The sequence below is a fragment of the Haliotis rufescens genome, unplaced genomic scaffold (assembly GCF_023055435.1).
Source record: "Haliotis rufescens isolate VD_foot unplaced genomic scaffold, xgHalRufe1.0.p SCAF_5, whole genome shotgun sequence".
Classification (NCBI taxonomy): Eukaryota; Metazoa; Mollusca; class Gastropoda; order Lepetellida; family Haliotidae; genus Haliotis; species Haliotis rufescens.
The window spans coordinates 6,934,892-7,193,750 of NW_025964223.1; the positions used below are offsets into that span (position 1 = coordinate 6,934,892).

Below are 258,859 nucleotides of genomic sequence, written 5' to 3' on the forward strand. Positions count from 1 at the left end.
CTGGTTAACGTTGTTGATTTACACCCACAGTTGTGTTTGATGATTGAGTTAATAAATACTGAATTATATGCTATTTTCCGCGGCAATGTTTATTTTCGATATGCGACTTTGTGACAGTAAGGAAACATTGGTGAGTTGCTCCGTATCGGAGAGGTGAGGTGGAATGGGGTTTAAAGTTGCCTTCAAGATTGTTGATCTCCTGTGCGTGCGTGTGTATATATTTTTGAATAAGATAATTTTATTTCTGGGACTAAATGTCAGTCTCATCAAGTGGTTATTCCCACGAATACCGTGCCACCATGTCGGGGAAAGATGGCACCCAGAGTGCATTGCAACATTGTTACCGCCCATCTTCCGTCTAATCGGCTCCACGACAAACAGAATATACTTGGGGCCATTTTTGATGTATGTAGAGTGTGTCGTATATGAATCAAATCAGATCACGTTAAAGTGTTTACATTCATATTTGCAGACAGTAGGAATTGCTCTTGTTTCGTAAAGCCCTGACATGACATAGCCCCCAGTGACCCACGGTTCCGAGTGCTGAATCTTCCAAAACACGCGTGTCGCCGCACCTGCAGACGTTGTCGGCATTGACGTCGTTGCGTGCCGATACGTCCCAACCCTGGTAGCCACATCTAACACACTGCAGATCGTATCTATTGAAACTCATCTCAAGGGAATCTTTGATTAGGATAAACTGACGTCAGCAAGGCCGCCAAGCCCGGGGACCCGGGGACAAGGAGGGGGGTACCCTCTATGTGCCAATACAATGTAGGCCCGTCGCATTGACTCACGAAATCTAGTATTTGTTAAGACAGGCCAGGGAATGGCTTGATGACAACTCCCTTTAAACTGATGTACATCTCTAGTTAAGAATAGAAATGGCCAGATGTTTCCCCATGACGTGTTTTAGGAACTGGTAGGCAACATTTGTATTTGAAATTTGAAACAAAAAGTTTGAAAAGTTTGATTTAAAGAAATACAAGTTTGAAGAATGCTTTTAAACCACCTTCATACCACATTAAACACCATACACATCCAATCTTCTTCTGAAATAAGAAATGAGTCCACAAGTGTACGTACATATAGCATAAACGCTGTGTTGTTGAAAAGGGTCACTCTAAAGAAATGTGACAAGTTAGTTTCGCCAATTCAACTCTTGCATCAGTGTAACATTCACACCTGATTTATGAATTGTAAATCGATGGTTGTTTTAATATTTATTTCCGCATTGTACTAAGACGTCATAACAAACACTACTAATATTTCTATTCAATTTCAATTTCTTATATTCAATACGTATAAGCCACAGAACTTTGTGTGTAGGCCACAGAACTTTGTGTATAGGCCACAGGACTTTGTGTGTAGGCCACAGGACTTTGTGTGAAGGCCACAGGACTTTGTGTGTAGGCCACAGAACTTTGTGTGTAGGCCACAGGACTTTGTGTATAGGCCACAGAACTTTGTGTGTAGGCCACAGGACTTTGTGTATAGGCCACAGGACTTTGTGTATAGGCCACAGAACTTTGTGTATAGGTCACAGGACTTTGTGTATAGGCCACAGGACTTTGTGTATAGGCCACAGGACTTTGTGTATAGGCCACAGAACTTTGTGTATAGGCCACAGAACTTTGTGTATAGGCCACAGAACTTTGTGTATAGGTCACACGGCTTTGTTTACAGAATATAATCATACAGACAGGTTGTTAAACATTGGATAATACGTTTCTTTCAGCATGAGCATTATAAATGTATTTAGCTTAATCTGAGACCACATAACAGATCTATTATTTGGTCTGGCTAAACTAGCTGCAGTACGTGTCAGGATGGATCTTGCGATGATAAAAGAAGGTTGAATTTGTGATAGTTTGGATAGATATAGAACTTGGTTTTAATGTAAGTTTGTCTTCAGTTGTCAAACACGTGGCAGATAAATATAGAGTGGTATTCCTTTTCAACACAGTTTAAGCTGCATAACGTACATTAACGTAGATTTCGTGGAATATTTGCATGCCGCCCAAGTTCGATTTCTAGATGATGACAGCTTAATCGAAATCTAGAAAGAGCAGTTTTTAGTTAACTGACGGCATGTGTTTCAGACGGGTTTAACTTTATAAAAGTTGTGAATTGTGAATATTGTTGCATTTTTAGGAGGAGAGTTGTTCACTATGCTATGTTTGCTGAAAGTTGTCTCTCAAACGTTGTTGAAACATTTTTAGAAATATTGTTTTGTTTCCATACGGGGAAAAACACACATCGCCATGCCAAGTTTACACATACATTTTCTTAACTATGTAAGCCGATTTATCTTACCCTGCTCATCATGTTATAACATTTTCTCGGTATGCGACATTCAGACATTGTGATAATATTTAGCCAAAAGTTAACGTTTATACATGGCATGTACACTATTAACATTACAGCGATATTCCACAACAAAGAACGCAAAAAATAGGAGGAAAAAACTTATGGAGATGCGGGGTATCGATCCCCGTACCTCTCGCATGCTAAGCGAGCGCTCTACCATCTGAGCTACATCCCCTCTGACAATTCGGAGAACAATTTGTCATCATATCACAACAACTTGCACTGGGTTCCCCATACGCTACTTTAATGCAATGTATGTCATGTTTTTTTATGATATTATGGTATAAATCAACGTTATGAATCATTTTTTGCAACTCGGCGCAACTGTCAGCTGATTTATCTACCGGTCGTTCACTAAGCGCGCCCGCCGCTAATGTCCGTACAGCGTCAAACTCAACAACAGTGTGTGGAGCTTCTGCTGGGCGCGGCAAGTTGGTGTCTGTCAAATTTGGACGGGTGTCATGTAGTGTCAATGGCGTTATTTAAATTAAGAAGTAATCTAGATATAAAGCCATTGTTTCATAATTGTATCAAATGGTGTGTGTTTCGAAATTACGTTTCTATTATAATTTATGTACATGTGTACTTTGTTGTGTATGCTTGTTGTTTTGTCCTAACATTATATTGTCGTGATCAGTGATGATCAACGGATCACATGTTATGAGACATACGTTTTCGGACGGCCATGTTTGTCGCGACTACTCGCGCCGAACAGACATTGTCAATATTTAGATGATGGCCTGTTTTTAATATAAAGTCGTCATTTATGACTGAGTGAGATGTTTTACAGTCCCTGTGATTAGAGAAAAAAACACGAATGTTTCTTAAGCGTCCGAAAACCCATGACACGTACGTACGGGGGTACAGAATTCCTGAAAAAGGTGATAGATTTTTCAGCACTAGTAGTAGTTGTAGTAGAAATAGTAGTAGTAGTAGTAGGAGGAGTAGGAGTAATAGTAGTAGTGACCCTTGGTGCGATGTACTGCAGAACAATATTTTTGTGACACATGCAGTCGTCTTGCCATGCCTGCATCTCTGGGAAACACCTCATTGATAAAGTATAGGATGCAATTTATCCCTTTTTGTTTGTTTGTTGTTTAACGCCGCACTCAGCTATATTCCAGCTCTATGACGCCGGTTTGTAAATAATCGAGTCTGGACCAGAAAATCAAGTGATTGACATTATAAGCATCGATCCACGCAATTGGGAAACGATGACATGTATCAACCAAGTCAGGGAGATCACCCGATCCCGTTAGTCGCTGAACAATGTGTTTACCTTGGTTTTAAATAATTGCTCACAGCTAGCACATCCTGAAATATTTTTGTTGTGGGTTAAAAAATAGTGACAGAGCACCCAAGTCCAATACACTCCCAGTCATTGGTACCAGTGTGATTGGATGCATGCTCTTAGTTGGTTTTGTTTGTTTGTTGTTTAGCGCCGCACTTAGCAATTCCAGCTATATATATGAGACAGGCTGTAAATAATCGAGTCTGGACCAGACAGTCCAGTGATTGACATCGTGAGCCAAATCAGCGAGTCTGACCACCCGATCTCGTCAGTCGCCTCTTACGACAAGCATAGTCGCTTTTCACGGCAAACATGGGTTGCTGAAGGCCTATTCTAACCCGGATCTTCACAGGTCTCAAAGTTCTGGGAGACAGACTGGGAAACAGACCACCGTGATAACCCTGACTTTCGGGCCACTGTGACATTCAGCTGGAGTGTCACATGAGTGCGGCGCTAAACAACATTCACTCACTTACATATTCTCTATACATGACAGAAAAGCGGCAAATATCTTATTTGTGTGGGTTTCTTTTATAATAAATAACACGTAAAGATTCTTTTTTATTATTTCGGGACTGACATTGCATAAGGAACTACATTTATTTTGGTACGTAATATCCGATGTTTCTTTGCATGAAAAATAGCAGTGTTAATGATACATTTCATATATAATGTGCACCAACCATTAGATTTGGATATGAGTCAATTATGATTATGTGTTCTTGGAATTTCACCATCGTTTGTTTGTTGCATTCTTCTTATCAGCTGCCTCTTCACTTCACGAAACAACTAAATGTCAATAAAATAATTAATTCTATTTCAAGACGATTATCGTTTTTTGTGTGTGAGACGGACGAAATCCATGTGTGAACTACACACCCAGAGTTGTCTCCCTTCAGCCATTGGATGAGTTGTTCCATCAGGATGGCAAGTGTGTATTGCCGACTCGCGGCTCGACTCCCGTGTAGGTCTCTCTTACCTGCAAGCTCGACTCAGATCAACCCCAGTTCCAGGAAGTATAGTTCAGAGTGAGTTGTCAGTGTCAATGTTGTCATAGATCTAGAGACAGTGCACGCATACTTCTAAATTCTAATCCCTTGGCAGTGTGACTTTGACTACAGTGGGCGAGCATTGCTTGGATTACCAGCTGATGCGACCGGCAATATAGAAACAAGACTAACCGCGCACCCACATCACTTTATTTACCCTGTCATCGCATTAACATGACATGATCAACATCCGTTAGAATCAGAATATGCCATGTGAGGGTTGTTTTTTCTTCAAAGTTATCTTATTTTGACATTCTCGATCAGTACATGCTGTTGTCATCGTCTTGACTTTAGTCCGTCGCCCGCCCATTTATTGGCAATATTGTTTGATAAATACTTATGAAACAGTGATATTGGGCAGTTACAATTCAACAAAACAGAGCAATTCTTTCTGGCCTTCAAGTCTCATAACATATATATATTCTTCAGAAATCTTTTTTCACTTTAAAACTTTTCGAGACGAAATTTACTGCAGCAAGGCATATTGCAACTGTAATATAATATCCCATTTCAGTCATTTAGGAAATCACTTGAGCTATCCATGTTAAATTGCAGAAAAAAATCTCTTTAACCCCTTGAACTCTACCAGGACTTTGCATTGGACCTGACTAGTTCGCCCTTGACTCCAGCAACTTAAATCTTACTGTATGCTTACAAACTTATGGCCCCGTCACACTACAACATACAGCAGTAACATATGGCGTAAGATAGAGAATTTTTGCCAAAACGTGGGTAACGCTGAAACACTGGTATATGTTGTAGTTCGCCGAGGCTTAAAAACATTTTTGTGCATGCACAAATTTGTTGGCATATGGGAAGGTATGAATTATGATTGAATATAATTGAAACTTTGTTGTTACTCAATTCACTTTTGAACAATACAAATTTTACTGAAATATTAGTTCCTGAAATAGCCAGGATTTTCTACCCCTTTACAGGCAATAATATAAAATGAAAAAAAAAAGAGAGCAAAATTACAGTTTCATTTCCCACCTTTTACATATCTAGACTGCTCTCGCTTTTCCTGGTAATTGATCAATGGGTGTACACTATTAGTTATACTACCGCGGGGCCTGTTTTAGGCACCTTTCCCCTACGCTGAGCGCACACGTCATACGTTACTCATACGCTGGCCATACGTTGAACACCGTCACGCCAGGCACCGGCTGGCAATAAGCTTTTATACGCTGTCATAAGTTATGTATAAGTCAGTGATATGCTACTAAGACATTAGACATGCGTTACATATAGGGTAAACTCTCGCTATACGCTATGGATACGCCAAAATCATGGTTTTTGGTTGAAAGCTTGACGTATGACAGCATACTAACTGTCTTTTACATGCTAGGTGCAAGTTGCTCTAAAACGTTGTAGTGTGACAGGGTCATAACCATGACTTCAAGCTTATTCAAAATCTGAACAATGTTGAACTTTTGAATTCTAGATCAACAATAACCCAGTAATGAAAGTTCTAATTTGTGTCACTGTGGGGATTTCAGTAAATCATCATCCCCCCCCCCCCCCCCCCAAATTAACCTGCCCCACCCCTCACCCAAACCCCCCCAACTGTTTTCAGATTCCGTCATCACTATGGCAACAAGAGGTCGTGGTGTTCTCCAACAGCAAGGGGCCTCCCAATGTGACGAGGGAGTGAGCTGTCACCCTGTACACAGACAGGCATGAAATGGATTTGCTGATGCAGTTGATTGTCTCATTAGCTTCCACTGATAGTGGCTGATCCTATTTCAGGAGGGACGTCCCACATAACACTGTTACAGCCAACACTATTAACAGTGGAGCAGCGTCATAATTAGTTTTGGAAATTGCTTTTAATCGAGTGAATGATAATAGGTTTCACAAGGCAATCAATATTCAATTAACGATTGATAATGTATTAAATTAGAAAGCGGTCAAATGTAACAAATGTAATATTTGGGATAACACTTTCTTAGTAAAGTACAGATTCTCGTACCTTTTTGGGTTGAGTCCCGTCCGGGCTTCAAACCCATATTGCCAGTGTGAGGCACCTAATCTCCAACACACAAAGTCAGCGATCTAACCTACTCAGCCACCGAGGCTTCCACAAAAATGAAAGTCCGACAACTGGTAGTCTAGATCACATACTTTGAGTACCCCTCTGACAAGTGTAAATTGGCACGGCTCCCATGGCCGAAAGCTATGAATACACAATGCCATTTTTTGTGGAAGCCTCGGTGTTTAAGTGATTATCATGATTATAGTGTATCTGAGATTAGTGAAAGTAAGGGCTTCAGGGAAATTAAACTTTTAGAACTTAGTTCATGTCATTCTTTTCCTCATGTAAATAACAAAGTTATTAATAGCAGGTCTATATGGTGTTGGAAAGAATCTCTTCATGTCTGTATGGCCTGGAACAGAATCGCCTCATGTCTATATGGCCTGGAACAGAATCGCCTCATGTCTATATTGCCTGGGACAGAATCTCCTCATGTCTGTATGGCCTGGGACAGAATCTCCTCATGTCTATATGGCCTGGGAGAGAATCGCCTCATGTCTATATGGCCTGGGACAGAATCTCCTCATGTCTGTATGGCCTGGAACAGAATCGCCTCATGTCTATATTGCCTGGGACAGAATCTCCTCATGTCTGTATGGCCTGGGACAGAATCTCCTCATGTCTATATGGCCTGGGAGAGAATCTCCTCATGTCTATATGGCCTGGGACAGAATTGCCTCATGTCTATATTGCCTGGGACAGAATCTCCTCATGTCAATATGGCTTGGGACAATCTCCTCATGTCTGTATGGCCTGGGACAGAATCTCTTCATGTCTGTATGGCCTGGGACAGAATCTCCTCATGTCTATATGGCCTGGAACAGAATCGCCTCTTGTCTGTATGGCCTGGGACAGAATCTCCTCATGTCTGTATGGCCTTGTATAGAATCTCTTCATGTCAATATGGCCTGGGAGAGAATCTCCTCATGTCTGTATGGCCTGGGACAGAATCTCTTCATGTCTGTATGGCCTGGGAGAGAATCTCCTCATGTCTGTATGGCCTGGGACAGAATCTCCTCATGTCTATATGGCCTGGGACAGAATCTCCTCATGTCTGTATTGCCTGGGACAGAATCTCCTCATGTCTGTATGGCCTGGAACAGAATCGCCTCATGTCTGTATGGCCTGGGACAGAATCTCCTCATGTCTATATGGCCTGGAACAGAATCGCCTCATGTCTGTATGGCCTGGGACAGAATCTCCTCATGTCTGTATGGCCTTGTATAGAATCTCTTCATGTCAATATGGCCTGGGAGAGAATCTCCTCATGTCTGTATGGCCTGGGACAGAATCTCTTCATGTCTGTATGGCCTGGGAGAGAATCTCCTCATGTCTGTATGGCCTGGGACAGAATCTCCTCATGTCTATATGGCCTGGGACAGAATCTCCTCATGTCTGTATGGCCTGGGAGAGAATCGCCTCATGTCTGTATGGCCTGGGAGAGAATCGCCTCATGTCTGTATGGCCTGGGACAGAATCTCTTCATGTCTGTATGGCCTGGGAGAGAATCGCCTCATGTCTGTATGGCCTGGGAGAGAATCTCTTCATGTCTGTATGGCCTGGGAGAGAATCTCCTCATGTCTGTATGGCCTGGGACAGAATCTCCTCATGTCTATATGGCCTGGGACAGAATCTCCTCATGTCTGTATGGCCTGGGACAGAATCTCCTCATGTCTGTATGGCCTGGGACAGAATCTCCTCATGTCTATATGGCCTGGGACAGAATCTCCTCATGTCTGTATGGCCTGGGACAGAATCTCTTCATGTCTGTATGGCCTGGGAGAGAATCTCCTCATGTCTGTATGGCCTGGGACAGAATCTCCTCATGTCTATATGGCCTGGGACAGAATTGCCTCATGTCTATATTGTTTGGGACAGAATCTCCTCATGTCTATATGGCCTGGGACAGAATCTCCTCATGTCTGTATGGCCTGGGACAGAATCTCCTCATGTCTATATGGCCTGGGACAGAATCTCCTCATGTCTGTATGGCCTGGGACAGAATCGCCTCATGTCTGTATGGTATGGGACAGAATCTCTTCATGTCTGTATGGTCTGGGACAGAATCTCTTCATGTCTGTATGGCCTGGGACAGAATCTCTTCATGTCTGTATGGCCTGGGACAGAATCTCTTCATGTCTATATGGCCTGGGACAGAATCTCTTCATGTCTGTATGGCCTGGGACAGAATCTCTTCATGTCTGTATGGCCTGGGACAGAATCTCTTCATGTCTGTATGGCCTGGGACAGAATCTCTTCATGTCTATATGGCCTGGGAGAGAATCGCCTCATGTCTGTATGGCCTGGGACAGAATCTCTTCATGTCTGTATGGCCTGGGACAGAATCTCTTCATGTCTATATGGCCTGGGAGAGAATCGCCTCATGTCTGTATGGCCTGGGACAGAATCTCTTCATGTCTGTATGGCCTAGGACAGAATCTCTTCATGTCTATATGGCCTGGGAGAGAATCGCCTCATGTCTGTATGGCCTGGGACAGAATCTCTTCATGTCTGTATGGCCTGGGACAGAATCTCTTCATGTCTATATGGCCTTGGACAGAATCTCTTCATGTCTGTATGGCCTTGTATAGAATCTCTTCATGTCTGTATGGCCTGGGACAGAATCTCCTCATGTCTGTATGGCCTGGGACAGAATCTCCTCATGTCAGTATGGCCTGGGACAGAATCTCTTCATGTCTGTATGGCCTGGGACAGAATCTCTTCATGTCTATATGGCCTTGGACAGAATCTCTTCATGTCTGTATGGCCTTGTATAGAATCTCTTCATGTCTGTATGGCCTTGTATAGAATCTCTTCATGTCTATATGGCCTTGGACAGAATCTCTTCATGTCTGTATGGCCTTGTATAGAATCTCTTCATGTCTGTATGGCCTTGTATAGAATCTCTTCATGTCTGTATGGCCTGGGACAGAATCGCCTCATGTTGTTTCTTTGTTTGTTTCCGGTTATTGTTGGGGTTAGTCATGTTCAAGGCTGAGTGGATGTTTCTCCAGCAACCATCTCTAGCTTCTTGGCTGGGAGTGCTAGTATACCATCATACCACTGTCGCATCTCACTGTCTGATCATCATCCGATGTCACACCAGATGATCTGTTTGTTTCAGAGGACCCAAGTCTTTAGTTGGTCGCGACTTCCTGACACTCAAAGACTTCCAGGCTGAGGAGATCAAACAGTTACTATGGACGGCCAAAGATCTGAAGAAGCGAATCAAAGAGGACAAAGAGGTACATAGACTGTCAGCAGTCAAGGTTTTAAGTATGATTTAAAAAATGATAATGAACATTTGTGAATTTCCTTTTTCCTTTTCCCTGGTGTGCCTTTTTGGAAAAATGTTTCAAATTTATGTTTTGTTGCATTTGAGACAATATTTTCCTGTTATGAAATATATAATGGAGAGTTCTCCAGTCTACACGGTTCCAATATCGACCCTCTGTTTGGTATTGGCCAAATCAACTTACCGTATTCAACGTAATAAACCCCCAGGGCGCTCTCAAAATTATTTAAAGGGGGTTCTTATCAGAATATTATTTCGGGGGGAAAAAAACAGTTGAAAGATAAATTTCGTGGTTTATGCTGACAATTGTCCAATTTAATTGCCTATAATTAAGGGTGCATGTAACACACAAGTGCATATTATATGCGAATAAATAAGTCTTGTGTACATTGATGAATCGGAAGGGGTGCCAATTGGGATTGTTCACTAGCCAATATATTAGCAAATATCGCCGTGGGCGCTTATTAGAGCGGGGCGCTTGTTATGTCGAATACGGTAAATCTAACTTTACCTTGTCATGAAAATTCCCTGCAGGAAGAGTTAATTTGCACTGGTATAATTCACCCTCAATATCTCCTGGGCTTACATTGCGGTAAACCCACAGTATCCTCTACATCCAATCCTGTGGCTCTCGCTATCTCATATTACCCGCTCTTGATTTCCATTAACATTTCACCGACCAATCAGACGTCGAGATAAGGAAACAAATGGGAATTGGAGGTAACGGATATTGCCTAGAAACCCAAGCTACTGCCAGTTTTAATGGATATTAAGACATCCTTTCAATCAAAAAACTCAGTTTTTCAAAATGGGATTTCTCGCAAACTTTGTCATAATCTGGCTGCAACGTTGGTGATATCGAAACCCACCATTAAGGCTGGTTAGTAAAGTGCATTCTGATTGGTCCGTTAGACTGAGTAGTGTAGCATATTAAAAGAAAATCAAGGGTGGGCAATTTGAGATCACGAGAACCACAAGAATGGATCCAGGGGTTTGTGTCGGTTTACTGAAATGCAAGGATGGGTTATGATGGTATGGTTATAAGTTCCTGGTGCTGACATTGCACACTTAGAAATCCTTTTTATTTGATACCTTGTGTAATGAATAGAAATAAGTTTTGTTTAATATTTGTTTTCCAAGTAATTGATGATTACTAGTTGTGTGGAATACATGCACGAACATGACAGTGTCACTTGAGGACTCGGAAGTAAACTGTTGTCTGAAACAGTGTTCGAAATGAGCATGACCCATCGCAGGTATATCTCGTGTCGGGAGCATGACCCATGGCGGGCACATCTCGTGTCGGGAGCATGACCCATGGCAGGTACACCTCGTGTCGGGAGCATGACCCATGGCAGGTACATCTCGTGTCGGGAGCATGACCCATGGCAGGTACATCTCGTGTCGGGAGCATGACACATGGCAGGTACACCTCGTGTCGGGAGCATGACCCATGGCAGGTACATCTCATGTTTGGAACATGACCAATGGCAGGTACATCTCGTGTTGGGAGCATGACCCATGGCAGGTATATCTCGTGTCGGGAGCATGACCCATGGCAGGTACACCTCGTGTCGGGAGCATGACACATGGCAGGTACATCTCGTGTCGGGAGCATGACCCATGGCAGGTACATCTCGTGTCGGGAGCATGACCCATGGCAGGCACATTTCGTGTCGGGAGCATGACCCATGGCAGGTACATCTCGTGTCGGAAGCATGACCCATGGCAGGTACATCTCGTGTCGGGAGCATGACACATGGCAGGCACATCTCGTGTCGGGAGCATGACCCATGGCAGGCACATCTCGGTGTCGGGAGCATGACCAATGGCAGGTACATCTCGTGTCGGGGCCCTTGTTAAAAATTTGTATGGGTCCGCATTAGGGCTGGGAGGGGTACTGGGTCGGGTCGGGTGGGTACTGAGTAGGACACGGGTACCCACAGGACTACCCGGACCAGTGGTTAGTCATGTGATACAGTCATGCCCCGCTTATACGGACTTCAGAAAACAAACATTTAAAGAAATTGGTTTGTATAGTAATTTGGCTGTTCTGTTTTCTATTCAATAGTATGTGTACCAGCATCCGTGTACAATTTGGTAGACTGTGTGTGACACAACAAATGTTTGGCACCATCTGTAATGAGAGGTTCCTGTGCTGTATGCATGGATAACAGAACTGTAGCAGAAGATATGTAGCAGAAGATATGTAGCAGAAGATATGTAGCAGAGCCTATTGTTTTGTCCCAGCGTGTCCTCCACTATTTCATCCATGTGTGTGTATTGATGACTTAGAAACTAGGACGTCTGATTTCCTAAACTGCTGTCAATAAGCGTCAGTGCCAGTGGAGTGTTCCTGTTGCAGGTGATCCAGCCACTGCTGGGCAAGTCCGTGTCCATGATCTTCCAGAAGAGGAGCACACGGACACGCCTCTCTACAGAAATGGGTAAACCCCCTTTGGGATGTAATTGTTATCATGTTCATGTCATTACATGACTAATTAAGGACTTCATAATGTACAGGACTGTATAGATGTTTGATCATGATAACACAGTGGCTTGTCTGGCCAGACATAATGTACATGACTGTATAGATGTTTGATCATGATAACACAGTGGCTTGTCTGGCTAGACATAATGTACAGGACTGTATAGATGTTTGATCATGATAACACAGTGGCTTGTCTGGCCAGGCATAATGTACATGACTGTATAGATGTTTGATCATGATAACACAGTGGCTTGTCTGGCCAGACATAATGTACATGACTGTATAGATGTTTGATCATGATAACACAGTGGCTTGTCTGGCCAGACATAATGTTCATGACTGTATAGATGTTTGATCATGATAACACAGTGGCTTGTCTGGCCAGACATAATGTACATGACTGTTTAGATGTTTGATCATGATAACACAGTGGCTTGTCTGGCCAGACACAATGTACATGACTGTATAGATGTTTGATGATGATAACACAGTGGCTTGTCTGGCCAGACACAATGTACAGGACTGTATAGATGTTTGATGATGATAACACAGTGGCTTGTCTGGCCAGACACAATGTACATGACTGTATAGATGTTTGATCATGACAACACAGTGGCTTGTCTGGCCAGACACAATGTACATGACTGTATAGATGTTTGATCATGATAACACAGTGGCTTGTCTGGCCAGACACAATGTACATGACTGTATAGATGTTTGATGATGATAACACAGTGGCTTGTCTGGCCAGACATAATGTACATGACTGTATAGATGTTTGATCATGATAACACAGTGGCTTGTCTGGCCAGACATAATGCACATGACTGTATAGATGTTTGATCATGATAATACAGTGGCTTGTCTGGCCAGACACAATGTACATGACTGTATAGATGGTTGATCATGATAACGCAGTGGCTTGTCTGGCCAGACACAATGTACATGACTGTATAGATGTTTGATGATGATAACACAGTGGCTTGTCTGGCCAGACACAATGTACATGACTGTATAGATGTTTGATCATGATAACACAGTGGCTTGTCTGGCCAGACACAATGTACAGGACTGTATAGATGTTTGATGATGATAACACAGTGGCTTGTCTGGCCAGACACAATGTACATGACTGTATAGATGTTTGATCATGACAACACAGTGGCTTGTCTGGCCAGACACAATGTACATGACTGTATAGATGTTTGATCATGATAACACAGTGGCTTGTCTGGCCAGACACAATGTACATGACTGTATAGATGTTTGATGATGATAACACAGTGGCTTGTCTGGCCAGACATAATGTACATGACTGTATAGATGTTTGATCATGATAACACAGTGGCTTGTCTGGCCAGACATAATGCACATGACTGTATAGATGTTTGATCATGATAATACAGTGGCTTGTCTGGCCAGACACAATGTACATGACTGTATAGATGGTTGATCATGATAACGCAGTGGCTTGTCTGGCCAGACACAATGTACATGACTGTATAGATGTTTGATGATGATAACACAGTGGCTTGTCTGGCCAGACACAATGTACATGACTGTATAGATGTTTGATCATGATAACACAGTGGCTTGTCTGGCCAGACACAATGTATATGACTGTATAGATGTTTGATCATGATAACACAGTGGCTTGTCTGGCCGGACATAATGCACATGACTGTATATATGTTTGATCATGATAACACAGTGGCTTGTCTGGCCGGACATAATGTACATGACTGTATATATGTTTGATCATGATAACACAGTGGCTTGTCTGGCCAGACACAATGTACATGACTGTATAGATGTTTGATCATGATAACACAGTGGCTTGTCTGGCCAGACACAATGTACATGACTGTATAGATGTTTGATCATGATAACACAGTGGCTTGTCTGGCCGGACATAATGCACATGACTGTATATATGTTTGATCATGATAACACAGTGGCTTGTCTGGCCAGACACAATGTACATGACTGTATAGATGTTTGATCATGATAACACAGTGGCTTGTCTGGCCAGACACAATGTACATGACTGTATAGATGTTTGATCATGATAACGCAGTGGCTTGTCTGGCCAGACACAATGTACATGACTGTATAGATGTTTGATCATGATAACACAGTGGCTTGTCTAGCCAGACACAATGCACATGACTGTATAGATGTTTGATCATGATAACGCAGTGGCTTGTCTGGCCGGACATAATGCACATGACTGTATATATGTTTGATCATGATAACACAGTGGCTTGTCTGGCCAGACACAATGTACATGACTGTATAGATGTTTGATCATGATAACACAGTGGCTTGTCTGGCCGGACATAATGCACATGACTGTATATATGTTTGATCATGATAACACAGTGGCTTGTCTGGCCAGACACAATGTACATGACTGTATAGATGTTTGATCATGATAACACAGTGGCTTGTCTGGCCAGACACAATGTACATGACTGTATAGATGTTTGATCATGATAACACAGTGGCTTGTCTGGCCAGACACAATGTACATGACTGTATAGATGTTTGATCATGATAACGCAGTGGCTTGTCTGGCCAGACACAATGTACATGACTGTATAGATGTTTGATCATGATAACACAGTGGCTTGTCTAGCCAGACACAATGCACATGACTGTATAGATGTTTGATCATGATAACGCAGTGGCTTGTCTGGCCGGACATAATGCACATGACTGTATATATGTTTGATCATGATAACACAGTGGCTTGTCTGGCCAGACACAATGTACATGACTGTATAGATGTTTGATCATGATAACACAGTGGCTTGTCTGGCCGGACATAAAGCACATGACTGTATATATGTTTGATGATGATAACACAGCGGCTTGTCTGGCCAGACACAATGTACATGACTGTATAGATGTTTGATCATGATAACACAGTGGCTTGTCTGGCCAGACATAATGCACATGACTGTATATATGTTTGATCATGATAACACAGTGGCTTGTCTGGCCAGACATAATGTACATGACTGTATAGATGTTTGAACATGATAACACAGTGGCTACTGTTAACGATGACATGATTCGCATACAATGAGAAATTACTCCTGACGATACATACTCAATATTCCTACTCTTTTATCGATTCATGGTTTAATTCTGTACATATTTCAAAGAAAAATATTACCAAGTTTAGCTATAACCCGACCTGATAAATACTCATGCTTGTGTCTTATCATGAAACAAGGTGCTAAATCTGACAGTGTGGTACTAGAACAAGCCTACAGTGATACATCATGTGAGATAAACACAAACTGTTTGACAGCACAATCTTATTTTTGCCACAAGGAAAATGAACATTTTCATGCAAACATGTTACAGTGTAAGGATTTCGATACCTATCATATTGGGACAAAAGTATCGCAATATTTATCGACAGTTGAGGTAGGCAAACTATGGCTACTATATTCTACAGAAGGAATTACAGCACCTTAGAGCACTTGATCAGTGTGCCTGGATGGTGCCATCTTGTTGCAGGCATGGCCATGTTGGGAGGTCATGCAGCATTCCTTGGGCCTGACGACATCCATCTTGTTGCAGGTATGGCCATGTTGGGAGGTCATGCAGCATTCCTTGGGCCTGACGACATCCATCTTGGCGTGAATGAGTCCATCAAGGACTCGGCTCGGGTGATGAGTGGAATGTCCGACCTGATTCTGGCCCGTGTATATGGACAGGAGGATTTGGACAACTTGGCAATGGAGGCCTCAGTTCCTGTCGTCAGTGGCCTATCTGATATGTTCCACCCCCTACAGACGCTGGCAGACTTCCTCACTTTACATGTAAGTGTGTGTTCCATCCCCTACAGACACTGTCAGACTTCCTCACTTTACATGTAAGTGTGTGTTCCATCCCCTACAGACACTGTCAGACGTCCTCACTTTACATGTAAGTGTGTGTTCCATCCCCTACAGACACTGTCAGACGTCCTCATTTTACATGTAAGTGTGTGTTCCATCCCCTACAGACACTGTCAGACGTCCTTACTTTACATGTAAGTGTGTGTTCCATCCCTTACAGACACTGGCAGACGTCCTCACTTTACATGTAAGTGTGTGTTCCACCCCCTACAGACACTGTCAGACTTCCTCACTTTACATGTAAGTGTGTGTTCCATCCCCTACAGACACTGGCAGACTTCCTCATTTTACATGTAAGTGTGTGTTCCATCCCCTACAGACACTGGCAGACGTCCTCACTTTACATGTAAGTGTGTGTTCCATCCCCTACAGACACTGTCAGACGTCCTCATTTTACATGTAAGTGTGTGTTCCATCCCCTACAGACACTGTCAGACGTCCTCATTTTACATGTAAGTGTGTGTTCCATCCCCTACAGACACTGTCAGACTTCCTCACTTTACATGTAAGTGTGTGTTCCATCCCCTACAGACACTGTCAGACGTCCTCACTTTACATGTAAGTGTGTGTTCCACCCCCTACAGACACTGTCAGACGTCCTCACTTTACATGTAAGTGTGTGTTCCATCCCTTACAGACACTGGCAGACGTCCTCACTTTACATGTTGTAAGTCTGTGTTCCATCCCCTACAGACACTGTCAGACGTCCTCATTTTACATGTAAGTGTGTGTTCCACCCCCTACAGACACTGGCAGACGTCCTCACTTTACATGTAAGTGTGTGTTCCACCCCCTACAGACACTGGCAGACTTCCTCACTTTACATGTAAGTGTGTGTTCCATCCCCTACAGACACTGGCAGACGTCCTTACTTTACATGTAAGTGTGTGTTCCATCCCTTACAGACACTGGCAGACTTCCTTACTTTACATGTAAGTGTGTGTTCCATCCCTTACAGACACTGGCAGACTTCCTTACTTTACATGTAAGTGTGTGTTCCATCCCTTACAGACACTGGCAGACTTCCTTACTTTACATGTAAGTGTGTGTTCCATCCCCTACAGACACTGGCAGACGTCCTCACTTTACATGTAAGTGTGTGTTCCACCCCCTACAGACACTGTCAGACGTCCTCATTTTACATGTAAGTGTGTGTTCCATCCCCTACAGACACTGTCAGACTTCCTCACTTTACATGTAAGTGTGTGTTCCACCCCCTACAGACACTGGCAGACTTCCTTACTTTACATGTAAGTGTGTGTTCCATCCCCTACAGACACTGTCAGACGTCCTCATTTTACATGTAAGTGTGTTACATCCCCTACAGACACTGGCAGACGTCCTCACTTTACATGTAAGTGTGTGTTCCATCCCCTACAGACACTGGCAGACGTCCTCACTTTACATGTAAGTGTGTGTTCCATCCCCTACAGACACTGTCAGACTTCCTCACTTTACATGTAAGTGTGTGTTCCACCCCCTACAGACACTGGCAGACTTCCTCACTTTACATGTAAGTGTGTGTTCCATCCCCTACAGACACTGTCAGACGTCCTCACTTTACATGTAAGTGTGTGTTCCATCCCCTACAGACACTGGCAGACGTCCTCACTTTACATGTAAGTGTGTGTTCCATCCCCTACAGACACTGTCAGACGTCCTCATTTTACATGTAAGTGTGTTACATCCCCTACAGACACTGGCAGACGTCCTCAATTTACATGTAAGTGTGTGTTCCATCCCCTACGGACACTGTCAGACCTCCTCACTTTACATGTAAGTGTGTTACATCCCCTACAGACACTGTCAGACTTCCTCACTTTACATGTAAGTGTGTGTTCCATCCCCTACAGACACTGTCAGACCTCCTCACTTTACATGTAAGTGTGTGTTCCATCCCCTACAGACGCTGTCAGACCTCCTCACTTTACATGTAAGTGTGTGTTCCATCCCCTACAGACACTGTCAGACCTCCTCACTTTACATGTAAGTGTGTGTTCCATCCCCTACAGACACTGTCAGACTTCCTCACTTTACATGTAAGTGTGTGTTCCATCCCCTACGGACACTGTCAGACGTCCTCACTTTACATGTAAGTGTGTGTTCCATCCCCTACAGACACTGGCAGACCTCCTCACTTTACATGTAAGTGTGTGTTCCATCCCCTACAGACACTGTCAGACTTCCTCACTTTACATGTAAGTGTGTGTTCCATCCCCTACAGACACTGTCAGACTTCCTCACTTTACATGTAAGTGTGTGTTCCATCCCCTACAGACACTGTCAGACGTCCTCACTTTACATGTAAGTGTGTGTTCCATCCCCTACAGACACTGGCAGACCTCCTCACTTTACATGTAAGTGTGTGTTCCATCCCCTACAGACACTGTCAGACTTCCTCACTTTACATGTAAGTGTGTGTTCCATCCCCTACAGACACTGGCAGACTTCCTTACTTTACATGTAAGTGTGTGTTCCATCCCCTACAGACACTGTCAGACGTCCTCACTTTACATGTAAGTGTGTGTTCCATCCCCTACAGACACTGTCAGACGTCCTCACTTTACATGTAAGTGTGTGTTCCATCCCCTACAGACACTGGCAGACCTCCTCACTTTACATGTAAGTGTGTGTTCCACCCCCTACAGACACTGGCAGACGTCCTCACTTTACATGTAAGTGTGTGTTCCATCCCCTACAGACACTGGCAGACGTCCTCATTTTACATGTAAGTGTGTGTTCCACCCCCTACAGACACTGGCAGACGTCCTTACTTTACATGTAAGTGTGTGTTCCATCCCCTACAAACACTGGCAGACGTCCTTACTTTACATGTAAGTGTGTGTTCCATCCCCTACAGACACTGTCAGACTTCCTCACTTTACATGTTGTAAGTGTGTGTTCCACCCCCTACAGACACTGTCAAACGTCCTCACTTTACATGTAAGTGTGTGTTCCACCCCCTACAGACACTGTCAGACGTCCTTACTTTACATGTAAGTGTGTGTTCCATCCCCTACAGACACTGTCAGACTTCCTCACTTTACATGTAAGTGTGTGTTCCATCCCCTACAGACAATGGCAGACTTCCTTACTTTACATGTAAGTGTGTGTTCCACCCCCTACAGACACTGTCAGACGTCCTTACTTTACATGTAAGTGTGTGTTCCATCCCCTACAGACACTGTCAGACGTCCTCACTTTACATGTAAGTGTGTGTTCCATCCCCTACAGACACTGGCAGACGTCCTTACTTTACATGTAAGTGTGTGTTCCATCCCCTACAGACACTGGCAGACTTCCTCACTTTACATGTTGTAAGTGTGTGTTCAATCCCCTACAGACACTGTCAGACGTCCTCACTTCACATGTAAGTGTGTGTTCCACCCCCTACAGACACTGTCAGACTTCCTCACTTTACATGTTGTAAGTGTGTGTTCAATCCCCTACAGACACTGTCAGACGTCCTCACTTTACATGTAAGTGTGTGTTCCATCCCCTACAGACACTGGCAGACTTCCTCACTTTACATGTAAGTGTGTGTTCCATCCCCTACAGACACTGTCAGACTTCCTCATTTTACATGTTGTAAGTGTGTGTTCAATCCCCTACAGACGCTGGCAGACTTCCTCACTTTACATGTAAGTGTGTGTTCCATCCCCTACAGACACTGTCAGACGTCCTTACTTTACATGTAAGTGTGTGTTCCATCCCCTACAGACACTGGCAGACGTCCTCACTTTACATGTAAGTGTGTGTTCCACCCCCTACAGACACTGGCAGACGTCCTCACTTTACATGTAAGTGTGTGTTCCATCCCCTACAGACACTGTCAGACGTCCTCATTTTACATGTAAGTGTGTTACATCCCCTACAGACACTGGCAGACCTCCTCACTTTACATGTAAGTGTGTGTTCCATCCCCTACAGACACTGTCAGACTTCCTCATTTTACATGTTGTAAGTGTGTGTTCAATCCCCTACAGACGCTGGCAGACTTCCTCACTTTACATGTAAGTGTGTGTTCCATCCCCTACAGACACTGTCAGACGTCCTCACTTTACATGTAAGTGTGTGTTCCATCCCCTACAGACACTGGCAGACGTCCTCACTTTACATGTAAGTGTGTGTTCCACCCCCTACAGACACTGGCAGACGTCCTCACTTTACATGTAAGTGTGTGTTCCATCCCCTACAGACACTGTCAGACGTCCTCATTTTACATGTAAGTGTGTTACATCCCCTACAGACACTGGCAGACTTCCTCATTTTACATGTAAGTGTGTGTTCCATCCCCTACAGACACTGTCAGACTTCCTCACTTTACATGTTGTAAGTGTGTGTTCAATCCCCTACAGACACTGTCAGACGTCCTCACTTTACATGTAAGTGTGTGTTCCACCCCCTACAGACACTGTCAGACTTCCTCACTTTACATGTTGTAAGTGTGTGTTCAATCCCCTACAGACACTGTCAGACGTCCTCACTTTACATGTAAGTGTGTGTTCCATCCCCTACAGACACTGGCAGACTTCCTCAATTTACATGTAAGTGTGTGTTCCACCCCCTACAGACACTGGCAGACCTCCTCACTTTACATGTAAGTGTGTGTTCCATCCCCTACAGACGCTGGCAGACTTCCTCACTTTACATGTAAGTGTGTGTTCCATCCCCTACAGACACTGGTAGACGTCCTCACTTTACATGTAAGTGTGTGTTCCACCCCCTACAGACACTGGCAGACGTCCTCACTTTACATGTAAGTGTGTGTTCCATCCCCTACAGACACTGTCAGACGTCCTCATTTTACATGTAAGTGTGTTACATCCCCTACAGACACTGGCAGACGTCCTCAATTTACATGTAAGTGTGTGTTCCATCCCCTACAGACACTGGCAGACTTCCTCACTTTACATGTAAGTGTGTGTTACATCCCCTACAGACACTGGCAGACTTCCTCACTTTACATGTAAGTGTGTGTTCCATCCCCTACAGACACTGTCAGACTTCCTCACTTTACATGTAAGTGTGTTACATCCCCTACAGACACTGGCAGACTTCCTCATTTTACATGTAAGTGTGTGTTCCATCCCCTACAGACACTGTCAGACTTCCTCACTTTACATGTTGTAAGTGTGTGTTCAATCCCCTACAGACACTGTCAGACGTCCTCACTTTACATGTAAGTGTGTGTTCCACCCCCTACAGACACTGTCAGACTTCCTCACTTTACATGTTGTAAGTGTGTGTTCCATCCCCTACAGACACTGTCAGACGTCCTCACTTTACATGTAAGTGTGTGTTCCACCCCCTACAGACACTGGCAGACCTCCTCACTTTACATGTAAGTGTGTGTTCCACCCCCTACAGACACTGTCAGACGTCCTCATTTTACATGTAAGTGTGTGTTCCATCCCCTACAGACACTGGCAGACGTCCTCACTTTACATGTAAGTGTGTGTTCCACCCCCTACAGACACTGGCAGACGTCCTCACTTTACATGTAAGTGTGTGTTCCATCCCCTACAGACACTGGCAAACGTCCTCACTTTACATGTAAGTGTGTGTTCCACCCCCTACAGACACTGGCAGACGTCCTCACTTTACATGTAAGTGTGTGTTACATCCCCTACAGACACTGGCAGACGTCCTCACTTTACATGTAAGTGTGTGTTCCATCCCCTACAGACACTGTCAGACTTCCTCACTTTACATGTAAGTGTGTGTTCCACCCCCTACAGACACTGGCAGACGTCCTCACTTTACATGTAAGTGTGTGTTCCATCCCCTACAGACACTGTCAGACTTCCTCACTTTACATGAAAGTGTGTGTTCCATCCCCTACAGACACTGTCAGACGTCCTCACTTTACATGTAAGTGTGTGTTCCACCCCCTACAGACACTGTCAGACGTCCTCAATTTACATGTAAGTGTGTGTTCCACCCCCTACAGACACTGGCAGACGTCCTCAATTTACATGTAAGTGTGTGTTCCATCCCCTACAGACACTGGCAGACGTCCTCACTTTACATGTAAGTGTGTGTTCCATCCCTTACAGACACTGGCAGACGTCCTCAATTTACATGTGTGTTACCATCTGCCAGTCAGCCTGATATTACCTGACTCTGCTTTCTCCACCCACAGGAACACTTCGGTTATTTGCGAGGAATGAAGATTGCGTGGGTGGGCGACGGCAACAACATCACCCACTCCCTCATGATTGGGTGCAGCAAGCTTGGCATCGACCTCAGTATAGCTACACCAAAGGTAGTATAACAGCTTCACATTTCCCAGCTGTTTGCCATTTAATGGCTCTTGTTATGACTCACACCAGGATATACAATGTTGGCTAACCTGTTGTATCAATCATTCTGTCGTATCTTTATGTCAGAATGCATAAAAGACTCCATAAATCATGAATTATACTACTACTAATAATAATAATAATAATAAGTGCATTTATAATGCACCAGATTCCATTCACCAAGTGGATGCTCATAGCGCTACACTATTATTACCCCGGTCAATGGATCAGTGAGCACTCCATTTTAATTCTCATCTCCCTGGGGAGTATACAACCCAAACTGCCTGTGAGGCGCTAGAAGGTTAACAGACACATTACCGTCTCATCCTACCGGGTACCCACTCACTGCTGGGTGAGCAGAGGCACATTTCGAACAAAGTCACTTGCCTAAGGAGACACCACATGTGGTACATGTGCTTCAGTGTGGGGCAGGACCGAAGCCCTAGAAACTCTCAGGAGTCAAGCTGCTTAACGTGGTCACCCATCCAACTACTCTCCGAGACCGACGTTGCTTAACTTCACCTGATTTGTGATCTGTGCGCTGTGCACAGGACCATGTGCCACCACCAACTGATCTCAAGGAATCTCAGAAATGCCATAAGGAACTTGAGATATGGAGTATTATGGATAACAACTTCTGTTTTATACATTGACAGTGTTTCCGGGGTACGTCGCGCCTCTTCGCCAGTGTCATTATTATCTCCAACTTCTAAATGCACTCTCCTGAGGAACTTGACCTCATAAACATTCTTGTAACATATATCGTAACATCATAACCTTTACTTGCTCTGTTGGACTTAAGGCACTTACTGAATAATCAAACTTTATTCCTACTGGGGTTTTTTTAGTCCGCTGTCAAGAACATTTTGATATTATTTTCAGAAAGTATAAGTTCATCGAGTATTATTCGCCAGGCATACCAGACAAAAGAGAACTCCACTGGATTTTCAAATGGGCTACATGGAAAAGCAGTCATTCAGTGAATTAGATCAACCATATGTTCCTGTTCTTTGTTTGTTCCAGGGCTATGAACCAGACCCCAAAATAACGGAGTATGTCATCAAGTTGTGTGGTAAGGTATGTAACAGACAGACATGTGATAGAAGGTAGAGAGGGATTGCATTGGGGGTATTGGATGGCTGAGCTTACAAGTCTGCAGCTTCCTGGTCAGTAACTATATCCCTCGATACACACAATCTCATTAAAATCAGATCTTAGTACTCGCTATCGCTAAACAAAGATCGGAGGACATCCCATTACGGGTCATGTCAGAACGACCTTCCATTCAACCAATCAGAGCGTCGCTTACCAGATCATGAAAGTGACAGTCGGAATGTGTTTTCTAATCATGCAACCACGAAATATTTAACATGGGGTATTCCGAATGAAAGTTACGGGTTTTAGGATTATATCCATACAATCTAGGCCATATATAAGCCATTCCAGAATGTTCTTCTTATCAGTTTTAACATTTTTAATCGAGAATACGTCAAAATATGTTTCGAAAGTAGTCGCCAGTTTGAAACTAGTGTCGTAAAGCTCGAGAAAGCTGCCTTCAGATTTGCTAATGTCAATTTCTTGTCAGTCATTTCATTGGTCGGTCAAAATTAACGAAAGTTCGTTCTGACGTGACCCGTAATGGGATGTCCTCAGATCTTTGTTTAGCGGCAGCGAAAACTAAGATCTGATTTTAATGAGATTGGATATACACATGACCATATCTTAGGTGTCATGGCATTCTAGGTGAATAAAATAGCTAGCAGAGCTAACTGGGGGCCTAACTGCTAAAATTTGTAATCTCAATACAATAGATCTCTTACTATGTTTCATATTGCCCTGACAATCAATTTGACAAAGCATGTCACGTCATGTGATCCATTACCTCGCATCCTGCAGCGCAAGAGTGACTTCAACATGACCACGGACCCCCTGGAAGCTGTGTACCGTGCTGACGTCGTCGTCACGGATACTTGGGTCAGCATGGGACAGGAGGAGGAGAAGCAGAAACGTCTGAAGGACTTCGCCGGCTACCAGATCACTCGCAAGGTCAGAGGGACGAGGCTCCCCAGTACTGCCTGGAACAAATTTGATTCCAGTCTAACAATACTTGTGTCTACGGACATCTTTGTATATATCGGTTTTCAGACGCTTAAAACAGTTGTTTTCTCTCTAAACAACTGTAAAACATCTCTTTCACTCATAAAAGACAACTTTCTCTTAAAAACAAGCCCTCATCTGAGAATTTACAATTTCTGTTTGATGCTACACTGCCTGTTATAGCACGAGTAATCGCGCTAAACATGGCTGTCCGAAAACTTTGATCAAACAGTATTCCAGTCTGATTACACAAATTAAAAAAAATCGCAAGAATCCAACTTATACTCCTAATTATTATTTTCTATGTGCAGGTATCAGACAAAACACAAGCGTGTTCCATATATACTAAGTTGATGCATGTCATCGTATCCCAACTGTGTAGAGCGATGCTGATGATGTCAGTCACTGGATTGTCTGGTCCAGACTTGATTATTTACAGCCTGACGTCATATAGCTGGAATTTTGCTAAGTGTGGCGTTAACAACAAGCAAACAAACAAACAAACAAACAAACAAAACAAACTAAGAGCATGCAGCCAATCACACTGGTACCAATGACTGAGAATTTATTGGATTTGGGTGCTCTGTCACTTCTCCAAGACATACAATTATCTTTTTTACCCACAACTATTTCAGGATGTCCTGTGAGCATTTAAAACCAAGGCAAACACTTTTCAGTATTTTCGTCAACTATTTATTTTTCCTAAGTATACCCTGGCCACCCCATGCCCCTATTGACCTGTCGATGATGTTGCGATGTCCTGCTCCAGATGCTGAAGGAGGCAGGGGCCAACTGGGTGTTCCTCCACTGCCTCCCACGCAAACAGGAGGAAGTCGATGATGACGTCTTCTACGACCGCAACTCCCTGGTGTGGCAGGCGGCAGAAAACAGGAAGTGGACAGTGATGGTGAGCTGCATGATGGGATATGGCTTTGAAGTGATAAAGGAGTTTACTTGTTGACTTTGTAGCAGGTTAAGAATAGTTGTAAGATTGATAAAATATTGTTGATCTTTTGACAATTGAGTGTAGCTATTGTAGCATGTGTTAGACCAAGGAAGCATTCTTTCAACTATATTCCTCAAAAGAAGTTAAGGCTAAAAAACAAAAATATTCTTGGTTCTCAGGCACCGCCGCATCATCGTGAAGTCTGCCGCATGTTTCTTTTTTTATTTCCATTTTCAAAACCAAAAAAAATACTTAAATGTTCCGCGTCTCGAACACACAACCACAACGTGCAGTTACTTCCCTTTTCATGCACATTGCTTTACTGCGCATTTCGTGTGTTATGGTCATGGCGGCCATGTGCGCTTGTGCGAGTTTGTGTGCTTGCTTTGCCGTTTGCAAACTTGGTCAATGAAAACATTAAATTTGCGATATGTCACTAGACATGATGATGGTATTCAAATATAAATTCAATGGTAATTGTGTACTGTATGAGGGACAATGTTTCATACGCAGAGGTTATTTGTCTCGTAAAATAAGCAGGAAATCGATGCTAATTTATATACCCCGGCTATAAAGCGAATCTGAATGAAGCACATCACTAGTGCATACGAAATCCCTACATTTGAAATAAATATTTGTTTGTCTTCCGCAGAAAAAAATTTACATCGTAGCCCTTCAGCTACAGATTATAACAATTAAATGTGGCCAATACAAATTTGAAATTTGAGATAAAACATCACTAAACATAATGATTAGCCGATTAAATTGTATTTCCTGTTCTGATTGGCATTGTTTTATATGCAGTGATTAAGATTACTGTGCGTCTTGTCTCGTAAACTAAGCTGGAAGTAGCAATCAGCTGTACACACGTTTCTCAGAATCTACCGGTGATTCGGTCAAAAATTACCCAATAATATAACTTTGAAGAATTTTGATACGATTAGCGGAAGAATTGTATCTGAAACTATAATTTTATCAGGAATAATTTATTCCAATGTCATGTTAGTTGCAGCTTTACTATATATATGTGAAATAAATTAATAAGCGTAGCACTTTAGTTCAGCTGATCGCCATTGCCAGAAATGTTTTCGAATGGAAGAATTTGACCATTCACCATCCATGCTCCCGCTTGCGAAACCTTTATGTTGACATATAATAGTCAAACTACAACAAATATGACTCTCAGCGATTCAATGTATGGCATTTATGATATATATCCATTCTGTATCCACTAAAGTTCGTTTCAAGGCGTCAATAGCGGTAATATGACCGTGTTTGCCATAAATAACGGTGAGTTGTGCGATCTTCCAATCACTTCACATACAATTTTGCCAGAATGAATTGAAACAATATTGAATGAAATGTTTGATAAAATTAATAAAATAGATTACCAACATAAGTCCGGATATATTATGAACTCTTTTTTACAACCAGATAGTGTAATTACATGATTAATTTGAGTATTTCAGTACAGATATGTTGACATGGTATTTCCGGTGTTCCGTGCCCACAGTTATGTCTTTGTGTTGTGGAAAAAAATTTACAATACTCAACCCTGTGTATAAGATGACCCAGAACTGATTATTTACGGGCCACCTTCATACGCCAGGAATAATGCTGACTGCACCTTTAAATAACTTTCACACACTGACTGAAAAATAACATGATGTGCAGGCATTTTGTTTGGTATTAGATGTATCAAGTCCTTGGACCTCTGTGACTTTCATGTTTAGTTTCAGATGTTTAAAGTGTTCAAATAAATTTTTATGTGATTCCAGGCCGTCATGCTGCATCTACTACAGGACTACAACCCTTCCACACCCAGACCCAAGTTCATACGAGGGGAGTGACACCAGGATACAACACTACGTCTACTACAGGACTACAACGCTACATCTACTACAGGACTACAACACTACATCTACTACGGGACTACAACCCTTCCACACCCAGACCCAAGTTCATACGAGGAGAGTGACTCCAGGATACAACACTACATCTACTACAGGACTACAACACTGCATCTACTACAGGACTACAACCCTTCCACACCCAGACCCAAGTTCATACGAGGGGAGTGACACCAGGATACAACACTACATCTACTACAGGACTACAACGCTACATCTACTACAGGACTACAACCCTTCCACACCCAGACCCAAGTTCATACAAGGAGAGTGACACCAGGATACAACACTACATCTACTACAGGACTACAACGCTACATCTACTACAGGACTACAACCCTTCCACACCCAGACCCAAGTTCATACAAGGAGAGTGACACCAGGATACAACACTACATCTACTACAGGACTACAACGCTACATCTACTACAGGACTACAACACTGCATCTACTACAGGACTACAACCCTTCCACACCCAGACCCAAGTTCACGTCAGGGGAGATACACACAACACAGACATGCCTACCAGATGATCTTTATAGCTTTCTACTTTTGTGGACAACTTACAAAATCTAAAATTCTAAATACTTATGATAATTATATTTTGAGATGCCATTCCATGAATTCATAAAGGATAAGTTAGAGCTTAGCTTCAAGGACAAATTTGTACTAAGATTCATACAGGGTATTCTATACATTTTTTTAATTTATTTTTTAATTAAAACTCAAGCAAACATGTAAACAGGACATCAATATTTAACAATTCTGAATGATATTGTATGTGTTTGATAAACAAGTTTATTGGCCTTTGGTTGTCATGTCATATGAAAACAGACAAATTTGCTGTAGAGGTTTTTCACGGTTTTCCTATGTGCCAGGAGTTTGTCCACATTGTCAAGATGGCCTAATTGTGTTTGTGTGCTGTTTGTTGTTGATGCATCAGGTCTTGATGATATGGCCCCATGTTTGTCGTCTGCTACAAGGAAGGAGCAGACGACAGACTTCACTTCCAGTATGCCATTGTGTAAAATTTCGACAACTGCATGTTTTCATTGGGATTAAGAGAACGCTAAATGCATAGGTAAGGCTAAAATTGTCAGAAAGCCAGAGGTTTTCAGGAAGTGTGTTTCTCCTTTTTGAACAAGAATAAGCCTTGGACTCCAGAGGACGTTCTCAGGACATGTAGGGACAAACAACAGACATCTGGTAAAAACCTCACCTTGGGTCACAGATGTGCTCCTAGTTACATTTTGTCCTGAAGGCTAAGGTATTGGCCAATCTCATTAAAATCCGACCTTAGTTCTCGCTACCGCCAAACAAAGATCTGAAGACATCCCATTAGGGTCACGTCAGAACAATCACTGGATTTTGTCTGTTGTTACATGTAAAATTCACTGTATTTTGTCTGTTGTTACATGTAAAATTCACTGTATTTTGTCTGTTGTTACATGTAAAATTCACTTGATTTTGTCTGTTATTACATGTAAAATTCACTGTGTTTTGTCTGTTGTTACAAGTAAAATTCACTGTATTTTGTCTGTTGTTACATGTGAAATTCACTGTATTTTCTCTTTTGTTACATGTGAAATTCACTGTATTTTGTCTGTTGTTACATGTGAAATTCACTGTATTTTGTCTGTTGTTACATGTGAAATTCACTGTATTTTGTCTGTTGTTACATGTGAAATTCACTGTATTTTGTCTGTTGTTACATGTAAAATTCACTGTATTTTGTCTGTTGTTACAAGTAAAATTCACTGTATTTATGTCTGTTGTTACATGTGAAATTCACTGTATTTTGTCTGTTACATGTAAAATTCACTGGATTTTGTCTGTTGTTACATGTAAAATTCACTGGATTTTGTCTGTTGTTACATGTAAAATTCACTGTATTTTGTCTGTTGTTACAAGTAAAATTCACTGTATTTTTGTCTGTTGTTACATGTGAAATTCACTGTATTTTGTCTGTTGTTACATGTGAAATTCACTGTATTTTGTCTGTTGTTACATGTGAAATTCACTGTATTTTGTCTGTTGTTACATGTGAAATTCACTGTATTTTGTCTGTTGTTACATGTAAAATTCACTGTATTTTGTCTGTTGTTACAAGTAAAATTCACTGTATTTATGTCTGTTGTTACATGTGAAATTCACTGTATTTTGTCTGTTACATGTAAAATTCACTGTATTTTGTCTGTTGTTACATGTAAAATTCACTGTATTTTGTGTGTTGTTACATGTGAAATTCACTGTATTTTGTCTGTTGTTACATGAAACTCGCTGTATTTTGTCTGTTGTAACTTGTGAGATACATTGTATTTTGTCTGTTGTAACTTGTGAGATACATTGTATTTTGTCTGTTGTAACTTGTCAGATACATTGTATTTTGTCTGCTGTAACTTGTCAGATACATTGTATTTTGTCTGTTGTAACTTGTCAGATACATTGTATTTTGTCTGTTCTTTGTGTAACCCAGTATCCATATATATTTTTGCTATGCATAATATACAGAAGTATTCCTGCATCTGTGCCAAACCTCTGCGTAGTAACAGTAAGTCCAGACCCATTTCATATTTGTTTAACTGATTTTCATGGGGCAGAATACCAAACGAACAGCGAAAGTCAAAACCATAATGAAAGAAATGTGGACAGATTGTCTAGAGGCAAATTTTCCCCAAAAAACTTGTCCTAGCATCACCGAAACCCCACCTTGGAGTGTATGCTACATTATCTGAGCTGTGATGCCTGGCATGTATATGGAACACAGTATGATGTCTGGGCATATGGCATGCATCCGGAGCTGCATCTTCCTTAGGCAAGGGCGTTAACTGACTATAAAAGTCCAGTTTTCACCCTTGACGACCTAGGCTTGAATTAAGGACTTATATATTGGCTGGACTAACGAGTCTATGCATACTCCAATCAAAATTGCATAGTAAAATCAACATCTGGTTGGTAAACTGCCGTGCAGATTTCTGTTGATTGCAGGATTTGCAAAGCATGTGTACGGTCAACTTAGCGTCAACAGATAATTTCAAAATCTTTTCATGTTTTTAATCAAGGTGCCAATGTGATTTGTTGACGTCGATATATAGCAAATATCCCTGTGATATCAGGATGACGTCACTGGAGGTTTAGAAGAGATTGAAGTGGCCGTCACTATGTGCACACATCGGGGTGCTTTCATTGATGTGCATCATCTTCCCGAGGCAAGGGAGTTAACTGACTACAAAAGTCCAGTTTCCACCCTTGCCGAACTAGGCTGGAATTCCTGGGCCCAATCGTAGCGCCACCAGTGGATATTACGAATTATGTCCCTTCTATGCCTCTCCTATGGACCAATCAGATTCTACCTCTCGTATCACTTGCAAAATGGCCGCACCCAGTCAGGACGATCTGATCTAAAATCAGTATCTATATTGTGATAAAACGGGTCTTACATCGCGAAGTGCATCAAATCATGTGAGCACCTTGATTAAAAACAAGAAAAGATTAGGAAAATATCTGTTGACAACGAGTTGGCGGTGCACATTCTTTGCAAATCATGCAATCGACCGAAATCTGCACGACAGTTTACGAACCGGATTTCGGTTTCGTTGCGCGATTTTGATTGGACTATGCACAGACTCGTTAGTCCAGCCAAAATGTAACTCCATAATACCAGCCTATTAGGGCAAGGTCAGTTAACTCTCTTGCCTTGGGAAGATGATGTGCATGGTCAGCTTGTTATTGATAGACAGGTCCTTTGTTGTTACATTCTGTTTGTTTCCAAGAATAAGAGTATTAGATCTGATACCATGTGACTCGATGAACAAGTCACTATATGAATTAAAATATACTAAAAGATAAGGTTTCTTTTTTTTGCTTTCAACACACCACTGATGTGGTACATCAGACTTCCAATATTTCTGATAATGATATTGTCTAAGAAGTCACAATGTCCTGTGCAGAGATGCATCCCTTAGGCTTCCCAGGAACCAATGATCATGGGTCGAATCCCATATTGGCCCTGATTAATATTTCTAGGTTTGTCAGCACCATAGTAAAGTAACACTCTAAGACCTGTACACTTTGGGCTTCCCTCCCACGTAAAGCTGACATCTGTGCAGTGATTTAACTAAAATTATGTTCAAAACCTCCCACTCAAGTGTCATATTTGTATGTGTATTCTTCAAGACCACATATGATCTGAATATGATTTTTCAAAAATACCCCTGCGTTTCAAATCTCATACCCTTCTACTGAAACCATCGTTGATACATCATGGGTTTTGTGTTCACTACAATACCTGTATACACTGAAATCGATGACATAACAATGCGGCTGAAATGCACTTTATTCGAAACGTGATTAACCTTTGGCACTCTCAGGTAGATAAGGATTCGATAAAAAGGCTATCAAAATGTCTGTAGAAATTATCTCATTGACGTCACAAGTCGAGATAATGCATTGTAAACATCGATATTGGTAAATGTAGTGTACCAAATTATTCGTTGATAGGTTGGCATAATGGCAGGCGACAAACATCCATCCTCTATACACGCCTAAGATATTTTTTAAAGTCCCTTTGTCAACACAGTTTGAAAGTTCCAGAGTTTGTTTTTGGCTTCATTAACCTTATTAAACAACATGTACGTTCTCTATTGCATAGTCTTGCTAAAAAAAATTGTTTGTTGTTTAACGCCGCACTCCGCAGTATTCTAGTCACATAACCGCGGTATGTAAATAATCAAGTCTGAACCAAACAATCCAATGACTGACATCATGAGCATCGCTCTACACAGTTGGGATACAGTGTGTGTCTGTGTCTGTGTCTGTCTGTGTATCTCTGTGTCCAAACTTCAGCAGGTGTTATTGTGCTAGCCGGGGATTGAACCTTGAGAGAGGTGTGTGTGTGTGTGTGTGTGTGTGTGTGTGGGGGGGGGGGGGGGGGTGTTGTTGTTGGTAATTCCATCATACACTTATACCCCGTTCACATGCACAACATGTGAGTAAATTTTCGCATGTGTAACTATACATACGTGTGTATATGTACATTTACTATGCGTTCACATAAAAAGCATCTTAGGTGTGTAAATAAAGTATGTAAATTGTGTAAGGCACATATATTCGTCAGTTTTTTCGCGACTTTCAACACAAAACAGGTTGTTTTCCAATCAAAGTTGAATAAGAAGAGAGTTACCTACCGAAAATTTTCGCGTGAAGAAGCATGCGTGAATTAATTTGTACACAACGTTTTGACTCCTTGAAACCAAAAGAAAACACCGTTCGCCCAGCTCAGTGCATTCTAGTCCGGACTAGTACAAGCAGCCACACACACACATGTGCATGCACGTCGCTATATAAGTGCAATAATCTGGGACACGATGTTAAACCCAACTTCACCTCACCTCACCTTGTTCCAAGCTTTGCTTTCACCCGTCGGAACACAGGACAGAGAGGAGGAAAATGACACTTTGGTCGCATTGGAAGATTTTTTTAAGAAATGTGAAGGTATATGTTGTGATAAGTCTTTGTTACTCATTTAGAAGTTGACTGGACAACAACTAAATTGATTATTATTCCTTTAGTATTTGCCTTCGGTGTTTTGATGCCCCTTAATTATTTAATTGACACTGAAATTGTTCAGTAGATCATAGTCTAATCATATCACTTGAAAAAACTGATTCAACGCAAGCACACTGGCTTTCAACATTAAAAATCAGTACAGTATACACTCTTCAAAAAAAAGAAACGCACAGGTGGTATGTAGTTCACTGAACCTGACTACACAAAACATCCGGTATTTAAATTGGATATATCTTATTGGAAAATGTTGGTGGCCTGATATTCGATAAACGGTGCGTCAAAACGCAGCCATTGTCGATATGCGATGTCTTAAACGGCATTGTTTTCAAACTTGTTTAAGCAAACTGCACGTGCAACTTGTGGCATTCGTAATTCGTTGTAGTGGCTATAAAAATGCTAGAATAAGCCAATAATTTGTCATTCAATTGTCAACATTTTGTCAAATTCGAAAATGCCGAGACTCAGCGCTATAGGACGTTTCTAAAGAGGGGGATCGCAGTCTTCTGTTGCACGTCCACCACAGCACCATTTGCCGCCTTTGGGACCGATACACAGTTCAATTCAACTGCAGACCGTCCGAGAACCGGCCGACCAAGAGTTAACACCCCTGCACAGGATCGCTACTGTTCCACCTACGTGATCGCAATTTCATAGCTACGGAGACTGCAGGACGAATCCCTTGTTTCAGGAGGATATCAGACCAGACTGTCAGGAACCATCTTCGCGAGGCTGGAATCCTACCCGGAAGACCCGTTATCTTCCCTGTTTTGCAACAGATCCATCGACAACGACGCTTGCGTTGGTGCCATACCTTACAGTCTTGGAATTTGAGAAACTGGAGACGAGTGTGGTTTACCGATGAATCACGATTTCTTCTTCACCAGCGAGATGGAAGACAACGTGTTTATCATCGTTGGAATGAGCGTTTTCCCCCACATTGTGTACGTGAATTGGACTTGGTTGTGGTTCAGGGAAATTTGACAGCAAATCGCTACATGAATCAAATTCTTCAACCTCACCTTCTTCCAATCATTGACCGCCAGAGGGAGCTGTTTCAACAGGACAACGCTCCACCGCACACAGCTCGTGTCACGATAGACTACCTTCATAATACCAACATCAACGTCTTGCCCTGGCCGTCGAGATCTCAACCCAATTGAACACCTCTTGGGTGAACTCGATCGACGTGTACATCATCGTCAGAACACGCCGCAGACACTCCCACAACTGACCAACGCTCATTTCACTTACTTTTATGGTAACCTTTTGCAAATTAACACAATTTGTCATACAAATATGTGATAAATCATGTATAAAAACAACCGAAAACATGGAAAATGTACTTTCAAGTAGTTAAAGAATCGCTGAAACTAAAATGAAAATGTCAAAAACAAAAACGAAAATGTCAAAAACAAAAGCAAAAATGTCGTTTTTGTTTTTGACATTTTCATTTTAGTTTTTGACATTTTCGCTTCACTTTTCAGCGATTCAATATCTATTTTATACATGATTTTTCACATATTTGTATGACAAATCGTGTTAATTTGCAAAAGATGATGATAACAAGAAATGAAATATCACACTTGTGCAATCTTATATATATATTGAAGCGACCTTCACCCAAACTTGTGATACACATTGGCAGCTTGTGTGTTGCTAAGAGCTAAGCAAAAAGACGTTAATATGTGAGTCATTTTCAAAAGATGTCACTTTTTGAGTTTCCAAAATTACAAAATCCAATGGTTGATATAATATCTTTTTTTGGTTTAAATGGAGTAACAAATCTCTGAAGCTGTCAGTAACATCAAATGGAAGTCTTAATAATGCTTTTAAGAAAGAGGAATAACCAGTTACCATGGCAACTGAAACTTGGCTTGTCTTTCCCATAACAATGTTTGTGTGAATTATTTTGGTTTGAAATTCATGAAAATGCAAAAACCACATACGAAACATATTTATTTCTTCATATTTTTGTATATTAAACTTGAAGTGAGGATGAAGGGCATTTAATTAGTCTCTTAATGACCAATATGTACTCAGTGCCAATTCTATGAAATACTGTTGCCCCTTCAACATAAATATTATGATTTCTAAATTTTCAAGATTTTTTGGAGGTTTTTTATTTGATAAACAAAGATAAACTGTGATCAATTTATGTCTCATTTCAGAAACTAAAGACATATTCAGATATATATATTTTTTAAATGAGTGCGTTATAGGAAAGACATGCGTGTTACAGGATTGACTATATTTGTTATATCATCAGTATGAAAAGAGTGGTAAAGATTATCTTAAATGTTTCTCATGTATATAATAATGCTTGCAAAAGTAATACCAGTCATTATCTTTTTCAGTGATATTGATAAATGTATTCCAACTTTTTGAAGGATAAACTCTAAAATCTGTTACAGTAAGGACAAAAGTTTGTTACATGACAGAACAAATTACCATACAATGACATTTTAGATCACAAAGCAGTTTCCGCATTTTTACTGTAATAGAAAATGTGTTACTTTGAATAACAATGCACATGTTTGTGATATTTATATTTTTAAATGATTAATATGAAGAATGTTACCTATGACCTACATTATAACTGTTACAGGAAAGACTTAAGACGTTACAGTACTGACTATGTGAAACGAAGTTTTGGTCAGCCTAGTTAGTTCACTATCATAAGTAAACAAAGGTTTACCAAACAGGGGTACCACTAGATGTAGTTATAGTTATATTTCCATCTCATTGTGAAATCTCCAGATTGATGTGATAGAAGACAGTTATGGTGAAGACAACATTTTGTTACATGAAAGACATTTAGAGAATACTTTTCATGTCTTTTTATGGTTTCTATGATCAACAATCAAATCCAAAGTTTTTGAGGTTGAGTATTAATTTTACTAATATTGTGAAATACTGAAAGTATTTGGTAAACGAATCGAGGTATACTGAAAACCAAGAAAGACTTGGTCAACTTGTAGAATGAACAATTCAGAAAATGTCAGAAAACACGTGACCTACAATTAGAACGCAACTTTCAACTGCAAGTAAGAATCTAAACTACAACCTGGAATGCAACACTTGAAACATCAAGCCATCTAGGAAGAAAGTTGAAAGATTATAGCTGACTTCCCAAGACATTATACGCCTTCATAGTGGCATTTAACTGTAGACCAAATGTTATTGTCAACCTCACAATGAGATGATTCTGCAGTCTTCTGTAACTTTGGGATGATTGTCTCAATCACTAGCCCCCTCATCTTCAGCCTTCACCATCTCTCCTTCACTAGCCTCTCATCTTCAGCCTTCACCTTCTCTCTATCACTAGCCTCATCTTCAACCTACACTTTCTCTCCATCACTAGCCTCCTCATCTTCAGCCTTCACCTTCTTTCCAGCACTAGCCTCCCCATCTTCAGCCTTCACCTTCTTTCCATCACTATAGTTTCCTCATCTTCAGCCTTCACCTTCTCTCCATCACTAGCCTCATCTTCAGACTTCACCTTCTCTCCATCACTATCCTCATCTTCAGACTTCACCTTCTCTCCATCACTAGCCTCATCTTCAGACTTCACCTTCTCTCCATCACTAGCCTCATCTTCAGCCTTCACCTTCTCTCCATCACTAGCCTCCCCATCTTCAGCCTTCACCTTTTCTCCATCACTAGCCACTTCATGTTCACTCTTCGCTTTCTCTCCATCACTAGCCTCCTCATCTTCAGCCTTCACTTTCTCTCACACACTATCCTCCTCATCTTCAGCCTTCACCTTCTCTCCATCACTAGCCTCATCTTCAGCCTTCACCTTCTTTCCATAACTAGCCTCATCTTCAGCCTTCACCTTCTCTCCTTCACTAGCCTCTTCATCTTCACTTTCTCTCTATCTCTAACAGCATCTTCAGCCTTCACCTTCTTTCCAGCTCTAGCCTCCCCATCTTCAGCCTTCACCTTCTTTCCATCACTATAGTTTCCTCATCTTCAGCCTTCGCCTTCTCTCCATCACTAGCCTCATCTTCAGACTTCACCTTCTCTCCATCACTAGCCTCATCTTCAGACTTCACCTTCTCTCCATCACTAGCCTCATCTTCAGCCTTCACCTTCTCTCCATCACTAGCCTCTTCATGTTCACTCTTCGCTTTCTCTCCATCACTAGCCTCATCTTCAGCCTTCACCTTCTCTCCTTCACTAGCCTCCTCATCTTCAGCCTTCACCTTCTCTCCTTCACTAGCCTCATCTTCAGCCTTCACCATCTTTCCATCACTAGCCCCCTCATCTTCAGCCTTCACCTTCTCTCCATCACTAGCCTCTTCATCTTCACTTTCTCTCTAGCTCTGACAGCATCTTCAGCTTTCACCTTCTCCCCTTCACTAACCACATTTGGGGTAGATTGTGTATAGTTGTCTGTTCAAAACATTGGCCAAAATGTGAATTTTCCAGATTCCCATAAAAGACTTGTCCCTCTTCACTTTGAGGGTTTTGAGTCGAAATATGCTTTGGACTATGTTGTCTGTGAGACAAGTTCCTAGAACATATATGTCAGAATACTGAGCATAATGACGTGGCAAGTTATGTCTCTTTACACTGACATCCTTCCTTTATGCCTTGAGACGGGAAATTTCCATCAAGATTTTTGGCTTCATTGGCAACAAGTTCAGAGACTACTCTCACTGTCATTTCTGCTGCTCTGTCAACTGTCCCAAAAGCAAGTACACTGCCACATGATGGTGAGCAGTTGCCATTTGATAACACAGTACAAGGATACAGCTCACCATTTGTTCATTGCCATGGTTAATTTAGTTGTACAGCTCCACTCTGAAATTCCACTTTGGAGTTGCTTTGTATTCCAGTCAAGCACATTTTGCTATTCAGTAAACCTTCATGAAATCAGCATTAGTGAATTTCAAATTATTTTGATGATGTAATGAAATCTATACATTATCATACTTGAGTGTTTGTCTTTGCCAACAAAGACCTTTTCAGAAAATAAAGAAGCGTGGAGAGTTGAATTTTAGTGCAGTGAAGAAATGTTTTTCTCCAAAACTCGTATTCTAAAACTTGTTTGACCTTTTAAAATAGAAAATACCCATAAGCTATTAGGTACTTCATGGTCACTGCCATGATTCTATATTAAATGTAATGTTTGTCTTTTCTATAACCATGGTACCATATTAACTCCGAAATCATAAACACTTATTTTAGCAAGCTTAGGAACAAGTAACTAAAATCTCGTTGATCCCTTTTGTACTATATATCATCAAACATAACAGAGAGTAGTTACTTTGATTCTGATTGTCTTATGGAAATGTAGAATGTCATTACTGAAGCAAAACTGTCTTTGCCGTAACATTTCTTATAACAATAAGGTGTTTCAATAATTTTGCATAAAATGATGAAGTGCAAGTTTATCCTACAAACTGCTTGATTAAAATAATTAATTAGAATATTGAAAAAGAACAGAGAGTAATTTTCTTTGTTTCTTTATAACTTTTCAAATGCAAAATGTCATTACAATAACAAAATATGTCTTTACTGTAACACATTTCTTATAAAAACAATATGTTCTGACAATGTTGCTCAAAATAATAAAATACAACTTTGTCTTTCAAACTGCTCAATTAAAATATTCAGTTGGAATGTTGAAAAAGAACAGAAAGTAACAGTTTTCTTACTTTATAGCTTATTAAGTGAAGAAAGTCATTACCATAACAAAATCTGTCTTAGCTGTAACAAAATTTAGTGTTACAGGAAAGACTGTTACAGGAAAGACAAATCATTAGATAAAAAATTATATTGACTAATTAAGGGTCCCTTCATGAAGCTGAATGTTCACACAATTTTCTGTTCATGAATTGGCACATAAACCTGGAACTTGAAATAACTATTTTGCATCTGTTCCATTGAATCATAGGGTTATAGGAAAGACATGAAATGAAAATACTCATCAGTTCCTTACCTTTTTGGTTAACTTTTGGTGCTTATTGTCTCCTGGTGCACATGGCACATCACACTCCTATTGTATAGGAAATGGTACTCGGCATGACAAAAAGTACTGATATCCTTGCATTGGGGATCATTGATTATTCCAAAGTTTTATTAAGTGTTACAGGAAAGACACAAAATCTAAGGACGGTGTTATATATAATTATTATTCAGGAATTATATCAGTTAGATTGAAATTACACACTGAAATTCCTAAATGAATCTAGTTTTTTATAAGATAACCACAGTAATATTATATATATGCCAATATTTATAAAATGACAGTTTCTCAAATTTGAAGCTAAATGCACTTTCTATCCATTTAAAACGCATCAAAAACACATAATATGACACAATGATTGAAAATAACCGTTTTACTAGATGCATTACTTTGCAGGTGATAATCTGAACAAATTGCAATGTCAATATATATTTTTTTAAATTTTGTAATGGGTTCGGACAGAAATAGTGACATCTTTTGAAAATGACTCATATGGTACTTGTTGTTCTATAAATTTCTGAAACGTGTTTCTTTTCTTATAAGCTGTAGAATCTCTGCACTTGTACACAATAGACGTAATTCAAAATTAACAAAGCATTTTAGTTAAACAAAAATAAATGCGCTATCGCGTCACTGGATCTATACTGTTTCACCATCGGGCCGGTGGCGAAGCCTTGTGATTAAAGCGTTTGCTCGTCACGCCGAAGACCCGAGTCCTATTCTTTCCCATGTGTACATTGGGTGAAGCCCATTTCTGTTGTCTCCCGTTGTGATATTGCTGGACTATTGCTAAAAGCGGCGTGAAACCTCCCTCCCTCACTCACTCTGTTTGTTTACAGGCTGCCGTGACATAGAGTACTGCTGTGCGGCGTCAGTCAACAAACACTTACTTTTTCATACAAATTGTTGTTGTGGCGGGTGCTACCGGTAGGGCAGGACATGCTTACTCTTTTCGTGAACACCAGGGCCCACTTGCACAAAGCGATCTTAGCGCTAAGACTATTGTAAGCCTATGCTAAAGTATGGGAGTTACGATCATCTTACCGCTAAGATCGCTTTGTGCAAGTGGGCCCTGGTGTCACCTATAATTTTCAGGGATCCAATCATATAATTTTCACCTCTATTTGGCCTTTTACGCCAAATGAAATCGTCGGATAATTATTCTCTGCAACAGTCAGCAATAGTCTAGCTATATAACGGAAGAATAGATAACCGAGTATGGACCAGATACATCATGTAACTGCTCGCTGTTGTTTGTTTGTTTGTTTGTTTGTTTGTTGTTTATCGCCACATTCAGCAATATCCCAGCTATGCGACGACGGTCTGTAAATAATCGAGTCTGGACCAGATAATCCAGTGATTGATATCACGAGTATCGATCCACGCAATTGGGATACGATGACATGCATCAACCAATTTTTTTAAAGTCGGCGAGCCTCACCACCCGATCCCGTTTGTCGCCTCTCACGACGAGCATGGTCGCCTTGTACGGCAAGCACCGGTTGCTACAGGACTATTCTACCCCGGATCTTCACGGGTTCGCTGTAGTTGAATATATTTCATCAAACTTGCTTCGACTGCCACACGGAACGAGCCTTGCGTCTCTTACTGAAGGGGGTTGTGAGATGATTTATAAAATGACTAATCTCCTAATTGGTAGCCATGGTCGGCCAAAAGATAAATACAAACAACATTTTTTATTAACATAAGCCGATATGTGAATCTATGTTCGTCAAATTCGGGCGGATGAATCAGGAGTGACCGAATTATTGCCAATTTCAAAATGAGTGACCGACCCTATTTCAATCAATACAAGCGCCCAACCCCTTTCCATGATCATAATCATAAGAATAAAAATAATTTTCAACACAAAGTCATGAAGAGGAATAGAAAATTTCTAATTAGAACAAATACAAATGAGATTTTACATTGGAATTTGAAACACACAATATCAAAAATAATATGTGCGCATATTATGTATTAGTGTTTTTATTCCTACTGCCTGATCTTTTTCTATTGGATAAATTATTTACATTGTCTCTCACAGGTGAGAAAAGGCGTGTCCATCCTGAGTGACGTAGTTTGGTTACATCAATGTCAGCCAATAGCATTTTGTTGAAACCGTTTCCTGGACTTATATAGTTTAAGTTTCAAGTATTCTTCTTAGAGCACTTTGGTTTTATTTCTCTCTTCACTCAGAATATCTAACCAAACCAACATGACACAGATTAATGATACGTTCACTGTGGTGGTCATTAACCTGTTCCCTTGCAAACTCTCCTCAGCGATAAGGGATGGCATGGGGACACATTTCCAGGTGTTGTACCAGGCCAGAATACAGGAGACACTGCAGGGTCGAGGCATCTACAGCACGGGGACCATAGGCGTCTCAGTGGACTACAAGATGGTCACATATAATCCTTCGGACAGCGACGGAACAACCCTACGGGGGATAATCAAAGACGGGGATGCCTTTATCATACTCTGTGACTTGGCAACGCTGGATGCAGCAACACAACTACACCAGGAGATAAAGAGTGAAGACCGCCGCAAATTCATACCCGTCGTTCTGGAAACTGTCAAACCAGAGCACACTGGGATGTGTATGCTTCCTGACTGTTATGAATCTCATCCGGGTCCCGCTTCATCCCTGCTGCTGGATGCCTTCGCGAACCTTTCCAGTGTTGTGGAATCTGAGGTAGGTTTTATTGTTCCTCCAAAGAGAGCAACAACTTACAAAAGGCTGTCGAGGTTTCAGAGACTACGAAAAAACATAAATCGACTACTCTCTTTGTTGTGAAGGATGAACTGCTGTCTCACAAGGATGGGATTTGAGATGAAATTGGGTTTAACGTCGTGTCCAAGAGTGTTGCACCTATATAGTATGCATGCACGTGTGTGTGTGTGTGTGTGTGTCTGCTTGTACTAGTTCGGACTGATGCCGATTTTACAGTGTCAGCCCGCTGAGATACCATGCCGCAGTTTAACATGAATACCCCACTCAGACAAAGGATACTGACTCCGAGCCGACCAGTCCTTGTTTTAACCCCTTAATGCCGTGCGCCAGGCAGGGTAACAACAAGTACCATCTTTTAACATATTTTAGGTATGACGCGACCGGGGATCGAAGCCCCGATCTTCCGCCCTCCCGGCGGACGCTTTACCACTAGACCACGGAGGCGGTCAACTCGGATGGGAACTCTGACTAATATTCGACACCGTCGTCGCCTGATACCATGACTGAAGTTAACGAGGCTACGTAAGGACACTAAGAACGCCGACTAGTTCACACAACGTCACAACAACTGCTTGGTTTGTTTGTGTCAACAAGAGAAAGTGACTTATTACATCTGGCGCCATAAACAGACTGATATGAATTGTATGTTGACCCTTCCTCACCTGGACATGTGTGAATATGTATCAACAAACGTTCTAGTTCCGTGTAATTTAGCGCAACATATATATAATAAATGTCTTATGTCATGCCTTGTGACTCTCTTCCTCTGTTATGATTAGTACTATTTAATATGCTAACCCCAAAAAGAAAAAGTGCACAGCAAACAATGAATACAGTAAATGTACAGTAGGCATTTATTCAAAAGCAATGGTATTGCATGAAGCAAAACGTGACTCGTCAGTGAACATCACAATCTCCACCAGGACTGAGGCTGCCTGACATGTTGTCTGTGCCATTGTAGACGTGCCCGGGGATGACGTAATGTCATAATGGGACGAATAGCAGGTCTCCTAGCACATAGGCCGTAACCCTCGGTCTCCCTAAACGTTGATGGTCACTGACCACTCTCCTACCCAGAGTTCCTTGCGGTCGGTAGCCAGCATAGTACCTCTGCCACAGGCCAGCGCCATGTGACGATTCGTCACATCTTTGACAGTCCATTCGAGATATTGCATATGCTTTTCATCCGTTTCATGTTTGACAAGTCTACACATTTTGATAAACAAGTGCCAAAGAATGGTTACAGTTCATAAAGAAAGTATCCCAAAACGTGAAAATCAACTTCCATTTGCAACATTGGTTGTAGGGCTCCACGCGCTGTCAGCTAAGCCCCACGGAGAGCTGGCTATACCGGCACTTTGATACATTGCCGTGCACCTCACTGTCGCAGTTGTAGTAGCATATCTATATAATTACGCAAAACAATATGTTAAGCGCACCGAAAGGCTTGCATTAGGCCAGTCTGTTGTTTTCAGAATAAGCGCGCGTGTTTACAAACAAGAGAAAAGTCTGGTCACGTGATATATGAAAATTAGCCTGTAGCAGTGGTGTTATGCTAAGTCACCACTGCGCCGGAGTGTGGGTCACTGACGTCATTTTGTTGTGCATGACGACGAACTAATGCGGATATGGTGTTACGACAACAATTGAAATGTTGGGGAACCCCCGTTGGATGGTACCAGACCGTAGCATACCCAGGGCAATATGACGTTCAGCTGTTGTCAGTCTTGGCATGGCGTTAAGGCGGACTGCATCCAATCTCATTAAAATCAGATCTTAATTCTCGCTGCCGCTAAACAAAGATCTGAGGACAACACGGGTCACGGCAGACCGCCCTTTCGCTAACTCTGACCGACCAATGGAATTACTGACAAGAAGTCGACATTAGCCAATCAGAAGGCAGCTTTCTCCTGCTTTACGGCACTAATTTCAAATTGGCGACTGCGCTTCGAAACATATTTGGACAAATTCTCGCTTAAACATTTGAAACCTGAACAAAAGAACGTTCTCGAATGGCTAATATATGGTCTAGATTCAGTCGTTAAGCCCGTAACTATCGTTCGGAATACCCCGTTTTAAAGTTTTTGAGGTTGCATGATTAGAAATCACATTCCGACTGTCACTTTTATGATCTGGTAAGCGACGCTCTGATTGGTCGGATGAAAGGTCCTATCGACGTGACACCTAATGGGATGTCTTCAGATCTTTGTTTAGCGGTAGCGAGAACTAAGATCTGATTTTAATGAGATTGGACTGCATCGAGATCTTCAGTTGAAAATGTGAACGTTTGGAATGTGCGCTTGTAAGTAGGCATCTCACTTGCACTATTGCATGCATTGCACGATTTTTCACATGCAAAACATGCTTGTTACCTCACGCGCATCACGCCTCCTAACGTCAAAAGCATTTTCATTGGGACGATCATCTCACTTTTCAATATCACTCATGCACATTTGGGTTTACTCTCTTATTCCTGTCATTTCTACTTTCTGTATTATATTAATTATTCCAATGCACAGTTTCTATTTTGGGTAAGTATAAAGATAATTGTCAAATGGAAAGTATGAGAATCAAAATTGGACTTCTGAAGGTGAAACAACATTGCGAGCGAGAGTTGTGATATTGTTTAATGGCATAATACAGATAGTATGTTTTTCGCACGTTGGGATTCCAGGGTAGAATTGGTTCCCAGTAACCTATACTTGTCATGGGAGGTGACTACACTCAATCGGGCGGACAGGCTCTGTGATTTGGTCGATTTCATGCCAATGTACCTTGACTGCGTTGGGCATTGTTCATAATATCAAACACTGGTTTGTCTAAGACCTGGGCTAGATTCGATTTTGGTGGATACCAATCTTAGCTCATATCCGATAGTTACCTTCCAAACGACAACCATGGGCTAATGTTGGCCTATTCTGTTTGTTGTTTAACGCCGCACTCGGCAATATTCCAGCTATATGACGGCGGTCTGTAAAGAGTCGAGTCTGGACCAGATAATCCAGTGATTAAAATCATGAGCATCGATCCACGCAATTGGGAAACGATGACATGCATCAACCAGGTCATCGAGCCAGACCACCCGATCCCGTTAGTCGCCTTTTACGACAATCATAGTCACCTTTTACGGCAAGCATAATTTTTTTTAATGTTTGGCTTCTAATCCTAGCATTATAAGTATATTGTAATGTTTTTAAGCCCTTTTAAACATCTTAAACAATATTAAGTCAGTCAGTCAAATACCCAGCTAACACACGATCGAGGTTGTTACCCATAATCAAAAAATATTAGATCAATCTCGTTAAAATCAGACCTTAGTTCTCGCTACCTTCTGATTGGTCGGTCAAAGTTCGCGCAAGGTCGGTCTGACCAATAGAATGACCAATCAGAAGGCAGCTTTCTCGTGCTTTACGGCACTAATTTCAAATTGGCGACTACGCTTCGAAACATATTTGGACAAATTCTCGTTTACAAATTTGAAACCTAAACAAAAGAACATTCTGGAATGGCTAATAGATGGTCTAGATTGTATGGATTCAGTCGTTAAACCTGTAACTATCGTTCGGAATACCCCGTGTTAAAGTTTTCGAGGTTGTATGATTAGAAATCACATTCCAACTGTCACTTTCATGATCTGGTAAGCGACGCTCTCGTTGTTCGGATGAAAGGTCGGTCTGACGTGACCCGTAATTGGATGTCCTCAGATCTTTGTTTGGCGGTAGCGAGAACTAAGATCTGATTTTAATTAGATTGATATTAGATTGGTTAGATCCACAAACGAACAAACTGGTATGCTGTGTGCAGCCTATCATGCTAGAAATAAAGACACTGTGTGTAACATTTGACTGATTGTTAGTTTTGTCATTAAGTGGTACACATTAGAAACATCTCTTCTTAAACGTACATACTTCTCTATATGTTTCTATGGTTCACGTTTCTAATTGGCCTTGAGTATATTAATTCGATCGTCCTCTGACGTTGGCATAAACGTTAACATTGCAACATATACACACAGTGCAAATTTACATTTAAATTTGCACCTGCTCCAGACATGATGCAATTTTGCTCATGGTGTAAATATGCACACATGAGTAAACGCGTTCACGTGACAAGTATACTCAAGCCCTCGTTACACTATCAACAACTTTGATCCAAAACTTGGTCCAAAAAAAAACTTTAACAAAGTTTTCTTGGTCCAAGTTGGGCTGTTTACACTCATCAAAGTTTTTGACAGGCCGTCAAAGTTTTGGTGGGAATTATCTTGCCAAGATGGATGCTACTGACAAAGAATGTTTTGCTGTTGTTATGTGTATTTTGTGTATTGCCTTGTTGAGAAGGCGGCGTCGGGGTAGGCAAAGGCATATTTGGTTCCGAGAATGGTTGCTCGTTGTTGAACCAAATCAATTACTAGTAATTCTTCAAACATCTCGTCAGTCCGAAATAGTTGGCTCATTTTGACTTGACTCTATGCACTTCCGGTTGAAAAAGGGTAAATGTTCCTTGCATTCTGATTGGCTAAATTAAATGAACGTCATCAAACTTTGATCAAAGTTTGACCAGAAATGGGATCGGTTTCTATTCCATCAAAGTCCGTCAAAAACAGCATGTAACACTATCAAAAACTTGGACAAAATGGACTTTGACCAAGTTTTTGATGAAAGTTTTTGATAGTGCAACGGGGGCTTCAAGTATGTATTTCAACACATTTACCGCCCCCGTTATACTATCAAAGACTTTGATCAAAATCTTTGTTAAAGTCCACTTTGACCAAGTTTTTGATAGTGTAACATGCCGTCAAAAACTTTGACAATGTTTAGCCATGACTTTGACAAAGTTTAGCCGTCAGAAATAGCAATGAAATGTCGTCCGGAGATTGCGCTTCATTTCTTCAAGCAATTAATCATTCGAATTATATGGCATGCTTAACTTACAATAGTGTTGGGGACACGAATGAGAGTGACGGTGAGGAGGTTAAGTGCATATGCAGAACGTTTTGGCCTAGTCATATTTGAGTGGATGAATGCATGTCGACTCACCAGTTTTCGATCAATCAGGCATGACAGCCTACAGCGCCCTGTCAAACTAATTATTAATTAGCCCATGTACCATCATACGGCCCACACAGAGTCCACTGTCGAAAGGGTCCACTGCTATTTTACGCAAATGCCCACTTCCAATATAGCGCCAAACGTTCTCGATACATGGGGATATCTGTCACTTAGAGTAGATCATCTGTAAATAATAATGCTAGGATGCTGAACATTTTTTTCAGATATAAAGGTCCCGTCCTGCAAGGACATACATATGTATTCCACCAATTTTAAAATCGAGAACAACAATGGACCGAGCGGTCAACCCTGGCGGACACCAGAAGAGCGAGTAAAAAAATCTGAAAAAAGTTTCTTACTCCCTAGTATAACTGTAGACTTCACATGATCATACATATTCTTAATAATCTTATATAATTTCCCAGGAATTCCATTTTGTAATAAAACATATAACGACTTTTCTTGTTTACGAGATCAAATGCTTTTCGAAAACCAATAAAAGCCACATTGAATTTACCCTTTTTCCGAGTGAAATATTTTGTGACAAGTGCTTGAAGGATGTAACAATTATCTACCGTAGAATGCCCCTTTCTAAAACAACCCTGGTTTTCTCAAACTCTATTCCTTGCCTTTACAACTTTATCTCATCTCTTTTAAGAATACATATACATATCTTACTCATAACATCTAACAGTGTGATACCTCTGTTATTATTTGGATAATTTACATTACCATTCTTAAACAATGGTTTTCTTGGTTTTCACCACTGTATAAATTGATAAAATAATTCTCCCAAATCTTTGGAGCTGCTGTTTTCAGTAAAGGTTCTATTGGACAATCACTTAATTAATTCCCAAAATGTTTCAGTCTCCTTGAACTGCAGCCTTTATTTCGAAATGACTGCTGCTTCAAATCACAAAGGTGTTTAAACATTTTATGGCTTCTTTAAAGAACAAGAAATTGAAGTGAGTAGAACATTTACGAAATAAATTTAACTTACAATACCATCATTTATCATATAATGGGTAGGTTTTTCGGCAGGATAAAGCCAACGGATAAAAACGATATCCGTTGGGGTCATATGCGGATAGAGATGCAAATATCAAAGGTCAAGTAGGGACTACTTTCACTGTTTATAAACAAACATGGCGTCGCCCTTGTCATTCGGCGATCGAGTCAGAATTAACCATCGGGTATCTGGATAAACTACAGAGATAATTGCTATCATTATCAAAAGAACAGTCTAATATACTGAAAATTAGTGTCTAACTGTGACGTAGCGAAGGCATTTTATAAGTTTTGGCAACTTTGGAGAAACAATTTTGCGAGGGCACGAGGCCTAGCCAAGCGGGATCAGTAGCCATATCTGTGCTTGTAGACCTCTGCGGCTTGAAACCTTCTCCACAAATAAAAATAGTTGGATTTGGCCGAAATATGTTTGAATTGTTACCTTGTTTCGTTTTGTCGCTGTGCGTACATCTGACTACACTGCTTAACGTTATGACAGGACAGACCGACTGTCAACAACGTCTGACCGTGGTCGTGACGTCTCATAGACTAGGGTTAGAGTAGCTTCCCTTTGACAAAGGGCAGTTACTCTAGCGGACAGACCGATAGATTGCCGCGAAAGGCAATTAAAAACAATTGTTGTTTTGCGTATATGTTGCTTCGCCACTGTTTAAGAAACAGATTTCAGTTGGAACTATATTGGCTACTGTCACTGTCCGACTGACACATCACTTACCCTGTGACGTAATATATTAATGCGCGCATTCCAGGAAAACTCGCAATGTTTCGGTAATGTTTATGAGAGAGGGAAAGCGATTTTGAAGCACAGAATTAAAGATTGACATTAAGTGATAAAGAGGTTATCACGCTTGATAACCTCTATATATCTGATGAAATCATCACTTTATATACCTTTACCTGGTAGTTTTGTTAAATACGCATTTCCATCTGAACTGCTACTTGGATCAAGGAGAATATAAGTCATGCCACTTGAAACAGTGTTCTCTTAAAGATTAGCTTTGATCAACAGAAAAAATAACATGTTCTTGTTCAATGAGATATCGCCCATATACATTTACATTATAGATTGTTTAGATCTAAATCCAAATTAATTTGCTATATAACGTAAGTTATTGCTTATGGGTTACGAAATTACTTTCGATTTGGGGTACGAATGTTTTTAATTCCTTGAGTTACGAATTTGTTTGGGTTACGAATTTACACACCTACAGCCATCAGCATACCTGCAGCAAGACCAAACGAGTTACAACATAATAAATGATGTTGTTTATCCCCCTACCCATGTATATAATGGCCACTCCTTGCCCTTTGTATTCACCTATCGTTGTGAGCCTGTTACTCTGAGTCCTCTTTCTTTCCTGTTTTGTAATTAATATGTGTTTTATTCATGAGTTCCTGTTTACAGGATTGGTGAGGCAGCCAGGGTAACGCCTGATCAGAGTTGCACAAAGAGATACAAAGACTTTGTGAAAACAGGCCGCATTTCGAATAAAGTTTATGGGTTATGATACTGGTAAGATTTTGGCTTTGGTTTGGTTTGTTGTAGCAATATTTCAGCTATATGACGGCGGTCTGTAAATAATCGAGTCTGGACCAGACAATCCAGTGATTGAGGTTATGAGCATCGATCCACGCAATTGGGATCGATGACATGTATCAACCAAGTCAGCGAGCCTGACCACCCGATCCCGTTAGTCGCCTTTTACGACAAGCATAGTCGCCTTTTACGGCAAGCATGGGTTGCTTAAGACCTATTCTACTCCGGAATCTTCACGGGTCGATACTGGTAAGAAACACGCATACCTTATAAATACGTTGAACAATGGGCCTATGGCCTTTCAGTTTGCAGTGAATAAACAATTTGGAGAGGGATACTGGTAATGAACGCTAGCGGTTTTTGTGAAGAAGTATGGTTATTAGAAGTCAGAATTGACACTCACTCACTCACACTCACATTCACAACATGTTTGCACTGATTCCTTAAGTAAACATTATAAAGTAATAATATAAATTGTAATCTAATCAAGTAATTGATTATTCCAATAATTTTATTGATTAAATATCAACGTGAGATTGAAGTGTACGTCCTGCTTCATATAGCGATAGCACTGTCGCGAGTCAGTGTTGAGGTATGGGCGGTAAACAAGTATTGAGATCACTTTGTGAAACGGGCCTTGGGTATAAAATCTGCCCAAAAATCGGTTTTACTTTGTGACTTACTACGTTATATTTGACAAATAATACTTCGAAGCTCACAGGACATTATCAACCCCATCGAAGTCACGATGTAAACGGGAGCAACACATGACAACAAACTATATGTTCAAAGCCTCGAGGAAAACACTCCTTCGTTAAAACTGGTGTTATTGTGTTATGCGAGTTTCTAACGCTGCTCGTAACTAGGGTGGTGACAATCGATCCGAGTATCAATACACAACTTGTTTTCTCGTTACCAGCTACAGCTTGTGGTAATGTATTACAAATGGCCATCACTACTCACGGAAAATATTGATCCTAATCTAGAGTCCTTGCGATTTTACACATTTTGTAAAGGCGTTTGAAGAACATTCATGTTTTTGGGGTTTTTTTTAAATCATCGTGTTATAAAGATTTATATCATATCATATTATGTATTATATGCAGAATGCAAAACATTATATTTACAGAAATCATGATTTTGAAATGCGTTTAAATTGCCATTGGGTTAAGTTATCATTATGCTCGATATTTTACTTTTATGGTATTAGAAATACACACTTGCTCAATATGGACCCGCCTCAGTTGCGCGGACCGTTGTAAACAAACGCACGTGGGAAAAACGGAAGTAGCAGGTGCTCCATCCGGGCTTTTCTGGAAGTTGTTTAGGTTACGAACATGGCGTCGATTGACGACTCGGATATCCCTGGTAGGTAACATTACTGATGTTTTCGTATAGTGTGTTGGTCATTTTCAATTAAAATATTGTGGGAATATGTACTGATATACTTGTGAATATGTGGGTGTGTTTAAATCTGTAAGTAGGTGTATAAATAAAACAGAAATGACGAAGCGCGAAAGTGCTGTCAAAAGTCAGTGTATGTGATTGTGATGATCTTCGTTTTAACAGTGGATTATCTAGCTTTTGATCCGTGTGCTTTGTCTCTGATGTCTGGGCAGAATGTTTCATCTAATTCTCATACTTGGAGAACAGCCGTCCTGTTTCTGTGACCAAAAATGAGCAATTGTCATGGCGATTGTTTCTAAACAGCGAACTTGGAAATTAACACAAATACATGACCGTACTTGCAAGTGGCGAACAAACCGTTAAATACCAGAAACTGTGGATACCTCTGATTCATCACTTGTACCTCGGCTTCTTTGCATTTGACATTGGAATGAAGTGGATGCTAAATCGCAAGGGCACATACAATGTGATGTATGCTCATAAATAGTTTATCGATGAAACATGTTGAATATTGCATTGGCAAGGCGGTGATTATAGGTGTGCTTCGTTCCAATACACTGACTAGATACATATTGGGGGATTTCAATTTTTTGTGGTGAAGGGAGGGAATCAGTGGAAGGTGACCCAAAAATATGACAGTCTGTAATTGAGGGTCATAAAAAATAAGGCACAATTTTGGGGAGGGTCATGAGAAAATTGACCTTTTATAATATTTTACATTTTGTGTTTTGAGGGATGGTCCTGAAAAAAAATGGTCATCCAAAAATAAAATATGACAAGCATTAAAGGAGCATAATTATTTCCTTCTATAACTGCATCAAAACCTCTTTTTGACTTGAGATTTCTTTTACATGTTTGGTATACTATCAGAAACTAGCATTTGATTTTGTAATTCGCCTGACTATAAGTCAAGTGAGCTAATGTCACGATCTGTTTGTCCCATGTCGACCGTTGTTTGCCATAAACATGCTCAGAAACCATTAAACTATGAAGAAAACAATTCACATACTTGTTCCCACCAATGACCTAAATGTCTTCTGGTTAATATGTATGGCCTTAGGATACAATATTTGTATTGTAGCAGAAATAATTGTCCAGAAATTCAGGGAAACCATTCCGCTTTAATGTTGATTGAGGAGCACACTCTACCTGCACTGAGATTGCTTTGTTTATATACCCCTGAAGATCCGGGGTAGAATAGGTCTTCAGCGACCCATGCTTGCATAAAAGCAGCGTTAGAAATTGGCACTAGTCCTGTAGTCCTTACCAAACTGCCCAATAGTAAAGGTATCCTAAGGACTAGTAGAAATTGACCCATTTTAAGGGTTTTGCTATATGTTATCATTATAAGGACTAGTGGACAAAAACTGTTAGTTTCTAACCCTGAAAAGGCGACTGCTTTTCACAAAGGGTGACTTACGGGATCGGGTGGTCAGACTCGCTGACTTGGTGGATGAAAGTCATTGTATCCCAATTCCGTGGATCGATTGCTGAGTGCGGCATTAAACAACAAACTTGACTTGTTATTTGCCTCAAATTACTAATCATGTTAAAATGAAACTTTGCTTTTTGATGATAATGGAAGCCAGTAAGGGCACCTGTTTCACTTTCACTATTTGTGCTACAAAAGATTCCAGACATCAAAGTAGAGGTCTTTCCTATATTGATCAGAAGTAACCTTGATCATTTCTATGTAGTTATTTTAGTTGAATACTAGATTCATTATTGTTTTCTATTTACAGAAACTGGGGCAGTTTTCACATTCGGGAAGAGCTACTTTGCAGATAATTTACCCAACAAGTTTTGGGTTAAAAATGACAAAGTTTTACAGATTGAATGTGGAGATGAACATACTGCCCTTATTACAAGTAAGTTTTCTGTGACTACTTACATTCAAGTATCAATAGACATGCAGGCAATATGTGTTTTTGATTGAGTGAGTGAGTTGGGTTTAACGCCACTTTTAACATTATTCCAGTTATATCACGGCGTGTCAGCTTAATGTAGGAGGAAAGCCCGAAGTGATGCAGGTCTCAGACGTTTACTACTTCGATGAGACCCACGAGCACGGGTATGGTGCTGACAAACCTAGAAACATAATCGGGGCGAACCGGGATTTGAACCCACAATCATAGGTTTCTGGCGTGCCCAAGGGACGCAACTCTGCACAGCGAATTGCGGCACCTCAGATGACTGGGCCACCCATGCCCCCATGTGACTGACATGTGATGACTTGAAACCTGTGCTCCGATTTATTTGTCGCGTCTTACAACCAGGATGGGTTGCTGGGGACCTATTCTATCTCAGAATGCCCACGATGTTGCCAAGGTGGTTGAGACGCCAGACCATCACAGGGTGTTTAAATTACCATTGCCAAACGCCCGTGTACATGATGTTCAGTAATACTGACCGGTCAGACAAGTTAAAGTTAGTCAGTCACTAGGACTCAACTCAGAGTATATATTCTGCATGAACTAAATGTTTATTGTTATTCATGTGAAAAATGTTAAGAAAATATTGATGTTTGTGATATGAGCAGACAAGTTTGCTCAACATGCAGGTGATGGAAAGACTACACAAAACCATTTTTGCCCCATTGGATGTGACCGAAGAAATCGAATTCTAATTAAAAAAATAAGTCCATTTATATAATGTGCCAAATTCCACTCCAGTATTATTACTCCAGTAAGTGGATCAGTGTGCACTAGATTTTCATTCTCAGCTCCCTGGGGTGCTAGAAGGTTGACATTCAACTTACCATCTCATCCTACCCGGTACTCATCAACATTGCAAGCACATGTTTGAATCTCCAGAAATGACGTCATGTTTTTTTTTCATGAAATGAACCACGCTTCATTCTTCATTGTTGTTTGCGATCATGTGAGCACTGTTTCTTTTCCTTGCAGGTAGTGGTCGTATCTTTATGTTCGGCACCAACAACTGGGGCCAGCTCGGCCTGCCTGATGTTAAGACTGCCAACAAACCTAGCTGTATTAAATGTAGGTTCAGTGTCGTCACTGTCCGTTTAAAATTGAAAAGTCATGTCCAAACTTTGTGATTTATTAGGAGGAAAGTCTTATGTTTGAAAATAACATACATGTTACCATAGTAACATTAAGTTATCTGAGTATCTTGAAAGTGTTTCATTTCTGAGATAATTTATATTACCTTTATTTGTAATTTATTAATTCTGATTACTATTTAAATCTTTAAGAATGTCCAGCTCTGTAGTCAGTTATACTCTGTATTCAATATATTGTAATGAATTTTCTGTTACAGCATTAAAAACCGAAAAGTTGAAACTAGTGGCTTGTGGAAGGAATCATTCAATAATTGCAACAGGTAGGTTTACCCGGGTACACTCTTGATGCTTCGTCATTGACTCGTGATGACACTTGCAGAATGGTAGTGTCCAGGTAATGGTGTCATGTTACGTGTATTCTCACCAATCTGAAACTCTGGATTGTGGCATATTGGTGGAATCATTCACCAATAGACTTGGAGCAATACAAGTTGGTATATATTTTTAGTAAATAAAATTGGAAGTATAGTAACCCTTTTATTTAAAAAATAAAGAACACATTTTGTCATTCATCATATTTCACCAGGAAAAAAATGTTTATAAGTAACTTGAAAATTTATTTTTGATAACTTTTTACCCCAACCCTCAATGACTCTTCAGCAATGTTCAGTGTTGGAAAGAAAATCTATTAACCAAGTGATGAAGCTTCCAAGAGACCTAAACTATAACCCAAGTCTGGAAGCCATAATTTTCCTCGATCTCCTGTGGGTATCCATTTAGTTAGACTCCAGACTAAATCATGCTTCTTCTTTTACGATCATTGCAAGAATGTTCAGCAAGGTGGTTGATTGCTATTTTAAATTGCAGGTGCTCAAAGCATTTAATGTCTTTGATGGGGGTGAATAGTTTATTTGTTACAACACAATGTCTTGTTGTTCAACATGTTGAACAGCATCTCTTAGTCAAGGTTTAAGAGGGAGCACCGGTGGCCCAATTGTCCAATGCACCTTAATTCACTGTGCAGAGTTGCCTCCCTTGGGCATGCCAGAAACATGATTCACCCAATTAAGTTTCAAGGTTCGTCAGTACCATACCATGATCGTTGGTTTCACCAAAGTGGTAAGCATCTGAGACCTGCATCCTTTCAGGTTTTCCTCCCTCATCAAGCTGACACACCGTTATGTAACTGGAACATTGTTAAAAACGGGATTAAACCTAATTCACTCACTCACTCACTCACCCATAGTTTAAGATGTTTTAAAGTTAAGATGTTAAAGTTGTTCATTATTCAATTCCTGTTTCAGAGTCTGGTAAACTCTTTACCTTTGGTGCTAATGGAGAGGGACAGCTGGGAATAGAGGATATAAATGATGCTAATATACCCCGCCATATAGACTCGCTAGATGCCGTGCCGTACAGTATGCTGGGGGCAGGTGTGGAACACTCCGTGGCACTCACAGGTAGGCAATATACCCCGCCATATAGACTCGCTAGACGCCGTGCCATACAGTATGCTGGGGGCAGGTGTGGAACACTCCGTGGCACTCACAGGTAGGCAATATATCCCGCCCTATAGACTCGCTAGATGCCATGCCGTACAGTATGCTGGGGGCAGGAGTGGAACACTCCATGGCACTCACAGGTAGGCAATATACCCCGCCATATAGACTCACTAGATGCCATGCCGTACAGTATGCTGGGGGAAGGTGTGGAACACTCTGTGGCACTCACAGGTAGGCAATATACCCCGCCATATAGACTCACTAGATGCCATGCCGTACAGTATGCTGGGGGAAGGTGTGGAACACTCTGTGGCACTCACAGGTAGGCAATATACCCCGCCATATAGACTCACTAGACGCCATGCCGTACAGTATGCTGGGGGCAGGAGTGGAACACTCCGTGGCACTCACAGGTAGGCAATATACCCCGCCATATAGACTCGCTAGACGCCGTGCCATACAGTATGCTGGGGGAAGGTGTGGAACACTCCATGGCACTCACAGGTAGGCAATATACCCTGCCATATAGACTGGCTAGAAGCCATGCCGTAGAGTATGCTGGGGGCAGGTGTGGAACACTCCATGGCTCTCACAGGTAGGCAATATACCCCGCCATATAGACTCGCTAGATGCCGTGCCATACAGTATGCTGGGGGCAGGTGTGGAACACTCCGTGGCACTCACAGGTAGGCAGATGACTACATCAGAGTATAGTGTTGTTGAAGAGTGGCTATGATGTGTGACCTTGTTTGTGGTGTGTTGTCACGATGCAATGGCCAGGATCAGTGCACACATGCATCAGTATACTCAGTGTCTCCTGACAGTTACGATTGCTTCTGCTATGGGCCGTTGGGTGACGGCATGGGTCATGTCCAATCCTCACCCCAGGGAGCTTCCAGATATTCCACTTGTGTCCAAGCTGGGTTTTTTTCATTTATGTATCATATTGTTCATAAAGAAGGACATCCATGATCATGTTGTCAGTTTGGTAAAAAATAGAACATTTTTTCATGAATTATCTCCCTTTGATCATCAATGATTTTTTTTTTCCCCTTTCTTTCAGAAGACATTGATTGAACTTGCAAAATGTCCACTTGTAAACTTTATTTTCTAAACCCCACCATGTTTACTGTTAAAGTTTGCTAATGTTTACACAGAGATTAAGACTTGTAAAAAATGTAATTTTGTTGATAACTAAAATTATTTGAAACCATCAGATCTATTTGAAATGTTTAAAAAGGCTGTGATACATATTCAGTACTGAATACCAGTTTAAATCTTACTTTATAGTTGTACAATATGATTGCTATTCCAATATACATTGATTGTATTCATCTTTAGGCCATGTTAAAAGTATTACTGTTTCTCATCCCTTTCTTAAAGAAGGGGTATGGTTGAATTTGGGGAAGTTAGAAATTTAATCAACATTATATATTTTGATTGCTTAGCCTTTTCAAAACTAAATCAATAACTGTAAATTTTGAAAACATTGCTCTACACAAGTAGAGAGTAGGTTTATTAGGCCTTGTTAGAAAATAAAAAAACTATTGCCATCACTTTTCATTGTCAATTATTATGATGGGCTACATCAATAAGTGCAATCTCATTAAAATCAGATCTTAGTTCTCGTTGCCGCTAAACAAAGATCTAAGGACATCCCATTGCGGGTCACGTCAGACCGACCTTGCGCGAACTTTGACCGACCAATGGAATGACCAATCAGATGGTAAGCGATGCACTGATTGGTCGGATGAAAGGTCGTTCTGATGTGACCCCTAATGGAATGTCTTCAGATCTTTCTTTAGCAGTAGCGAGAACTAAGATCTGATTTTAATGAGATTGCAATATGTGAAAATTTAAAAGAAAAAAAATCTCTAAGTGTGAAACCAGAACCAAATTTGGGATTGAGACAGTGATGGGAAATGTAAGGTGTTGCTGTAAGAGTCATATCAATGTGATTAGTTGTTGGAATACATTATTGATGTAACCGGATCACTCGATCTCTCCACACATTAAGGCAGGAATTCAAAGAAACCGGTTGTTGTTGTCACCTCTCTCTCCTCACCACGAAACTGTACAGGAAGCAAGAAACAGTTTTGTGTGACAGTATCCATGCAATAGTTGAGTGTAATGTGACAGTGGCTGTATGTTTGTTGCAGAGGACGGCCGGGTGTTTGTGTGGGGTGGTGGGGGCGAGGGCCAGCTGGGCCTGGGGCATGACACAGAGGTCCCCACCCCGAGGGAGCTTCCGTTTGAGGAGAATGTTGTGTGTATAGCATGCGGCTACTACCACACAGCCCTTGTCACAGGTGAGGCCACGTTTGTTGTCACACACACTGCAGCCTTGTACATGCACTGCTTATTGTGGGCCAGGCTAGCCATACTGTTCTAGTTGTATACGACACTTTCATCATTTTCTTAAATAATGTGAGGGATATGTTTGCTGTGTTGTAGTTCAGATACAAATGGTAAAATAAATATTTCTTACTGTAAGAGATTTTTTTCAGGGTGATCAATAAGTTTTGTTTATTTTCAGTAAAAAACTGGTTTTAATATTAGGTCTATGAATTTGAAGATCATTTGTATTTTAATGAAAGAGCTTGGGAATTATTTGCTTCAATTTGCTGAAAGGTTTGTATTATCAGTAATTTGGGGCCTTTTGAGAAATAAGGGGAAACACCTTGTGACTGTATTATTTTGAACAGAAATAAACAACTGATGAGAAGCCATTTTTTTTGGCTTTACGTGTTACTTAATCCATACAGAATCAAACAAATATAAATATTTGGTTTTGACAAATTCAGTTGTAATATATATGCATGCATGTACCTGAAAAAATATAATATTTTGTATATGCTTGCATTCAGCATAACCATAGAAGTGCAATAATTCATGGAGGTTGAAGTTTGCCTGTAACCATGGTAACACTTGAGTAATAGCTTTGGCTCGCTCCTAAGTATTCTGTTTCTGTTGCCAGAGAACGGTTACTTGTACACATTCGGTGAGACGGAGAATGGTAAGCTTGGCCTGGGGGACAGCCCTGCTGAATACGCCACCCCCCAACACGTGTCTTCCATCACAGAGAAAGTCAAGTGGGTGGCCTGTGGGGGGTCACACACAGCTGTACTCACAGGTCTGTTGTCATGGTTACCAGACAGTTTGGTATAATGCTCTATTTATGAACAAATATCTATGCTACAAGCAATTGAGCAAATTAGAATTCTTTTAATGAGTTGTCTCCCTTTGACCATTAGCAAGTTTTCCCTTCTTCGGCACTTATTTAACTTTCAAAATGTCTGTTGGTTAACATTGTTTAATATACTCCATCATATTAACTGTTAATGTTTACTGTTTACACAGAGAATATGGCCTATTAAATACGAATGGGTTGATAACTGAAAATAAAGAGTTTGGAGAGGTCTGTTTCTTGTCAAATTTTGAAAAGTGAGTCTGACCTACAGTACTTCAGTCAAGTCCCGTTAATCCGACATCGATGGTTGCATATGATTATGTCGGATTAACGAGTATGTCGGATAAACGAAATTTAGTAGTATCAACGTTCGTGATCGAAAAACGGACAACTACACGATATATAAGGATTCAAACACGTAATAAAAAACATAAAATAAATATTCATATTGTTATGTTACATTGTTGGCGAAATATGTTTTCTAATCATGCAACCTCTAAAGTTTAACGCAAAACAACTGTTACAGACTGTATGACCGATTCAAAATACTTTAAAAAGCATAGTCTGGAATGGAAGTCGCAACTTTGAAACTGGTACCCAAAGCTTAAGAAAGCTGCTTTCTAAGTGGCTAACGTCGACATCCTGTTGGTCATTTCATTGGTAGGTCATAGTTCGCGAAAGGTTGTTCTGACGTGACTTGTAATGGGATGCCCTCGTCGATAGCGAGAACTTGTATCTGATTTTAATAAGATTGAGGTAATCTAAGCATGTGAATTATACTGTTTTCTTTATTTAAAGCATTAATTGTTTATTGTTAAGCAAGTTTCTCTCTGCAGCCGTTGAAATATGCAGCTACCAGCCGATTCGTCTCGCATCAAAACACGGGCTGTGTACTCGCGGGCAGATGACCACGGAGTACGCTTATCACTGTGTCGGATTAACGAGACTGATTAATGAGTGATTTCGGTAATTCGTTGCAAATTAGGTGTGTCGGAGACGGAGTGCGAGACTGTCGGATTAACGGGTCTAAATAGCACTGATTTAATCGGTTCCCATCATTAGTGTCGGATAAAGCCGATTGTCGGATTAACGAGTGTCGGATTAACGAGACTTGACTGTATATACCAAAACAGTACAGTTATGCTTTTCAAATTATCCTAATCTGATAAATATGTTGTATTCTTTTTCCAGTAGAATTCCTGTGTTGCACCCCACTCTACATCTTTGTTTCCTCTTTCAGAGAGAGGGTCAGTGTATACCTTTGGGGAGGGAGCTAACGGTCAGCTGGGACACGGCACCATGGTTCTACAGACAGCCATTCCACACCTGTTGAAACTGGACTTCAAGGCCGCACATATAGCTTGTGGGGAAAACATCACAGCTGTTGTCTCAGGTACCTGTACTGTTAGATTGAAGAGGGGACGAAGGTCCTCACTTGGTATGTTGAGTGAAATGTTGCCTTGAATGCCATGAATGTGGTCTAGAAATGCCAATATGTTAGAAAAACAGGCAACATCTGTGTGTACATGTTGAATTATAAGGGTAATGTTATTTTATGTGGCATTATCTACCGATGGTATGGATTGTTAATCATAATTTTGATCACTTGATTGTCTGATCCAGACTGAAATATTTACATCCAGTCATACAGCATTGAACAGCTAACAAACAAACGGTCTTCCGTTTAAAGAATTTAGAAATTCTTTGATTTGTTAGTGAAAAAGCTTTGAAATATATTTTGTTTTTCACTTCCACTTTTCAGAGGGTGGTCAGATATATACATGCGGCGATGGTCGACACGGAAAATTGGGTCTTGGACAGGAGAGCTTCTCTAATCAGTTCAAACCCAGTAGGATAGATAGATTTACAAAGTTCAAAGTCCAAATGGTAAGTCAATATGTTATAGTTTTTTATCGGAAAAAGAATATGTATATAATAAGTTTCTAATTTCTAATGTGATAAGGAAATGGCATAGTGGTTAAAGCCTGCGCATGTATGTGATACTTTCAGCTGGACTAATAAATATGCGTCTGTCCCTCTTCGCAACGGTCAATGTAAATGTCATCACTTCAAACACTGGCAATAAGGTTTTAAATTTGGTGAGATGTTTTATTAAATTCATTACATCACAATTTACCACAAAAGTCATATGAAGAGGTCACATGATATCCAATGAGCCCGATTAGGGTGCATTCAGATTTGTCAAAAACTCATCTGAGTTGAAGGTCACTACTCGTTAGGTGTCATTGACGTGGCCCAGATTGAACTACTCAGTCACAGGCGACCTTGATAAAGCTTGACTGTAGCCGACTCTGGCATAAAACAACATTCACTCACTTTATGTTCACTGCCTTTCATAGTACGTCTGTAACTTCAGTGTCAATTGTTAGATGGTGGTCGAGTGGATGGAGCATCTGCCCAGACAGCAGAAGTTATGATCAAAGGTTTACAAAAAATGATCAAAGTTTTACAATTAAAGAGACCTGTGAAGATCCGGGGTAGAATAGGTCGTCAGCAACCCATGCTTGCCATAAAAGGCGACTATGCTTGTCATAGAGGCGACTTAAGGGATCGGGTGGTCAGGCTCGCTGACTTGGTTGATGTATGTCATTGTATCCCAATTGCATGGATCGATGCTCATGACCCCAATCACTGGATTGTCTGGTCCAGACTCGATTATTTACAGACTGCCGTCATATATTTGTAATGTTGCTGAGTGCGGCGTAAAACAACAATCAAACAAAACCAATTAAAGACATCAGTCATGGATATATTTATCTGTTTTTGATTATTTATGGAATTGCATGTATTATTTTGCATTCTGTATGGTATGATGGATAGCTCATGTAATGTGTATGTGTATCATTTGGAGCAACCTGTATGTTATACTGTGGGTATCACAAGGGGCAACCTGTACGTTATACTGTGGGTATCACAAGGGGCAACTTGTACGTTATACTGTGGGTATCACAAGGGGCAACCCGTACGTTATACTGTGGGCATCACAAGGGGCAACCTGTACGTTATACTGTGGGTATCACAAGGGGCAACTTGTACGTTATACTGTGGGTATCACATGGGGCAACCTGTACGTTATACTGTGGGTATCACAAGGGGCAACCTGTACGTTATACTGTGGGTATCACAAGGGGCAACTTGTACGTTATACTGTGGGTATCACAAGGGGCAACCTGTACGTTATACTGTGGGTATCACAAGGGGCAACCTGTACGTTATACTGTGGGTATCACAAGGGGCAACCTGTACGTTATACTGTGGGTATCATTTGGAGCAACCTGTATGTTATACTGTGGGTATCACAAGGGGCAACCTGTACGTTATACTATGGGTATCACAAGGGGCAACCTGTACGTTATACTGTGTGTATCATTTGGAGCAACCTGTATGTTATACTGCGGGTATCACAAGGGGCAACCTGTACGTTATACTGTGGGTATCACAAGGGGCAACTTGTACGTTATACTGTGGGTATCACAAGGGGCAACCTGTACGTTATACTGTGGGTATCACAAGGGGCAACCTGTACGTTATACTGTGGGTATCATTTGGAGCAACCTGTACGTTATACTGTGGGTATCATTTGGAGCAACCTGTATGTTATACTGTGGGTATCACAAGAGGCAACCTGTACGTTATACTGTGGGTATCACAAGGGGCAACCTGTACATTATACTGTGTGTATCATTTGGAGCAACCTGTATGTTATACTGTTGGTATCACAAGGGGCAACCTGTACGTTATACTGTGGGTATCACCAGGGGCAACCTGTACGTTATACTGTGGGTATCACATGGGGCAACCTGTACGTTATACTGTGGGTATCACAAGGGGCAACCTGTACGTTATACTGTGGGTATCACATGGGGCAACCTGTACGTTATACTGTTGGTATCACCAGGGGCAACCTGTACGTTATACTGTGGGTATCACAAGGGGCAACCTGTACGTTATACTGTGGGTATCACATGGGGCAACCTGTACGTTATACTGTGGGTATCACCAGGGGCAACCTGTACGTTATACTATGGGTATCACAAGAGGCAACCTGTACGTTATACTGTGGGTATCACAAGGGGCAACTTGTACGTTATACCGTGGGTATCACAAGGGGCAACTTGTACGTTATACCGTGGGTATCACAAGGGGCATGGTTCAATCACATGGAGTGTCCCTTCTCACTCGGCATGTACCGCCGCCGGGCCCGTGTGGAAAGAGCATCTGCCTAGAAAGCGGAATGTCGCTGGTTCCAAATCCCCATCTGCATTATGCTGAAAGATGTTAAAAGATGGTAATTATTGTTACCCTGCCCATGTCAAGGCCTGGTCGGTCCAGAATCTGTATACTGTGTCTGTGTGAGGTATCTATGTTAAACTGTTGCATCGTATCTCAGTGGGATACACACAAACACATGCATGCAAGTCGCTCTATTAGTTTTGTTTGTTTGTTTGTGGTTTTACGCTGTACTCAGCAATATTCCAGCTATATGACGGCGGTCTGTAAATAATCGAGTCTGGACCAGACAATCCAGTGATTGACATGATGTGCATCGATCCACGCAATTGGGACCGATGACATGCATCAACCAAGTCAGCGAGTCTGACCACCCGATCCCGTTAGTCCCCTTTTACGACAAGCATAGTCGCCTTTTACGGCAAGCATGGGTTGCTGAAGACCTATTCTACCCCGGATCTTCATGGGTCCTCTATTAGTGCAATAATCTTTGATATGATAAGCACCATTTAACTTCATCTTCAATCTGTGCTGCCAGTTTGTCCAGCTGTTGTTGTGTTTTTGAAAGGCTGAAAGGTTTTACAGGAAAGGAGAGATCTCTACTGTTGGCGTGTTCTGTGTTCCAGGTGTCTTGTGGAGGCTGTCACATGATCGTGACGGCACGGAAACGGATCGAGAATAAAGACGTTGACATCGAAGAGGAAATTGAGGAAGCCTCCCGGACATTGAACCAGACATTAAATGGGCTGGACCTCAACAACAGCGCGTCGGCCCGGGATCGGCGGCGGCAGACCATGGTTAGTCACTGGGGCCTTTTATTTGAAGGAAAAAGGGGTCAGTGTGGCCCAATGGAGTTGTCTCCCTTGTCTGCCATGATCCATTGGTTTGAACACCAAATCACCCCCCTGGTAAACATTTTGAGTATTAATTATCCCCCGCTACGAAGTGGAAGGGGGATATAGGAATGGGAGCTCTCCGTCTGTCTGTCACTTTTTGTTTCTGGTGCAGAACTAAAAAACCATGAGACATCTTAACCAAACTTGGCACATAGATAGGTCCAGTGGTGAATTGGTGCCTTTTGATAGTTTGGGATTTTAAGAAAAATTATTTTTAGAGTTTCCATGGCAACAACTTTGACTTAGACTGAAAATGGCGGTAGTGCTCGAGCAGGTCTTGAAAACCGTACAATATTTCTTGCCTTGCACACAACAGGACATGTCAAACTGGCAGGGGATATGAGGATGTTTAAGTTAGATTTACTGACCATGCTGACCGACTGGACATTCGGACACCAGCACCCATCATCAATTTGTTGTTTTTTGTATTTTATCAACCATGAATTGGAGAGATGACATAATGGTGCAGATGTTTGACATGTAATTTTTTTGTTCTTTACTTGGGTTAAAAAATCAAGTATTAATGATAGATGCTTTGGCCTTACCTTCCCCTGTTTGTACAGCCGAGTCCCATGATGTCACTCAACCGGACGCTGCCATCACTAGGCAACAACCGCACGCTGCCAGTGCTCAATGGCCATGCCACACTGCCCAACTTGAAAAACCAGGAGAATCTGCTGCAGAAGAGCATGTTGCCTGGCATCAAGATAGATGGTGAGAGCAGGCAGGAGGAAGATGGGTGGAGTGGGCAGCGACAAGATGGGGCGGGGTGGGCAGCAACAAGATGGGGTCGGGTGGGTTGGGGTGGGCAGCAACAAGATGGGGTCGGGTGGGGTGGGGTGGGCAACAACAAGAGTGGGTCAGATGGGGTGGGAAGAGACAAGATGGGGTCGGGCTGGGTCGGGAAGCAACAAGATGGGGTCGGATGGGGTGGGTTGGGCAGAGACAAGATAGTGTTGGGTGGGGTGGGAAGAGACAAGATGGGGTTGGGTGGGGTGGGGGGTGGTTGGCAGAGACAAGATCGGATGGGGTGGGCAGGGAGGAGATGGGGTTGAATTAGGAAGACTTTTGTCCAATACATTCACCAAACTGTCTAAATACTGATTAACTTGTATTTCAAATTATTAGAAACTGTTCTGTATGTGCTGCAACTAATCATTTCTCTTTTAATGAAGACATTGCACAATACATGTATTCTGTGACCTACCCTCTTCATAAAACCCTTGCCCATTCTTCAGACAAGAAGGAGACAGAATCAGAAGAGGAAAGTGAGGAAGACGAGGAGGAAGTTGGGAAAGAGAAGAAGGTAGGAATATGTGTCTTGTTGTATCCAGCTGAAGGCGACCTCAAGATGTCCAGTGTTTCCTGGATCAGGCAGTTTTCAACACACATAACATCACCTCAAATCTTGTAGCAAACCTTAGACAATCTGAAGTTCATAGTGGTAGTCCTCTTCTTGTTTCTGTTTGTAGGAGTTGTCTTCCTTGTAGTCATGGTTGTCATGTACGCAGACCTATTTGTAAATTTAACTTATGTTTCAAAGAAAAATGTATGTAAGACTCCCTGATTAATCTTAAAATAGTGTAAACCTTTATCCTGAAACGGCTGACATCAACAGTTTCTGTGTGAAAATTGGAATTTATTTGACACAGTAAGTGCCCTCCTATTAATTACAATAGCAACAGAATTCCCTTCCTGTCTGTAGTCTTTATAAGCCCTAACGTATTCGACGTAATAAGCGCTCAGGGCGCTCTCAAAATTTGAAATAGGGGGCTCTTATTAGAATATAATTTCGGTGAAAAAAAAACATAGTGGAAAGACGGTAAATTTCGTGGTTTATGCTGACAGCCTGAAATGTTTATATACGACAGATATATTTTTCCAGAATATAATTTCCCATAATTAAGGATGCATATAACACACGTATTATACACGAATAGATAAGTCTTGTGTACATTGATCAATCGGAAGGGGTGCTAATTGGGATTTTCCTACCCAATATATTAGCCGTGGGCACTTATTAGAGCGGGGCGCTTATTACGTCGAATACGGTAACTCTTGGAGACATATTTTAGTCCATGGCCCATTAATTGATGTTAATATCAAATAGTGAATGTGGTTTAATATATGCGGCAATGAAATAAGTAAATACGCTTGTTTGTTGTACGTTTGTATATATGGTTCTCTCTATTGAAGTTTTTTTGTTTGAAAAAAATGGCACCAGGATGTTTTTAAAACATTGGACATTTTGGATGACAATCAGTTAGTCTGAATATTAATATAGGAATCCTGCTATTGACTCTGTCAGGTTATTGTCAATCACAGGAGGCCATAACTTTCTTCTCATCTAGGTTTGTGTACATGAACACTCCTGTACTTTTAGACACAGACTACAGATAGACCTTTTAACACTCTTGCTTTCTTACCCCCTGATAGAGAATCACCCCCCAGCCACTACCCCGAGGATCTCCCAGGACGAAGGCCCCCCAACCCAAGGTAGTCACCGTGTGTCCTCCAGCTCGGTGTGGTAGTGAGGACTGTGTTGCATGCCTAGTGTTGTCCATAGAGTTTGGGTTTGGTTGGAGAGAAATGGTTTTGCATCTTGAACTGAATTTTGTATTATTACATTGTCTAAAATGATAGAAAAAGTTAGATTCAATAATATTTCAGACTGATGTATTTTGATCATTGTTTTAGTAGCATGGTTGACATGTTGTCGATTCCGAAGATCTATAAGTCCATGTCAGCACGAAAGTTTTAACTCAGTCATTCTGGTCTGCTAAGTCAATTGGGGCTGAAGGCTGATAATCAAGTAAAGATTGTTTCGATTTTAAATTGATGCACAAATTGAAGATATTATTTACCGGTATGCCATGAATGTGTGTATGTGGGGATGGAATGGGACTACTAACATTGGTATGTGAATAGTTCTCTTTGCAGTTAAAGAGTTACATGGCTGTATCTAAATACTTAATGAATTCATCTCGCATACAAGCCTCATATCAGAATTCCTGTATGTCAAACAAAATTTAAACTCTTTGTTTATCTTTTTTTAAAAGCTTTATTATTAAAATTCTTTATGGCAATTCTCTTAAATTTCCAGTCCAGTGATTTTGTGTCAAGTCCTTTTCTGATATCCTGACATGAGATGATGTCACTTCCTGTTAAACTGTATAATGATATGAAATCTTGATGGATGAAATCAAGCCATGGCATTATCACATCAGTGTGAAATTACCAGATTCTGTTAGGACGATATCCACCATGAAGTCAGTGGTAAATGAGGATTGGTTATGGCAACATGCTGACTCAGTCATTTCTCCCCGACCTTGACCTTGACCTCAATCATAAATTACACGAACCCAGGACCCATCAATCTGTGAGGAAGTGTCTCTATCAGAAGGTGCGAGGGCACATTTTCTATATTTGTTTTATCTGAGTTCATTTTTGAAAACGGGTTGAAAAATTGGACGTATATGATATGATCTTGGTCATGCTAATTAATTAGGCATAAGGGACAATCCCTGCTGTATAGTTAGCTAAATATATACTAATCATAGTAGATCACAAAAATAATCCTTCTGTACACATCATATGACTTTTACAGAGCAAAGACTGCCAGGAACCAGTCTATGTCATGGGATATATTTCCAGCACATGACACATTTGTGGTGGGGTAGCCTGGTGGTTGAAGCGTTCGCTCGTCACGCCGAAGACCCGGGTTCGATTCCCAACATTGGTACAATGTGTGAAGCCCATTTCTGGTGTCCTCTGATGTGATATTGCTGGAATATTGCTACAAGCGGCGTAAAACCATACTCACTCCACGCATGGGGAATCACTGTGAGAAGATTTGGGAAATCTGTGTGCGCATAAAAAAGGGATGTCACAATTTGTGCCATTTCATTTTATTTCGCCTAACATAAAACATGCAGTGATAGTAAGTAAATTTAGCCACATTTTATGTACACAAAATATTTGTTTACAAGAGTGAGTGAGTTTTGTTTAACGTTACTTTTGGCAATATTACGTCAGTATCACGACAGGGGCATCAGAAATGGGCTTCACACATTGTACACATAGAGGGAATCAAACCCGGGCCTTCAGAGTGATGAGAAACGCTTTAACCACTTGGCTACCTCGCTGCCCTCATTAACGCGAGATGAAAAAAAGATAAATGTAGAATCAAAAGTAATACCCAGTTTGAGTTAATCTTGATCCTTTAGTTTATAATGTCAAACAGACAGACTGACCCAACCTAAACTTTCTGTTGCTCTTTGTTGTAAACAAACATTTAATTTCTGATTTAAAGAGAAACTATGCTCCAAGATCCAGTAGCCATATCAAATTAAGACATAGAAGTTGTTATAAGTGCCATGTGTGGAACTCTGAGATTAGGCCATACTAACCTGATATACATAAAGAAAATGGAATGAGATTAAAGGATTTTTATCACCTTGATTCCAACTTTCTGGTCTGGTCTGGGTCCAGGCCTGGGGGTAGTGATGAAGAAACCGGGGGGTACAAAGGAGGTCTGAAATTCAACCGACAAAAGTATATGATGTGGAAAATGACAGCCCAAACAACAATCCCTTGTTGCCATAAACAAGCATGTATTTACCACTGGTCTGATGGTTACCATGGCGATGGTGTAACAAAATGGCGGAAGCTCCTAACCTGCATGCATGGCACTGCTTGAGCTTGGCCAGTTAGACTAGTTGTTGCTACAGGACTCGGAGGACGAGGGGGTGGCAGGGTCGGAGGACGAGCAGGAGCAGGGGATGGAGGAGGCGCTCCGGAGGAAGGAGAAGGAGGAGGAGGAGGATCGTTGGAGCGAGGAGGAAGAGGAAAAGGTGGAGGAGATTCAGAATGGTGTGGAGGAAGAGGGGGATGATGAGCTGAGCGATGAGAAGGAGAATGAGGACCCCCAAGTAAGGCGTTGGGTGGCACACCACAGCACTAACCACACAGTCAGATCCGATCCTTGGTCACAGCACCAGCCTGGGTTAAGCCGGGTTAAAATATCAACATTTCAGTTTGTCACCAAATGCTCATTATGCTTTAACTTCTTCTTGATCTGTTCATCACATCAAAATCAAATACTTAATTCTGTATCAGCTTGATCAGCACAATGGATAATCAACAAGGTGATCGAACCAATAACAGATGGCATTAACCATGTTAGAGTAGATTTTAGAGACATATAGACACATTCGTCAGTAACCCCTGGTTTGCGCTGTGATCAAGGGGAGTCTTGAGACTGGCACTGCACTGTTCAGTTGGACAATAATCACTTTTTCTCATCAGTTTCCTAATCTTACAAGGAGTCTGACAATCACTATGTGTTTGCAAATCATTGGCTTTGCATGGATATAAGAGCAAGGCCATGAATTGTTTAAACTCACATGGATTGCAGAATCCTGGCTGATGGCTGAAAACACTGTCAGCAGTGTACAAGCGTTATATGAAATAACATTAATTCCCTTTCCTGTTTGATGACGTCATGCCTGACCAGGCACCATATACTTGACACCCAGCACTCGTATTGTTTTTTCATGACACTGAAACATAATCTTTTCAACTGCATCTGTGCATCCAACACCATTCTTGTGTAGCAATCGTACTGCATGTTGCAATCTGTAGCTGACCTAGTTGAGTGATATCTAACATGGTGGTAGCTTCTCATGGCTGTGTTTGGCGGTCTTGATTCCATTGTTGTTTTGAATTTGTATGTCCATGATTTTGTTTCTTTAGCAGCTTTCAGACACTGGTAAGTATGGACTGAACTAAATGAGATAATTCTGAAACAAATCTCGAAAAACAATAATTGTGACAAGAAAAGGAAAGAGGGTGACATCTTTAATATAAATGCATACTTGTTGTCCCTTTGCCACTGAACGATATTGGCTATGTGACTGTTGTAATTCCCTTTCTTGACACAGACTTATGATACTGGTAGTCATTTTGCAAACATTATAGTTCCCTTGCAACCGATGTTTTAGGTAACTAAATGGATCGGGTGGTCAGGCTCGGTGACTTGTTGATTGTGTGTCATCGTATCCCAATTTTGTGGATCGATGCCCATGATGTCAGTCACTGGATTGTCTGGTCGATTGTTCACAGGCCACCATCATATGGCTGGGAGATTGCTGAGTGTGGCAAACAAACGAATCGCACGGATTACCTTGTGGAACATGTCTTGGTTAATAAGAAGGAAATAGCAATTGATAGACGCGACAGCTTTTCTTTAAAGTTATCCAAGAACATATTCTCAATGTATTCTTTAGCATATTTCAATAATATATTTCCGTATTCATGTCCAGGTTTATTTCTCGACATGTGTGGGGGTGTGTTGCTCTGCCAGGATACATTGTTGACGGGTTCGACTCCCAGATTGGCTTAGATTATGCTCACAGGTTTCCTCCCAAGTCGAATACATGTCTGGACATGCAATGATAGTTGATCTGATCATCTTGTGACTGAGCTGCTGGTGTTTTAGCCTCGCTCCCTGCCCGGCCCCACACCGACCCCCAGGAAGAAGGTCGAGGAGGAAGACGAAGAGGAAGAGGAAGAAGAAGACGAAGAAGAAGAGGAAGAGAAGAAAGGAAAGAAGGGCAAGAAAGACAAGAAAGACAAGAAGAAAGAAAAAGGTGTGTTTTTAAAGTTACCAGTAGTGCTCCAAGAGTGGTGTTGTTGCTGTACATGTTTGGTCCATAGGTGTCAGATATAACAGGTCCTGTCACTTCTCTGCAAGAGCGTAAACTGTAATGAAATGATATCTGTTAAATACATTTATTGGTCCCTGGTCTCACATGTTGAAACCTCTGAAAGTAAAATGGAATAGCCAGCCAAAGGAAACATACTGTATTTGACATAATAAGTGCCCAGGGCACTCTCAAAATTAGAAATAGGGGCCTCTAATTAATTAGAATATTATTTTGGTGAAAAAAACAGAGTTGAAAGATCGTAAATGTTGTGGTTTATGCTGACAGCCTGAAATGTTTATATACCACAGATATATTTTTCCAGAATTTAATTGCCCATAATTAAGGGTGCATATTACACATGAGTGCGTTTTATACACTAATAAATAAGTCTTGTGTACATTGATCAATCGGAAGGGGTGCTAATTGGGATTGTTCACTAGCCAATATATTTGCAAATATCGCCGTGGGCGCTTATTAGAGCAAGGCGCTTATTACGTCGAATACAGTAATAATCTTTAGTATTATTGTTGGTTGTGGAAGTTAGACAGGCTGCATCTCTTTCAGACAAGAAGAAAAAGAAGGGGGTGGGTCTGTTTGGGAAGAAGAAAACAGCTGATGAAGAAGATGACGAGGAGGAAGAAAAAGACGAGGAGGCGGAGGAGGAGGATGTGAAGGGAAAGAAGAAGAAAGGTTGTAGTTCTTGCCACGGAAGATCAGGGGTTCACTTGAAGTAGGAATAGGACAGACATTACAGTGAATTCAAGATAGGTCACCAATAACAACCTGACAGACTGATTATTTATTCATTAACACACAAGAATCAGGGGCTCACTTGAAGTAGGAATAGGACAGACATTACAGTGAATTCAAGATAGGTCACCAATAACAACCTGACATACTGATTATTTATTCATTAACACACAAGAATCAGGGGCTCACTTGAAGTAGGAATAGGACAGACATTACAGTGAATTTAAGATAGGACACCAATACTAACCTGACAGACTGATTATTTATTCATTAACACACAAGAATCAGGGGTTCACTTGAAGTAGGAATAGGACAGACATTACAGTGAATTTAAGATAGGACACAAATACTAACCTGACAGACTGATTATTTATTCATTAACACACAAGAATCAGGGGCTCACTTGAAGTAGGAATAGGACAGACATTACAGTGAATTTAAGATAGGTCACCAATAATAACCTGGCAGACTGATTATTTATTCATTAACACACAAGAATCAGGGGCTCACTTGAAGTAGGAATAGGACAGACATTACAGTGAATTTAAGATAGGACACCAATACTAACCTGACAGACTGATTATTTATTCATTAACACACAAGAATCAGGGGTTCACTTGAAGTAGGAATAGGACAGACATTACAGTGAATTTAAGATAGGTCACCAATAACAACCTGACAGACTGATTATTTATTCATTAACACACAAGAATCAGGGGCTCACTTGAAGTAGGAATAGGACAGACATTACAGTGAATTTAAGATAGGACACCAATACTAACCTGACAGACTGATTATTTATTCATTAACACACAAGAATCAGGGGTTCACTTGAAGTAGGAATAGGACAGACATTAAAGTGAATTTAAGATAGGACACAAATACTAACCTGACAGACTGATTATTTATTCATTAACACACAAGAATCAGGGGTTCACTTGAAGTAGGAATAGGACAGACATTACAGTGAATTTAAGATAGGACACCAATACTAACCTGACAGACTGATTATTTATTCATTAACACACAAGAATCAGGGGCTCACTTGAAGTAGGAATAGGACACACATTACAGTGAATTTAAGATAGGACACAAATACTAACCTGACAGACTGATTATTTATTCATTAACACACAAGAATCAGGGGTTCACTTGAAGTAGGAATAGGACACACATTAAAGTGAATTTAAGATAGGTCACCAGTACTAATCTGGGAGACTGATTATTTATTTATTAATACACAAGAATCAGGGGCTCACTTGAAGTAGGAATAGGACAGACATTACAGTGAATTTAAGATAGGACACCAATACTAACCTGACAGACTGATTATTTATTCATTAACACACAAGAATCAGGGGTTCACTTGAAGTAGGAATAGGACAGACATTACAGTGAATTTAAGATAGGACACCAATACTAACCTGACAGACTGATTATTTATTCATTAACACACAAGAATCAGGGGCTCACTTGAAGTAGGAATAGGACACACATTAAAGTGAATTTAAGATAGGTCACCAGTACTAATCTGGGAGACTGATTATTTATTTATTAATACAAAAAATGGAGACAATACAAAATCAGTGATCTCATTCAGCGCAGTAATGCAACACAAAAATGACAGGATCACAACATATTTATTTTGGAGTTAGGACTTTTGAAGTGTTGTGTAGCACCTCCTTGCATAGTTCACGGATGTGGCACCGCCATTGCTTTGATAGGTGTTTCTTATAGCGTAGCCTGTTCGTCTTAGAGGCTGTGTAGAATGATAAAGTTGGGTTGCAGATAAAAAAGAAAAGGAAAAGAAAGATAAGAAGAAGGACAAGAAGAAGGGGAAGAAAGGCAAAGAGGACGAGGATGAGGAAGCGGAGGAAGAGGTATGTTGAAGTGGTCACCGTGAAACCAGTGATGATGGTATCCGATGTGAAACTGTCAGAACTTATCCTGATCAAACAGGCTATACCTATGGTGGTAATTGGTGGGCTACTTTTCATATAAGACTCTGAGTCTACTAGCCCTTTCAACATCTATTGTTGGAAGATTTAATGTTATGGACTGTCATTGATAAGACCAAACAGACTTTTACTGAACTCAGTCTTCAGACTAGTGGCTACTGAATTCTGTGGGATGATGACCGTATGATATCTCTTTAAAAGTGCCATATAACATTGATGTGATAATAATAATTATTACTATTATACACGTATAACTGAAACATTTTCCTATTTGGATTGACAATCTCATGTCGTTGGGAATATAGAACCGACATGTTCTAAGTGCTTAAAAATCCTCAGACCCAGACTGAAATCCTTTAGCCTTTATAATTATCATTTCCAGGAGAAGACAGACAAGAAAGACAAGAAGAAAGACAAGAAAGATAAGAAGAAGGACAAAGACAAGAAAAAGAAAGGAAAGCAGGAAGAAGACGAGGAAGAAGATGGCGAGGAGGACAAAGCAGAGGATGGAGAGAAGGAGAAAAAAAAGCAGGAGGAGAAGAAGGAGGAAGCACCCCCACCCAAGAAGAAGGTGAGAACAGGACTGGAGTACAGGAAGGGCCCCCTAGTGCTGCAATTATAATAATAATAATAATAATAATAATCATGCATCAAACATTAGTCTTTGGATCAGTCTGCACTTACATTTCATTCTCAGCTCCCTGGGAAATATACAAGTTAAAGGTTTACTGTCACATTATTACCTGCTCCTGCTGGGTACCCATTGACTGTTGGGTAAACAGGCATATTATGAACAGAAGACACCACATGTAACCTGTGATTCAGTGTGGGGCAATGTTGCTTAACTTGAGTTGTGACCTGTGTGCAGTACACAAGACCAGGTGCCACCGCAATCTGTGTTCACTCACATTCACTCATGCATTTATTCCTGCATTCACACAATCCTTCATTCATTCACACATTCACTCACAGATTTACTCATGCATTCACACAATCCCTCACGCATTCACACAATCCCACACGCATTCACAGATTTACTCATGCATTCACACAATCCCTCATGCATTCACACAATCTCACATGCATTCACACATTCACTCACAGATTTACACACGCATTCACACAATCCCACACGCATTCACACATACTCTCAGATTTATTCATGCATTCACTCACAGATTTACTCATGCATTCACTCACAGATTTACTCATGCATTCACACATTCACTCACAGATTTACTCATGCATTCACACATTCACTCACAGATTTACTCATGTATTCACACATTCACTCACAGATTTACTCATGCATTCACACATTCACTCACGCATTCACACATGCATTCACTCACAAATGTTTGTGTTGTATGAATGTGACCTGTAAACTGTTGACATATTTCTTCTTTCTTTCATTTTCAGTCCCGATTCTGCACAATATTGTGATCAAACTGATGACTGAATGTAGACATTTAGCCTGAAAGTGTCCCAAGGGGAGACAATTCAACGACTGCCATAACCTCTAGAAGCTGGGTGCCAAGTGGATAAATAAATGGATGCTCATAGTGTTTTGTATATATGTCAATAAGCTGACATCACAAGGAGCATAAGCCTCTTGGCTGAAGCAGCTAACGTGATATTCTGTCTCACTGAGGAATTCCGCATGTGACCAGTGCACCGCGACCCGCCCTTAGCTGGCTTTTAGAAGAGGATTCTTTTTTTATTCATGAATCAAGTTTTCAGTCCCGGAACTTGAAAGTCTTCACGTCAGGGGTAGTACAAACTAAATTTTATAAGAATGCAAAAAGTGTGAAGGTAGTAGGGCAGGGACGGGTAGCTTGGGTACTCGGGTACTCAGGTCGGGTGGGTCCTGAGTAGGACCCGGGTACCGACAGGACTACCCGGACCCGTGGTTAGTCACGTGACATATTGTTTGATGACAAAAACTCACTATAGCTCAGTGGTTACACCACAAGTGGCTAATATTCGCATTTCTTTCTGATGATGCACACATTCCTTTTGACTCGTATATGTCTGAGTGAAGATAAAGCTTAAGTCAACTTCAGTGCACTGATCGTTATATCTAAATAGCTTTGGCCAGGGCTGCGATAAAACAATTCCCAATCAGACATTTTGTTCCCAACTCCTGAGACCTGCAGTGGGTACCCGGGTAGGGCCGGGTAATAGGGGATCAGGTACCCGGGTAGGGCCGGGTAATAGGGGATCAGGTACCCGGGTAGGGCCGGGTAATAGGGGATCAGGTACCCGGGTAGGGCCGGGTAATAGGGGATCAGGTACCCGGGTAGGGCCAGGTAATAGGGAATCAGGTACCCGGGTAGGGCCGGGTAATAGGGAATCGGGTACCCGGGTAGGGCCGGGTAATAGGGGATCAGGTACCCGGGTAGGGCCGGGTAATAGGGGATCAGGTACCCGGGTAGGGCCGGGTAATAGGGGATCGGGTACTCGGGTAGGGCCGGGTAATAGGGAATCGGGTACCCGGGTAGTAAATGTGGACACGCCCCAACCTTAGAAGGTCGTTCCAACATGTGTTTAGTGTAAGGCTACATCTATGTTTAGTATGTTTTGATTCAGATCACTGCCCAATCAGACCTTGATTTCTACCAATTCAGTCCCACCACTGCCGCAGGGGAAGGCTTCCTGGGTGTGGCATGGAATCACACTGCCAGATGGTAGCTGGAGGTGTTTGCAGGTGCTTGCCAAAACAGGAACAGCCCCTTGCTTAGGTCTCAATACTTCTTCAGTCCCAAAACGTTACTTCCAGAACTTGACTGTAATCAAGAGATACTCATGAAGCTACAACAATCATCGAGTGTCACTACCAGTAAATCTGCAACATTAGCTGTCATTCACAAATACAATCATGTTTCACAATAATCTCAAAAGATGACCGTGACCTTTCAGAGACATTAACCCAAACTAAGGATGGTAGGATTTGTTAAGAAAGTTTCATTGCTGTAGAGGCAAATCTGACAGTGACCATGTTTTAAAAAACCATGAATGCTGACCTTCACCTTTGACCAAAACCATTTCAAAGCAGTACACCATGCTGAGGAAGATATATACCAAGTTTAGTGATAAATGCGGGATTTCCTTTTAAGAAAGTGTAACTACAGACGTTTTTGTGAGGTTTTCTACCTCAGGACATTGACCTTTGAACTGTGCCACACGCCAAAATAACTCCCCAGGGCCATTTGGACAAGTCCAGGGAAGATTAATATCTAATGTCAATAATCAGTGTGTGTTGTAGTCATTAAAAAAATCACCAGAAATGGCGACAGCGATGTTGGCGGTGAAATTGCAGTAAAATCTGAAATCAGAAATAATCAGTGGCAGTAGCCCTTCATCGTAGGAGTGTATGTACCGGTATCGGTATTAGCGGTCAAATGATCAACAGTTAACAAAGTTATATTTTAATTGCTCAAATTAAATGAACTGAAAATACTGTATAACTTGTACTTGTGTCTGGGATGAATATTGTACTCGTCTATATTCCAGGTTTATTGACAAAATGCAGTATTTTTTGTGTGACCTGTTTTTCCTCCTGTAATCCACACATTCTAGACTATTGCATAATGTGTTGTTTATTTCCTATGAAGGACCGACACGTGTATACAATGATGTAGAAAGGACATATCTTTAGTCTGTTATAATTATCTCCACCTATCGTTGCCATCTGTGACGTGTTGGCTGTGCATGATTTGTTCGTTGAGTGATTGAGGAAAGACGAGATATCCCTGGAATTGTATCACTATGCCAAACAATGGCCAGTGGTGTTTCCCCTTGTTGCTCATCAGTGATATATATGTGATCATTCGTCATCACGAACAGGAAACTCATAGATCTCATTACTGATATTTCTTTAAAACACTAAGTTTCCTTGACCAAGTCTTCAGCAAAAGACTAATCCCTGCATTAAAGTATATATTTCTGGTTACAACACGCATAACAGTTTTGACACCTCTTTGGTGCAATTTAAAAGGAGAAGAGTCTTGAGTCATTTGGCGATTTTTTACTCAAGTCATTCCAAAAACTGCATTTCGCATACAAATTAAAGTTTTCTCTGAGGTTAAGACTTCAAAATGAAAATAGTTTTTGCATGTATCTTATACAATAGACTTCTTTTCCAATTTATTTCTCAAGGAAATACAGGAATTTGGAGGATTGTTTTACTCATCTTCATCTCTGATCTCCTGCCTGCTCCCCCTGAAGTTGACACTGGAGAGGAATCACTAAATAATATGGATGCCTTTCCAAAAATGGAAATGTGTTGTATTTGTGACATACCAATGTATGATTATATCAACAACCGTCCAAACCAGTTTATGTCTGTGAAGTACATGTGTAGAATATCTTTCTATTTTGATGCCATGTTTGATTAGCCTTAAATGTTATTCAGTCTCATTAAAATCAGATCTTGGTTCTCACTACCTCTAAACAAAGATCTGAGGACATCCCATTACGGGTCATGTCAGAACGACCTTTCATCTGATCAATCAGAGCAATCAATTGCTTAGCAGATCATGAAAGTGACAGTTGGAAAGTGATTTTTTTATCATGAAACCTCAAAAAAACAACACACACACAGGGTATTCAGAACAACAGTTATGGGCTTTATGTTTGTATTCATACAATCAATCCATTAGCCATTCCAGAATGTTCTTTTGTTCAGTTTTTCAGTTTTTAATCAAGTATATGTCAAAATATTTTTCAAAGCGTAGTGGCCAGTTTAAAACTCGTGCCGTAAAGCTCGATTAAGCTGCCTTTTGATTGGCTATTGCCGACTTCTTGTTAGTTATTCCATTGGTCGGTAAAAGTCTGCGAAAGTTTGGTCTGACGAGACCCGTAATGGGATGTCCTCAGATCTTTGTTTTAATAGCGGTAGTGAGAACTAAGATCTGATTTTAATGAGATTGAATGTTATTATTATTTTCATAAATTGTGAATGACATTTGGTCACAGATTGACATTACACTGTTCCATACCTTATGCATAATGATTATTGTGATAAAATCATCAATTCCAGCCAAGGCGAATGACATCATTGTTTAATATATCCTTCGTTATTAATCAAGTTGTACAGGCCGTCAGTGTACCGCTTCCCTCCACACGTTCTGATGATACTGAAGGACCCGAAACCTGGAATCACTCCAGGTGTATGGCGCCGGTTTCTATTGGTACACAAGGGGCACCGGCAGCCCAGTCATCTAAAGCGCCACAATTTGCTGTGCAGCGTTGCTTCCCTAGGGCACATCAGAAATTTGAATCCCAGTTCGCCCTGATTATGTTTCTAGGTTTGTCAGCACCATTACCCATGATCATTGGTTTCTCCAAAGTGGGAAACATCTGAGACCTGCATCACTTCGGTGTTCCCTCCCACATTAAGCTGACACGCTGTGATATGACTGGAATACTGTTAAAAGCGGCATTAAACCCAACTCACTCACTCACTCACTCACTTAATACACAAACTGTATTGAAAAATTGCATTTTTGTTGAAATTTGACCATTCCAACCAACCAATAATCTCTATGGTTTGCCCAGTGTTACGGCAGCAGGTTTGACGAATACTCTGGCCCTCTAGACAGATTCCTGTACTGTTGTGTTTTAAAAGCAAGAAGGTTCTGACTGGAAAATATGACATGTCAGTCTCCTTGTTTAGAAATTGGTGAATGTTTTCCATACAAGGTGTGGAGATTGTTTATTCTAACACTTAATGTGTAGCAACTCACAGCAACCAGTGATTTATCTGTGGCTCTGGAGCCTGCATGGACTTTAGTGTTTGTCTACTGCTGAAGTCAGTTCTCATAGATGGCAGGCTCAGTGGTGTCACATCTTCAGGGATGAGAATTTTCTGCAGATCTGTGGAATTTTGCTGATTTTATTAGGTCAAAAGTCACTTTTGTGATACATAACAATATACCCCTAAATCATACAGTACCCTAGGCCCCCATTAAAAAAAACCTATTCTCATCCCTGCTTCTGTTTGTGTTTCGCTGCTGAGTGCATATGAGCCCATGTTGTTTTTACTTTTTCCTGAATGAATGTTTGTATAAGTTATACCTACCTAGTATCTGCTGGTTTCACAGTTTGTGTGGGTTTCCTCCTGGTTCTGCGTGGGGGTCTTCCAAACAATTATGTGGTTGAGAATATGAAGTTTGGTTTTAGGCAAGATGTACATACAGTCAAACCTTCATTGTTGTAGTTCTACATTGATAATAATGCTCATTGCTCATTAGCTGTTGGACTCGCCTGAATATTGCTTGGATGATTTCCTGCCGTGCAGAGACAAAACCTTCAACAAACCCCCCCATGGCCACGTTCTCAAAGCACCCTCACTACCTTGATTGTGTTGTCTTGATACACCTTGTCATCAAACTGTTTACATGGTGCAAATATAAACTAATCTTTATTGTTTGAAGTTGCGACTAATGATAAATTTTGTCATGTAGCTTCTCTTTGTCACAAGAAGCAGCCTTCATGGGTGTTACACGTTGCTTTGAGAACTCGGCCCTATTTTCATTTTGATCATTTTGCTCTGACTTAGTAAGTCTGATAATGTATAAAGTTACGAAGGTCGAAGCGCTACGATCACTTTGTGAAAAGGAGCACAGGGTGCTGTTAATCAAAGCAATAATAATGCTACAATTGTCATGATTAGGCTTAAAAAAAAGAAAAGAATTGGTTCGCAGGCAATGACTTTTGAAAATATAGTATGTGTGGGTCGGTTTTTTTTGCTTGTTCAAACTGGTATGTAACCAAATAAACAGTTGTGTACCATCAACCTGGGAAAGCCTCCCTACTTTAACAAGCATACAAACTATTATTGCTACTTTGATCATACATGAGACTTGCAGTAAAGCATTGCCCATGTAAATGAAAGCCATATTGGATCGCGTTGTTTTTAAGTATTCTTTTTTCTTTCTTTTTTTTAAATGGAAATAATAAAAAAAAAGGGTGACAGACTTTATGACGATGTGAGCGGTGCCTGAGAACCAAGACTATTATTTTTTAGCCTCATAGATTCATGTTGACAGTTATGCATGTGTCATTCCCACCAGGGTCCATACACTACACTGAGTTAAGGATGTGTTAAGCACTGGCCCCCTTTAAGTCGCCTGAAAATAAAGTCATCCCTGTTGTCTTGTGGTTGTCTCCAAGTGGTTGGTTAAAAGAAAACTCAACTCTTTTTTTTAAATGCCCTTAGTTGAGCTGATAATGTCTCCCATATAAGAAGATATATGCAAAATGGTTTCACGATATTAATCTTGACCCAAGGAGCTTTTCAAAATTGCATGTGCTTATAAACTCGCAACATTGCTGTTCTGCTCTGTTTGTAGTGCAACAGTTTCTGGATCAGTGTTAAGATCTTAAAAGACTTAAAAAGTAGAAATTTTAAACTTATACAATGCAATCAGCTGTATTTCACTTCTTCATAGATCTTCGGAACCAGCAAGGATTATTTAATGAAACAGGAAATTTATTCAGTTATGTATATATGTTTAGTTTGCAAGAGGGTAGATATAAAAAGCTCCTCTTTCTTTTACTTCTGGACTGAGAAACACACAACAGAACAGGGAGGGGCCAACACATCCTTAGTTCAGTCATAGGTGCCACCAATCAGTCTTAGTTATATGCTAGACACGTCACAGCTCCCACACCTTAGTTATATGCTACACACGTCACAGCTCTCACACCTTATCATAAACTTAGCTAAGATTGTTTTGTGAAACCCTGAATTGAAGCTGAATTTGAGGTCAGTTTGCGATTATTCATGTCCTACCGCCACACTGTGATAATTGTTTAGTTTGTACTTAATACGGAATGTTTATAGTGTACATGTGTACAGTGATGACGAGACATGTCCTCCGAGAGGGCACTGTGACATTTGCAGACAGGAAGTGTAAAAATGTCCGGTGAAATGGCACCGTACACTTAGTATTGTATATAGCACAGTCTGATACTTTGTTAGTATTATGAAGAGTACAGACTGACACTTTATAAGTATTGTGTAGACTACGGACTGACATTTGGTCTTTATTATCATACTCAAACAGATGATTCATGTCGGGGAGAATCGTAAGCATACAACGGATCGTATTCTGTCTGTCAATATGTACAAATATTTTGTAATACACAGATTCTGTTCAGATGTTAAGCTAGAAATGCAATATACTTATAACAAATGAAATATAAATTACATTTAAAAGTGTTGTGTTGTTATTTGTGTATCGTTGTGTTTAAGGTGAGGTCAGGTGAAATGGGGTTTAACGTCGCGTCCAAGATTATTGCACTTATATAGCGACGTGCATGTACGTGTGTGTGTGTGTGGCTGCTTGTACTAGTCCAGACTGATGCTGATTTATAGTGCTAGCCCACTGAGATACCATGCTGCAGTTTAACATGAATACCCCACTCAGACACAGTATACTGACTCCGAGCTGACCAGTCCTTGTTTTAGCCCCTTAATGCCGAGCGCCAGAAGGGTAACAACAAGTACCACCTTTTAACGTCTTATGGTATGACGTGGCCGGGGATCGAACCCCAGACCTTCCGCTCTCCGGGCGGACACTCTACCACTAGACCACGGAGGCGGTTTTGTGTTTAAGGGTGTTCAATACATCCTTCTTAGTTGAGCTCAGAGCTTTTCATCCCTCGTATCACTGCAGGTCATCCCTCGCATCACTGCAGGTCATCTGAATGACGAAGGATACTCGGAGGTTAACAATTTTGTGAAACAAGCAGGGGCATGGTGCAGACAAACCAAGGAACGTAATCTGGGATTTGAACTCCCAACAGATTGTGACAGCCAGGGGAGGCAACTCTGCACACTGACCATCTTTATACGAGACATTTACTAGTTTCAAAATTGACTTGCAGGTAGTACAGAAATATGCCCCCAAAATAGAAAAATACAAAATATATTGACAAATGATTTCTTTGCTAATTGTTCTGCACACATTCATCATGTACAAAAGTAATTAGTGAAGGACAATGAATGTCAGAATATTGTTTTTTATAGGTTTATTAGTTTTAGCAAATATAATAAATGTTTGTTCCACAACTAGTTCAGTTCATTAACGTTATTTCGGTCGAGAATATGATATGCCATCATCATCAGCAGTGCCATTACTGGTGCCAGATTGATATCAGGTATTTCACTTGCCTCATTCATCATGAACAATAATTTCAAGATTGATTTTCATGTGTTTCTTTTTACAATTATGAAAGGTTAACAAGATGAACAGACGTCAGCATTTCAATAAATAGCTGACGCTGTTTAAAGGTGGTCTGGGCATCATCAGAAACCTGTATCAAAACCAAGTTGACTTTACAGAATAAGGCGACAGCTAACCTCACCTTCTATAATACCTATATTCATCTTCCATCTCTGATGTGATCAAGTGCAGTACAACCTGGGCCTGGGCCCCTAGCTTCTACACAGTAAACACTTCCAGTTTTACATCACTTCCATCTTCTAGAGGCAAGGGAGTTAGCAGACTATAAAAGTCCTGTTTCCACCCTTGCCGAACTAGGCTGGTATTATTGAGTTACATTTTGGCTGGACTAACGAGACTATGCATAGTCATATGCATATCACTTCTAAATGCCCTTCAAAGACTAGGAAGTCTTAAGTCTGTAGCTACATTAACAAGTATTTGTCACAGAGTGACGAAATATCCCCCGCCTGTATATACACCATAGTACCAAATATGAAGACAATCCAGCGATTAGTTCTTGAGATATTGTGGCAACACCGTTTTCCAACTCCAAAAACAGATTTGCCTGCTGTGACCTTGAAAATGGGGTCAAGGTCACCAAATCTGACAGGTGTATGCGGTGTCTGTATATACACCATAGTTCCAAATATGAAGACAATCCAGCGATTAGTTCTTGAGATATCGCGGCAACACCGTTTTCCAACTCCAAAAGCAGATTTGCCTGCTGTGACCTTGAAAATGGGATCAAGGTCACCAAAACCGACTGGTGTCTGCGGAGTCTGTATATACACCATAGTTCCAAATATGAAGACAATCCAGTGTTTAGTTCTTGAGATATCGCGGCAACACCGTTTTCCAACTCCAAAAGCAGATTTGCCTGCTGTGACCTTGAAAATGGGGTCAAGGTCACCAAAACCGACTGGTGTCTGCGGTGTCTGTATATACACCATAGTTCCAAATATGAAGACAATCCAGTGTTTAGTTCTTGGGATATCGCAGCAACACCGTTTTCCAACTCTAAAAGCAGATTTGTCTGCTGTGACCTTGAAAATGGGATCATGGTCACCAAAACCGACTGGTGTCTGCGGAGTCTGTATATACACCATAGTTCCAAATATGAAGACAATCCAGTGTTTAGTTCTTGAGATATCGCGGCAACACCGTTTTCCAACTCTAAAAGCAGATTTGTCTGCTGTGACCTTGAAAATGGGATCAAGGTCACCAAAACCGACTGGTGTCTGCGGAGTCTGTATATACACCATAGTTCCAAATATGAAGACAATCCAGCAATTAGTTCTTGAGATATCACGGCAACACCGTTTTCCAACTCCAAAAGCAGATATGCCTGCTGTGACCTTGAAAATGGGGTCAAGGTCACCAAAACCGACTGGTGTCTGCGGAGTTTGTATATACACCATAGTTCCAAATATGAAGACAATCCAGTGTTTAGTTCTTGAGATAACGCGGCAACAAACAGGTGGGACGTACGGACGGACGTACGGACGGTCGTGAATACTATATCCCCCGCTTCGCGCTTTCGCGCGGCGGGGGATAATAAAGTGTTATGCACTTTCGGTTTAATGACCTTGACCCTCCGTTTCAGCCATGCTTGATCATAAACAGTTAACCAGTAAGGGTGAGGGGGGGGTGGCAGCTATGACCTTGAGGATAACCTTGACCCTTGGCATGACCTATGAATGTGTCAAAATGATTCCAAGGGCTATAATGAAGAAATGCCTGATAAGATATATGTAAGCAAGATGTCCAAGCACCATGTGATTTCAGGAACAAAGTGCAGTGTTGGTTGTCCCCCCCCCCCCCCCCCCCCCCCCCCCCCCTGGCTCCAGTGAGTACGCAGTCCAAAGAGTGCCCAGATTTCATCGCCAATATCTCATGCAACATGCTGCAAACTTCTGGCCATCAACATTGCACACAGTTCATGCATGGTTAGTGCTCATTTGACTTCTGCAAGATATGCACTTCCTTATTTCAGAGCTTGACTTAAACCAGCCATGCATGACAACAGATAACTGTATGTTTTCTGGGCAATGGAGAATGTAGTGTATACAAACCAGTCAAATACTGACGATGGTCATGAGAAGAACACCAGGCACGGAAGGACACAATAACAGGAGACTACATGTACAAAAATAGTTTATTTCTATTACTAGAATGATATTATTTTGACAAGTTAACAATTCACATACCAACTCCAGAGATGTTCAGGACATGGAATTATCCTTGCCATATATAATCCTTGTACTGTGTGTGCATGTCCATCTCATCAACACACACACTGCACACATGTATGTCACACCATGCACTGAGTGAAGACTTTTCCTAAAACTTGGTTTAAATCCAACAACTCCAAAAAAATAGAAAAACTGTTTTCTGCCAACCTGAAACTTCAGGCGAGAAGTTATCAACATTTTGAAACCTGTATGATTCTAATAATAGTTCATGTTACATGTCGGCGATGACCCGTGAAGATCCGGCGTAGGATAGGTCTTCAGCAACCCATGCTTGCGTAAAAGGCGACTAAGCTTGTCTTAAGAGGCGACTAATGGGATCGGGTGGTCAGGCTCGCTGACTTGGTTGTGGCATGTCATCATATCCCAGTTGTGTGCATCGATGCTCATGATGTCAATCACTGGATTGTCTGGTCCAGACTCGATTACGTACAGACCGCTGTCTTTTTAGTTGGAATATTGCCGAGTGCGGCGTTAAACAAACAAACAAACAAACAAAACATGTCAGCGATGTTCTTTTCCATGAGTGACCATGTTGCTCTTTACTGTGTGTATCAACAGTTCTAGACACATGTTGTTGTTTGTTGTTTAACACCGCACTCAGCAACATTCCAGCCATATGATGGCGGTCTGTAAATAATCGAGTCTGGACCAGACATTTCAGTGCTTGACATAATGAGCATCGATCTATGCAATTGGGATACGATGATATGCATGAACCAAGTAAGCGAGCCTGACCACCAGTTTCCGCCTTTTACAAAACGCATGGGTTGCTGAAGATCTATTCTACCCTGGATCTTCACAGGTTTCTAGATACATTTAAACTAATATCCAGCTAGTGTCCGTGTTTCATGTTTTGTAATTCCTCAAAAGTTTTAGATCTACATATCATGGGACACTGTATCCCAATTGCGTAGATCGATGTTCACTGGACACGACTATTCACAGTGCGGTGTTCAACAACCAACCAACAAACATATCATAAGTATTTGTGCTGTTCAAAAAATGGAGTAAAAACTATACTATTTTCCTGACAGAAAAAAACTGACAGGTTTGAAGTTGTCGGACAAAATGGCCGATTCTGATTCTGACTTCTCATTGGTCGATCATATGGCCTGATTGACATGGTGAATTCCTTATTCTGTATACTCATGTCCTCACAACTGTCTGAGTGAGTTTGGTTTTACGCTGCTTCTAGCAATATTCCAGTAATATCACAGCGGGGACACCAGAAATGGGCTTCACACATTGTTGGGAATCGAACCATGACTTCAGTGTGATGAGAGAACACTTTAACCACAAGGCTACCCCACAGCCCTTTACAACTGACTGACCTGAGTGAGAGTTTATGAGTGCTTCCAGATAATTTCCATTTCACTCACTGATTTGACATTTGTCAAGATAAGCCCTCTCAAACAGATGTGTCAACTATCGCAGGACAGACCACATGTTGAGAGCTGACCCAGGCTGTTTGACCCCTCCAGTGGGTTCCTGTCACCGTGATGTCCACCATATCAGTGTGCTAGGATTTCTTGTCTGATTTCTTATCTTCATCAATGAGATATTCAAATAGTTCTCTTATGGAATTGAATTCACTTCGACCTTGACTTTCTTTCTTGGGAATTTTAGGCATTATTGACTGCATCTTCGCCGTGAATTCTTTCATCTGTAATGAGAAATAATGAACCGCAATAAAGTCATGAATTGTTTTCATACACACTGAACCTGTACTTGTTTGAAGGTCAATCCCAAACTGTTTGAATTAGCACTGTGTCCCCTGCAGGGTAGACATTACAGTTATTCTTAATTATTCACTTCCTGAAATGTTCCATTAAACATATTTTAGCACGCTTGTACAAATCTAGTGCAAGTAAAACTGTGTTCAAATGACAATTCATATTGTTGTGACAGTTGTGTGGATGCCAGTACTTACGTTGTGTACCCCCATGAGCTTCCAGACGGTGAAGCAGAGCAGCCCCACCCCCGTCACGGAGTAGAGGCTCCCCCACCCCAGCGCCCGCGCAGCCAGCGATCCTCCACTCTCTGGGAGCTCACGAGTCGCTATCATGCCCTGAAACATCAAATCCACTATGAGTTATAACACCCTGAAACATTCACTATGAGGTATAATGCCCTGAAACACTTCACTATGAGGTATAATGCTCTGAAACACTTCACTATGAGGTATAATGCCTGGAAACACTTACTATGAGTCCTGAAACATTCACTATGAGCTATAGTGACCTGAAACACTTCACTATGAGGTATAATGTCTTGAAACACTTCACTATGAGTTATAACACCCTGAAACGTTCACTATGAGCTATAGTGACCTGAAACACTTCACTATGAGGTATATTGTCTTGAAACATTCACTATGAGCTATAGTGACCTGAAACACTTCACCATGAGCTATAATGCCCTGAGACGGGCTCACTATGAGTAGTGAGTGAGTGAGTAGTTGGGTTTATCGCCACTTTTAACAGTATTCCAGTTATATCGCAGCACTATGAGTAGTGAAACATTCACTATGAGCTATAGTGACCTGAAACACTTCACCATGAGCTATAATGCCCTGAGATGGGCTCACTATGAGTAGTGAGTGAGTGAGTTGGGTTTATCGCCACTTTTAACAGTATTCCAGTTATATCGCAGCACTATGAGTAGTGAAACATTCACTATGAGCTATAGTGACCTGAAACACTTCACTATGAGTTAAAACACCCTGAAACATTCACTATGAGCTATATTGACCTGAAACACTTCACTATGAGGTTTAATGTCTTGAAACAATTCACTATGAGTTATAACACCCTGAAACGTTCGGTATGAGCTATAGTGACCTGAAATACTTCACTATGAGGTATAATGCCCTGAAATGCTACACTATAAGGTATGACCTGAAATGTTTCGCTATGAGATATAATACCCTGAAATGCTTCACTATGAGGTATAATGCCCTGAAATGCTTCACTATGAGGTATAATGCCCTGAAATGCTACACTATAAGGTATGACCTGAAATGTTTCGCTATGAGATATAATACCCTGAAATGCTTCACTATGAGGTATAATGCCCTGAAATGCTTCACTATGAGGTATAATGCCCTGAAATGCTTCACTATGAGGTATAATACCCTGAAAGTTTTAATTATAATTAAAACTCTTCACTATGAGCTAAAAAAACCGAAAAGCTCAACTATTAGCTATAATTATAGATCTGCATGGAAACATTCCACTATTCTCTTCATGCCCTGAACACTCCTCTATCAGCTATAATCATCACCTACTTCTCAAGCACTTAAATCAGTTTCAATGCTTGCACCCCCTGTGTCCGCAGTAGCACAACCATGGAGCACAATGAAGGTAGGACAATGGGCGTGGCACTTACCTTATTGAACATATTGGGATCTTTCTTCTTTGCCATGGCAACCGTCATCCCGAACCCTCCCAGTATGGACAGACCCGCCACCGCAGCCAGGAATACTCCCCCTGATAACAGACATGATGGGCTATTGATTAGGGGGAACAATAGAGGACATTGTTCCATAGTGCTGGCCTAGTTTTAACACTGTTGTGATACTACTGCAATATAGGTACAAGTGTTACATGTATTGTAATAGTCTTATAGTCATCGATCTGCTTGCTTGGGATGTCATAAGGAGTGAGTGAGTGAGTGAGTGAGTGAGTGAGTGAGTGAGTGAGTGAGTGAGTGAGTGAGTGAGTGAGTGAGTGAGTGAGTGAGTGAGTGAGCCAGCCAGCGAGCGAGCATGGTTTTATGGCAATTTTAAAAGTACTGCAGCAATATCACGGCAATATTTGAGGGGTCACTAGACATGGGATTTACATGTACCCATGTCGGAACTGGAACCCGAGCGCTTTAACCAGGATATTGTTTAGAAAGGAGGTAGCCCTGATTCTTTTCTGGTTTCTAAACGAATACCCAAGCTAATTCCAGCACTGTGTATGGGTTTGGGTGATCCGCCATCAGTGTGTCTCGTACTCCAACTGTATGGGATGCTCATGACATCCTTCACTGGTGTGTGTGGTACCAACTTGATAATGCTCAGGCTTCGGACCCGGTGATGGCTCACGTAATATGAACCAGCATATGTGAAGTTCATGTCTTGTTTCATCCGGGGTAGAATAGGTCTTCAGCAACCCATGCTTGCATTAAAAGGCGACTATGCTTGTTGTAAGAGACAACTAACAGACTTGGGTGGTTAGACTCTCTGACTTGGTTGATGCATGTCATCATATACCAATTGTGTAGACTGATGCTCATGATGTCAATCACTGGATTGTCTGGTTCAGACTCGCCGTCATATAGCTGGAATATTGCTGAGTGCGGTGTTAAAAGGCAATTACATCAGTCAGTGAAACATGTCCTTTTTTTCCCATTCAGTCCTCCAGTAGATATATTTCCATCATCACTCAGGCCCACTACTCTCCCACTCTTATCCTCTTTTGTCTAGATTGATATTTGCAGCATTGGAAATACGAGTTGCTGGAAGTAAACAATTATCAACCACTTACCTAATGATCACTTATGCAAATAAACTTCCTCATTAAGAGATTAAACCACACGACCTGAGTTGGCCACTCTCCCTAATCCTTAATACACAGGATTATAGAACAAACCATTCTCTCACAGCTTCGTACTTCAGGCCAGAGGGGGCATCTCAAAAGTAAACTTAAGACCATAATAATATTTTAAACAGCCAATAAATAGTAGAGTTGATATGTTAAAAAGAGTAAAATAATGACAACTGTAACTATCAAAGAAATATACCACTCAACTTTTGATAATGACACTTTATACTACTACTTCCACATATCCAGTAATGACACTATAAGTGGGAGAATCAAGAAAATACAAAAAAAATATCCCTTCCAAAAGTTGAGTAGTATAATTCCGGAACTTGTTAGCATTGGTAACAATTATTGCTTTATTTTATTACAGGCCCCCCAGGTATTGGTTAATGCCAACTACACTAGTATTTACTTTGGGTGATGAATGTAGGGTCATTGGATCAGCAAACCAAGTATTACAGGCTAAAATGCAAACTAAGCCAAACTGAATGAAACCTATTTCAAGGATGACATGCATGTCACTGAACCACAAGTGAGTGAGTGAGTGAGTATGGTTTTACGCCGCTTTTAGCAATATTCCAGCAATATCACGGCGGGGGACACCAGAAATGGGCTTCACACATTGTACCCATGTCGGGAATCGAACCCGGGTCTTCGGCGTGACGAGCGAACGCTTTAACCACTAGGCTACCCGACCGCCCCCTGAACCACAAGGCTTGTCTACACAGAATTGTATTAAGCCAGTCAACAATGTTCCTGCCATATCACAAAATCAACACAGACAAAAACTATTCCAACCTACAATCCAATTAATAGTCCAAGTTTTGAAACAAACCCTCACACAGCTCAAGGTTGCAATGTCATAAATGTCATTATGACAATACTTCCTCGCTACAAACTTATGCGACGCTCCAAACCTGTATAGATGTGACACTCCCTTGTGACACTGGTGTATACGCATGAGCCTGTAGACACAATACCTGGGGTGTATACATTGTGTTGTAATGCCATTGTGCTTCTTGTTCCAACTGCCTAATGTCTAATTACTTAGCCTACGTCGCAAGGGAGGTAAGCAGCTTTAAGGTGGTAACTTGAATGGACATTAATTCTCAAAGAATGGCTCCACCCCACCTGCTTCACGTCAACATCGCTGGACATGTTGTGATTCGTATTTTGGAGACGTTGTGTTAATTATTTGAATTATTGGATTCAATGGGTGACATATATGTCATACCGTGTGATAATATGGGTGAGTATATCTCTGTTACACTGTTCATTCACCCTGCACTGGGAGAGCGTTATTGAGTATATTACACATGTGGTATATCACTTTCTGTCATATCGTACAAAGAAAATCAATGCAAGATCATCATTTAAGATTCCTGATGCAAGAGATTTAGTTCAAAGTTCAGAATAAATCAGACATTTTGCTGCATATAATCTCTACAAGTGAGTGAATGAATGGCGCAGTATGCAGTTAGTATTGGCATTATTCCATTCCATCCCTGTGTGTGTGTATGTGTGTGTGTGCTAGGGAGGGGGGGGGGGGAGAGAAAGAGGCAAACCCAAACTTATAATAAAGCATCACCTGAATGCATGACACTTTTTACGGATAATCATATAGAGTTGATTATATACATACCAGCACACATGGCCATATGATCACCATCCCTTACCACCATCCCCAATCACCACACCTTATCACCATCCCCAATCACTACCCCTTACCACCATCCTCAATCACTACCCCTTACCACCATCCTCAATCACTACCCCTTACCACCATCCCCAATCACCACACCTTACCACCATCCCCAATCACCACACCTTACCACCATTCCCAATCACTACACCTTACCACCATCCCCAATCATTACACCTTACCACCATCCCCAATCACCACACCTTACCACCATCCCCAATCACCACACCTTACCACCATCCCCAATCACTACATCTTACCACCATTCCCAATCACTACACCTTACCACCATCCCCAATCACTACACCTTACCATCATCCCCAATCACCACACCTTACCACCATCCCCAATCACTACACCTTACCACCATCCCCAATCACCACACCTTACCACCATCCCCAATCACCACACCTTACCACCATCCCCAATCACTACACCTTACCACCACCCCCAATCACTACACCTTATCACCACCCCCAATCACCACACCTTACCACCATCCCCAATCACTACACCTACCACCATCCCCAATCACCACACCTTACCACCATCCCCAATCACCACACCTTACCACCATCCCCAATCACCACACCTTACCACCATCCCCAATCACTACACCTTACCACCATCCCCAATCACCACACCTTATCACCATCCCCAATCACCACACCTTATCACCATCCCCAATCACTACACCTTACCACCATCCCCAATCACTACACCTTACCACCATCCCCAATCACCACACCTTATCACCATCCCCAATCACCACACCTTATCACCATCCCCAATCACCACACCTTATCACCATCCCCAATCACTACACCTTACCACCATCCCCAATCACTACACCTTACCACCACCCCCAATCACTACCCCTTACCACCACCCCCAATCACTACCCCTTACCACCATCCCCAATCACTACACCTTACCACCATCCCCAATCACTACACCTTACCACCACCCCCAATCACTACACCTTACCACCACCCCCAATCACTACACCTTACCACCACCCCCAATCACCACACCTTACCACCATCCCCAATCACCACACCTTACCACCATCCCCAATCACTACACCTTACCACCATCCCCAATCACCACACCTTATCACCATCCCCAATCACTACACCTTACCACCACCCCCAATCACCACACCTTACCACCATCCCCAATCACTACACCTTACCACCATCCCCAATCACTACACCTTACCACCATCCCCAATCACTACACCTTACCACCATCCCCAATCACCACACCTTATCACCATCCCCAATCACTACACCTTACCACCATCCCCAATCACTACACCTTACCACCATCCCCAATCACCACACCTTATCACCATCCCCAATCACTACACCTTACCACCATCCCCAATCACCACACCTTACCACCATCCCCAATCACCACACCTTACCACCATCCCCAATCACCACACCTTATCACCATCCCCAATCACTACACCTTACCACCATCCCCAATCACCACACCTTATCACCATCCCCAATCACTACACCTTACCACCACCCCCAATCACTACACCTTACCACCACCCCCAATCACCACACCTTACCACCATCCCCAATCACCACACCTTACCACCACCCCCAATCACCACACCTTACCACCATCCCCAATCACCACACCTTACCACCATCCCCAATCACTACACCTTACCACCATCCCCAATCACCACACCTTACCACCACCCCCAATCACCACACCTTACCACCATCCCCAATCACCACACCTTACCACCATCCCCAATCACCACACCTTACCACCATCCCCAATCACTACACCTTACCACCACCCCCAATCACCACACCTACCACCATCCCCAATCACCACACCTTACCACCATCCCCAATCACTACACCTACCACCATCCCCAATCACTACACCTTACCACCACCCCCAATCACCACACCTTACCACCATCCCCAATCACTACCCCTTACCACCATCCCCAATCACTACACCTTACCACCATCCCCAATCACTACACCTTACCACCATTCCCAATCACTACACCTTACCACCATCCCCAATCACTACACCTTACCACCACCCCCAATCACTACACCTTACCACCATTCCCAATCACTACACCTTACCACCATCCCCAATCACTACACCTTACCACCACCCCCAATCACTACACCTTACCACCATTCCCAATCACTACACCTTACCACCATCCCCAATCACTACACCTTACCACCACCCCCAATCACTACACCTTACCACCATCCCCAATCACTACACCTTACCACCATCCCCAATCACTACACCTTACCACCATCCCCAATCACTACACCTTACCACCATCCCCAATCACCACACCTTACCACCACCCCCAATCACTACACCTTACCACCATCCCCAATCACTACACCTTACCACCATCCCCAATCACCACACCTTACCACCATCCCCAATCACTACACCTTACCACCATCCCCAATCACTACACCTTACCATCATCCCCAATCACCACACCTTACCACCATCCCCAATCACCACACCTTACCACCATCCCCAATCACCACACCTTACCACCATCCCCAATCACTACACCTTACCATCATCCCCAATCACCACACCTTACCACCATCCCCAATCACTACACCTTACCACCACCCCCAATCACTACACCTTACCACCATCCCCAATCACTACACCTTCACTGTACTTAACTCACTGGCTTCATCATTATATTGCTATCTTTGTACATTAATCTTACCTTGTGTGAACATAACACTGTTATGGGACCATATATATTAACTCTCTATGCTTACTAAGTATTCACCTGATGAAGGGCCAAGAACTAGCTCCGAAACGTTGTTACAAGGAAAAATACAAGCTGTTGTTATCCATACCAAATTGTCATGTATTATGTATTCATGATCTTCCAACTTCTGGGTCCCCATCAAAGACTTTAATTTGTGATCAACATAGGCAGTTTCATTTTATTATATCTTGGTTTGTTTTCAGGAAACATTCAATATATGACCCACGATAAAATCAATTCCAAAAACTAATCTTACATGAATCCAGGACATCCTGACCTGAACAGAATTTTTTTTGTGTTCTTTAATTTCCTCTGAGAAGTATGCAAGAGTAAATGTTAAACCCAAGTTCTATCTATTACACTGATTTTTATAAGGATGACATCAATTTGAAAAGATTCAAACTCTTACACTTTTGAAATATCGAGCAAATTATTTTACATGTGGAAATTGGAAAAAGGTACACTCATATAAAACTAAAAGACCATGTATATCATATTGTGGGAGGAAAGCCTAAGGAATTAAGGTATTAGACGCTTACCACTTTGGTGAAACTCATCAGGAGTACGGTGCTGACAGACCTAGAAACACAATCAGGGCAAACCTGGGATTAAACCCCATGACCAGGTGCCCACGGTGAACTACAGCGCCAAAAACAACTGGGCCACCCTTGTCCTTAGTCCCTTTAACACAAATAAATTTACATATTACAAACAGCCATGCTAACTGAAAATATCTCCCTTCTAACGGACATGACATATTCTGGTGGCCATTCCAAGCCAAGGTCAAGATGCTGTACTGAATGTGACACCAAGACACTGTCCCTGTGTTGTTAGATAATCGTTTCAAGACTTATATAAAACTTAGGTTTACTGGCAAAGTGGGCATAAATGAATCAAGCTTGCTCGAACTGCCAAATAGGCTGATTCTAATCCTTCTAAGAGTTCAGGACCTTTTTTAGCAAAAATTCATGCATATTTATGCTGCACCCTCCGATGCTGAAGGGCCAAAGGGTGGTTTGGACAATGAATATGCATGAATGTCCTGTGCTTTAAGCACAATCTTCCTGTCTCACAGATAATTCTGAGTACCCAATTTCCACCTTGACTTCTAAATGGCAGGCTCAGTCTGCCTACAAACAGTGAATCTAAATGGCAGACTCAGTCTGCCTACAAACAGTGAATCTAAATGGCAGGCTCTGTCTATCCACAAACACCCCAACTCAATACACATGTACAAGTGACAGCCAGGCCTCACTGAACAAACAAAGCTGACCTGAGGGACTTTGAACCTGGTTAGACTGACATACATGGAAACTAGGGTATGTTCCACTCCTCCAGCCCCATAACCCACTGAACTAAATATCCACATCTTTTCTTGAATTCTTCTATCTACCTGTGCACTGAATTTGTTTCATTATACATCAAATAAGGCCAGGAGAAATTATTTTCTCGTTTTATGGTTTATGTTGGCAAAATACAGTGCGATAAAAAAGAAAAAACAATAGAAAATGTTGTCAAGGGTACTTCAAGCTTAAGTTCCATAAAATAACTCTGAAAAAAGGTTTTAACACAAATATAAACAAATAGATGTTTGAAAAAGCCTAATCCCCCCCCCCCCTAATAAGTCACTTTATATATGCAATATTTAGGTTAGGCTAGATTGTAAGCAAACAGATCAATGGTCTGGCCTAAGCATATGACAATACCCTTAACTCTATTTCTAGAAAACAAATAAACTTCATGCAGCGACTCTCTCCATGTTCAGGTTCACGTAACATGTTGATATGTAAATTCCACAGCTAACATACAGCAAGTGTTTCAGCTCTGAGAGTACACAACACTAAGATCCCCAAATACTGCCCTGACACTTCACACCAGACAATACACACGGACACACAGCCAATATCCTTTGTACATGGACGATCTCACAACGACATGATCTATTTAACTGTCCTCTAAACACCTAGTCTCTCTGCCTTGTAATGACTGCACTGTTGCTTAAACAACCATTGAATACGAGAATACAGCATGGAGACTCGAGTGTCGCACTGTGGTCGGTTTATTTGTCTGTCACGAAGTGTCCTCACGTCTAGGAAAGCGTGACGGCAGCCAATAGCCAAGTCATTGCAGTTGACAGTGTATCCATGCTTATCCAAAACGTTTCTATATGAGGATCATTTATTTCAATACTGGCCATACCTGTGTGACAGGTGCATGATTTAAATTACCAATGTGCCCATTATGTTTGAAGCCATGTGTCTTAGAACTTGATTCCGTGTCAACGTAATGGGCGGACTTGAAATGAGGAGTATTTCCCAATAGGTTACCGGTCTATGGTGGTCCGAGAAGGCTGTGTTTTGTGTTGTGAACATGTGGGGCTGTGTGAATGTACAAGTTACGCAACACATGAGAGTAATGGATTAGAGCTGGAATAGACACACCTGTCCGATGGCTGCTCGTGTGCATGCAGCAGACGTGGGTGAGTCGTGGATATTGATGCGATATTCATACAATATTGACATGATATGGACAAAATCAGATAATACTGACATAATTTTGATGTAATATTGAAAAGAAGGTGCAATTATGACATAAAACTAAAGCGATATTCATACAAGATTGACATGATACTGACAAAATTAGATAATACTGACATAATTTGGATGTAATATTGAAAAGAAGGTGCAATTATGACATAAAACTGATGCGATATTCATACAAAATTGATATGATACTGACAAAACATGCGATATAGACATGGTTTTGACATATTGACTAGTAGTGGGGCGATACACCGATGAATTGGTGAATCTTGATTTTTTACTTCTCGATACAAGTATCGATCACAGTCGCACACAAAGAAAAAAAATAAATTTTCATCCAATGCACCATACTTGACACTGCCAACTGTAAATCATCAGTGGGCCAGGTATCTGGCCATCCTGTCTATGAAAAAGATGGCTTACGCACCACAGATAAGAGCACATGCAAGTATCGTGATGTTTCAGATCGTGGGCAAGGTATCGTGAAACGTATCGGATCACATGGTTGGTGTATTGTATCTGCCCTAATATTAACAAGACCATATTCAACATAATATACAGGAGAACTTGGCTCAGGTCAACTCTCAAGTCTGGCAAGTTTGAATAAAGTCCTGCAAGACCCACTTTGTCAGTAAACCTAAATTCAATGATGTATATCTATCAGTAATGAAAACACCAATTATGTCTCACAGACAATGTCTCAGATTGACACAAGTCATCAACATGACAACATTTAGTGTGGGAGTGAGTTGGGTTAAATACAGCATCTAACAGTATTCCAGTCATATCACATCGTGTCAGCTTGATGTAGGAGGAAAGCCTGAAGTGATGCAGGTCTTTAGATAAATTATTGATAGTCATTCCTTAGAAGTTGACAGATGACAAGGTGGACACATTTTTATGGATAACAACTTCTTTAATACTGTAAAAAGCGGCGTTTCAGTATACAGTAAACTACGGTTATAACAAACTCAAAGGGACCACTAATTTTAGTTCATAATAACTGTAGTTCGTTATTAGAATATATACAGCATTTATACAAAAAATGGTTGGGACTAAAAAATAAGTTCGTTAAAAGCGTGTTCATTATAAACGTAGTTTACTGTAGATCCTTATACTGTTTTGTATAAGGATCTTTCCCAAAATGTCATTTTTTGCAGTATTAAAGAAGTTGTTATCCATAAAATTGTGTCTACCAGGTCTCAAGATGTTTACCACTCTGGTGAAACCCACAAGCCTCGGTAGGGCGCTGACAAACTTAGACATATAATCAGGGCAAACCTAAGTACAACAGTTTGACTTAGGCCGGAAATGGTAACCAGTCCATCAAGTCAGTTTCCTCTATAAATGTACTTGCTAATAAATAATTCAATAATAGTAAAGCTGATGTTTTTATCTTTTAAATTATTTGGAATATTTTATCATAACTTGACACAAAGCCAACACCTATGTTTGAAGGTAGGAAAGTACTATGGTAGTTTTATCGCCTTCATCCAATATGCTGGCAGATATACGGGACACCATCAAACAAGGTCATGTTTCCACAACCATTATCACACTTCAATTCTTTGATTCATATTAATCATTTTGAAATACAAATAAATTTATGTACTTGCCATGAAATGAAACACATAAAAGATAGTCATTAAGCCATACGAAAAGTAACAGTAACTCATGGCCTAAATACACCACACTGGAATGTTTTTCTGCCTCCCGCTACCACACACCCACACACACACCCACAACCACACACACCCACAACCACACACCCACACACACATACCCACCCACCCACCCACCACACACACACACACACACACACACACACACACACACACACACACACACACACACACACACACACACACCTCTCCTTTTTACGCACGCACGCACGCATCTATCAAAGGTGGACAATTTAGGCAAAGAAACAAATTTAAACTATGTTTGTTTTATACATTAGACTTTGGGCTCATGTCAGTTGATTCCATAATAAGACATAAACTAAAAGAATATAAATACTGTCACCAAAGTATCATGATATCTTGTCTGTTTAAAGTATTATGATATGCTACAATACAGTGGCCTTTAGAAAAACTCAAAAAGAAATATTTCCGATGTCATCAATGCATCATATTTATTTTTGAATTAACAGAAAAAATAACTTTCAAAATATAACTTTCCTTACATACATAACATCAATTTTTAGCAACAGTAACAGTAGTGTAACAGTTTATCAACCTATCAATGCATTGAAAACTTCAATTCCGAACCTTGTTTACTTAACTAGCAAGACAGTAACTGGATATTGGGTCCTGACCAAGTCCTATATTTATCACAATTATAGTTCTGATAAATAGAATTGCTGAAGTAGAAACTCTGAACTAGACACATTTCTGGGTCCCCTTTAACAGACAATATTAACTAGACGTGAAGTGTTGTAAAATCTGCACACTGGGAAGGTAAGGTGCCCATCATTCATTGTGTGTGTTCATAATATGGCTTGTTATCTATATGAAAATAGTAACATAGACATATCACTGAAGACAGATTGACTTTTGCATTTAAACTTGTATACATTACTCCATATGTCAATCTGTTATCATTGATACTTCATATATATGTGTTCTCATGGTCAAAAGTTGGTATCAAAATGCCTTTCCCTCATCAACAACTCAGATTATGGGCACCATGTCTATTTATGATAATGATGCAAAATGAACTATATCATTATTCATAATTATAAATCATCATATCAATTTTCACTCACTCTCTCTCTCTCTCTCTCTCTCTGTGTAATACTGCGCAGAAATATGACTAATCACATCCATACAATTTGGGGTAAATATGAAAATTCATATGCTCTCAAAGTACATTTGAAGATCCAATAACGAGATTCTATAACGATAATTACTCATGCGAAAAATCATAACATATTTCCCAAAAAACAAATCAATGCTACCACTGCCATCTATTTTGTAAAATCAATACAAATTAAGGCTTGTATGGGGTGACAACAATCTCGTCGGGATAAGGCCATTGCTAATTCCAATTAACACACCTCACAATAAACGGATTTATTACATCATCATCGGTTAATTACATACGAGGTGATAGAATTAGCACACGATTTTAGGTGACACTGACGACAAGCGAGCAGGTGCCCGTCCACACACGCGCGTTGTATATTCATGTCTGAGTAGTTGATTAACACCAAAGTGTACTAACGCACCAATGAGTTTCGGCGTCCCGGTAGATGCAACGCTATCATGTTTTGTAGTATCCTTTTGTGCACTTGAGCGGTCTTCAGAATCAATCTTGTTTTCAGTGGGAGCCATGCTTACCACATATGTCAAAGGTCAAACAAGGTGAAGGTCGATTATATATTTCATTACTGACAGTATTCGTGCACATGTACAGTATGTGTTTCCTTTCGCGTTCACCATACCGTTAACAATAAACAAATGTTGGAACACATCTAAATAATATTTTGTGAAAAAGAAAATTCTAAATACGAAACAACACCGATAGGATATGTCATCGCAATACGCATGCGTCATGAGATCATTATGATCAACAAAGGTCTTGGTGACAAATGTGTATGAAAAACAGGTAGAATTTAGCGGTATTTGTGTAGAAAATTAGACAATTCGATCGTTGGATACATTTTAGGATGAATTAGGATCATTACCGATTTCCCTGTGATGGTCCATCAGGCCTTAGTGAGGGTTTTTCTCCCCTATAGAACACCACTGTTTGCAACTGATGAAAGACCATCTCGTTTATACTGCTGTTTCGACAGAGTCTCCGTCAAAACATATTGACGAAGATAAGGATAAAATGGCGAAAAAAGTGAGAAGATGGGAAGTATTTCCAGGAAAAAATAAATTTCACTGCAACGGAAGAATCATGATGGCCAAACAAACTGGAATCTTCTACTTGACTTGCACCTTAATCATCGTCACAAGTGGACTGTTCTTTGCGTTCGAGTAAGTACTGGAATTTTATCGAATTGAATTACATTTCAGACTATTTCACTTCATGTCGTAACCAGTTTAGAGCAACATACCACATTGTCATCAGTGAAACAGAGCTGTTAAGGAAAAGTCCAGTGATTTGTTTTCAAATATTTAGGAATAGTTTTATTGAACAGGTTCATTCAGATATGTTGGTCATCATGGCCACTTCCTGAAATTACCCACCAGACATGTCAGCAATCAGTTGATCAGTTCCATATTTATTGAAGGATTGGAAACTGATACGTCGTGGGTGTTTTTCACACTTGTATCCATGTGGGGAATGATCCGGGGCTTCTGCATGACGAGCGAACACTGTATCTACTCGTCTATCCAACTGCCCTACACAAAAAACAGTGAGGAACATGTGTCTAGTGTTATGTAATAATGTCATGAATTTCTTATGACCACTGAACAGGGTTACAGATATTAAAATAGTATTTATGGTACCCCTTGGAGCTTTCATTTTATTTAGCATTTGTCTTATGACCACCTTACTTTCAGTTGTTTGAAAATGCACAATACATTTGAAAAGTTAACCCGACAAATTTTCAATACTAACGTGAGTGCTCTTCAACCTGCAGTCCAAAGATTTTTGTCACAGGTGGAAATGTCTTGGCTTGATACTATTTTGATAGTGGTTTGGTCAGAGAGAAATGTTTATCACTGTATGTGTAAGAGAGAGAAGTTTTTAAGATTCTTAATCATGTTAATATTAAATTCTGCACATGTATTAAAGAACTGGATTATCAAACTTTAAATATATGATTTATTTAAGAAATATCGACTTTTCAAAAGGCATGTTAATTTGATGAAGTATATCAAGATGCCATGGTTTTATTACTTTTATTGGTATCCACTACAATTGGAGAAGCCTTTTCCTAGTTGTATAAGGTAAAGATAATTGAGATATATGATCTTAACATGAAGGATAATTACACTGTATGGATTTAGTTCAATATTGTCCACAAATCCTGACAAATTGGTGCTCCTGGTGCTGTTAACTACAAGACAAATTATGTAATTAACTTTTCACAAGGTGTCCTGACCTCATATAGGTGATATTAATGTTTGATAAAACTGATATGACACAAACAGACATTGAATTGTAATTACATTGACAATCCAATGAAGCCAGTTGATCTGTGCAATTAGGGTATGATGACATGCTTCAACCAAGTCTGTGAGCCTGACCACCAGATCCCGTTTGTCGCATCTTACGACAAGCATTGGTTGCTACAGACCAATTCAAACATGGATCTTCACAGGGTAATGTCGAACACTGAGTAGTCTCTATTTGCTATGACAGGTCTGTTATAAGACATACCATATTCAACGTAATAAGCGCCCAGGGGGCTCTCAAAATTAGATATAGGGGTCTCTTATTAGAATATTATTTTGGTGAAAAAAAAACAGTTGAAAGATAAATTTCGTGGTTTATGCTGACAGCCTGAAATGTTTATATACAGGGTATGAAACTCCCAAAAATTTCAGCCAGACCACAGGACTGGCTAGCTGAAATACTTGCCAGCCCTGACCAAAACCTGCCTGCCCACTATAATCATATGTTTCTCAGGATAAGCTAACAGGGTTTCTTTTTGGTTACATTTTATCATTCATCTTTACATGTGAATTAATGCTTATCATCGGGAAATATTTAGAATAGTTTCACATATGAAATATAACCCGACCGTCGGGCAGGGGGATTTAAAAATCTGGCAGCCCGAGTGACCAGTTACTACATTATACATAGATGTACAATGATAATGAACTTAACAATATGAAATAAGATACACTTCAATCTGCACTGATACACACACACAGGTTTACAAATGGTGTAATTATTTACTGATGGTCTATAAATTGTTCGTGTTTGACATTTTGGCTTCATCATGTCAGTATCAGCGTTAGAAACTAACATTTTTAGTCCACATGTCCTCACAGTTAGCACCTATGTCACAATCCTTAAAAATAGCAAATATCTACTAGTCCTTATGATACCATAACTATTGGGCAGTTTGGCAAGGACTTTTGGACTAGTTCCAATCTCTAATGCTGTGTATTCAGTCAAATCATGTGTTGATGTTGTCTGAAACAGTCTCAATAAATAGTATTTTAGATGTCAAATCTTAACGCTTTATTTGTTTGATATCAGAATAAGAATTCTTGTCAGTATGTGACTGTTATGAGTACGTTTCATCGTCATATTATAAACAAGTGACCACATCACACCGTGCCTCAGATTGAGCATGATTGTCCAGGGGTCCATCTCATTAACATTAATGTTGAAATTAAAGATTTTGGTGGTGCCTATTTTCAAATACTATAGCTGCAACTTCCATTACATATATACATCTTGTATAATGAATAATGTATTGTTTCAGAGCTGTTAGTAATACCTCATGCATATTTGGGGGTGATTAGTAAGCCTCGTGGATAAGGCACTCACTCATGCCAAAAGCCTGGGTTGATTCCAAAATGTACAATGAGTGAAGATCATTTCTGGTATCCCCACATTAATATTGCTGAAATATTGCTAAAAGTGTTGTGAAACCATGCTTACATACTCATGTATATTAGTACAGTATTTAAACTTGTGAATTTACGATTGTAATATGTTGACATTATGTAAGAAATGATCAGAATCCATACTTGTCTTTATCGCTCTGAAGCTGCCCTTTGAGGTTTTAGATACAAAGAATTTATTACTACACAGGCCATTACATACACCTCCACAGATGACAGGAATATTAACAGGGATTACCGCCAATGGGAATAAGACATCAATGGCAGCGCGTGATCAGATGGATGTGACGTCGCATGTTTTTATGTGTCTCTGGCTTGTGTGGCATGGTAGTTTCTACAGATAGAGTGGTCTTAGATTGTGTACGTTGTTCAATCACCGAGATCAATGCTGGGAATATTGACCTACCCTGCAGTGATTCTTCATGCCAATTTGACCTCAATCCTATGTGGCTTGGAATAATCTCCATATCAGTGTCACATCATGTGTCACAGTGGCAGCATGACACAGGGTGACCTTTGGTCAGCATGGCCAAACTGGCCAATTGTGGCCATTTCACAAGTGTGTCACGTATAACTGGAGGCATAATGATCCACGGAAAAATATACAATATTAGAGTTCTGCTGTTTCTACTCTTTACTTAATCAGGATGTTTGTTGTGTGGAATTTGATCGTTAATGATTCGTTGGGAACTTGAGTTCTACCCATCAATCATTGACGCTCTGTGATTTTAGGCGCTAGTCTGAAACTAGAGCCTTGTAAGATTTCTTCATGTCTCTTATCTATGTTATTCTGGCCCCTGGGGCGGTCGGGTAGCCTAGTGGTTAAAGCATTTGCTTGTCAAGCCAAGGACCCGGGTTCGATTCCTGACGTGGGTACAATGTGTGAACAATGTGTGAACCCCATATCCGGTGTCCCCTGCAGTGATATTGCTGGAATATTGCTAAAAGCGGCGTGAACATGGTAAAACCAAACTCACTCATTCACTATTCTGGCCCCTATGCTGAGACCAACATCTGAAACTGCAAAAACTGAAACTTCTGAAACAAATTAAAGTTCGGGCTAGTAGTCTTAGGTTTTGGCATTGATTATGTATTGTGGTACTCACTATTTGGTATGTTTTCCAGAAAACACGTCATATGTTGTTTTCTTCTGAAGGCTGAGTCTTGCCAGTTATTGTCTTTTGATACTGTATTAACCATGCAGGTAGGGTCCTTATCACAACCCTAGGGTTCAAGGATTTAGGGCTGTCCCTTGATTCAGAGTATTATGGCAGCAGCAGAAGAAACCAAATGTTTTAGTCCACTAGTCCTTATAATGATAACATATAGCAAAACCCTTAAAAATGGAAATTTCTACTAGTCCTTATGATACCTTAACTGTTGGGCCAATTTCTAACACTGGGCAGCAAATGTCAAGACCCCCTTGACCCCACTTTATTTTTGTTTTGTTTTTAATGTTTTTAATGACACACTCAGCAATACTGAAGCCATACGACAGCAGTCTATAAATGATCAAGTCTGGACCAGAAAATCCAGTGATTACAATCACAAACGTCGATCTATGCATTGGGGTACAATGAACATCAATCTATGCATTTGGGGTACAAAGATGACATGCGTCAACCAAGTCAACCATTAGTCGCCTCTTACGACAAGTGTAGTCGCCTCTTGACAAGCATCGGTTGCTGAAGACCCATTCTAACCCTTCTTCATGTTGGACTTAATTTTAAACCCTGGGATAATTTTTTATATGCTACGACTGTATTACAACAAGTAGTCTTGTTTCAGTTATGTGGGGTAGAAGAGTGCCCAGTACTCAAGCCGTCAGAAATGGGGATCTTGTGGTAATAGTTATTGACCTTGAGTAGTGTGTTTCACAATCATATGAAGGTTGTTCTTGCTCTCAACCACTGGTTTCCACATGCACCAACAGGCCATGTGCTATAGCTGTAGAGCTGGTGACACAGAATAACGTTCACTCACTCTTTCCTCTGTTTAAGCTGCCATGAAATATTACTGACAACTGGGTTAAACCTGACTCACCGATTATGTATTTATGATCCAGTGATTCACTGAGGTTTAGGAAAATGAAAGATTTTCGGAATTATTTTATTATGGAATGGCTCTCCTATGAATCTTATCAGCTGGCGATTCAAATATTCAGTTTTACATTTTGAAATGGCTCCAAAAGACAGTTATCATTTGTCTTTTGAAATTTAATTAGACATTTTTCTAGAAAGACAAGTTAGGGAGCGGATGATGTTCATTTTAATCCTCAGAATTTGAATATTTGTTTTCTAGTAATCATATTCTCAGTAAACTTTTAAAAGTATGCAGTGTCAATCATTCTGCCTTTTTGATCAGTATGGTGGATTAATATAACATACTATTTAATGAACAAGCAGTTTTGATTCCTATAACTCTGTCTATTATAGCATTGACTGCACAATGAGGTCTTTAAACATCGATGGAGGTCACCATGAACTGGAATTCATGTTTTAAAAAGATTGGGCATGAAAATTTATAGACTTGGATAATACTGAAGTAATTAAAGTTCAACAAGGCTTAATGACGCTGCCGACTCAACTCCTCTACAGTCAACACAGTCAACATGTACGCTTGCCATCTTCACACTCAAACCATGTGCCACCAAATTAAAATAGGCAACAGAGACAACAAGTCAAAATGCAACCAATTTCATCAAATTGATTTCTCTTTGGAACTTTGTGGCCAAATCAATGGCTGTTTTACTGGAGTTGAAATATGGGTCAGCTAGGTCACCAAAAGGCTTTGAGTTTGAGTCATGCGGGGTGGGATCTCCGGATCATCCATCAGCCATCATTCATGGGAAGTTCTCCATCTTCTTGGTTCACTTGTTCAAGACTTGCAGTTTTTGTGGAACCAGGCAAGAATTAGTTTTAGTTGCTTGATGTTTAACCAGGCCCTGAGTAATATTCGAGTTGCCTATGAGTTGAGTCTGCTCCAGACAAACCATCAGTCTGGGTCTCTGTCCACTCGTCTGATTCCTGAGTCTCATAAAATTCTGTTTGGTCTAGTAAGCTCAACTAATAATAGTATGATTACACTAAAATCTACTGAAAATAATTTTAAGAGCTGTGTTCGGCCTTGCGGACTCAAAGTTTTTGGCAGAACCTGAACCAGTGATTCATGTTTATAATGTTCAAAGGGACAATCAGTCAAGTCACTGTGTCCGACCACCTGGTCCATAGAACTTAGTAGGGGTGAAACGATACATCAGTGCACTGGTGAATCATGAGTTTTCATTCGAAGATACAATACACGATACTTTTTTTTTCTGTATTGATACAAGACGATACACTTGCTGATATAAATTACTTACTACTCCTTAAATGATCCCCAGCATTTTTGTGAGTCAACTATTGCAAAATGTGTTGTAATTAGCCTTTCAAGTTCACTACTAAAAATATTAGTCACTACAAATATGTGTCCACAGGTAGCTTTTCCTCTTAAATCTGCTCTGAAATACTTATAGACTATTAGTCCAGAAGTTTCCACGAGATTTGACGTATTTATGTGTATCGCAATATGTATCATATCATGACCTATGTATCGTGGTAAGTTTTGTATCATGACCTTGCTGTATCATTTCACCCCAAGAACTTTCTGCTGTGTATTCTCTGCTGATGATTTCAGCCCCTATTGCAGTAACATGAGGTATGAAAATTAGCATCAGTCGTGAAAGATTCTACAGGGTGGTTGGGGTCATACTATAGAGGGCGACATACAATATATCATCAAGTGTAGGTGTGGTAAAACCAATGGCAACGTTCCTCACCATCAGGGTGCAATGCCACACAATGAGACAAGGCACACTTGGCCACCACACAATCCTCAATGTAATTAGGTTGGAATCTTAAGCCCCTGAATCTCCACAGAATGGCTCAAAATAAGAACTGAGATGTGTGAATATATCTTCATAAGTTCACATAATTTTGAGACGTGACATCAGGTGATGGGATTGGAAAAGATTGTATTTTCTTGATTTGATGAAAAAATGATATTTTGGTTCTCGGGCTCTTTTCATACAAGTAATGAATCTTTTCATGAAAACATTTTATTTCTCTTTCTTGACAAGAATCTGTAAGTGGATAGCACTTTTTTTCACACTAGAATAATAAACTGACTCTAGTTTTTCAAATATCATTGCTGGAGATCTGATTTGTTGTTGTTTTTTGTTTTTCTGCACCCTAAAGTAGAGATAGATGAGAAGAAAACTGCTTGTCTTTCTCTGAATATTTATTAAAAATGCTGTCGCTCCCCAAAGTGTTATTTGTAATGGAGAGATCAGCTGGGTCTGATTGCGCTCATGTCATGACTGGTGTGCCCACAGCATGTGTATGTTCTTAGATCTGCTGTCAGTTGTATCATGGAGCATTAACAGATTGTGAACATGCAGTTAATTTTGGGATATGTTGATATATATGTTGAATTTTTTTCAAACAGCTCAACATGATTTAGACACGAGAGCTATGTTTTGAAGAGACTGGGCTTTAGTGGCCTTATTTCTATGTTAATATATTATCATTGCATTCGTACTCTCATGGTATTGGGAGACAATTACTTTTTTGCCACCTGTCAATCAAACAACATGATTGACCAATCAGAACATCTGAAGAGATTCAGAATTGGATGTTTTTTTAATGACAAATCAAATTTTCATAGTTGCAGGTATATTTCAGGTTTACTTATGTATCGCTTACTTATCCATCATATGTAGATAAAAAATTCGGACAAGAAAGAAGGAGAAATATGAGCTGAATGTTTTTAATCATGTGACAGAATTTACCTGACCTGGCATTGCCGCACACCTGCAGTTGATTTCACAAGCATGAGGAAGGAAATAAATTCTTTCAATTGTGCCCTGGGGCACTCAGTAACTATTAATCCCTCCTCCATCTCGGTGAGGGGCGGTCGGGTAGCCTAGTGGTTAAAGCGTTCGCTCGTCACGCCGAAGACCCGGGTTTGATTCCCGACATGGGTACAATGTGTGAAGCCCATTTCTGGTGTCCCCCGCCGTGATATTGCTGGAATATTGCTAAAAGCGGCGTAAAACCATACTCACTCACTCCATCTCGGTGGATGTCATTTCACCTTGAGTTAGAAAATAACAAAAGATTTGTCCACTTCGTTATCATTGAGATTGATAATGCTGTTTTATGTATGAATTCCCTGGGTTATTTGTGAATCATGTTTTCAGCATATTCATGTGTTCATGTCCAGTGTTCTGTTTATTTGTGTGAAGGTACATTTATCACTACCCTATTATAATAAACGGTTTTGTTTAAACATAAGATTTCTATGTGACTTCAGGAACTGCACTTATGATTTGGACAATGTTGTTGGTACTTGAATCCTCATTGGACTTCCAACCTCACTCTTGCTGATTAAATATTAATGTTTTGTTCTGTGTTGAAGTTTAGTTATTGTACAAACTATAGATCATTTTAAATAGAATATGTTTAAACCAGACTTGATAACAACAACCAAACAAATATGGCGATAATTGTCTAATCTGAGTACCCCTGTGGGGGTTCTAGGGGTTCCCGGGCAGAATTGCTTACCAGCAACCTCTGCTGGACGTGAAGGGCCTTGAAATGGATTAGGTGATCAGGTTCACTGACTTGGTTCCCTGCAAATAACTGCAAGATTGTTGATGCAGCATTAAGCAACACTCACTCACTCACTCACTCACTCACTCACTCACTCACTCACTCACTCACTCACTCACTCACTCACTCACTCACTCACTCACTCACTCACTCACTCACTCACTCACTCACTCACTCACTCACTCACTCACTCACTCACTCACTCACTCACTCACTCACTCACTCACTCACTCACTCACTCACTCACTCACTCACTCACTCACTCACTCACTCACTCACTCACTCACTCACTCACTCACTCACTCACTCACTCACTCACTCACTCACTCACTCACTCACTCACTCACTCACTCACTCACTCACTCACTCACTCACTCACTCACTCACTCACTCACTCACTCACTCACTCACTCACTCACTCACTCACTCACTCACTCACTCACTCACTCACTCACTCACTCACTCACTCACTCACTCACTCACTCACTCACTCACTCACTCACTCACTCACTCACTCACTCACTCACTCACTCACTCACTCACTCACTCACTCACTCACTCACTGTGATCAAGGGCCACCACAACAGGGATCATCTTGCCCAGACTTAATTATTTACACACCATCATATAGCTCGAACATTGTCCAAAATCAAAACATAAAAGTATAAAACATCATGATGATTCCATAGTATGATACAATATCCGAAGGTCTCCAAGCGTTATGATGATAATCACATGCAGTAACGGTGTGCTTCCAGTCATAACAAGGAGCCGAATCTCATTATTCCGCTCTGATGAATTTGTAACCTTGTCAATACTTGTATCAATCACTCTTTCAACTAGTATTCTTTCTGTTAATTACTAAGCACTATGCCATGTATATTCACCTATATTTTGAATGTTTGTACCGTCTTAAATACTAAATACATGTAATTGCTTGATCAATGAGCTGTCTGAACTATGATGAGTTACTGGCTAGTTACGTCGGCAGTATCGATTGTGGAAGGAGAAATTGATTCCTGAAGCAAGATGAGGCTGCTATTGATGACAAATGTGCTATGTACAAATACTAAGCATGAATCACTTGTCTGATTGGCTTAAATAACTAAGGCAGAAAAAATACGTAGTAAATATGATTCACGTAGAGTAAATATGTTGTGTTAGTAAACTGGTCACTGTGACCAGACATAGACCAGACACTGACCACACACTGACCACACACTGACCACACACTGACACTCCGGTAATTTACACTGGAGGGCTGATTGGATTGTGCAAGGCTCAGACATTTTAGACATAAACATTCCATTTCCAGTGAAGGTAGACATATATTGCCTGCCATCAACCCTTTCAGGAACATGCTGGTCAGAAAGGAGTATCAGGTGGATAAAATGGCTGCTTTGAACCCCTGATTATTAGTGCTGAATTTTGAAGACCTATTTATTGTGGGAATAGTACTGTGATAGTACTGTGATAGTACTGCGATAGTACTGTGAATGTGTGATAGTTCAAGTTGTTTCTGCTAGGCTGTTGCAGATACAAACATTTCTTCGATACTAGTCCAGTATCAGCCCAAATGTTGCATGGTTTGATGAAGTACTGTCATACAATCAGCAGTTTGATCTTGAAGTTCTTTGTAAATAGCTCAGAGTAATTGCTGATTATTGTCTGTTATTCATGTGTGATCATTTTCTGAATAAATGCTCCATATGTACAATAAGAAATGTTATCAAATATCAAAACATTTGGAAAAGTAAATAATTTTTTTATTAGAACCTATCAACATACTGATAGTGCAGTGCATCCTGGATTTTACTTTTGATATCATAGGTACAATTTGTGAAGTTGGGATATTGCTAAAAGCGGTTTCAAACCATACTCACTCACTAACTCCTAATGATTATGTTCCTTGTTCTGACAGCATAATACCCTTGCTTGTGGTTTTGTTCTGTTTTGACCAGAGTGGTAGATGTCGATGACTATCACTTTTAAACTGACACTCTGTACTGTAATATTACAGAGCAGTGCTAAATCCTAAACTCTCACTGACTTTGAGACTTGAAATTTGAGAGCGACGTAATGCCACAAACATGTTTTCCTTAATTATCATGCTTATTATCATTTTCATAAATTAAGACAAAAAATCTGAGATCATGTCTTTTTGAAATGCCCCATTATTGAGATAGTATGGACCATTGCTGTTGCCTACGTTATCTGACCAAATGGCTTGAGTCCCTGTGGGATTACAGGTTAGCACAGGTCCCCAACATGTAACCAATGGATCGGGTTGTCAGACTCGGACTTGCTGACAGCATGTTCTCTTACCCCAGTGTAGTCTGTCATACGGACCTGAAACAAATATATCCAATACAGCCCGTGCAAGTCTATACTGTTTGGCAAGTCTAGATTACTGCAGTCTGAAAATAAAGAAAATCTCTGGGCTCCTTTACATTATATTTTATAACTATAATTTAACAACTGTTTTTTCTGTAAAATGTGTTTATTTCAGAGACTAGATGTTAGTCTAACCCCGATAGTCACAGTGGCACCATTTGCTCTCAATTTCGATCACTGGATTGTCCGATCCAGACTCATGTTATTTACAGGCCACTGTCATACAGCTAGAATATTGCTGAGTACGGCTTAAACCACAAATAAACAGACAAACAAGATGGCTTAGTGAACCTCTTGGGCGTCATTTACCCAGTTCGCAGCAAGTAAACAGTGTGATTAGTAATTGATTTCTCCAATGGATATTGATCTGCAGGAAATGCATCATGGAGGGTTGGAAGGCAATGATGTAAGCATGTACTTGGGTATTTTTAGGTGGGTGAATCATCCACATTGATTTGGCTTGAATAGTTTTAAGTTTTCAATTTTGAAATTATTTTTATGGTTGTTGCTAGGGTAATGTGCTTTAATTAACACAACAACCAGGAAAGAGCTTGTTATTGCTGGTAAATGCTTTTGAACAATGTATGTTAAATGAGTTGGAATGAGATCAGAAGATGAGTAGAAGTTTCACTTAGGATTGGCCCGTGAAGATCCGTGGTAGAATAGATCTTCAGCAACCCATGCTTGCTGTAAAAGGCAATAGTGCTTGTTGTAGGAGGCAACTAACAGGATCGGGTGGTCAGGCTGACTTGGTTGATGCATGTTATCAATCTCAATTGCGTGGATCGATGCTCATGTTGTCAATCACTGGATCGTCTGGTCCAGACTCGATTATTTACAGACCGCCGTCATATAGCTGGAATATTGCTGAGTGCGGCGTTAAACAACAAACCAACAAACTTCACTTAGGATGGAATTAGAATAAAATCAAATGTCTGAAAGTACATTATACTTAAAATTTGAATGTATTTCTTTTCAATATGTTGATAAAAATACGAACTAAAGTAAAGATAAAAATAAAGCCATAATGAAACATGTCTTTTGTGCACTACATTATTTTGTAAACAATTTTAAATTGGGTTATGTAATAACAGGCCTTCTATTACATGTAACAGAAACAACATTCTGTTTCCATGGTAATATTCAATTTTGACAGTTTATCAATATCGGAAAATGCTGGTTTGAAAACCAACATTGAGAACTTTAACAGTGAAGTGAGGCAGCTGATATTTCCTGTCCATATTTTTTACATTTTGTCATCTGTATCCATGAGCCGTTACCTTTAAACTTGCCAGGCATACGATAGAAACCAGAATCAGGAAGTCCCCCCTCCCCACCTCACAGGAACCCACCCCCACACATTAGCCTCTGAATTTTTAATCATGTTCGAAAGAATTTGAAAAATTCCTGTTATCGAAAGGGAGCTCGGTGAAGAAGTTGGAAATGATTATTTTGAGGGTGAACAGATGGTTCAGACTGGTTGCTGAGGCGCCATGTTTGATTATCACATCAGTATCACGTTATCATGTTATTGTACCGGTACAGTCGGATGCTATTTGGGCCCCTAGATGTCCCTGGGTTTGTTATGAGGTGATGTAAACCTCTCTATATCTAGCTTATTACCAGTTGGCAATTTGATGAACGATATTAGAAGTGTGTACTGTTTAAATTAGGCTATATTTACGGGCAGCGGGGGACCGGTGAAGTTCTGGTGTAGAATAGGTCTTCAGCAACCTATGCTTGCCATAAAAGGTGAGTATGCTTGTCATAAGAGGCGACTAATGGGTGGTCAGGCTCACTGACTTGGTTGATGCATGTCATCGATCCCAATTGCGTGGATCGATGCTCATGATGTCAGTCACTGGATTGTCTGGTCCAGACTTGATTATTTATAGATTGCTGTCATACAGCTTGAGTATTGCTGAGAGTGGCATTAAACAACAAACAAACAAACAACAGGCCATGGAACTGATCATATGAGGACTGAAGTGTCCTATACACTTGTCATGTGATACACTATGTATTTCAGTTGTCATAATATAATACACCTGTTGTCATGTGATACGCTATGTATATGACTAGTCATGATACACAGTTATACACTATAGGAGACCGGTTCATTGTCAGATGGCATGAATATAGAACAACCACAACATTATAGTAAATTCAGTGGTTTGTAGGTATTTATCAAGATGTGATAACTCAGTACTTGCTACAGGAGATGTTGCATCTTCAAAGGGCATAATTCAGGGCTCCAGATAAACTGCATTAACCATATTCGACGTATTAAGCCCCCTGCTCAAATAAGCGCCAACGGCAATATTTGCTAATATATTGGCTAGTGAACAATCCCAATTAGCACCCTTCCGATTGATCAGTGTACACAAGACTTATTTATTCATGTATAAAATGCACCCGTGTGTCATATGCAACCTTAATTATGGGCAATTAAATTCTGGAAAAATATATCTGTCGTGTATAATACGCACAGACTTTTCTATTGTATCATTTCAGGCTGTCAGCATAAACCACAAAATTTATGATCTTTCAACTCTTTCACCAAAATTATATTCTAATAAGAGACCCCTATTTCTAAATTTGAGACCATCCTGGGCACTTATTACGTCGAACACGGTACATAAAATGTGCAGATTAGATCACCATTAAGTGATTAACCGATTTATTTTGAGTTGCTGGCATACAAATACACATGAAACGTTTCAAAAACTCTCAAAATGTCTCACGTGTTGTTAATTGTTTTTTAATTAGATGCTGTGAGTATACATAAAAAAACACAGATTAGAAGTCACCTGAATTGTAAGAAGAATTATGTTTTTACAAAAATGTCTACTTATTGCTGTAAAAATATTCAATAGATTGTACCCAAGGGAGTAAAAACAACGAATACTCAGAGAAACCAATGATTACACATGGTATATGTTCCCTGCATTGTTTTATTGTACAATAAACAACTCCCACTCGTCGTTTATTTCTTAAATATGTTCACCATATGCACAGAGTAGCTCCATGCAGTGAACATTCAGTGAATCGTTACTCCTGTGTTCAAGTTGAAATTGTTCTTCTTCCACAAGCAAAAACATTTGCCAGGCAAGAGACCATGTACCTATATCACAGGTCTCTGGCCTGGCCTATCCTGCAGCTTGAAGGCTGTAAGGTGTTTCACTAGAACTAGTTGAAGGGTTAATGTGATATGATGAACGGGCAGAAAGACCAAGTCCATCAACAAGAAGGTGGTCATGTGCTTCTGATTAGTCTCAGACCAGTGGTCTTGTCCTGCCAACACTCGCATCAATCATTGTGTAACTTACTCACTAGCTGGGGTCACATCGATTGGTTTGCCATGTGATCGAGCATTCCATTCTTGTCAGCGTGATATGAACACCTTTATTTCCAATATTGGTTTGTCAGTTGATCTCGAAGGGAAGTTTGTACTGAGGATTAGATGTGGACATTTAATGAGGGTCGACTAAGATGTAGTGTGTTGTATCACGCGATGCATCACCATGGTGACCATGTTCTCTGTCTCTCATCACCACAGTGAAATGTATATTAACATTGTGACAGGACCGTGTCGTAGTCTTGTTGAAAGGGTGTCTACCTGGATATCGGACGATCAGAGGTTAGATCCCCGGCCGCGTCATATCAAAAGACGATAAAAAATGGGACTTGTAGTTTCCCTGCCTGGCGCTGTAAGTGCAATAATCCTGAATGCTGTAAGTGCAATAATTTCACCTCACCTTCTAGGTTTGTCAAAACTATACCTAAGCATGCAATGATATATAACAGCATGCAATGATATATAACTGAAATACTGTTAAACCTCATTCACTCATCGCCATACAGCTTGAATATTGCTGAGTGCGGGATTAAACAAACACTCACTCACTAAAGAGGCGACTAACGGGATCGGGTGGTCAGGCTCGCTGACTTGGTTGATGCATGTCATCGATCCCAATTGCGTGGAACAATGCTCACGATATCAATCACTGGACTGTCTGTCCAGACTCGATTATTTACAGACCGCCATCATATAGCTGGAATATTGCTGAGTGTGGTGTTAAACAACAAACAAACAAAACAAACAAACAAACAATTAATTGTCATGGATTTTAAGGATCAGCCTTTGAGGATTATGAAGGACCAGAAAACTTTGAAATAAATAGCTACTGGGTGCAGCTTGAACACGCCTAAGATACACTGTTGCAAAGTAACCAACAACAAACTCTGACTGAAAGCCAAGTCGATGACATGTATTGTTGGAAGCTGATCGCTGCTTGTTGAAAAGGCTGAAGGAAGAGATTGAAGCTGTTTGAAAAGCACCAACACTTCGAAGGTCTATTAGCCTTGCTGTCAGGCGGAACTGCTGGTAGCATTCAGTTTACCGTTCAGCAAAATGTGATATGGTTAACCAAGTTCACAAGAAAGCCTACGGGTACACGTGAAACTGGTGAAGTGGGCTCCAGGTTCTATCAGTCATTCAGCATGGCAGGTTGAGCCGACCTACAGTATCTGTTCCAAAAACTCTTCTATCTTACAGCCCTGATTTGTTTTAGCATCAGTTTCAGATTAGTCGGTGAATGGGTGTTTACTGTTCTCAAGGTTAGAAACAGACACTTGTCATGAGACTTGTTCCAATTACCTGTTATTTACTTAATCTCATTATGTTGGATACACAACAAGAACATGGTAATCAGAGAGTCATATGGTTGGACTTAGCTTACTTTGTCTCCTTATACTGTTTTTTAGTCAAGAGACTCATGCCGATATACAGATTTCTCCTCTGATACAAGATTACCGAAAGTGTATGCAGGGGTTGAAAATAGCACTAGCCCGCAATTTCACCATAAGTTAAAGGTGTTTCGAGGGCTGGTAGAATTTTGAATATTTTGGGGTTGTTCCTATATATTATCGTAGTTATCACTAATTGGGTTGATTTCTCTCCCTAGTATGTATTGGAGACCATACTATAACCCTGTATAAGCAAATACTCTATATAGCTTGTGTTATCTATTGTAGTATTTGGATGGTGAACCACTGACATCACCCATCTGTTCTGTGACGACCCGTGAAGATCTGGGGTAGAATAGGTCGTAAGCAACCCATGCTTGCCGTAAAAGGCGATTATGCTTGTCGTAGGAGGCGATCGGGTGGTCAGGCTCGCTGACTTGGTTGATGCATGTCATCGTGTCCCAATTGCGTGGATTGATGCTCATGATGTCTTTCACTGGATTGTCTGGTCCAGACTCGATTATTTACAGACCGCCGTCATATAGCTGGAATATTACTGGTTGCAGCATTAAACAACAACAAAATAATAGAAATACAATAGTGAGTGAGTGAGTGAGTATGGTTTTACGCCGCTTTTAGCAATATTCCCGCAATATCACAGCGGGGGACACCACGAATGGGCTTCACACATTGTACCCATGTCGGGAATCGAACCCAGGTCTTCGGCGTGACGAGCGAACGCTTTAACCACTAGGCTACCCGACCGCCCCAGAAATACAATAGCCAAACACAATTGTATCAGCTTTCACACATGTCTTTTCTATCTACCTGGGCCTCGTTCCACAAAGTGATCTTCTGAGCGCTGCGACTAGTATTATTAAAGTATGGGAGTTACGATCATTTTCATAAGTGCTAAGATCGCTTTGTGGAACATGAATCAGGTCTGTGTGTTATGAACATGACCCCAGGAGACTCCATGGGAGGCAGGCAGTTCTTGTTTTGGCTCTTCTATTTGAGACTTGTGTCTGACTGTGATAATGTCACCAGGCATGTATCTAGGCATTTATTCTCAGAGGCTGATATTTGGCTGTGATGAATGTCAGTAGGTCTTCTCAAATTGGAATAAACAACTTCCAACTTAGGTTTACTCACAAGTTTAAGTTTTAGTACTCAGTAACTGGGCAATTTGAATAAAAATAACTTTGAATTTAAGAAAATGAGGATTTCCAAAAGTTCCAATTTTCGACAAGATAACTCTTCAGTTGAGGATCCTCTGTAAATCTGTTGTGTCTCCAATCTGAAATCAAGTAGCATCCAGTATTTTACACTCTTATGTTTCTTAAATGCCTGGCAGATTTGATAATGGTGTTATGAAATGAATTTGTTTTTATGGCTTGGCAAGCCTGACTTCTAATCAAGCAAGCTCAAATTTGTGTTTGTTCCAAGCATATCTGATCTCCATGTGATATGTTCAAGATGGCGTAGAGCATGCCGGGGAGCTTTTTAATTAACAGTTTTTATCATGTGCTCATTTACCTCCCCGGTGTATCACTGTTAGAGTGAGGCGTTTATCGTATTTGTGACGAGGCATGTCAAGTATGGACATTCTGCTCTCAGTTACAGACTGCAGAGTGGAGTGTGTGGGCGGGACGCAATTGTCTACCATGTTACCATGTGTAGGCTCAAGCTGTTCGTTACTATAACTATTCAATCAATATGAACAGGTGCAACTATTTATTTTGTACTATTTGTATAATTAAAATGAGTTTCCTCTCTGATGGAGATGTAATGGAAAAGGGGGCGGCCGGGTAGCCTAGTGGTTAAAGCGTTCGCTCGTCGCGCTGAAGACAGGGTTCGATTCCCGACATGGGTACAATGTGTGAAGCCCATTTCTGGTGTCCCTGCCGTGATATTGCTGGAATATTGCTAAACGCGGCGTAAAACCATACTCACTCACTCATGTAATGGACAGGACCTTGTGGTGATTAGGTTTCTAAGGTAAGTTGATCAGGTCATGGAGAATCTGTGGGGATTTCAGGTTAGAATTGGTCGTCATGTTGGTCGAACAATGCAACTTTATGGAATGGATGGTTAGATTTGGTGACTTGGACGTTAGTGTGTCATCATACCCTGAAGGCTTGGATTGTTGCTCGTAATATCAATCATTGGTTTGTCTGGCCCAGACTCTATTATTTACAGGCTACTATCATGTATCTGGATTGTTACTTTATGCAGATTTTATAATATTGGAACAAAATGAAGAAAGAAAACAGGTTCACAGAGAAAATGTTCTTAAAATTATGAACAATTAATTAGATACAAGTTGTATGTAATAAATAATATGCATTGATTTATCTTCCTGAAAACACACCTGAAATTTAATTTGATAAAGAACATTTATCATTTTCATGAAAGCAGTTAAATGTTTGAAATGTTTGAAATGCTAGAAATGGTTTGAAAGTTGATGTTTTTACAGAAATCAGTGCCCGGACTCAGGTAATGCATATTTCATGTATCTAATGCATAGTGTACATATTTTAGACCCAAAGTGACTGAGTTATTACCTGATGGAAAACAGCTGCACCCACGCTGAAGATTCTACGTTATCCGTGTTGCATATCAGTTCAGAATTTTCCAGTCCAAAATGCTGGTTAATTAAAAAAAATGGCATCCCATAAAGAGATCCCTACTGATATGTCTTGTGATATTCTGCAAACTGAAGTTGCCATGGTAGCGATCATGTTTCATAATTAACTTGAATTTGAGTAGTTTTATCTTTCAGACCTAGACTAAAACCACATCAACAAAAAAATGAATGTAAGCTTAGCATGCTATTATTAGTAATAATAATATATTAATAATAATTAATCATAGCTCCATTTCTACAAATTCTTGAAGTCCAAAGACAAATTAAAATCTGATTCAAATAGCCCTGTGCTGTTGCCATTTTGCAAGGCAGTATATAACAAAGCTATGAATGTATCATTTCATTGCTTCAGATTCCCAAACATTCTTATAGATGAGCCAATCGGACTTGCTGTTGCATATATATATATATATATATATATATATATATATATATATATATATATATATATATATATATATATAGCCCTTTTGCAACCCCAGGTTTCTTTTGCAATAGCATGACAGTGCTGCATTGTTCTGAAAGGTACTGTGACATAACAGCAATGACACACTTTGTTGGTGAATTTGTCCCTCCCCTATTAAATAGCCTGCCAATATGTGATTTGTTTAGCAGCATCAGAAACATGGATTATAACCAATAAGCATTATGTGCTTGTAGCCTGGTTGACCTGTTCTCCTGATATGGAGCAGCAATACGCTGGGCATCTTAATAACCATTGTTGATGATGTGCTGAGAAAACACACATAGTGATCTGCTCCACAGCTGCGGAGTGTCCATGAAACTGGGGGATCATTGAGTGCTGCATGAGACTAACAGTAGTGGTATGTCTTCTAGTACCAGTGATAGGGAAGCACGTAGTTGTGACCAACTCGTGTTATTCAAGGACAAGCCGAATAGCGACTCGTGCCCCTCTTGTGGCCATTTTTTCAAATGGGTCCCATCTAAGCGCAAACGGGCATAGCTAAAAGAATTGTCAACTCGTTGCGTAATGATTCACATATATTTCCCCCATATATCATATATATTTTCCAGGTGCTATTTAAGACACCTCAGGACCTACAGTATTATACAGTGTGATTGAACACATTTAACTGTATCTTGGGTATAGTTTTAGATGCAAGACAAATGTCAAATAAAAATATATTCCTGGGGATTCTTTGACCGAAGTACTTGATGTCATACGTGCATTCTGATTGGTTTGTCATATTTTCGCATATAACATTCATCGATAGGGGGACGAGTCTTCTTGCAGGTTACGGAAAGGGGCGAGTGGGGACAAATGGGTAAGCACGCTCACCTGAAAAGGAGCTATCATGTATTGACAGACTTGTCAAAATGCTTGTCTAACATCTACTTCTAGTTTCTGAGATGAACATATTTTACTGATAAAAACAGTTGTTAAATTAAAGTTATGAAATATAATTAAAAGGCGCCCAGAGACTTTTTCATTTTGATGCTGCGGTAATCAAGAATTCTTGCTAAATATTATAGACTTGCATGGGCTGTATTGGATATATTTGTTTCAGGGTCTGTATGGCAGACTATCAAAATGCTGTAAGGTTTGGGTTTGTATTGAGCTAAACTGCCTATGGACGTTCAAACTGCCTATGGACGTTCTGTCTTTGAACCTGTAATCCAGTCTCAGTCATCATAGGTCCGAAGCCTTGGTCTAGTGACTTGTCGGTCTGTCTAGTAGGCTCAGCCATAACTGTCCTATTGACACTAATATCTACTTAAGGTATTTGTAAACAAGTTTGGGCTATGGCGAACTCAAGAGGTTTTGGACCAGCTGCTTTACCACCTGCCAGAAGCCCCTGTGTTTTCCCTTGTCGGCATGGAGTGAGTGTGAGTCAAATTATTAATGGCCCATGATCGCATCAACAGTGTTTCAACCATACAGAGATATTAGTTTCTTAACGGGGTAACAACACCAGATCCATCAACCACTTGCAAGTTTCAAGGCAATTGCATGCTTATCACGATAATAGATTGCTTTATAACATGTATAAATTCAGTTGGGTTGGTTATGGCTTAGTGCATGCAGAATGTACACAATACGATGTGCAGTCAATTGAAAGTGAATAAACATTGTGACAGTTGTCAAGCATGTAGACAAGGGTATGTTAGCAGGGGAGGTTACTCTAAGGTGTTGATGAATTCTCACTACATGTGTTATGGAGGGCTTTGATACAGGGTGGTGACAAAACCAAAACAAGGTTCTTTGATTAAACTGCTACAGCGAGGACATAGAGACACGGGATCTCTTTGTTTCTAACAATAAGTGGGGCGGTTGGGTAGCCTAGTGGTTAAAGCGTTCACTCATCACGCCGAAGACCCGGGTTCGATGCCAGACATGAGTACAATGTGTGAAGCCCATTTCTGGCGTCCCCCGCCGTGATATTGCTGGAATATTGCCAACAGCATCGTAAAAACATACTCACTCACTCTAACAATAAGTGGGCCGCTATGTAAATTATTAACCCCTAAAAATAATTGATTGAAATGACGAGTTTGCTCGGGTAGAGAGAAAAATGTCGAGCACAGATTGCACATGTGCATAAATGAGAAATTTCCATCTTTTATTTAGCCATGTGATGGGAGATGTCTTGCAGTTGAGAGAATTTTCCATTGTGTCACATCAGCAGATATGCATCTTTAGCATGATAATGATATGAAATATCTGCCTGTTGCAGGTGCATATATCTGTCAATATTACTACAGGATTGAATACGAACAGGCAATGTTTGAAGTACTATATTTTATATGTGGTGTCTCCACTATGGTATGAATCTTTCATACCTGTGGTGACAGCTCTTCATGGATATTTAGACCCGTTAAGATCCGGGTAGAATTCGTCTTCAACAACCCATGCTTGCCATAAAAGGCGACCATATTGCTATTAGTGACTTGTGTCAAACTAAGATATGCTTTGTGTTTAATTAGGTTAATCTCTACCTGTTTGAGAGATACCACAATTTACAGATAAACAAATTTAAGGATTTGAATCAAATTTGCTGGGCCTGCTAGTCCCTTTAAGATGCAGTTATTGTCCTCAATACATTGTCACAAAGTGCAGTTTGATCAAACATGAATAAACATGAAGACAGTAAACTGTTTTTGTCAAGTCTGACGCCATTATTGGCTGTCAAGATTGTAGACAAGAGTATATTAGTAGGAGAGGTTATTTTGGGGTGCTGATGAAATCTGATTACATTTATAATGGAGAGCTCTGATGCAAGGTCATGGTGACCCGATACTTGGCGCAGTTATTGTACTGCTTGAAGCATAGTTGACTTTTAGGCCCTTTTTTATTTCTTCATGTTATCCGTTTTCTTAAACCATTATAAGGATTGGTGTTCAAAATAAAACAATATTAATGCATGATATGTATTTGGGGCTGATATAAGTCTTTAAGAAGGATGGTTGGCAAGGGCAAAATTACAAAAACTGAGATGAAAGGAATGGGTTGTTGAAGTTGTCCTTTGAATGGCGTGACAAACAGTGGATTTCTTCCCATATCGATCAACTTGGGACTTTTTCTCCATAACTGAATTTTACTTACAGACTTGCTGGGAAGAAAAAGACTAAGTTCTTGTTATTTCATTCCTCATTTGTAAAACTGCAGACTCAGCACAGCCATAAACATGATGAACTCAGTTGTGAAAAATGACTGAATGATGTGTAGTGTCAGCAGGGAATTGTTTGAAGCTGCATTTATTCCTATCATTTTTCTCGTCAAATATTCCAAAGCAATCTTACCGCGAGATTAACACAATGGGTGGTACATTAATCACAGTTGAAAAATGACTTTGCCCTGGGTACACTTGCACTAAGTGTTAGTAGCAGCTGCACTGCAACTATCGCATCTCCCTTACATTAACATCGACTTACTGTAGCTTTAGCCTGTGCTCCTGGTAATGGATTGAGCCATTGTGGATTAACTCACAAGTTGTCATTCACATTGATAATTGGTAGATTTCTATGGGTATTCAATATTTTTTAACTCTGTTGGTCCAGTTGATTATGTATTATTATACCAGTGAGTTGACATTTTAAAAAAATTATAAGTACCCAAATTGTTTTTATGCTACTGTATTTTGCTCAAATACATAGGTTATCTGGAGCTCTGCATTAGCGCTATGAGCAAGTGGCCCTTGTTTATTTGGTACATGTTCAAGAAATTGAACCTAGGTGCTGTGTGTCAACTCCCATGCTTTAGCACAGCTATATGATATCCCTCTGTAGGATGTAGCCAGACTTGATGACTGTATCAGCTATTGTGAAACATAGCTGCAGTCTTTGCCGGTATGACTACATGTCATGTATCATCAATTCAACTCCCTCATCTATTTTGTGACATCTTTAGACCAATGCACAACTTATGTATCACTTATATGATATTTCAGTGAGCTGTGTTGCATTGGTGGCCCTGTGGTCTAAGGTGCCATGATTGGCTGTGCAGAGTTGTGTACCTTTGCACTGCTGGAATTAGCTAATAATGGGTTCAAATCCCAGGTGAACCCTGATTATTATCCTTGGTTTGTCAGCTCCCGAGCTGTAGGGTTTCACCAAAGTTGTCAACGTCTAAGACCTGCATCACTTCAGACATACCCTTTTAAGCTGACATGCCTTGATATAACTGAAATACTGTTGTATTTAAGACGGTGGTAAAACCCAACTTTCTCTCTCCTTAATTTTTCCTGAAATGCTTTCCATTTGTGGTTATCATCCATTTTATTTGTGTAACACTAGTGCATGTTTGATGGAAGACGAAGGATGATATAAACATAAGCACATGTACATGCAGACAATCCAGACCCACGTTGTGTATTTAATCCCACTTCCTGATTGTTTCAGCTGTGTGTATCTGGCTGTGGAAGTTACGCCAGCAATTCCCGCCATTGGAGGGGCCTTGTTTATATTCGTCATGGCAACATTATTCCGAACAAGCTTCAGTGATCCTGGAGTTATCCCGCGGGCAACACCGGACGAAGCTGCCGAGTTAGAGAAACAAATGGGTAAGTAGCACACAAGTAGCATCTTAAGACCCAGCTTTGTGAGTTCACTCTCTCTTCTATGTGGAATGGCATCTGGCATCTCCTTTCTACACTTCTCCCATTGGTTGGGGGAAAGGGGGTCGGGATGGGGGTGGGGGATGGGGTTTGACCCAGTGGTCGAAGCCAAAGCAACTTGCTGTGCGGAGTCGTGTCCCTTAGCTGTGCCAGAAACCCCTGATCGTGGGTTTGAATGTGATTATGGTACTAGGTTTGTCAGCACCATACCCGTGCTTGTGGGTTTCAGCTAGTGTCAAGTATTTAGATGTGCATCACTTCGGACTTTCCCGACACATCAAACTGACATGCTTGGATATAATTGAAATATTCCTCAAATCGATGTTAAAACAGATACTTACGGGTTTCCATCAAGACCCCTGTCCATACCCTGCCTCATTCCTTTATAAGGCTTACACCAGCATGCTAATTTTAGCACATAGGGTTTTTTTCCACCCACAAGCTAATAATGACCAATGGCATCCTTTACTCGAACTTAAATAAATTGCGATGACAGGGATTTATCTAGACCTGTTTAGAGGCTGTTATTGGGCCCCAAGTCTGCAGCAAATGTTAGTCGAAATGTCTAAATTGGACTTACACATTTCCCAGTTCATGCTGGTATAGTTATAACAAATGGAATGGCAATGTAGGGGTGATTTGTATTATATCAGGTCCTCGAAAAAGAGTTCCTTAGAATCAGTGTGAATCCCCATGAGAGAATAGCTGCTAGTGTTACATCGTAACCCGAAAGAGTTGGTAAAGGTACTGCTTGGCCCAGTGAGTAGGGCAGGTCTTCAGTATGACCTTTGAGGCTTGAACTTACTGAGGTCCTGCCAGGTCGGTGCGACCCCTCTGATGGTGTTGCTCCAAGATGGCCTCAGAGCATGGAGACCTACTTTGTGTCGTCACATTGTTACTAAACCCATTCCATGCGTGGGAGTGAGCTCGGTGGGAAATGTTTCCGGCTGGTTCAAGTAATAGTTTAGTGATTACATAACGTGGCCTGTATTTGTTAAGGTGAAGTTCCCTTGTGAATGCTGGGACTTAAGCGAAGAAGAATTTCTAGAACTAGAACTATTAATTAATATCAGGTTTTCATAACAATGTTTCATAAATATGAGGTGGGAGTCATGTTCTTTTTTTGTTTATATCCAAGTGCGAGATCTGTAAACATGGAGTGTCAACAGGCGTGATACGCATGAATCTTGAATGTTTGGTAGCTCCGGTGTATGGTGTATCCATCAAGTAGAGGAACAAGGCAATACACAGGGTGATTTCATTCATCTGTATATATAGTTGGGGACGATAATGTAATATGAGGTGAGGTGTTTAGTAGCGAAGACGGACAGGGTTGAAATTCAACATTTATTTCATTTTGGCCTAATATCAGTTTTTAAAGCCCACAAAATTACTAGAAGCATCTAAATCTTGTTGCTAGAAGTCACAGTTTATCATTTCTACATTGCTGAATAGTACATGGCTCCGTATTGATTTTTCCTTTGTAAAACAAACCTTGTGTGGCTTACAAGGTCACCGAACCCAGGAAGTTCAAAACGTGCAATTAAAGCATTAATAGTTCTTATTAAATATTGATGCCAAAATTTAGGCCAAGGCTGTGTCTTTATAATAAGGAAGAGTGCGAGGCTCATGGTTCTTTGATAAATGTAAAATATTTACCAGGTTTGTCGCCGTTGGTAACATTTTTTCAGTGTCTTCTAATGTTAATGATAATGTGATGAAAGGTTGTTAAGGATGAATTTGTAAATGTGCTTTGGTAAACTCTTTAGCTGGGAATCAGTGGAGATTTTGTTATCAGTTATGTTCAGTGTCATACCAAATTATGTTAAAAATGGTACTTGTTGTTACCCTGTCTGACGCTCAGCATTAAGGAGCTAAAACAAGGACTGGTCGGCTCGGAGTCAGTATACTGTGTCTGAGTGGGCTATTCATGTTAAACTGCGGCATCATCAGGTATCTCAGTGGGCTGGCACTATGAAATCGGCATTAGTCTGGATGAGGACTAGCAGTCAATACACATACACTTTGGCTCATTGCGTCTTCATATCTGATGGGATGAGAAGGTGATCATGTTGCTATATAGTGCAATAATCTTGAACACAATATTAGATCCCATTTCTCCTCACCCAATGAGAGGTTATTGTTTTAAGTGTCTCTTACACTGGCTGCTGACAAAATCCCCGGTCTCAAGCGTTTATTAATTCATTGCCTTTATCTTGCGCGTTTAAATAGTGACTGAAAGTAACTCTAGATAAGGACAAGCTTTTGTTTATAACAGTTGTTTTGTCTAATCGTCATGGTTACTGCATCATGGTTTTAGTAAATATATTGAGGACACTTCAGTCACTTAATGACGTGTGTAATTGGTTCTTCCTCAAATGACATTCGGCAGACATGTACTCTTATTACATTGCTCATTTCCAAAGGACACCAGCATTCAGATCCTATAACCATGGTAACCAAATCACTCCTACTGGTTCCAGACAAAGCAAGCACAATGGTCGTTGGTAGGAACGTTTAGATAGCAAGGCAGCTAATGTAGCAGATTGACACTCTTCATTGATGGGACAAATGAATTTATCAACTATGTCGGCTTTGAGAATGTTATGTCAATCTCAACTGGAAAATAAGGTTGACACTACCTAATGTATGCTGTAAGGTGACATGGCCATGAAAATTAGGATTGGGTGGTCAAGCTGTGTGATTTGGGTCATTGTGTCATCGTATCTGATGGGGTGAGAGGGTGATGGTGCTTTCCGTCACTGGGTTGCCTGGTCCAGACTCGAATATTTGCAGGATGCTGGGATTGGCGCATTCAATGAAATTATTTGTCAATTTATACATTACAGAGAAAATTGAATTCTGTCCATAACAATCACTTCCTGATTAAAAAACTATTTTTTTAAAAACAACCCCAAATCCCTTAACATCTTGAAAAATAGTGCCTGACTCTCACAGTGATGGATTGTGTCAAGTTACTGTTAACACTGTGTCAATGTTAATGTTATGACATGTTGTCTTCGTTTGACTGCTCCACCTCAACTTTGTAGTGAGGGTCAGTGAATTAGCATGTTTAATTCATTTGACAATATTTGAGCCATATTTTGGTAAATTGTAGATATGATCTGGTTAAAAGTTAAAACAACTTACCACATTTGATGTGATAAGACTCAATTACATAACTGGTGACATTTGAATGTTATCTCTTCATGCAACACATTCAAGATGATAAGATGCTTGCTGTTGATGTATTGATATTGTACATGACATTCAAGTAACACTGAATCCATGTGACGGTAGTGGATTTTATGTTAAGTTATTGGATGTAAGACAGATTTTATCTGCCATTATTTGTCGCTAAGTGACACTGATTCAAATCGGTGAAATCTGACACAATATGAAATTACACTGTTGTGATTATGATGCAGTATTGCATGTCTTTTACACGTTTCAACATTGTGAGTTTGTAAATACTGATCTTCATAATATGGGCCAGCTGTGATATTCTCTGATATAGTTGAAAATAATTTTTTTTATTATGGACATTTTTCATGATATGGCATTATTTGTCACTCAGATTCAAAAACTGAATTTTAAAAGTATCATCCCACTAATAATGTCTCATATGCTCACAGAATTCCAATTTTTTATTAACATGGCTTCCATAGTAGCCATTTTGAATATGTGATTTTCTTCCCAATAATCATGTGCCTATTTATATATTTATTTATGTGTTTAAACATACGTTAATGAAGCGAAATATTTATTTACAAGAGATTTTGTGTTTTCATTCTTTATCAACCACTATGATTGTCACTTCCAAATTTATAATTTATTGATATTCCAATGAATTCCATGGTTACTAAGGGTGGCCTTGTGGTTAAAGCACTTGCTCATGATTCTGAAGGTCTGAGTTCGATTTTACAGTGTGTGAGGCCTTTTGCCGGTGTTCCCCAACTGTGATATTGCTGGAATATTCCTTAGAGCGCTGTAAAACCATACTCACTCACTCCAATGAATTCCGGTGAGCTACAGGACCACACAGACTCTATTGACCAATGATTAGGTGTGTTTCTGGTGTACAAAACTCAGTATGGTCGGACAACCCAGGGACAGTGATATCATTGTTCAAGGAGGCTTGAAGACATTATTGCCACTTTTTGTTCCGGAAGCCAGACCCCATGCTACAAAGTGCAAGTCAATGTAGCTTCCTGAGATCCTGATTGGACTACTTTCCAGTGCTCTAAATCAATCTGCTACACACAGGAATTAATCACCTAATGTGGCCTATTTCCCCTGCCACCTTGTGTTGAGCAGACCACCTGCTTCCCATGTGTGGGCAAGCTGACAACTATACTTTCATGGGGTATAATGGCCGTCGTCGTTAGAACTCAATGACTGTCTTCCGAACCAACTACTAATTGAACGAGGTTGGATGGTTTGAATTACTCTTATGGACATCTTCGAAACACATGGAACCTTTGGGAAATTGAGCTATATTTTTGTTCATTTTGCTGTGGAGATTCCAAGGCCAAATAGGTCCCCAGTACCTCATGATAGTGGTTAGAGCAGGCTTATGACAATGAGTGGCTTACTGTTTGTCTTTGTCTTCATGATGACAGGGATTGTACCGATACTGTCCTTTACAGGTTTGCTTGGCAGAGTAAAATTAGGGGACTTAATAGATCGGGTAGTCAGGCTCGCTGATTGTCATCGTATCCCAATTGTGTGATCGATGCTTACAATATCATTCCCTTGATTGTCTGATCCAGACTCGATTACTTACAGACTGTCATCATATGGCTGGAATATTGCTGAGTGCGGTGATAGACAGCAAACCAGCAAGCTTGGTACAGACTCATTTGTTAAGAGGCTGCCAGCTGTGATGTGGTCGGAATATGCCTGACATAGCTGTAATGTTTAAGGTTAACAACTGTGACCATGGTCTCAGTGGATTTGAGAGTCTGCCCAGAGACAGCGTCAGAAATTGGCACTAGTCCTGTAGTCCTTACCAAACTACCCAATAGTAAAGGTATCCTAAGGATTAGTAGAAATTGGCCCATCTTAAGGGTCTTGCTATATGTTATCATTATAAGGACTAGTGGACAAAAACTGTTAGTTTCTAAACCTGAGAGAGCGGGAGGTCGGTGTGCTACAGCAAAAGATGCAAAAAGATGGTACTTGTTGTTACCCAGCCTGCAACCCCGCATTAAGGAGATAAAACAAATACTGGTTGGCTCGGAGTCAGTATGATGTGTCTGAGTGGGGTATCCTTGTCCAACATAAAACAACTGCAAACAGACTCACGCACACGTACGCACACACACGCATGCACACATCCATGAATATATGCACATTGCTATATTATGTATAATCTTGAATGCAGCAAACCTCAAGGCCCAAAGGACTCTCTTAACTTTATACAGTTAGACAGGGATGAGATTACCACAATGACAGCAAGCCGGTGCAAGGTGTGGATGTTTATGGAACGAGTGGCAACCAAGAAGAACAAATGTATGCTAATAGTAATAGATCCTTCTCAAGTAGGGTGCCATAGAGGGTACGAAGTGGCATAAAGCAAATATCCCTCAAGTCTGTGAAATGTATCCTGGCATGCCATGCTTCACTGGAAATGGCTGTTATAAAATTGAAAGATTGAATCAAATTCCGTGGTTGATTAACTAGGCAATTGGTTTGTGTGCTTTCGCATCACAAAGTGATGCAGGTTCGATTCCCATGCGGGCTCAATTTGTTGCCTGATCTTCTTTACTCGTATGTTGCTATAATCATGGAATACTGCAAAAACTGGCATTGAACCCCATTCTGGATAATCAGAATAACGATCCATTAAAAAGTCTGAAGAATACTTTTTATGTCTTTGTTGTAAATTGGGCAGGACAGAGCAGTGAGGGTGTTCTCAGGCAGTGCACCGTTGTCTAAATCAGGTAAATCATCCAATATCAAATTGTCAGAAAAAATCGGACAGCTTGAACAGTTCCCAGCAATACAACAGTCAGCCGGCATTGACCAATAACATGAATTGTCTGTTCTCTAAGGAGCTGGAAATGCATTAGATTCAATAAGAACAAATTCTTGTGTATGGCCAAGTAGGCCATGCTGGATTCTATCAGGCTGTTGATATAGATTTATGTTGCCTGCTTCTTATTTCATTACACAGGGTATAGAATTCTTAAGAGACTTTGTGATAATGATATAGAGCGAGATTGGATGCCGACTACCGACTACCGGTGGATGCTGTGTGACGGTCGTGGCAGCGTTGGCGCTGTAGAGGATGAGGCAGAGTGATAGAGATGCTTGTCATTTAAGGGCAGTTGACTGTTTCCTGATGTTTTGCACTCTGTTAAAAAATGTATAATGCTGTTCCCCGTTGTAATGCTTGAATTACCGATGGATGAGTGGTTTGGGTGGTATTCAACATGTTCATAGGTTTAGGGTGGGGGGGGTATTGTGGCAATTTAAAATAATATTTATTTTCTGGTTTCATGTTCAGCTTAACTGGCATCAGCTGAAATCCAAAATTTAGCACTTGAGCTATTGATATATTGTACTGAAACTTGTTATACTTACAGGTGAAAGTATTGAATTTCAAGTTTGATTGAAACAGTAAAAAGTGTGTTTCGTTAATCCTGATATTCATTTATCTGAATGATTATGATTGGAAGGGTGCAAACTGGATTATCAATGGTTGACTGTGAAGTTGACAATGAAGTCTGCATAACTTCTAGTGAACATTTTAGACACGCCAGATACAATGGGTTTGCTTCATGGTTAAGAAAGCATTTGTTCTTCATGCCAAAGGCTTGGTTCCCAGTTGGGGTACAGTGTATAAAGCCTAGAGCTGATTATCACGTCGTGTCTTGCGATATGATTCGTATCACGATACGGACTGACAATACTACTGGTATCATGATACACCACATCATTTATCAAATTGGAAGAAATTATGAAATCCCTAAAATATAGCTCTAATACCTCTTTCTTCATACATTTATTTATTGTTATCTCAAAAACTTTAACAAGAAAACCACAAGCACATAACAGTTTTAAATGAATGGATGGTTATTAAATGTAACGGTTAGTCGGCATTTCCTTGGCAACCAGGTCCTTGTGTTGGGCCATGCTTACAGGTGGCACTGTACTACTTCTGCTATTGGGGGAGGTAACTCTATTAGTTCCTGTTCTATTTATAGCATATCGCGATCTCACAAACTGACGATTCAAGTATCGTGTGTACCTAAGTATCGATGAAATCGTTACAGCCCTCTTGATGTCCCAAATGTAGGTGCAGTATGCTAACTAGGACTGCAAGGTATACCAGGATATTGCAATACACTTTCACTTTTCAAACCATTCATACTGCAGGAACTTTTCTGTGTTCTGGAATATTGGGTACAAAAATATTTAACAATTGTCCTATTATTTGCATTGATTAACCTAAAATCTTCACACAAATTTCATTCACAAATGATGTTTCCCTGTGTAATTGATTGACAAAACAGACGGAAAGGTGGAGGTGATGTTTCTCTCACGTTGTTATCTTCACTGTATCCATGCCGACAAAATGGCCGCAACTGACCATGCTGAGTTTGACATTGTAATTGTAATATTTACTTAAGTATGTAGAACTAGGATCTGCATGTACAATCACTGTAAGACGACGTCAGCCTCAATACATCGCCATATGTATCGCAATAAGAATATACAAGTCTTGGGCCAGTCCACAGCCCTAATGCTAAGAGCAGTGTAAGAACTCCCTCACTCACCTGAGTGAACCAATATGCCTGGCTTTGTTTCCTTCTTTCCTTCTGATCTGCTGTGTAATGAATTCATAATTAGAAACATTGATATGAAGACGATTCAGTTTCAATCTATTTAAATTCTTTTCCTTATATTTTTGTGTGAGATTGGGATGACTGAATCGAGTCTGCTAGCAGCCGGCACAGAAATTATGACGTCCATGTTGGTTCATTTTCCTTGTTCATTTGTGTTCCTGCGAATGCCATTGCATTGGCACGATCCTTTCAATATGCAACAGAATCAGGAAATTGCGTTCTTTACCTCTGAAGAGCTGCTGCAAGCTTGTGTGAATATTCATGTTGTATTGATAACTCCATCACATGCTTTGAGGTTTTCTAAATATATGTGTTCACCTGAGAGTAAATGCACACTAGGAAGACAGATGAATATTGAGTGGTTCTTTCATTGTGAATCAAAATTGAACATCGATTTCCTAGACCTTTTTGTGCCACTTTCTGTAGGCTACTGGGGCAGGCTGTCAGTTGGGTGATGTTTTCCTGATCATACAGAAACTTGACCCCTACTCCTGCATCTGTCCTTGGGTTGACAAATAAGGGAATTGGTTGTCACAATGAATGCTGGGTATGGATCACTTCCTGGCTGCGACTGTCTTGTTGTCCTGATGACTGACAAGCTTGTGTGATAAGACTGTCCATTGATTGTCTTGTTGGCCCGATAACAGACAAGCCCCTGTGATAAGACTGTTGTCCATTGATGGTCTTGTTGGCCTGATAACAGACAAGCTTGTGTGATAAGACTGTTGTCCATTGATTGTCTTGTTGGCCTGATAACAGACAAGCCCCTGTGATAAGACTGCTGTCCATTGATGGTCTTGTTGGCCTGATAACAGACAAGCCCCTGTGATAAGACTGTTGTCCATTGATTGTCTTGTTTGCCTGATAACAGACAAGCCCCTGTGATAAGACTGTTGTCCATTGATTGTCTTGTTGGCCCGATAACAGACAAGCCCCTGTGATAAGACTGTTGTCCATTGATTGTCTTGTTGGCCTGATAACAGACAAGCCCCTGTGATAAGACTGTTGTCCATTGATGGTCTTGTTGGCCTGATAACAGACAAGCCCCTGTGATAAGACTGTTGTCCATTGATTGTCTTGTTGGCCTGATAACAGACAAGCCCCTGTGATAAGACTGTGGTCCATTGATGGTCTTGTTGGCCTGATAACAGACAAGCCCCAGTGATAAGACTGTGGTCCATTGATGGTCTTGTTGGCTGATAACAGACAAGCCCCTGTGATAAGACTGTTGTCCATTGATGGTCTTGTTGGCCTGATAACAGACAAGCCCCTGTGATAAGACTGTGGTCAATTGATTGTCTTGTTGGCCTGATAACAGACAAGCCCCTGTGATAAGACTGTTGTCCATTGATGGTCTTGTTGGCCTGATAACAGACAAGCCCCTGTGATAAGACTGTGGTCCATTGATGGTCTTGTTGGCCTGATAACAGACAAGCCCCTGTGATAAGACTGTTGTCTATTGATGGTCTTGATGGCCTGATAACAGACAAGCTTATGTGATAAGACTGCTGTCCATTGATGGTCTTGTTGGCCTGATAACAGACAAGCCCCTGTGATAAGACTGTTGTCCATTGATTGTCTTGTTTGCCTGATAACAGACAAGCCCCTGTGATAAGACTGTTGTCCATTGATTGTCTTGTTGGCCCGATAACAGACAAGCCCCTGTGATAAGACTGTTGTCCATTGATTGTCTTGTTGGCCTGATAACAGACAAGCCCCTGTGATAAGACTGTTGTCCATTGATGGTCTTGTTGGCCTGATAACAGACAAGCCCCTGTGATAAGACTGTTGTCCATTGATTGTCTTGTTGGCCTGATAACAGACAAGCCCCTGTGATAAGACTGTGGTCCATTGATGGTCTTGTTGGCCTGATAACAGACAAGCCCCAGTGATAAGACTGTGGTCCATTGATGGTCTTGTTGGCTGATAACAGACAAGCCCCTGTGATAAGACTGTTGTCCATTGATGGTCTTGTTGGCCTGATAACAGACAAGCCCCTGTGATAAGACTGTGGTCAATTGATTGTCTTGTTGGCCTGATAACAGACAAGCCCCTGTGATAAGACTGTTGTCCATTGATGGTCTTGTTGGCCTGATAACAGACAAGCCCCTGTGATAAGACTGTGGTCCATTGATGGTCTTGTTGGCCTGATAACAGACAAGCCCCTGTGATAAGACTGTTGTCTATTGATGGTCTTGATGGCCTGATAACAGACAAGCTTATGTGATAAGACTGCTGTCCATTGATGGTCTTGTTGGCCTGATAACAGACAAGCCCCTGTGATAAGACTGTTGTCCATTGATTGTCTTGTTTGCCTGATAACAGACAAGCCCCTGTGATAAGACTGTTGTCCATTGATTGTCTTGTTGGCCTGATAACAGATAAGCCCCTGTGATAAGACTGTGGTCCATTGATGGTCTTGTTGGCCTGATAACAGACAAGCTTGTGTGATAAGACTGCTGTCCATTGATGGTCTTGTTGGCCTGATAACAGACAAGCCCCTGTGATAAGACTGTTGTCCATTGATTGTCTTGTTTGCCTGATAACAGACAAGCCCCTGTGATAAGACTGTGGTCCATTGATGGTCTTGTTGGCCTGATAACAGACAAGCCCCTGTGATAAGACTGTTGTCCATTGATTGTCTTGTTGGCCTGATAACAGACAAGCCCCTGTGATAAGACTGTGGTCCATTGATGGTCTTGTTGGCCTGATAACAGACAAGCCCCTGTGATAAGACTGTTGTCCATTGATTGTCTTGTTGGCCTGATAACAGACAAGCCCCTGTGATAAGACTGTGGTCCATTGATGGTCTTGTTTGCCTGATAACAGACAAGCCCCTGTGATAAGACTGTTGTCCATTGATTGTCTTGTTGGCCTGATAACAGACAAGCCCCTGTGATAAGACTGTGGTCCATTGATGGTCTTGTTTGCCTGATAACAGACAAGCCCCTGTGATAAGACTGTTGTCCATTGATTGTCTTGTTGGCCTGATAACAGACAAGCCCCTGTGATAAGACTGTGGTCCATTGATGGATTTTTGGCCTGATAACAGACAAGCTTGTGTGATGAGACTGTGGTCCATTGATGGTCTTGTTGGCCTGATAACAGACAAGCGCCTGTGATAAGACTGTGGTCCATTGATGGTCTTGTTGGCCTGATAACAGACAAGCCCCTGTGATAAGACTGTGGTCCATTGATGGTCTTGTTGGCCTGATAACAGACAAGCTCGTGTGATAAGACTGTTGTCTATTGATTGTCTTGTTGGTCGTGTTTCTATCACTGGTTCAAGGCCTACCCAGGGTGTTTCTGTTACTGGTGCAAGGCCTTCCCAGGGTGTTATCTACAACTATCTTCATATGGCTTTCATTGCTACCCCAGATCCTTAGTCAAGTGTCAAGAGTCAGAAGGGTAAACCTACAGTAAAGTGACATTAAAACATGGATTCTGTGTCATATCAGGTTTAGTCCAAAACATGTGCACATTTACTAATAATTCCTAATATTGATCAATTCATCACATTTCTGAACAGAAATTTGATTCTCTTATTTGCATCTGTCTTTGTTTGTGTTTATGATGACTATGATTATGATTGTTGTTATTGCAGAGGTCCCCAATGCCAGCTCCCCTGGGACGTACCGCCCTCCGCCCCGCACCCGTGAGGTGGTGGTCAAGGGACAGGTTGTCAAGCTCAAGTACTGCTTCACATGTAAAATATTTCGCCCCCCTCGGGCTTCCCACTGCAGCCTTTGTGATAATTGCGTTGGTAAGTATGATGTCTGTGTGTCTTCCACACGTATGACCACACCTTTCTGTCCTCCTCGTACACACTGGGGATTCAGGAATCACAAACCTGGGAATTCGGGGTAGGAATATAGGTCCCCAGCAACCTGTACTTTCACAAAGGAATTTCTTTTGTCCCATGGTTACCCGGGGTAGAATGTGACTGCGAGGTGTCAAAGGCGACCATTTTGGGAATCTGTAGGGCTTCCAGATTAGAATTGGTTCCTATCTACCTTTGCTGGTCGTAAGAGGCGATTTAATGAATCGGGAGGTCAGGCTCTGAGACTTGGTTCAGGGTGTGTCATTGTTTCCCAATTGGGTGGATTGATGCTCATGATGTCAATGACTGGATTGTCTGGTCATTGTGCCGAAATATCGCTGAGTGTGATGTTAACCAGGTGGTTAGGCTCTGAGACTTGGCTGTTTTATGTGTCATTGTACACCAGGGTCACAGCTCATACTGCCAGACTGGTTTGTCTGGTCCATGCCTAAAGGCTGGCCTGTCAATAATCGAGTCTGGCTAAGACAATCCAGTGATTGACATCATCACTGTCGATCCATGCAATGGTGATACAATGACATGTATACATTAACCAAGTCAGCGAGCCTGACCCCCCGATCCCTTTAGTTGCCTCTTAAGACAAGCTTAGTCGCCTTTTACACACACAAACACACTCTCCCACCCACACACAAACACACTTACCCACCCACACACCCACACACAAACCCACCCACAAACTCACTCACCTACCCACACACCCACCCACACCCACCTACCTACCAACACAACCACCTACCTACATTCCAACTTACCAGTGTTCAAGATTGGGCCTGAATGTTAAGGGACCCTTGTCATGACCTTCATATTACAGGTTAGGATGTTGGGGTTCCCCAGATTCAAATACTGTAGGAGCAGACCTCCAGGACTCCAGAACCCCACCTAATTTCTACCAACTCTCACGGCACGTTTCCTTCCCAGCTGGAGGGAGTGTCCAGTATACTCTGGTGTACATGGTTTTGTATTGATTTCTGTACATTTATTCTGGAGAGATGATAAATGTTATAGCAGAATGGCTGAGCATGATACTAGGGTTGTATTTACCTACTGTTTTCTGATGGATAATATGGAAATTGTGAGGAAAAGGTGCAGGTCTTTATAGAGACGTACGCAGCACTTATTCCCGAGGGCAAGAAATCATCTGGGAGATATATCTTTAGCCTTTGCGAGTTATTGATTTCAGAAATAATAGGTCTGAACGTTTGGGTATGTGAAGGATATCCTTCTATCTGTTTTGGAATCTATTATTCAGTGACTGAACATTATGTATCGACATGTTGAAACATGGAACACTGACAGAGCTTCATAGATCCAGCCCATGCCACTGTGCAAAGAGAATTGTGCAAGCTGGAGTCAGTGATGAAAAATTGATAATCTGTCGGTAGGTTTGACCTATATCTGCAGTTGCTCTTTCTCAATGTGAAGCTTTTGGGCATTGATTTTTGGGATAAAGAGCTGATACTGACCTTTGTGTCTCGCTTTGTGAAATGCAGCATGATTCTGAGAATATGTGGGAGTGTGTGAAGTATGTTAGTCTCAGATGTGTGATGGCAGGTGTTCATAGTTGAAGATCTTCTCATCTGATTCAAATACCATTGGTATGTTGAGAAGAAAAGGCCCCATGTATCTTGTCCATGCTTCTGAAAACAAAAATGGGATCAAGTTGGATACAGATCTGAGCTCTAGATGCGTAAAATCAATCGCCATTACCCAATTAATTTTGAGTTTCTTGCCTACACATTCTCAGGAAAAATTTAAAACGCTACATAATTTACTTAATAAATTTGCTATAATCAGACCCAATGGGATTCTGGTTTAGAATTGGTCCCTAGGAACCTATGCTTGTCGTACAAGATAACAATGGATCTGGTTGTCGGGCATACCCAGGCGGTATGGGACGTTGTTCATAATATCAATCACTGGTTTCCTTGTCCAGACTTGATTGTTTACAGGCCACCGTCATATGACTTATATGTTTGTGAGTGTGGGATGAAACAAACAAACTATGAAGTGTATATTAGGGGCCTGTTCAAAAGTTTGATGTCGAATAATAATCTCAATTCCTTAAGTTTATGGGTTAGGGGATTAATGGCCCTGCAAGTTTTCCATCCAACAAAATGAACTAACCTGATTCCTCAATGTGTAATATAGTAAGGGAACTAAATAGGGCTGGGACGGGTAAGTCGGGTACCCGGGTCGGGTGGGTACTGAGAAGGACCCGGGTACCCACAGGGCTACCCGGACCCGTGGTTAGTCACGTGATATATTGTTTACTGACAAAAATATCTAGAACTCTATGGTTAAACTAAAAGTCACTAATGTTCGCATTTCTTTCTGACTATGCACCCATTCCTTCTGATTTTTCATATAGTTGTATAAAGATATAACTTAATTCAGCTTCAGTGTATGAATGACCAGATTGTTTCATACGTGTATCTAAATACGTTTTTGGCAGGGCTATGCTATAAATGTTCCCAATCCGACTTTTTGAGATATCTCCTGAGACCTACAGTGGGTACCCGGGTAGGGTCGGGTAATAGGGGGGTGGGTACCCAGGTAGGGTCGGGTAATAGGGAGGTGGGTACCCGGGTAGTAAATTTGGACTCGTCCCAGCCCTAGAACTAAACCAATCCTGTTTTAATTCAGATGCTGTTAGCAGTTGTCATTAAATACATCCAGTCCATCTAGTGTAGTGTGTAATATATGATGACAGATTTGATCTATAAAAACCCAACAAATTATTGTCAACACCAAGTAAATAAACTTCATTCAATATACATTCCGAAAACAACAGGGCAAAACACGAATGTGTGACAATAGAGCCCACGGAAAATGGAAATTCATCATTTTCAGAATTAAGTTTTTATAGTGGGTAAGGAATTAAGTTTTTTATCCGACGTCAAACTTTTGAACTGGTCCCTCAATCCACTGCACAGTAGAACTTGACGCTGCTTGTGTACAAGCAATAACACGATAAAATGCAACTCAGAAAAGAAGAAGAGGAACTTTACAGACTCATATGCATTATGCCCTCTTTTGAAACTTAATCTTTTTTCTCCCTGCTGAATGTTAATTATTCTTCACAGATGTAGATATGGAAAGGAAATATTGTCAAAACAGACACCCAAACAGCATTTCTGTTTTATATTCTATCTCACCATACATAATACATTTTTTAAGCTCCTGACGGAAAATATCCAAGTATTAAAGGGAAAGTAATTACATTCAGAAATTCAGTTTAGATAATTGTACTACAAGTTGTAATACAGCTAGAACCTAACGACTGGCCGATGAAGAAACCCTTCACCTAGACGTGTAACTAGACCTCTTGTAACTTGCCGTTTCAGAATGAAAGGAAGTAAGTGCTGATACAGTCTGTGCCAAAACCTTTTGAGACTCTCCAAATATGACTCTTCGCATCATTTGAATTTAGTATTTATGTGGGCTTTTTGTGAGGTGATCTCACTAGCCTAAACAGAATTTTGCTAGACTCTGGCTTCAGACCAGTGGCTAAAGTCGCAGACTGCTGATATCTAGATTCAGCTACTGAGGAATGTATCCAACTGTTTCTTGACTGTTAGGCTGGGACTGCAGGTGTACAGTTACAGATCTTGATGGTTGCTGGCCTAATCACACCTCCCCTGGGATTCAAGGGGAGCTGTCGTGTTACATGTAACATGTGTTTTAGTCTCCCCTACACTAATAGCTGTTACGGAGTGCCCATGCATCCTGCGTGTCTGACATTGTGTGGGCCAGCATTCTATTATATTGCTGTTAACAGGTATGGTGAAGTGTGTCAGGTTACAGTGCGAAGTGTGTTTCTGGAACACCCAGGTGTTGGTAATGATGTTCTGAAAGAGCAGAGGAGACGAGCTGCCTGAAGTTAGTCTAATCAAACGGTCACAGAAAGTGTGGCATTTCCTTTTGGAAACAAAGACAGTTATGTACATTAATGTTTCAGTTTGGACCTTTTGTTATGCTGCACATTAAAAAAGTATCACAATTTTTTATAAGAAAGACTGGAATGAGGAGGATATTTAGGAGACTAGAAATATCAACTTTAAAACTAGTATGAATGATTTCAGTATTGTTTCAGTGTGAAGATCCGGGGTAGAATAGGTCTTCAGCAACCCAAGATTTTGTCTTGCCGTACAAGGCGGCTATGCTTTTGTTGTAAGAGAAGACTAACTGGATCTGGTGGTCAGGCTCGCTGACTTGGTTGATGCCTGTCATCGATCCCAATTGAGTGGATCGATGCTCATGATGTCAATCACTGGATTGTCTGGTCCAGACTCGATTATTTACAGACCGCCATCATATAGCAGGAATATTGCTGAGTGCGGCGTTAAACAACAAACAAACAAACAAAACAAACAAAGCTTCAGTGTGTGTGTCTAAATGGACCAGGCAAGCCAGTGATTGTAAGCAAGATCAGGATCCACTGACTAATGATGACTAAGGGATCGGGTCGTCAGGCACGCTGACTTGGTTGATGCATGTCATCATTTCCCAATTGTGCGGATCGATGCTCATGATGTCAATCACTGGATTATTTACAAACTGCTGTCATATAGCTGGAATATTGCTGAGTGAGTGTTAGACAACAAACAAACAATGTCATGGCAGTGTGTTTACCTGTCGGGGAGTGAGACAAGCCAGTGGATGATGGCAAGTGGAACGATCCTTATTTTACTATCAGTGTGGCACAAAGACCCCCAAACATACAGGTCATTCGTTCCTCAGTGTGTCAGCTTGTGAAGAACATTGGATACTTTGGACCTCTGTTGTCCTGAATCACTACGCAGATAAAAGAGCGGACATTGAAAACTGTTCTATAAAAGATGGGACATTTTAATGAAAACTGTTCAATTGTGAGAGTGGACATTTTAATGGAAACTGTCTGGCCTGCTTTTGTGAACAGTTGCCGCCGGCCCAACACACAAGCTCTTGTGCTGAATACCTGTTTAATTGTCTCTGTAGTCGACTGCTGAATCCTGTACATTCCACACAGGTAATCTGGGTGAGGGGAAGGCAGCTCCAGACTTTACAGTTTGTTTTCATAGTCTCACCAGACAGACCAATCAGCTTACACACAGGATCCAGCCTCAAATTATGTCTCGGCATAGGTAGATCCAGAGTGGGGATCGTGGGGTCCCCGCTTTTGAAAACCAAACGTTTGTTGGAGACAGAAAAATTGTCTGGGAGAGGATTTTGACATTTTGGACCTCTCCCTTTCAAGAATGCTGGATCTGCCCTTGCTGGAGCAGATTAGATCCTTTTTAAGTCCTCTTTAGTCAGCTCTCGTGACAAGCATGGGTATACCTGGTACCCTACCCCTGGGATTCTGGGTAGAAGTGGTCCCCAGCAGCTTGAGTTGGCCGAAAGGATTGGGTGTAAGTCTTAATGGATTTGGTGGTCAGGTTTGATGACTTTGTAGGTGCCGTACCCTGTTGAGGTGGATCATTGCTCATAATATCAATCACTGGATTGTCTAGTCCAGACTCAATCGTTTACAGGTCACTGGAATATTGCTGAGTGTGAAACAAACAAAACAAACCTAGGTATAGTCCTTGTTAGCATGGTTAGTCATCCCTTATGCATGCATGACATTTTGTAGATATCATCGAGGGATAAATATGTGGTTCAGTTTAAAACTACCGTGGAGAATGAATATTTTACAGAGTTATGGCCCTTGTTTGATCTTTTGGACATGATCGTGCACAAAACCGCCAAAGGAACAATTATTATCAGAACCACCATAGATGACATTTTGAATATGCGGTACATCATTAAGTGATTGGTCATATGGATGACTTTGCCTTCTTGTTATATGTTATTGTTCGCTGTACAGGAAGTTGTGGCATGTACTGTCAACTCCTGACCCACATTTGATGATTTACAGGCCCCATAGATAATAATAATGATCATTATCATAATAATCATAATACATGTAGGCCATTTATGTTGCACATATTTCCACACACACAAGGACATGCTAAAAGTGCTATTATTAGTAATATATTACAGGGTTAGAAACTAACAGTTTTTGTCCACTAGTCCTTATAATGATAACTTATAGCAAAACCCCTTAAAATGGGCCAATTTCTACTAGTCCTTAGGATACTTTTACTATTGGGCCGTCTGGTAAGGACTACAGGACTGGTGCCAATTCTAACACTGTATTACCCCGGTAACTGGATCAGTGTGCACTCAAGAATCATTCTCAGCTCCTTTGGGAGTATACAACCCAGGCTGCCTTTGGGCGCTAGAAGTTGAACCAGGTACCCCCATTCAATGCTGTGTGAACCAAGGCACATTTGGAACAATGTACTTTGCCCAAGGAGATACAGCTGTAGTATCGTTAACAACCTTCACAGACCCATTCACCCTAATTATGTCCAAATCTTCTTCAATATGACATGGTAGATTTTAGATTTTGTTGTTGTAGTAACTAGTAATTTGAACTCTGTCCATAACCATAGAAAATAATAATTGCCATGATATTTATGGAATTACCTACACTCAACTCATTCGAAATCCACCTACACTGAACCAGTTCCAAACCTCACCATCATCTGAACAAGCGATCCAAAATATGGTCTTGATAAAATCACCCAGAAAGGAAGACAATTGAAGGTGGCAGAACCAACCTATGTTATATCCCTTGTATTCCCCATTTCTACCAGTTCTTCATGATAACACATAATTGCTGGTGTATAACTGATGCTATACGATTGTCTGGAGACATCTACAGAAGCTCAGGTCGCTTCCAGCCATGAATATGGAAATACAGCGCCAGCGTCATGCATTATGTATTGGCTGTAGCCAAGTCACTGACGTTAGATATCGAGGTGACCACGATAACGATACAAATGTTGGCCAGACAACGGTCATAGGTTTTACTTTTGTACGTGCAAAGTGGTTTGTTATTGATGTTTGGTTTGTACGACCTCCCTCTAAAGCTGTTGCTTCCATTACCAGTTAAACTGATCATTGCTACAAGGAAAAATGTTTTCATTACCATTTGCTAATGTTGTACAAGCGCTGTCCGCTGTTCAGTCAGATTTATTTCTGACCATTGTAGGGCAGAAGATAGTAATGGAATGGAGGCCAGAGCAGGTTAGCCTCAGTTTGTCAGTTCTCTCGTACTAGATTATGTAATTCACTTGCAAAACATTGAAAGGAAAGATGGTTTTACCCTGTATGATATCATTGTGCTAGCACTGTAAACTCGGCATTAGTCCTGACTTGTACACGCAGACACACACGCACACGCACACGCACACGCACACACACACACACACACACACACACCACACACACACACACTTATACACATGCACATCGTTTAATAAGTGCAACAGAGCTCCACATATTGAGCAATTGAGTTTTTACTCCAGGGTTTCTATTTTAAATGGGTTATTACATTTTTCATTGGGTAACCAATATTTTGTCACTCATTTATTCATCACTCTCTAGGGTTTTTCCCAAAATTAGTGAACATTTTAAGATTTAAAAAAAATGAAATAATGTTTTAGATGTATATATAACTGTTCTAAATATATATGCTTGACTCAGAAAGCAAATTAGCTCGTAAATGTGTTTCCGAAATTAGCTCCTTTGTACGCATGCCCAAAAAGCATCATTGGGTATTTACGCGTGCTGGTTTATACATTTGAGTTTTTCATTTAATGCATGCGTTTCTGTACACAAGTTAATTGAATATTCTTGGGGGGGGGGGGGGGGGTATTTTATGCAAATACGCTGCTTATCTGTACCTCCAGTGCAATAATCTTGAACATTACGTTAAACCACATTTAACCTTACCTTGACAAGATTCCATACACCGTACATTGTCCTACCAAACACCCATGCTCTATTAGAAACACACTCATCAACAGTGAATGTGCACACCTTGAAACAGTTTTTGAAGGGTTAGCCCAGTGGTTAAAGCGTTTGCCCAGTCTGAAGGCCCAGGTTCAATTCCCCACACGGCCTCACACTCACTCACTCACTCACCTGATCTTACTGCACCAGTCTGCTAAAACCCTTTGAATAATAATGAGCTTTATAATGAATTGACTTGTTTTGTTTGTTTCAGAGCGCTTCGACCATCACTGTCCCTGGGTGGGCAACTGTGTTGGCAAGAGAAACTATCGCTATTTTTACCTCTTCATCCTGTCCCTGTCAATACTGTGTATTTACATATTTGCCTGCGTGCTTACACATCTCATACTGAGTAAGTACCCTTTTTCATGTTTATGATTCAATTGTATTTATCCCCCGCCGCGCGAAAGCGCGAAGCGGGGGATATAGTATTCACGACCGTCCGTACGTCCGTCCGTACGTCTGTCCGTCCGTACGTCCGTCCGTACGTCCCACCTGTTTGTTGCCGCGATATCTCAAGAACTAAACACTGGATTGTCTTCATATTTGGAACTATGGTGTATATACAGACTCCGCAGACACCAGTCGGTTTTGGTGACCTTGATCCCATTTTCAAGGTCACAGCAGACAAATCTGCTTTTAGAGTTGGAAAACGGTGTTGCCGCGATATCTCAAGAACTAAACACTGGATTGTCTTCATATTTGGAACTATGGTGTATATACAGACTCCGCAGACACCAGTCGGTTTTGGTGACCTTGACCCCATTTTCAAGGTCACAGCAGGCAAATCTGCTTTTGGAGTTGGAAAACGGTGTTGCCGCGATATCTCAAGAACTAAACACTGGATTGTCTTCATATTTGGAACTATGGTGTATATACAGACTCCGCAGACACCAGTCGGTTTTGGTGACCTTGACCCCATTTTCAAGGTCACAGCAGGCAAATCTGCTTTTGGAGTTGGAAAACGGTGTTGCCGCGATATCTCAAGAACTAAACACTGGATTGTCTTCATATTTGGAACTATGGTGTATATACAGACTCCGCAGACACCAGTCGGTTTTGGTGACCTTGATCCCATTTTCAAGGTCACAGCAGGCAAATCTGCTTTTAGAGTTGGAAAACGGTGTTGCCGCGATATCTCAAGAACTAAACCTCTCGATTGTCTTCATATTTGGAACTATGGTGTATATACAGACACCGCAGACACCAGTCGGTTTTGGTGACCTTGACCCCATTTTCAAGGTCACAGCAGGCAAATCTGCTTTTGGAGTTAGAAAACGGTGTTGCCGCGATATCTCAAGAACTAATCGCTGGATTGTCTTCATATTTGGAACTATAGTGTATATACAGACACCGCATACACCTGTCAGATTTGGTGACCTTGACCCCATTTTCAAGGTCACAGCAGGCAAATCTGTTTTTGGAGTTGGAAAACGGTGTTGCCACAATATCTCAAGAACTAATCGCTAGATTGTCTTCATATTTGGTACTATGGTGTATATGGCGGGGGATATTTCGTCACTTTGTGACAAATACTTGTTGTATTTTGATATATGTGTGGGCACAGGTACCCAGCGGAATAATTCACTGCGATTTGTTGTGCAGAGTTGCCTCCCTTAGTTTGGATCTGTTGATCTTGGGTTTGAACCCTAGATTGACCCTGATTATTATGCATGGTTTAGTCTTAGAGTGTTAACGAATTCAGATGAAACAGTGAGAGATGACTAAAATATTGTTTCAACTTTCTCACTCAACGCTGTGCTGTACTTAAACATTTACTTATCTCAGTCTTAGCATGACAAGGGGCACGGGTGGCCCAGTCTTCTAAGGCACCGCGATTTGCTGTGCAGAGTTGCGTCCCTTGGGCATGCCAGAAACTTATGATTGTGGGTTCGAATCCCAGTTCGCCCCGATTATGTTTCTAGGTTTGTCAGCGCCATACCCATGCTCGTAGGTTTCACCAAAGTGGTAAACATCTGAAACCTGCATCACTTCGGGCTTTCCTCCCACATTAAGCTGACACGCCGTGATATAACTGGAATACTGTTAAAAGCCGCGTTAAACCCAACTCACTCACTCATTCTTAGCATGACGATCACTTTGTAAAACAAGGCTGTGTTTCAAATTGCATTTCATCATGTTCCAAAAACATTTGAGTCTGCTGGCCCAAACTCGTATGTCATTAGCTTCAGTAGATGTTGTGCCCATGTGCAAGAGACAGCTGACCAAAACTCAGTACTCAAACGGAGCTTCCAGCTCATGGCTACAAAATAATCCAGCTGACATTTTTGGATAGCATGTGTAGAAAATATCTGAAATATGGGTTTATTTATGTGTTTGTCCTTACTGGCACTGGTTCCTGTAACGGTCCAGCAGGCAGGCACTGCCAAATCCAGTGCTAGATAAAGAGCATTGAGTGCACTAATAATCAGGTCCCACTGATTGTAAAAAGTAGGTTTTGCTGCAAAAAAAAGGTGCCTTCTCTCGGTGGGAATAGCAGTTTAGATGAAGCATTTGTGTTTAATTTGGGAAAAAAGATTCTTTATTCACTGTGTCATTATTGATTTGGCTACAGGAGGGCTTTAAAAATCTATCCAGTTGGGCCTGAGATCGATACAGTGACCTGGTAAATTACTCAATTAATACAGGAAAGGGCTATTTTTTAGAAAGTTAGCTTCACAGATGCTGTAGTTGTTTGCCCAGCGAAAGAATGTAGTTTCATGTCATTTTCTAAAGCATTTACTACATTTAAGATACCATTTTGGGGGATGAATTTCTGGCGGGAGGATTTGTGACCAGGTGTAAGCGCTTCGGTTCCATTGCCCACGTGAGCAGGGTTTCAATTTGGCTTCGTTTCCTAATGTCCTAAAGTTTCTTGTCATAATTCATGATCCTCCAGAAGGATGTCCTATAAAAAAAATGACAAAATAATGTAAATCATGTGAATGTTTGAATAACGTTCATTTCTATAATTGTTGTTGTTTGGGAACAATGTCCCCAACTGTCACATTAGAATAAGACAGTACTCCTCTGATTGAAGAACCCACAATATTGTGATGAGATGTAGTAGAGCCCTGTTTCCCATGAAACAAGGAACTTACAGTAGAGATGCAGGAGCAGCATTAGAAGTTGGCACTAAAGTACTCACGGAAATGGAAAAAAACTGTTTTTTCGATCTCAGATTTTAAATAAATGCAGTTAATATACAAAATATATAAATATTCAAACAACTCAATTAGTACTAATTGGTCCTTTTTAAGGGTTTTGCTATATGTTATCATTATGAGGACTAGTGGACTAAAACTGTTAGTTTCTAAAGCGTTCGCTCGTCACGCCGAAGACCCAGGTTCAATTCCCGACATTGGTACAATGTGTGAAGCCCATTTCTGGTGTCCCCTGCCGTGATATTGCTGCCATATTGCTTAAAGTGGCGTAAAACCAAACTCACTCACTCACTCCCCTCAGATCAGAAAAAATTGACAGTGAAGTGATGGACAAGAATTGTTTCTCTGACTCCCAGTCTTCGCATCTTCGAAACAATGTTCTGAACTGTTGACCTTGCTAATGCTGTTTTATGATCAAAACATGTTTATTTCACATTGTTGGTAATTAAGGTCAGATTGATTTCATGATCTAACAATCTGTGAGGATTGTGGAACATGCCTTGCATGACTTCAGCTCAACACGAGGACTTTGGCTTTGATTAGACACCAGTAATCCTCAACATGGTTCCACTAGGCAATTTCATTTCATCCAACTTTAAGATGATTAATTCTTCAAGTATCATTATGTCGCCCATGTGATGCTAATGTGGAAGTATAGTAAGACCACGTAACAGAGGACGTACATGCGGATGACGTGCATGTCACTTGTTCTGAAGCATCTATACAGGTTTCTATGGAAGGCTGTTGTCTGAAGCGTCTACACAGTTTATACCTTTGCAAATTGTGTTATATTTTTCAGATCGCAAATCTCACCTTTTTGGACAAATCAATTGCAGATTTATTTACCCCTTATTTAGAAGTAGTAAGTTCTTGCACTGAAGACACAAGTTCATGTGTACTCTTTGTGGAACATTTTGGGTGTTCCCACAAAGATAAGGTGCTGAAAATTGCTCAGAAAACCTTACCCACCTACATTGTAGAACAGTAGGAGTTTGATGTAGAGGACGTTCCTGGGGTGTTGGGGTGCTGGATCTGCAGAACCTTTACAGTTGAAACCCAGTTGCTTCTGATGTGGAAACTTGGGGAAATACTTTACACTATTTCAGGGGTGTGAAATGCCAATTGTTTTCAGGCACTACCACCAGCTATGTTGAGTTCTGTCCCTACCCCTCTCTCCCCCTCCCACTCACTCACTCACTCACTCACTCACTCACTCACTCACTCACTCACTCACTCACTCACTCACTCACTCACTCACTCACTCTAGTGATTTGATTTCATTCTACTTTTGAAATGACAACCTCCCTTTACCAAATTTGAAAAAAATATCTTCAGGATATTTGGGATGACAATCAGTCAGTTTCTAAGACAATGAACCGATCTGAAACCCAGTGTCAGCTGATTCACCACTGCAAGCACAAGTTTACCTTGATCAAAGTAATGCCATTTGTCATTAACAAGTTCACTGTGATCACTACTGAAATTGCTTTTGATAGATAGGATGAGCTAATTTTAACCAGTTCTCTTTACTGGACATTTGCATGCCCTTGTTGGCAGTGCTTGCATGGCTGGCAGTGAACACACAAGACCAACAGAACCCAGAACAAAGTCTCCTGGCTGAAGCTCTGACATTGACATTTTCTGCCTTTCACTGCTTGAGCCAGTCTCCAGTTACAAGCAAAATTTCCGCTCCTAGAATTACTGATAATTCCTGCTGCCACAAAGTGGTTCTGGCACCATGACCGGTGTAAAACTTTATACGTTGCTGTTGAAGGAGTTGCAAGGGCTCTAGCATAACAAGTCCTTTGGAATGGGGCTCGGTTGTAAAAAGAATCAAGAATATGTGCCAAGATATGACAGGAAATCATTAATGGTGGCGTCAATGGCTTTTAGATCTTTTGGATGATTACAAATTGAAACATTTTCTTATGATCTAAGATTTTGTTGTTTGATTAACAAACAGTACCTCAGTTTTATGTCTCAATATGATATTTTGCTTCAGAAGAAACAATTATTCCCTTGAAATATAACATCCTTACACATGAACCTGGCCTGGAAGCCTTACACAGAAACCTGGCATGGATCGAAGCCTAACACAGAAACCTGGCCTGGAAGCTTTACACAGAAACCTGGCATGGATCGAAGCCTAACACAGAAACCTGGCATGGATCGAAGCCTTACACAGAAACCTGGCCTGGAAGCCTTACACAGAAACCTGGCCTGGAAGCCTTACACAGAAACCTGGCCTGGAAGCCTTACACAGGAACCTGGCCTGGAAGCCTTACACAGAAACCTGGCCTGGAAGCCTTACACAGGAACCCCCGCCTGGAAGCCTTACACAGAAACCTGGCCTGGAAGCCTTACACAGAAACCTGGCCTGGAAGCCTTACACAGAAACCTGGCCTGGAAGCCTTACACAGAAACCTGGCCTGGAAGCCTTACACAGAAACCCCGCCTGGAAGCCTTACACAGGAACCCCCGCCTGGAAGCCTTACACAGAAACCTGGCCTGGAAGCCTTACACAGAAACCTGGCCTGGAAGCCTTACACAGGAACCCCGCCTGGAAGCCTTACACAGAAACCTGGCCTGGAAGCCTTACACAGAAACCTGGCCTGGAAGCCTTACACAGGAACCCCGCCTGGAAGCCTTACACAGAAACCCGGCCTGGAAGCCTTACACAGAAACCTGGCCTGGATAGGAAGCCTTACACAGAAACCTGGCCTGGAAGCCTTACACAATACATCCCTTTTTGAGGGACTGAGAACAATGTAATTGCACAGGGTTATACCATATATCGCTGTGTATAAGGCGAGTTTTTCGTACCTAAATTGAGGGGGTTAAGAAGTGGGGGTCGTCTTATACACAGAGTCGAAGATCTCACATTTTTTTCCACTGGCGATGTCAACCGGCGTCCGATAGCCAGCCCAGCATTTATCAATAAAACTTCGCATTTCATCCTAAATAACGGTTCCAATAACTATTTCTATACATAAACATGATTTGTATCTCTTTTCCTTGAATAAAGTTTAATAATTTCTGCAAATAAAGTTGAAATGACACTCGCCTCGATGCAGATTGTCAAACCAGCTGACACGGTAAAACAATCAACATCCGTGAGTAGAGAGCCGGAAAGGAAGTACCGGTAAGCATTTGCATATTGCACATGTGACCTAACATGTGATAACTGGTGAAGCTGAAATCAATTCCTGCTGTTTTTACAGTTCAGTGAGTTGTATTAACAACTTTTGGAGACAGTGTGTATAAGTGATTGTGGAATAAACACGCTGAATGTGAAGCAAACATAAGCCTAGTTAGTTACAACATAGTTAAATGGCGATTAAATTACTCACCATTGTCTCTTATATGTTATTACTTCATAAATGAATTTTATTTTTACGGGCACCAATTCGGTGTCGTACCGTGTAAACATAAAATGGCAACATGTGCTGGAGTTACACACGCGACCAATCTTCGTAGAAAAAGCAACGCAAGATAAACATATTTTTATTGCATATATAAGGTTTGTGTGCGCACTTGTGATGTGCTTCATTCCAGGTCGCCTTATACACGGAATATAGGATTTTTGGTTGATTTTTAAGGCGTGTACTAGGGGGTCGTCTTATACGTGGGGTCGCCTTATACACAGCGATATACGGTAATCTGAAATACTAACATCATTAAAAATTGCCAATCTTGTTCACGATGTTGCACATCAAAGGAATAGGAAATGGTCTACATGCAGTATTTGGCCCATTAGTGTGGCATTTTGGTCTCATACAGGATACGACAAGACATGCAGCCAGGAGCATGCGTCCCACCTGCTTCCTAAAGAGTAGCAGAGGAGAGCGCTGTCACAGATGCAGCATGCTGGCACCAGGCTTATCAGCAATACCCACAATGTATGCATATTTAATGCTTGTTATTGCACTTGTTATGACTGGCTGTAATTAACATGTCATGGGGTGCACACCTGCCTGACATCACTTCTACCTGATTTCACTTCTGTTCACCCAGCCAAGGAAACTAGTACCAATGACCTTCACTTACACCAGTGAACAGTGAATACCCCCTTCAAAGTAGCCCCACAATGAATTCCCCCTCTCAAGTAGCCCAAATGTGGGCCGAGTCCAGCTTCAGGATATGTGTTGAGTCAATGATCAAACCGCTTTGCTGGCCCCTGTGGCAGATGATACCAGGGACAGTTAAGTGTAATAATGGTTGGTGATACTTCCTTTGTACAATGTATGACAACTGCTCTGCGTAATTATTGATCTGCTTTGTTGTCTCCCGTCCCAATATCATATCTCTGTACTTGACACGGTTTTGATGCTGCCTAAAGCAATTACCTGTAATTGATGGATTTGTTTTCTAGGTGTTTTTTTTCAAGTGATCTCTTTGTGTTTTTGTTGTTGGATGCAGATTGTTGTTGGAGGGGTTCTGGGGATATTGACTGTCATGGTATAGTGTCCTAGCTCCTTGCTGGTGTTTGATGTGTTGCGTGTTGGTGCGCCTGTATGTCAGACCCAGATGGAAACAGGGTTGTGTATGGTCTGGCTCTGTCACTTAATGGTGATGTAGAGCAGCTGTAAGAAGCCCAGCTAGTTGGTAAAGAACTTGTACAGGAAGGAATGTGGATTAAATAGCTTATTTTCAGATCAGATCTCAGAGTTCTTGTAAGGAGAAATAGATCTGCTGACAGAATAACCTGTTAGTCCCATGCAGGAGCTCAGTGTAAGCACATCAGGAAAGGTTCTTAGTATTATGCCTGTCCATTGTCTGTGTTAAAGTAACATAGTTACGATCATCTTTGTGCTAGGCTTGCCTTTTGGACTGGGGCCAAGTACATTTTCTTTAATCAGATATGTATCTTTTCTTTGATAGAGTTCTGTAACATGTTGACAGTGATGCTGCATGTTAGGTGCGCAGTTTCTGATGTCCCTGTGTGTTTCCAGGTTCCCAGCACTCTGTTGTGAGAGAAGACAGGGTTTGGTCAGGTGGTTACGTTTGGTGTTTGATTGCGTGTAGTTCTTGCCCAACCTTGTGGGTTGTTGCTCATCAATCACTGGTTTGCTTGGTCCTGACTTGATAATATAGAGTTCTATGACTGACACAACACTCATACTTTAAAACAGATAAATTTTGGTTCCAGCACCAATATTGCTTTCATGAATGTATAATAATCAGCTAAGGATGGCTTATGCTTGCTGGAGTCGCCATCTTCTAAAAACACCATCTTGGGATTGGGGATTTGAGGGTTAGGTTGGATTTCCACCTCCCTTAAAATGAAGATTGAATGGTTGTTCATGATGTGTGACTTTGTTGATTGTGTGACATTGAACTCTGATAGCATGGATGGTTTATCATGCTATCAGCCACTGCTTTGTCTGGTCCAGACTCAATCTCTTGAAGATGTTGTGATGTGACTGAGTTTTGCAGACTGCGGAATATACAACATTCACTCAGTCATTGACTCTGCTCAAGTTGCACTCTGCACATCAGTACAGACAAACAATGTTGACAAATGGTCCCAATGGCCATCAATACCCCATTGCCTCAGGATCGTTTGGACACCGCCAGATTTTAGATTAGTGACTTTCGTCGCTCTGTGGCAGCTTGCAGCCTGCAAGTGGGGGTGGTCCCTGCTGTACAGGTTATAATTGAATGTATGAGTGTTGAATCAGACTGGCCTCGTTCAGTCTGAGCAAATTTGAAGACTCCTGCAGTCGGACTCTGGAGGCCATTAGAAAGCCAGGAACGAAATATCCTTATCTCTGCCCAATGTTTCTGCCAACAGTGAATGTCTTCTTAGGGTGCTAGCACAATCAAAAAGGAATAAGAAATATTATGGAATCACACCAGGTCCCGCATGTCATAGCCAGCCTGGTAAGTGGTCTGAGCAGACGGCAACAGAGCAGACGCAACAGAGCAGACGTCCAGAATACCGATGGGTAGAATACAGACGACAACCAAGTTTTCACTGACATTTCATTTGTTTGGAAGGAGTACTGGCGGATGAAAGTGCCATGTTGTTGGATGGGAAATATCACGAAATTTAGTGGGGCTCAATTATGTCTTGTGTGGCCATTCAGAGGATAAGAGTGGTGTGTGTGAGACAGAAAAAGATATATTCATGATCTCAGTAATAGCAAGTATGGATGACCTTAATGCACTGTACCAGAATTATGATATTTTATATTGTTACTGTAATTGGCAAAAAAGAAACAATGTGTGTCACTTTTGATTTATTAACAAAGTGGAAAATATGATGGACATACACAAATTTCCTCCAAACCTAGCGATGTAGCCTTTTTCTGGAAGGTTGGGTTGCAGTACAGTAGAATATTTTTAGACATTCATCACACAAAATGTTATCTTCTAATTTGGGTACAGGAAGTAGAATTATTGTAGGAAGAGATATAATAGAATATAATTGTTACAAATTCCGCCAGGAAATGTAGAGTAGAACTAGCTAGCAAGACAGTGTAGGTGAGTCAGGGTAGTATTGTTAGGGATGACCAAGCATTCTCAACATTCTGGATTCTGTAGCAGAATATTTGTTCCCAGTACACCGTGCTTGACGTGAGAGTCACTGAATGAGGATATCCCATGCTTGATAAGAGAGTTGACTAATGAGGATTGGTAGTTAGTTAGCTACCCTGTGGATCACTATACATGCTTTAGTTACCGGTTTGTTTGCCATAGACACAATTATTTTTACAAACCACTTCATGGATGACTGTTGCTGACTGCGTCATGAACGCTGTGTTGTGTGCTGCAAAATTAATATTTTGGGCCTTTCATTGCAGTTATATGCTAATTGTCTGTTACCTGTGTAATCATCACTTATTTAGTCAGTTTAAAAACCAATATGTTCAGAAAAGAGTCACTTCCCACACATTCGATTAAATGGATGAAAGCCCGTCCCTTGAATTGTTCTGACCTTAACACCTGACTCTACCCAGTCATCAATAGATACTCACCCAAGGTTCATATGGGCTTGAACAGTCCTTGAATTGTACGCCCTGTACCAAGACATCAATATACAATCTCTGTCCAGCCATCAATAGATGCTCACAGTATCAGGCACTGGTTTACCTGCTCCAGAACTGTTGACTGCAGGCCTCTGTGATGAGACTGAACTATGGACTCGGAACAGGGTTTTGTTTGTTTGTTGTTTAACGCCACACTCAGCGATATTCCAGCTATATGATGGCTGTCTGTAAGTAATCAAGTCTGGACCAGACAATCCAGTGATTGATATGAGCATCGATCCACGCAATTAAGATACGATGACATGCATCAACCAAGTCAGTGAGCCTGACCACCCGATCCCATTAGTGGCCTCTTACAACAAGCATATCCGCCTGTTACGTCAAGCATGGGTTGCTGAAGACCTATTCTACCCCGGATCGCCACGGGTCGACTCAAACAGGGAGTCAGAGTGAATCAGAAGGCACAGTTTCAGTGCTGTGATGTAGTCAGCATCAAGGATGGGGCAGCTGTTTGTGTTGTGTGATAAATGAGATTACAAACCTCTGTTCAGTCTGAAGTCAGTCGAACATCAAATATTCCACATGTCATTAATAAATCACATGACCGTTGTTGCTGACAACAGAAAGCTTGCTCTGCTACACAAGGTTGTTGACAGTAGGGCTGCAACAATTACAGTATGAGGCGAATACGATTCATATCATAAATAGAGGATAATGAATACGAATATTAGTTTTACGAATACAGTAACCAGTCAGCAACTGATGTATTAATTGTTATAATCAGTGAAACAATAACAACATAAATTATTTGACATGGTTTGTTAACTATTAATGTATTACACATTCTATATCCTGCACTTATCCAGGTACTAGTATCTGCTCAAATGCAACAATGACCAGTGACCACAATACTGTCAAATTAAGTATTATAAGAGTGTTGTCTTTTAAGAAATCTATGCAATTAATATGTTGTCCTCATGGATATTTGTAGGTACAGGGTATTTAAATGCACATGATTGCATATTCATAAATATTCGATTCTTGTGGCCACGAATAACGAATTCAATTCATGAATGGATACGGTCCGATTCACCGAATACGCGAAAACTACTGGACAGAGAAGACCACTACTCACGGCACTGATGCCACCACCGAGGACATGTCCAGGAGATGGAGCAGAGGTTACCCTAAGGTTACGCAGGGTTTTGAGAAAAGGGGCTTGTTTAAGTGGCGGGGATAAATTTGTTGTTTGCAGTAATTGTTGGTCAACCAGATATGACCCGATATGATTAATGAAGAACGAAGCCCTGTTCAACTGTCCGCCAATACAGGCCAGCTGTATGTTTTGTTTTGTTTGTTTGTTGTTTAATGCCACACTCTGCAATATTCCAGCTATATGACGGTGGTCTGTAAATAATTGAATCTGGACCAGACACTCCAGTGATTGACATCATGAGCATTGATCCACGCAATTGGGATGCAATGACATGCGTCAACCAAGTCAGCGAGCCTGACCACCCAATCCTGGTCGCCTCTTACGACAAGCATAGTTGTTGCCTCTTACGACAAGCATGGAATGCTGAAGACCTATTCTACCCCGGATCTTCACGGGTCGCCTCTTACGACAAGCATGGAATGCTGAAGACCTATTCTACCCCGGATCTTCACGGGTCGCCAGCTGTAGGTGTACAGTGGGGGTCCCTGGTGATGCCAGAGGCCCCACACCCTGCTCAGTACAAATGAGGGCCAGTGGAAGACGGGAGGTGAACAGGGCGAGTGGTGAACCTGCAGAAGCCTGTCCAGGGAATGTCTGTGACAGGAATGATCCGAATCATCAGTCTGATAGGCGTTGAGTGGAAGGTCGTGGAGGAAATCTAGGTGTCTGTGCTACAGTATGTTAGTGGATTGATCTCTTGGTCTGGGCCATTACACTAATTGATGGACATATGAACCGTCTCACTGGACACATCTAGGGTTCCTCTTCAGGCAATATTTGGTTAGACCTTATATTTCCTGTGGGCTAATGGATGGGAGATGGTACAATTTGTTTGTATAGAATTAGTTTAAGGACGGAAGTTCTTTTATTGGGTGTATATGATATGCTGTTTTTGTTCTAGTCTTTTCTTGCAAGGGGTTAAAACACTTTATATATTTATTTTTTTTAAAGAGAAAAATGAATCCGAGAAACTGGCTTTATTGGGAGTTATATTTTAGGATAAGGATATGGTGTTTGGTCTGTTTTTTTATATTGTTTGTGGAGATTTGTTTATTTGTTGAAACCAGCAGCAGCATGAGATTAAGGAAATGTGACATTATGATTTGAAAGGGGAGTAGAGTACTGAATAAATGTTTCATATGTTACACCTAGGATCGTGGTTGATTGCTGGTATGATAACTTTCTTGAGCCTATGTTTGGTGTCTCCTGAGCTTCAGTTGTTTTCTGCCCGAGCTAAAGCTCTGGTTTACTCTTACGGTCCAGTATTGATTGTGGAGGTGGTAACCTGATTGATGGCAGCAACATCCAGCGGAGTGCTCCCTCTGTACAGCTAACACAATATAGATGTTGTTCTAGTGCTCCCAAACATGCACACCTCTGCCCAACTGTATGCCATTTCCTGTCCCAGACTCTCTGGTCACACAGCCACTCTATCCATGCACCATCTTCCTGTGGAACACTGAATGGCTGATAGCATGGTATGAGGATGGGCCATTGGTATTGATCTAGTGATTCCAGATGGATAGGTCCTCGAGTCTGTTGACGATGCTGCGGGGGATGGAGGAACCACGATGTGCGTCATTCACTGTGTAGCCTGACATCACAATATGCCTCCCTCACAGGATGCGTCATCTACAAACTGCTGTCCTTCTCCAGTTGCCGAACAAGCAGAAATTCAATTGTAACTATTATAATGAAGCCTGGGGAAGCTATTTAACCTGTTTAGTGACTGCCAGTGTGATAGTGAACCGGCATTGTGACCTGTCTTGCATTCCAAATACCATTGATTGCATGCAATGGGTAGACAAATTGAGATGTCGCTCACTGAAGGGAAGCAGTCGTCTCGCTAATGTCTTACAAACTGACTCAAGTGCAGGCTCTTCCCGTAGCCAATTGAAACGTTTTTTGTCAAAGAAATAGTTGTTTGAGGAAATATTGAGTTGACATGGTGGTATGTGGTTTGAGCGTCTGTTACAAGTTCTTGTATTAGTGCTGATACAGTCCTAAGCTTGAAGTTAATGGACATTTGATGTGTCTTCCTATCTGCTTCTTAGATGTTTTATCATAGGACTACTTGTATGACTCAGAGGCCCTTGACTCCAGGAGGAGTAACAGGTCAAAATTAGTTGGATAGAAAGCTGCCATCTTCCTGTCTCTGTGACCGTATAGGGCTGTCGAGTAACCTAGTGGTTAAAGGGTTCACTCGGCACGCCAAAGACCCGGGTTCGATTCCCGACATGGGTACAGTGTGTGAAGCCCATTTCTGGTGTTCCCCGCCATGATATTGGTGGAATATTTCTGGAAGCGGCGTAAAACCTCACTCACTCACTCACTGTGACATTTGTCACAGACTCATAACCTCAAATATGTTCAGTAAGCTGTCCAGTTCTATTTAATTATTCTACCAGCTGGAGGTGTTCTTCAAATATGAATCCAAACAATAATTGATAATGGTTATCATTGTTCAAAATTATATAGAAAGACAATGGTTCCTTGTCACAACCAGAATGTAATTAAGAGATTTTAGGGTTCCATCAAATTAATTACTGCACAAGGCCCCCTCAGTTTCTAAAACTGGTTATCAAGTATCAAGTATTCTGCCATTAAGAAGTCAAATTCAACCAAACGATTGGAATCTTGTAAGCTGGTCCTGTCGACCCAGATTAATACCTTGATATGACTAATGCGGTTTAGGGTGTCACGTCAGCAGAGACAGTGGACTTACGAGTATGTGATATATCGACATTGAAATAATAATGGTGTTGCAAATCCATTAGTCAACTCTGTCTTCATTGATACTACAGCTTCTAAACAGCTACTTAGAGATGTCATATCTATGGGTTTTGGAAAGAAGGAAGAAGAATCACTCACACAGTAACGGTCGGTGTAGGATTCACTGTTTTCACTGGGTATCACAGAGCCATGGGTGACACCGTGGTAAGGCAGCGCAATTAGGCAGCCCTGAAACCTGTCATCACCAAATAGTGTGAAGGCTTGTAACACTTCAGGCTTTCCTGAACTCACATACTTGTCAATACACCATTTAACGAGAGCTGGGACAGATAACTCAGGTACTCGGTCCAGGTGGTTCCTTAGTAGGACCCGGGTACCCACAGGACACCCGGACCCATGGTTGGTCATGTTTTATATTGTTTAATGACAATAGTAATAAAACTCTACAAGTTGCTAATGTTCGCATTTCTTTCTGACTCTTCACGTATTCCCACTGACTTTTATATGATTGAGTAAAGATAAAGCTTCACTGAAATTCAGTGTATGCATGATCTGATCGTTGTTTCCATGGATGAAAATGGTGAGGGCCAGAGCTGCAGAAAAACAATTTCCATTCAAAAATGTTGTACCCAATGCTTGAGATCTACACTGGGTACCTAGGTAAGGTCGAGTAATAGGGTGTCGAGTACCCGGGTAGTAAATTTGGACTTGTCCCAGCCCTACATTAAACCAAACTCACTCACTCGCCTGCTTGCTCACTCAGTGTCATCAAAGGGCACAAGTGGGACAGTGGTGTACACTGCTGACAACTTTATATCTTCCCCTGTCAGGGTTAGAACTGAACTCAAAGTTTTACTGGCCCGGGTGAAGATAAATTGCCCTTGTGATGATGATAAAAGAATTGGGAAATTTGTACTAAAGTACTCACGGAAATGATAAAAACCTGTTTTTTCGATCTCAGATTTTAAATAAATGCAGTTAATATACAAAATATATAAATATTCAAACAACTCAATCAGTACTAATTGGGCCTTGGCACAAATACAAAGTATCAAAGGTTTTTATGTCTTTTTACTCGTAAAAGTGTGTAAAAATATGAACAAAACAGACTATTGTGAAACTGAGCATAACCAGGTGTTAGTAGATCAAGGTGAATGTCCATGACCTATGACACCTTGACGACAGGTGAAAACAGGTGCTTGAACCCCACATGCATATGATTTGTCAGTGGTTAGTGATTTGTGAGTGACATTGTGGGATAGTGAATCATCATCAAAATATCAGAACGTAAAAGTAACATATTCCCTTCTCGAACAACAACTTACATGTCATTATTATTATGTACATAAACATAGCAGTTATTTTTATTGTTGTTTTCATAACTTTTTTCCAGGCTAATTTGCATAATGCCTATAGCCTGTTTCTGCCATGTCAATTTGGACTTAGTTTTACTTTTGAATGTTGAAAGTGCCTACAAATTACCTCCTGTAAAGTACATTTTGTATTGAGCACTCAGATAAAACTAGCAAATCCAGACTAGTACTTTTCCAGTTGTTTTGTTATTTCGTATTTACATCTACATAATGCTTTGTGTCGATTATTAAATCCAGCAAAACGGTTTTTTTCCATTTCCATAAGTACTTTAGCCCCGAGGAATTTGTACTAGCCCCGAGGAATTTGTACTAGCCCCGAGGAATTTGTACTAGCCCGAGGAATTTGTTCTAGCCCGAGGAATTTGTACTTCGCACAGGAATTTGTACTAGCCCCCAGAAATTTGTGCAAGCCCCCAGGAATTTGTACTAGCCCCCAGAAATTTGTACTTGCCCCCAGGAATTTGTACTAGCCCCCAGAAATTTGTACTAGCCCCCAGAAATTTGTACTTGCCCCCAGGAATTTGTACTAGCCTCCAGAAATTTGTGCAAGCCTCAGGCTAGTTGGCAAATGTTAATTTCTAACCATGCCTGTGTATCATCAGAGGGCACAGGGGGAATACGTTGTCTATTGACTACCTTCTGTAGAGACTCTAGGTCACGAGATGCCACAAGAACCTCAAGTTTGCTGTAAAAGCTGACTGAAATAGGAAGCAAGAGGCCAGGCTCTGTGCTGTGTCATCATGCATGCCCCAGTAGCATGGATGGGTGCTCATGCTTTCACTCACTTGTTTGCTAATTTACAAGCAGCAGTGATACAGCCAGAATATTGCTGAGTGCGGTGTTAATTACGCAGCATTTTTGTTTCACTGCATATTCCTACTCAACTAAAGTACGTACAGTACATCCTCAGCCCCTTGAACCTTCCATACTCAAGAGTGAAAATGTGCTGTGGCAAAGAATAATAGTGACTGGCATGGGGATATTCATCATTAGCTATGTGGAAGATGATACTTCATTTGAAGAATAATGAAAAGTGAAGTAACAAAACGTATTTACTGCTGCAGGATGTATAATGCGACTCACGATATGCTGTAGAGTCAGCTCCACATGGCTTTCTAATTACTAGACCCAACTTCCAGATAAAAGTAATTAAGTATATGTTTGATACATCGATTTTTGCCTACTCATGTGTATGATACATCAGAATAGGGTTTTTTTTCAATCTGTAGAAAACATTGTTTTATTAATAAATAAATAGCAGTCAAGGTATCGGGATGTCAATGATAGAGCTTAGCGGTGCTGGATTCTGCCTGTAGTCGTTTCATGACACTTGGTGCAGTCGAGAACTCCAACAGAATGTTGTGAGTGAGCCTTTGATTTGAATATTTCCACCAGCCGAGACTTACCTGGTTCTATTTAACTGAGAAAGTGTTGATCAAAGCTAGTACTTTCACTTGGATCAGGGTGTAGTGGGGTTGCCCAGTGGTTAATGTGTTTGCTTGTCATGTCAAAGATAACGTTTCGATTCCCCATGGGTACAATGTGGTGAGTCTCATTACTGATGTCCCTACTGTGATATTGCTGGAATATAACTTAATGCGTCATTAACCATATGCAGTGCGGGAGAAAAAACAACTCTCAGCTGTTACCTGGTTGCATTAGTGTTGTTTCGGACTCATTCATTGCATGGTTGAATCCCAAACTGATGATAAATGGTTTGCCTGCTCCAAACTGTATGATGAGACCACCATGACTTAGAAAACTGTTTATTTTCAAACTGTGTGTTTATGTTTTGTTTGCTTATCATTGCAGGAGCCCAGCACGATAACTTCCTCAATGCGATGAAAGAATCACCAGCAAGATATCCTTTCACAATATGGCTGCTGACCATTGGAAATTGTCATGTGGAACGTTGTACTGGGCAGTGTTAGAACTCTGCATAATGCAAATATTATTCAGGGCAGTGTTAGAACTCTGCATAATGCAAATATTATTCAGGGCAGTGTTAGAACTCTGCATAATGCAAATATTATACAGGGCAGTGTTAGAACTAACAGTTACTGTCGATACATTCATCCGTGTATGTTGCACAGGGGCTCAGTTGCTGCGTCCTCTAAGGCGCCACAATTCACTGTGCAGAGTTGCGTCACTTTGGCATGCCAGAAACCTATTGTTGAGGATTCGAATCCTGGTTCGCCCTCATTATGTTTCTAGGTTTGTCAGCACCCTACCTAAACTCGTGTGTTTCACACGAGTGGTAATCGTCTGAGACCTGCATCACTTAAGACTTTCCTCCTAGTTAAGTCAACAACTGTGATATAACTGGAATATTGTTCAAAGCGGTGTTAAAACAAACTCACTCACTCACTATTTACCCTGTGCTTGAGTTCATTAATTCTTTGCTATATATTTTTACATGATAGAGGATTGGAAAAAATCATCATTCCATCAAAGACGTTAACTAATCTTTACCATGTTGAATAGTGACAATGTAGATATGATAGTACGGGCATTGAACAATATCATCATATCCACAGTTAGCAATGAATTAGAGCTTTATTGGGATAGGGTAAGAAGAAATGAAAGCTGATCAGAATGTCAAAATAACATCCTTTAATGTTTGATTTGACAGTATATGAAAGTACACAATTTTTGAATTACATCAAAGCTCATAGAGGATTTATTGCAAATTGATGCTCAACTCTTCTATCAAAATTTTGTTAAAATTAATTGGGTTTTTTGGTCAGACTGTTCAAAAAACTAATCATAGGAAAGTTTATAACTGTTGGAAAATACATTTTTAAATGTGGACTTTAATGGTCTGCAAATTCAGTTAAGAAGCTGGATCTTTCACTCTCTGAATAACTTTTACACCAAGCATTCTAAATTTGTTTGTGCATTTTGAAGGATAGTGTGTAGTTAAATAGCATAAAATCAATAATGGTAAAAATTGTGTATCTCTTCCGCATCACTGTTTTGGCTGGATTCCAGAAAGAATCTATATGAATAGTGCAGGATAATGAAATATTCTGTATCAGCATCCCTCAGAGATTGATCAGGAGTTGAGACATGTTAACTAAATGTGGCTAGTATCGCTTTGAAAGGGATTATATTTCTGGACGTTCCAAATTTGGATTTAATTCTGTTCAAAATGACATTGAGGTAAACAATTTCCATCAATTAACAAACATGTTAAGGATATTAATAAATGCTTCAATGGACATCAGTGTTGTGGGGTAGCCTAGTGGTTAAGGTGTTTGCTTGTCATGCCAAAGACCTGGGTTTGATTCCACGCATGGAATGAATGTCCATTCTGGTATCCTCTACTGTGGTATCGTTGGGATATTGTGACAGCATGCAACTCTGGTGACTCAGTGGTAGGGTAGCCTAGTTGTTCAGGTGTTCACTCGTCATGGCACAAGGTTTGATTCCCCACATGGGTACAATATGTGAAGCCCATTTCTTGATTCCCTGCTGTGAAATTGCTGAAATATTGCAGAAAGTGGCATAAAACCGTAGCCACTCACACACTATATTCCCTCCCTCCCAGAAACTGATAAATCAGTATGTTATTGCCCAGTGACTATTATCAAAACTGTTTTAGTTTCATTTGTTTCAACAACGTTTGTCAACTACCGCTCAATCTTGGAATACAAATTTATCTTCTTGTGTATGGTTTCAATATATGTCAATTTTCTGGGGCGGTCGAGTAGCCTAGTGGTTAAAGCGTTCGCTCGTCACGCAGAAGAACGGAGTTGGATTCCCGACATGGGTACAATGTGTGAAGCTCATTTCTGGTGTCCCCCGCCGTGATATTTGCTGGAATATTGCTAAAAGCGGCGTAAAACCATACTCACTTACTCACTCACTGACTGTCAATTTTCTGTCTGTCAATTTTCTAAGTGCTCAGGTCGCATATAACTGTGTATACAGTAATAATAAGAATAAATCAAGATTAAGGGTATTGTCTTTATTCTGGCTCCTAAATAGTCTTGTCTAACCTCTTCCTTTATTACACAGCTATATAAGATGCACATACTCAAGTAACGTGTCAGAGTGGAAGGGTATTATTGACCTTGTCTGCTCTTATTGGTTTCAGTGTCCAAACGGTCACTGTTTAAGTAGACTTGTGTGACCATGGTCTGATATGCATTCATGGTTACTATCATAAAGAAGGTAGTCACAAATCACTTGTGTTCTAAAAAGACATCATTTTGATATAAGTTACTTTACAAGTTTACAGATACTTTGATATTTTCAAGTCGTGTTACTTGTGAGATGTTTCCAATGTTCTTTCATTTTCTTTCAATCTAATTAAAATCAGACGTTTTACTAGAATCTGATATTTCTCTGACAGTGTTAAGCATGAAAAGACAAGGGGGTCCTTGTCATAAAACTAAGGTTATTAGTTAAAAATGTAGGGTATTTTATCCCCCGTCTTTTTACATGAAGATCATACAAACCCTCCACTTTCTATTCAGCCAATCAGCATCAAGGCTTCTGATGTATATAAAAAACAACAACTTAAATTGGCTGTTTGTATGGACATAAAAAAAACAAACCTCCCCCCTCCCTCCCTTCCTCCCTCCCTCCCTTCTTCCCTACTTCCTCGCCCTCTCCCAATTGTTTTTGAAAACTCTTACCTGAAGAACCAGTGCTAGTGCGTCCTTTATGTAATCTCTGGCGGGTTTGTCAGGTCTTCATGCAGAGAGAGATCGTACATATGAGAGTAAAAGATTGTATGTTATTGATTTCCACTGTAACACTATGATTCCTTGACCGCTGTGTACCATTGTGGAGGCTATTATATGTTTCTTCTCAGTGTGGTCAATTATTGGTCTTGCTGGATTTCACACATATCTGACCACTTCAGAGCAAACCACGAACGAGGATGTAAGTCTGTCCTAGGTGTCGTCACGCTTGATTGACCCCCCCCTGCACCTGTGTGTCCTGCCAGTTTCTGCATTGGATGTGTTTAATTTAGTTGGCCAAAGTCTATTTCTGTCAGGCATGCACTTGTTTATTATTTGTGTCCTAGTTTGAAGAATTGATGTGATGTTTAAGATGAGTAAATTATGTAAATAGTAAAATAAGGATTGGAATAAAACTGAAAAAGAAAAGCTTGTGAAAGTAAATGGTTCATGAGTGTGCTAAAATGGAATAGTGGAAATGGAAATGTTTGTAAGTAAATTAACAGGGAGTACGTGCGTCAAAGATTATGTAGAAGGGGTCTTCTCAATTTCTTAAGGGGGCACGGGTAGCCCATTTGTCTAAGGCGCCCAAAATAGCTGTGCAGAGTTGCGTCCCTTGGGCATGCCAAAAACCTATGATTGTGGGTTCGAATCCCAGTTCGCCCTGATAATGTTTCTAGGTTTGTCAGCACCATACCCGTGCTCTTGGGTTTCACCAGAGTGGTAAACGTCAGACCTACATCACTTTGGGCTTTCCTCCCACATTAAGCTGACATGCCGCGATATAACTGGAATACTGTTAAAAGCGGCGTTAAACATAACTCACTCATTTCCTTAAAGATAATGGAGCCGAGGCCCATTATGTTTCAGGAATGGAGAGTTAAACGGATATTACCCTGCTTAAACACATCCCTACCCCTACACTTTGCCTAAACATTCTAAAGAACAGTGTCCAATGCTTTGTATAGATCACAACAGAGCACATGCAACAGTGGCAGATAAAACTATCAACTGTCCATTCCTGAAACATAATGGAGCACTTAAACAATAGAATGATGTCACAGATGTGTTTCAGTTAGGAGTCTCTGTTTATGTTTGTATAGAAGGACCAAGTACTTTCATCCAAGTAGATATTTTTTCCTTTTCAAAATTAAACCTGGTGTTCCAGATAAAGGTATTTCACTTGATGTATATTAAATACAAGAAGAGTTAACCTAAAACTATAAAAAAAATAAAATAGATAAGGGTTTTAGATAACACATGATACTAATTCTACAATATTTTCATATGTATGTTTCTGATATGTGTTGCTTACACATCTGTTAAGCATTTTGGTAGAACCAGCATTTGAAGTAGATTTGTTCTGTTTCCATGGTAATTCAATCGAGATTGATATTAATTATGTAGCTGCCTCCAAATGATACAAAAAATCCTTTCCAGACATCTCAAAACCAAAAATAGAACTGGAGAAGAAAAGTTTGTGTTTATGATCTTTGCTGGTTTCCTCATGTAGATTATGTAGGAAACAGAGCCACTAAGGGAGATAACCCAGCAGCACAATGCTGTAGATAGTAACAAGAAACTGGAGACAGTATCAGGATTCACTGTCAGTTTGCAGTAGAAAGTTGAACTTAAACACAATTTAATCAAGAGAGATTTGTGAAAATCTATCTTCTCTGGAATAAATTGGAGACCTACATTTTCTTCCTATTTCTTATTGACAGGTGTTGTTTTGGTTCTTGATTAACATGATTAAAGTAGATTTTTTATTTTCAAAATATAATTAATCTCTTTAAAGACCTTGAACTTAAACATGACTTCTAAAGCTAATTCTACTTTTGAAAATAGTTTTCAGCAATTTCGTGTCATCATCTATACTTAGACTTCGTGTGGATTTAAGAAATTTGATACTGGGATTGTCGGTGCTTGTTGAATTCACTGTAAAGGAAAACTTTTTATTTTGAAATATATGTATCTCTTGTTATTTTGAATTGCTATGCTGATTATTTTTGTCACAAAGATATGTGAGTGTATGACAGGTGATGTTCTCAGAATAGCTCATGTGGGTGTGACTATAAGATTCCACAGTTCTTTGTACTTTATATTTGTGCTAGCAACTTGAAAAATGAAAAGAATTCTTTGTCAGTGTCAAAATTCATTTCATATTTTGTTTTGCTGAGAATATTCCAGATATGTGCATCATTACTAGTACTGGGGGTATCGAAATTACCATAAGTCCGCAAGTCCCAGGCAAGTAAGATTCAGAAAGTACAAGAAACATTTCATGTGGACTACCACTTTGACCGTCTGGTAGATGGTAACTCTATAACAGATCATTACTGATATTTATGAATTAATTTCTATCCCTGGTGACTAAGATTGAAAATAGGTAGTGCAGTAAACAATAAATATTAGGGCAGACTATCGATACAGATTATAGATATCAATAATCCCTAATTAAATATCGATCAGTTATCGAAAAATAACTTTTAGCAAATATTCAAGAAAGTCCCTAAAGAAATCAACATATTTCACACCACTGGTGAGCAGTGACACATCTATGCATGGATTACTTTGTGGACATTTGAGATATGACAAAACTGTTGCTTTCTGTCTTAGACAATTTAGATAATTGATAATAACAAGTTTGTTTCGGTAAATCTAAACTTTATTTCATCACAACAGTTTATGTAAGTTATTATTGATTACAACTATTTCATATCAATAGTCGTTAATATTTCTTCTCATTGACGATAATAATTTTCAGCCAGCCCTTATAAATATAGTCTGATCCATCACACTACCACTAGAACATGATGTAGCAAACAGTAAAACAGTAATTAAGATAAATTCATTTTGTTGTAGGACTCTTGAATCAAGGAGTCTTGTTCCTTCCATACATTGAGACCTGGGCCCACTTGCGATCTTAGTGCTAAGATGATCGTAACTCCCACACTTTAACATAGGATTACAATAGTTGTAGTGCTAAGATTGCTTTGTGCAAGTGGGCCCTGGGCACATTCCACAAAGCGATCTTAGCGCTACGACTGTTGTAATCCAGTGTTAAAGTATGGGAGTTACGATCATCTTAGCGCTACAACTATCGTAATCCAGTGTTAAAGTATGGGAGTTACGATCATCTTAGCGCTAAGATGGCTTTGTGGAACAGGGCCTGTAGTTTGTAGCTGAGTGTGTTGTGTTGTGCGGGACTGATTTTCTGATTATTTCCTTAACACTCTTCACTGTGATCGAGGCAGTGATCTGCTTCTTCTCTGTGTTCTCTGTTGTTGGCTTGGCGGGCTTTCACTCTTACCTTGTCTCTACCGAGCTAACCACAAATGAAGATGTAAGTAGCACAGCTGGGAGGCTGCACATTGACAAGCTCTGTGGTGTGTGGTCTACAAGGTGTTAGGTTATGTCCTCTTTTATATATTGTACCTGCATGTAATTGTTGCAATTAATGTTTTGAATTGTTTGATAGGCGCTGCTTAGAAGTTGATGGAGGACAAAGTAGAGAGAATTTATGGATAACAACTTCTTTATTTACAGTAAAGGCGACGTTCTGTATACATTAACTGCTGTTGTAATGAACTCAAAGGGACCACTAATATTAGTTCGTTATATCCGTCGTTCGTTATGCGCATTTCGACTGTCGGACATCTTTTATCAAGTCATGTGACATCATCTTACTCGATAAATAACAAAAGTGTGCACTGTACATGTACGGAATATATCCACTTCAATCACTGTGTTACTGTTGTTAATTGAGGTTGTAATTTGAGGACAAGGTGTCGGTGCTTAAGAGTAAATCAATTACCTTCAATTGTTTATTGACGCTTTGAACAGCAGTGCATGGCCGTGGATATTTTGATAGGTAGATAGGTGACCCGGAGATCAGCTCAAGGATTAACAGTTCGTTATACACTTAAACATTTAATAATCGTTGGCAGAGTACAAACAGGACCACAAGGGGGGTTCGCTATATCCATTATTTCATTGTAAGCATGTTCATTATATCCATTAACTTTATATGATAAAATATATGGAAAATAGCTGGGACCAAAAGTACAGCTAGTTATATCAGTCAGTTCGTTGTAAGCGTGTTCATTATAAACATAGTTTACTGTAGACCCTTACAGTAAATAAAGAAGTTGTTATCCATAAATTGTGTCTAATTGTGTCAATTAATGTTTTTTCTGTTCGTAATTCCGCAAAGGAAACAAATGCCAGTGTACTGTAATCATGTATGTCAGGACTTTAAGGCTTTGATATGTCATCATTAGGCTTCCTTGCACAAACACTGCAGCTAGCTGGGATTTCATGTACCTTTTTAAGCTTACAATGTACATGACACTGTGGCTAGATGAGGTTTGCATCTCAAACTCTGTCACACAGACCCTGAACCAAATATATCAATACAGCCCATGCAGCTCCATATTATTTGGCAAGTCGAGATTACTCCAGTTTCAGGATAACGAAGAAAGTCTCTTGGCTCCTTTTTATTATATTTTATAAAGATAATTTAAGAACTGTATTTTTCTGTAAAATATGTTCATTTCAGAGACTGGATGTTAGTTGAGGTATGTCTTGGGTCTGTGTTATAGGGCTTACAATGGACAAGGATCTACAGCTGCTCTGTGGAATGGGTGAAGGTATTCTTCCAGCCTCTTTCTTGACTGCAGCCTAATCTCAGATTACACTGTATTTCAGATAAAGGGTTCATTTACAGCCAAGAGGGGCCAAGAAAACTTCAATCCCTACAGCAAGGGCTCAATATTTAGGAACTGCATGACAGTTCTTTGTGGACCAACCCCTCCGAGGTGAGAGTTCGTTTGTTTGTTGGTTGTTGTTGAACGCTGCACTCAACAATATTCCAGCTATGTGATGGCGGTGATGTTAATAATCGAGTCTGGACCAGACAGTTTAGTTCCGATGTCATGAGCATTGATCCACGCAAATGGGATACGATAACATGCATCGACCACCCGACCACCCGATCCCATTAGTTGCCTCCTACGACAAGCATGGGTTGCTGAAGACCTATTTTCTACCTGAATCTTCATGGGTCCCTAGGTGAGAGAAGGGGTTTTACATGTTCCATGGCTTTGAGACGAGAGCCCCCCGCAACCTATGCTGGTTTTTAGAGGTGACTTAATGGAGCAGCTGGTCCAGCTCGGTGACTTGGTTGAATGTGTGTCATCATACCCCGACGGCCTGGATCGTTGTTCATAACATCAACCACTGGATTGCCTGCTCCAGACTCAATTATTTACAGGCAACAATCATATAGCTGGAATATTGCTGAGTGCTCATTTTAACAACAAACAAACACACTTACGTGTGTATTTGAATATATGTCATGATATATACCAATTATATTTCTTGTTTTGGAATTCATGAGGAACGAGTGTGGAAATGAGGAGGGAAATGAAGGATTCTGTATTCCCGTGTTACGTGAATGTATGATTATATGGACATTATGTTTCTAGTTTGCTAGATCGTCGTGGCTACGTGGTGCCGGACAGTTCCCAGGTGCATACAGCTGACGGAGAGCTGCCTGTGAAGGAGAGTAACGCTGTCAATGTGCGGCACGAGTACTATGGCTCAACCAATATCACACAACAGAAGGTAACAGTTCTGCAGTAGTCTTGAAGAAAGTACCGTGTCAGTGTGTTACAGTCAGTCATTAGTCATTTACCCTGGGGATTTAGGGGTAAGTATGAGTCCCCCGTGTCCCCCGTGTCCCCCGTGTCCCTCGTGTCCCCCGTGTCCCCCGAGTCCCTCGTGTCCCTCGTGTCCCCCGTGTCCCCCGAGTCCCTCGTGTCCCCCGTGTCCCCCGTGTCCCTCGTGTCCCTCGTGTCCCCCGTGTCCCTCGTGTCCCAGGGCTGTTGTAAGAGTCAGGGATCACGTGGTTACAACAGTCTTAGAAATTATTCTTCTCCTTTTGAAGACGAGCCCAGGGTGCAGTTGTACAAAACAACCTCAGCGCTACAATGATCGTAAATCTATGTTAAAGTATGGGTGTTGCGATCACCTCAGCACTAAGATTCCTTTGTACAACAGCACCCAGAGCACTAGTGGAATCTTTATTTCACTAGGCCTCAGAGTTTGCAGTTAGTGCCGCTTGAACAAGACAATAATGTTTTTTGTCAGTTTTATTCAGTTCTTATTTGTAGCAAAATTGAAGCATTATGCGGTGGTTCAAACTTATAGCCTTCAAATGCTGCTTGTCATTGAATGTTTACTGGTCCTCAGCACTTTGTAGTTGTCTCTGGCTGGCGGACCAGCATGAATTTCAACGGCTGTTACAATGTGTCAGCTGGCTGATCCCATGCCATTGCATCCTGTGGCATGGATCGTCCATGGAGAGTTTGTCTCCACGCTGCCAGGTATCCTGGAGTAGTAGGTCTGACATTGATGAGATCGTTGTGTTCTACCATGAGTGGTTCCTGTATTTGTACTGTTCAGCGTGTCCAGCTGTGATAGTGTGCTCTGTTGTACTTCCAGACAAACAGCACTGGCACCAACACGGCGGGGGAGCCGGTCGTGGTCCCAGACAACATGGGGAGCAACGCCCCCGTCACCAAGCATGACATGATCAGCTATCAGGGGCCCGACGGCACAATCAACAACAAACTTCCACCAATAAATGGTGGGTATGCTGTGGATATTAGTGTTACACAACAGTGTGCAAAATAGTCTCAAAGCATACTTGCCTTTTGGTATAGCTAGCCTTAAAAGTTACTTTCCACTTTCATACGTCACTAGCTATGTTTTTCCAGAAATTTGATTCTGCAAAGGTATCAGTAAAGTGAGGCCAAATTGCAAATCATGAGTCCAGTATTATGGAGAGGGTAAATCTGATCTTGCAACCTCCATTTGGTACTGATTTTATATTTTTGATGGTCGTAGTGAGTTCAGAAATGGGAGAAAATTTGTTATTTTGATCAACTAAGGTGTCAACAAAAAAAGTCACCTTAACGTTTCAGTAGCCATTTAGGCTAGGATATTATAATGTTTAGCCCACCTGAAATTTTGCTAGCCAGTGGGTAGGTGGCTATTTCACACACTGCTAGACAATACAAGAATGTATGATGTTATGTATGTTTTGCAGGCTAACCATATTTGATGATATTTGATTGTGAGGATATTAACAGTGGATCTATCTGAAAGAATGTCATCTATTTGATGCATATTACTTTAGATGAAACGATTTAATTAATTCTGAACCTGTGATCGGTGGTTTCTGTGATTATTAGATTCTCCAACTAACATTATCACCATAAAGTTCTCAAATTTGGCAGTTTTATTTTCTCAGGGATAAGTGAAATCCTTATCATTACCAAAAATGGTTCTGGTATATTAACAGACATACCGGTAGTCGTCAATATCCTTTTGACTAAACCAGTTGTATTCCTTGTTTCGCGAAAATACTAGGCAATAATCTTATCAGGATTGTATAAAAATCAATTGCAAAGACAAAAACAACATATAGATATCGAACTTCAAATACCGTATTTGACGTAATAAGTGCAACAAGACAAATTGACTAACGTAAACAAGAAAAAATAAAGTTTATTTACAGACCAGCCAAATGATATTGTGAAATCTGTGACATGAGATCCTTTCAGTGTTGAGCGCAGGATTCCTCGCCATATGCCTCGGATTACTCCTCCACCAGAGGGGGGCACTCTATTTTATGGTCATATCATCCGCTGATCAGAATTGATCATGACAGAAAAGTACCTTACCCTTGATGGAAAATATTATGAAGTTATTATTTATTATCCTCCATTATTTCTATGCTTTAACTCTGGTACCTTCCACGGCGCCCACTTATGTTGAGAGAACAACTCTGCTCCTCAGTAATATGATTTAACGATCAAAACCCTTGTGGTGGATATGTCACAAGGTTCATAAGCCTCTTTGGTTAGGGCTGTCGCTGGTGGAGCAAGGCTAAATGAATTCGCTTGCTGTCATTAACCTAAGACCCCATTTAATTCCTAGACTTGTCTTTCCAATCTGAGATCGGTCTTGCGTCATTGCTGGAAACTTATTAACCGCCTATAATAGCCTTGGTGCTTGAAATATCCTCGTTAACTTGCAATATCCTGACCATAAATCATCTCCCTGTGCGTATTCATGTTGGTACTAGCGGTTGCTCTACTGCTTGTGGTGATAAATTGATACATGGAAGCTTTAGATGAACCTTTTTTACCAAGTGGTTTATTTCATTAACAGTGATGGTCTAATTATTTTCTAGTGACTTCGGGTTTTAATTATGGACAAGACAATTGAGATTGACCAGACTTTGTTTCTGGTATTATTTTGTTCACTTGCTGATTTTAATTACTACATGTCACTTGAGTATCAAGCTCAACATGGTTTTGAAAGTGCGACCAACACAAGACTTTTAAACAGCAATGGAAGATATGTGAATATGTCCAAGAATAATGAGGCTGATATGGTTGGGGCCAGGAACGTGTGGTCAGTGTTAGATGGGGATGGGCAGGGTGGGTGGTGGACAAGTTAACAAGTGTTGGGTGTGGTCAGGGTTAGATAGGGATGGGCAGGGTGGATGGTGGACAAGTTAACAAGGGATGGGTGTGGTCAGGGTTAGATAGGGATGGGCAGGGTGGAGGGTGGACAAGTTAACAAGGGTTGGGTGTGGTCAGTGTTAGATAGGGATGGGCAGGGTGGATGGTGGACAAGTTAACAAGGGTTGGTTGTGGTCAGGGTTAGACAGGGGTGGGCCAGGTGGAGGGTGGACAAGTTAACAAGGGATGGGTGTGGTCAGGGTTAGATAGGGGTGGGCCAGGTGGAGGGTGGACAAGTTAACAAGGGTTTGGTGTGGTCAGGGTTAGATAGGGGTGGGCCAGGTGGAGGGTGGACAAGTTAACAAGGGATGGGTGTGGTCAGGGTTAGATAGGGATGGGCAGGGTGGAGGGTGGACAAGTTAACAAGGGTTGGGTGTGGTCAGAGTTAGATAGGGGTGGGCAGGGTGGATGGTGGACAAGTTAACAAGGGTTGGGTGTGGTCAGAGTTAGATAGGGGTGGGCAGGGTGGAGGGTGGACAAGTTAACAAGGGATGGGTGTGGTCAGGGTTAGATAGGGATGGACAGGGTGGATGGTGGACAAGTTAACAAGGGATGGGTGTGGTCAGGGTTAGATAGGGATGGACAGGGTGGATGGTAGACAAGTTAACAAGGGATGGGTGTGGTCAGTGTTAGAAAGGGATGGGCAGTGTGGATGGTAGACAAGTTAACAAGGGATGGGTGTGGTCAGGGTTAGATAGGGATGGGCAGGGTTGATGGTGGACAAGTTAACAAGGGATGGGTGTGGTCAGGGTTAGATAGGGGTGGGCAGGGTGGATGGTGGACAAGTTAACAAGGGATGGGTGTGGTCAGGGTTAGATAGGGATGGGCCAGGTGGAGGGTGGACAAGTTAACAAGGGATGGGTGTGGTCAGGGTTAGATAGGGATGGGCAGGGTGGGTGGTGGACAAGTTAACAAGGGATGGGTGTGGTCAGGGTTAGATAGGGGTGGGCCAGGTGGAGGGTGGACAAGTTAACAAGGGATGGGTGTGGTCAGAGTTAGATGGGGATGGGCAGGGTGGGTGGTGGACAAGTTAACAAGGGATGGGTGTGGTCAGTGTTAGATAGGGATGGGCAGGGTGGATGGTGGACAAGTTAACAAGGGTTTAGTGTGGTCAGGGTTAGATAGGGATGGGCCAGGTGGAGGGTGGACAAGTTAACAAGGGATGGGTGTGGTCAGGGTTAGATAGGGATGGGCAGGGTGGGTGGTGGACAAGTTAACAAGGGATGGGTGTGGTCAGGGTTAGATAGGGGTGGGCCAGGTGGAGGGTGGACAAGTTAACAAGGGATGGGTGTGGTCAGAGTTAGATGGGGATGGGCAGGGTGGGTGGTGGACAAGTTAACAAGGGATGGGTGTGGTCAGTGTTAGATAGGGATGGGCAGGGTGGATGGTGGACAAGTTGACAAGGGTTGGGTGTGGTCAGGGTTAGATAGGGGTGGATGGTGGACAAGTTGACAAGGGTTGGGTGTGGTCAGGGTTAGATAGGGATGGGCAGGGTGGATGGTGGACAAGTTAACAAGGGATGGGTGTGGTCAGGGTTAGATAGGGATGGACAGGGTGGATGGTAGACAAGTTAACAAGGGATGGGTGTGGTCAGTGTTAGAAAGGGATGGGCAGTGTGGATGGTAGACAAGTTAACAAGGGATGGGTGTGGTCAGGGTTAGATAGGGATGGGCAGGGTGGATGGTGGACAAGTTAACAAGGGATGGGTGTGGTCAGGGTTAGATAGGGGTGGGCAGGGTGGATGGTGGACAAGTTAACAAGGGATGGGTGTGGTCAGGGTTAGATAGGGGTGGGCAGGGTGGATGGTGGACAAGTTAACAAGGGATGGGTGTGGTCAGGGTTAGATAGGGGTGGATGGGTAGACAAGTTAACAAGGGATGGGTGTGGTCAGGGTTAGATAGGGATGGGCAGGGTGGATGGTGGACAAGTTAACAAGTGTTGGGTGTGGTCAGAGTTAGATAGGGATGGGCAGGGTGGATGGTGGAAAAGTTAACAAGGGATGGGTGTGGTCAGGGTTAGATAGGGGTGGATGGGTAGACAAGTTAACAAGGGATGGGTGTGGTCAGGGTTAGATAGGGATGGACAGGGTGGATGGTGGACAAGTTAACAAGGGATGGGTGTGGTCAGGGTTAGATAGGGGTGGATGGGTAGACAAGTTAACAAGGGATGGGTGTGGTCAGGGTCAGATAGGGATGGGCAGGGTGGATGGTGGACAAGTTAACAAGGGTTGGTTGGGGTCAGGGTTAGATAGGGATGGGCAGGGTGGATGGTAGACAAGTTAACAAGGGATGGGTGTGGTCAGTGTTAGAAAGGGATGGGCAGGGTGGATGGTGGACAAGTTAACAAGGGATGGGTGTGGTCAGAGTTAGATAGGGATGGGTGCAGGGTTGATGGTGGACAAGTTAACAAGGGATGGGTGTGGTCAGTGTTAGATAGGGATGGGCAGGGTGGATGGTGGACAAGTTAGGATCATCTCTTCAAATTCAGCGATATTCTAAAACATATACATCCATCTGTTTCTGTACATATACTTGCTGTACATATACTTGCTGTACATATACTTGCTGTATATCGGTGTCTCATTCTCTGTCTTCCCTCCACCAGGCATGGGGCCACCAACATGTGCAGGTAATTCCCTCACTCACTCACTCACTCACTCTCCACCTTCTGCTTGGCAGTTCCTTTGTTTTATTGCAGTTTTATTTGGTGTTGTGTTTTATTTGTTCAACGGAATTTACATTTTGTTACGCTGGAGTTTGTTCCAAGGTTTCTTTCTTATTCTGTTTGTGAATGATTATTTTAATTGGTTGAATTAGATTTTGTGTTACCAATTGCTGAATACAGATTATTTTATGAGATTTTGTTGGGTTTGAATAATTTTTCCAACTTTGTGCCATTCTTTTCATTGAGGATGGCCATCCTGTGTTGTCTGTATTCTCTATGTGTTTCAGGGTTCCTTCTTTTCCCCTGCATAGAAACTATAGTTCTAATGATGTTTCAATCCAACACAGATGCATACTTTTAGTTCATCTACTAATGTATTATGTTTTGATATCTACATTATTTTGATCTAGTTAAATACATGTTCTGTTAAAATATATGTGCCGGTTATTACATGTCTACTGTTGACGCCCCAGATGAAATAATTGAAATATCAAGACTAATTTACGGAAACATTTAAACAGATCTTTCAACTCTCTTCTTTCTATTTTTACATGAAACTGTGATCATATGAAGGGCTGAAAGTATAATTAGTTTCAACTTATTACTGAAAAGATATTTTCTTTTTCATCACTATTCATAGATAAAGAAATAATGGGAAGAAATCAATATGAGTACTGTTTATATATATCCAACTATGTAGAAGAGTTCTTCTATTCTACTTTCTCCACCTGCATTGCGTACATAGGACGAAAGAACCACATTTGGGACATGACGTTAAACCAACTCAACTTTTCTGGTGAGTTATACCGTGTGTGACATGTTGGAGGTGTGTCTGTCCTCTCCAACCAGCATGTTGTACTTCCCATGTTCCTCTACGCCAACATTCTGTTACATCGCCTCTTTCGTTTGTTTAGAGCAGATGGAGCATATTCTTTGGTTTTGTTGCCTGGTCAAGTAAGCGTAGCTTTTAGTGTATATATATTTGCTTGGTAAACTTATTTTGGGGGAAACAAAGCATTTTAAAGCATTCATGCATGATCAAATGAAGAAACAGAAGATATTTGTGCCACACCCTTTTGTAACGGAGCTTCCTTGTTCATGTGCTGGAGTTTGTGTTAGTGGTAAATGTAGCTTAGACAAGGTTTCTTTCATTTTGCTGTTATGATTTGAATAGATGACATTTTTAAGGGATAGCAACTTCTTTGTCACGTTTCAGAGCTACTTCTTGCTCCTTCATCAGGTGAACATTTAGAAAGTGCATAAAGCTAAAACAGCAGGAATAGCTCTGAAACGTTGTGACAAAGAATGCTATTCCTGACAAGTGTCATGTATTCTAAATGCCTATCAAAGACTGCTGTTATGATTGTTTCAACTTGTTTGATGCTTTGCTAAGAGTGTGGGATGGTTTTGGGGATAGGATCACTGTAGACTAGATAGGTTATGCTGAAGAGAGAGAGATGCTGTTGGCTGGATGGACTGGCTATGGTTCAAATCCACATTTCAGCACCAGTGTCTGTTAGTGTGGTTTGTCTGTGCCAAGACACAACGTGGGACTGATGCTGGGTTTTGTGACTGCATCTCTGTGTTCCTGTATTGGACCTGACACAGTGCAGTGACCCTGCCCTACTGGGCATGGAGTGAGTGCAGATCCCTTGGGTACTGCTTCTTGCTGTGCAGAGTCAATGCTTTATGTCTATGAGACAGCCTCTGTGGTCTAGTGGATATAGCGTATGCCTATAGAGCGGAAGGTCGTTGGTTCAATCCCCATCCGCTTCCTACCAAAGACGTTAAAAGATGGTACTTGTTACCCTACCTGATGCTAAAAACAAGGACTGGTCGGCTTAGAATCAGTATGCTGTGTGGTATGTGGTATCCATTTTAAACTGCAGCATATATAGCACTATAAGGACAGCATAAGCCCAGACTCGTACAAGCTGCACACACACACACACATGCATGCACTTCGTTATGTAACTGCAATAATCTTTAATGTGAAATAAATTCTATTTCACATCGTCGCACCTCATGTTAAGGAATGAGGGACAGAGTGAAGTGTTGGTGTCTGGCACAGACTTGAGCCACTACTCCGACGTATAAGTCTTATAAAATAGGTTTGGTCCAGTAATAGCTCAGCTGATAATGGTCCCCATATTCTGCTGAAATTCATGCCAAGAAACAATTTCAGGATAGCAGATTAAAACTTTTTGTACACAGAATGTTGGCATGTCACTACCGCCCCACACAACGCCCAGTCATCGGATACATGTCATGTATCCTCTACCTTCCTATGCTCTTCCCTTATTTCGGCCACTCAGTATATGTGATGTGGAAAGGTCATTGTGTTACTGCTTCACCCAAGTGAGCAGCTTGTCTTCCCTTCCTCCATCCCACCTCGCTGTGTTAATCGATGGCTCGATCGCAGATCTGCAACAGCCCAGGAGTACTAGTGGCCAGACCCGTGAAGATCCAGGGTAGAATAGATCTTCAGCAACCCATGCTTGTCGTAAAAGGCAACTATGCTTGTTGTAGGAGGCGACTAACAGGATCGGGTGGTCAGACTCGCTGACTTGGTTGATGCATGTCATCGATCCCAATTGCGTGGATCGATGCTCATGATATTAATCACTGGATTGTCTGGTCCAGACTCGATTATTTACAGACCGCCATCATATAGCTGGAATATTGCTGAGTGCAACAAGTGCCCAGTCGTCTTACGCACTGTGATAACCTGTGCAGACCTTCCTCTCCAAGCGGTGGCAGAATCCCAAACTCGGCCTGGTTGTAATTGTTGGATTGTCCTCATCTTACCCATGCTTGTTGGTTTTGAGGAAGTGGTAAGCATCTAAGATCTGCATCGGTTTGGCCTATCCTCCCTCATGAAGCTGACAAGGTCTGATAAAACTGAAATACTAGTCCAAGCAATGTTAAACCCATCTCTCCCCATCTCTCCCTGATTCCTTCACTGCCATGTTTGTAGAAACCAAGACCCTCAAGAACACAAGAGCAGATTACTGATTAATATTGAGGGACTAACATTCTAGCAGGGAGATAAACTCATTTTGTGTGATGCATTGTGGGACTTGGCGGTGTGTTCCTGTTGCAGCTTCAGGATTAGTTTGTGGAATGTTTTCATCTCGTGTTACTTGTGTTGAAACATGAACCTGTTGTCACAGAGTATGTATCTATACATCAGCATGTGTCTGCATTTCATAGTGTGTCATGAATTGTTTTGTGCACATGCTGTATGTGAAGTGATTGTTAACCAGTGGATGTTTGTTTTCACTCCATCTGTACCCTGTATTTCTGGTTCTATGAATATGTTAAAACTGTACTTGGTACGGTTAATGTTTCCACACATACAGACATGGGTGGGAGTGTCACCTCACAGCATGGGGAGCAGGCATGGATGTCCCAGTTATTTAAGGCGCCACTATTAGCATTCGTCCCCAATTCTGTTGAAGTGGCATTTATCCCATCTCACTCACTCACTCACTCACAGTCACAGCATTTTGATGTACTCCATGCACATCTTCAGTTTCCTTTTGAGTGAATTCTACATCCGTGTTTCTCTCTGTGTGTGATATATACTGCTTTTTTGTTATCAAATGGATTTATGGTATTATGATGGTGAAATATTAATTGTTCTTAAACATAAAAGCTTGGCTTCTGCCTTAGATATTGACCTGTCAGTCTTGACACATTATTTGCTCATTGAACCTTGTATTCAGGATTTCATTTGTTTGTATTTTCAACTGAGATCTTGGATATGGGTAGAGTTGTTATCCGGTATCTCATGGTTGGAAAACAATTGACTTAAATCATGTTGCCTGTATGGGCAGAATAGCTCCCAGGATCTCGTTGTGTCATAAGATCCAACTACATAATACATATAGATCGATGGCCCCAGTGTGACCTGGCTGACGTACAGGTTGCTGATCATGCTTCCAACCACTGGCTTGTTTGGCCAAGACTTGATGATTTGCAGCCCCACATTACTTGGCTGAAATATTGCTTGATGTGGTTTTAAACAACCTTCACTCACTCACTCACTCACTCACTCACTCACTGGTATCAAGTGTCATGTGATGGTTGTACCAGAAGGGAATTGGATGATCTGACTTCTCTTAAAAGACCAGCTCTCGTGCTGGCTGCATCAGTCTCCTTAAAATCAGATCTTAGGGCTCGCTTCCACTACACATAGATCTGAGGACATCGCATTACAAGTCATGTGAGAACGACCTGTTGCAAACTTTGACCGACCAATGAAATAACAAACAAGAAGTTGACATTAGCCAATAAGAAAGCAGCTTTTTCAAGCTTTTCAGCACTAGTTTTAAACTGGTGATTTCAATTCCAGATGAACACTGAACAAAAAAGAATTCTGAAATGTCTTTTAGATTGCCGAGATTGTGTTGCAGTACTTACCAGCTATTAAAAGACTCTTCTGTTTGAAATGTTTTTCCCATTGAAGAGAGAGAGATAGACAACCATTTGGACGGAAATAACCATTTGGCCCGTAACAGGCACCCCGAATACACCGACCATGTTATCCTTTACGAGGTTGCATGATTAGAAAACATTCCTACTGTCACTTTCCCAATCTGGTAAGATCCCGTTGGTCTGATTGGTCGGATGAAAGGTCGCTCTGACGTGGGATGTCCCCAGATCTTTGTTCAGTGGTAGCGGCTCTAAGTTCTGATTTTATTGAGATTGAGGCTGCATTGATTTAAATTGGAACCCAAAACGTTCAGGGTTGACTGAGACTAATCCTGATACTAACATGTAGACGTCTCACAGCTGATGTATTCTTGAGACTAATCAGTCTTGACACTTGTCAATTGGTTTGCTATTCTGAAACATTTGGCTGTTGGTTTGCATGATCAGCTGTAACAAAATTAGCTCGGACTTGATTTTCCACATTGGCAATCATGAGCAGACCATTCATACTGTCCTGATTGGCTTTTGTTCTGAAGACTGCTGACAAAAGCTTCATCACTCATCTATCAAAGCTTGTGTTCTGACAGGTACTTTGTTGCCCGGGCAATTCCTTCCTGATTATGTGTCTGGGTTTTTCTTGTGGCCTGTGACATAGTGTATATCATTGCTATACAGTCTGCTCTCAGGTGCCAGGGACAGGTGCTCTGGGCCAGCGGGCAATGCTGGGCATTACTCTGGGAGTAACCATTGGGTGTTCTGGAGATAAATACTGGACAAGAAATTATTATGCCTCAGGTTCTATCAAGATAAAAGATTGTTGACTGGATGTCTTGAGAAACATTTTGGCACAAGAAAAAAATTCTTTAAGCGTGACCGAGAAAATATAATGTCTCCAGCAAAAATCCCTGGCCCCTAGAATATTAAAGTCTGTCCATTAATGGCCTAGCAAGTCAGGAGTGTGATAGTGTGATGTTCAAGGCAATATGATACTGTTACTTAGTGATGGGTGTCTTTTTTATTTGATGTTGTTTGTATATTAACAGATGCAGCAAAAACAAATAAGTTTTGTCTTCCGATTCAAAGTCGGTCTCTAGTAACTCAAGATGCTACATGCTTTGATTTGGGTTTTTTGTCACTTGTTTAGGATTAAGGAGTTTTTGTGTATATATATGAAAAGTAATATGAAATCAGTGTCTCAATATTTATTCTCCATTTATGCAGAAATTCTAAGCAGAGGCTGTATTAATAAGGAGCCCATGGAATCGCTGATCACTTTCATGTAAATGTGGTGTCAAGAATCATTTTTAAAATTTTGATTTGAGTAGCATTACCTGTTTACATGCCGATCTCCATCTATAACCTAGCAGTTTCCCGTCCATTGAAACCTGCAGAGAAGACTGTATAGATCATCTTTTCATTCCTTTCCAAAATGTAATCCAAAATATGAATTGTTATTTCCTAAAGCTTGGCAAGGTATGACTGACGGTGAGTTGACTTCTCTCCCCTTAGCGGCCGATCAGGGCCCCATCCCGGGGCAAGTCCCCTAGGGAGGCATGTCTTCCTGGGGGCTAGGATAACAAGTGTTGACCCCCCGGTGAGTGTCCACTTCCGGGTCACTTCAGTGCTTGTTGTCACCTGTACATCTGTGCCGGCTTTTGTACTGCAACAACTCCCATAGACTTGCCCAGGTTCTTGTTCAAGGGAGATCATTCTAGTTCAAGGGAGATATTTCATATTCAAGGGAGATGATTCTAGTTCAGGGGAAATAATTCATGTTCAGTGGAGATGATTCTAGTTTAAGGGAGTTGATTCCCATTCAAGAAAAGTATTATCAGGAAAATTCCAATGTAGGTATTGATATGCATACAAGATCAATGGTCTAAAATGCAGGTAGCCATTTTTGGGTTTTATCATTTTGAATTTCTTGGAATTTTTTCATAATGTGTCAGGTCGATGTTTACCTCACTTGAACCTAGGGTTTATGTGAGAATATGTCAAGGCACCTTGTCCCTCTTGTATAAACATTCAGTTTTGTCATCTCTCCATAATGCTGTGAAACATTGTATGACTGATCCCAGCAGTGCTGCCAAAAGATTTCATCCTGATTTTAAAATTGGCAGCCATATTTGTCCACTACTCAGCCTTTTCTGCATGTTTATGCAGTTTGATGTGCAGTATGTATGTGGTGTTTAACTTAAGGATGTAATGACTTCTTCAAACTGTTATGGCATTGTGATTGTATAAAGGCCAGTGGAAATACCATCAATGACAAGCTGAAATTTGTCGGTACCATGTTTGACTATCAATAGTTTATACAGACACCTACATATGAAACCTACGTATAATTATCACCCGTAGTAAATACTTTACCATTTTTTGTAGCTGGAAATATTCATAAGTTTACATCTAAACTAAACAATGAGCTACCTCCATTCACTCTCTAACACATCTCCTGGCAATCGATCTTACCTTGGGAATGGTTGATACATGTTGAGAAAAGTGTATTAATCTGATTGTTGGAACTTACAGTTGCTTTTTATCTTTGAATATATAGGTGAGCTACTGAGCCTATTGGCACAAGTTTTTTTGAAAACATGTATATAAAAAGAAACGAGAAAGATGCTATGATCTTAAATATAGGAGAGTGTAAACTGTGTAAGCATATGTTTGGTGCTGGGGGTATTGCTGTAAGATAACACATTCCTTCAATTAGAATGAGAATCAAAGACATGAATATTAAGAAATTGCTGCCATTTTGATTAACAATAGAGGAGGTTTAATTCTTTTGTAATAATTACTTTGAGGAATTATTATTTGTGATTAAACCAAAGAAGAATTGTCAGTGGACTCATACCGTACCATGGGTACCGTATTCGACATAATAAGCGCCCAGGGTGCTCTCAATATTAGAAATAGGGGGCTCTTATTAGAATATTATTTTGTCGAAAAAAACAGAGTTGAAAGATAAATTTCGTGGTTTATGCTGACAGCCTGAAATGTTTATACACGAGAGATATATATATTTCCAGAATTTAATTGCCCATAATTAAGGATGCATATAACACACCAGTGTGTATTATACGCGAATAAATAAGTCTTGTGTACATTGATCAATCGGAAAGTGTGCTAATTGGGAGTGTTCACTAGCCAATATATTAGCAAATATCGCCTTTGGCACTTATTAGAGCGAACGCTTATTACGTCGAATACAGTATATTTGGGGTTGTGCTATTTGAGGCACAGAGTGGACGAAGGGCCTGCAGCAAGTCTATATTGCAACTATTTCTGTGTAGTGGAAGCTTTTCCTTTCTAACACTCTCAACAACAGGGCTGCTGTACACAGACTGAAAACAGTCAACATGTCTAGCTGAAAAGAACCTCATTCATATTTTGTTTTTACAAGATTCTGTTTGCTATTTGACAAGAACATCCTGACATATGTTTCACATGGGATTTTTTAACAAAATGTAACAATATTTTGGACTTTGGAGGTATTAATATTTACATGGATATTCTTTAGTGTTAACACTTTTCTGAGGATAATGTTATGTGCACCGTTGCCGGGAACTATTGAGTTTTTAGGTCTCTTGAAAAGATGTAGTCAAAGAGAAATCTTTCACCATTTATAGAATTCTAGAGAGAAGTTGAATATTTGGGATAAATCATAGGATCATGAAATACTGAAGGGCCAAATTTATCATCTCAATTTTAGAACTGTCATTTTCCCTCCTTGCATAAGGGACCGGTTATAAGGAACCCACCCATCCCACCCGGGATGGGTGGGTCAGAGGTTTTTGAGGCACTTATTTACTGTAAATAATTACCCTCCCCTAATGTCCTATTTTGGGGGTAGTCATCTTAGGTGCCGCGATTCGCTGAGCAGAGTTGCGTCCCTTGGGCACGTCAGAAACCTACGATTGTGGGTTCAAATCCTGGTTCGCCCTTATTATGTTTCTAGGTTTGTCAGCACCATACCCGTGCTCGTCACAGGGTTTCACCAAAGTGGTAAATGTCTGAGACCTGCATCACTTCAGGCTTTCCTCCAACATTAAGCTGACACGCTGCGATATAACTGGAATACTGTTAAAAGCGGTGTTAAAACCCCAACTCACTCACTCACTCCTATTTTTGGATGACCCTCCCCATGTCTTTATACATTTTTTTAAAGGCCCCTCCCTGAAAAGACAAACTGCAAAAGCACTTTAATTTTATTATGAAATATCCAATTTCTTCATGACCTCTCCCAAACTTGTATACTTTTTTGTTGCCCTCCCTAGAGACTGTCATCTTTTTGGGTGTCACTCTCCCGATTCCCTCCGACCCAACCACCATGATAATACATGATCGGTCCCTAAGGTGCAAATTGTAGGCTGTAAAGCTCTGGTAATTCTCTCTCTGTCCGTAAACAGCAACAGAAATGACATCTTTTGTTGCTGTATGTCCCGTAATGAGTCTTCTCATCTTTGTTGTCTGCGAACAGTTCAGTTCAAGTTACATCATAGTGAAAGTAAATAAAGTAATGTCCTTGTGTCAAAAAATATTTAAAATGTTTTTGCAAAATACCGTGCACATCACGACTATCTAACACCTCTGTAAACAATCTATTGACTAATACAGCATGTTGCGTGTCTTTTCCTTGAAATCATATCTTTTTATTCAGAACTATATGCACTTTTCAGTATGTTTGATTCTCACAAGTAACCATTTATTTCTGCTTTTGTGAAACGCGTGAAGTGATGGTTAATTCCAACATGTCGTCTTGTGTGGCTTATCTGAGTTATCTCCCTTTGACTGCCTGCATGAGGCCTCCATACCACTTGTGTGTTGTAATAAGACAAGACTTTGTGTGTACCTTGACAACATTGAACAGGTGAGATTATTTCATGAGGTATCATCATGTGAACCTATGTTATGATGCACATCGTCATGATAATAGGTGTATCATCGTCATGTGAACCGATGTGAACATCGTCATAACAGTCGTGTCATGCTAGTGATGAACTGATGTATGGGACTTGTCTTTTCTTAGGGTGGTTTTAATGCAGCTTCTACAAGGAGGACAACAGGTGCCATTGTGTCTAAGTCATGATTTCATGAGATTTCATGTATTTCTTGTGCCAAGATCCGATAATCGTGGGTTTTCGTTCCTGGTTCACCTGAATATGATTCTGGGTTGTCACATACCCCGATTGTTGGTTACTTAAGTAGTATCATTTGCCATCCCCTCACTTGGGTGTCTTCTCCAACTTGAAGGCGATATAATTGAAACACTGTTCTAAACAGCATTAAACCAAACTCTCATTTCAAGACAAGCTGACAATATGTCCTGTCATCTACAGATGTGATGGTTCAACGTACATTCAGTGTATTTGTTTGGTAAGGACAGGATTAAAATGAATGTAATTCTGGAACCTTCCTTTGTAATGTGTACATGATCTGTTCCAGGCTTCTGATTTGCAGTGCCAAGGATTTTGTAGGTCTGACTCTGCTTTAGGGAGAAAAACTTGATATCCAATCTATTGTCAGGGTATTAAGATCTTGAGGACTCCAAATCTGATATGGCAGTATTAGTAACTATCAGTTCAATTACACTAAAAATAAATTCAGGATCAATGTTCCTGTCTTAATCATATTGTTTGATATCAAAAGGTTGAAATGTTAAGACTATCAAACAATACCTGTCCTTCTTAAAGTACTGATAAATATCTTTTTCACTTATTGACTTATATATGGTCTTCATGTATGCTTCACAATCGCCTTGGTACCGATATTTTAAGCTGCTATTTCAGGTCAAATATAAAGTCTGATATTTCATTGATAATGTTTGAACTAAAGCGCAGATTCAACATCAAACATATTTCATGTTATCTGTCATTGTCTTGAGGCCACAGCAACAGAAAACAATTGACAAGGTTGACACATTTTGACAACTGGGGAAAAACTGGAACCAACGAATAAGAACTAAGCTATCCATTCTATTAATTTTTCAAAAGGAAATTGATGTTGGATGAGATCTATCAATTTGTCTATAATGAATTTTAGTATGAATTCAACATTAAAAATACCTATGCAGCCCAAAAATACCAGATATGGTGTTTGAGCAAGCTGTGTATGTCAAAATGTCTGTGTGTCATGAATAAGGTGCAAATGTATCTTCAATGTTGTATGCAGTTTGATCAATAAACAACATCCTTGTGTTAATTTTGTAAGAATTTTGTGATTTCAGGAAAATATGGGGTAGCTCCAGTGACCACAGTGAACATGCAGCCCTCGTACACGACAGACGACATCAAAGTGGTCAGCTCCAACAACGCCCACGACAACAAGCACGTCATGTCCAGGGGGTGCAGCACAGACTTCTGATGTCCATGACATATTTAATGTATTTCATTACTATTGGTGTCTATGACAAGAGATGTATATGTCACCATCTTGTCTTTATTGGCTGTCAATCATAAATTCTGACACTCATTTCATTGTAAAAAAATCTGTTTCTGGAAAAATATTTATTTTTAAATTTTTTTCAGTCTGCATATTGATATTTGAAATTGGAAAGTTATATCGAATAGTTTAAGTTTAGTCGATGTCAGTTTGGGATTAACTTGGTAGTAGGTGACACGTCCTTGATGGATTATTTTAGGGTTGTTGTGTTAATATCCGTTTGTATTATTGTGTATATTATGTTTTACGATTGTATATGTCTTGTTTAAAAATCTCAGATATTTTTTATCTAGTCAGGAACAGGGATTAACGTGGTTGTCCTGTGTAACTGTATATAAGATAAAATCACCAGATAAGATATTTAACATTTACCCCTGGATGCTTAAATTTGAATTCTATTTTCACATTTAGAACCAGAAACAGATTTTTATCATCCATAGCAAATTTCATAACATCAACATGTAATTAATATCAGGTTCATTTGGTATTATAAGTTATTCTTGATATATATTCAGAGTACCAACTTGATGCATGTTTGTTCATATTAATGTTACAAGCTTTCTACACGTCATGTCAGAAATCTTAAAGGTCATGCACACTTCAGTTTTCACAGTGGTTTAAATCATCACCAAAGAATGTTGTGTATCCATATTCCCATATCTATATATGATATCAATGTTCTATGTAAATAATTTGTAAATCTGGAATAATCTGGCAACGCCTTGTCTTGGGTGAAGAATTACAAAGCATTGATTTGCACCATGTAAATGTTTTCTTTTGAACATAGACTTTTCTGGTTTTAGTGATGTATGTTCCTAAAATCAGTGTTTGCTTGTAGAAAAGTCCATGTGTCTTACCTTTGTAGGTTAATTAGCACAGACAACAATCAAATGTATGAGTATTCTTGGTGGATATGTGTCTTATATATTGAGTGTCCTGATCAGAGGGTAGATATGTTGAACATGATCCTAGGTCGTAGAAACACTGTACATATCACTGTTGCAATTCTGTAGGAATTAGTGGTGCATTTAATTCCTGCTAGCATATATTTTGCTTATAAATTGCACTGAAGTCCTGCTGAATCTGTTATCATCCTTTAAACAATTTATAACTTATTAATCAGAATCAATCGCAGTGTATTCCATCATTGTATCTTACAGAGTATCATTTTAGAAATATCCATGACTTGATTTTTTTAAGAAAAGTGAAAATGCAAATACTTTCATTCACATGTTTTTGTTGGCATTTATCACCACTACCCCTGGACTGGCGAAGAAGGATGTTGGGATGAGCTTCCAGTGCTGCGTGCGGAAGTGTGTGGAGTTTATCTCTAGGAGTAGAGACATGTCTGATGTTGCAGTGTAGCCATGGCGATAGTTTGTTTTTCTGTTTGTTCATGGCCTCAAGTACATGTATATTGAAACCAAAAGTTTCATCATCAAGTTGATGATGCAGGGTAAGGATGTTTTAGAGAGGTAAATATTTGTTTGGTCTGTACAGCATCTGGTTTTAGAAGTTTTATGAATCTATCAAGATAACAGGATAACAGAAAAGTGATCTTGTCCTGGATAAACTAAGTTGCCATACTAGCTAATGAGTCTGAATTTATTTTCATCCTACCGAGAAAAGTAGCATGGGTTTCAGTTTTTTTTTACAATAAACCTGAGAAACTATTTTCAATTGAATTTCAATTGTGTGGGTAACTCGCAGAGAGCAGGTTGCAGAAAATGGTGGCCATTTGTAATGTTGATTTACAGGTTCCACGAAACGTTATCTGTCAACTGTGACATCCCACCAGAGGCTAGTCTGTAAAAGTGAGAAAATGTTATTTTATTTTATTTATGAATTTCTGTTTGGAAGTGTTTTTGAAATCAGATTTGAAACTTTCTTCAATTTATTGAAAGAAGTCTTAAAAAATGCAACATCACTGTTTTTGCGATTTAGGATTTGATGGATCTGTCTGCTAAGAAACTTCAGAAATGATAAGAGATTTGTCTGCACTTAATATGTCTATGTCTGGTAGAGATATCAGTTTCTTGTGCAATTTTGATGCAATAGAACTAAAAGTTAACAGCAAAAGTGTCTGCAAGGTATTGTCCATTCATGGAAATAGTTATTGATTTCAAAAGCTAGCATATGTCATTGTAGCGCTTTCGATGGCAATCTCACTGATATTTATTGAAATCCATTGCCCTTCACTCAGGTTAAAAATTTATGAATTCATATTTCAATATAGTTCTTTCCAAATCATTTCTATTCAAATTGCTCAGCCTAGAACATTTTGCATTTCCTTTATCTTCAAAAAAAAACATTTACCTGAGAATGTCCTCATGGTTCACTGACCTACATTAAAAAAAAAAAAATTAAAACATTCCATTTTCTATATAACCATTTGTTGATATATTAGCGATGGACAACAACCTGTAGCTAGTTGTACCAATCATCTAGTTAGAGCATGGTGCTTTGACAACTGCATCTGTAGCCTTTGTCACGATATTACAACTGATTAATGTGGCATAGAAATGTTCCAAGCTAACTCTGGACAAACTAAACATATTATCTTATACTGAAATGTTTATGTTAATATCATGTTGCTGGCTGGCTTTAGACTTGACAATTATCAAACAATTTGTATATTACAAATGGTAGTTATGTCACTTGAGTGTTAAACCTCTATGTTCTTGAGTCCGAGTGATCGATCTCCAGTATATATGTTGTGTATACAATGCGGATCCCGCTGCCATGTGTACACATGTCCTCGATAACGACCTGTGTCGTTTGAGCTGTAACTATCACTGGATGTTTATCATCAAGTTGATGACTAACCGTCTCCTAAGCCTTAAATATATGTACGTGGCAAGTGTAGAGACTCGACACGAGGATAGGGTTGGGGAGCTTACATTTCAGGCATTTTGAAAGGATAACATAAGTATAGAGAGTTGTTACAAATCTGTAAGTCACTGGTTTAGTTTGATTCACAATAGGATCGAGGGCTTATGTTTGACAAACAAGGAAACCCTATGGACCAGACAATTCTGTTCTTGTTTAAAACATTTTCAAAGCCAACAAACTGGGTTTGATAGGTGTTCAGTTACCAAGAAGACAGGCAGTGTAATGTTATGATCTCAGAATTCAGGTTATTTGTTTTAAATAAAATATATTTGAAGATCTATATATTTTCCTAAAAAGTCTAATTCAACCTGCTTTTGTTTGGATCCACAATGTTTGTAGTTTTGTCTTTTGTACACTTTTGAGAAATCTAGATAGACTCATCAGCAAGAATAAGTATCACCCAACATTTGGATGTAGGACTTTGAGGCTCTGCACCGGAATTGAGATTAAATTATAATTGAAATTGAACTTTATTACTGTCACAGGGAGTCTTGAAAAATTAAAAGTCGTCTTTTCAACCTTGTACTGACACAGTTTCTCTCGATAAAGGCTCCTTAAAGTCTGATTTTCAGAAATCACCTTGAAATATATATACCTCTCAATTGCAGGGTTTGGGTTTATTAATTTTAATCAAAATGTGATAGTCTATGTATCATCAGTATTGGTAGTCTGTGTTTCACCTAACAGTTATTTTATCGAGAGGTAACATACATATGTGAGTGTGAGCTGATGATCAAGAGGCTCAGGTGACTGGCTGATAGGCCGTCTCCATGCTGAAGCCCCCTGTATCGTCAGCGACCATCTCCTCAAGTCCAGTGCGATGCATGCTGTACATGATTAACATGATAATGTGCCACATCCTAGACTTGGTCCTATAATAAATAGATATTGTGACACATACTTCCTGTGTTGCTCAGGCTTGACTCTGACCAGCTGTAGAAAATACTGTTCCCCATGTATAACTGCCCGCTTCTAGTGGTGTTGTCACATTCAGCTCGTTCCGTTGCAAGTAAGAAAATTTCAAGTTTTGTGTGTGGATGTTATATGATATTTTGCATTTGTCAGTGCTTAAATCCAGCAGTTCATGTCTTTGTGAAGTAGAGCCCAGAATTCTTTTCAAATTGATGGTCAAACCAGGGGAGATAAATCAGAGTTGAAAACATCTGATGTAGCGAGAGTCTTTTAAAGCATATTCTGCTGCCTTTGTTACTTAAGTTCTTCATTGCTGGAATGGCTGGACGGAAGAATGTTGTCACTCTGATTGCCAGAACTCTAGAGACTTCATGCAAATTTTCAAACCTGGAAGAAATCATTCAATAGGCTTCAGTTTTCATTCAGGATTGGGATGATTTAGATTTCCTTTTTAACAAATGCACAGATTGAAGATATTTCAAAGCAACAACAATGAACATTGTATTTGTAGAATTATATTTCTAGTTTGAGCCAGTAAGTCTGTTTACAATGTGATTGAAAAGCTTGGACGAGGTAAAAGTATATGTATAAAGAAGTTTCTCTGATATAAAGATTGGTGATAGAGGTAAATTAGCATAATTCAAAATGTATTCAAGCTCAACCAATCAAAATATGTCAGTGCATAAGATACATTTTACTGAACAATGTTTAATCGATATGAAATGTTACCAATTTTCAAGAGAATTGTGTTGTCATTTTATTGATAGCTTTATAACATAATATTATCATGATCTATCTGATCTCAATTTTAATTAATGTTTGATTATTTTTTGTATCAGTGATTTTAACAATGACTGAGTCATAACAATAAATACATGTCCGCTTAGTAGTCACAGAGGAGTTTGTTATCCAGCGTTATCTAACCTGTTGATTTGTTACAATAATTATCTTTAATCTTCAAATATATAAGGATATTAAAATGTGGTAGTTTTGCTGCAGTCAAGTATTTAGGTGGTATGTTCAAGAGATAATAGTAGTTCCTGAAATGTAACAATACTGGAATTTTGACATAAAGGATTATTGTATTGTAGAAAGAAAATAGCATATGAAAAATATTTTGAGCCATGAGTGAACATATCAGCCAAATACAGTGTTTGTCTGTGCTCCTGTTGTAGTGGATCCCCTGTACATGCTCCGGCTCGTCTGTTTGTGCAAGTGTGAATGAAACACATACCTGTATTTTCTACAGCTTTTGTGAATAAAAATTTGATTTTGATTTTGAACTTCTGCAGTCTTTCTTATTCCATTCCTGGTCGGAAGTTAATTTTGGTTCAAACTCCCGAGGGAGCTGAGAATTCCAGACGTTGTCTAGTCCCTCCAGTATTTCTGGGTGTCGTTGTACAAAACAACCTTAGCGCTTGACTGAGTGAGATACACCGTCATGTGGCGTCCCTTATTTTTTTACTGTGGACTCTCACTCTCGCTCTTAGATTGGTTTTGTTTTTGTAAATTTTATATATTACACAGTCATAGTGCAGGACTAGATCTATATCAGTGGGAGCATTCCATGTCACTTCTTCGTCTGCCTTGCCGCTCGTTGACTGTTATCAGCGGTGCAGATCTAAAACGTCATCACACGTATACATGGGTTATGAAACTCATCTGCAGCTACCGCATTGCTTAGAGCTTCTTAGCTTAGTGTATATCCGAATGTGCACATTTCAAAGAACTCACATTTTGCTGGTTACGAGGTCCACACAGCGATATATCGTGCCCTGCGCTCTCTGTATTTGACGTACCGAAGGTGGCACGCGCTGGAATGGAGCTTGTGCTGCTTCATCTGCCTTGCTGCTCGTGTGCTCAGCTTAGTGTGTATACGATTGTATACATTGCACACACATTTTGTTAGTTACGAGTTCCTCGCTGTTATACATTGTGATTGTGCTCTCTGTATTACGAGTACGGAAGGTGGACGTACTCGAATGGAGTTCTGTGTGCTATTTTCAAGCTCCTTCCGAGACAGCTCCAAGCATATGACACAGAGCTCCGCGAACGGTGTGTTGCTGTGAGGAGCTTGTTCTACTTTGCCGAAAGGGAAACAACTCTAATGTTATATAATTTATTGCAATATGACTTCTAGGAACACCAGGAGAGGACATTAGCACACTGTCCCTTCAAAAACAGGAACGCGACACGTCCCCTTGAAAAAAATGGCGAACCATAACGTTTACATAACGCAATGACGTCATGGTATAGTGACGTCATAGTTCAAAGTTCATCACATAGCAGCATTGTTCTGCGACCCCGCTTGAACACAAGCCGCTCTCGTGTTTTAGACGTTTAAGCAGTAAACTATTCCACACAAAGAGATAGGACATCGTCCAGGTAAGCACAAAAATACTCTTCTTCATTTTTAACGCCTTATTTTTGTATAGCAAGATATATTGTCTTCTGAAAATGTACTGTTTGCCATGAACACACACTCCGTCGCAGTGGTGACTCAGCATAATGCTAGCTGGCTGCCGGCCGCATGGAACTCTGGGTAGGAGAGTGCCATGAACACGCCACACTGACCAATCCGTACACTGCACCGTAATGTTATGGTTCGATAACTTTTAGATGTGAAGTTTACACGATATACGGCTTTTCCATTGGACGATAGGTCGGTTACATGACCGCGAAAATAAAGTTCAAGAGTGTATGAACCACGCAGTTTGACGTTTCACGAGACCGTGTTCTTGAAATGACGTAAACGCTGAGGGACTACTTCCACATTCCTGGGGAAAACCCTGGGAATTCCCTCGCACGAATAAATACGGAAGCGTTGTTCCTGATCATTTAGACCCTTTAAACTTGAACTTAGCATTTTGGCATACATTGGGATAAGCCAGAGTTTGATTGCATGTCCGTTCCCCTCTTTATGTTCCTATCTCCCGAACAGCGCCATGTGTTTGGAAATATCTACATATATGGCATTCATATGTTTTGGTCGATATATAAATAACCGCCGATACCCGGTGAAATGATGGTACAAGAACACTCTATTGTGTTTTCTTTTTTGTAACGCAGAAGGTGAAACAAATTCTAATTTGCATGTGGTACCTTCAGAATCAGGAATGAGAACATGACACTTTTGATTTTTAATGCATATGTATTATAAAAATATTTTTTAAAAACAATCTTGAAAAAAAACCTAGTAAAACAACAATGACTTCTCAAAACATTTGTTGTTTTCAAGGAACAACATGTATTAAGTTGACACAATCATAGTGGTATACATCATACATGTTTAAATAATTGAAAGAATGGAATTCGCATAAAACTATTTTGTGCATCTACAGTGGTAAATTTAATTTATATTTTTTCATAATTAATCTTTTCAAGTAATAGTTACATTATTTATTTACATTATTTTAATGTTATTTGTTATGAACTAGATCGGTGGAGGCATGCGACATTTTCATAATTAAACTGACAACGTTGTGAGTGTGTATTTTTTTAATAACCATGAACTATACTTCCCTATAAGAGTTACCCGTCAGCGTTTCCCGCCTTTCCCCGTGGCAGAGTGGGGGGCACGGGTGGCCCAGTCGTCTCAGGCGCCGCGATTCGCTGTGCAGAGTTGCGTCCCTTGGGCACGCCAGAAACCTAGCTATGATTGTGGGTTCGAATCCCGGTTCGCCCCGATTATGTTTCTAGGTTTGTCAGCACCATACCCGTTCATCGAAGTGGTAAACGTCTGAGACCTGCATCACTTCGGGCTTACCTCCCACATTAAGCTGACACGCCGCGATATAGCTGGAATACTGTTAAAAGTGGCGTTAAACCCAACTCAACTCACTCACGTGGCAGAGTGAGTGAGTATGGTTTTACGCCGCTTTTAGCAATATGCCAGCAAAATCACGGCGGGGGACACCGGAAATGGGCTTCACACATTGTACCCATGTCGGGAATCGAACCCGGGTCTTCGGCGTGACGATCGAACGCTCTAACCACTAGGCTACCCGACCGCCCCTCCCCGTGGCAGACCTTTTTTTTCCTTTTGATCAGTGTCCGGGACAATCATTGACGTTTTTTGTGTCATAATGTTCAGTTAGGTTTGTTTTAAAACATATTCTCATAATTATTTATGTACTTCGTATGTACACATACCACTATAGTTAGTTTAGATCTTCCCAACGTTTACTCATCCCCTTGTACTGTTCTCCCTCCAATAATTTTCGGCGACAAAGACAAACGTTTTTAGTGTATTAATTTACAGTTAGGTTTGTTTTAAAACATATCCTCATACTTATTTATCTAGTTCGTATGTACACATACCATGGACATTATACATACCACGATAGTAAGTTTACATCTTTCCAACAGTTACTCATCCTCATGCCCCTATGTGATTTTCTCAAACCCATAACTAATAAGTGCAATGATCCAGTCTAGATGAGCCAATCCAGTGATTGACATCATGAGCATCGATCCATGCAATTTGAATAGATAGTATGCAATCAATCTAGTCACTGAACGTGACCAGCCGATCCTTTTAGCCGCCTCTTACGACAATCATATATCTTTCTCAAGAATACACTGTATTCTTCTCCAGATGGTCACACATACTGTTTGTTGTTTAACGCCGCACTCAGCAATATTCCAGCTATATGACGGCGGTCTGTAAATAATCGAGCCTGGGCCAGACAATCAAGTGATTGACATCATGAGCATCGATCCACGCAATTGGGATCGATGACATGCTTCAACCACGTCAGCGAGTCTGACCACCCGATCCCGCGAGTCGCCTCTAACGACAAGCATAGTCGCCTTTTACGGCAAGCATGGGTTGCTGAAGACCTAATCTTCCCCGGATCTTCACAGGTTGGGTCTGACATATGTAATGCCAAGAAGCAGAAGGAACAATTTAATGAGTAGACAAATAGCAGTTGTCATGGAACAGTTTCAAAGCAAGTCATTAGTCGTGGAGTATGTTACTTTGAAAATATAAACCAATGTGATGGTGGGAAAGTTTATACAGTATAGAGGGTTTATTTTGTTTTTTAACAAATGGCTATAGGAAATATATAGTAAGCGATGCTTAACTCTGTATTAACCCCTGAAACTAGTCCTTCGTAGTAAAGACTGGGCCAAATAAGACAGAATCAGGAATAGATTCAGATGACTACCACTACATCATGTACTCACCAGCATCTGACGTTAGGTCGACACCTAAAAGCAGTCCTGGCGATCCTGAAAGATCTGAACTCGCTTCCGCCAAAAAGCTTAGGTCAGTACAGGGACACAAGTTCATCAAACCGGCGGACCACAACTACATCATGGACACTTCGGCTTCAGACAGGGCGTGCTCTGAATACAGTCCTCAAAAACCAGATCTGCCTCCCAAAGTGAAGACTGGACCAGATACTTCATCATCTTCCAATCAAATTCTTTACAAACTTGCAAGGACGCCTAACAAAGTTAAAGCTGCGCCCTCTAGGAGGCGTCGGTATCGGCAAGATGACGGAGTTGACCTTCATTACAAGAAGTCCGTCCGTTGTCAAAGTCATAAGACCGGGTCATGGTGTCATTTTCTTCAGTAATTCATTACATTTGATGATTGGGCTATTGTCCCATTAACAATGGTACAACCTCAGTCAAATTAGACTTGCACAATCAGGAGAATGTTGGATTCCAAAGAATAATTTATAGGTTTGATAGGGCCATCCATTTCATTATTACTTCCTTTTATAGGAAGTACGATTTCATCATTACGTATACAGTTTCAATAGCGATATTTGTGCTGGAGTAGTTTTGTTCCTCGTGAACAAAATACCAAATATATTTGTCTTTATCCAAAGCTAATTCTCACCAAATGACCTGAGTTAAATAAACTATTTCTAAGCTTAGCGGAGTTATGCCCCCTTGTCTTGTCCGTCTGTAACCCTTCTGCTGTTTGTTGTTTAACGCCTCACTCAGCAATATTGCAGCTATATGGCGGCGGTCTGTAAATAATCGAGACTGGACCATCATGATTTTGGATACGATGACATGCATCAACCAAGTCAGCGAGCCTGACCACCCGATCCCGTTAGTCGCCTCTTACGATAAGCAGTCAACTTTTACAACAAGCATGGGTTGCTGAAGACAACCCAAGATCTTCACGGGTCCTCGGTTGTCTTTTGATGTCATAGTGGAAGATGAGTTTTCGTCATTTACGACAGGCTTCTTTTGTATTGAATATATAACCTTATACATAAGAATAAAAATCCATTTGATATATAATTATGTCGTTCAGATATTAGGCAGAAGATCTGTTTTGTTTGCTCACAGTTTCCGTAAAGCTAAATAAAAAATATCGTCGCACGGTACTTTGGGTGTACGTTGTAAAAAAGCGGAGAAATTTGCTGTTTTTCAAAGCAGAGTATATTTTCAGAGCAGTGGTATTTTTTCAAACCGGTTTTAAATTTGCCGTTAAATTTACACCATCAGATAGGGTCTGACCTAGGAATCTGATAACGGCAGATTGTTGTTTCCCGCATGTCAACGAAACACAACTGGTAAATGATCTATAATCGCGAAAAAAATCCTTCTAAAGCCCGCAATGAACAGAAATATTGAAACTTTAACGTAAATGGTATTACCTTTTAGTTACCAGTTATCCCTAAATATACACATATAATTATTCACGGTGGAATCGGATGTTTATAGTACCAGGCATTCCGTTGAAGGTTCGCATGTTTCAGTTCCATGGAGTATCGATCTCGATCAAGTCATTTCCATTTTTCCAACCGATAAAAGATTTTAATTTCAATAAAACATGTTCCCCAGTATATTTACAGACTGGATCTAACGTTTTTATGACGATGTTGGCATCAATGGGTTTTCTTTGAACGTCAACAAAATTCACGTGACCCAATGGTTTGTTTACGTTTTGCAACCAACTCCAAATTCTAAAATCGAAATGATCGGCAGGTTGTCCTCGAAATTATTCGAGGACTACGCTGTTATTATTACATTTTTTTAAATAATAAAACGCGGATTCATATACAGATCAATACTGAAGGAACCAATGTACTTTATAATCCCGTCCAAACAACTTTGCAGTGATGTTTACATGACTGCAGGAAGTACGTGTCGTTTTCCAGTTGGGGCGTAGCTAATTTCTTTGAATAAGAATTCTCGCGCTAAATATACGGTTAAATATTAATGATAAATTCTCTGCAAACTTCATTGATTGTCGTGGTTGGTAATATTTTCAACAGTTTTTCCTACGGCCACATCGCCACCATTATGTTATTGACCATGACATGTGCATGTTACACTGATACCAAAACCACCGTCATTTCTAATGAGCCATATCTTAGTAAGTAACGGAAATTTTCAATATGCGATATCTCGATGCAACATCCATCAAATTTAGATAATTTGGTATTATCTGAAAAGCATTTGGTTCTGTCCACCGGAATATGTGGTCATTACGGACTTCTAACACAATGGTAATTGACACGCCTCTGTCGAATAAGGGCCTGCACGATTATCACGACACGCAGTCCAAGGGTTAAATGTCAAAATTGAGATTTTTGAGATCCAATTAATCCAATGGCTTCCAATCATCCCTATTAGTCTGCTTGCTGACTCTGTGCCGGATTAGACTAATCACTGGCTTCTAATTTACTGGCTTCCAATCATCCCAGTCAGCTTCCGTGGTTGTATATACCCTGCCCCATTAGTCAATCCTTGCCTTCCAATCATCTTAATCAGCTCTCTGTCAATCAATTTACTGTATAAACATTGATGTTAATAAGTATATATACCTATTCCAGCACTATCCATTACAGTCGGAAAGCGCACGTTAAATCTCCTATATCAGTCAGTCAGTCAGTCGGCACTCTCCATCACTTGCTTGATGAAGGTGTTAGGATCTACACCGAAACGTCGCACTAATCGTAATAAAGAAGTTGTTTATCCATAGAACTTGTCTTCATCACACCAACTTCTAAATGCCACTGAAAGAAGTTGTTCAGAGCTGTTTCAGATATGTAGAGGTGACGATCCACAATCTCTGTGCATGGACTGTTCTAGTCCCCTATCATGCCAAACTCCACTCTATGGTCTGTCTATGGGACCAGTTCCTATTTGACAAGGCTTCGTAGATCTGTGGTTTCCAAAGTGACCCTTTGCAACATTGAGTGACCCCACTCCCCACTTTGCATAATTAAAATGCCCACACATGAAGTCAATAGGCAACATCTCTGCAAATGAGCATCGATCCACGCAATTGGAATACGATGACATGCATCAACCAGGTCAGCGAGCCTTGTTCACCCGATCCCGTTAGTCGCCTCTTACGACAAGCATAGTCACCATTTACGGCAAGCATTGGTTGCTGAAGACCTATTCTAGCCCGGATCTTCACTGGTGGTGTATATGACAAATGCATACCGAAGCACTAATAGTGCTCAATGTATTACGTCATTTCTCTGACGCACATTTTCAGATCTGACAAGTGAACGTTGTCCAAGAATATTGCGGCACTGTAACAACCCTAGATGTAAAATGTCAAATTTTCTGTCTCATGGTGTAAATGTAACTGCAAATATTATACCGATTTGAAAAAAAAGAGACACTGCTAAGTATTTTGAGATTTTGTTATGCATAAAAAAATGCAAATTTTCAGATGTTATGCAAATGTGAAAATCGGTTCATTGTAGAATTTTCCTTGTTGAGCGTTATATGAGTTAAATGAGTGTTTATTGAAGGTTGTGTACTAAATGGATTACACTGAGCATACTGTATTTATCCAAACGTGACGCTTTTTCCGGTGACGTTGTCTGGGGCACCTGAGCTCGATGTGTGTCACTGTGTTTCCTTCCTCAGTCCTACTGATCCCTGTTAGACTGGGACGGGTTCCAATTTACACCCGACCCTTCTTCGGGTAGCCACTAGGGCTGAGACGGGTAACTCGGGTACTCGTTTCGGGTGGGTCCCGAGTAGAACCCGGGTACCCACTGGACTACCCGGACCCGTGGCTAGTCACGTGATATATTGTTAAATGAAAAAAACCTCACAAAAGCTCAGTGGTTACACTACAAGTCGCTAATGTTCGCATTTCTTTCTGACGATGCACACATTCCTTTTGACTTGTATATGTTTGAGTAAAGACAAAGCTTCAGTCAACTTCAGCGAACACATGATCTGATTGTTTGATATATGTATCTGAATAGTTTTGGTGTTGGGTACAAAATATCAGGGAATTGTTTTACCTCAGCCCTGGCAAAAACTATCAGATCATACGTACACTGAAGTTGATATCTTTACTCAAACATGTACAAGTCAAAAGAAGAGTTCATTCGACTTTGCACATTGCAGAGACCTGACATATTTTTAGTGACGAGCTCCTCACAGCGAAACATCGTGCTCTGCGCTCTCTGTATTTGAGGAAACGGAGGCGGTACGCGCTAGAATGGAGCTTGTGCTATTTGCCGAAAGGGAAACAACTCTAATCGGACGAGTTTGTTTTCGCGAAATAACTTCTTGAAACACCAGAAGAAGACAAACAAATGTAATTGCGAAATCTGCATGTTTACATATCCCCATGACGTCATAGTATAGTGACGTCAGAGTTCAAAGTTCATCACATAGCAGCATTGTTCTGCGACCCCGCTTGAACACAAGCCGCTCTCGTGTTTTAGCGTATAAGCAGTCAACTATTCCAGAGTGATTGGACATCTGCGAGGTGAGCAAAAGAATACTCATCTTTTTGTTGACGCCTTGATTTTTTTATAGCCAGTTATTTTGTGTTTTGTTGAGAAAATGTACTCTTTGCTGTGAACACGCGACACTGACCAATCTGTACACTACACGGCGATGTTATGTTTATGTATAAGAACGTATACCTATCTATAGACTGTATACACCTAAACAAAAATAACCAATAACCAATATCCCTACTTTATGTTGATGTAATTGTTATCAATATCTAAATAACTTATCTAAATAATCCGAAATGATTAAAAAGTGTAGTCAAATAAATGTTGCCTAGGAACAGTTACAAAGCAAGTCATTAATCATGGAGTATGTTACTTTGCCAGTAAATCATGGAGTATGTTACTTTGCCAATGGCTATCTAATCTGGAAATATATAGTAAGCAGCGCTAACCCCCTGGATGCAAGAGGGACATGTATGCCCCTCCTCTTCAACCCTCACTTGGAAATCGAAAAAAATTCAACATAGGCCTACACCACGCACACTAATACACTCTACAGTTTTGAATACTGTGGGAAATTCCCTGTTCAGTCATATCATCTACTGTCATTTTCAGAAAAGCTAAATTACTGAAAATGACTTCTGAAACTTAGGTACATCGTAAATGTCGCCATTTTTTAGACATTAAATCTCCATTCACGGCGTTATTTACAGCAGGTGTCTGTATGAGAATTTTGAAGGGCTGTTGTGTTTTTATGATATAAAAAAAGGGATTCCATCATGTGATACATATATATTTTTTGCAGTAAATCATTTATTATCACTGGTAATATCAATCATGACATTACAAATGATGTGCAAACCGTTAATGTATTAATATGTATTATATCGTGTACAATGTATTCTGAACCCTGAATAAAAAAATTATTACAAAAAAAATAATATCTGCAGTAAAATTTACACCATTAGATGAGAAATTTAATATTCTACATCACTGCGTAATTTTATAGCCGGAGGTATATCCTCGCACATCGTTCACTTTTCAGATCTTAGGAAAATGCCCATCAGACAATTTTTTCTTCAAGTCTGACATTTTGTGAGGTAGTCCACCAGTAGGATTCCTCTGGAATCACAGAAAAACCGAAGCCATCACCTTGTCAACCAATGGACCAAACTTTGCCTTGTTCTTCGGAGACTTGAAATGTTTCCACTGCATTGTATGTAGTTTAGTCTCTGGCTGATAGTGGTGAACCCAAGGCTTCCAAACGACGTAAAGTCTCACGAGAGATGATGAACCTGGATCGTTTCTGATCAGGGGTCAGAAGCCTTGGAACATGTGTGGTGAAACCGATGTCAAATCCAGTTCATTCCTCAGAACGTTCTCAACCCACAATCATATAATTTTTTCCACATTTTGCTTAGTGGTAGCAGTTGAGGGTCTCTCTCTCTCTCTCTCTCCCTCTCTCTCTCTCTCTCTCTCTCTCTCTCTCTCTCTCTTGCTCTCTCTCTCTCTCTCTCTCTCTCTCTCTCTCTCTCTCTCTCTCTCCTCGCTCTCAACAGTGGCCAAAAGGACTATCATCCGTATGGATGTATGTTGAACTTTGAGACAGTTCATGACAGTGCTGTAGCCAATTTCATCTATTGTCATCAACAGAGAATATACCTTGTCACTTTGGTGCTTGCAGAAATATGCTGCCTTGATGTGTACTTGCTACAATGTAACCTGATTGCACGGCACGCAGGCTTAATACATCCAACTACTATGTACTATACATCCGACGTAGTCAGGGACCGACAGTTTCATATTCTGAAGGAGGGGGAGGGGACTGGGAGTTTGTATGGAGGCTAGACATTTCGACAACTACAGCTGCAAAACGAGATATTTGTTAAATTAAAACTATGAGCCTAAATAAGTATATAAAAACACCCTGCAAACAATCCAAGTTACCAGACAATTTCTTCTCTTTTTTTCAACAGTCTGAAGGATAATTATATTTATCAAGCATTTTTCTCATCATAATACATAATTATTTTGAGTAAAACACAACGTACTACTACTACTACTTCTACTACTACTAATAATAATAATTGACGCGAAATTGATCAATTCCTCAACTACGATGAATACCTTCAATACGATATATATATATTCATTTTTAATCCTAGACTGCAGTGAAACATGTGAGTTAGCCCTTGTTCTTCTGCAGCTGATCTGCAGCTGATACAACAGGAAAATTTCCCTTTTGTTTTAGTAATGACCCTATTATCTGACTTGAAAACTAATTTCCTCGCCAGAGCACGTGGTGGCGTCTGACAAGGGGAGGGGAACTCGGGTCCAGATCCTCAAGAAATCTAACTCAGTAGATGGATACGGCGCTAGTGGTGAGTAGGAGGATGTTTAGTTAGGTTTATCCACCAAGTTTAGAAACCCTATTATTCTAAAGGATAAGCATGGATAATTAAGCCATAGATACCTGGCACCCAGTGTTCACAATGCCTTATGGCTCAAACAGAAGACCCCTCACTGAACCCGTTCTGTCTTTGTTTGCCTTGTCACATTAATATTGTCTGAGGTTGTGTTTCCTGTCTGTAGATGGAGACAAGGACATTCCACCACACAGGGAGAAGCTGCGGCAGAGAGTACAGAGATTCTTCTCCACGGTTCTTCATTTGTGGAGGACCAGCACAGGCCTAGATGGTCACTTAGTCACGTCCTGAATTCCAATCGGCGTATTCCCCAGGTCGGGTCTTATCATGTAGCTAAATCCGGAGTATTTAAATGAATGTGCCTCTTCTTGTAGCGTCATCCTGTGTATTGCAATGGGCGTGTCTTATCATGTAGCTAAATCCGGAGTATTTAAATGAATGTGCCTCTTCTTGTAGCGTCATCCTGTGTATTGCAATGGGCGTGTCTTATCATGTAGCTAAATCCGGAGTATTTAAATGAATGTGCCTCTTCTTGTAGCGTCATCCTGTGTATTGCAATGGGCGTGTCTTATCATGTAGCTAAATCCGGAGTATTTAAATGAATGTGCCTCTTCTTGTAGCGTCATCCTGTGTATTGCAATGGGCGTGTCTTATCGTGTAGCTTACCCGTGAAGATCCGGGGTAGAGTAGGTCTTCAGCAACCCATGCTTGCCGTAAAAGGCGACTATGCTTGTCGTAAGAGGCGACTAATGGGATTTGGTGGTCAGGCTTCCTGACATGGTTGGCATTGATGCATTGATGCTCATGATGTCAATCACTGGATTGTCTGGTCCAGACTCGATTATTCCCAGACCGCCGTCATATAGCTGGAATATTGCTGAGTACAGCGTTAAATATCAAACAAACCAGAAAAAAACCTTATCATGTAGCTATATTATGTGTATTGCAATGGGCGTGCCTAATCATGTACCTGCATCCTGTATATTGTAAATTGGCATTTCTTTATCAAGTAGCTACTTCCTGTATATTGTAAATTGGCGTTTCTTTATCATGTAGCTATTTCCTGTATATTGTAAATTGGCATTTCTGTATCATGTAGCTATTATATAGCTACACCCCATGTATTTTGATCGATGTCCTTAATATGTACCTTCATGATATGTGTATTTAAATGGAGCGTCTTCTCATGTAGCTACTTTCTGTAGTTAAATGGGTTTGACCTATTTTATATAGCTACATCCTATAAATCGATGTAACTTAATATGTACCTACATCATATGTGTATTTCAATGGAGTGTCTTCTCATGTAGCTACTTTCTGTAGTCAAATGGGTGACCTCTTATAGAGCTACATCCTATGTATTTAAATCAATGTGCCTTAATATGTACCTACATCATATGTGTATTTAAATGGAGTATCTTCTCATGTAGCTACTTTCTGTAGTCAAATGGGTGGCCTCTTATAGAGCTACATCCTATGTATTTAAATCAATGTGCCTTAATATGTACCTACATCATATGTGTATTTAAATGGAGTATCTTCTCATGTAGCTACTTTCTGTAGTCAAATGGGTGGCCTCTTATAGAGCTACATCCTATGTATTTAAATCAATGTGCCTTAATATGTACCTACATCATATGTGTATTTAAATGGAGTGTCTTCTCATGTAGCTACTTTCTGTAGTCAAATGGGCGTGACCTCTTATATAGCTACACCCCATGTATTTAAATTGATGTGCCTTAATATGTAGCTACATCATATGTGTATTTATTTTCAGTGTCTTCTCATGTAGCTACTTTCTGTAGTCAAATGGGCGTGACCTCTTATATAGCTACATCCTATGTATTTAAATCAATGTGCCTTAATATGTAGCTACATCATATGTGTATTTAAATGGAGTGTCTTCTTATGTAGCTACTTTCTGTAGTCAAATGGGCGTGACCTCTTATATAGCTACATCCGATGTATTTGAATTAATGTGTGGATAAGAGAATCAATATAAGTTTAATTATCTTCTGATGTAGCTACTTTCTATTGTCAAATGGGGGTGGCCTTTAATATGGCTACATGTATTCTAAATGAGCGTGAATCAGTGTGTAGCTACAGGTTGTGTATAGCCTTTTCATGCTGTAGTATCCTGTGTACTTTAAGTGAGTGTGTCTTCTAAGTGTAGCTACATCCTGTGTTTTTAAATATTTGTGCCTAATACAGCAAGATCAAATGTATTTTAAATGTGTGCGACTATCATGTAGCTTCACCTTATGTACTGGCACAGTGTACTTCAGTAAGTGTGTCTTATGTAGCTTCATCCTGTGTACATAAATGTGTTCGCCTCATACAGCCACATCAAGTGTATGTTTGGTGGGTGTGCCTTGTAATTTCACTGAAATGTCCAGCTAAGCCATTGTCAGACCCAGACACAGAGCAGATGTCATTGTCAGACCCAGACACAGAGGAGATGTCATTGTCAGAACCAGACAGAGCAGGAGTCATTGCCAGACCCAGACACAGTGCAGATGTCATTGTCAGACCCAGACACAGTGAAGGAGTCATTGTCAGACCCTGACACAGTGAGGGAGTCATTGTCAGACCCAGACACAGAGCAGAAGTCATTGTCAGACCCAGACCCAGAGCAGGAGTCATTGTCAGACCCAGACACAGAGCAGAAGTACTTGTCAGACCCAGACACAGTGAAGGAGTCATTGTCAGACCCAGACACAGAGCAGAAGTCATTGTCAGACCCAGACACAGTGAAAGAGTCATTGTCAGACCCAGACACAGAGCAGAAGTCATTGTCAGACCCAGACCCAGAGCAGGAGTCATTGACAGACCCAGACTGAGTGCAGAAGTCATTATCAGACCCAGACACAGAGCAGAAGTCATTGTCAGACCCAGACACAGAACAGGAGTCATTGTCAGACACAGTGCAGAAGTCATTGTCAGACCCAGACACAGTGAAGGAGTCATTGTCAGACCCAGACACAGAACAGGAGTCATTGTCAGACCCAGACACAGTGAAGGAGTCATTGTCAGACCCAGACACAGTGAAGGAGTCATTGTCAGACCCAGACACAGTGAAGGAGTCATTGTCAGACCCAGACACAGTGAAGGAGTCATTGTCAGACCCAGACATAGGTCAGAAGTCATTGTCAGACCCAGACACAGAGCAGAAGTCATTGTCAGACCCAGACACAGAGCAGAAGTCATTGTCAGACGCAGACATCGAACAGGAGTCATTGTCAGACCCAGACACAGTAAAAGAGTCATTGTCAGACCCAGACACAGTGAAGGAGTCATTGTCAGACCCAGACACAGGGCAGAAGTCCTTGTCAGTCCCAGACACAGAACAGGAGTCATTGTCAGACACAGAGCAGAAGTCATTGTCAGACCTAGACACAGTGAAGGAGTCATTGTCAGACCCAGAAACAGTGAAGGAGTCATTGTCAGACCCAGACATAGAACAGAAGTACTTGTCAGACCCAGACACAGTGAAGGACTCATTGTCAGACCCAGACACAGAGCAGGAGTCATTGTCAGACCCAGACACAGAACAGAAGTCATTGTCAGGCACAGTGAAGGAGTCACTATCAGATCCAGACACAGAGCAGGAGTCACTGTCAGATCCAGACACAGAGCAGGAGTCACTGTCAGACCCAGACACAGAACAGGAGTCACTGTCAGACCCAGGCACAGAACAGGAGTCACTGTCAGACACAGAGCAGAAGTATTATATAGCTACATACTATAAATTGATGTGCCTTAATATGTACCTACATCATATGTGTATTTAAATGGAGTGTCTTCTCATGTAGCTACTTTCTGTAGTCAAATGGGCGTGACCTATTATATAGCTATATCCTATGTATTTAAATCAATGTGCCTTAATATATACCTACATCATATGTGTATTTAAATGGAGTGTTTTCTCATGTAGCTACTTTCTGTAGTCAAATGGGCGTGACCTGTTATAAAGCTATATCCTATGTATTTAAATCAATGTGCCTTAATATGTACCTACATCATATGTGTATTTAAATGGAGTATCTTCTCATGTAGCTACTTTCTGTAGTCAAATGAGGATGACCTATTTTATATAGCTACATCATATGTGTATCTATATTGAGTGTCTTCTCATGTAGCTACTTTCTGTAGTCAAATGAAGATGACCTATTTTATATAGCTACATCATATGTGTATTTAAATGGAGTGTCTTCTCATGTAGCTACTTTCTGTAGTCAAATGAGGATGACCTATTTTATATAGCTAAATCCTATAAATTGATGTGCCTTAATATGTATCTATATCATATGTGTATTAAAATGGAGTGTCTTCTCATGTAGCTACTTTCTGTAGTCAAATGAGGATGACCTATTTTATATAGCTACATCATATGTGCATTTAAATGGAGTGTCTTCTCATGTAGCTACTTTCTGTAGTCAAATGAAGATGACCTATTTTATATAGCTAAATCCTATAAATTGATGTGCCTTAATATGTATCTATATCATATGTGTATCTATATTGAGTGTCTTCTCATGTAGCTACTTTCTGTAGTCAAATGAGGATGACCTATTTTATATAGCTAAATCCTATAAATTGATGTGCCTTAATATGTATCTATATCATATGTGTATTAAAATGGAGTGTCTTCTCATGTAGCTACTTTCTGTAGTCAAATGAGGATGACCTATTTTATATAGCTACATCATATGTGCATTTAAATGGAGTGTCTCCTCATGTAGCTACTTTCTGTAGTCAAATGAAGATGACCTATTTTATATAGCTAAATCCTATAAATTGATGTGCCTTAATATGTATCTATATCATATGTGTATCTATATTGAGTGTCTTCTCATGTAGCTACTTTCTGTAGTGAAATGAGGATGACCTATTTTATATAGCTAAATCCTATAAATTGATGTGCCTTAATATGTATCTATATCATATGTGTATTAAAATGGAGTGTCTTCTCATGTAGCTACTTTCTGTAGTCAAATGAGGATGACCTATTTTATATAGCTACATCATATGTGCATTTAAATGGAGTGTCTTCTCATGTAGCTACTTTCTGTAGTCAAATGAGGATGACCTATTTTATATAGCTAAATCCTATAAATTGATGTGCCTTAATATGTACCTATATCATATGTGTATTAAAATGGAGTGTCTTCTCATGTAGCTACTTTCTGTAGTCAAATGGGCGTGACCTCTTATATAGCTACATCATATTCGATTTAAATGGAGTGTCTTCTCATGTAGCTACTTTCTGTAGTCAAATGAGGATGACCTATTTTATATAGCTACATCATATGTGTATTTAAATGGAGTGTCTTCTCATGTAGCTACTTTCTGTAGTCAAATGAGGATGACCTGTTCTATATAGCTAAATCCTATAAATTGATGTGCCTTAATATGTACCTATATCATATGTGTATTAAAATGGAGTGTCTTCTCATGTAGCTACTTTCTGTAGTCAAATGGGCGTGACCTCTTATATAGCAAACATCATATTCGATTTAAATGGAGTGTCTTCTCATGTAGCTACTTTCTGTAGTCAAATGAGGATGACCTATTTTATATAGCTACATCATATGTGTATTTAAATGGAGTGTCTTCTCATGTAGCTACTTTCTGTAGTCAAATGAGGATGACCTGTTCTATATAGCTAAATCCTATAAATTGATGTGCCTTAATATGTACCTACATCATATGTGTATCTATATTGAGTGTCTTCTCATGTAGCTACTTTCTGTAGTCAAATGAGGATGACCTATTTTATATAGCTACATACTATAAATGTATGTGCCTCAATGAGTACCTACATCATATGTGTATTTAAATGGAGTGTCTTCTCATGTAGTTACTTTCTGTAGTCAAATGGACATGACCTATTATAAAGCTACATCCTATGTATTTAAATCAATGTGCCTTAATATGTAGCTACATCATATGTGTATTTAAATGGAGTGTCTTCTCATGTAGCTACTTTCTGTAGTCAAATGGACATGACCTATTATAAAGCTACATCCTATGTATTTAAATCAATGTGCCTTAATATGTAGCTACATCATATGTGTATTTAAATGGAGTGTCTTCTCATGTAGCTACTTTCTGTAGTCAAATGAGGATGACCTATTTTATATAGCTTCATCCTATGTATTTAAATCTATGTGCCTTAATATGTAGCTACATAATATGTGTATTTAAATGGAGTGTCTTCTCATGTAGCTACTTTCTGTAGTCAAATGAGGATGACCTATTATAGAGCTACATACTATGTATTTAAATCAATGTGCCTTAATATGTACCTACATCATATGTGTCTTTAAATGGAGTATCTTCTCATGTAGCTACTTTCTGTAGTCAAATGCAGAAGTCATTGTCAGACCCAGACACAGAGCAGAAGTCATTGTCAGACCCAGACACAGTGCAGAAGTCACTGTCAGACCCAGACACAGTGAAGGAGTCATTGTTAGACCCAGACACAGTAAAGGAATCATTCTCAGACCCAGACACAGTGAAGGAGTCATTGTCAGACCCAGACACAGTGAAGGAGTCATTGTCAGACCCAGTCACAGAACAGGAGTCATTGTCAGACCCAGACACAGAACAGGAGTCATTGTCAGACCCAGACACAGTGAAGGAGTCACTGTCAGACCCAGACACAGTGAAGGAGTCATTGTCAGACCCAGACACAGAGCAGAAGTCATTGTCAGACCCAGACACAGTGAAGGAGTCATTGTCAGGCACAGTGAAGGAGTCATTGTCAGACCCAGACACAGTAAGGAGTCATTGTCAGACCCAGACTGAGTGCAGGAGTCATTGTCAGACCCAGACACAGCAGAAGTCACTGTCAGACCCAGACACAGTGAAGGAGTCATTGTCAGACCCAGACACTGTGCAGAAGTCATTCTCAGACCCAGACACAGAGCAGAAGTCATTGTCAGACCCAGACATCGAACAGGAGTCATTGTCAGACCCAGACACAGAGCAGAAGTCCTTGTCAGTCCCAGACACAGAGCAGAAGTCACTGTCAGACCCAGACACAGTGAAGGAATCATTGTCAGACCCAGACACTGTACAGAAGTCCTTGTCAGACCCAGACACAGTCAAGGAATCATTGTCAGACCCAGACACAGAGCAGAAGTATTATATAGCTACATACTATAAATTGATGTGCCTTAATTAGTACCTACATCATATGTGTAATTAAATGGAGTGTACTTTCTGTAGTCAAATGGGCATGACCTATTATATAGCTACATCCTATGTATGTAAATCAATGTGCCTTAATATGTAGCTACATCATATGTGTATTTAAATGGAGTGTCTTCTCATGTAGCTACTTTCTGTAGTCAAATGGGCGTAACCTCTTTTATAGCTTCATACTATGTAATTAGAATGATGTGCCTTAATGAGTACCTACATCATATGTGTATTTAAATGGAGTGTCTTCTCATGTAGCTACTTTCTGTAGTCAAATGGGTGTGACCTATTATATAGCTACACCCCATGTATTTAAATCAATGTGCTTTAATATGTAGCTACATCATATGTGTATTTAAATAGAGTGTCTTCTCATGTAGCTACTTTCTGTAGTCAAATGGGCGTGACCTTTTATATAGCTACATCATATGTGTATTTCAATGGAGTGTCTTCTCATGTAGCTACTTTCTGTAGTCAAATGGGCGTGACCTCTTATATAGCTACATCCTATGTATTTAAATCTATGTGCCTTAATGAGTACCTACATCATATGTGTATTTAAATGGAGTGTCTTCTCATGTAGCTACTTTCTGTAGTCAAATGGGCGTGACCTATTATATAGCTACATCCTATGTATTTAAATCAATGTGCCTTAATTAGTACCTACATCATATGTGTATTTAAATGGAGTGTCTTCTCATGTAGCTACTTTCTGTAGTCAAATGGGCATGACCTATTATATAGCTACATCCTATGTATTTAAATCAATGTGCCTTAATATGTACCTACATCATATGTGTATTTAAATGGAGTGTCTTCTCATGTAGCTACTTTCTGTAGTCAAATGGGCATAACCTCTTTTATAGCTTCATACTATGTAATTAGAATGATGTGCCTTAATGAGTACCTACATCATATGTGTATTTAAATGGAGTGTCTTCTCATGTAGCTACTTTCTGTAGTCAAATGGGTGTGACCTATTATATAGCTACACCCCATGTATTTAAAACAATGTGCTTTAATATGTAGCTACATCATATGTGTATTTAAATGGAGTGTCTTCTCATGTAGCTACTTTCTGTAGTCAAATGGGCGTGACCTCTTATATAGCTACATACTATGTATTCAAATTGATGTGCCTTAATGAGTACCTACATCATATGTGTATTTAAATGGAGTGTCTTCTCATGTAGCTGCTTTCTGTAGTCAAATGAGGATGACCTATTTTATATAGCTACATCCTATGTATTTAAAGCTATGTGCCTTAATATGTACCTACATCATATGTGTATTTAAATGGAGTGTCTTCTCATGTAGCTACTTTCTGTAGTCAAATGAGGATGACCTATTTTATATAGCTACATCCCATGTATTTAAATTGATGTGCCTTAATATGTAGCTACATCATATGTGTATTTAAATGGAGTGTCTTCTCATGTAGCTACTTTCTGTAGTCAAATGGGCGTGACCTCTTATATAGCTACATCCTATGTATTTAAATCAATGTGCCTTAATATGTTCCTACATCATATGTGTATTTAAATGGGGTGTCTTCTCATGTAGCTGCTGCTCCCAGGGAGTACTAAATTGCTATAATATTTCTCATGTCTGTTTCTATTGTCGATAGCAGACAAAGTATCATAACGTTCTATATTGTAATAAATGATTGTAAACAGCAAGACTCTTATTGTCCTGAGATAGTGGCACACTAACATGTGCAAGATGCGTTGTCAGAAGTACCAGATGCAGCCAGTAGAGCACCAGTACAGCACGTGTCATTGGCGTACAAACCGGATGAGAATGTCACACGTGCAAGATACGTTGTCAGAAGTACCAGATACAGCCAGTAGAGCACCAGTACAGCACGTGTCATTGGTGTACAAACCGGATGAGAATGTCACACGTGCAAGATACGTTCTCAGAAGTACCGGATACTGCCAGTAGAGCACCAGTACAGCACGTGTCATTGGTGTACAAACCGGATGAGAATGTCACACGTGCAAGATGCCTTGTCAGAAGTACCTGATACTGCCAGTATAGCACCAGTACAGCACGTGTCATTGGTGTACAAACCGGATGAGAATGTCACACGTGTAAGATACGTTGTCAGAAGTACCTGATACTGCTATGCAGTAGAGAACTAAGTACACGTGTCTGTATGAAGCAGGTGACATTGTTGTACACATCCGATGAGGGCGGTACACGTGCGAGATACGTTGTCAGAAGTACCTGATACTGCTATGCAGTAGAGAACTAAGAACACGTGCCTGTATGAACCAGGTGACTCGTATATATCATATGTAGTTAGAGGCTCACCCAAGTCATTCTATAGATAGAAAATGTAATTCATCCCGAGGAAAATGAAATATAAAATTTTGAAAAATTACCAAAACGTAATTACGAGTGGTAGGGATTCTGATACCTTTATGGATGACTAAAATATTCCACATGAAGCGCTCAATGTATAAACTACCAGAAGAACATGTAGTGGTTCTGTCCGCAGCACAAATCTCCAGCCAACAAGACGAAGTCTCTATATGTGTCACCAGTGGTAGCAGATGGCATCGAGCGTAATTTGTTCACATCAACGTCGCGTTATAATTCTACTCTTTAGTTCGAACATCAGATACGCCAGACAACAGACTTCACAAATAAGAGCTCTGTAAAAACTGAAATTAGGATTAAGGTTATCTATAGTTAATACATTTCTCTTTTATTGTCTTTTATACACCAGATAGACATGATCGGAGATTAAAATAATTGTTTGTTAGCTTGAAATTTAGAGTACAGACAGTTATTTCGAATAATGTTCTTTTGATAAGTTGATTAACTAAAATTAATCTAAATGTATTGGCTACCTTAAAAACGTGTACCTTTGAATGATCGTTGGCTATAAAGGCAAATGGTGATGTTTATATAGTAAAAGTCAGTAAATAAATCCTTTCTGGAGCTAGGGCACAATTGATATATGGTTGAAGTCCCTGGTCTAACAGACTCGGCTGCATCGGACAGGCCACCTGGACCACGCCCAGATGTTTGTCAAGGATGACGTCATGAAAACGGGCCCAAACCAGTGTAGCTGCCAGAGCGCGACATCAACAACTGCACTGGCAACAATAGCGGTGAACTTCTTTTCAGTGGCATTTAGAAGTTGGTGTGATGAAGAAAGACATGTTCTATGGATGAACAACTTCTTTATTACAGTTAGTGCGACGTTTCGGTGTAGATCCTAACACCTTTATCACTTGCTTGATCTACACCGAAACGTCGCACTAACTGTAATAAAGAAGTTGTTCATCCATAGAACTTGTCTTTCTTCAATAGCGGTGAACGTTACCGAGGTACACAGAGTATTTTGATCGGAAAGCAAAGTCACTAATATACTGGATTAGGTGACCTGGCCCAATATGAAGTCCGAGTCCCTGCATCTCACCGACTCGGTGTCTCCACTGGACATCACCTGTTGCCACAAGTGTTTTGAGGCCACCACTTGACTCAGAGGAGGAAACCTCAGAAGACTCGACTTCCCATCAACGTCAGTGGCACCAAAAACATCCTTGGCATGGCTGTCGACAACCATCCAGCCCCCAGCAGGGTTCTCCAGCAGTACTCTTCAGCAAGGCCGAGCTACTGCAAGGGGCTGATTTAGAATTGGACTACTTGGCTGTACATGCAGGGAAGGTGTATCCACTCACACAGTAGACCCTGTCTTATCTGTATTCCTGCGCCGTAGAACACTTCCGTTTCTTTCTTGGCGGAAAGGGAAAAACAATGGCGAACCATTAATGAGTGCGTGATATCAATAACATTAAGAAATAGTCATAGAAACTACACAATGACAATTCAGCTGAAGACTAGATTAGTTTGACTTCCCGAGTCACTGGTCATCAATGTTCCTACAGCGCCTTCATTCTTATTGGCAAAATTGGTTCAAAGCAGTTCCGTTTGTTCATATGTATACTCAGTGATGACTTAAAGGAATATTTTGAAGAGAAAGCTGACTACATTTGTCAGAATACTGTTTGAGTCACAGCTTCAAAACATGCAGTGTTGGTGGCTGCTAAGGATGAGCCACAACACATTATTTTCAAAATCATCCAGCATGTCCTGCATGCGAACGATAGTTTGGTTGAAAAGTAGAATATTTATGTTACATTATACACGCGCGCGCACACACACTTCTGATTATCGTATTATAAGGAAATGTTATCCATCTTCAATTATATCATAATAACATTTATTGCACGTAACTGTTAATAATCAGCTTATGGCTCAGACATTGGAATTTATGGTTTTTATGCTCACAATTTGGACATTACTCGATTCGATTCAAATCACAATAACCACCTGCAATAGCTGATTTGACGACCGCATCACCGCAGAAGCTTAATATATACAGAGACCATATATCAGTATGTCGAAAAATATGTAGAAAAGATCTATCTCAAACGTTGTCGGAAGGCATTTTAACGTGTGTACAATTATAGGTTACCAAAGGTAGAGTTTCGGTTAGGACGATATACTGGCAGTAGAGGTTGGAAAGGACACAGGAGACATCTACAGCGCGTTCGGTTCCAAGTTCAAATTAGCGCTGTTAAAAATATACAGGTAACCTAGCTCTACATTGAAAACATAGTATATCCCAATTGGCTGATTGACCTATGACCTAAAGCTGGTGCTCATGCTATGGACCAGTGGTTTAGGGAGCCCAAGTGAAAGATGGAGAATTTGCATTGAAGAATATTCATTCACTCAGTTGAAATCATCCTGTGATATGTCACAATGTCATGAATCATGGTCGCTGTTTAGATTTGTTAAGGTGGGCACGGGTGGCCCAGTCGTCTAAGGCGTCGCGATTCGCTGTGCAGAGTTGCGTCCCTTGGGCACGCCAGAAACCTATGATTGTGGGTTCGAATCCTGGTTCGCCCTGATTATGTTTCTAGGTTTGTCAGCATCATACCAGTGCTCGTGGGTTTCACCGAAGTGGTAAACGTCTGAGACCTGCATCACTTCGGGCTTTCCTCCCACATTAAGCTGACACGCCGTGATATAACTGGAATATTGTTAAAAGCGGCGTTAAAACACAACTCACTCACTCACTAGTTGTGTTAAGATGTGTAAAGTATGCGTCTATTTAGACGTGAAACACGCTTTGTATTCCAGCCGTCCCATGTTTGCGGCTGAGGAACATCGGAATCATTCGTCAACACTCGCATCCTCCCGAGAGCTATAAGAGGTTGGTCACGAACAAGACAAATGAATCTGTGAACACAATCAGCCAATTCGTCTTTACGGTTACGGAAAGGGGCGAGGTTTGCCGATTGCACGAATGCGGAGATCGACAATAACACTGCAGACTGTTCCAGGGTTGTTGCTGTTTGGAAAGTGTATACATGTGTCATTTTTAGCGAAGATGAGCTTAGGTGGAAGTGACATCAGCGTGACTGGCTCGTTGAAATCTTCAATAAGCGAGAAGGGAGAGTTTTGTGAGGAATGTTAGCTGTAACAGGTGAGACAAACTGCACCATATAGCGCATGTTCGAACTAGACTTGCCGCGGCTTCATTCATTTAGTATCATATTGAGGATAAGTTATGATGTTTGTTTGTTTGTTGTTTAACGCCGCACTCAGCAATATTTCAGCTATATGACGGCGGTCTGTAAATATTCGAGTCTTGACCAGACAATCCAGTGATTGACCTCATGAGCATCAATCCACGCAATTGGGATCGATGACATGCATCAACCGCTGGACCATGTAACTTATAAAAGTAACAAAAGACTCGCACACCAGACCTTTGGCCTTGTCTATGATTTTTTTTTTGCGATTTTTTTAATTGTTATTATTAGTTACATGGTCCTGTGCATCAACCAAGTCAGCGAGCCTGAACACCGGATCCCGTTAGTCGCCTCTTACGACAAGCACAGTCGCTATGATGTTCATCTATTTTATTACAGTGTTTTAAACACAGGCTTAGACTTGAGATTCTGATACATCTAGATACGCGTCCCTAAGTAACTTGGTTGTGTATTGCGTGAAAAACAGCAGCATCAATATTATGTAAGCATCTATCTATACACAGCAACAAAAGTTCCTGTGACAGGATATAAAACAAGAAACTGATCAAAGTACATGCACACATCTGATAGAATTTGTATTCTGACACTCCACACTTTCTTTGACTCCATCTGATCATTTCTTTGCGCAGAGACCATATAATTATTATAATAATATTATATGCGGTCTCTTATTTGCTATTTCAGATGATGGGTCAAGTGGATTTAAAGCGGAGGCCAACCTCTACCATCTGTACGTGTCCCTGTCGTGTCCATAGGCCCACCTCGCCCTTATACTTCGAGCACTGAAGGGGTTCCACGATGTCATCTCCTGTACTGTTGTGGATTGGGTGTTGAGAAATTCAATGATCAGGTACGAACATTTTCATAAAAGGTTCCAGTGTCTTTTTATTTTTGTTGTTTGACAAGATTGCAACATTTATGTGTCTCTGGGAAAGTTGGAAAATGTTTGGAAAGATAAAAACAATAGATATGATAATCTTCCAGTTGAACAGAAACAAACAAAAATGCTAGAATTAAAATTTGTATTTCAAATAAGAATCAGGTGCAATTACAATGTCGCTGTATGGCTTGTAAGACTGACAATATGAATACTGCAGTCAGGTTTGCAAGAATTGATGATAATACGATGCAGTTAAAACAAAATAAATGACTAACCACTTGGCTGTAATGAGACAGAAGTCAGTCTTGAGAAGTGAAAAAAGAAGGGATTGTTCTAACAATTCAGTATCTCTGACCCACTCCCACCCTATTCCATCAAGTAACTTTGCTACTGAAAGATTTTAAAGCAGCTCGTACAACATGATTTGTTTATTCAAGATTCAGACTCATCCTACCCTCTCTACAATCTCCGTTTACCTGTGAATATCCGGGTTAGGTCTTCAGCAACCCACGCTTGCCATAATTGGCGACTATGTTGATGAGGCGACTAACAGGATCGGGTTGTCAGGCTTGCTGACTTGGTTGATGCATGTCATCGTATCCCAATTGCGTAGATCAATACTCATGATGTCAATCACTGGATTGTCTGGTCCAGATTCGATTATTTATAGACTACTGTCATATAGCTGGAATATTGCTGATTGTGGCGTCAAACAACAAACAAACACACAAATAATCTCCATAACATCCTGGCAACCTAACCAGATATCCTAGCAACATGTACCAAACTTATACACTCACCATTACTTAACAGTTACTTAGCAACATTAGAATTTCCCCACCTCACTAACAGTGTTTACCTTCGTCATTTCTGGTATCAAGAGTTATCTCCCTTTGACTGTGAGTGCTTGTCGCTGACACTACTATTTTTCTTCCACTTGTTGTATATTTAGTCACTTGCTACATGACACGTCTTCCCAAAGCAAGGGTGGAAACTGGACTTTTCTAGTCAGTGAACTCCCTTGCTTCTGGAAGATGTACTTAACTATGCTACTCCAACTAATATTCTTTCAAAAAGCCTTCTGTTGAAACCCAATAACTGTTTTGCACAGTCATGCACACACTGCCTCCAACTTCCGACACTGCCTCATGTGTCATCACACGTGTTTGTTTACAGAGGCCCAGATGTACGCTTGACTCACTTAATGGCGCCATTTATGAAAGCTGACCCAGGTAATTTACAAGTTGTCAAAATATTACTTTATTGTAAAAAGATTTTGGTAATATTTCTTTGCAGATATTGACATGGTATACAACTAAAAATTTGCGTAAGGATAAAAAAATTTCTATATCCTTACAGATTTGCTTGGTGCATAGCTTCATTAATATGATGAAAAATTATTTCGTCTATATTTATTAACTACCACGTACCAGGTGTCTACAATGTCAGGTGGAACATTCAATTTTTATGTCCTCTACTCACTCAACATGCTCAAGGGGCTGTGGGGTAGCCTAGTGGTTAAAGCGTTTGCCCGTCACACCAAAGACCTTGGTTCGATTCCAAACGTGGGTACAATGTGTGAAGCCCATTTCTGCTGTGATATTGCTGGAATATTGCTAAAAGCGGCTTAGTCCATACTCACTCACCCACTCTACATACTGAAATCTTCAAGGAGCGTTTTACAACAAAGCATTTTTTTAGTACTTGCTAACATGCTTTACCTTACAGAAACATTTTTCTCTGTCAATCTCATTAACAACAGATCTTTGATCTCTGATTTGAGACCTCTCTGCATGAGTATCTGAGGACACCTCCAGAGGTAGCATCAGGTGGACTTTCCAATCCGCCAGTGTGTGTCATCTTCACCCAAAAGGAATGTATGTGTTCTGTGTGGGTTATCATTTGTACAAATCAAGGTGGTGAGGTGAGGTGAGGTGAGGTGAGGTGAGGTGAGGTGAGGTGAGGGGAAATGGGGTTTAACGTCGCGTCCAAGATTATTGCACTTATATAGCGACGTGCATGTACGTGTGTGTGTTTGTGTGGCTGCTTGTACTAGTCCGGACTGATGCCGATTTATAGTGCTAGCTCACTGAGATACCATGCCGCTGTTTAACCTGAATACCCCACTCAGACACAGTATACTGACTCCGAGCCGACCAGTCCTTGTTTTAGCCCCTTAATTCCGAGCGCCAGACAGGGTAACATCAAGTACCATCTTTAAACGTCTTTTGGTATGACGCGGCCGGCGATCGAACCCCAGAACTTCCGCTCTCCGGGCGGACGCTCTACCACTAGACCACGGAGGCGGTCACAAATCAAGGTGTTAAAACAACAAAGCCGAGTCATTTTAAAAATCTGACCACTGATTGGCTCAAGAACACACTGTACAGACCCCGCTGTATTCTGTGTAAACATATCCAAAGCTAGAATGATGACAGACGTGAATCTGGAGACCATTAGTGTAAACATACAGACATGCACTTTCGGTAAAGATATAATACAAAAGTCAACTTAACTCCAAAACATTATAAATATCTGTTTACACATTTAAAACCAGATTTCGACTCACATGTTAAAATCCTGCAGCGTGTTTGATTTAACACATAAATACAAATTTCTTCGCGAATTCAGCATAAAATGCAATTTTCTGCAATATAGGTACATTTCTGCACCGAGAGGGCATTTTTGCAAAATATTTCACAAACGCTGAATACAGAAGGGACTGATGGATCTTTGTTCTTGATTGGGTGGCCAAAGATTGCTTAGGGTTCACCTGCCACGACCTTCTAGGGTGTCTTCAGGCAGAGAGTTTTTGTATCCGAGTAAAATGATATCAGATTTTAATAGGATTGTCTTCTGTTTTGTCACATCAATATTTCATTCCTTACAAAGAGGGGTATCTTGTGCACCAGTGAGAAAAACATAGCCTCATCAGCTGAACCCCCCAAAATTCAAATTTAGCGCAACAACTGTTATAAGTCAACGTCAAAGCTCTGACATATTGCTGGAATGCTGCTGAGTAGGGCATTAAACAACAAACAAACAAAGATACAATGTCAAAGAATGAGAGTTATGATCGTCTCTGCGCTACCATCATTATAGGGAACCTGGTACTGGTCCCAATCATAAAAACACCACACATTGTGTGCAAAACATTTGAAAACAGTAACCATATGTTCAAAGGACAGGAAATTATCTTTTTCTAATAAGTTTCTTCTTTTAATTTTATTCAACGATAACATAAAACATGCTGGACCTTGTGTATATGTCACATCCGGGAATGCCTGGGTTTCATTCTCATTGTAATCAGATTATTAACTGTCATACCTTTCAAGACCTGTCAAGGCCTGCATTTGCCATCTTCCCAAGGCAAGGGAGTTAACTGACTGTTAAGTTTCCACCCTTGCCAAATAAGGCAGGAATTTCTGGGCTCGAGCTTAGTGCCACCAGTGGCTATTATGAGTTATGTCCTTTCTATGTCCCTCCTATTGACCAATCACATTCCACCTCTCAAACAAAATGGCGGCACCCAGTCAAGATGATCTGATAATCAAGATCTTTATTGGTATAAAATGGTTCTTACTTTGTGAAGTGCATCAAATCACGTTAGCACCTTGATGAAAAAATATATATATATGTTGACGCTAAATTGACGGTACACATCCTGCAATCGACTGAAATCTGCACGGCAGTATATGAATCAAATGTCAATTTCGATACGCAAATTTTGGTTGGACAATGCATAGACTCGTTAGTCCAGTAAAACTAAATCTCCTTAATACCAGCCTAGTTTGGCAAGGGTGGAAATAGAACTTTTATAGTCAGTTAACTCCCTTGCCTCAATAGATGGCATGTGAAAACTCTGACCACCCAATCAAAATGAAGGATTCTTTAGCCAATCAGATGTCAGCTTTCTGAAATGATTCTTCTTCAGTTCATCCCAATTCCTAAACTTCAATCTTAACAGAAGAAAACCACACAGTTTTCCCTCGACAGTCCAGTTTCAAAGCCTTGATGCTGATTGGCTGATAAGTAAGTTCACCTGATGCAACAGACCCGTGAAGATCCGGGGTAGAATAGGTCTTCAGCAACCCATAAAAGGCGACTGTGCTTGTCGTATGAGGCGACTAACGGGTTCGGGTGGCCAGGCTCGCTGACTTAGTTGATGCATATCATTGATCCCAATTGCATGGATGGATGCTCATGATGTCAATCGCTGGATTGTCTGGTCCAGACTTGATTATTCACAGACCGCGGTCATATAGCTGGAATATTGCTGAGTGCGGCGTTAAACAACAAACCAACCAACCTGATGCAAGCTCCTGTGGAGAATTTATCAGATCTATGCACATCATATTGGTGTAACAGATCTGGTTTTTATAAGAATGGACTTGGTTAACAATTTACCATGTTGTGTAAAGACAAAGTGGAGACAACTCTCATGTATGAAGCATTCCTAAAATGCCCAATGTACTTTTGCAAATCTAAAATTTTCAAATACACCAAGTGGCTGGGTTCCACATGATCACTGATTTCTTTCCTTGTGTTCACCAGTTGGAAAGTGATGATCTGAATTCCAGTATATTGTTGTGAATGTCATTTAATAGTATTCTTATATTGGTTTACAAAAGAATTGTGTTAGCAGTGCTCCCTTTTACCGGTAATTACCGGTTTTTAACCGTAAAAATTAGGCTTGGACCGTTTGTTCATGTGACTGCCAGTCTCTGTGGACCGGCAAATAAAGTAACTCATAAATCTCTGTTGTTGAACAAAACATTGGCAATATTGATGTTTGAATATGTTATGAATGAAGTCAGCTTGTCTGTTACCATGAGGGTCTGTTTTTAGTGTAAGGAATTAACATTTCGCTTTCTTTCAAGGTTAAATATATATTTGTTGTGACTTTGTCTCGAAATATTCAAACAAAAAAGAAAAAATTGTAACTGAACTTTGTGTGAGTGACGTGTTGATCTAACTAAGTTACTTCAGAGATGACATCTTTGCATTATACATGATGTTGAAAGAATGAAAACCAGGTAAATTCATGCGTTTTTTTATATGTTGAAAGTTGGGACTGACAAAAATTAGAGGGGACTGGTAATTGTCAGAGTTACCAGTCTGCCGGGACCGGCAGATATAAGGCCAGCAGGAACACTGGTCAGGTGACTTCATGAGTTTAGTGTGGGTGCTTTGTATGTGTACTTAAAGGGCAAGTTCACACGGAAATGAACCTATTTTTCTTGTACTTTTTCCACATTAAAAGTGTTAACATAGAAGTGTCATAGACAAAAATATAAAAATATCACAATTAATCAACATAATTTTCGCATTAAAGCTATTTATATTTTTCACATTTACCAAGTGTTCTATTTCCATAACAAAAACACCATGGCTTATGCCCCTTGCAATATGACGTCATTGGTGCCAATTGATAAACATTATGACGTCATCATGCTTGGTTAGAGCCGCTTCACGTGGTGTAGGTACATGTGTGTAATTCTTGCGTCTCAGATGCCAGCTAGCATAGTGTTATGCTGAGTCACCACTGCGCCGGGGTGTGTCGTAGGCCATGTTGTTTTACCGCAAACTGGTACTTGATATCTTTTGCGTTGAGAATAGACAGGGACCCAGTTGAATTGGCACCAATTACATCATAATCTAAGGGGGATAACTCAGGCCTGTTTAGCTCGAAAAACGAAGGCCTCATAACGGCATATCATTTTCACACTATTGTGAGCTTCCTACTTTCACTGTGAAAAAATGAGTGTATATTTACAAACACAGATACTAACTAATTCTAAAATTGCGTTTTGTTTAGAAAACGAAAGAAAGTAACTTTTGCGTGTACACTTCCCCTTTAAGGCTCATTTTCAGTGGGATATCCCTTTAAGTTGTTTACATGTTGAATTACCAATTCCTATCATTTTTACCTTATTGAAGTGTCCTAAAATCACTTGACCTTCTCCCACGATTCAAGAGATACGATTAACTGCCGTATTGTGGGGGTTGTGTCTGTGGCATTTTGATATGCCTTAATTAACATGGTTGGACCTGATCCGTTTCTTTTCCTGTTTACAGACAATCCCTGCTAAAGTTTGAAAACAGATGGGCTTTCTGCAAAATGGTTTCAGTGTCACACCAGCATGTCTCATCTTTGTTGTAATGGTTTCAGATTGTGTATGCTTATTTCATTCAGTTAGGATACAACGTACTATGTAATCTATGGAGAGCTATGTTACCTGTGGATTTGATGGTGTTAAATTAATTAAATTTGGAACTATATGTGCAGTGTTAGGTTTCAAATGTACAATCTAAAGCTCTACATTGAAAACACAGTGTTTCAATCTTCATTTTACCATGGCAACATTGAATGCACACACTTTGGTGTAAACAAAGAGAATGCATTTCAATATCGGTATACTGTCCTCTCATGTACCAGAGGCCTGGGAGGTGTACACCATAGCTAATCTGTACATAATTATTTAGTCGATTTTACAGTGGATGATCATTTGTGTTCAAAATCACCCAGCTATAGGTATCAAATCTCACATCCTAAATAAAAGTGTGTACTGAAATAATCTATTTAGTGAAACATGGATCGAATGTCAATTTCGATATGTGATTTTGGTTGGACTTTGCATAGACTCGTTAGTCCAGCAAAACTAAAACTCCATAATACCAGCCTAGTTTGGCAAGGGTGGAAACAGAACTTTTATAGTCAGTTAACTCCCTTGCCTCAATAGATTGCATGTGAAAACTCTGACCACCCAATCAAAATGAAGGATTCTTTAGCCAATCAGATGTCAGCTTTCTGAAATGATTCTTCTTCAGTTCACCCCAATTACTAAATTTCAATCTTAACAGAAGAAAACCACACAGTTTTCCCTCGACAGTCCAGTTTCAAAGCCTTGATACTGTTTGGCTGATAAGTAAGTTTACCTGATGCAACAGACCCGTGAAGATCCGGGGTGGAATAGGTCTTCAGCAACCCATGCCTGCCGTAAAAGGCGACTATGCTTGTCATATGAGGCGACTAACAGGATTGGGTGGCCAGGCTCGCTGACTTGGTTGATGCATGTCATTGATCCCAATTGCATGGATCGATGCTCATGATGTCAATCGCTGGATTGTCTGGTCCAGACTCGATTATTCACAGACCGCGGTCATATAGCTGGAATATTGCTGATTGCGGCTTTAAACAACAAACCAACCAACCCGATGCAACCTCCTGTGGAGAATTTATCAGATCTATACGCATCATTTGGTGTAACAGATCTGGTTTTAATAAGAATGGACTTGGTTAACAATTTACCATGTTGTGTAAAGACAAAGTGGAGACAACTCTTATGTATGAAGCATTCCTAAAATGCCCAATGTACTTTTGCAAATCTAAAATTTTCAAATACACCTAGTGGCTGGGTTCCACATGATCACTGATTTCTTTCCTTGTGTTCATCAGTTGGAAAGTGATGATCTGAATTCCAGTATATTGTTGTGAATGTCATTTAATAGTGGATGGGTATTCTTATATTTGTTTACAAAAGAATTGTGTTAGCAGTGCTCCCTTTTACCGGTAATTACCAGTTTTTAACCTAAAAAATTAGGCTTGGACCGTTTATTCATGTGACTGCCAGTCTCTGTGGACCGGCAAATAAAGTAACTCATAAATCTCTGTTGTTGAACAAAACATTGGCGATATTGATGTTTGATTATGTTATGAATGAAGTCAGCTTGTCTGTTACCATGAGGGTCTGTTTTTAGTGTAAGGAATTAACATTTCGCTTTCTTTCAAGGTTAAATATATATTTGTTGCGACTTTGTCTCGAAATATTCAAACAAAAAAGAAAAAATTGTAACTGAACTTTGTGTGAATGACGTGTTGATCTAACTAAGTTACTTCAGAGATGATATCACTGCATTATACATGATGTTGAAAGAATGAAAACAAGGTTAGTTCATGCGGGTTTTTTTGTTGAAAGTTGGGACTGACAAAAATTAGAGGGGACTGGTAATTGTCAGAGTTACCAGTCCGCCGGGACCGGCAGATATAAAGCAAGCATGAACACTGGTCAGGTGACTTCATGAGTTTAGTGTGGGTGCTTTGTATGTGTACTCAAGGCTCATTTTCAGTGGGATATCCCTTTAAGTTGTTCACATGTTGAATTACCAATTCCTATCATTTTGACCTTATTGAAGTGTCCTAAAATCACTTTATCTTCACCCACGATTCAAGAGATACGATAAACTGACGTGTTGTGGGGCATGTGTCCGTGGCATTTTGATATGCCTTAATTAACATGGTTAGACCTGATCCGTCTCTTGTCCTGTTTACAGACAATCCCTGCTAAAGTTTGAAAACAGATGGGCTTTCTGCAAAATGGTTTCAGTATCACACCAGCATGTCTCATCTTTGTTGTAATGGTTTCAGATTTTGTATGCTTATTTCATTCAGTTAGGATAGAAACATACTATGTAATCAATGGAGAGCTATGTTACCTGTGTGTAGCAGGACGTGGAGTCACATCCTTACCTTGTCAATTTGCTGACGGGTTAACCTCTTTGGTCATGTGGACAAAGCGTCCAACCTCTGATCAGGTCCGTGGTTCGAACCCCATCATGGGACCCCGGAACTTTTATGGCTGCTACATGTGGATTTGATGGTGTTAAATTAATTAAATTTGGAACTTTATGTGCAGCATTAGGTTTCAAATGTCCAATCTAAAGCTCTACATTGAAAACACAGTGTTTCAATCTTCATTTTACCATGGCAACATTGAATGCACACACTTTGGTGTTAACAAAGAGAATGCATTTCAATATCGGTATACTGTCCTCTCATGTACCAGAGGCCTGGGAGGTGTACACCATAGCTAATCTGTACATAATTATTTAGTCGATATTTTACAGTGGATGATCATTTGTGTTCAAAATCACCCAGCTATAGGTATCAAATCTCACATCCTAAATAAAAGTGTGTACTGAAATAATCTATTGCGTGAAACACGGACCTAACTAAAATGTGAACTTTTAAATAAAAAATATACTACCAGAGGCCTTTAAATCCTGTCCAAGAAAAGTGGAAATTCCATTTGTATAACTGGTATATATTACCGGTAATCCTATAATCACTGACTTTCCCATGAATTAAGTAAAAAACAAAAGAGGCTGTGCAAATGTTTCTCAGATGTAACCATAGTAATGACAGCTTTTATTGTTAAACTGTTAGGAAGGGTCCACTGAAAGATGGGGGGCAGAAATTTGAAGAAGTCTTAAGGTTAAAGTACTTGAGGATTGGTCCATTGTTGGAAGAAACCATTCTCCAAGGTATGCCAGGTATGAATGCAGATGTAGGTGAAGTGACCCGTCAGAAAGAAGTCACCTAGTTCTCAAGCTTTAGGCCGTCAACAGGATGGAACAGTCCACTCACTCGGCCATTATCCTACCAGGATATGAATTATTCATTAAAGTGGACTCTTCCTTCTGATAAACATGGTATTGGCCACCTCTCCTCAGAAATGTTTAATATATTCCCGAGAGATATAACGTTATGTTGTACATGATAAGTAGAAGACCAATCCCAGCGACTTTTGAACGTTTAATGATACCTATAGGGCGGAGGGGGCAATCCTCCCCCAAAACCTGTTAAGAAGAGGTAATATGTAACGCAAGCCTCGTTCATTCTGTTATCAACCAATCAGGAAACAGTAGTCCATTTTAGGGTGTGGCCTAAACTTTTTCCAGTTTATGGATTTTGTTGGTTTGATGTTTAATGCTGCACTCAACAATATTCCAGCTATCCAGCTATATGACGGCAGTCTGTAATCAATCAAATCTGGACAAGAAAATCCAGTGATTGATAGGATGAGCATCGATCCATACATTTGGGATACGATGACATGCATCAACCAAGTCAGCTAGCTTGACCACCCGATCCGTTACTCACCTCATAAGACATACATGGGTTGCTGAATACCAATTCTAACCTGGATCTTCACAGGTTCGGTTTATGGAAACATATACGCAAAAATAATTGTTTGGTTAGGCAATCATGCCACAGAATCACTTGCAATATATTTGTTATCTAATATTGCAAAAATTCCTGAAAAGTTCATGTTAGCTAATCGGCCATGATTCCATATGCACCAAGCATAGGAGGATCTATAGTGAGTTAAAGACTCTTACATCAACTGTTGGAGCTTATTGCTATAGTTATTGTAATATTTCCTTTTTTACACAACAATTCTATTCATTTGTACATATCATATGAAGTCTTACAATTGAACTGACATGAATCATCTGAGTGGGTAAGGGAGTATGGTTTTACGCCACGTTTAGCAATATTCCAGCAATATCACGGCAGGGGACACCAGAAATGGGCTTCACACATTGTACCCATGTCGGGAATCGAACCCAGGTCTTTGGCATGACAAGCGAACACTTTAACCACTAGGCTACCCGACCACCCTACATGAACCGTCTGAGTCTCACTAAAACCACTCTTTCAATACACACAGTACTTAAGAATGTGAGATTCTATATCTTTAGCGTGGGGGTGTTTTGAACATTGACATGATTCTTTTGTCAGAAGCGTAGGCAGGTTGCTGGCTGTTCATGGTACATCTGGGTACTACTCTTATCTTCAAGGATCATCCCATGAGTTGAGCAGAAAACTAAAGAAAATGTGACCAATATTTCATTGATCATGCTGATGTAACCATAGTAATTGTTAGGAAGAGTCCACTGAGTGGTAGGGTACAGACTTTTGTTTTAGGATTGGTCCATTGTTGGAAGAAACCATTCTCCAAGGTATGTCAGGTATGGATCCAGATGTAGGTGAAGTGACCTAGCTGTCAGAAAGAAGTCACCTAGTTCTCAAGCTTTAGGCCGTCAACAGGATGGAACAGTCCACTCACTCTGCCATTATCCTACCAGGATATGAATTATTGATTAAAGTGGACTCTTCCTTGTGATAAACATGGTATTGGCAACCTCTTCTCAGAAATGTCACAAAGAGGACACTTCCGTGTGATTAACATGGTATTGGCCACCGCTTCTCAGAAATGTCACAAAGAGGACACTTCCGTGTGATAAACATAGTATTGGCCAACTCTCCTCAGAAATGTCTATCATTTTCCATAGATAATGGACTACCGTCAGTTTCTGTATTGATTTAATCTGTATCAGTATTGTTGTCTTCATGCCTTGTTGGTGTGCCCTTGTCCTGGTGATGGTACTGAGGTGATGAAGATAGTCATGATAATACTCTAGTGACATTGATTGTCATCATGATACGGTGGTTAGGATAAAATACACATGATGATCATTGTATAGTGATGTTGATTATCATTGAAATAATGTAGTGATGATGATAATGATGATACACTACTATAGTGATGTTGATTCAGAATGATGCTGATTATCATCAATACTATGGTGATGATTATGATAATCATTATAATGCTTTGGTGATGATAATCATGATAATACTCTGGTGATAATCATGATAATGCTTTGGTGATGATAATCATGATAATACTCTGGTGATGATACTCATGATAATGCTTTGGTGATGATAATCATGATAATACTCTGGTGATGATAATCATGATAATGCTTTGGTGATGATAATCATGATAATACTCTGGCTATGATAATCATTATAATAATCTGGTGATGATAATCATGATAATGCTTTGGTGATGATAATCATGATGATACTCTGGATATGATAATCATGATAATACTCTGGTGATAATCATGATAATGCTTTGGTGATGATAATCATGATAATACTCTGGTGATGATAATCATGATAATGCTTTGGTGATGATAATCATGATAATACTCTGGCTATGATAATCATTATAATACTCTGGTGATGATAATCATGATAATGCTTAGGTGATGATACTCTGGATATGATAATCATGACAATACTCTGGTGATGATAATCATGATAATGCTTTGGTGATGATAATCATGATAATACTCTGGCTATGATAATCATTATAATACTCTGGTGATGATAATCATTATAATACTCTGGTGATGATAATCATTTTACTCTGGTGATGTTGATTATTGGGTTGATTATCATGATAATACTATGGTGATGATGATAATAATGATGCTTTGGTGATGATAATCATGATAATACTATGATGATGTTGCTTATGGAGTTGATAATCATTATCAGATAATACAATATTGATGTTGAATATCATAATAGTTCAGTGATGTTGATTATTATCATAATACTATGGTGATGATGATAATCATGATAATGCTTTGTTGATGATAATCATGATGATGTTGATTATCACGATACTACGGTAGTGCAGATTATCACTTTAATACTCCGGTGATGTTGATTATCATGATTCTCTGGTGGTGATTACCTTAATTCTATCAGGATTATCGTAATACTTCTATGGTGATGTTGATAATGATAATAGTTCTATATAGTGGTGTTGATTATCACAATACTATGGGAATGGTAATCATGATACTATGGTGATACTTTACTATGATAATAAAGATAATGCTATAGTGATGGTAATAATCCTGATAATGGTAGTCATGGTGATATCACGATAGATTAGTGTTCATGGTAGTTCTGGGGTATTTGTGATAGTATGAAAAGCAAGGTAACAGTATCATGACTTACATTATTTATTTTTAGATGGAACAATATCTTTAATTTGAAAATTAACAGCTGTTAATGATTTCCTAATTTCAAATAGTCATCAAAATAGGCCAAACAAAATCCACTCTATAACAGTTAATAAAACAATGGTTTTAATATCAACAAGACAACTATTCCACTCCCTGCTATAAAGGATCATAAAGATCATGTACGCCTACAATATTTCTTCAAAACATCACATCCTGACTGTCATGTCACTACCAATATAGCTCATCTGACACAGTTGACAACAAACGCTATATCTGTCGCCAAGTCCGGCTACACTACGGGTCAGGTCACCTTGATAGAGTAGGTAAACTGGTCCTGGAAGAGTTGCGAACACTCACACCAATGGTCAGTGCAGCATGTACTGTTAGCTGTCTGTGACCCAGGTCACCAGGGGCTTAGTGCAGTCCTAGTTCACGCTGAGTACGGCTGCCCTGGCCCCATATGGCAAACCAGTGCAGCCGTTCCACCGACCGTTGACCTCTTTATGTTCGCAGGGGGTTGAATTAAAGCGTAATGACATTCATGGTCACAAGGTCATGTAGAAGGTCACACCAAGGGTTCAACCAAATCGCAGGGCAGGTTGACACTTGAGACTCAGTTCAAAGAGGACAAGGAAGAGGCCATTGCGGATTGAGATATTTGAGTACTGCATCCTGTTCCCCCTATGTTATAATAGACTGTTCTTGTCACTGTTGTATATCATGTAGTGATTATGGTCTAGTGTGTGGGAGAGTCTATGTGTGGATGTAATATGCTACTTGGAAGAGTCCAGTAATTGACAGATATTATTGTTGTGATGACATATGACATTTATACACAGACTGTTGGAAGTCCTGTGTGTGTCTAATTGAAAATGATTCAGTTACTGGTAGGTGTGAAGAAAATGATAGTCAGTGAAATACAGTATGAAAGAAATGTTTTCAGCAATCTTGAATGTCTGTTTGGAAAAAAACATTGGGCAAGTTATAAAAACATTGATTAAGATATGCCAGTGTTTTGACACCCACATGCAAAATGAATTTAAATGAATACAAAACTGTTTAAACCTTCATTGTTTGTGAGTCAGTTTAATCTTAGCAACTAAAAATGAACCGGTTTTGAAACTTTATTTTGTGATGATGATGATGATGGTGATTATTATGATGATGATGGTGATTATGATGATGATGGTGATTATGATGATGATGGTGATTATGATGATGGTGATTATGATGATGATGTACAGCCACAAAATGAGAATTGTAAAGATCAATACAATCAGGTGCTTGACATTTGTTGTTGCTCTGTGACATCGGACTGTGACATCACGCTTGCTGCTCGACTCCTGTCTGGAGTATATTCTTACCAATATGGAGGCGTGAAGACTGTGTGGGCTATGTTCATTTTCTCAAGGATGAAGTGTTTATTTGATATTGAGAGTATGTCGGTCTACAATATTGCATTGTTCTTACTGTTTTTAGAATATTATTGACAAAATTATAATTTGAGGTTTTGAAGGAAACAACATACAGAGTTAAGCTAATTGTCATTGATTTGTAAATTTAAAGACTTAACCAGAAGCACTTCACACTTTCATGATCAAGAATGTCTGCTTATGTTGTCATGGTGGAAGGGAGCTATGGTTACTCTGTGTTCAAGAAGTATTAAATAATGATTTTATACCTGCACATTTTCAAAGATTTGTTTAGTTCCAAATGAAATTTAAAGGCATCAAATTTTAACTTTGCCTTGTGTAATTATCCTAAATATTTTCGATTTGTTTTTCTTGATCAGAAGTATTAAGAAAAAAACAGCAACTCAAATCGTGCAAGACCCAGGGTTGATGAAACAGCAACGCTTTCGTTTCAGTTGAGGGTAACCGGATCTTGGGTTTGAATCCCAAATTCATCCCACATATAATTGGCATAACCATACCTTGCTTGTGGTTTCATAGCAACGACCGGCATCACTTTGGCTCATCCTGTCACACATAACTACTGACACATCATGATGTTAGTTATCACCTTGGCTACACCGAACCCACCCACTCACGCTTGTCTTGTGACCTTCACCTCTGCTGGTTTCGGCATAGTGACAGGGCGTCATGCAGCCGCAACCCAATAGCGGTAGTTGTGTTTCTGTATAGATTTCTCTATGGATGTGTTCCAGCTTGGATGACCTACAATATTATACTCTTTAAATAGTTGGCCATGTCGGATGTGATGTTATTTATCATCTGTTGTCCGCTTCTCGTAGAGTAAACCACTCCAAAATTTTAAAGGAAAAATGATGAAAAAATCATTTATTTCATATGGCAGACTTAATGCAAGTAATGTGTAATCAGACAAAATAATGGAAAGTTCTTTAGAGCTCGTGTTGATCATGGCACGAGATAATGATGTCATAGACACTAACGAAACCAAATTAACTGCAAATCAAACTTGCCCACCTCCCTGTATAGGCCCGAGGTGAGGTGAGGTGAGGTGAGGTGAGGTGAGGTGAGGTGAGGTGAGGTGAAATGGGGTTTAACATCGCATCCAAGATTATTGCACGTATATAGCGATGTGCAAGTACGTGTGTGTGTATGTGTGGTTGCTTGTACTAGTCCAGACTGATGCCGATTTATAGTGCTAGCTCACTGAGGTACATGCCGCAGTTTAACATGAATACCCCACTCAGACACAGTGTACTGACTCCGAGCCGACCAGTCAGCTTAATGTGGGAGGAAAGCCCGAAGTGATGCTGGTCTTAGAAGTTTACCACTTCGGTGAAACCCAGGAGCACGGGTATGGTGCTGACAAACCTAGAAACATAATCAGGGCGAATGGGGATTCAAACCCACAATTATAGGTTTCTGGCATGCCCAAGGTTTGCAACTCTGCACAGCGAATCGCGGCGCTTTAGACGACTGGGCCACCCGTGCCCCTCGTGAGTAGGAGAGATGCTCAGGTCAGAACTAAAGAAACCATAGCAACAAGCCCTTAAATTGGGGTAGAATGGAGACAAAATGAAGATATTGTATGGAGATATTGGTTTCCTAATTATGACCTCTGACCTTCTCCATTTTGCAGCCCGATCAACAACGGAGTGTACCGCTGTGGGTTTGCACGGAGCCAGGAGGCGTACGACAGCGCTGTCACTGAACCATTCCAGGGACTGTGTAAGATAAAGCAACAAGTTGTGCAGAAGAAAAGTACACTTTCTTAATTTACGCCTTCATGGGAAGTCCAAGTTAGAATAGGTCCCCAGCAACCTCTGTTTGTCATAAGAGGTGACCAAATGGATAGGGTGGTCAGACTCGGGGACTTTGTTGACTGTGCCTTTATACATGTATACTCCGGCGACGGATTGGATCCTTGCTCAAAACATCCGACACTGGTTTGGCGTTGGACTCGAAACAGTCTCTGTGTCCAATATGAATGCCCAAGGCTAGTGTTTCACACAGGGATCACAGCACTGCAACAGCTTATGTTTGACCGTTCCGACACTCTGATTGATTTGACAGCGCCAGCCACAGAGTGATCACAGCACTGCAACAGCTTATGTTTGACCGTTCCGACACTCTGATTGATTTTGACAGCGCCAGCCAGAGTGATCACAGTCTGATGGGTGTTGAAGGGGACACAGGTCAGTATGTGGGCATCTTATGATGGGCCATCCAATCCTTTCAGTCGCCTTGTATGACAGGCCTAGGATGCAGGAGACCAACTGGGTATTCTGTCGGAATCGCCACAGGTCTGAACACTCACAATATAGTGCACAATATAGTACGTTTGATGTGAAGAAACACACACATTTCCAAGAGAACTAATTGCATAAGCTTGTGAGATTAGAACTGTATTGAACTAGAAGATACATTATGCAGTTCATGTCAATGATGATGTTTCTCTCTGATGGTGGATTCCGTGAAGGGGCGAAAGAATATTAATACAACACACCGCTGAGTATCAGGAATAATACCAATAAAACATGTTGATGAACATATTAAGTGTTGTATTTTGTTTTATAGTTGCAATGGATAGAATTATCATTAAACCGCCCGTATGTTATCAGAAATGAGTGGGACACTGTAGCTTGATAATGCCCTCATATTGCTTGACGACGGGCCATTATACAACAAAAATGTCATCTGGAATCTTCAAGAACAGCTATTGACTAATCCAGCATGGAGTGAGTGAGTGAGTGAGTATGGTTTTACGCCGCTTTTGGCAATCTTCCAGCAATATCACGGCGGGGGACACCAGAAATGGGCGTCACACATTGTACCCATGTCAGGAATCGAACCCGGTTCTTCGGCGTGACGAGCGAACGCTTTAACCACTAGGCTACCCGACCGCCCCAATCCAGCATGGAATGGAACTTTTTCACATTTTCACCCTGGATATCAAACCTATGTGTATTTTGGAAGCTTGACCACTGTTGCTGCTAGGTGAATTTTATTATATCTGTCTTTATTTCTATTTCCACTGCTACTGTATTATAAACTGCCTTTGTAATTGTACAGTACTCCTAGTTAATTTTATAAGACGATTGTTAATTGTGTAACATTCCTTTGTTATTTATTAGCTTAACACTGAATTCTATAGCATATAGCATGTATAGAATTCTGGATAAACATATTGTTTCAGTTTGGAAGTCGACATGTTACTGTTTGGCCAATTAGAAAGTTCACCTGACTTGACTTTCTATGGAAATATTTAGGAGGTATCGTATCAGAGTAAAAGGTTGGATTTAGATTAGATTGGTATTTTGCCTTGATTGTTGATTCTTGTCTTCATTCTGAACAGAGTTATCTCCCTTTCCTTAGATTTACATTTAAACTGTTTGTTCTTGAGTGAGTGAGTGAGTTGGGTTTAACGCCGCTTTTAACAGTATTCCAGATATATCCCAGGGTGACAGCTTAAAGTGGGAGGAAAGCCCGAATTGATGCAGGTCTTAGACATTTACCGCTTTGGTGAAACCCACGAGCACGGGAATGGTGCATAATCGGGGCAAACCGGGATTCAAACCCACAATCATAGGTTTCTGGCGTGCCCAAGGGATGCAACTCTGCACAGCGAATCAGGGCACCTTAGACGGCTGGGCCACCCGTGCCCCCGTCTGTTCTTGAAGACTGACCAACATTTCAAGAGTGTGAATATTTGTGCACCATGCAAGACACTTACGTAAATAGACTGAATGTAGTCATTTCTTACAGTTGTGAACATGGTGAAAGGTAGCAAAGTTAAGGAAAAATTGTTTTATAACTATGCTAACCACTGTGTTATAGCTGGAATATTGCTGAGTGTGGCAATACAACATAGATATCTTGTGACTACGGGAATTCTTTAAACAGTCACGGCTAGCAATAGGTCTTCAGTAACCCATGCTTGCCGTAAAAGGCGACTATGCTTGTCGTAAGAGGCAACTAGAGGGATCTGGTGGTCAGGTTCACTGCCTTGGTGGATACAAGTTTTCTTATCCCAGTTGTGTGGACCGATACTCATGATGTCAATCTTTGGATTGTCTGGTCCAGACTCGATGTGTCTTTTTCACAGACTGCCGTCATATAGCGGGAATATTGCTGAGTGTGGCGTTAAACAACAAACAAAACAACGTTATTCACTGTTACGCTATCTTTCTGTGTGTAATTTGGACAAAATCTCAGAGCACAAACCTGCAATATATGTATCAAACAAAACAAATACATCACCGAGCATTGTAAACTTTATTTCTCACATGGAAGTGAGTTTAAATGCAGTTTTGGTCATAAGTTCATGGGATCTCAGACATGTCATACCTCAAACGCATTCATCCTCTTAAACACTTAAGATTCAGAAGATAAAAAAAAAGCTCACCTGGTACATATGGACAGTTCAAATATTTGTTGTAGGTAACCCTGGTAACCTTTTCAACCCTGGTAACCTTGTGTTCAGGGGATTAAAAACACTTCCATTAAATTGACACAAACATAGGTTTGTTTGATGTTTGGCCAATATTGCTTCAGTGCTGACACTATATTGAACTATTCAAATCACATTGCAAGTATTACAAAATTTACAGGCCCCCAATAGAATATAAAATTCTTTATTGCCTATGTTCGATGAGAGCATCAACATCTGTTTACAATGCCAAGGATAAGGGATTACAAATGTCCATTTTTGCTATTATAGCGGACTGATCTCTTTACTGGGTTCTAGTCTTAACATCTTGTAGTAATGGTCATGATGGTATTAACGGTGACATGAACAAAGTTTTGTTCCTAATTCACCCACCATCAGTCAGTTTTATCAGCTCTGGTATCAGGCCCTTTGATAGTCAGAGGTTCTTATGGCACACACTTGAGAACCTTTTCCCAAGACTTCTATCCATACATGCATTGATCAATTGTGTGTCTTGAACACCTGACTCCCTTCATCCGACAATAGGAAACCGATCTGTTGACTTCGACATGAGTGCTGTACTGGCCACATAACCATGGTAACAGGCTCCTTGTTTTGTCATATCTGCCAACTGTCCAGGGACATCCAGAGTTATCCTCAGTCATCCTTCAACACAGGAAAGGCTAGTCCCAATGATTCCCAGGATGAGCTCTGCAGGTCCAGGTAGACACCGATCACCGACATGTTCTCCCATTCAGGTCCCGAGTGAGTGAGTGAATGAATGTTATCCTGCCATTGTCAACAATACGCCTGTTGTATACTGGTGGCCTGTAAATAACTGACTCTCGGGAACACAAACATGGTGTTGATAGCATAAGCAACAACCCACAATTGGGCATCTTAATATCAGCCACGTCACTCACCATATCCACCTCCTCCTGATTGGTCAGCCCTGTTGTCATGGGATACAGGGTCTCAACACACACACACTCCGGCGCAGTGGTGACTCAGCATAACACCACTGCCACAGGCTAATTTGCATATCACGTGACCGGACTTTTCTCTTGTTTGTAAACAAACTCGCTTTTTCAGAAATCAGTATAGAACGGACTAATGCAAGTATTTTGGGGCGCTTTACATATTGTTTTGCATAATTATATAAATAAGCTACTACAACTGCGACAGTGAGTTGCATGACAATATATATTTATGCATCAAAGTGACCGTATGGCTAGCTCTCCGTTGGGCTTCGATGACAGCACGTGGAGCCTTACAACCAATGTAAACAAATGATAACTACGCAAAAACATGTAGATTTTCACGTATTTGGATTCTTTCTGAATGAACCGTAACCATTCTTTGACATTTGTTTATGAAAATGTGTAGACTTGTCAAACATGAAATGGATGAAAAGCATATGCAATATCTTGTATGGTCTGTCAAAGATGTGACGAATCGTCACATGGCGCTGGCCTGTGGCAGAGGTACTATGCTGGCTGGCTGCCGGCCGGCTGCAAGGAACTCTGGGTAGGAGAGTGTACTATGCTGGCTGGCTGCCGGACACAAGAAACTCTGGGTAGGAGAGTGTACTATGCTGGCTGGCTGCCGGCCGCAAGGAACTCTGGGTAGGAGAGTGTACTATGCTGGCTGGCTGCCGGACACAAGAAACTCTGGGTAGGAGAGTGTACTATGCTGGCTGGCTGCCGGACACAAGAAACTCTGGGTAGGAGAGTGTACTATGCTGGCTGGCTGCCGGACACAAGAAACTCTGGGTAGGAGAGTGTACTATGCTGGCTGGCTGCCGGACACAAGAAACTCTGGGTAGGAGAGTGTACTATGCTGGCTGGCTGCCGGACACAAGAAACTCTGGGTAGGAGAGTGTACTATGCTGGCTGGCTGCCGGACACAAGAAACTCTGGGTAGGAGAGTGTACTATGCTGGCTGGCTGCCGGACACAAGAAACTCTGGGTAGGAGAGTGTACTATGCTGGCTGGCTGCCGGACACATGGAACTCTGGGTAGGAGAGTGTACTATGCTGGCTGGCTGTCGGCCGCATGGAGCTCTGGGTAGGAGAGTGTACTATGCTGGCTGGCTGTCGGCCGCATGGATCTCTGGGTAGGAGAGTGTACTATGCTGGCTGGCTGCCGGCCGCATGGAGCTCTGGGTAGGAGAGTGTACTATGCTGGCTGGCTGTCGGCCGCATGGAACTCTGGGTAGGAGAGTGTACCATGCTGGCTGGCTGCCGGCCACATGGAACTCTGGGTAGGAGAGTGTACTATGCTGGCTGGCTGGCTGCCGGACACATGGAACTCTGGGTAGGAGAGTGTACTACGCTGGCTGGCTGTCAGCCGCATGGAACTCCTGGTAGGAGAGTGGTCAACACAGTGGCATGTTCATGCGACTCAGTCGGAGAATGAACTCCAGGAGGTACATCTGAAGGCGGATCTCCTGCCTGTTGTTGGTCACAAAGAATCCCGGGACTCCAGCCTTCTCCAGCATCACCTGCTGGTCCATGACCTTCTGGTCAAGGTCAAGAATGACCTTCATGTCCTTCTTCTTCAACTCCTCGTCACAGCGTTTGGTCATTGTCTGAATCAAAACAATGCAAAACTTGAGAAACTGGGACCTATTTATTTTGTCCACATACATATTATATATCTTATGGGATGATACTGACCTCCTACTATATATAAAGGCTATCTGCTCTATCTCAGCTACCACTGCCAAGTACTGACCTCCCACTTTATATCAAGGGTATCTGCTCAATCTCATCTACCACTGCCAAGTACTGACCTCCCACGTTATCTCACAGCTACCACTGCCAAGTACTGACCTCCCACATTATCTCACTGCTACCAGTGCCAAGTACTGACCTCCCACTTTATATCAAGGCTATCTGCTCAATCTCATCTACCACTGCCAAGTACTGACCTCCCACTCTATATCAAGGCTATCTGCTCAATCTCAGCTACCACTGCCAAGTAATGACCTCCCACGTTATCTCACAGCTACCACTTCAAAGTACTGACCTCCCACATTATCTCACAGCTACCAAAGCCAAGTACTGACCTCCCACGTATCTCACAGCCACCACAGCCACCACTTCCAAGTACTGACCTCCCACATATCTCACAGCTACCAAAGCCAAGTACTGACCTCCCAAGTTATCTCACAGCTACCAAAGCCGAGTACTGACCTCCCACGTATCTCACAGCCACCACTTGCAAGTACTGACCTCCCACATATCTCACAGCTACCGCTGCCAAGTACTGACCTCCCACGTCATCTCACAGCTACCAAAGCCAAGTACTGACCTCCCACGTTATCTCACAGCCACCACTTGCAAGTACTGACCTCCCACGTATCTCACAGCTACCACTGCCAAGTACTGACCTCCCACGTCATCTCACAGCTACCAAAGCCAAGTACTGACCTCCCACATTATCTCAAAGCTACCACTGCCAAGTACTGACCTCCCACGTTATCTCACAGCTACCAAAGCCAAGTACTGACCTCCAACGTATCTCACAGCCACCACTTCCAAGTACTGACCTCCCATGTATCTCACAGCTACCACTGCCAAGTACTGACCTTCCAAGTTATCTCACAGCTACCACTGCCAAGTACTGACCTCCCACGTTATCTCACAGCTACCACTGCCAAGTACTGACCTCCCATGTATCTCACAGCCACCACTTCCAAGTACTGACCTCCCACGTATCTCACAGCTACCACTGCCAAGTACTGACCTCCCACGTATCCCACAGCTACCACTGCCAAGTACTGACCTCCCATGTTATCTCACAGCTACCACTGCCAAGTACTGACCTCCCACGTTATCTCACAGCTACCACTGCCAAGTACTGACCTCCCACGTTATCTCACAGCTACCAAAGCCAAGTACTGACCTCCCACGTATCTCGCAGCCACCAATTCCAAGTACTGACCTCCCATGTATCTCACAGCTACCACTGCCAAGTACTGACCTCCCAAGTTATCTCACAGCTACCAAAGCCAAGTACTGACCTCCCACGTTATCTCACAGCCACCAATTCCAAGTACTGACCTCCCACGTATCTCACAGTCACCACTTCGAAGTACTGACCTCCCACGTTATCTCACAGCTACCACTGCCAAGTACTGACCTCCCACGTTATCTCACAGCTGCCAAAGCCAAGTACTGACCTCCCAAGTATCTCACAGGCACCACTGCCAAGTACTGACCTCCCACGTTATCTCACCGCAATCACTGCCAAGTACTGACCTCCCATTCCCGCTCTATCTGTGACTGCACCAGTGGCAGGTTGTGGGGCTTGGTCTGACATGACTGGATCATCTCCTTGTGCTTCTTCTGCATCTCGTGACGCTGAGCTACAAACATCAGTCACAATCAGAAGTAATGCACGTCCTTGAGAGTTTCTGATACAGTAACAGTATTTGAATCTGTGACAGCCTAAAACAATGACTGTTAAAGGGGCACTTATCTCTGGCGTCTGACACTAACCGCTAGAGTCGATTTGCTCGCTAACGCATCTGAGCATGACAAGAGACTGGGCTTCCGTCTGCAAGGACAGCTAAATAAACTTCGAGGCAATATTTGTTTTACGCATTTTTGAACACTGATTGGTTACCTGTGATCTATGAAAATTTTGACAAAGGGTACATGTTAATTAATTTCTTCAGCCTAAACAAACAGACAAAAGGAATGGTGGAAGCTCATTGGATGTTGTTATTTGGAAATACCCCTAATGGTTATGGTTTAATAATAAAAAAAAGTATCCACGAAGTGAAAGCATTTTCGGATTTCGGATTGCGTGGATAATATTATTACTACTCCCTTGTTGTTATTCATGTTTTCTGGTATATTTTTTGGTATTCACTTGATGTTCAGTTAATGAATTTATTACAGGTATAATTAGCACCACTCAGATTACCTGATAAAGGTTCCCATTTGGCATTTCTTGTGTCTGGGGTAATTATTCAATCTAAATCCAGGTTTGAAGTGAGGTGAAATGTCTGTTATGTAATATGCATGTGGCAGCCAAGCAAGAGATGAATGATCAGTTGATTTACTTTTTTGTAAATCAACGGATCATTCCTAGTCATCAAAAGATCAATTAAAAATATATTGTTGATTGATTAATCACTGTTATCTTGCACAGTGGATATGTCAAAAGTAAGTGTTTACTGTGTAGGTTTACTAAAGCAAAGAGAATACACTCATATCATGGCGTGAAGTGCCAATGTAAAAACAACATACCCCGGTACTTTGTTCAAAGGGTTAACCGATAATACAGATGGACATATTTTTCAGTCAATTTGTAAAATAAGTGAATATTTTGGTGTTTGATAAATTTCCTAGTGAAAATTTTGCACATTTTGACTGTAAAAATATAAACACGATAAAAAAAGCAATGCTCAGGTGAAATATTTACTGTGTTGCAAGTCAAAATAGTGTAAAGGAAAATCGCACAGTTGCCAAGCAAGTGACCTATCAAAACTTTGTCACCATTACCGATGCTACTCACAAAGATACCTACATTTCCTTATTATTTCCAAAACTGTATTTCATTTTGTGGATCAATGTGACCATACGCCCTTATACTATCAATACAAGTGACAAATGCTCTTACAAAACGCGCAGCACGGGTCGCAAACTAGTCTAGAATTCTGCTACATCATCCGGGTACTCACGGGGGAAAAAACAATAACAAAGGCAACAACCAGTCCCGGGGAATAGCTTTAGATCAGTACCCCTTTAAGTGCAATTCTTGATAAGCTTACAGAGAAGTGTTGGGGAATTGTTTTAGATCAATGCCCCTTTAATGCTCGGGTAAGGACAAAGACTGCTTGGCCTTTGAAAATTGCACATTAGTATTAACAAAATCACATATATGTCTTGTCAATGGTCACTTGGTGAGTGTCTGAAAACGTTGGGTTGAACACTGGTTTGAAAAGTAAACATACCCTGTGAAAAGTCCATTTGACAATGTTTTTCAGCTAATAAGATCATGGCAGACACACTCCCATTTGTTTTACTATGAGAGCTATGAAGAGTTACCTACCCTTGTGTTCACTGTTGAGCTTTGACCGCTGGTTGAAGAGACTCTTCTCCTCAAGATGCTGCACCTCCTCCAGGCTCCGGACAATCTCAAACACCGTCCCGTCCAGCAGGGCATTGGCCAGGCCAGACAGGAGGTCGTAGGGCAGACGCTGCTGGAACTTCCTACAACAGCGACATTTAAACTGTGTGTAGGTGAGGGCCTGGACAGTTTCACTGATTTAGATCTCTTGCTACCATATCCAGTGAAAGAAACTACAGTATTCAACGTAATAAGCACTCCGCTCTAATAAGCGCCCACAACGGTATTTGCTAATATATTGGCTAGTGATCAATCCGTATGAGCACCCCTTCCGATTGATCAATGTACACAAGGCTTATTTATTCGCGTATAATACGCACTTGTGTGTTATATGCACCCTTAATTATGAGCAATTAAATTCTGGAAAAATATACCTGTTGTACATAAACATTTCAGGCTGTCAGCATAAACCACAAAATTTATCTTTCAACTCTGTTTTTTTCACCAAAATAATATTCTAATAAGAGCCCCCTATTTCTAATTTTGAGAGCGGCCTGGGCGCTCATTACGTCGAATATGGTAAATTAATTAGTTCTGGTCTGAATATTTTTTAAAGTGACTCTTTCAACAGGTTAAATGAAATGTTTATGCATGTTCCACTATCCCAGCCTATAGTCCACTTTAGGGCAACAATTCCATCTTAAGAATTTCTTTCTCATATATTTACCAAGCAGACGTTTGTTTTCCTTTTCATCAACAGACCACAAGGTTTTAAAATCTATTTCACTGTTGGTTCATATCCTGACTGCCCATACCTGTTAATAGGTTCTCTGTCCTATTGGAGATAACTCTCAGGCAGGATTATGTCCCTTGGTGCTTTGTTGTTTATTGGCGTATTTGTAGTTTAAAGCAATGAATTAACAATGATTAAAGCATTACTTCTAAGCAAAGTGAGCCATAGATTTCTGCCAACTAGGAGCAGTCATTCGTCACCACTCGCCCCTTTCCGTAACCTGCAAGAAGACTCGTCCCCCTATCAATGAATGTTATGTGCGAAAATACGACAAACCAATCAGAATGCGCGTATGCTTTCAAGTTCTTCATCAAAGAATCCCTCAGAAATATTTTTTTATTTTACATATGTCTTGCATATAAAACTATACCATGGATACAGTTAAATGTGTTCAATCATACTGTATAATTCCGCACGTCTCGATGTGCTTTAAATTGCATCTGAAATATATATACTATATGGGAAAAGATATGTGAACCATTTTGCAACGAGTTGACAATTGTTTTAGGTATGCCCGTTTGCGCTAAGACGGAACCCTGTAGCAATGAGAGGGGCACGCGTCGCTCTTCGGCTTGTCCCAGAATAACACGAGTTGGTCACGAATGTAAGAGCAGTCTCACAATATCATATACTGATAGTTATCTCCAGGAAATGATGAACAGTATCTATACATTCATACGCTCTGAGCATGGATGGAGCATGAATTGTTTTGTTATTCTTTACTTAGCCTCTGTGATTATCACTGTCATGAGGGCGTTCATGACAACAGTAACATACACATGTTACCACATTATTTCAAGCACAGGAATACATATCTGTACACATGCACACACACAAATTTTAGGCCTCATAGATTACATGGGTCAATAAAAGTTGAAGTTGAAGTTGAAGCTATGTATTCCTGTGGTTCAAGCATGTCTCACATGGGCAGTTCTCTTGCCATGCTCTGCAGTTCACTGTTCAGGAGGTAGTGATTCTTCTGGCGCTGCTCTTTGAGGGACTGATCATCGTTTGACTGAGGATCCCCAGCATTCATTGTGCTGCATTTCACGTACATACGTCAGTGCAGAAAACCTGCAAATGTGGAAGAAGATGACAATGTTAATGATGCACAGCATCTACAGATGTGACCATATATCATTAAAAAACTTTAAAGGACATTTAACATGTTGTTAGATGAAAATATTCATATCCACTTTGAGATAAATTAACCGAGAAGCTGATAAAGATAAAACATTTAGCACACGATTATGTACAGTATGAAGGGTTATAGCTAAAACGGCACCTCAGCAAAATGTCACCAAGCGAAAACAGCACAGACTGGCGAAAACAGCACAGACTGGCGAAAATGGCACCTCGCCTAAAGTGAGACGGCAACTTGCCTGGCGAAAACAACACCTTATTTTTCTTTCCTTGGTACTGAAATAAGTAAAATTAAACTCACATGGTCACTTGCAAACACAAATAATTGTGAAGTTTTAAAACAAGTTTACATTAGAAACTAGCCTGTACTCCAATTTACTCACAGATTCTTTGATTGGGAGGGGCAACTAAACTTATTGTGAAAACATCACATGCTTTGAAGTTTTAAGTACCTTTATACTCAAATTAACTTAATGTCAAGCTGAAACTGTATTTAAGACAATATTCAACTGTGAACAACTGTGAAAATCTGCTAAAGACAAGACAATACAATGTAAATAAATCAAATATTCTGCAACATTACATAGTAAAGCATGTAAATAAAGCACATACTACATAGATCGCACAGACCCCTGATTCATATATCGGTCCGGTGTTTCAGTAACTACTTTAGGTGCCTTTGATAAATCGTCCTTATCGTTTTTAAAAAGAAGAGATGCCGTTTTCGCCAAATGAGGTGACGTTTGGCTGAGGTGCCGTTTTAGCCTGCACACCAGTATGAAGTCATTGATAATGATATGGCCTGAACAAATCGTAAAGTCTAAATAAGGTTTGCATCTCTATAAGACCAAACATGCTTAACACAGTGCAGGCCTGGTGTTCCCAAAGCCTGGAATATCGCCTGGTGTCTGTCCCACGCAAATGTGTGTTTGGGGACTACGGAATCAATAGCCATATTGCCCAGGTAAGGATATTGGCAAAACCAGTGGACGACAATTGTCGATCGAAAACTGAACAACTGTAACAGCACGTAACCTCGCACAAAGCCGTGGGCACATTCGCATTGAAATATGCTCAGATTATGAACAATTGTTAGTAGAAAATAATGGATAGTGGCTGAAAGGCCTACATGGAAGAGCCATAATAATGTCAGTATTTTTTATATTTTCTCGCGTGAGAAAGAAAGACCAAAGACTCACAACAAGCTCCTTCCCAGCGCGTGACACCTTCGTTACACTCTCGGTAACATCACCAGTGTGGGCGCGGCCATTACAAGAATCTTGAAATTTGCCCTCCAACCCCATATGTAGTAATGTTTATACTTTTGTTTATGTCTTTGGGAATGCCATCATATTTCAATTTGAAAAGCTTTACGACTGACCATGTTTTCCAGATGAATTTACTTTGTTGTTTTGATAATCAGATTGGTTCGAGATTGCAGACTAACGGAAAATCAACCAACTTCTCCCTTACATTCTTACTATATCAATAACACGATAGTTTTAATGAAACAGAAATTTAAATTGACAAACGAAGAAAGTAATTTAGCAGCGATAAGTGTATTCGGCGTCACGACAGTCGTCACTTGTTTGTAAACATAACGGCCATTCGATTGCGAGTTCAACTCCAAGCATGGTTGTGGCCACCTATTCACAGTGTGGAGTTTTGACTGGTGGCAGCGATAGTATAGAGAGCTCCGGGAACGTACTATCGCTGTGAGGAGTTTGGACTCACAAGGGTCAAGGGACGCAACTCTGGTTGAAGCAAAGCTCCTTACCGTGACATACTACACAAACGCCGTTTGAAGTTTTGGAGAAAACGTCCACAGGCGCACACGCATCTTACAGTCATTATTTCTTTCTTCAATGGGCATTTTCGATTTTATCTTAAACATTTGTTTGCCTATGACGGCGGCCTGTAAATAAGCGAGTCTGAACCAGACAATCAGGTGATTGACATTATGAGCATCGATCCACGCAACAGTACCACCATGTCACTTCGTATATTTCCTGTTTTGTTTTGTTTTGAATTCCGACATTTCAACAAGTAACTGCTGCATTGATCTGTTCGTTTATTACAAGGATGGGGCAGTGTTTTACGAGGACTATACATGGTGTTAGGTGTGCGTGCATGTTGTTTTAGGTCAGTTTACATTATAAATTGACTCCATATTTATCATGACATACCCTCAAAGCAGTATATTTATTTCACGACCATTTGAAACCATGAATTTGTTTTAGACCATGAACTTTGTGAACCGCTGATAATGTCATAATTACATCATCAGTTTGAATTAAGTTTCTAAAAGTATGAACCTACACATTTTATTGACCATGGCAAGTTGCTATTGCTAATTTTGATAACTGCTATAAAATTAGCAACTTTCATTTCAGATTATTCATAGGCCAATATTAGGACACTTCGAAGCGTTTGTTTGTTGAACCTGGTTAAATTTACTGATTAACTTGGTAGAAATGCAGCTGTCCAAGACTTGATTCTGTGTATATCTTCTTGTTATTAATGAACTACTATCAACAATGATTACACGATATATATATTTATTACGACCACAAACTCTAAATTACACAAAGAACATAATTAACTGCATATCATTGAGGAAGTCAATAGTATTGTCACATCAAGCACAAAACACATTATTAACATACATATTAAAAGCAATATTCTATTTCTACATCATCATATTTTTTGGCTATAGTGTTCAAGTTGAATAGGTTGCACATACTCAGTATGAACTGTACCAGCAGACACAAACGTCAACTGCTAATTTGGATTTGGTAATGTTGGATTTGAACGACATCTTCGTGCTGACAGTGACACTAAGCATGCCAATGTTGCCACTAGTGAACAGAGGAAGCGTAAGAACAAGAGGTCCAAAGTGGCAAATTTCATGAGAAAGACAAATGTTCAATTCAGTATTTATATAAAGAGGTAAAAATCACTAGTGTACAGCAGCACACATATCAAGAAATTCACAAAATAATCACACGACACAACATGTTTTATGAAGATAAAACTGAATTCCTGCAGTACTTGTGTTGTTATGTTAGCATGTTAATCGTACCGGTTGAGGTACACTGTTGTAAGTAATACTAAATATAGAATTTTAGATTCAGCCGTTCATCATACAAGTACTCCCGGAATAAGAGCTGTTTGAAAACTGTAACTTATCACACATGAAAAAGTAGTGAGCTTTCGCTGAAAAATATTCTTAGGAGTAATGACTGATATACACATGGACAAAAGACGTTGCCAACTTAAATCTCCGATGATATCTTATTATGTAGAAATGTTTTCTATAACTATATCTTAATAATATTATTGATATTACATAATGCTACACACTTGTTTATAATATTGTTGATATTACATAATGCTACATTATTGTTTACAATATTATTCATATTACAAAATGCTACACCATTGTTTTCCCCCCATCTGTCAAGGTCACGGAAACGGAAGTGTTCTAGGGCTGAAGAATACAGAAAAGACAGACACGGTCTGCTACGATGCACGTACAGCCTTTGGCAAATAAGTCTGTTGCAGGTTTCAAAGAGTAGATAGATGTATTCAACCTTCGAGTCACTCTTTCAATTTGACATTCCCTGAATTACATGTTATATCTATGGTTTTACATATTTCTATATTTAATGGACATTGGGAAATACGTTGCTCCGTGAACTGGACGCCGTCCTCGGCACGACGCGACCAGAATTAAAATAAATCAGAAGCAGACATCTGAAAGCAGAGGAAAGGCCATTGAAAGGAAGATTTGCATAGTAGAAACATCGTCACCCATTTACGACTAGAGGATATATAGGGCTTATTAGAACAAAAACAAAGCATATATAACAGATGACATCATGATATTATATTAGAGTTTTCAGTATTATATAGGTAAAGCTGAGGTATTCTCTTAACAATTCATCATGTCTCTGTTAGCAGTAATTATATTCTCTATATTTTCAGATGAAAGAAAGTTCGGGACGTCGTGGGGAGGGTGTTCAACACCCAGGACTGCCAGGGAGCCATTATAACCCTTGATGGCAGAAGTTCAGCCTTGCTGCAGAATCCTGCTGGTGGCTGGATGGTTGTCGACAGCCATGCCAAGGATGTTTTAGGCGCCACTGACGTTGATGGAAAGTCAAGTCTTCTAAAGGTTTCCTTTCCCCGAGTCAAGTGGTGGCTTATTACACTGACATGGCAGTTAGACAGACCCAGTACTCACTGACAGGGTCCAAGACTTAACCTTTCGAGCAGTCCTTCTATAAGTCAAAAGGTGACCTGTTACAGTGACATGGCAGTTAGACACACCCAGTACTCGCTGACAGGGTCCAAGACCTAACCTTTCGAGCAGTACACTGCCACTCCCAACTTCGTATGGGGCCAGTTTACCAGAGAGTAGACTTGTGACATTACTTTCCGATCAAAACACTCTGGTACACAGTGCAAATCTCGAGGCATTCACCGCCATTTGTGACTTTGCTTTGCCATCAAAACACTCAGGCACTACGGTGAAACCATGGTGACATTCATCGCCATTGTTGCAAGTGCAGATGTTCCTGTCGGTCTCTGGACTCGTCTCTTGACGTGTGACATGGGGGACCGCCTTCATGTAGCCATCCTCTGCTCGATAGGAAGCAGCTAGCATCAACAACCATCTGACAGCCGATGGCCTGTGACAATGTCTGGTGCAGCCGATGGAACTAATACATCTACTACCATGCACTTACAACCTTTTGCAAATAAGTCTGTTGCAGGTGTCAAGGAGTAGATAGATGTATTCAACCTTCGAGTCACTCTTTCAATTTGACATCCCCTGAATTACATGTTATATTTATGGTTTTATATATCTGTATATTTAATTGAAATACGTTGCTCTGTGGACTAGACGCCGTACTCGGAACGATGGGAATTGGGTCTTCTGTGAACCAAAGTGAAAATAAATCAGAAGCAAACATCTGACAGCAGAGGAAAGGCCATGGAAGGCCAGATTAGCATGGTACAAATATCGTCACTGAAACGTTTTACACGCAAATAATACCTTGCCCATTTACGACTTTGGGCTATATAAGGCTTATTAGAACAAGAGTAAAGTATATATAACAGATGACATCATGATATTATATTAGGATTTACAGTATTATATAGGTAAAGCTGAGGAATTCTCTGAACTATTCATCGTGTCTCTGTTGGCAGTTATTATATTCTCTATATTTTCAGATGAAAGAAAGTTCGGGACGTCGTGGAAAGGGTGTTCAACGCCCAGGACTGCCAGGAAGCCATTATTACCCTTGATGGCAGAAGCTCGGCCTTGCTGCAGAACCCTGCTGGTGGCCGGATGGTTGTCGACAGCCATGCCATGGAAATTTTAGGTGCCACTGACGTTGATGGAAAGTCAAGTCTTCTGAGGTTTCCCCCCTGGTTATAATGCCACTTTTCGTCGTAATATGGCATTATAACGAGGGATGTGAAAAACGGACCTTACTGATATTATATAGAAAAGGGAAATGCCAATATATTTAATCTTATAGAAAAGGATATGATTAACATAAAACTAGTTAAAGGTTATTTTAAGAAAGTGATTGATTCTCTGTGCAAGGATTAGCTGTGAAAACAACTGAGATCAATCCTATTAGTTTGTTAGTTTAGAAGAGGGAATAGTCTCCAAAAATTAACCACATCGCAAATTTGTTGTTAATTTTTTTTAAAATATGGCATACCCAGGGAATTCGAACGCTTGTTCTGATAAAAACTGGCACTGGCAATTAACAGCTAATAATACCTTGCCCATTTTCGACTTGGGGCTATATAAGACTTATTAGAACAAGAGTAAAGTATATATAACAGATGACATCATGATATTATATTAGGATTTTCAATATTATATAGGTAAAGCTGAGGTATTCTCTTAACAATTCAGCATGTCTCTGTTAGCAGTAATTATATTCTCTATATTTTCAGATGAAAGAAAGTTCGGAAAGTTCGGGACGTCGTGGGGAGGGTGTTCAACGCCCAGGACTGCCAGGGAGCCGTTATAACCCTTGATGGAAGAGGTTCAGCCTTGCTGCAGAACTCTGCTGGTGACTGGATTGTTGTCGACAGCCATGCCAAGGATGTTTTAGGCGCCACTGACGTTGATGGAAAGTCACGTCTTCTGAGGTTTCCCCCCTGAGTCACGTGTTGGCCTATGACAGTGACAGTAAGACCTACACAGTACTCGCTGACAGGGTCCAAGGCCTAACCTTTTGAGCAGTCGTTCTGTAAGTCAAGAGGTGGCCTGTTACAGTGACATGGCAGTTAGACCAACCCAGTACTCGCTGACAGGGTCAAAGGCCTAATCTTAGGAGCTGTACACCGCCACTCCCATCTTCGTATGGGGCCAGTTCACCAGAGAGTAGACTTGTGACTTGGCTTTCCCACCAAAACACTCTGGTACACAGTGCAAATCTCGAAGGCATCCACTCCGTTTGTGACTTTGCTTTGCCATCAAAACACTTCAGCGCACAGTGCACCTGGGTGATATTCATCGCCATTGTTGCCAGTGCAGTCGTTCCTGTCCGTCCTCGTGACGTGACATGGGGGACCGTCTTCATGGTGCCATCCTCTGCTGGATGGTAAGCGGCTTGCTTCAACAACCATCTGGCAGCAGATGGCCTGTGACAATGGTGCAGCCGAGTCTGCCAGAAGCAGGGACTTCTGTACTCGGCAGAAGGCACTCGAACAAACATCTGGGAGCAGTCGAGTTCGACTGTCTGGTGCAGCCGTGTCTGTGAGATGCAGGGACTTCTGTAGCCTGGCAGCATGGACTGGAACAAACATCTGGGAGCAGTGGAGGTAGACTGTCTGCTGCAGCAGGGACATCAGCCATATGTAGTGTGTCTTCTCTCTCTTTTTTCATGGCATCAGAGAGCCGTCCTGAAAACAGTAAGGACATATTATTGACTTCCACTATTCAAACAAGATCATTGTAAAAGCGAAAAACTACCACAAATACATGTATTTCTAATTATTCAGTTCATCAAAACAAAAATGTTAGAAATCGCTGCCCCTCCGTCATATTAAGCCTATCAATAACCTAAATTTGAACTTCAGTTTTTACACAGCTCTTATTTGTAAGGACTGTTGTCAGGCGTATAACCGGTTATTTAGGTCCGTGATCTAACACGGCCTTGATGTAACAAATTATGTTCCATGTCATCTGCTACGTAATCATGCTGGCGGCATATACAGCCCTCCCTGGTTATAATGCCACTTGTCGTCCAGCGGAAAATATGGCATTATAACGAGGGACGTGAAAAACAGACCTTACTGACATGATATATAGAAAAGGGAAATGCCAATATATTTAATCTTATAGAAAAGGATATGATTAACATAAAACTAATTGAAGGTTATTTTAAGAAAGTGATTGATTCTCTGTGCAAGGATTAGCTGTGAAAACAACTGAGATCAATCCTATGAGTTTGTTGATTTAGAAGAGGGAATCGTCTCCAAAGATTAACCACTTCGCAAATCCGTTGTCAAAATTTAAAAAAATATGTCACAACCAGGGAATTGGAATGTTTGTTCTGATAAACACTATCACTAGCCTTATAAACAGTGTGGCATAATAACCAGAGAATCTGGACTGCAGAAATTCCTTCTGAGAAAAACATGGCATTATATCCAGGAGGAACTGTATATGGTTAGGAACTGAAGCGGCCTGAGTCTTTGGTGAATATAAATTTATACTATGGAACTTCTGGACAATTGAATGGGAGAGATATGCATTGTCAGTTTGTTCAATTTTATCTTTTGGTTTAACGTGAAATGTGTTGTAGAAATGTTGTCGATTTATGTTGAATGTTTATCTACTTGATATTTTTAAAGACACCTTTAATTACAGTATTTATATGAGACATTTCGCGACAATAATAAGGGAGGCGTTTTTTTCATACAGCCACTTCGCGCAAGACATTTTACGTATGCTTTAGTGACTATTGAAGAAATAATGGATAATAAAACGTTGCTGAAATGTTGTACAACGATGAACCGATGAACCGTATGTGATAAAAAATAAGTGCGTATGTTGCGCGTGTTGGTATACTGACCTGTGATTATATTTCTTAATGTTGACAATTATTGTTTTAAGGTGTACCTTAGCCTTACATGATGGCAATCAACAGTGTGAATATAAACTGAAGGTCAAAAGTAAGTATGCCGAGTTGTTGTTTTTATGTTATTGAAAATTTAAAGAACTGTTATTAAATTAAATTATGTCTATTTAACCATCATTCATTCCTGTAACAGTTTGTAAAAAGTAGTCTGTGACTGGGTAATTGTTTTGTAAATATATATATATATATATATATATATATATATATATATTGGTTCAATGAAGACTGGGGTGAGAAATGAATTTGCAACCACATGACCCCTACCGAGCTAGAAAGGTTAGGGAGCGACCATTTGATTTCTAGGGGGGGGGGGGGGGGGGCGGAAGTATTTACAAATGAATAGTTTGTTGGAGATAATCAGTAAAATAAATAGAATGTTTACTACTGTGAGAAAAATGAATAGTTTGTTTCAAGATATAGTTTTGCATGTCATTGCAACATTTATCTATTAAATTAAAGAATTATTCCAGCATTATAAACGTAAAAATTTTCCGCCGCCTTCGGCGCAACATCACTATTACTTTAATCCTATTTGTTGCTATTTTGTATATGAAGTTAATGGCTTCAGTTCAGCACATTTTGCTATTTAAATGCATGTACAAAAATTCAGGCGTCCAATTTAACAATTTCCAAAAAGAAATAACCAAGCTACAATGTTGTAAAAGAACACATTTATTCACTGATAAATGTTGAACATATTTATATTGTGGTTTGTTTGAGGAATGGTTTGAAATACAAATAAACCATATGTATTAAATGAAAAGGTATCGGTATGAACAATTTTCACCAAAATCCTTCAAATAAAACTATATTATATGATCTTTGGATATGACCTCTTTAATAAAATTGCAAAATTACCATCTGAAATGAATAGTTTGTTCAGCTGTATGTTACAAAAAAATAGTTTGTTAGAAATGGCTTCAGAAAAAAATAGTTTGCTGAGAAAACAACTTCCGCCCCCCTCCCCCCCCCATAGAAATCAAATGGTCGCTCCCTTACATTTACAGCTCGATTTATGAAATTGAAGTATCTGACAAAACGAAACATGAAAACATAACATTTATTTCAGACTGGCACCTGATGGCAAAGTTTTATCGAGGCTAAAACTAAAGATTCAAAGAAAAGGTCATCACAATGTGAAGAATATCACAAAAATACACAGAAAAACATTCGTGCTGCCATTAATCGTCATATATCTGATATGTGGACAGATAGACATTGTTTATAACAAGTTGAAAAAAGCAAATCCGATCTTAGATGGTTTGCTGAAGCAAAGGATGCAGAGTGATGTCTCGCGATCAACTCGGCACAAAGTGGTTAAGGAAATGGCTGATCTACCAAGAAATTGCCGTTTATTTCAGTCATGCCGAAAGTTCACCTATCAAAGTCCGTCAGGCTGTTTGGTACAATATTGTGAACATTTACATTTTGTGTCTTGGGGGTTCAGAGTTCCACCATCAGCCTACAATGTCATCATTTGAATTTAAAAGTGACGAAAACGGCGTTGAATATACTTGCTTACACACGAAACACAGCAAAATACATTTAGAGGCAATGGCATGATGTATATTGCTTCGGGTAATCCCCGTCATCAGCAGCCGTAGTATGACTCAAAACACACACCCAAAGTTCACAGAACGTTAATATCAACCCATTTTCAGAATCAGCCGGGTCTAGATTTCTTTCCAACTCTAACTTTACTGGCAAATCTTATATTTCAAGTGAATGACATTGCCGTAGCCGCCATTTTCTGTCGTTTGTAAAACTAAGGGATGTCACTCCACATGAAGGATGTTTGGGGCGGGTGACGTCACGACTCTCCGCGTTGATAACGTTCGCTTTGAATAATGAAAGTTTGATGTTTAATGGATTGTTTTGTTATGATTTAGAGTCTATGTATCTGTATATATAAGGATTGAATTCGCGCATCATGGAATTTGCTCACGTGAGCCACTGTCTTCATCAGCTGATGAACGTCAACAAATACAACTTTACTTTTTGTTCAATCAAACATACGGTAAAATCAACTGAGAGGTGAGCACCCCCAGAATACAGCGTCACACTTTCTCGTGGTAACGATCTCTGCGGGTGGTAGGTCACTGTGACAAGCAGCCAGTTTTGTGAGAATGAGTTTTACTGAATTCTAAAGGCCAAATGCGCCCCTTTACCCTTAGCTAGGTTCCATTGACGTAGCCTAGCTTGGGTGGCATTACCACAGGAATGTGGGGTACACATGCATGCCACTAATAATGTAATGAATTGTGTATCTACTGTGGTAATTAAAGATTTCACAAAAGCATTTAATTCAAGCTTGAGTGGGGGACAAGCCCCCCAACCCCTCTGTTGTTTTAGCGAGGCGACAGAAATGGCGCCTGAAAAACATAGAAACAGTTACTAAGGAATGAGCTCGTGCACATCCTTACCAAAATAGCGGAAGGTGTCCGGTACTGTTCTTACTGTTTTGACTGACAAGTTTGTGATTTCTGCTTCATCTTACCAAGGGACAGTTTGAGAAGACTGAAACAGTTTTAACTAGATCATGATCCAAGTTGTGATGTTCAATTTCTAGACATGACTGATGTTTGCTAAACAGATTCTACATTCTGTAAAAACGAGAATTTTGAGAGCGAGCGACAGCGTTTCTTTTGACATTTTACCCACAAAGGCAAATTTCAAAGTAAAACTCAATGAACATACGAAAACTAATTTCACGGAATATTTACATATTCTGTGGCCATATTGGCCCATGCTATGCACTCACGCTGCTGACGTTGCTTGTAGTTTGTTACTTAGCGTTCTCTTGTGCACGCCAGACGCCCGCCAAATGACCACCAGACGACATCTTTAGTGAAGGGGAGATAACTACGAAACGTGCCGCTTATTGCAACCGTTGCTCGAATGTGCGCATGCGTCGTATATCTCGAAAGAAAATCATTTCGGATCTAAGCTTGTGTTCAAATATATATATGCTTGTTGAAAACATCTACAATCAGCCCTTTTGACAATTTGAGCATCTACTCTACATTTTTGTTTTTTAGTGTTGAAAACAAGTCCAGTTGTCATTCATTTGAACACATTTGATATATTTCATAACTATTTCGAGATCTACAGTAAAGGCTAATTAAACATTTTGCTCATTTTCTTATATTTGGCCGATCTTTGATCATAAAACATTCCAGTTACTTAAGTGTTCCGTTTTCGTCATCGTAGGAGGCCTGGTTATCACATATATGAGAAAATGATCTTCGAAATATATAACCTGGACCGAGAAAATGAGAAACAACGTAGCTGCATCATATTTTGGCATCAGTATTAAGTTTATTATGACCATGAAAGATGTCACCCCTTGTTCTACACTACACAACACTACACTACACTACACTACACTACACTACACTACACTGTTCAGTAGGTTGGTATGAGAGGCGGTCTTAATAGGTGGAGTGAGTGAGTTGGATTTAACGCCGCTTTTAACAGTATTCCAGTTACCGTTTTCGACGTAATAAGCGCTCCGCTCTAATAAGCCCGAAGTTATGCAGGTCTCAGACGTTTACCACTTCGGTGAAACCCACGAGCACGGGTATGGTGCTGACAAACCTAGAAACAATCGGGGCGAACCGGGATTCGAACTCACAATCTGACGTGCCCAAGGGACGCAACTCTGCACAGCGTATCGCGGCGCCTTAGACGACTGGGCCACCCGTGCCTCCCTAATAGGTGGAAAGTGAAGGTGAAGTAAAGAGCTGAAGATTACCCAAACAGTAAGAAACCTTTCAAGTTTGAAAGTCACTATAGCTTGATATTAATTGTGCAAAATCATACCCAAACAATGCAGAAATAATTGAAAGCTATACTCTTGAAACAAAATCAACTCGGTTTTAACTTGATCCCAGTAGAAGGTATAACATAGTTGATCTTACTTTTCTTAGAGAAATACTGAAAGGTGTGACACAAGACATAACCTCTGCCTTCAATTGCAGCTTGGCCAGGAGAATACTAGAACTGATTATACAAAAAAACATTGTATGAAAAATATTGAACCGTTTGTGAGTTGGGTTCTGGAATTGAATCCTATTACATGTGAACCAAGTCAAATGATTGTCTCATTGTCCTCGCTGGAAGATTGTCATTTAACACTTTACAGGTGTTTGTATGCAACGTTTCACCTTATGCCACGAAGGAGGCGCTCGACCCTGCCTTTTTCAACCTGCCATGAAAATAATATATTATATAGAATAAACGCATGTGCAACCCAGGCGACCATGAGACTTCGAGGAGGGACATTCACATTTGATACGATATTGGAAAAAACCCAACTTGACACAAAAGAATTTCCAGCCCAGTTAAGCACCTTCTGAAAAAAAACAGTCACACGGCTTATTCGTAGACTTATTATGTTGAGTCTGCACTGAGTCCGTATGGTGCCTTTATAAAATACAGGAAAACCTTAATGCCATACATCAACCCGGTGCCAAAACGCTCTGTCTGCACCATGTTAGGTCAGCTGGGTGAGTGAAATAAATATTAAAGTGTTGCATCACATCACATCATTTACATGATACCAATGCATAATATATTCACTGTGAATCACACTGTTGTTTGGTACATAAAATCACAGATGAAACAAACACACACACACACAAACACGGTTGAAATTTGAGCCAAGTTAACAACATTTCTTCAATAGTCACTGAAGCGTACGTAATATTTCTTGCAAGAAGTGGCTTGATGGAAATAATGTCGCCCTCATAAATGTCGCAAAATGTCTCGCATACATGCTGGAATTCGATGTGTCTTTAAATGTATACATGATATGTTTCGTAAATAGACTCCCATAGTATAAAGTTATAATCGCCAAAGACTAGCCGCTTCAGCCTCTAACCATATGCCGCCAGCTTCAATATGTAGCAGATGCCATCGAGCGAAGTTTGTCACATCATCGTCACGTTAGATAATACATTTTATTCGAATAACCGACACACCTGACAAGTTTTCACAAATAAGAGCTCTGTAAAAATTGAAATTCAGATGAAGATTATATATATAGGCTGAAATATGACGCACATGCAGCACGTTCTAATATTTCTGATCATTAGAAATATATTGGCAACATGCTGTCGTGCCAAGTTAAAACGTGTATCTTTTGATGACCTTTGGTTATATTTAAAGGCAAAATGATGATGTTTGAATTATGAAAGTCGATATATATATATCCTTCATGAAATAAGGGAGAGACGATCGAAACACTACAAATGGCTGAAGCCCCTGAATCTCACAGACTCGGCTGCACCAGACATTGTAGCAAGCCATGTGCTGTTGCTGGGTTGTTAGGCAAGCTGCTTCCCATCATGAAGACATGAAGATAAGATATCTTGTGACACCTTTATAGTTAAACTAAAAACTGTTCCCATATGCTGCTATATATTGTAAATCATTCACATCATATATATTTTCTTCTTCTATTTCATGAGAGGGCATGGGTAGCCCAGTCGTCTAAGACGCCGCAATTCGCTGAGCAAATTAGCGTCCCTTTGGCACTCCAGCGTTGCAGGACTCAGACGTTTACCACTTTGATGAAATCCACGAGTATGGAGCTGACAAACCAAGAAACATCATCGGGGCGAACCGAGATTTGAACCCACGATCATAGGTTTCTAGCGTGCCCAATGGACACAACTCTGCACAGCGATTTTTTTTTTTTAACTCCGCACTTATAACCAATAATCGACAAGACAACTGGATTCGAACAACACACCTACAAAATCGATTCCAGCCAGCAACAGTGACTGCAAGAAGCATCCCTGGCCTTCGACGAATATCTTCACAATCCGTACATCGCCGCCTCAGATGTACAGGGATTGTCGCCAGAAGACCCATTAGACGTCCCACCGTCAAGCACGTCTACAGTGGTGCAGACAGCATCTACGCTGGACGGCCATGCAGTGGGGACAAGATCTATTCACTGACGAGTCTCGTTTTCACCTCAGCCACAGCGATGGACGGATTCGAGTGTACCGACGTCGAGGTGAACGTTACGTCAATCATTGTGTCATGGAAGAAGATCGGTTCGGGAGAGGCAGCGTTATGGTATGGGTTGGCATTACAGCAAGACAGAGGCCCCGTTTGATAGTGGTAGAGGGAAATCTCAATGGACAGCGCTACCGCGACGAGATCATCGGCCCTGTTGTTCTACCGTTTTTGCGTCGTCATGGCCCAGGCATTACCTTTCAACATGACAACGCCCGGCCTCTTATCGCTCGACTTGTTCAGGATTCTACCGTTTTTGCGTCGTCATGGCCCAGGCATTACCTTTCAACATGACTAGGCCCGGCCTCTTATTGCTCGACTTGTTCAGGATTCTCTTCAACAAAACAACGTGAATGTCATCCCCTGGCCGGCTCGCTCCCCTGATCTCTCACCAACCGAGCACATGTGGGATGAGATCGATCGGTGCCTTCGACGTCAACCACGTGATCCATAGACACTCCAGGAACTTCGAAACATGCTCCAGCATATATGGACAGATATCCCACAGGACTTTGTGCCAGGACTGGACGCCAGGTCCATTCCATGAGACGAAGATGTGTTGCTTGCATCGCAACCAGAGGTGGACACACACGCTATTGATTTGTAAATTGACATTTAGGCATGTTCATGTTTTTTATGAAATCACGAATTTTCTGAAGTCAGTATGGCAAATTAAACAATTTGAACACTTACAGGAGTCTTTTATCTGTTGCAAACCGAAATTGTTTCAGATTTTGTAAAAAACATAACTTTCATTAAATCTTATTCAATGTCACAGGAACTTTTGTTGTTCAGTATATTATGAGCTGGTGTTTTTATGATTTATGTCCAGTTGAGACGCATCACTTAGACGAAGCAGATTGTTTTTCCAGAAAGAATATTTTTCAATATTATGGTGTAAACTCGGAGCTACTTTAACTCCATATAGTTTCTATAGTCACGGTGACTTTTACTGAATGTGAGCACATCCTTCTACAATTGTACTTATGCCTAGACCACCAAGGTGCCTGGACACGGGTTACACATTGCAACTGTCCGTGGTCATATGGGCTCCATTCTAAGACTTTCTCTGTGAAGAATGTGGTCAGTAGATATAGGGGTGTATTTTGCTGGTCCGAATGTTCCGAGAAGTTGGGAAAGTATAACCTTCCGCATTCATGGTGAAGTGTAAGAATGAGTTGCGGGTGCTGTCCACACCCAATGATATCCCAGTTACCGTAGAAAGGCAGTTGTAGTGTCAGCTGAGCTCGTCTGGAAGTCTGATCTCTAGAGCACATTTACTGATAGATATTAAAAAGCTCTCTGCTTCAGGTTCAAATGAAGAGATACGCTGTCTCCGTTTGACCATTAATCTAGCACAATAGTCTGTACAAAGATTTGGAGCTATGGACCTCTGTGGTGTGTACCCGTTCCGGCAAGTAACTTTTGTAGAGGTTTATAACAATTTGCGTATCACTACAAAGGATCATTGTGAAAATAAAATACAAGACTCTATAGTCTATATTGAAATGTATCACCTCCACTAACGATGATTTAGTCTTTTAATGTTTTAGATCCAGATCAGACGTGCCAAATCCTATTTAAATGAGTTGGTCTTTCAGTGTTTCAGATCAATTTGAGAAGCGCCACTTCCTGGTATAATGAGTTGGTCTCTATGTTACAGCTCCGATTGTGACACGCCACTTCATGTAATGACTTGTTCTCTAGTTTTTCAGCTGCAGTTGTGATGCACCACTTCATAACACCCATCAAGATCCGGGGTAGAAAAGGTCTTCAGCAACCTATACTTGCCACAAAAGGCGACTATGCTTGTCGTAACAAGCGATTTACAGGATCGAGTGGTTAGGCTGCTAACTTGGTTGATGAATGTCATCGATCCCAATTGCGTGAATCGATGGTCATGATGTCAATCACTGGATTGTCTGGTCCAGACTCAATTATTTACAGACCACTGTCATATAGCTGGAATATTGCCGAGTGAGGCGTTAAACAACAAACAAACAAACAAACACTTCATATAATGTGTTGATCTCCAATGTTACAGCTCCGATTGTGAAAGGCCACTTCATATTATGAGTTGTTCTCTTTTGTTTCAGCTCCAGTTGCGATGCACCACTTCATATAATGAGTTGGTCTCTAATGTTTCAGCTGCAGTTGTTACGCACCACTTCATAAAATGAGTTGGTCTCTAATGTTTCAGCTCCAGTTGTGACGTGCCACTTCATATGATAAGTTGGTCTCCAATGTTTCAGCTGCAGTTGTTACGCAACACTTCATATAATTAGTTGGTCTCATATGTTTCAGATCCACTTGTGACGCACCACTTCCTACTAGTATGAGCTGGTGTTTTTTTATGAATTATGTCCAGTTGAGACGCATCACTTAGACGAAGCTAATTATTTTTCCAGAAAGAATCATTTTTTCAATATTATGGTGTAAACTCGGTGCTACTTCAACTTCATATAGTTTCTATAGTCACGGTGACATTTACTGAATGTGAGCACATCCTTCTACAATTGTACGTTATACCTAGACGACCAAGGTGCCTGGACATGGGTTACACATTGCAACTGTCGGTGGTCATGCTATGCTGGACTTTCTCTTTGAAGAATGTGGTCAGTAGATATAGGGGTGTATTTTGCTGGTCCGAATGTTCCGAGTAGTTGGGAAAGTATAACCTTCCGCATTCATGGTGAAGTGTAAGAATGAGTTGCGGGTGCTGTCCACACCCAATGATACCCCAGTTACCGTAGAAAGGCAGTTGTAGTGTCAGCTGATGTCGTCTGGAAGTCTGACCTCTGGAGCATATTTACTGATAGATATTAAAAAGCTCTAAGCTTCAGGTTCAAATGAAGAGATACGCTGTCTCCGTTTGACCATTAATTTAGCACAACAGTCAGTGCAAAGATTTTGAGTTATGGACCTCTGTGGTGTGTACCCGTTCCGGCAAGTAACTTTTGTAGAGGTTTATAACAATTTGCGTATCACTACCAAAGGATCATTGTGAAAATAAAAAACAAGACTCTATAGTCTATATTGAAATGTACTTCAGGCTTTCCTCCCACATAAGCTGACATGCTGTGGTATAACCGGAATACTGTTAAAACCAGCTTTAAATCAACCCACTCACTCAATCGGTTTTCAGAATTTCAACCAATAATTATTA

General features: G+C 40.5%; 7 protein-coding genes, 6 long non-coding RNA genes and 1 other non-coding gene across 30 annotated transcripts; 5 read left to right on the forward strand and 9 right to left on the reverse strand.

Moving 5' to 3' along the window:
* Positions 1–2,472: 2,472 nt before the first annotated feature.
* Positions 2,473–2,545, reverse strand: Trnaa-agc. Its single transcript has one exon. It is a non-coding gene; the product is annotated as a tRNA-Ala (tRNA).
* Positions 2,546–4,541: 1,996 nt separating this feature from the next.
* LOC124116559 (ornithine transcarbamylase, mitochondrial-like) lies at positions 4,542–31,023 on the forward strand. The gene is made up of 9 exons (XM_048383978.1): positions 4,542–4,689; positions 9,870–9,990; positions 12,406–12,487; positions 16,126–16,367; positions 22,591–22,713; positions 23,774–23,827; positions 24,647–24,796; positions 25,617–25,754; positions 27,572–31,023. The coding sequence occupies exons 1-9, from the start codon at positions 4,568–4,570 to the stop codon at positions 27,641–27,643; spliced, it is 1,104 nt and encodes a 367-aa protein (XP_048239935.1). The 5' UTR covers positions 4,542–4,567; the 3' UTR covers positions 27,644–31,023.
* Positions 31,024–50,893: 19,870 nt separating this feature from the next.
* On the forward strand, positions 50,894–75,507 carry LOC124116560 (X-linked retinitis pigmentosa GTPase regulator-like). 5 transcript variants are annotated; one of them, XM_046477937.2, is made up of 19 exons: positions 50,894–50,965; positions 52,747–52,872; positions 53,911–54,003; positions 54,284–54,346; positions 55,331–55,486; positions 57,688–57,837; positions 58,506–58,661; positions 59,959–60,111; positions 60,481–60,605; positions 63,596–63,766; positions 64,429–64,579; positions 65,104–65,171; positions 66,302–66,361; positions 68,596–68,796; positions 70,365–70,515; positions 71,137–71,262; positions 73,111–73,202; positions 73,663–73,851; positions 74,700–75,507. In XM_046477937.2, the coding sequence occupies exons 1-19, from the start codon at positions 50,935–50,937 to the stop codon at positions 74,721–74,723; spliced, it is 2,286 nt and encodes a 761-aa protein (XP_046333893.2). In that variant the 5' UTR covers positions 50,894–50,934; the 3' UTR covers positions 74,724–75,507. The 5 variants fall into 5 exon arrangements, with proteins under 5 accessions (XP_046333893.2, XP_046333894.2, XP_046333895.2 ...); XM_046477938.2 differs by lacking the exon at positions 68,596–68,796; XM_046477939.2 differs by lacking the exons at positions 66,302–66,361; positions 68,596–68,796.
* A 9,641-nt stretch (positions 75,508–85,148) lies between these two features.
* Positions 85,149–99,785, reverse strand: LOC124116562 (transmembrane protein 242-like). 2 transcript variants are annotated; one of them, XM_046477950.2, is made up of 4 exons: positions 99,638–99,785; positions 88,156–88,256; positions 86,699–86,836; positions 85,149–86,431 (listed from the first exon to the last, which is right to left on the reverse strand). In XM_046477950.2, exons 1-4 carry the CDS (start codon positions 99,741–99,743, stop codon positions 86,288–86,290), a joined length of 489 nt encoding a protein of 162 aa, XP_046333906.2. In that variant the 5' UTR covers positions 99,744–99,785; the 3' UTR covers positions 85,149–86,287. The 2 variants fall into 2 exon arrangements, with proteins under 2 accessions (XP_046333906.2, XP_048239954.1); XM_048383997.1 differs by lacking the exon at positions 99,638–99,785 and adding an exon at positions 90,275–90,380.
* LOC124116561 (palmitoyltransferase ZDHHC18-B-like) lies at positions 90,468–190,436 on the forward strand. Of its 7 annotated transcripts, none has more exons than XM_046477943.2 (14): positions 90,468–90,606; positions 100,208–100,394; positions 123,249–123,409; positions 134,921–135,079; positions 143,256–143,393; positions 160,332–160,380; positions 166,454–166,556; positions 167,921–168,030; positions 168,700–168,838; positions 169,718–169,862; positions 174,412–174,435; positions 175,217–175,267; positions 180,373–180,393; positions 185,135–190,436. In XM_046477943.2, the coding sequence occupies exons 1-14, from the start codon at positions 90,570–90,572 to the stop codon at positions 185,269–185,271; spliced, it is 1,461 nt and encodes a 486-aa protein (XP_046333899.1). In that variant the 5' UTR covers positions 90,468–90,569; the 3' UTR covers positions 185,272–190,436. The 7 variants fall into 7 exon arrangements, with proteins under 7 accessions (XP_046333899.1, XP_046333900.1, XP_046333898.1 ...); XM_046477944.2 differs by lacking the exon at positions 90,468–90,606 and adding an exon at positions 95,920–96,344; XM_046477942.2 differs by lacking the exons at positions 90,468–90,606; positions 166,454–166,556 and adding an exon at positions 163,310–163,412 and having other exon boundaries at positions 99,948–100,394.
* A 12,494-nt stretch (positions 190,437–202,930) lies between these two features.
* Positions 202,931–203,296, reverse strand: LOC125373371. The gene is made up of 2 exons (XR_007218363.1): positions 203,214–203,296; positions 202,931–202,969 (listed from the first exon to the last, which is right to left on the reverse strand). It is a non-coding gene; the product is annotated as an uncharacterized LOC125373371 (long non-coding RNA).
* Positions 203,297–203,738: 442 nt separating this feature from the next.
* LOC125373014 (fibrinogen-binding protein-like) lies at positions 203,739–204,404 on the reverse strand. The gene has a single exon (XM_048383804.1). The coding sequence runs from the start codon at positions 204,402–204,404 to the stop codon at positions 203,739–203,741; it is 666 nt and encodes a 221-aa protein (XP_048239761.1).
* Positions 204,405–204,407: 3 nt separating this feature from the next.
* LOC124116586 (serine-aspartate repeat-containing protein C-like) lies at positions 204,408–205,294 on the reverse strand. Its single transcript, XM_048383805.1, has 2 exons — positions 205,290–205,294; positions 204,408–204,975 (listed from the first exon to the last, which is right to left on the reverse strand). Exons 1-2 carry the CDS (start codon positions 205,292–205,294, stop codon positions 204,408–204,410), a joined length of 573 nt encoding a protein of 190 aa, XP_048239762.1.
* Positions 205,295–205,459: 165 nt separating this feature from the next.
* Positions 205,460–205,718, reverse strand: LOC125373373. The gene is made up of 2 exons (XR_007218365.1): positions 205,640–205,718; positions 205,460–205,521 (listed from the first exon to the last, which is right to left on the reverse strand). It is a non-coding gene; the product is annotated as an uncharacterized LOC125373373 (long non-coding RNA).
* Positions 205,719–205,720: 2 nt separating this feature from the next.
* LOC125373372 lies at positions 205,721–206,649 on the reverse strand. Its single transcript, XR_007218364.1, has 3 exons — positions 206,559–206,649; positions 205,959–206,041; positions 205,721–205,840 (listed from the first exon to the last, which is right to left on the reverse strand). It is a non-coding gene; the product is annotated as an uncharacterized LOC125373372 (long non-coding RNA).
* Positions 206,650–213,795: 7,146 nt separating this feature from the next.
* LOC124116564 lies at positions 213,796–231,593 on the forward strand. Of its 3 annotated transcripts, XR_006858124.2 has the most exons (4): positions 213,796–213,986; positions 214,741–214,906; positions 216,113–216,168; positions 230,681–231,593. It is a non-coding gene; the product is annotated as an uncharacterized LOC124116564 (long non-coding RNA). The 3 variants fall into 3 exon arrangements; XR_007218370.1 differs by lacking the exon at positions 216,113–216,168; XR_006858123.2 differs by lacking the exons at positions 213,796–213,986; positions 214,741–214,906; positions 216,113–216,168 and adding an exon at positions 228,292–228,498.
* Positions 231,594–235,673: 4,080 nt separating this feature from the next.
* Positions 235,674–243,262, reverse strand: LOC124116565 (protein DGCR6-like). 4 transcript variants are annotated; one of them, XM_048384075.1, is made up of 6 exons: positions 241,729–241,789; positions 241,632–241,685; positions 241,270–241,420; positions 239,536–239,696; positions 237,735–237,841; positions 235,674–236,059 (listed from the first exon to the last, which is right to left on the reverse strand). In XM_048384075.1, the coding sequence occupies exons 3-6, from the start codon at positions 241,401–241,403 to the stop codon at positions 235,847–235,849; spliced, it is 615 nt and encodes a 204-aa protein (XP_048240032.1). In that variant the 5' UTR covers positions 241,404–241,420; positions 241,632–241,685; positions 241,729–241,789; the 3' UTR covers positions 235,674–235,846. The 4 variants fall into 4 exon arrangements, with proteins under 4 accessions (XP_048240032.1, XP_048240033.1, XP_048240034.1 ...); XM_048384076.1 differs by lacking the exons at positions 241,632–241,685; positions 241,729–241,789 and adding an exon at positions 243,224–243,262; XM_048384077.1 differs by lacking the exons at positions 241,632–241,685; positions 241,729–241,789 and adding an exon at positions 242,689–242,729.
* A 768-nt stretch (positions 243,263–244,030) lies between these two features.
* On the reverse strand, positions 244,031–252,513 carry LOC124116568. The gene is made up of 2 exons (XR_007218332.1): positions 252,428–252,513; positions 244,031–248,425 (listed from the first exon to the last, which is right to left on the reverse strand). It is a non-coding gene; the product is annotated as an uncharacterized LOC124116568 (long non-coding RNA).
* LOC124116567 lies at positions 246,768–249,694 on the forward strand. The gene is made up of 3 exons (XR_007218331.1): positions 246,768–246,882; positions 247,472–248,434; positions 249,642–249,694. It is a non-coding gene; the product is annotated as an uncharacterized LOC124116567 (long non-coding RNA).
* Positions 252,514–258,859: the final 6,346 nt, after the last annotated feature.

What these genes read in the sequence shown, in the direction of transcription:
- LOC124116559 (XM_048383978.1), top strand. Translation starts at nt 4,568, where the DNA reads ATGAGTTGTTCCATCAGGATGGCAAGTGTGTATTGCCGACTCGCGGCT. An exon ending in TCCAGGAAGTATAGTTCAGA is followed by an intron (nt 4,690 to 9,869) that starts GTGAGTTGTCAG and finishes TGTTTGTTTCAG; the next exon opens with AGGACCCAAGTCTTTAGTTG. An exon ending in ACGCCTCTCTACAGAAATGG is followed by an intron (nt 12,488 to 16,125) that starts GTAAACCCCCTT and finishes ATCTTGTTGCAG; the next exon opens with GTATGGCCATGTTGGGAGGT.
- LOC124116560 (XM_046477937.2), top strand. Translation starts at nt 50,935, where the DNA reads ATGGCGTCGATTGACGACTCGGATATCCCTG. An exon ending in CAAAGTTCAAAGTCCAAATG is followed by an intron (nt 60,606 to 63,595) that starts GTAAGTCAATAT and finishes TCTGTGTTCCAG; the next exon opens with GTGTCTTGTGGAGGCTGTCA. An exon ending in AGGAGAATGAGGACCCCCAA is followed by an intron (nt 68,797 to 70,364) that starts GTAAGGCGTTGG and finishes CTGGTGTTTTAG; the next exon opens with CCTCGCTCCCTGCCCGGCCC.
- LOC124116561 (XM_046477943.2), top strand. Translation starts at nt 90,570, where the DNA reads ATGGGTGACATATATGTCATACCGTGTGATAATATGG. An exon ending in GGACTGTTCTTTGCGTTCGA is followed by an intron (nt 100,395 to 123,248) that starts GTAAGTACTGGA and finishes TGATTGTTTCAG; the next exon opens with CTGTGTGTATCTGGCTGTGG. An exon ending in TGTGGACCAACCCCTCCGAG is followed by an intron (nt 168,031 to 168,699) that starts GTGAGAGTTCGT and finishes TTATGTTTCTAG; the next exon opens with TTTGCTAGATCGTCGTGGCT.
- LOC124116562 (XM_046477950.2), bottom strand. Translation starts at nt 99,743, where the DNA reads ATGGCTCCCACTGAAAACAAGATTGATTCTGAAGACCGCTCAAGTGCA. An exon ending in CGGGACGCCGAAACTCATTG is followed by an intron (nt 88,257 to 99,637) that starts GTGCGTTAGTAC and finishes GTCTGTTATCAG; the next exon opens with GGGGAGTATTCCTGGCTGCG. An exon ending in ATCCCAATATGTTCAATAAG is followed by an intron (nt 86,837 to 88,155) that starts GTAAGTGCCACG and finishes TTGATGTTTCAG; the next exon opens with GGCATGATAGCGACTCGTGA.
- LOC125373014 (XM_048383804.1), bottom strand. Translation starts at nt 204,404, where the DNA reads ATGTCTGGGTCTGACAATGACTCCTTCACTGTGTCTGGGTCTGACAAT.
- LOC124116565 (XM_048384076.1), bottom strand. Translation starts at nt 241,403, where the DNA reads ATGTACGTGAAATGCAGCACAATGAATGCTGGGGATCCTCAGTCAAAC. An exon ending in ATGGCAAGAGAACTGCCCAT is followed by an intron (nt 239,697 to 241,269) that starts GTGAGACATGCT and finishes TCGCTGTTGTAG; the next exon opens with GAAGTTCCAGCAGCGTCTGC. An exon ending in AGATAGAGCGGGAATGGGAG is followed by an intron (nt 236,060 to 237,734) that starts GTCAGTACTTGG and finishes GTTTTGATTCAG; the next exon opens with ACAATGACCAAACGCTGTGA.